The sequence below is a fragment of the Mauremys mutica genome, chromosome 4, assembly GCF_020497125.1.
Source record: "Mauremys mutica isolate MM-2020 ecotype Southern chromosome 4, ASM2049712v1, whole genome shotgun sequence".
Taxonomy (NCBI): domain Eukaryota; kingdom Metazoa; phylum Chordata; order Testudines; family Geoemydidae; genus Mauremys; species Mauremys mutica.
The window spans coordinates 148,632,395-148,868,112 of record NC_059075.1 but is presented as its reverse complement, the minus strand read 5'-3'; the positions used below and the strand labels follow the sequence as shown (position 1 = coordinate 148,868,112).

Here is a 235,718-nt window from a genome sequence, read left to right as displayed (position 1 = left end):
TAACATATTGTAACATGGTTATTTAACCAATTATATTCCACTACCTTCATTGGTTTACACCCAACAAGATTAATTATACAGCAGACAGAAACAATTACAGAACCAGACAGAGACCATGCAAATAAACATACAAAACAATACAGAAGTGAGGATTTCACAGCTACATCTATACAGACATAAGGGTTTTCCAGCTGTATCTATTGATAAGTGAGTTCTTGCCAGACAGGATGCTATTAAACTAAGTTTCCTTTTATATCTGCTAGGCTCTTCCCTTTCTCTGGAGGTGATAGGAATATCAGGACAGGATTATATTCCTAACAGCCCAATAGCACCTTATTTCAATGTGACTAGTTTGGAATGTGAGAATGTGACCAGACACTTCCCAGCTTATGGCTGCCTCTGCTGCTTAGCCGAAGAACCAGGCCTCAGACTGTCATAGTAAAAGAAGGTCATTACACAGACAGACAGTGATTTTTTATTCTTTCTTTTATACCTCTATAACTAGCTAAGTTCTCCTACGCATTTTGCAGATGTGATGGCAACAAGGAGGACCACTTTCACTGACAGATGTAAGAGCAGACATGTAGCCAAGAGTTCAAACGGAGGTCCGGTAAGAGAACAAAGTACTTGGTTAAGATCCTGTGGCGGTGTTAGGACTCTGAGTTCAGGACAGAGATTCCAGACACCTTGTGAGAATCATTTTGTAATTGGAAGGGCAAAGAGATATTTTCCTATCTAACTAATGTATTTCCCAAACTACGCTGCTAATCTTATATCAAAAGGTAAGTCGTGCAGAGGCATTGCTAGAGCTCTGACTCAGACTAAGGGTGGTTGAGAGAGACTGAGGGGGGGTTGGTCGTACAGCGCTTGTTAATGGCCCCTGCTGGCGTGAGACAGGGAGAGCACTCATGCGACCCCACCAGGCACTGCTAGACTAGAGGTGCAGGGGCGCACAATCACCTGAAGTGGAGCCCCCACACGGACATCACTCGAAGAACCTTTAGTTATTAGATACTAGAGGATTGGCTACCAGCCTGATTTTTGGGTAAAATCTGAGTTACATATTGACCTGGTTAAGTGGCTGGTCCCTTCGGATTGGAAGGACTTTATGATGACTAAGGCCCTACCAAATTCACAGACATGAAACCTGGTCTCCTCCATTAAATCTGGCTATTGTAGGGGGTTTGTGGTATTGCCACCGCTACATCTGCACTGCCTTCAGCGCTGGGCAGCGGGAGAGCGGTAGCTGCTGGCTGAGAGCCCAACTTTGAAGGCAGTGCTGCTGCCATCAGCAGCGCAGATGTGAGGGTGGCACGGTATGGTATTGCTGCCCTTCTGCGCTGCCTCCAGCAGCACTGGAGAAGGGTGGCAATACTATACCATGCCACACTTACTTCTGCGCAGGGCCGGCTCCAGACCCCAGCGCGCCAAGCGCGCGCTTGGGGCGGCATTTTGCCAGCAGGGCGGCAGGTGGCTCCGGCGGACCTTCCGCAGTCATGCCTGCAGGAGGTCCACTGGTCCCGCGGCTCGGGTGGACCTCCCGCAGGGATGACTGCGGAGGGTTCGCTGGTCCCGCGGCTCGGGTGGACCTCCCGCAGGCATGCCTGTGGATGCTCCACCGAAGCCGCGGGACCAGTGGAACCTCCGCAGGCACGTCTGCAAGAAGTCCCCCGGAGCCGCGGGACCGGCGACCGCCAGAGCGTACCCTGCGGCGCACCGCCCTGCTTGGGGCGGCGGGATTCCTAGAGCCGCCCCTGCTTCTGCGCTGCTGCTGGTGGTGGCTCTGCCTTCAAGGTTGGGCTCCTGGCCAGCAGCCACCGCTCTCCCATCGCCTGGCTCTGAAGGCAGCGCAGAAGTAAGGGTGGTAATACCACGGCACCCCCACCTGCCCCACAATAGCCTTGCAACCCCCTTTTGGGTTGGGATCCCCTGTTTGAAAAATGCTGACTTGAAGGCTTTACATGTTTATATTTTTAAATACATATTCATGATTTGACACCACCATGACATTTAAGATTTAAAGATCTGTGACTGTGAAAATCAAGATTTTTAAAATGTGATGACTGTGAAATTTCCCAAAATGGACCGAGAACTTCATGATGAATCTGTCTTTCAGTGACCTCTCACTGGGTGGTGAACCAAGGGCTGGATTTCCTAAGGGGACTGTATTTTTTGGCTACTAGTGAACCAGTGTGGTGAGACAGAAGCTCATTTTGTTACTGGCTTGGTAAACTCTAATGATACACTGCAAACTGGTAGTTATTCTATCTGCCCTGTTTCATAGTTTATCCTGAATATGGTATTCTCAGTTGTGACCCACTTTAGGCGCCATGATGCTACATTCATAGATTTTAAGTCCAGAAGGGACCATTACATCATCTAGTTTGCCCTCCTGTGTAACACAGGCCAGAGAATCTCACCCAGTTACCCCTGTACTGAGACCAATAATGTATTTGTCTGAAGCATGGTCCAGAAAGGCGTCCAGTCTGGATCTGAAGACACCAGGAGATGGAGAACTCACTTTCCTTGGTGACACTGAGATCAGAACGAAATCTGAGAGCAGAAATTGACCAGAGCAGGAAATGCCCAAGGGGTGGGGCGAAGGGACCTCGGACAGGACAGGAGACAGATTCTGAACTCACTTCCACTTCTCTTCCGGCACAGACTGACTGCAGCGTCCTGACTCCCTTTGGGCAGGGCTGGCATAGAGAAGACATGGGAAAAGCTGCTGTAGCAGACCCTGGAAGAGCAGGGGGACCAAGAGCTGAGAAGATATGAGAGCAGGCTGCAAGTGGCCCTGCTGGACAGAGTGAGGCACATTCCCTGTGAGGAGCTGGACACAGGGTCTGCCACAGCTTTTAACAACGTGCTGATCAGGTTCTGTGCCGAGCGCTGCGGGGTGGAAGTGGCCGTGAAGGTGCTAACAGACATCGGCTGCAGAAATGGTACAGAATGAACTCAGGAGAGATCAGACCCCCTCATGGGGAACCCATATTACACACCCCGACCTGCCCTCTTATTTCTGTGCACAGCCCAGCCAGGGATAAATCCAGCTCTTGCCATCAGGAGTCAGCAGCTCAATTCCCCGAAGCTTGTCCCCTTCTGCCCCGTTCCCTCCAACCTCTCCCAGTCCTGCCTCTTCCCCACCCGTGGCTCCACAGTCCAGTCCAGTCCCACTCATCTTCCCCAGCAAGTCCCAGGTTCTCCTTGCCCAGCCAGTACCAGTTCCTCACAGCTCCTCGTCTGATCCGTATCTTCCCTCTCCCACCACTGGTTCCTAGCCCCCGTTTCCTTGTCCAGCCAGTCCCTCTCCAATCTCAGTGTGCCCTGTCCCCCTGGCCTTCCACCCAACGGGCTCCCAATCCCCTGTCCTTTCTGTCACTGGCCAAGTCATGGGTGCTCTGGCCGTTTCCTTTAACAAAGAAAAGCCACGGGGTGACTTGCTTACAGTCTGTAAGTATCACATAGGGAACAAATACTTCATAATGGGCTCATCAATCTTGCTGACAAAGGTATAACATGATCCAGTGACTGGAAGTTGAAGCAGGACACATTCAGACTGGAACTAGGGCACACATTTCTGGCAATGAACTTAATTAACCATTTTGGAACAATTTACAAAGGTCCTGGTGGATGCTCAAGATGGGATGTTTTGTTAAATGATCTGCTCTAGGAATCCCCCACCCCCTCAAATCTTTTCTATACTTCTACCACCCACACCCAAGAACTCTCCTGGTTCACTCCCAGGCTCCTCCCAGCAAGTATTTCCCTCTTCCTCACTCCTCCGTTACCCCTGACTCCCGCAAGCCTTTGCGCTGCTTCTGAGGGGTGTGGGAAATGCATCTCTATATTGTATTTTACATGAATTATTACTCAAAGTTTTGTATTAATATGCCTAGTAAGGAATCCATTTGTCAAAAACACCTCCTGAATCTTTTTTGCGGTCTGTATTGTTACAGACATACTTGCTGACAGGGATTTTGAAATAAATTAGCAAAATAATTGAAACTAGTGTGATTATATTGTGTTATTTTGACAAATAAATTATGCAGAATTTTAAAACATTGTTCACAGTATTTTTACGTGCAGAATTCCCCCAGGAGTAATGGGAAACTCTCTCTGTGCACCTGACAGTCACACCGTTCATCCGGCCTCATGGTCAGTTAGGCCTTAGAACACTTTAATTGGTTCACCTTAAAGATTTACACTTTACACTGGCTTCTCCACATGCCGCGTGACTGCACCAGCTTCTTTAATAGCAAAGAAACACCTGCTTAGACAGACCTTTGTTACACATTAGGTACGTAGTTCTTCTTCATCACATTTCTATTTAAAGTAGACGGTATGAGCAGTTCTTGAGTCTCCTTTCAATCACACACTGGGCTGTCCTGCCCCGCTCCCAATCCATGCTGAGACAGGACTGCAAATCCCACCTCTAGATGTTACCCAAGAGTCACCCGCTGGTTGGAACCGAGGAAGATGTGGTGGGGAAGTTCCCGACTGAGTCCCATCTAGATGGGAGGGGTCGTGTGTGTCCTGGCTGCATCCCAGCCAGATGCGTGAGTGAGTTTGGACGGAGAGAGAGAGAGCCCTAGCTGGATCCCACCTACATGGGGGGGGGGAGAAAGAGCGCTCCCTAATGGAGTAGGCTGTGACCATCTGCTCCAAATTCCCTCCACCTGTCTGCTCTTCCCCATACTGCTGAACCAAGTCTCCTTCCTTGCCCCACACAGTCTCTGCTGGGCACCATGGGGACAGGACCACTCCCTGACCTCCATCTGCTGGTGCTGTGCCAGGCCCACTGGCTGCCAGAAGCCCCTCAGGTCCTGGCATTGGCAGAAGGGCGTTGGTGTGAGTGACCTGGTGCCGGGTGAGGTTGGCCAATCTAGCAAAGTACTTGCTCCAGTCAGCACAGCTGCACTGCCACTCTCAGCTGTGGATGTGCCAACGTGATATCAAAGAGGCCCATGCAAAGCTCTTGCTGTCGGCAGGGCATCGGAATGGCCTCTCCCCAGTGTGCGTGCACCGCTGCTTGGTCAGTGCACTGGTTCTGCTGCAGTTCTTCCCAGAACTGTCACAGTGGTGCAGCCACTCCCTGGTGTGTGCACTGGTGTCTTCTCAGGTGTGAAATCTGTGCAAAGCCCTTGCCACAGTCAGCACAGTGATGGGGCCGCTCCCCAGTGTGCGTGAACTGATGTACTCTCAGGTGTGAAATCTGGACAAAGCCCTTGCCGCAGTCAGCACAACAGTGCGGCCGCTCCCCGGTGTGCGTGCGTTGATGTACTCTCAGGTGTGAAATCTGTACAAAGCCCTTTCCGCAGTTAGCACAGCGGTGCGGCCGCTCTCCAGTGTGTGTGCGCTGGTGTGCTCTCAGATGTGCAATCTGTGCAAAGCCCTTGCCGCAGTCAGCACATTGGTGCGGCCGCTCCCCAGTGTGCGTGCGCTGGTGCCTTCTCAGGTGTGAGCTCTCTGCAAAGCCCTTGCCACAGTCAGCGCAGTGGTACGGCCGCTCCCCAGTATGTGTGCGCTGTTGTCTTCTCACCTTTGAGCTCTCTGCAAACCCCTTGCTGCAGTCAGCACAGTGCTGCAGCCGCTCCCCGGTGTGCATGCGCTGGTGTGCTCTCAGGTGCGCAATCTGTGCAAAGCCCTTGCCGCAGTCAGCACAGAGATGCGGCCGCTCCCCAGTGTGTGTGCGCCGATGGACTCTCAGGTGTGCAATCTGTGCAAAGCCCTTGCCACAGTCAGCACAGCGATGCGGCCGCTCTCCTGTGTGTGTGCGCTGGTGTGTTCTCAGGTGTGAGCTCCGTGCAAAGCCCTTGCCGCAGTCAGCACAGCGATGCGGCCGCTCCCCAGCGTCCATGGGCTGGTGACGGGTCAGCGTCTTGCCACTGCTGAACACCTTACCACAGTCAGCACAGTGGTACGACCGCTCCCCAGTGTGTGTGCGCTGGTGTGTTCTCAGGCTTGAGTTCCGTGCAAAGCTCTTGCCACAGTCAGCACAGCAGTACGACTGCTCCCCGGTGTGCAGAAGCTGGTGTGTTCTCAGGCTTGAGTTCCGTGCAAAGCTCTTGCCGCAGTCAGCACAGCAGTACGGCCGCTCCCCACTGTGCATGCGCTGGTGTCTTCTCAAGGTTGAGCTTTCTGCAAAGCTCTTGCCGCAATCAGCACAGTGATGTGGCCGCTCCCCAGTGTGCGTGCGCTGGTGTATTCTTAGGTTTGAGCTCCGTGCAAAGCCCTTGCCACAGTCAGTGCAGCAGTACGGCCTCTCCCTGGTGTGTACACGCCGGTGTATTCTCAGGATTGAGGACTGTCTGAAGCTCCTGCCACAGTCAGCACAGCGATGCAGCATCTCCCCGGTATGCATGCGCTGGTGCTGGGTCAGTGCAGAGGGATTGCTGAATCTCTTGCCACAATTGATGCAGCGGTGGGGGTGCTGGCCCATGGGGAGTGTCTGGTGTGTAGATAGGTCCAGTTTCTGGTGGAGTCTACCCCGGGGATGGACTGTGTCCTGTGCATGGATCCTTCTGTGGGATGTGGGATTCTGCATTCCTGCTGCACTCTCCCCACATTCAGACCATGTCCTCGTTCCTCCCGGGATCTCATGCCCTGCTGGAGAGAGCAGAGGCAATCCCAGTGTTAGCTCATGGTTAAAGCTACAGGTTTGTCAAGGATGGAAAAATGTCACAGATGGAGCGATTTCCCCATTTGTCCGTGACTATTTTTTGGATTGGTGCCTCACCCTGCAATGGTGGCGCCTGTCCCTCAGGGCTGGACCCAACACCTCGCTCCGGGTATTGAGACCTGGCCTACGGGGTTCCAGTGCCACTCAGATTTGCCCCCACTCCCTGTCATGATGGTGAGGAAAGCAGGCCATTCACCCCTTCCAGCTTAGCAGGGTCACTGATTGGGTTGTAAAAAATTACAAACATGTTTTTCAGGTTACATCACACAAACCCTGAGTGACTTGTCATCCCCTCAACCCCCTTCCAACCCACCCCCCAAACCCTCATGCCTCACCTCCGTTGGGGGGAGCAATCCCCCCCCCCAAAACTGCACCCATGGTCATGTTCCCCACCCCCACACCGTGGCTTCCCTGGCGTTTTCTGCAGGGAGGCAGAGGAATTCTGCGGGGGAGCCGTTTTCTGCGGGCGTAAAGTCATGCAAAATCTCCCCAGGAGTAAAAGTAATAAGTAACAGTCAGCTTGGATTTGTCAGGAACAAATGATGTCAAACCAACCTAACATCCTTTTTTGACAGGGAACAAGCCTTGTAGATAGGACGGAAGCAGCAGATGTCACATCTTGACTTTAGTAAGGCTTTTGATACTGTCTTATATGACCTTGTCATAAACAAACTAGAGAAACATATCTTAGGCAAGCCTACTATAAGGTTGTGCACAACTGGTTGGAAAACCGCACTCAAGAGTACTTGTTATGGTTCACAAATGAGCTGCAAGGGTATATTGAGAGCGCGCCCACAGGGATCGGTCCTGGGTCCAGTTCTATTCAACAGCTTCATAAATGATTTGGTAATGGCATAGAGAATACATTCAAAGTTTACGAACAATTTAAAGCTGGGAGGGATTGCAAGCACATTAGAGCAGAGGATTAGAATTCAAAATGATCTTGACAAGCTGGGGGAATGGTTGGAATTAAATAGGATGAAATTCTATAAGCCCATATGCCAAGTACTACACTTAGGTAGGAATAATCAATTACACAAATACAGAATGGGAAATGACTGCCTAGGAAGGAATACTGCAGAGAACTATCTGGGGTTATAGTGGATCACAAACTAAATATGAGTCAACAGTGGAATAGTTTTTTTGAAGGAAAAAAGGCAAATATTATTCTGGGATGTATTAGCAGGAGTGTTGCAAGCAAGATGAGAGAAGTAATTCTTCCGCTCTAGTCAGCACTGGGAAAGCCGCAGCTGGATTACTGTGTCCAGTTCTGGACCCCACACTTCAGAAAGGATATGGACAAACTGGAGAGGATCAGAGGAGAGCAACAAGAATGGTTAAAGATCTAGAAAACATGACCCATGAGGAAAGATTGAAAAAATTGAGTTTGTTTCGTCTGGAGAAGAGAAGACTGGGGTGAGGGGTGACCTGATAACAGTTTTCAAGACCATAAAATGCTGTTACCAACAGGAAGGTGATAAATTGTTCTCCTTATCCACTGAGGCCAGGACAAGAAGTAATGGGATTAAATTGCAGCAAGCGAGATTTAGGTTAGATATTAGGAAAAACTTCCAAACTCTGAGGGTAGTTAAGAACTGAAAAAAATTACCTGGGGAGGTTGTGGAATCTCCATCATCGGGAGGTTTCTAAGAACAGTTTAGACAGACACCTGTCAGGGATGGACTAGATAATACTTAGCCCTGCCTCGGTGCAGGGGACTGGACTAGATGATCTACCAAGGTCCCTTCCAGTCCTACATGTCTATGATTTCTAGGATTCATAGATATCAAGGCCAGAAAGGTTCATTGTGCCCATCCAGCCTGGCTTCTTGCCTATCCCAGCCATAGAATCTCCCCCAGCCATTCCTGCCTCGGGCCCAGTAACTGCTGTCTGAGTTAGAGCAGCGCTTTTAGAAAGAGATGCCGCGTCTCCACTGACAGAGATGGAGAATCCAACCTGTCCCTAGGGGAGCTCTCCCAATGGTTCATTCCCCTCCCAGGTAAACCCTGGCCCCTAATTCCCAGCCTCCATTTGTCCCCTTCAGCTCCCAGCCAATGGATCTCACTCTGCCTTTGCCTTCTACAGTAAGGAGCCCTCCACTAGCAGGTGAGTAAATCAGAAGGGGCTAGATTATTATGACTCACCTGAGGAAGGGCTCTCAGGCCCAGAGCTCTGCCTGGATTTCTCGGCATCCCGGATCCAGAGCTCTGCCTCCCCTAATTCGATCCGGTAGATTAAGTCCGGTGTGGAACCTGAATAGCCTGTTCGGGGGGAAAGAATCAGTTTTATTACTAAAGTTTTGGGAGCAGGGAATCATTTATATGTTGGTGCAGCCCAGCACAACAGGGCCCTGATCTCATCCTTACCCAGGGAAACAAGGGCCTGGTAATTCCTCAGCATCTGGTCCCGGTACAGCTGCTTCTCTGGCTGGGATAGGAGCTCCCACTCCTCCCGGGTGAAATACAGAGCGACGTCCTCAAACGCCACCTGGAGCTGCTGGCACAAGCGTTCCACACTCAGCACCTTCCGCTCCAGCCCCCAGCCCCCAGTCTCAGCAGGGGACGCGGTTTCTAGGGGAGCGACTCCCAGGGACCCCCCCGCCCAGCACCTGTGACCCAGGGACACCCCCCCCCAGCTCCCCCAGGGACCCGGGGCCCTGCTGGCCGGGACAGGAGTCGCCGTCGGCTCCGGGCGGGGCGCTGGGAAGGGCCCGAACCCCAGGGCAGGGAACAGGCTCCGCCCCCGGCCGGAGTCCCCGCCCCCGCCCCAGGCCTGTGATCAGCCCCGCTCCCGCCCCGGCGCCAGCTCCTCTGCCCGGCCGGGGCCGCGCTCGGGGGAAGGGGCCGCGCCCGGCTCCGCGTGTCCGCCCGGCCAGGGCCCCCCAGCCCCGGGGGGGCCCCCGCGCCGCTCCCCGGCCCCCGCGCTCCGGCTGCTGCAGCCCCCGGCCCCGGGGTCACTAGCGCGGGAGGGACCCGGGTCCCGGCCCCCCTCGGCTCGGCCCCCAGCCGGGACCAGCCAGTGCCCGGCCGGGGAGTCCCCGCCCCGCGTCCTACCTGCGCCGGCCCCGCTGCAGCCATCGCCGGGCTCGGCTCCGGCCCCGGCCGCTTCCTCCGCCCGGGCAGCGACTTCCCGCCCCGCGGCTGCTGCTGCCTCCCCGGGGCCGCCTCTCGCCCGCTCCCCGCGCTGGGGCTGCAGCCGGGACCCGCCTGCGCACGGGCCGGGCTGGGACCCAGGGGGCCGGGCTGGCCCCGCTCCGCCCCTGCGCCGCCGGCTCCAGCAGCCGGGGGAGGCCTCAGCGCAGGGACCTTCCGGCCCGGCACCCCGGCTGGGAGCATCCGCCGCAGGGCGGGGGAACGGGGGGTGCAGGGACTGGCCGGAGGCTGCGCCAGACAATCCGCTGCCCTTGCCCAGCGCACGGGACAGGTTCCTAAGCGGGGGATTAGTTACAAAACTGGATACAAAGTAACGGGCAGGAATTTATCACTCGTGGCTCGAGCTGTGCGCTCCCGAGCGGTTTGCTCGGAGGAGGTGAGGGCTGCGGCAGGGGAGAAATCCCCGGTAGCAGCAGCTGCGGAAGCAGTTCACTGGTACCTCCCGGTGCGCCCCTTCCCAGGGTGCGGGGCCGGAGTAAAAGGGGATCCTCGGTTTGTTCCTGGGAAAAAGGAGGGGGCGGAGGGGACTGGGCCCAGGGAAGTGTTACTTATGTGACAAAGTGATGCCCGTTGTCTGGGGGGAATAAATACCCTCCCTGAGCTGTCCAGGTTAAATCAGCTCCCTTCCAGTCAGAGACTTCAGTGGGGGCAGCCAGAGTTCTAGTTAATTTTGGCAGGTCTGACCTGGACCTAGACCAAGAGTTTATTAAAAAGGCCAAGGTAAATGGTAGCGTGTGCCAGGACTGGGGAGACACTGGAGCAGAGATGTCTCTAGTCAGGAAAGATGGGATTAAAGAGGGTGATATTCTAGGGGAGGATGTAGAACTCCTGGTCTTGGAGAAGTTGAAAACCGAGCCTTTAGCTGACACTGAATGAGAGTGGGAAAGTTTAATGGGTACTTTCAATGTGAGATTTCTTAAGAATTTCTCGGCTCATGTGTTGGTGGGAAATAAGATATCATCATCACCCAACCCTATTAATATTGTGACCTGTATCAAAGGAGAATATATATCTGAATTCCCAGAGGCAAACTCTGAGAAGAGGGGCAGCTATTTTGTGAGAGTCCAGCAGAGGGCAACAAAAATTATTAGGGGTCTGGGGCACATGATTTACGAGGAGAAGCTGAGGGTACTGGGCAGAAGAGAGGAGTGAGGTGGGATTTAATAACAGCCTTCAACTACCTGAAAGGGAGTTCCAAAGATGGAGCTCGGCTGTTCTGGGTGGTGGCAGACGACAGAACAAGGAGCAATGGTTTCAGGTTGCAGTGGGGGAAATCTAGGTTGGATATTAGGAAGCACTATTTCACTAGGAGGGTGGTGAAGCACTCAAATGGGTTACCTAGAGTTGGACTAGATCAGTGGTCTCCAAACTTTTTTGATCGCACACCCCATCAGTAAGAAATTTTTGAGCATGCAGCCCCAGCCGTGCAGAAGCAAACAAAAAACACGCTCGGACTCCTGCCCAAACTGCCAAACCAAAAAAAAAAAAAAAATGCTCCTCCTGCCGCGCACCCCATGTTGGAGACCACTGGACTAGATGACCTCCTGAGGTCTCTTCCAACCCTAATCTTCTGATTCCATGTTCAGGGTAAAGCAATAGAAATTTGCCCCACACCATCCTGAGATCAGCAGTTTAGTTGAGAGGTTCATCAGGACTCTAAAATCTATGTTCAACAGGAACATATGCAGACAAGAGGGTGAGTAACTGGGATGTAATGTTCCCCTGTCTATTTGCTTACCCTGGAGTGCCCCATTTAATCTCCTGGGTGGGAGAAAAGTCAGAGGGCCCCTGGATCTCACTGGAGAGTCCCTGGAGGGTGGCTCTGAGGCAGAGGAGGAGCTTATGACTGAACTTGTGCAAAAGTTTGGGGCAGGGCCGGCTTTAGGCCAATTCTCCCAAATCAGGCCCCATGCCTAAGAGGGCCCCGCGCCCTAAAGAAGAGCACCTAACTTAGGCGCCTGTTTCATTTTTATTCACCCGGTGGTGAGTCCGGGGGGCCCCGTCTAAACTATTTGAATCCGGCTCTGCACTTCCTAAAGCCGGCCCTGGTTTGGGGAAGCTTTAAAGACTATGATGGGAATACTTCAGGAAATCCTCACAAAGAGCCACGCTGCTCAGATAGCCCAGTGTGATCGCAATGTGTGTGAACGATCACTTGATGCAGGGGGCTCCGAGCTGGTGTTACTCCCTGTCAGGGCCGGCTCCAGCGTTTTTGCTGCCCCAAGCGGTAGGGGGAAAAAAATAAAGAAGCCTGCAATCGCGGTCGGCAGCACTTTGGTGGCAGCTCCACGGTGCCGCTTCATTCTTCGGCAGCAGGTCCTTCCCTCCGAGAGGGACTGAGGGACTTGCCGAACCTGCTTGCTGCGCTGATGCCTGGAGCCGGCCCTGCTCCCTGTAGAAAGGTACAAAATGCAGAACCCAGGCAGGAAGGTTGTGGAAAGGGGTTACCGGTGTTAGAAGGCACAAAGGTCCCGCATCAAGGTTGCACCACAGACTGCTGCTAAGCAGGTTAAAAGCCGATGACAATGGAGAAGCCATTGTAAACGTGCCATGCTGTGCAGAGGAGGAGCCTCAGAATGCCGCTTTCACTGGTTTGCTGGCTGAATGCGGTAGCAACGCTTCTCTCGAGAGTGCGGAGGTTATGAGCATGCGGCAGCTGCCCCCACTGAAGTCTCTGACTGGAGGGGAGCTCCTTTAACCCGGACAGCTCGGGGAGGGTATTTGGATCCCCCGACAATGGGCATCACTTTGTCACATAAGTAACATTCCGTGGGCCCAGTCCCCTCCGCCCCCTCCTTCTTCCCAGGAACAAACCGAGGATCCCCTTTTACTCCGGGCCCCGCACTCTGGGAAGGGGCGCACCGGGAGGTACCAGTGAACTGCTTCCGCAGCTGCTGCTACCGGGGATTTCTCCCCTGCCGCAGCCCGCACCTCCTCCGAGCAGCCGTCAAAGAACCGCTCGGGAGCGAACAGCTCGATCCACGAGTGATAAATTCCTGCCCGTTACTTTGTATCCAGTTTTGTAACTAATCCCCCGCTTAGGAACCTGTCCCGTGCGCTGGGCAAGGGCAGCGGATTGTCTGGCGCAGCCTCCGGCCAGTCCCTCCCCCCGTTCCCCCGCCCTGCGGCAGATGCTCCCAGCCGGCAGCCGGGCTGCGTGGGGGCTGGGCCGGAAGGTCCCTGCGCTGGGGCCTCCCCCGGCTGCTGGAGCCGGCGGCGCAGGCGCGGGGCCCTTGGAGGGCGGGAAGGGGCTGGAGCCGGTTCCGCAGCGCCCAGCGAGCGGGGCGGGGCCTTCCCGGGCCAGTCCGGCGGGAAGCGACCCAGGGGAGGCAGCAGGAGCAGCAGCCGCGGGGCGGGAAGTCGCTGCCCGGGCGGAGGAAGCGGCCGGGGCCGGAGCCGGAGCCGAGCCCGGCGATGGCTGCAGCGGGGCCGGCGCAGGTAGGACGCGGGGCGGGGACTCCCCGGCCGGGCACTGGCTGGTCCCGGCTGGGGGCCGAGCCGAGGGGGGCCGGGACCCGGGTCCCTCCCGCGCTAGTGGGCCGGGGGCTGCAGCTGCCCCGGGGCAGGGAGCGGCTCCGCGCGGCCAGGCAGGGCCCGGGGTCCCGCTTTGCACCAGCGCAGCCCGGGGGGTCAGGGGCTGCAGCAGCCGGAGCGCTGGGTGAGATAATTCTTCTGCTGAGTCTTTCACTGTTGCACCACATGCTTCTAGAGTCAGCCGAGTTTTTTCAGAAAGCCAGTGAGCATTTGCCAGTCTTGTTCCAAACCAGTGTCCAACTTCGGGATTAACCAGTGACAATGCACTTAACATTGGCCTCCAGTTTGTAGCGTGTGGTGTCTCTTGTTTAAATGGAAAGTACGATGCAACAGCCCTGTTGGTTCACATGAACTGACGTGTGTCTCCAGCATTCTTAACAGCCTCATTCGGGTCTTCTAAAATTGGCTTTGAGGGTGAGGGGTTTATGAGGTGTTCTGCATGTTGATGCATGATGGTGTTTTGCAGCCTTTCATATAGGTTGTCAGTATTGGCTTAGCTGATCAGTCTGGCAAACCAAGTGTCACGGAGTGTGGGGGGACACAATGCCCCACACCCCCGGCTTTCTGTGATTCACCATGACTCTCAGCCAGCCAGTAAAGCAGAAGGTTTATTCAGACAACAGGAACACAGTCCAAGACAGGTCTTGCAGGCACGGACAACAGGATCTTCCCCAATTAGGTTCATCTTGGGGCCCTAGGGGCCACAGCCCCATTGGGGGGGTCAGAGCTCTGTCTGGGCTCCCCTCCATTCCCCAGCCAGCTCCTGAAACTCTCTCATTCCTCAGCGTCTCCTCCCCCCCAGCCTTTGTTCAGCTTCCCGGGCAAATGTGTCACCTGGCCTCTAACCCCTTCCTGGGTTCTCACCTTACATGCTCAGGTATCCTCCCTCAAGGCCAGTCTCCCATCCCCCAATGCAGACCGTCCTCCCAGGCCAACCCTCCCCACTCAGCATTCAAAGGCTGTGTTAAGAACAGTCCCAGTTCGTCACACCAAGCTCCTCCACTTTTACTATATAAATCTATGGTATGCCCACATCTTGAATATTGCGTGCTGTTCTGGTCATTCCCTCTGAAGCACCTGGAATAATTGCTGTCGGAAGACAGGATACTGGGATAGATGGACCATTGGTCTGACCCAATAATGTCCTTACATAAAAATAATTATAATAATAAAAAAGTTTAGTACAGAAATTCCCCAAGATAATGACTTCTTGAGATAGCGATGATGTGAGATAATGACCTTGGCAAATAATGCATTTGAAAAATATTGGCCTACTACGAAACATATATTGTGTAAGTTTCCCAGTCACAAATCTGGCATTCTGTAGCAAAGTCACTAAAACATAGTCCAGTGCTCTGGCTGCTGTTGTTTGTCGTGCCACCGTGCACTCTACTGTTCTGCCTCAACGGCCCTGCACTGTCACCTTCCGCTGCCACCTGCCCCTGTGACCTCTGCAAGTCCGTCTCTTGAGGTTCCACCCAGCTCTGTGATTTCAGCTCTCAGTGGGGGAACCTCGCTGCTATTGCAGGCTGGGCCGTCTCTTCCACCGAAACACTGTCCCATAAGCACTTAGACCTGATTATCAGTGATTTCAGCTCTAGTGGTCACTTATGAAGCCTAATCGTCTCTCTCTCTAAACAGGAGAGAGGGGCAGGTCAAATAGTGCCTGTGACTCTTAGGCAGAGCCCACACCACCAAGCAAAACGCCTGTGTCACGAAGTCCCCAGGCGATGCTCTGGAACTGCTCCCCACAAAGCCAGTCAGGACTTTGGGGAGCCTCCTCTCCCTCAGAGCAGACTGTCTCCAGGGCAAGAAGCTCACACGGCTTCACCTCCTGGGTCTCTCCTTGGAGCATTCAGCATCTGCCCCTCCGTGCGCTTCCCACAGCGAGTCCGCCCAGGCGGGGTCCTGGGGAAGCCACCGGGTCCTGCACCCCCACTTTGCAGTCAGACGTGACTCTTAGCCAGCCAGTAACACAGAGGTTTATTTAGATGACAGGAACACAGTCCAAACCAGGTCTTGCCGGTACAGACAACAGGACCCCCTTTAGTTAGGTCTATCTGGGGCCCCAGGGAGGCCACAGCCCCGTTGAGAGTCCCGAGCCCCATCAGGTGCCCCTTTCCATTTCCCAGCCAGCTTCCAAGCTGGAAAAACTCGCCCCAGCCTCTCACTCAGCCTTTGTTCAGGTTCCCGGGCAAAGGTGTCACCTGGCCTCTAACCCCTTCCTGAGTTCTCACGTTACATGCTCAGGTAGCCTCCCTCAGGCCAGTCTCCCATCTCCCAGTGCAGACCGTCCTCCCAGGCCAACCCTCCCCACTCAGCATTCACAGACCACATTAAGAACAGTCCCAGTTCGTCACAGCCTGTGCCCCACCCTGTCTCTCTCTCTCCACTAGGATCTGGCATCCAAACCTCCTGCTTAGGGAGTGTAGCTCAGTTGAAGATGACCAGTGCTTAATTTGTAATGAAAGAGGTGCTGGGGCTGAGCCCTGGCACAAAATAAACACTGAGGGAGACCCCCCTCATGCAGTCAGGCTAAGCACAGTTCTGCTGCCCTTTACTCATACAATAAGGAGAACAACATTTCATGACCCATACAGTTAATACTTAAGTGATTTGTAACCAACACCAGCCAAAATTGATCACTTGGGCAGCACAGCTCTGTCTGCCGCACACCTAGGCGGAGTAGGTGAGTTCATGTAAACACAGTCTGGTCCTGAAGCCTTTCCACCCACCCCTGGCTCATCACTAGCTGTCAGGGGAGAGCTCAGTCAGACCTTGCTTACAAATCATCATTTGAAATTATGAGGTAGGCCAATGTAGCCGAAACAAATGTGCCGACATTGTCCTAAATAACAACTGTATGAGGAAGCTAGTCTTGGTTCGTACTTTTCAAACCCATTATGCTTTCTCAGATACAAGTATTTTCTCATATACTGTATATGCTTTTTAAGTGTGTACACCTCTACCCCGATATAACGCTGTCCTTGGGAGCCAAAAAATCTTACCACATTATAGGTGAAACCGCGTTCTATAGAACTTGATTTGATCCACTGGAGTGCGCAGCCCCGCCCCCCGGAGCACTGCTTTACCGCGTTATATCCAAATTCATGTTATATCGGGTCGCGTTATATCGGGGTAGAGGTGTATTAATGTTTCAATTTCAATTCAAATTTCCAACCAACTACTAAACTGGCAACACTGCATGTAACTGGGGGGGTGTTGGGGAAATTCAGGGGGGGCCTAGGGCAATCCCTGCCCCGAGTCCCTGGGGGAGCTGGGGGGCGGGGAAGTCTCCCTGGGTCACAGGTGCTGGGCTGGGTGTTATCCCTGGGAGTCGCTCCCCTAGAAACTGCGTCCCCTGCTGAGACTCCGGGCTGGGGGCTGGAGCGGAAGGTGCTAAGTGTGTAATGCTTGTGCCAGCAGCTCCAGGTGGCGTTTGAGGACGTCGCTTTGTATTTCACCTGGGAGGAGTGGGAGCTCCTATCCCAGCCAGAGAAGCAGCTGTACCGGGACCAGATGCTGAGGAATTACCAGGCCTTTGTTTCCTTGGGTAAGGACCTATTTATCTTTACTCACAGCTGGGTTCCCTTGACGCACCCAGCAGCCAAGTGATGGCAAATGTCAGCAACTTTCAGAGCCTCAGGCTAATGTTAATGTAACCTGTTGACTTGTGTTAATACCTCAGTCCTGGCACAGAGGTGATTGGAAACAGCCCATGAGCAACAACCTCTTCCAGGAATCCCTGCCCAGACACCAATGGCAGCAACTCTGCCTCAAGAACTCACTCTAGTTAGACAAATAAGGCAGGGAGAAAATCCTCCTGCAGCAGCTCCCCTGTCTCCAAAAAAGAATGAACATCATAAGTTTAACAACCGCACAGCTGAACAAATCTTGCACCCTATGCAAAAGAACTGGTAGGTCTGTGTAACTGTGACACCTGCCATGACTTAGCCTCCACAGCAAATTGAGAAGGGTTGTTAGAGGGCTTATTCCTTCACCCGCTCACTTCCCTGTGTCAAAGTCAGACTCAGGACTTGCATTTTGTCAGGCCACTCTGTTTTATTAGCACTATGCTCTGCTAATAACACCCAGATAATGTGAGCACCATGCAAGACACAAACTATCTTATTTATACAGGTAAAAGGGCGTGAACTTAAGATAACAAAGGAAGCAGAATCTGATTAATTTACCTGGGCTAGACATGCATAGTTAATTTCCTTACTAACTTTTACCAATCTCCGGTTAATGTTTCACCATTAGCTTAAGTGGGCTCATTTTTTATGCCTTAATGTTTCTTTTCCTGACACCTGTATTTCAACATTTATTTCTGCTTAAAGATACATACAGCATTTCTTTAATCCATTCTTATTTTTACAATATAATTCATTCTACTTTCACACCTGGTCCTTCTCGCATGAACAGAGAGCAACAATCCCCGAAGCATGAAGGTGCAAACAATTTGATGCTTATTGGGGTGAACTTCCAGCAAGCATGATTCCACCGAGCCTTGCCTGTGTCCCTGTTCCCATTGCCCCACCCTTAGCAAAACATGATTCCAATTCCTCCACCCCCATTCCCTGTTCCCATCCCCCCCTTTACTTCCTGATTGACTGCAGACTATATAGTAAAACCTGAGTTCTGCTTAGCTGTACCTTAACCAATCATTTTACTGATATTTAACTAACCAGTCCTAAAATATTGTAACATGATTATTTAACCAATTATATCCCATCACCTTAATTGGTTTACACCCAAGAAAATGAATTACACAGCAGACAGAAACAATCACAGAACCAGGCAGAGATTATCCAGACAAACAATAGGGAAGTGGAGACTACAATGAGAGAACAACAAAGAAATGAGGATTTCACACCCCAGCTATTGATAAGTGAGTTCTTGCCAGACAGGATGCTATCAGATTAAGTTTTCTTTTACATCTTCTAGGCTCTTCCCTTTCTCTGGAGGTGATAGGCATTATCAGGACAGGATTGTATTCCTAACAGCCCAATAGCATTTTATTTCAGTATGACTAGTTTGGAATGTAAGGATGTGACCATGCATTTACTAGCTTATGGCTGCCTCTGCTGCTTAGCCAAAGGCTTACATTAAGAACAGGCCCTCAGACTGTCACAGTGAGAGAAGGCCCTTACACAGACAGACAATGATTTTGATTCTTTCTTTTATACCTCTATAACTAGCTAAGTAAGCATAGGCCTTTGCGGACAAGCCTAAATATCTATATCCTAAAAAGGGTCATAGACGTTGCTGCTTCAGAGTGTGAACTGAACTTGCCTGGTGGGAGATGGGAAGAAATCTTCTCTAAGGAAGGTTAATTTCATTATTCTCCTGCTTGGGATCTCTTGCATCTGAGATTGGGGCATTGTCATTCCAGGTGCTGTGCAAACACTGACCAAGGCCGGGTCCTGTTGTGCTGGGCTGCACAAACATATAATTTAGTCCCTGCCCCCAGAACTGATTCTTTCTACCCAAACAGGCTATTCAGGTTCCACACCGGATTTAATCCACCGGATCGAGCTAGGGGAGGCAGAGCTCTGGATCTGGGATGCTGAGGCCTCCAGGGTAAACTCTGGGCCTGAGAGCCCCCCCTCAGGTGAGTCATAATAATCCAGTCCCTTCTGATTTACCCACCTGCTAATGGAGGGCTCCTTAATGTAAAAGGCAAAGGCAGAAAGAGATCCACTGTCTGGGAGCAGAAGCAGGACAAATTGACGCTGGGAATTAGGGGCCAGTGTTTATCTGGGAGAGGAATGATCCATTGGGAGAACTCCCCTCAGAGAAGGTGGATTCTCCACTACTGTGAGTCTGTCAGTGGAGATGGGGGGCGTCTCTTTCTCCAAGCCCTGCTCTAACTCAGCCAGGAGTTCCTGGGATGGAGTCAGGAGTGACTTGGGGAGATTCTCTGGCAGGAAGCCAGGCTGGATGTGCTCAGTGAGCCTGTCTGGCCTTGATATCAATGAATCATAGATATCATAGTAATGTAGGACTAGACGGGACCTTGGTAGGTCATCTAGTCCAGTCCCCTGCACTGAGGCAGGACTAAGTATTATCTAGAACTTCCTGACAGGTGTTTGTCCAACCTGTTCTTAGAAATCTCCCATGATGGAGATTCCACAACCTTCCCAGGTAATTTTTTTCCAGTGCTTAACTTCCCTTACAGTTTGGAAGTTTTTCCTAATCTCTAACCTAAATCTCCCTCGCTGCAATTTAATCCCATTACGTCTTGTCCTGGCCTCAGTGGATAAGGAGAACAATTTATCACCCGCCTCAGACAGGGGCAAAAACCTGCTCGCAGCCTGGGAGAGCATCCCTGAGCCACTGGCCCCTGGTGCTGTCCTCTCAAGGTTCCCACCCCACCCCCTCTCTGCCACTTCACTTTGCACGTGACCTCTCAGACTGAAGAAACCTGTCCCCGGCGAACAAGGAGAAAGCTGGGAATGACTCAGGGTAGGACAGGATCAGTCACGTATGACGAGTGCGAGGTCGCGCCTAGGCGGAGGCGGCCATTTTGTAGAGCAGGTCTCAGGCACTTGCAGTGTTTCACTGTAATGCTCTAAAACTACCCCGCGTACCAGGCAGTTGTGGCTGGGGGAGAGGACCTTTTGGGGCCAGAGGAAATCGTCCTGCAGGGCACGACTTGGAGTATCCTGGTGTATGAGCTTGGGGGGGGGGGGGGGGACTGGCCTTTGTCACATCCCCTCTCCCCCTGCTCTCTCAGTGGCACAGAATCGTTGTCACTGACATTGCTTCAGTGTCAATGCTTAGCACAGCCCTCAGCCTTAACACAGTCTGTGACTATCTGTAGATCAAAGGCCTGACGGGTATCAGCCATTCACCCCTTCCAGCTCAGCAGTGTCACTGATTGGGTTGTAAAACAAAACAAACATGTTTTTCAGGTTACATCACACAAACCCTGAGTGACGTGTCATCCCCTCAACCCCCTTCCCACCCACCCCTCAAACCCCCACCCTCTTCAGGACTTTAATTTAGTTTTAGCTTTGCACAAAGAGTGAAACATCAGGCTGAGGGTAAATGACGTCTTTGGATGGAATTCCTGGAAAAGGACTCACTCCCCTGCAGGAATGAGCTACGTTGTTCTAAGCAGCTTTATACCAATCTCACTGGGTCCACATGAGGGGATTATAGCCTCTCGGCTGGTTTCAAACCAATGTAGTTTAAACAGCGCAAATACCGGGGAACGGGCCTTGTGCTATAAAACAGGAGACAGTGCAGAACCCCAACATGTAAATAAAAACCTCTGATTGAAATAAAACCAAAATCAGTGTGAAAACAAAACCCGGACCGTGTTTGTTAGGACTTTGAGACCCTGGTTCTGGATGAGGGCCCTGTTGTGCCAGGCGCTGGGTGTATCCTGGGCAAGGTACAATTTAAGCATAACACGAGACCCAAGGTGCATGGCGCACATGGGAGCAGGTGCTAGGTGCTGCACAAACACCATAGGTTATAACCACCCTGAGTCAGGCTGCAGATTTGTCATGGCATTTCGTATCAGAAATTACAGAGCAGTTACAGTAAATTTATTAAAGTCACAGGTCACTGAACTTCCTGTGACGGCTCCCATGATTTTTAACAAAACCTGCCCTGCTCCTCGCCCTGCCCAGAGGACACGACCTGCCCAAAGAAGCACCTTCCCCCTAGCACTGCAGCCCTAACCCCAGCCTGGTGCAGAGGGGTTGGGGCAGTGTAGAGAAGATCTGGGGGGCAAGGCCATTCACTGAAGTTTGGCCTGCTTTCCCTACCATTATGGCTGTGTGTGGGGGCAAATCTGAGTGGTGCTGGAACCCGGCAGCCCAGGTCTCAGAGCTCAGAGCAAGGCGTTGGGTCCAGCCCTGTGGGACAGGAGCCACCATTGCAGGGTGAAGCACCCATCCAAAAAACAGTCACTGAGAAATGGGGAAATGGCTCCATCCGTGACATTTTCCCGTCCTTGACAAACCGGTAGCTTTTACTGTGCGCTAACACCAGGATTCTCTCCAGCAGGGCACGGGAACCCAGGAGGAATAAGGGCATGGGCTGAATGTGGGGAGAGTGTGGCAGGAAAGATGTTTCCCACATCCCACAGAGGGATCCATGCACAGGACTCAGTCCATCCCCGGGGTAAACTCAGCCAGAGACCGGATCTGGCTACACACCAGAGACTCCCCATGGGCCGGCGTCCCCACCGCTGCATCGACTGCGGCAAGGGGTTCAGCAACCCCTCCGCGCTGACCCAGCACCAACACATGCATATTGGGGAGAGGCCGTACCGCTGTGCTGCCTGTGGCAGGAGCTTCAGACAGTCCTCAGTCCTGAGAATACACCAGCTTACGCACACCAGGGAGCGGCCACACCACTGCTCTGATTGTGGCAAAAGCTTTGCACAGAGCTCAAGCCTCAGTAGACACCAGCTCTCACACACCGGGGAGCAGCCGCATCGCTGTGCTGACTGTGGCAAGGGCTTTGCACAGCTCGCACAACTGAGAGTCCATCAGCGCACGCACACCGGGGAGAGGCCACACTGCTGTGCTGACTGTGGCAAGGGTTTTGCACAGCTCGCACACCTGAAAAGACACCAGCGCACACACACCGGGGAGCAGCCGCATCGCTGTGCTGACTGTGGCAAGGGCTTTGCACAGCTCGCACACCTGAGAGTCCATCAGCGCACACACACCGGGGAGAGGCCACACTGCTGTGCTGACTGTGGCAAGGGTTTTGCACAGCTCACACACCTGAAAAGACACCAGCGCGCACACACCGGGGAGCAGCCACATCGCTGTGCTGACTGTGGCAAGGGCTTTGCACAGCTCGCACAACTGAGAGTCCATCAGCGCACGCACACCGGGGAGAGGCCACACCGCTGTGCTGACTGTGGCAAGGGTTTTGCACAGCTCGCACACCTGAAAAGACACCAGCGCACACACACCGGGGAGCAGCCGCATCGCTGTGCTGACTGTGGCAAGGGCTTTGCACAGCTCGCACACCTGAGAGTCCATCAGCGCACACACACCGGGGAGAGGCCACACCGCTGTGCTGACTGTGGCAAGAGCTTTGGACAGAGCTCAGTCCTGAAAACACACCAGCGCACGCACACCGGGGAGCGGCCACACCGCTGTGCTGACTGTGGCAAGGGCTTTGCACAGCTCGCACACCTGAGAGTCCATCAGCGCACGCACACCGGGGAGCGGCCGCATCACTGTGCTGACTGTGGGAAGAGCTTTGCACGCAGCTCAATCCTGAGAAGACACCAGCTCACACACACTGGGGAGCGGCCGTACAGCTGTGCTGACTGCGGCAAGTGCTTTATACAGAGCTCGATCCTGAGAGTCCATCAGCGCACGCACACCGGGGAGCGGCCGCACCGCTGTGCTGACTGCGGCAAGTGCTTTATACAACTCTCACACCTGAGAGTCCATCAGCGTACGCACACCGTGGAGGGGCCGCACCGCTGTGCTGACTGTGGCAAGCGCTTTACTAGGTTGGCCAACCTCATCCAGCACCAAATCACGCACACCAGTGCCCCTCTGCCAACGCCAGGGCCTAAGGGGCTTCTGGCAGCCAGTGGGCCTGACACAGCACCAGCACATGTGGACCAGGGAGTGGTCCTGTTTCCATGATGCCTGACAGAGAGACTGTGTGGGGCAGGGAAGGGGAGTTGGCTGAGTAATGTGGGGAAGAGCAAACAGCTGTGGGAATTTAGAGCAGATGGTCACAGCCTACTCCATTTGGGAGCACCCCCACCCCTTGTAGGTGGGATCCAGCCAGGCCTTTCTGTCCCACACTCACGCCTCTGGCTGGGATGCAGCCAGGACACCCCCATCCCCCTCTAGGTGGGACCCAACCGGGAACTTCCCCACACACCTACCTCAGTTCCAGCCAGCGGGTGACTCCTTGGTAACATCTAGAGGTGGGATTTGCAGTCCTGTCTCAGCATGGATTGGGCTGAGGGCAGGACAGCCTGGTGCATGTGATTGAAAGACGATGCAGGAACCGCTCATTCCATATTTTTAAATACAAATGTGATGAAGAACTATGTACTTAATGTGTTATAAAGGTCTGTCTAACCAGGGTGGATTTGATTTAAATCAATTTGATTTAAATCATGATTAAATCACTAGTCGGGAAGAAGTGATTTATGTAGAAATCCATGATTAAAAGTGCATTCTTGTTGGTTGTTATAACCTTAATACATAGTCTTCACAACTAAGAGATAGATGTAGGTTTCATTTTTAGAAGGTTACACCCTACACATTTTTAAGTAATTTATTTTGAAAACTTTTCAGATTAGTTTTACAGCTATATCAGAAAATGAATGATTGGTTATTTCATTTACCAAAGGTAATTGAAGCAGATATTTATGAAGTCATTGGGAGGTGAACTATCTCCAATTCAACAGGTTAATCATTAATATTTGGAGGATTTTCTTGCCATGCTGTATTAGGAGGAGAACATCACCGGACAGACACTTAAATTGTTTTATTTATTCTGGATTTTTTTCTTCAACAGCAAACATAATATTTGTACAAAAGAAGCATATGAATTTTTTAATTTAAACATTCAAGTTTTTTAAAATCAGGTTTGTTTTTGTTAAAATTGTTAACTAAAATAGTTAAATGAAACATATATATATATATTTTAATTAAATCGACTATCAGCCAGGTCAACATGAGAAACTTAAAATATTGGCTTCTGCAGCTAACTCAGTCATCTTCACCTTTTGTTTTCCTGTTTGTTCATAATCTGGAAAAGAAAAACAAGCTTTCCTGCCTTTTCAGGTCCCAAATGATTTCTCAATTTGGAATGAATTATTCCAAAAGAAGAAAATATTCTTTCTACTCTGGCAGAAGAAGCTACTCCTCTTAAGTGAGATTATCACTTCAACAGTCTCTGAATTCAAGTGCTTAAGTGACTTCCACCAGTTCCACCAATGTGACTTTCTTTAAAACATCATTAGCAAACATATATTTCTTGTATGGTTCTTATTCTACCTCTGAGCCTGTTTTCCCTGATGGCTTGGGACTCCAGAACCCTGCCTTGTTGAGCCAGACGTACAACCTTGCTGCAACACAGACCCAGGGTCTGAACCACAGACCCAGAGCTGCAGGCTTTAACTGAAAACCACTCAGCAGGTAACCAATTTCCAGCATCCAGACACCCAGCTCCCAGTGGGATCCAAACCCCAAATAAATCTGTTTTACTGTGTATAAAGCTTATACAGGGTAAACTCATAAATTGCCCACCCTCTATAACACTGATAGAGAGATATGCACAGCTGTTTGCTCCCCCAGGTATTAATCACTTACTCTGGGTTAATAAATAAGTGATTTTTATTAAGTATAAAAAGTAGGATTTAAGTGATTCCAAGTAATAACAGAACAAAGTAAGTTACCAAGCAAAATAAAACAAAACACGCAAGTCTAAGCCTAATACATTAAGAAACTGAATACAGGTAATATCTCACCCTCAGAGATGTTCCAATAAGCTTCTTTCACAGACTAGACTCCTTCCTGGTCTGGGCCCAATCCTTTCCCTTGGTACAGACTTTGTTAGTTCCAGCAGGCATCTTAGGTGGAAAGCAGGGATTCCACGAGTGGGACCCCCTTTGTTCTGTTCCACGTCCTTTTATATCTTTGGCACAAGATGGGAATCCTTTTCTCTCTCTGGGTTCCCACCCCTCCTTCTAAATGGAAAAGCACCAGGTTTAAGATGGATTCCAGTATTGTGACCAGGTCACATGTCCTGTGACACCACCTTCTTCATTACCCATGTCATGTAATGGAAGGCTTGCAGGTAAACAGAGCCACTTACAGCCAATTGTCTTAGTCAATGGGAGCCATCTAAACCATCATTACTAGCCCACACTTTGCATAATTACAATAGGACCTCAGTGTTAACTTTATATTTCTAATTTTAGATACAAGAATGATGCATACATATAAATAGTATGAACACACTCAGTAGATTATAAGATTTGTAATGATACCTTACAAGAGACTGTTTGCATAAAACATATTCCAGTTACATCATATTCACATTCATAAACATATGGAGTGCAATATCACACCTCCCTTCTCACATTTATCTCTCGACGACTTCTCCTTGTCCAGATCTATTCCATCTCCAACAATCTTCTATTCGTTGAACTTTTTGAAACTTTGTACTTTTAGAGAGAGGTACAGGATTGACTCTACGTTCACAAATTTGCAGAGGGACAGTAGGGTTGAGGTCTGTTATTTCTCACATCTATATATTTATTTAAAAACATTTTTGCCATTAACAAGCATGTTATCTCTGGAGACAAATCCACAGTTTGAGAACTGCACAACTAAACATCTCTGATGGTATCTTCTAGACTGAGCACTGAGTCCCATTGTTTAGATACAAAGATTAACCTAAATAATCTATACAGAAGCCCCTGGAACCAGTGATGAGCTGCGAAAATCCTAAGAACCAGCTCCCTACCAGGTCCTCGGTGGCACTTCGGTGGCGGGCCGGGGGGACCTTCACTCGCTCTGGGTTTTCGGTGGCACTTCGGCGGTGGGTCCTTTAGTGCCGCCGAAGACCCGGAGTCAGTGAAGGACCCACCGCCGAAGACCCAGTAGGGAACTGCCTGGTGAGTACAAGCCCCATGTGCCTCCCAAAACAACTTGTCCTTGACCCCCACCCACGTACGGCCCCCCCCTCAGAACACACAATCCATCAACCCTCCCTTCTCCTTGGCCCCTGACCACCCCCTCCTGAGACCCCCCCACCCCTAACTGCCCCCCAGGACCCCACCCCCTACCCAATTCACCCTGCTCCATGTCCCCTGACTACTCCGACCCCATCCACCACCATCCCGACAGACCCCCCCATTCCACATCCCCTGACCGCTCTCCCAGAACCTCTGCCCCCTCCCACCACTCCCTGCCCCTTATCCAGCCCCAGCCCAGCCCCCTTACCATGCTGCTCGGGGCAGCGTGTATGGAGGCCCACTGGAGCTTGCAGCCCCACCCCCTTACCATGGCACTGGGCTCTGCGAGGGGGGACCTCCCCAGCCGAGAGCTCAGGTGGGTCAGACAGGATGATTCCATGGGCCAGAGTTTGCCCAACCCTTTAACAACCGGTTCTCAACTCAAAATTTAACCACCAGTTTGCGGGAACCGGTATGAACCAGCTCCAGCTCACCACTGCCTGGAACTCCATACGCTTGGGTCCCTAATCCATGAACTACTGGAACTCATTTACAAAACTTTTCTTAAACATTAAATGAATATCTTGTCTCATACTATAGAATTAGAAACGCCTAGCGAAGAACCAGCCGCAGTGCAGCCACTGGTCCCCCAAGTGTGCCAAAGCGTTCCAGACGCTAAAGGACCATCTCTGCCATGAACCAATGCTTTGTAGCCCCGCTTCCCTCATAGGTTCATAGTCCAGACAGATGCCGTGGCAGCGGGACTCGGGGCCATCCTCTCTCAGACCCTCGACGGAGAAGACCATCCCGTCCTTTACATTGGCTGAAAGCTCTTTCCCCAGGAATGCAACAATTGGACCATTGAGGCGGCGGCCCTGGCACTTAAATGGGCTGTGAAGGCCCTTTCATATTACCTCCTGGGGGACTCCTTCATTGTTGTCATGGATCATACCCCCCCCTCAAGTGGCTCCAGACCACGATAATGTGAGGCTAATAAGATGGTACCTCACCCTTCAACAGTTGGCATAGGGCAGGTAAGGAGAATGCAAATGCTGATAGTCTCTCCTGGTTGGGGAAGGGGGACCATACCAACCCTGGAGAGTGGGGGGAGCTGGGCTTGAGGGAGGGTTGTAGTGAGAGGGTGTGGTCGCCAACCCGGGCGGACAGGGAGAGACCATGACCGCCCCCTGATGGGCAGAGCTGGGACATGCGCGGCGCCCCGTTGGAAGCAGGGGGAGAGCTGCCAGAGGAGCAGGACATCTCCCCAACACTGCTGGAGCCTGGACCCGACGGAGGCTGCTACAGGGCCAGAGCCCGGAGGGACTCCCGGAGCTGCCAGACGCTGGGGCTACCGAGGAGCTGCCACTTGCCGTTTACCCCAGCGAGATGAATGACAACCCCAGAACCCCACTGCCCCCTGACTGGGAGAGTAGGAAGGAGCCCCGGAAAGCTGAATAGGACCACTCCGCCACTGTTAGGGCCCTGGGCTGGGACACAGTGGAGTGGGTGGGCCTGCATCCACCTGCCACTCCATCCCTGCAGCTGACAGCCTCCCCACCTTCAGGCCAAGAAGCCTGAATTGGTCTATCGCCCGCTCAAACTAGGACACCAGATGGTTTTGCTGACTGTTCCGCCAGGGAGCTGATCCCCCTACACTGCTGTGTTGCTCTGCCTGACTGCAGACTCTATGATAATCAGTACGATGCAACAGGGTGGTGATGCATGCAATGTTGCAAAAGGTGTATTTAACTGAAATGTTTCAATGAGGTGTGTGAATTTAACAATCCCGCTTCTGTGCCTTGTCCCCTGTGCTTCACCAGATGTGGCCTTCAGGGACACCCCACGCATGCTGGCCGAGCGTCTCTTCCAGATAAGAAAGCGCCCAAGACGCAGCAAAAAAGACATGTTTCGGGAGGTCTGGCAGTGCTCCAGTGCAGAAAAAAGGGAACACAAGGAGTGCTGGGAAGCCGAATGGCAGGACAGAAAAGAGAATCGCACCTTTATTAAGGACGCAATTGAGCGACTGATTAAAAGTAATGGAGGAGCAAATACAGATGCTGAAGTCCTTAATAATGCTGCAGACTGAGGCCTTGCCTACACTACAGGGGAAATTCGATCTAAGCTACGCAATTTGAGTTATGTGAATAGTGTAACTCAAATCGACATAGCTTAGATCTACTTACCGAGGGATCTACACTACGTGATGTTGAGAGGAGACATTCTCCTGTCGACTCCCCCTATTCCTCTCGATCCGGTGGAGTACAGGAGTCGATGGGAGAGCGATCTGCGGTCAATTTAGCAGGTCTTTACTGGAACCGAGGTAAGTGTGGGGAGAAGTTCCTGGCTGGGTCCCATCTAAATGGGGGGAGGGGGTTGTTCTGGCTGCATCCCAGCTAGATGCATGAGTGTGTGTGGGACAGACATAGTTGGATGGTGTGGTGGGCAAGTGGGGAGCTCCCTAATGGAGTAGGCTGTGACAATCTCTAAATTACTACCCGGACCGGTCTGCTCGTCCCCACACTGCTCAACCAAGTTCCCTTCCACCCCCCACACAGTCTCTGCTGGTCATCAGGGGGACAGGACCACTCGCTGGTCTACATCTGCTGGTGCTACGTCAGGCCCACTGGCTGCCAGAAGCCCCCCAGGCCCTGGCGATGGCAGAGGGGCGTTGGTGTGAGTGACCTGGTGCCGGGTGAGGTTGGCCAATCTACTAAACCGCTTGCCACACTCAGCACAGCTGTATGGCCGCTCCCCGGTGTGTGCGCGCTGGTGTCGTCTCAGGCTTGAGCTCTCTGCAAAGCTCTTGCCGCAGTCAGTGCACTGGAAAGGCCTCTCCCCGGTGTGCGTGCGCTGGTGTTTGGCTAGTGCATTGGTGTTGCTGAAGTTCTTGCTGCAAACATCACAGCGGTGCGGCAGCTCCCCGCTGTGTGTGTGTTGGTGTGTTCTCAAGTTTGAGCTCTCTGCAAAACTCTTGCCGCAGTCAGCACAGCTGTATGGCCGCTCCCCTGTGTGTGTGCGCTGGTGTCTTCTCAGGCTTGAACTCTGTGCAAAGCCCTTGCCACAGTCAGCACAGTGGTATGGCCGCTCCCCGGTGTGTGTGCGCCGGTGTCTTCTCAGAATTGAGCTCTGTGCAAAGCACTTTCCGCAGTCAGCACATTGGTACGGCCGCTCGCCGGTGTGCGTGCGCTGGTGTCTTTTCAGGCTTGAGCTCTCTGCAAAGCCCTTGTCGCAGTCAGCACAGTGGTATGGCCGCTCTCCCGTATGTGTGCGTTGGTGTATTCTCAGGTGTGACCTCTCTGCAAAGCCCTTGGTGCAGTCAGCACAGCGGTGCGGACGCTCCCCAGTGTGTGCGCGCTGGTGTGTTCTCACATTTGAGCTCCATGCAAAGCCCTTCCCGTAGTCAGCACAGCAGTACAGCCGCTCTCCGGTGTGTGTACGTGGGTGTATTTTCAGGACTGATGACTGGCTGAAGCTCCTGCCACAGCCAGACCATGTGCTTGTTCCTCCCAGGATCCCAAGCCCTGCTGGAAAGAGCAGAGGCAATGCTGGTGTTAGCTCATGGTTAAGGATACAGGTTTGTCAAGGATGGGAAAATGTCACACATGGGGCGATTTCCCAATTTCTCTGTGTCTGTTTTTTGGATGTGTGCCTCACCCTGCAATGGCAGCTCCTATCTGACAGGGCTGGACCGAACACCTCGCTCTGGGCATTAAGACCTGGCCTGCAGGGTTACAGCACCCCTCAGATTTGCCCCCACCCAGTCATGATGGTGGGGGAGGTGGGCCAAACTTCAGTGAATGGCATTGCCACCCATATCATCTCTAGCCCGCACCAACCCCTCTACATCAGGCTGGGGTTAGGGTTGCAGTGCTGGGGGGGGAAGTGGTTCTTTGGGCAGTTGGTGCCCCCTTTGTGAAACATCATGGAGCCATCACAGTAAGTTTAGTGACCCGTGACTTTTAGTAAATATACTAAAAGCAGCAAAGAGTCCTGTGGCACCTTATAGACTAACAGACATATTGGAGCATGAGCTTTCATGGGTGAATACCCACTTCGTCGGATGCATAAATTTACTGTAACTGCTCTGTAATTTTTTATATGAAATACCGTGAGAAATCTGCAGTCTGACTCAGGGTGGTTCTATCCTATGTTGTTTATGCAGCACCTAGCGCCTGCTTCCACGTGCGCCATGTGTCTCTTGGGTCTTGTTTGGTGCTTAAATGGTAGCTTGCCCAGGATACACCCAGTGCCTGGCACAACGAGGCCCTGATCCACTGATGTTGGTTTTATTTCAATCAGAGGTTATTTACTTACATGTTTCTGGTTCTGCACTGTCTCCTGATTTATAACACAAGGCCTGTTCCCCAGTGTTTGTGCTGTTTAAACAATATTGGTTTGAAACTAGTTGAGGTGCTACAATCCCCTCATGTGCTAAACAGCTTTATACCGGTCTAACTGCATACACAACGTAGCTCATTCCTAAGGGGGAGTCAGTCCCTTTCAACAAATTCCTTCGAAATATGTCATTGACCCTCGGCCTCATGTTTCATTCTTTGTGCAAAACTAAAACTAAACTAAAATCCTCAAGACGCGGCAGGTAAACAAACCGGCCCGGCCTGCCAGGGGCTTTCCCTGAACAAGTGGTGGACCGGCTTTGAGAAGCACTAGTCTAGATAATACTTAGCCCTGTCTTAGTGCAGGAGACCGGACGAGATGACCTACGGAGGTCCTGTCTAGTCCCACATTTTTATGATTTCTAGGATTCATAGATATCAAGGCCAGACAGACTCACTGTGCCCATCCAGCCTGGCTTCCTGCCTATCCCAGCCAGAGAATCTCCCCCAGCAATTCCTGCCTCCAGCCCAGTAACTCCTGGCTGAGTTAGAATCATAGAATCATAGAATCTCAGGGTTGGAAGGGACCTCAGGAGGTCATCTAGTCCAACCCCCTGCTCAAAGCAGGACCAAACCCAACTAAATCATCCCAGCCAGGGCTTTGTCAAGCCTGACCTTAAAAACCTCTAAGGAAGGAGATTCCACTACCTCCCTAGGTAACCCATTCCAGTTCTTCACCACCCTACTAGTGAAAAAGTTTTTCACTTGGCTTTGAGGAAGAGTCGCTCTATCTCCACCGACAGACTCCCACTAAGGGAGAATCCACTGCATCCTGAAGGGAGCTCTCCAGTAGTTCATTCCCCAGATAAACACTGGCCCCAAATTTGTCTCTCTTCAGCTCCCAGCCAATGGATCTTGCTCTGCCTTTGCCTTCTACATTAAGGAGCCCTTCACTAGCAGGTGTGTAAATCAGAAGGGATCGGATTATTATGACTTACCTGAGGAGCAGTTTTCCCTGGAGGCCTCAGCATCCCGGATCCAGAGCTCTGCCTCCCCTAACTCGATCCGTTGGATTAAGTCCGGTGTGGAACCTGAATAGCCTGTTTGGGGAGAAAGAATCAGTTCTGGGGGCAGGGACTCATTTATATGTTTGTGCAGCCCAGTACAACAGGACCCTGATCTCCGTCAGTGTTTGTCTGTGCAGTAACTGGCACAACGAGGCCCCAATCTCGGACACTGCTTGAGAGGAAAGCGCAAGAGATCCCAAGCAGGAGAATAATTAAATAAACTGTCCTTAGAGAAGATTTCTTCCCATCTCCCACCAAGCAAGTTCAGTTCATACTCTGAAGCAGCAACGTCTATGACCACTCTCAGGGTATGGCTACACTTACGGTTTGCAGCGCTGGTAGTTTGCAGCGCTGGTCATCCAGCTGTGCAGGGCCAGCGCTGGTGTGTGGCCACATTTGCAGTATTTGCAGCGCTGTTGGGAGTGATGCATTATGGGCAGCTATCCCAGCGTTCAAGTGGCCACAACGTGCTTTTCAAAAGAGGGGGGTGGAGTGGGGTCTAGTGTGACAGGGAGCGGGGGGGAAAGAGAGAGGGGATTTTTGGAGCCAACACTGTGTGTTTAGCTTCCTGCATTGAAAAATCAGAACATGTTTCTGACCCCTTAGTCTTAACTCTTAATTGCAAACAGCCTGCCTCCAACACGGACTCCCCGCTGTTTCACTCACTCCCTGTGGTGTACTGTGACAGGGAGCGGGGAAGAGAGAGATTGGAAAAATCACAAAATGTTTGCGAACCCTGCATCCAACGCTGTTTCCCCTGCCTCTCATTTGATCGTTCACAGCCAGGTACAGATAGCTCCTGTTTGCTGTGATCAGTGTTTGTTTTTTTAGATAAGCAGTTCAACGGAGCTCCTCCGTTCTGTTTCATTCACTCTCCCTGCCTGCCTCTCATTTGATTGTTTACAGCCAGGTACAGATGATCACAGCAAACAGGAGCTCTGTTTGTTCGGAGCTCCGATCGGAGCTCGTTCACAACAAAACAAAGAGAGGCTGCATAACAAAACAAAGAGAGTAATTTATAAAAGCATTCTGGGATACACCTTATACCCTGGAGGCCAATCACAGCGCTGGTGTGTGGCCACACTTGATGACCAGCGCTGCAGCACCAGCGCTGGAATCCTTATTCCCCATGCCGAGTGAGGTGTACGGCCAGCGCTGCAGCCAGGGAGTTGCAGGGCTGGAAGTGCCCTGCAGGTGTGGCCACTTACTAATTGCAGCGCTGGTGGAGGCTTTCCAGCGCTGCAAATCGCCAGTGTAGCCATACCCTCAATTTGCTTTGGGGGCAGGTGGCACCAGGTGGCACCGTTACACACACCTACCAGTTCTTTTGCTTAGGATGCAGCATTGTTCAACTATGCGGTTGTTAAATTTATGATGTATGATTCTTTCTGGGGAGGTGGGGAACTAGTGGGTCTGCACAGGGGCACAGCCACGGGGTCTGGACTGGGGAGGCGCCGCTGCTGGGGAAAGACGCTTCTCCACCTGACCCAGCCCCGGAGCTGCTGCAGCCGGGGAGAGGCACCTCTTCCCCAGCCCACTGCAGCAAGAGAGGGCTGGGGGAGTCCTCTCTCTCCGCCGAAGCCCTGGGGCAGCCTGCACCCCCAACCCTCATCCCCGGCCCCACCCCAGAGCCCTCACCCCCAGCCAGAGCCCTAATTCCCCTGACCCCAGCCTTTGGCCCCAGCCCTGAGCCACCTCCCACACTCCAAACCTCTCAGCCCCACCACTGGCACACATCACCTCCATATTGGTGCACAGAACAAAATTTATTCTGCACATGCACGTAAAAACTTAGAGAGAACATGGGCAGGGAACTGTTCCAAGCAGCAGGAGACTTTTCTCTCTGCCTTATTTGTCTAACTGGAGTCAGTTCTTGAGGTAGGGTTCTTGCCCTCGGTGTCTGAGCTGGGATTCCTGGAAGAGCTGGTTATAACCAAATCTGTGCCAGGACTGAGGTATAATGCAAGTAAATTGGTTACATTAATGTTACCCTAAGGCGCTGTAGCCCTGATTTCTCCTTTAACAGGAAGCAGAACTGACATTTGCCATCACTTGCCCACTCGGTGGCACATGGCAGCAGAGGCATCGAGAGAGCCCACTGCAGTGAATAAATGAAGGGAAATCAGTCCTTACCCAGGGAAACAAGGGCCCAGTAATTCTTCAGCATCTGGTCCCGGTACAGCTGCTTCTCTGGCTGGGATAGGAGCTCCCACTCCTCCCGGGTGAAATACAGAGCGACGTCCTCAAACGCCACCTGGAGCTGCTGGCACAAGCGTTCCACACTCAGCACCTTCCGCTCCAGCCCCCAGCCCGGAGTCTCAGCAGGGGACGCGGTTTCTAGGGGAGCGACTCCCAGGGACCCCCCCGCCCAGCACCTGTGACCCAGGGACACTCCCCCCCCCCAGCTCCCCCAGGGACCCGGGGCCCTGCTGGCCGGGACAGGAGTCGCCCTCGGCTCCCCGCGAGGCTCTGGGCGGGGCGCTGGAAGGGCCCGAACCCCAGGGCAGGGAACAGGCTCCGCCCCCGGCCGGAGTCCCCGCCTCCGCCCCAGGCCTGTGCTCAGCCCCGCTCCCGCCCCGGCTCCGGCTCCTCTGCCCGGCCGGGGCCGCGCTCGGGGGAAGGGGCCGCGCCCGGCTCCGCGTGTCCGCCCGGCCAGGGCCCCCCAGCCCCGGGGGGGCCCCAGCGCCGCTCCCCGGCCCCCGCGCTCCGGCTGCTGCAGCCCCCGGCCCCGGGGTCACTAGCGCGGGAGGGACCCGGGTCCCGGCCCCCCTCGGCTCGGCCCCCAGCCGGGACCAGCCAGTGCCCGGCCGGGGAGTCCCCGCCCCGCGTCCTACCTGCGCCGGCCCCGCTGCAGCCATCGCCGGGCTCGGCTCCGGCCCCGGCCGCTTCCTCCACCCGGGCAGCGACTTCCCGCCCCGCGGCTGCTGCCTCCCCGGGGCCGCCTCTCGCCCGCTCCCCGCGCTGGGGCTGCAGCCGGGACCCGCCTGCGCACGGGCCGGGCTGGGACCCGGGGGGCCGGGCTGGCCCCGCTCCGCCCCGCGCCTGAGCCTGCGCCGCCGGCTCCAGCAGCCGGGGGAGGCCCCAGCGCAGGGACCTTCCGGCCCAGCCCCCCGGACGCCTGGGTCCCGAGTCCGGCAGTGGGGCGCTCGTGGCACCTGGAGCCCGGGCGGCAGGAGCCCGTAAGGGGGCAGCCCGGTCCCCACCCCTGTGCTTTGAGTGGGGCCCCGCTGTGCCGTGGGGGGTTGCGAGCCCGGACTCCTGGGTTGTGATGTGTTTTACAGATCCCAGCCTGGCTGTGTAGTGTGCGTGTGTTAACCCCTGGCTGGAATGTGCATGTGTTTCAGGAGCGGGGTGTGTGTGTGTGTTACAGGAGCTCAGTCACACCTGGCTGTAGTGTGTGCTACATGTGTGTTTCAGAAGGGCTGTGCAGTGTGTGTGTCACGTGTATGTTACAGGATCTCTCACTCATCTGTGTAACTTGTGTGTGTGTGTTTCTGAAGCTCACACCCATGTCCCTGCCCAGCACCTTGGGGAAAGCAGCTGCCCCATAGATGCCATGTTCTGGTCTCAGTGCTGGCACTGAAGGAGCTGGTTGCCCCTGCCCTGCACACCACACGTGCTGCCACCACCGGCCACAATAAATAGTCCAAAGTCAGACTCAAGGGCCCATGGGACGTCGACCACAGTTGGCTCTTCCAGGAGCTCACCATGCCCTGCGCTTGCTATGAAAGGCATGTGGGAGCGGGGAGGAAGGGACGGATCCTGTGTGTGACCCAGCTCCAGCCAAGCTTGTGGCTGCAGAGCCCTGCCAGCCCAGCATAGACCAGTAGCACTGACTCCGGTGTCCCTAAGCCCAGCACCCCCTAACCTCTGTTAGCCCAAGGCCAGCATCCCCTCTGGCTGCTGGAGCAGAGGATGCTGGTCTGTGGGGCAATGTCTCCCCTCCTCATCCTTTCTCCACTGGACCTTTCTTCTGTCCCACAGAACCTCCCCTAAGGTGCCTGGGTCTCTGCCCCCCTCTAGCAGCTGCTTTGCATAAGAGGGGGGAAGCCCAGTTCCTGTGGTTCAGGCGGATAAGAGCTAACGCTTGCTGAAAAGGGGAAGGGTGTTGGGACAGGTGGTGCGGGGCAGGGAGGGATAGTCAGAGTCAGGACACCTGGGTTCTATCCCTGGCTCCTGGAGAGGAGTGGAGGCAGGTGGGTTAAAGGAGTGGAGGCTGGGAGGCATGGGATCCCAGCCATGTCTTCCTTGTAACTCTTCCTGCAGAGCCAACCCTGATCCTGAACACCAACCTGGCCAACATCATCCGGAGCAGGAGCATGCCCAAAGCATCCATTGAGGCGGCCATCGAGGGAGGGGTACCGAGCCGGGTCCCAGCAGCCCCAGCTCACGGGGCAGAGGTGTAGAGAAATCTCTGCATTAACTATCTCTATAAATCTTTATGACGTTGCATTGTGTTATTTTGTATTAAGTATCTTTCTGTATTAACAGGTTTCAGAGTAGCAGCCGTGTTAGTCTGTATCCGCAAAAAGAACAGGAGTACTTGTGGCACCTTAAAGACTAAAAAATTATTTTAGCATGAGCTTTCGTGAGCTGCAGCTCATCCGAAGAAGTGTTAGTCTTTAAGGTGCCACAAGTACTCCTGTTCTGAAACCTAAAATAATTTGTTAGTCTTTAAGGTGCCACAAGTACTCCTGTTCTTTTTTCTGTATTAAGTATCTTTATGACATTGCATCTTGCATGATGTTATTTTGTATTTCATATGACTTTGCATTGTGCCTCTCTATTTTCATACAACTTTGTATTATATCCCTATATAGAAAATTGGTAGGAAACTTTGTATCAAATGTTATAGCCCCTAAGAATAGTATAGTTAAAGTAAAAGAAACATGTGCCTTTTTGCTAGAAGTAGAATAAGATCTTCCCCCCACTCTGTAATCAATTGCCCTATTGACTGAATGAGGTGTGAATGAGTGAGGCTTGGAAGACACCCACCTCCAGACAGCGACAACGGTTGCAGAGGGAATGGGAGCCAGAGCAAAGGACAATACAACTTGTCAAGTGGGCCCAACAAAGAAGAGCAGACATATTGACGGCCTCAGGGATTAGAAGCAAGCACCTTTTTTAGAAAACACCCTTTTTTGAGCAGCATTGGGACAACACCCAGAGAAAAGCAGCACAAAGACAACGGACACAGACCCAGATTTTGAAGCTGGTACAGATTTGCATAAGAGGGAAGCTGCTATAAATGTGAGGTGTCTTGCAGGAGGACCCCGGGTCTCGTCTTGTCACCATCGGAGCATCGATCCGGATCGGCAGAAGCCCGGCTCCACCCCTCCCCCATCTAACTCACCTGGCCAGTGCAGTTAAGGGGAGCAACTAGTTGGTAACAGCAGCAAGACGGAGTGTGTTTGTGTGTGTGTGTGTGTGTGTGAATGCATGACTGTGAGATATATCTCATATGCATATCATAGAGTATTAATTGATACCTGTATTACTAATAAATGTGGCGTTTTGCCTTAATCCCCCTGAAAAGATCCTGTATAGTACTTTGAGTACAACAGAGGGGCTCATGAGCTGCAGCTTTGCTGCATTCTCTGGGCCATGGCAAGGGGCACTGGGAGCCTTGAATGAGGGAGCGAGGCTGGGCTGGTGGCTACAGGGCTGGGCTACAGGATTCCTGGTGTCTATTCTTAGCTCTGGCACTTGCTGCCTCTGTGACCTTGGGCAAATCACTTAGGTCATAGAGAATTGCCAGACTGGATCAGAGCAGAGGTGTGTCCACTCCAGTGTCCTGTTTCCAGCACCAGAGGCTGCAGAGGCAGGTGTAAGAATCCCACAATAGTGGATGTGGGGCTAATCACCCTGCGCTAGTGTCACTGTGCTTCAGAGGGTCACACCGAAAATACCAGATTCAGGACAAACTGCTGAGAAATAGGTGCAGACACGCCAAACCTGGTGGTTATTCCTCCACAAGATATACCAAACCAGGAAACATTTGTCTCACCACAGTGGCTAACTTAGGTATCCCAGTCCTTGTTTCACCACCCAGACGCTAGACTTAATGATGAATGGTTATTTACAACCAATTTCATCAAACAAAGAGTTCTTCTGATCCCAAAGGACCCGCCCCATACCCAGGTTAATATATAGCTCAGATCTTGCCCAATAATCGCCGTTGCCAATCCTTTGGTATTGTCACAAAGTTAGACTCAGGACTCACAGTTTGTCAGACCACTCTGTTTTATTAGCACAGCGCTCTGCTAATGACACCCAGATAATGTGAGCACCATGCAAGACTCAAACTATCTTATTTATATAGATAAAAGGGTGAGAACTTAACAAGATAACAAAGGAAGCAGAATCAGATAAGTTTACCTGGGCTAGGCATGCATATCTTATTTCCTTACTATTACCCATCTTCTGTTAATGTTTTGCCATTAGCACCATTGCTTATGCCTAATGTTTCTTTTCCTGGCACCTGTATTTCAACATTTCTTATTTCTGCTTAAAGGTACATACCACATTTCTTTAATCCATTCTTATTTTTACAATATAATTCATTCTACTTTCACAGTATCTAATATCTAAAGGTTTAGGTATAAGCGAAAAGAAAGAGGTGAGGGTTAAAACAGTTAACGGAATCAAACACATACACACATTGCAAAGTTCTTGTGGCCGGTTTGAAGCAGTGATGGAATAAACTGCTGGCTTGTTAAGTCTCTGATGGCATCCAAAAGAAAGGAAGGTCCCAAGTCCATTGGTTAGAAAGCTCCTTTTATTATAAGTTTGTAGTCCAGATATCGATGCAGGAAAGAGGCAAAATGCAGATGCTTCTAGGGCTTTTTATAGCTTCTGCCAGGCCTAAGTGTTTCATGATTTTCTTATTTCTTTTTTAGTATTTTGCTAAATGTGCCAAATAAGTCAATATCCAGGTCTGCATTTTGTCTCGTACATGGGTGTATTGTTAGATTTACCTGACATTAGGTTGTGTGTGTGTGTTTTGTATAAAATACTGCCGAAAACAAGTACGATGTTCTGTGAGACTTAACTGTCAATAAAACTAACTTGAATGTATGCTTAAAGTAGTTTATCTATACAATAATATGCAGTTTGGCTTGAGTGAATGCTTAATTGTTTTGAGGAGGAGGGAAGGGTGGATGTTAAAGTGTTGTGTCTATGTGTGTAGAGAGGTCAGAAAACAACATTTATAGCTCTGGTAAAAAGTGCAATCAACTCTAGCATAAAATAGTTTAAACTAGCCCTACATTTTATCTACATGGGGTGTACTGAACAATTGAACACCGTTAGATTTCTTTTAAGCTAAGCTGTGTGCGTATTCTGCATGAAATGCTGAAAAACAAGTATGAATGTGTATGTGAGTGGGTGACATCTATAAAGCTAGTTTGAACGTTTGCTTATGGTGGTTTATAAGTTGGCTCGAATGAATGCTTATTCGTTTTGGGAAGTAGGGCTGGGAGGGGTTTGGGACTGGGGCTGTGTGTACATGCTTTGGGGTTGGTTTGTTTTTAATCTATTTTTAATTTCTCTAACCCTTCACCCACTTCCACAATATACATAGGAAAGAACAGTTCTACCTCATATAACTGAGCAGCAGGAACTCCAATATGAACATTTACTATGGTTCTCCTCTCCCATGTCATGTGGGTCACAGACTGCTGAGCCCGGCTAGACCCCTCCGGAGAGGAGAACGCCTGACTCGCCGTGCCACCGGACTCCACAACGTTCTCCAACTTCACCTCTTTGTCCACGACTTGGTTCGGGCTTGAGGCCCCTGCCCGCTGCCTGCAGCCCCACCGAAGTATCCTCAGGGCTCTTGGCAGTGGAGGTGGGGTCACCACCAAGGGTGGCTTCCAGCTCCTTATAGAAGTGGTAGGTCCTCACTGCAGGACCAGAGTGAGGGTTTGCCTCCCTTGCCTTCTGGTACGCCTGCCTCAGCTCCTTCATCTTTGCTCAGCGCTGCTGCCTCCTCCCACCCTGTAACCGGACTTTTGATTCAGGCACCATTTAGAGTTGCCAGATCCCAAAAACCAGACACCCAGAAACCCTAAATGGCACCTGGACACCAAAGCCAAAACCTGGACAGGTGGCAACCCTACCAGTCATACAATAGTACGTCCTGCGGAACAGGCCCCTCCTTTCATCTCATTAAAAGCTGGTGGGTTCCTGGGTGGTCAGATCTCCCCTTGCCCAGTTTGGCAGTGACATCTGGAGGGTTGTGGGGGCTGTTACTCTTTCATGCTGTATGAAGGGGTGTGTGAAGCCCAGTGTTTTTATTTAAAGGCACAGCAAGACATTACACACTGAAGAGCTGTTTTTAAAGGCAGTGTGGTTCAGTGGGCTGAGCTATGGGCTGGGATCTAGGAGACCAGAGTTCCATTCCCAGCTCTGCCACTGGCCTGTTGACTGACCTTGGGTGAGGCTCTCTGTGCCTTGGTTTTCCCATCTGTAAAATGGGGATTGAGGCACTAAGTGGCTTTGTAAAGCACTTTGAGATGTACAGATGGCCCCTATCTAAGTATTTCAATAGAATAATACATTTCAGGTACAACCAAATCAAACAACCCGCCTACCCCAAGTGTTGAGGCCTTTTTTCCTTCTCCAGCCCCAAAACACAGGTCAGCGTGGGCTGTGTCAGTCCAATCAAGGAGCTATTGTGTAAGGGGTGGAGCCATCAAAGCATCAGCCAGACTTTCATGGAAGGAGAAAAAGCAGCCACTGCCCTAGGGGGATGAAGCCCACGCTGCACAGCCGGCTACTGCTGCCTTCAGCCCACCTTTGCACAGAAAACATCTGGTGCAATGGCTGTTCCCCTGCAAGAGGCATTGTGCTGTTTGACTCTCCCCTGAGAACGTTCACAACCATTTCCCCGTGTTCAGAAGCTGTCTTTGCAACAGAGAATTCATCTCTTCATTGCAGTGTGAGCTGTCGGGGGGGCGGGGAGATGGCAACTTAAAGCTCTTCTTCACAGGCACACGGTAAAATAAAAACAATTTTCCTTCCCTACTTTTAACCCTGCATGTACAATGTATAGCTTCCAAAGCATCCTGGTGGATTCTTCATCTCTGGCCATTTTAAAATCAAGATTGCATTAAAAAAACAAACAAAAGCTCTGCTCTAGTTCAAACAAACAGGCATTAACTCAGGGAAGTTCTTTGGCCTGTGTTGTACAGGAGCTCAGGCTGAATGTGGTCTCCTGCACAGGCCTGGGGAAACTGTGCACCACTGCACAGGCGCAGAATTCATGTCCCCCGCAGATTTATTTTTCCCTTGGCAGAAAATACGTTGTGCCAGCGAGGTGCTGCCGTTACACCAGGAGCTGTTGTGGCACCAGAACAGAGGGCAGCCAGCTCAGAGCCATAGCAGAAGTGGCATTCCTCACAGCAACCTGCCCACGGGCCCAGGTGAGGAAGCACGCAATATGTGGGGGGGGAGGTAGGCAGAGCAGGGCACATAGGGCTGCTGAATGGATCACATAGGCTGGGGTTCAGAAGAGCTGGTGGGGAGAAAGACTGGGATGGGGTCTAAGTGGGAGTGGGGGTGCAGGACCACACAGGGATGGGGGGAGGAGAGTGCAGGGAGACACAGAGACGGGGCAGATGTACCTAACTGAATGGGAGAGGCTAGCAGCTCAGTCAAGGAAGCATGAGGGAGGCTCCCCAACTCTCTAATAATTCCCCCCCACCCCCACAAAAAAAATCTGTTACATACTTTTCCCACCCACACCCAACAACCCTCCTGCTTCACTCCCAGGCTACTTCCAGCAATTACTTCCCTCTCCCTCAGCTTCTCTGTTACTCCTGACTCCCCCAAGCCTTTGCACTGCTTCTGGAGGGGTGCAGGAAATCCATTTCTGTATGGCAGTTGACATGAATTCTTACTCAAAGTTCTGTATTAATAGCCTAGTAAAGAATCTATTTGTCAAAAAGCATTTTCTGAATCTTTTTTGTGGTCTGCATTGTTACAGACATACTTGCCGACCAGTATTTTGAAAAATTACCAAAATGACAAACTAATGTGATTATATTGTGTTATTTTGACAAATAAAAATGTGCAGAATTTTAAAATATTGTTCACAGAATTTTTAGGCGCAGAATTTCCCCTAAGAGTAATGGGAAACTCTCCCTATGCGCCTGCCTGTCATACAGTTCATCAGACCTCATGGTCAGCTAGCACACTTTCATTGGTTGCACTTCACATTGGCTTCTCCACCTGCCATGTGACTGCATCAGCTTTTTTAATAGCAAAGAAACACCTGGTTAGACAGACCTTTGTTACACATTAGGTACTTAGTTCTTCTTCATCACATTTCTATATAAAGTAGACGGCATGAGCAGTTCCTGAGTCGTCTTTCAATCACACACACTGGGCTGTCCTGCCCCGCCCCTCAACCCAATCCATGCTGAGAGGACTGCAAATCCCACCTATAGATGTCACCCAACAGTCACCAGCTGGCTGGAACAGAGCTAGGTTTTTTTGACAGTCTTACCAGAATCATCATAGTGGTGTGACAGCTCCCCGGTGTGTGCGCTGGTGTGTTCTCAGGGTTGATCTGTCTGCAAAGCCCTTCCCACAGTCAGCACAGCGATGCAGCCGCTCCTTAGCGTGTGTGAGCTGGTGTGTTCTCAGGGTTGAACACTGTGCAAAGTCCTTGCCGCAGTCAGTACAATGGTACGGCCGCTCCCTGGTGTGCGTGCGCTGGTGTGATCTCAGGGTTGACCTCTCTGCAAAGCCCTTCCCGCAGTCAGCACAGCAATGCGGCCGCTCCCCAGTGTGTGTGCGCTGGTGTCTTCTCAGCTGTGAGCGCCCTGCAAAACCTTTCCCGCAGTCAGCACAGCAGTATGGCCGCTCCCCAGTGTGTATGCGCTGGTGCAGTGTCAGTGTGGAGGCACAATGGAATCCCTTACCACAGTGGGCACAACGGTGTGGCCACTCCCCAGTGTGTGCGCGCTGGTGTGTTCTCAGGTGTGAGTTCCGTAAAAAGGTCTTGCCGCACTCAGCACAGCAGTGTGGCCGCTCCCCAGTGTGCATGAGCTGGTGTCTTCTCAGCTCTGAGCGCCAAGCAAAGCCCTTGCCGCAGTCAGCACAGATATGCGGCCACTCCCCGGTGTGCGTGCACTGGTGCTGGGTCAGTGTGGACGCACTGCAGAATCCCTTACCACAGTGGGCACAGTGATACGGCCTCTCCCCAGAGTGCATGCGCTGGTGTATTCTCAGGCTTGAGCTCTCTGCAAAGCCCGTGCCACAGTCAGCACAGTGATGTGGCCGCTCCCCAGTGTGTGTGCGCTGGTGTATTCTGAGCTTTGAGCTCTCTGCAAAGCCCTTGCCACAGTCGGCACAGCAAAGCGGCCACTCTCCAGTATGTGTGCGCTGGTGTCTTCTCAGGTGTGACCTCCGTACAAAGGCCTTCCCACAGTCAGAGCAGTGGTGCAGCCACGCCCCGGTGTGCTTGCACTGGTGCTGGGTCAGTGCGGAGGGGTTGCTCAACCTCTTGCCGCAGTCAATGCAGTGGTGGGGGCGCCGGCCCATGGGGAGTCTCTGGTGTGTAGCAAGTTCTAGTCTCTGGCTGAGTTTACCGCGGTGATGGACTGTGTCCGGTGCACGGATCCCTCTATGGGATGTGGAATCTTGCCTCCCTGCTGCATTTTCCCCGCATTCAGACTGTGTCCGTGTTCCCCCCAGGATCCCGAGCCCTGCTGGAGACAGCAGAGGCAATCCCGGTGTTAGCTCTCTCAGGTTAGTCAAGGATGGAGAAGTCACAGATGGAGAAGTCACAGGTTAGTCAAGGATGGAGAAGTCACAGATGGAGCGATTTCCCCATTTGTCCATGACTGGTTTTTGGATGGGTGCCTCACTCTGCAATGGCGGGTCCTGTCGCACAAGGTTGGACCCAACAACTCACTCTGGGTACTGAGACCTGGCCTGTGGGGTTACAGCGCCACTCAGATTTGCCCCCACCCCCAGTGATAATGGTGGGGGAAGGAGGCCAAACTTCAGTGAATGGCCTTGCCCCCCAGATCCTCTCTAGCTCGCACCAACCCCTCTGCACCAGGCTGTGGTCAGGATTGCAGCACTGGGGGAAGTGCTGGTGGTTGGTGCCCCATGGGCATGGCGAGGAGGAGGGCAGGTTTTGTTAAAAATCAGGGAGCAGTCAGAGGAAGTTTAGTGATCTGTGACTTTTACTACATTTTCTGTAATTTATGATACAAAAATTCCATAACAAATCTGCAGCCTGACTCGGTGGTTCCACCCTATGTTGTTTGTGCAGCGCCTAGGGCCTGCTCCCACCTGCACCACACACCTCTTGGGTTTTCTTTGATGATTAAACTGTAGCTTGCCCAGGACACAGGCAGCGCCTGGCACAACAGGGCCCTCATCCAGAACTAGAGCCTCAAAGTGCTAACAAATAGAGACCGGGGTTTGTTTCAAATTGATTTTGGTTTTATTTCAATCAGAGGTTTTTATTTACATGTGGCTGGTTCTTCACATTCTCCTGTTTTATACCATGAGGCCTGTTCCACAGTGTTTGCGCTGTTTTAACCATATTGGTTCAAAACTAGCTCATGTAGATGCAGTGAGACCGGTATCAAGCTGCTTAGAACCACGCAGTTTATTCCTGCAGGGGACTGAGTCCTTTTCAAGGAATTCCTTCTAAAGAAGTCATTTACCCTTGACCTGATGTTACACTCTTTATGCAAAACTAAAACTAAACTAAAATCCTCAAGTGGGTAGGGTTTTTTGGGGGGTGGGAAGGGGATAGACGGGATGACAAGTCACTCAGGGTTTGTGTGATGTAATCTGAAAACCATGTCTTTTGTTTTACAACCCAATCAGTGTCCTGCTGAGCTGGAAGGGGTGAATGGCTGCTACCCGGCAGGCCTTTGATCTACAGACAGTCACAGACTGTGTTAAGGCTGAGGGCTGTGCAAAGCATTGACACTGAAGCAATGTCAGTGACAATGATTTTGTGTCACAGAGCAGGAGGAGAGGGGATGTGACAAAGGCCATTCCACCCCCTCTCCTTCACACCCAGCCCATACACCAGGGTACTCCACATTGTGGCCCGAAGGATGATTTTGTCTGGCTCCCAAACATGGCCGCTCCCAAAGCAGCAGCTGCCTGGAACACGGGGCAGTTTTAGAGCATTACAGTGAAGCGCTGGAAGTGCCAGAGACCTGCTCTGTAAAATGGCGTCCTCCACGTGATATAACCTTGCACTCATCACTTATCATACGTGACTGACCCTGCCCTGAGTCATTCCCAGCTTTCTCCTTGCTTGCTAGGGACAGGTTTCTTCAGTCTGAGAGGTCATGTGCAAAGTGAAGTGGCAGAGAGGGGGTGGGGTGGGAACCTGGAGAGGACAGCGCTTTCTTTGCCAAGGCCAGAGACTCGGGGATACTCTCCCAGGCTGCACACAGGTTTTTGTCCCTATCTGAACTATTTCTGGATCCAGGTGCCAAGGGCCACAGGGCACCAGCACACACAGCTTGAGTCAGGAGGGTCAGCGGCACGAAGCCCATTTGAAAAATCTCTAGGGCACCCCTGCCTTGGTATGATTTTCTGAGATGTGGGAAGCCTAGAAGATGGTATTGTGGTCTATGGACCCGCAGGCGTGTCTTTCTAGCCAGGTGCTTGTCTGACACCAGTGCCAGACCCACTGACACACACACACACAGATTTGATCCTCACAGCCCCAGTGCCCTCTCCATTACACAGCTGGAGTAACTGAGGCATGGTGGAGCTGTAGTGACTCACTTCCAGAACTGAACCAAGATCTTTTGAATCCTACTGCAATGTCCCACCCACTAGGTAAATGCAGCCTCCATATGCTCCTCCACCACAGAGACCTCTCTCTTTCCCTCAGCATCCCTCAAATCTTCCCCCTCCCCCCATCCCACCCCTTCCCCCCATCCCCCCCTCTCCAATTTCATCACCTCCCCACCTCCAATCCATTTCTCTTTCACAGCTTTGAGGTCCCATCATTTTTAGGTCCCATCCTAGGTGACAGATATCCAATGAGTAGGAAAGATAGGAAGTATGATAATAAGACTCCCTGGCTTAACCAGGACATCTTCAATGACCTAAAACTCAAAAAAAGAGTCATACAAGAACCACCCCTGCAGCTTCCCATTGGCTGCAGGGGCGCTCAGGGCGGGCGTGCCCCATCCCGCTGCAGGGAGTGGGCTAGCAGACACCACTCAACTCTGCTGTGCCGCCAGAGACCCAGGCCATTGTAAGTTGCCTGGGGGGGGTGAGGGGTGCCCGGGGGTGGCAGGTGGGGCCAAAGGAGAGACCCGGCCTCAAAACTGCTGGAGCCCCGTGGGCCACACTGGGAGGTTCGCGGGCCACAGAGTTTGAGACCCCTGACCTAGAAGGATATAAAGTAATAGGTACCAGTCAGCATGGATTTGTCAAGAACAAATTATGTCAAACCAACCTAATATCCTTATGGACAATTCAAAGTTGGGTGGGGTTGCAAGCGCGTTAGAGGACAGGATTAGAATGTAAAGTGACTGAAACTGGAGAAATGGTCAGAACTGAAATGACTGCTTAGGAAGGAGTATTGCAGAAAACCATCTGGGGTTATAGTGGATCACAAATTAAATACGAGTCCGTGTAATACTGCTGAAAAGAAAAAAAGCAAATATTCTGGGATGTATTAGCAGCAGTGTTGCAAGCAAGATGTGAGAAGTAATTCTTCAACTCTTCTCAGCACAGGTACAGTCTCAACTGGACTACTGTGTCCAGTTCTGGGCCCCGCACTCCAGAAAGGATGTAGACAAACTGGACAGGGTCAGAGGGGAGCAATGAGAATGATTAAAGATCTAGAAAACAGGACCTACGAGGAATGATTGGATTTGTTTAGTCTGGCGAAGGAAAGGCTAAGGTGGGCTTGATAACAGTCTTCAAGTACGTAAAAGGTTGTTACAAAGTAGAGGGTGATAAATTGTTCTCCTTATCCACTGAGGCCAGGACAAGAAGTAATGGGCTTAAATTGCTGCAAGGGGGATTTAGGTTAGACATTAGGAAAAACTCTAAGTGAAGTTAAGCCCTGGAACAAATTACCTGTGATGGTTGTGGAATCTCCATCATTGGAGGTTTCTAAGAACAGGTTAGACAAACACCTGTCAGGGATGGACTAGGAAATACTTAGTCCTGTCTCAGTGCAGGGGACTGGACTAGAGGACCTACTGAGGTCCCTTCCAGTCCTACATGTCTATAATTTCTAGGATTCATAGATATCAAGGCCAGACAGGCTCATTGTGCCCATCCAGCCTGGCTTCCTGCCTATCCCAGCCAGAGAAGCTCCCCAGTGATTCCTGCCTCCACTCCACTAACTCCTTCCCCTCCAAAATAAATACTGGCCCCTAATTCCCAGCCTCCATTTGTCCCCTTCAGTTCCCAGCCAGTAGATCTCGCTCTGCCTTTGCCTTCTACATTAAGGAGCCCTCCACTAGCAGGTGCGTAAATCACAAGAGATCGGATTATTATGACTCACCTCGGGATGGGCTCTCAGGCCCGGAGCTTTCCCTGGAGTCCTCAGCATCCTGGATCCAGAGCTCTGCCTCCCCTACCTCGATCCGGTGGATTAAGTCCGGTGTGGAACCTGAATAGCCTGTTTAGGGGGAATGAATCAGTTTTATTACTCAAGTTTTGGGGGTAGGGACTCATTTATATATTGGTGCAACCCAGCACAATAGGCCCTGATCTCGGTCAGTGTTTGTCTGCACAGCACTGGGTGCAAGGAGGCCCCAATCTCGGACACTACTTGAGAGGAAAGAGCAGGAGATCCCAAGCAGGAGAATAATGAAATAAACCTTCCTTAGAGGAGATTTCATCCTGTCTCCTGCCAGGCAAGTTCAGTTCATACTCTGAAGTAGCAGCATCTATGACCCGTCTCAATTTACGTTGGGGCTGAGTCATGGCAGGTGTCACTGTTATACAGACCTATCAATTTTTTGCTTAGGGTGCAAGAATTGTTCAAATGTACAGTTAAGATTATGATGTTCACTCTTTTTGGAGCAGTGGGGAGCTGTTTTCTTCCTGCATTTGTGCATGTGCTGTTTGCAACCAGCCCTGTGCCAGGACTGAGGTAGGTAAACAAGTTATACTAAGATTAGCCCCAGGCTCTGTAGCCCTGATTTCATCTTTAACAAGAAGCCGAACTGAAAGAGGCTGACATTTGCAACTACTTGGGCACGTGGTGGCACATGGCAAGTGAGGCAACAAGGGAACCCAGACATTTCACAGCTGTGAGTAAAGATAAATTGGTTCTTACCCAAGGAAACAAGGGCCTGGTAATTCCTCAGCATCTGGTCCCGGTACAGCTGCTTCTGTGGCTGGGATAGGAGCTCCCACTCCTCCCGGGTGAAATACAGAGCGACGTCCTCAAACGCCACCTGGAGCTGCTGGCACAAGCGTTCCACACTCAGCACCTTCCGCTCCAGCCCCCAGCCCGGAGTCTCAGCAGGGGACGCGGTTTCTAGGGGAGCGACTCCCAGGGACCCCCCCGCCCAGCACCTGTGACCCAGGGACACTCCCCCCCCCCGGGACCCGGGGCCCTGCTGGCCGGGACAGGAGTCGCCCTCGGCTCCCCACGGGGCTCTGGGCGGGGCGCTGGGAAGGGCCCGAACCCCAGGGCAGGGAACAGGCCCCGCCCCCGGCCCCGCCCCCGGCCGGAGTCCCCGCCCCAGGCCTGTGCTCAGCCCCGCTCCCGCCCCGGCTCCGGCTCCCGCCCCGGCCGGGGCCGCGCTCGGGGGAAGGGGCCGCGCCCGGCTCCGCGTGTCCGCCCGGCCAGGGCCCCCCAGCCCCGGGGGGGCCCCAGCGCCGCTCCCCGGCCCCCGCGCTCCGGCTGCTGCAGCCCCCGGCCCCGGGGTCACTAGCGCGGGAGGGACCCGGGTCCCGGCCCCCCTCGGCTCGGCCCCCAGCCGGGACCAGCCAGTGCCCGGCCGGGGAGTCCCCGCCCCGCGTCCTACCTGCGCCGGCCCCGCTGCAGCCATCGCCGGGCTCGGCCCCGGCCCCGGCCGCTTCCTGCGCCCGGGCAGCGACTTCCCGCCCCGCGGCTGCTGCCTCCCCGGGGCCGCCTCTCGCCCGCTCCCCGCGCTGGGGCTGCAGCCGGGACCCGCCTGCGCACGGGCCGGGCTGGGACCCAGGGGGCCGGGCTGGCCCCGCTCCGCCCCGCGCCTGCGCCTGCGCCGCCGGCTCCAGTAGCCGGGGGAGGCCCCAGCGCAGGGCCCAGCCCCCCGGACGCCTGGGTCCAGAGTCCGGCAGCCGGGGGGCGCTCGCGGCACGTCGTGTCCTGGGCTGGGAGTGGGACACCGCTGCGCCTCGGGGAGCTGGCTGGGGCTGAGGGTTGGGAGCCCGGACTCCTGGGTTCTCTCCCGGCTGTGGGAGGGGAGCGGGGACTAGTGGGTATAAGGGTCCCCGGGCCAGGCTGTGCAGTGTGTGTGTCACAGTAAGGGCTGGGTCGGGCTGTGTTTGTTGCTCGCTGTGTGGTGTTGGTGCGTGTGTTACAGGAGATCACACCCCAGGCTGGGTATGGTGTAGTGTGCATGTGTTACAGGACCCTGTTACCCCTAACCTCTGTTACCCAAGGCCAGCACCCCCTCTGGCTGATGAGGAGGATGCTGGTCTATGGGGTAGTGCAGGGTGGGCAAACATTTTGGCCCAAGGGCCCCATGGGGTTGTAAAACGGTACAGAGGGCCAGGCAGAGACTATGCCTCCCCAAATAGCATGGACCCCGCCCCATCCACCTCATCCCACTGCCCGCCCCCTGACTGCCCCCCTCAGAATCCCAGACACATCCAATTCCCCCTGCTCCTTATCCCCTAACCGCCCCCTCCAGAGACCTCCCACCTGTAATCACCCCCTGGGACCCCACCCCCCCATCTAAGCCCCCCTGCTCCTTGTCCCTTGACTGCCCCCTCTAGTGAGCTCCCCACCCTAACTGCCTCCGGGACCTCACCCCCTATCCAACCCCCCAGACCAGAATCCACACTCCCACCTCAACACCCCCCAGAACCCCACCCCCTCGCTCCCCCTCCACTGACCACCCTCCCCCAAGTCTCCGCCCCATCCAATGCCCCCTGCGCCCTGACTGCCCCCATGACCCCCTACCCCTTATCCAATCCCGCCCCCGCCGCAGCCAGTCACACTGCTGTAACGCTGGAGCGCTAGCAGCGTGGCTGCAGGGGAGGGGAGGAAACAGGGAGGGGGCAGGGGATTGGACAGGATGGTCAAACAGGCTGGATGTGGCCTGCGGGCTGTAGTTTGCCCATGTCCTGTCCGGCTTGCCTGAGCTCCCGGCCAGGGAGGCGAGCCCTGGCCCCTCCCCTGCCGTCTCCCCTTCCCCGCAGCCATGCTGCTAGCACTCCAGCCCGCTGCTCCTGCCGGGGAGCGTTACAGCACCGTGACTGGCTCCGGCGAGCAGCAGGGGTGGGATTGGATAAGGGGCAGGGGTCGTGGGGGGCAGTCAGGAAGCAGGGGGCGTCGGAGGGGTGGAGACTCGGGGGGAGGGTGGTCAGGGGAGAGGGAGCAGGGGAGGGGCCCGGGCTCACCTCCCTAGCTGGGAGCTCAGAAAGGACGGTCCCATGAGCCAGATGTGGCCCACGGGCCATAGGTTGCCGGCCCCTGGGGTAGTGTCTCCCATTCTCATCCTTCGTCCACTGGACCTTTCCTCTGTCCCACAGCACCCCCCCTCCCCAACAGCTGCTTCGCATTGTGACAGATTTCTGTTACCAATCTCCCTAGGATCTCAGGTGATCAGTCTGAGACCACAGGACCGTTTGGATGCGAGATACAGGAACATACCATGTGATGGACTTTTAAAGCTTTATTAATAAAATAATTAAAAAAATCAGCAGTGAGTGCAGGAACTGCTTCCACGTCACTCAAAGGAAGGAAGAAGCGTTAGTGCTCAAACCCTGACCCACTTTCATACAGCCAAGCCGTCCCAGGCTGGCCAGGCCTGGGGGTACCATCAGAATTGGCCGGGGGGGATGGACGGGAGGTTATCCTGTGCAAAGGTTGTCCAGAGCTCTGCTGCCAAATCTCCAACTTGCTTCTGCTCTTGGGAGGGTTTTTATGCCCGGGGGTCTCTTGGGGGCATCCCTTGCAGAGACCTTTGCTCGGTGTTCCAGTCCAGGACGGCCTTCTGCGGCTTCTTCAGCTTCCCCAAAATACACCGGGTTCACAGACTGTTGTGGCTGTTGTGTCTCGCTGGGCGGCCAACCTTCCCAAATGCGTAATCTCAGTCCTGCAACTTGTTCTCATTTTGTTTTGCCTCTGTCTTCATTTTTTTTACAGCCAGTGGGGGCTGAAAGCAGTGTGTTAGTGCTGGGCATGCAGAGCGTGTCTGTGTCGATTCTTGACCTTGAACGCAGAGCAGCTTTCTCTTTATCTCTAGGCCAAGTTGAATTTTCAAATTAATCCGTTCCTTCCCCCCCTCCCCCGACCCCCAGCCTCCTGAAATCTGCAAAGGAACCTTTCATTCCACTCGTCTACCTTTAACCCTTCCCAGAACACTTTGCAATGCCTGCAACAGCTTCAGCAACATACAATACTGATCTGCCTCCCCAGGGGACTTGAGGGAGGGGGCCATTGGTGTGTGACGGCATAAGAGAGGGGGAGTCCAGTCCCTGTGGTTCAGGTAACAGCTAACGGTGGCTGAAGAGGGGAAGGGCCTTGGGACAGGTGGTTTGGGGCAGGGAGGGTCACCAGGGCCTCAGAAGACCTGGGTCCCATCCCCAGCTGTGCAAGGGGGATAGTGGGTTAGGGCAGGGGGGTCAGAGTCAGGAAACCTGGGTTCTTTCCCTGGCTCTGGAAGAGGAGTGGAGGCTGGTGGGTTCAAATAGTGGGGGCTGGGAGCCAGGACTACCCTGAAATGGGATCTCAGCCGTGTCTTCCTTGTGATGCCTCCTGCAGAGATGGGACCCACCCAGTCCTGATCTCAACACCAGCCTGTCCAACATAATTGAGCAGCGCTGAAGTAAGAGCAAGCCCAGAGCAGCCATTGAGGCAGCCATCCAGGGAGGGGTATGTAGCCAGATTCTGGCAGCCCAGCTCACAGGGCAGAGGGGCTCATGAGCTGCAGCCTTGCTGCATTGTCTGGGCCGTGCCGAGGGGCAGGGCCGTCCTTACCTGTACGCAAAGTACACAGCTGCATAGGGCAAATTTCCTGGTGTCCTGCACAGCTGCATGTTGCTCCAGCCCCTGCTCTTCCCCACCCCACACCTGCCTCTTCCTGCCTCTGCTCCACCCCAGCCCCGCCCCCACTCCACCCCTTCCCCAAAGCCTCTGCCTGCTCCACCCCAGCCCTGCCTTGTCCCACCCCTGCTTCACCCCCACTCCCCTCGGGCCTGCAGCAGGGTAGGGCCTGCACTCACTGGCAGCAGGAAGTACAGCAGCCCGGCCCCAGCCACACCACTGGTGAGTGATGGGGGGTGGGTCCTCCCTGCCCCCTTCGTGGAGGCTTGCAGGGCCGCCCAGAGACGGGAGGAAAGAGGGGCAATTTTCCCCGGGCCGCCCAGGGGCCCCCACGAGAGTTTTTCGGGGCCCCTGGAGCAGCGTCCTTCACTCACTCTGGGGGCCCTGGAAAACTCTCGCGGGGCCCGGGCCCCAGAGCTGCTTCTGCTCCGGGTCATCGTTGGCAATTCGGCGGCGGGGGGGTCCTTCCGCTCCGGGACCTGCCGCCAAAGTGCCGGGTCTTCGGTGCTAATTCAGCGGCGGGTTTCCTTCTGCCCCGAGACCCGCCGCCGAAGTGCCGGGTCTTCGGTGGCAATTCGGCAGCGGGGGCCCCTGTAGCCCTGAGGATTAATCTGTTGGTCTGTATAAAATGTCTTTTTGATAAAAGTGTGTAGGCTGCATAGATTAATAGAATTATTTACAATAAGCTGTAATGCAAGATACCTAGAAACTTCTAGGCCAGACATCCTGGCCAATTTCCTCCGTGACGCTGAAAGCAACCTTTAAGACCCTTACTCAGAAAAGTAATAATAGGATACAAACCTACGCAAAATGTCTAGGGACCTTTTGAATGTCTGCTAACCTTTCACCTAGATAGGGTGAAAAGGGGGGAATTTCTGCCCACAAATCTAACACGTACACCACAGATACGTACATATCTGTCATTAATACGCACACAAAAGGTCAGCCTATGGGAACAGGTACCCTAACATTTCTATGGGGGAAAGACAAATTTGGGCATAGGAGGAAGGATTTCTCCCTATAAAAAGGGTGACAATCCACCATTAGGCAGGCGATACACCTATCTATTTCCTTATCATCTCAACCTACATTGATGCCTCTCTCTCTCCTACGAAAGCTGTCAATACTAAGTCGTAGTATTAATTCTTTTCACAGCTGTAAGTATGAACAAATTCTTATTTCTGCTTCACCTCTAAGCATTTAGTTTACAGAGGGCTAAAACTCATAACTATTTTCATTACTTCCTCTATCAAAGGTGTGAACAACACCCTACTGCTGCAGAGTGCATTTAGAACTGTGATATTTGTAACTTTGTAATCTCAAACTGCTTTTAACATTTTACATTTACTTCTTGTTTTATTGATTTTAAATAAAAGGTCTTGATTGACTAATTTTGTCTCAGTGTAATTTCCTGTCATATACCCCCAATCTCCTTGTATAAATTCCATGAAGCCTGATTCAAGACGAACTTTATCTTCTGATCACACATATTGGCGAGCCATACCCACATTAATATATATTAATTATTATTAATATTATTTATTAATTAGAAAATTAATTATTAACTAAAACTAAATTAAGTGGATAAATTCCACTGTCCCTATTAACCCTCCCCAAATCAGGCTACAGGCTGGCGAGCCAGGCAGGAGACTGAAGAATTGATTCCCATCCCTATTGGTATGGTGGAACCGACAGAGGTAGAAAATCCTATTGGACCAGTGACTAGAAGTAAAACAAGAGAATTAGCTCAAGCAGACACAGTACCTTCAGAAGTGGAGTTGCAGATTGAATCTGTGGAGTCAGAGGAGGAAATTGGCAGTGCAGAGAAAACTGAGAGTCTGCTAATAGAAGACGGAAGTTCTGAAGTGACAGTTCAGGAGGTGGAGACAAGTGTCACAGAAAAAGCAATCTGTGACGCAGATGGGGAAGAAACTGTAGTTTCTTTGTAGTTTCTGTGGCTTCACCCCCCACCGCCAAAGACCCCAGGCCCCCTGAATCCTCTGGGTGGCCCTGGAGGCTTGGGGCCAGGCCCCCACCCATGGAGACTTCACTGTCAATAAAACTAACTTGAATGTATGCTTGAAGTAGTTTATCTATACAATAATATGCAGTTTGGTTTGAGTGTATGCTTAATTGTTTTGAGAAAGAGGAGGGGTGGGTGGATGTTAGTGTTATGTGTTTGTATGTGTGTCAAGAGGTTAAAAAAAACATTTATAGCTCTGGTAAAAAGTGCAATCAACTCTAACACAAAATAGTTTAAACTAGCCCTATATTTTATCTACATGTGGTGTATTGAACAATTGAACACCGATAGATTTCTTTTAAGCTAGGCTGTGTGTGTATTCTGTATGAAATAATGCTGAAAAACAAGTATGAACGTGTATGTGAATGGGTGACATCTATAAAGCTAGTTTGAATGTTTGCTTATGGTGGTTTATAAGTTGGCTCAAATGAATGCTTATTCGTTTTGGGAAGTAGGGCTGGGAGGGGTTTGGGACTGGGGCTGTGTGTACATGCTTTGGGGTTTTCTTTTTTTCTTTTTCTTTTTTAATTTCTCTGTCCCTTCACCCACTTTGACAATATACATAGGAAAGAACAGTTATAACCGAGCAGCATGAACGCCAAAATGAACATTTGCTATGGTTCTCCTCTCCTGTGGCATGTGGGCCACAAACAGACTGCTGAGCCCGGCTAGACCCCTCCGGAGAGGAGAACCCCTGACTCGCTGTGCCACCGGATGACCCTACCGCGGACTCCACAATGTTCTCCAACTTGACCTCTTTGCCCACGACTTCACTCTTGGGCTTGAGCCCCCTGTCCACCGCCTGCAGCCCAACCAAAGTATCCACAGGGCTCTTGGCAGTGGAGGTGAGGTCGCCACCAAGGGTGGCGTCCAGCTCCTTATAGAAGTGGTAGGTCCTCAGCGCAGGACCAGAGTGAGGGTTTGCCTCCCTTGCCTTCTGGTACGCCTGCCTCAGCCCCTTCATCTTTGCTCAGCTCTGCTGCCTCCTCCTGCCTTGTAAACAGACCTTTGATTCTGGCACCATTTAGAGTTGCCAGATCCCAAAAACCAGACACCCAGAAACCCTAAATGGCACCTGGACACAAAAGCCAAAACCTGGACAGGTGGCAACCCTACCAGTCATACAATAGTACGTCCTGGGGAACAGGCCCCTCCTTTCATCTCATTAAAAGGTGGTGGGTTCCTGGGTGGTCAGATCTCCCCTTGCCCAGTTTGGCGGTGACATGTGGGAAGTTGGGGGGTGGGCTGTTACTCTTTCATGCTGTACGAAGGGGTGGGTGAAGCCCAGTGTTTTTATCTTCCCCATCAAAATAAATTATTCTGCAATAGAAAACGAAAACAAAAACATGGGGCACATTGTAGCCCTGAGGATTAATCTGTTGGTCTGTATAAAATGTCTTTTTGATAAAGTGTGTAGGCTGCATAGATTAATAGAAATTTATAATAAGCTGTAATGCAAGATACCTAGAAGCTTCTAGGCCAGACATCCTGGCCTATTTCCTCTGTGACGCTGACAGCAAACTTTAAGACCCTTACTCAGAAAAGTAATAATAGGAGACAAACCTACGCAAATGTCTAGGGACTTTTTGAATGTTTACTAACCTTTCACCTAGATAGGGTGAAAAGTGGGTTTTTTTTGCCCACAAATGTAACACGTACACCCGCAAGCTACTACATAGCTGTCATTAGTACGCACACAAAAGGTCAGCCTATGAAAACAGGTACCCTCACCTTTCCATGGGGGAAAGACAAATTTGGGCATAGGAGGAAGGATTTCTCCCTATAAAAAGGGTGACAATCCACCATTAGACAGGCGATACATCTCTCTGTTTCCTTGTCGTCTCAACCTGCTTCGAAGCCTCTCTCTCCTATGAAAGCTGTCAATACTAAGTCGTAGTATTAATTCTTTTCAAAGTTGTGAGTATGAACAAATTCTTATTTCTGCTAGAGCATCTAGTTTAAAAAGAGGGTTTAACTCATAACCAGTTTCTTTATAACTTCCTCTATCAATAGGTGTGAACAACACCCTATTTGCTGCAGAGTGCATTTAGAACTGTGTAATATCATATTATATCTCTTAAAGAACTGTGATATTTTGTAACTTTGTAATCTCATACTGCTTTTAACATTTTACATTTACTTCTTGTTTTATTGATTTTAAATAAAAGGTCTTTATTGACTAAATTTTGTCTCGGTGTAATTTCCTGTCATATACCCCAATCTCCTTGTATTAATTTCTGTGAAGCCTGATTCAAGACGAACTTTATCTTCTGATCACACATATTGGCGAGCCATACCCATATTATTAATATCTATCAATTATTATTAATATTACTAATTAATTAGAAAATTAATTATTAAATAAAACTAAATTAAGTGGATAAATTCCACTGTCCCTACTAACCCTCCCCAAATCAGGCTACAACATGAATTCTGCGCGTCCGCAATAGCACAGAATTCCTCCTTGTGCCCCATGAGCTGGGCTGGCACGACCCAGCTACGTACCCCTCCCTTGATGGCCATCACAGTGGATGCTTTGGACATGCTCTTGCTTTGGCACTGCTCAATGATGCTGGCCTGGTTGGTGTTCAGATTAGGGTTGGGTCCCTCCTTTGAAATAGCACAGAGGGGGGAGACACAGCTGGGCTCCTATTCCAGGGCAGTCCCAGTTCCCAGCCCCCACTACTATAACCCACCAGCTGCCCCTCCCCTCCCCGGGACAGGGATAGAACCCAGGCATCCTGAGGCCCCTGGCGACTCTCCCTGCCCTAAACCACCTGCCCCTCTTCAGCCATCCTTAGCTGTTACCTCTGACCGCATGAACCACAGGGACTGCACTTCCCCCCTCTTAAGTGAAGCAGTTCCTAGAGGGGGACAGAGACCCAGCCACCTTAGGGGAGGTGCTGTGGGACAGAGGAAAGGTCCAGTGGAGGACGGATAAGAGTAGGAGAGACACTACCCCACAGACTAGCATCCTCTGCTCCAGCAGCCAGGGAGGGTGCTGGCCTTGGGCTAACAGAGGTTAGGGGGTACTGGGTTTAGCGGCAACAGAGTCAGTGGTATTGGTCAAGGCTGGGCTCTTTAGCGCCCCCTCTGGCTGGGACTGTGTCACACCCAGTGTCCATCCCTTTCTCCACCGTAGCTTTCACGGCAAAGCACAGCAGGGCGAACTTCTGGAAGGGCCGGCTGCGGTGGGCATCCCGCAGGCCCTTGATGTCTTTAACCTTGGACCATTTGTCGCGGCTGGTGTAGGTGGCATCTGTGGTGTGCAGGGCCTGGCCCAATGGGCTGGGGCCAGGGGTAGCCGGCAGGGGTGTGAGCATCTGTATGGGGCAGCGGCTCTCCCCCTGGCGATGGGGAAGGACATGGGCGTGAGCTCCTGAAACACACGTTACACAGCTGGGTGAGCGCTCCTGTAAAAACAAAACAAAAAAATACAACAGCCCCCCCCCCCATGTGAGAGCTCCTGGAACCACAGGGGCTAGAATTAGGGGTGCTATGACACCCCCTGGTTTGAAGTGGTTTCCAATATATACAGGGGTTACGGTTTGGTTCACTGGTTTTCAGCACCCCCACTATACAAAGGGCTCCAGACCTACACCTTGCTTGTAATGCACATAGACACAGAGCGAGCGCTGCTCTGACACACACACACCACACACAGCCTGGGTTTGGGGGTGATCTCCTGTAACACACACACCAACATCACACAGCCTAACAACAAACACACCCAAGACAGCCCGACCCGTGTCTTACCGTGACCCTCACAGGTAGCACAGCCTGGCTGGGACCCTCTTGTACCCACGAGTCCCCGCTCCCCTCCCAGAGCTGGGAGAGAACCCAGGAGTCCAGGCTGTGCCAGGACCAGATTGTCATAGGTTTATTCCCCACTTTGAACTTTTGGGTTCCAAGATGGGGACCTGCATGGACTCCTCTAAACTAAAATCCTAGTTTAGATCTGGTTCTCGCTGCCACCAGTTAAGTTTAAAGTGGGTAACACACTGCCTGTTCCCCCAAAAATTTCCCCTGGGGAACACAGATCCAAACACCTTGAATCTCAACACAAAGGGAAATAATCCATTTTCCCCATCTTCTTCCCCCTCCCCTTGTCCTTGGGAGAGATACCTTGATTCAAACTCCTTGAATCAAACAAAGAGGGATTCACTTTTCCCCCTCCCCTTCCACTGAAAATCCAAACAAGGGAAGAAATCAATCAAGTTCTAAAAAAGAAAAGAGTTTATTAAAGAACAAAAGAAAGTAACACTCTCTCTGTAATACCAGGATGGAAAAATATCACAGGGTCTGACTTATACCCCCCCTTCCTCCTCCTCAGAATAATCAAAGTAACAGCAAAACAGGAATAAAGAATTTATCCAGCAAACACACAATTGCAAATACAGAAAGTAACTCAAAAGATTAATCCGCCTTTTTAACTAATACTCACTATATTGAATAGAAGAAAATACTCCAGGAGAACTTGGAGACATGTCTGTCCTCTCTTAGATCCAAAGAGAGCACGAACACTCAAACAAAGAACACAGACAAAGCCTTCCCTCCACAGAGATTTGAAATTATCCTGTCCCTTGATTGGTCCTCTGGTCAGGTGTTCATCAGGTTACTGAGCTTGTTAACCCTTTACAGGTAAAAGAGACCTTAACCCTGATCTGTTTATTTATGACACAGATGCTGAGGAACTACCAGGTCCTTGTTTCCCTGGGTAAGGACTGATTTCCCTTCATTTATTCACAGCTGTGAAACAGCTGGGTTCCCCATGTGCCACTCTATCACTGAGTGGTGGCAAATGCCAGCCCCTTTCAGGTCAGCTCCTTGTTGGAGCTGAACTCAGGGCTACATAGTCTGGGGCTAATCTTAGTGTAACTTTATTTGCATGACCTACCTCAGTCCTGGCACATTAGTGGCGTTTACAAACAGCCCGTGAGCAACAACCTCTTCCAGGAATCCCAGCCAGATGTTGAGGGCACACGGCTCAACTTCTCAGAGCCCTCTGCTCCATCCCCACCCAGGGAGGGGGCTCTAGCAGGGGGGCAGGAGGGAGGCTGCCAGCAGTGAAGTGGGGTGGGGGGAGGTTGAGACTGTTCCCCAAGTCACCCCAGGGACTAATGCTGAAGCCACAGGATGGCAGCCCTGGTGAATGGGGCAGGTCGGCAGTCCCTGCTGACTGAATCCTCCTGTTCTCTCTAGATGGCCAAGTCCTACCAGCAGCAGGACAAGCTTCGTGGAATCACAGAATATCAGGGTTGGAAGGGACCTCAGGAGGTATCTAGTCCAACCCCCTGCTCAAAGCAGGACCAATTCCCAACTAAATCATCCCAGCCAGGGCTTTGCCAAGCCTGACCTTAAAAACCTCTAAGGAAGGAAACAAGTATCAGAGGGGGAGCCGTGTTAGTCTGGATCTGTAAAAGCAGCAGAGTGTCCTGTGGCACCTTATAGCCTAACAGACGTATTGGAGCATGAACTTTCGTGGTAGTTTCCCTAGGTAACTCATTCCAGTGCTTCACCACCTTCCTAGTGAAAGTTTTTCCTAATAGCCAACCTAAACCTCCCACACTGCAACTTGAGACCATTCTTCCCTGTTCTGTCATCTGTCACCACTGAGAACAGTCCAGATCCACCCTCTTTGGAACCCCCTTTCAGGTAGTTGAAAGCAGCTATTAAATCCCCCCATATTCTTCTCTTCTGCAGACTAAATAATCCCAGTCCCCTCAGCCTCCTCTCGTAAGTCTTGTGCTCCAGCCCCCTAATCATTTTTGTTGTCCTCCGCTGGACTCCCTCCAATTTTTCCACATCCTTCTTGTAGTGTGGGACCCAAAACTGGACACAGTGCTCCAGATGAGGCCTCACCTATGCCGAATAGAGGGGAATGATCATATCCCTCAATCTGCTGGCAATGCCCCTACTTATACAGCCCAAAATGCCATTAGCCTTCTTGGCAACAAGGGCACACTGCTGACTCATATCCACTGTAAGCAGAGGGGCATTGCTGCTATGTACATCGGCCAAACTGGACAGTCCCTACGGAAAAGGATAAATGGACACAAGTCAGATATTAGGAATGGCAATATACAAAAACCTGTAGGAGAACACTTCAACCTCCCTGGACACACAACAGCAGATCTAAAGGTGGCCATCCTGCAGCAAAAAAACTTCAGCACCAGACTTCAAAGAGAAACTGCTGAGCTCCAGTTCATCTGGGGGGGGGGGGGGGGGGGGCATTGGATCACTTTGGGAACTGGGTGTCTAGGTGCTAGAGCAGGGGTTGGCAACCTTTCAGAAGTGCTGGGCCGAGTCTTCATTTATTCACTCCAATTTAAGGTTTTGCGTGCCAGTGATACATTTTAACGTTTTTAGATCTCTTTCTATAAGTCTATAATATATAACTAAACTATTGTTGTATGTAAAGTAAATAAGGTTTTTAAACATTTTAAAAACCTTCATTTAAAATTAAATTAAAATACAGAGCCCCCGGACCGGTGGCCAGGACCCAGGCAGTGAGAGTCCCACTGAAAATCAGCTCACGTGCCGCCTTTGGCACGCGTGACATAGGTTGCCTACCCGTGCTAGAGACAGGTAACTTGCTTAGCTGTTTTCAGTTAAGTCTGCAGCTTTGGGGGCATGGCCCAGACCCTGGATCTGTTACAGCAGGCTAGCATGTCTGGCTCAACAAGACAGGGTTCTGGAAATCCCAAACTGGCAGGGAAAACTGGCTCTGAGGTAATTTCAGCACATCAGGTGATAGTCCCAAGGGGATCTCTGTGACTGAACCCATCACACCTCCCTTCCCCCATCCCACACAGTGCAGATATGTTTTACCATTTGTCTCTCTCCTCTGCTTGTTGTTAATAAATGAATTTGTTTAGTTTGAAACCAATCTTTGTTGCATTAAATGAAAGCAAACATAGCCACGCAAAGCAACAGGCATTTTTCTAAAGTTATTTCAGTGTATAGTATGGAAGAATTGCAGTCACGTACTAGCATTTCAAGCACTGCACTCCTGAGCATAGTAACAAATATTACTGGCTTTCAGCAGCTCCTTATGGCCCAGTGCTGCACCCCTCTAATAGCCCTGGTCTCTGGCTGTTCAAATTCAGCTTCCAGGCGCTGAGCCTCAATGGTCCATCCCTGAGTGAACCTTTCACCCTTCCCGTCACAAATATTATGGAGGTTACAACAAGCGGCTACAAGCATAGGAATGTTGTCATCGGCCAGGTCCAGCTTCCCATACAGACAGCGCCAGCGGGTCTTTAAATGACCAAAATCACACTCAACCGTCATTCTCCCAGGATCCCAATGGGCATTTCAACTTCCCCTACAGTGATCTTCTGGTCCAGGAAGAAAGTCCTAGCTTGCAGCTTCCTGAACAGTCCAGTGTTTTGAAAGATGCATGCATCATGCACCTTTCTGGATCAGCCTGGGTTAATGTCTGTGAAATGCCCACAGTGATCCACAAGCGTCTGGAGAATCATCAAGAAATACCCCTTGCGATTAACATACTTGGAGGCTAGTTGGTCTCATGCCAGAAGTGGAATATGCGTCCCATCTATCACCCCTCCACAGTTAGGGAAACCCATTTGCGCAAAGCCATCTACAATGTCATACACGTTGCCCAGAGCCATGGTTCTTCTGAGCAGGATGCGATTAATGGCCCTGCACACTTCCATCAACACAAGTCTAACGGTCGACTTTCCCACTCCGAACTGGTTAGCGACTGATTGGTAGCAGTCTGGAGCAGCCAGCTTCCACAGTGCACTTGCCACGTGCTTCTCCATGGGCAGGGCAGCTCTCATTCTCATGTCCTTGCACTGCAGGGCTGGGGCGAGCTCATCACACAGACCCACGGAAATGGCTTTCCTCATCTGAAAGTTCTGCAGCCGCTGCTTATCCCATACATGCATGACGATGTGATCCCACCATTCAGTGCTTGTTTCCCAAGTCCAAAAAGCGATGTTCCACTGTGGTCAGCACCTCTGTGAATGCCACAAGCAACCTTGTGTCGTAGCTACTATGGGTGGTGAGTTCAATGTCGAGCTCCTCTTCACTTCCCAAAACACTTAGCGGCAGAAGAGGAAGAGATGCTCCGTGGGATAGCTACCCACCTGTCTGCTCTTCCCCACACTGCTCGGCAAAGTCCTCTTCCCTGCTCCACACAGTCTCTCTGCTGGGCATCATGGGGAGAGGACCACTCCCTGGTCTGCATCTGCTGGCACTGTGCCAGGCCCATCGGCTGCCACAAGCCCCTCAGGCCCTGGCACTGACACAAGGGTGTTGGTGTGAGTGACCTGGTGCCGGGTGAGGTTGCCCAACTGAGAAAAGCATTTGCCACAATCAGCACAGCTGTACGGCTGCTCCCCGGTGTGCGCGCGCTGGTGTTTTCTCAGCACTGAGATCTGTGCAAAGCTCTTGCCGCAGTCAGAACAGCAGTGCGGCAGCTCCCCTGTGTGCGTGCGCTGGTGCATTTTCAGCACTGAGATCTGTGCAAAGCCCTTGCCACAATCTTCACTGTGGTATGGCCGCTCCCCAGTGTGTGTGCGCTGGTGTCTTGTCAGGTGTCCGATCTGTGTAAAGCCCTTCCCGCACTCAGCACAGCGGTGCGGCCGCTCCCCGGTGTGCGTGCGTTGATGTACTCTCAGGCTTGAGCTGTGTGCAAAGCTCTTGCCGCAGTCGGTGCAGCGGTCTGGCCGCTCCCCGGTGTGCGTGCGTTGATGTACTCTCAGGCTTGAGCTGTTTGCAAAGCCTTTGCCACAGTCAGCACAGCAGTAAGGCCACTCCTTAGTGTGTGCGCGCTGGTGTGTTGTCAGGTGTCCGATCTGTGAAAAGCCCTTGCCGCACTCAGCACAGTGGTGCGGCCGCTCCCCGGTGTGCATGCGTTGATGTACTCTCAGGCTTGAGTTGTGTGCAAAGCCTTTGCCACAGTCAGCACAGCAGTATGGCCACTCGTTAGTGTGCGTGCGCTGGTGCATTCTCAGCTGTGAGATCTGTGCAAAGCCCTTGCCGCAGTCAGCACAGCAGTGCGGCCGCTCCCCTGTGTGCGTGCGCTGGTGCATTTTCAGCACTGAGATCTGTGCAAAGCTCTTGCCGCAGTCAGCACAGCAGTGCGGCCGCTCCCCTGTGTGCGTGCGCTGGTGCATTCTCAGCACTGAGATCTGTGCAAAGCCCTTGCCACAATCTTCACAGCGGTATGGCCGCTCCCCAGTGTGTGCGCGCTGGTGTCTTATCAGGTGGGTAAACTGTGCAAAGCTCTTGCCGCAGTCAGCACAGCAGTGTGGCCGCTCCCCTGTGTGAGTGCGCTGGTGCATTCTCAGATGTGGTATCTGTGCAAAGCCCTTGCCACAATCTTCACAGCGGTATGGCCGCTCCCCAGTGTGTGTGCGCTGGTGTCTTGTCAGGTGCGTAAACTGTACAAAGCTCTTGCCGCAGTCGGTGCAGCGGTGCGGCCGCTCCCCGGTGTGCGTGCGCTGGTGCATTCTCAGCTGTGAGATCTGTGCAAAGCCTTTGCCACACTTATCACAGCGGTATGGCCGCTCCTTAGTGTGTGTGCGCTGGTGTGTTGTCAGGTGTCCGATCCGTGAAAAGTCCTTGCCGCACTCAGCACAGTGGTGCGGCCACTCCCCGGTGTGCGTGCGCTGATGTATTCTCAGGCTTGAGTTGTGTGCAAAGCTCTTGCCACAGTCAGCACAGCGATACCGTTGCTCCCTGGGGTGCATGCGCCGATGCTGGTTCAGCACGGAGGGGTTGCTGAACCTCTTGCTGCCGTCAATGCGGTGGTGGGGGCGCCAGCCCCTGGGGAGTCTCTGTTGTGTAGCCACATCTGGTCTCTGGCTGAGTTTATCCGGGGGATGGACTGCGTCCTGTGCATGGATCCCCCTGTGGGCCGTGGGATCCTGCTTTCCTGCTGCACTCTCCCCACACTCAGACTGTGTCCTCGTTCCTCCCAGGATCCCGAGCCCTGCTGGAGAGAGCAGAGGCAATCCCGGTGTTAGCCACTTCCTGGCGCAGCGCCGGGCTGGGGACAGGGCAAGCGGGAGCCCGCTCTGGCCCCGGTGTGCGCTGCTGCCACCCCGGAACCACTTCAGGTAAGCAGTGCTGAGCCGGAACCCGCAGCCCAAACCTCTCCTGCACCCCACCCCCCAACCCCTTGGCCTGAGCCCCCCGCTGCACCCCATACCCCAACGCCCTGCCGAGTCCCCTGCCGCACCCCAACCCCCTGCCCTTAGCCCCCTCCCACACTCTGCACCCCTCCCTGCACCACTGCCCTGAGCCCCCTCCCACACTATGCACCCCCTCCTGCACCTCAACCCCCTTCCCTTAGCCCCCTCATACACCCCGCACTCCCTCCCACATCCCAACTCCCTGCCCCAGATCTACATTCATGGCCCTGCATGCCATTTCCCCACCCAGATGCGGCCCTCGGGCTAAAAAGTTTGCCCATCCCTGGGTTAGACGGACACCTGTTAAGGATGATCTAGAAAGATAATACTTAGCCTTTCCTCACTTCAGGGGACTGGACTAGATGATCTACCAAGGTCCTTTCTAGGCCTACAATTTTATGATTCATAGATATCAAGGCCAGACACACTCCCTGTGACTCCAAACTCCATCTTGCTGCTGTGATTTTCCACAGTAAGGACAAAGGGGCCCTTCCACATGGCAGAGGGTATAAAAAATGCCCTGGAAACCCCTCCATTTTGTCTTCATTCCTGCTTCCAATCCGTATCTCTGGAGTAACCTCTCTACAAGTGAAGTTTTGAACAAAGGACTGAATGACCCAGCCATGTATTGGATGTAATTCCATCTAGCCTGAAACAAGCCTGAACCAAGAACTTTGCAACTGTTGTATGTATTTGATTCCATTTAACCAGTTTTAACTCTCATTTATATTTCTTTCTTTTTATGAATAAGCCTTTAGATTTCAAAGGATTGGAAACAGTGTGATTTGTGGGTGAAATCTGAATTGGATGTTGCTCTGGGGCTTGGTCCTTTGGGATCAGGAGAACCTTTTTCTTTAACTGGGGACACTGGTTTTAATAATCATTTGTTCCTATAAGGAGTGCTACTGGTGGTGATACAAGGGAACTGGGGTATCTGAGGGAACTGCTTGTATGACTTCTGGTTAGCCAGGGGCGTGAAACCGAAATCCTCTCTGTTTGGCTGGTTTGATGTGCCTTAGTAGTGAAGGACCCCCAGCCTTGGGCTGTGACTGCCCTGCTCTAACCAGGTCGTCCTGAATTGATACTCTCAGTTGTGTCACCCAAGAGCACCCCTTGTTACACTTCTAGGTTAAGGAGCCCTCTGCTAGCAGCTGTGTAAATCAGCAGGGATTGGATTGTTATGATTTACCTGAGGAGGGGCTCTCAGGCCCTGAGCTTTCCCCGGAGTCCTCAGCATCCCAGATCCAGAGCTCTGCCTCCCCTAGCTCGATCCGGTGGATTAAGTCTGGTGTGGAATCTGAATAGCCTGTTTGGGGGAAAGAATCAGTTTTTCACTAAAGTTTTGGGGGCAGGGAATCATTTATATGTTGGTGCAGCCCAGCACAACAGGGCCCAGATCTCAGTCAAGGTGTGTCTGCGCAGCACTGGGTGCGACGAGGCCCTGACCTCGGCCAGGTGTGTTCACACAGTACCTGGCACAGCGGGACACTGCTCTCAGTCGCTGCTTCAGAGGAAAGCCCAAGAGATCCCAAGCAGAAGAATAATGATATAAACCTTCCTTAGAGGAGATTTCTTCCCATCTCCCACCAGGCAAGTTTGGTTCATACTCTGAAGCTATGGAACCTTCTCAATTTGCTTTGGGGGCTGAGTCATGTGGCACAAGGTGGCTCCATTACACAGACCTATCAGTTCTTTTGCTTAGGATGCAACATTGTTCAACTGTACAGTTGTTAAATTTATGACGTTCATTCTTTTGGGGGAGGTGTGGAGCTGTTACAAGCAGCAGGAGTTTTCTTCCTGCCTTATTTGTCTAGAGTCAGTTCCTGAGGCAGAGTTGCTGCCCTCCATGTCTGGGCTAGGATTCCTGGAAGTGGTTGTTGCTTATGTGCTGTTTGCCACCACCTCTGTTGCAGGACTTAGGTACGTAATACGTTAGACTAAGATTAGATCCAGGCTCTGTAGCCCTGATTTCTCCTTTAACAGGAAACCAGCCCGAAAGGGGCTGACATTTGCCACCACATGGCAACTGAGGCATCAAGGAAACTGGTCAGAACTCATAGCTGTGAGTAAAAGAAGGGAAATTGGTCCCTACCCAAGGAAACAAGGGCCTGGTAATTCCTCAGCATCTGGTCCCGGTACAGCTGCTTCTGTGGCTGGGATAGGAGCTCCCACTCCTCCCGGGTGAAATACAGAGCAACGTCCTCAAACACCACCTGGAGCTGCTGGCACAAGCGTTCCACACTCAGCACCTTCCGCTCCAGCCCCCCAGCCCGGAGTCTCAGCAGGGGACGCGGTTTCTAGGGGAGCGACTCCCAGGGAGCCCCCCCGCCCAGCACCTGTGACCCAGGGACACTCCCGCGCCCCCTCAGCTCCCCCAGGGACCCGGGGCCCTGCTGGCCGGGATAGGAGTCGCCCTCGGCTCCCCGCGGGGCTCTGGGCGGGGCGCTGGAAGGGCCCGAACCCCCGGGCAGGGAACAGGCTCCTCCCCCCGCCCCGCCCCCGGCCGGAGTCCCCGCCCCCGCCCCCGCCCTGTGCTCAGCCCCGCTCCCGCCCCGGCTCCGGCTCCTCTGCCCGGCCGGGGCCGCGCTCGGGGGAAGGGGCCGCGCCCGGCTCCGCGTGTCCGCCCGGCCAGGGCCCCCCAGCCCCGGGGGGGGCCCCGCGCCGCTCCCCGGCCCCCGCGCTCCGGCTGCTGCAGCCCCCGGCCCCGGGGTCACTAGCGCGGGAGGGACCCGGGTCCCGGCCCCCCTCGGCTCGGCCCCCAGCCGGGACCAGCCAGTGCCCGGCCGGGGAGTCCCCGCCCCGCGTCCTACCTGCGCCGGCCCCGCTGCAGCCATCGCCGGGCTCGGCTCCGGCCCCGGCCGCTTCCTCCGCCCGGGCAGCGACTTCCCGCCCCGCGGCTGCTGCCTCCCCGGGGCCGCCTCTCGCCCGCTCCCCGCGCTGGGGCTGCAGCCGGGACCCGCCTGCGCACGGGCCGGGCTGGGACCCAGGGGGCCGGGCTGGCCCCGCTCCGCCCCGCGCCTGCGCCGCCGGCTCCAGCAGCCGGGCGAGGCCCCATCGCAGGGACCTTCCCGACGAGCCCCCCGGACGCCTGGGTCCCGAGTCCGGCCGCCGGGGGGCGCTCGCTGCACGTCGTGTCCTGGTCTGGGAATGGGGCACCGCTGCGCCTCGGGGAGCTGGCTGGGGCTGAGGGTTGGGAGCCCGGACTCCTGGGTTCTCTCCCGGCTGTGGGAGGGGAGCGGGAACTAGTGGGTATAAGGAGACCCGGGCCAGGTAGTGCAGCGTGTGTGTCACAGTAAGGGCTGGGTCGGGCTGTGTTTGTTGCTCGCTGTGTGGTGTTGGTGCGTGTGTTACAGGAGATCACACCCCAGGCTGGGTATGGTGTAGTGTGCATGTTACAGGACCCTGTGTGACGGAGCTATTCTGGCGGGACCCAACTGAGAGTGCCAAATCAGGACCAATTGCTTAAACTGGGCAGTCACAGCCCTAGGCTGGGGTTTTTCCACCTCTAAGGCAAACCAAACCAGCCAGACAAAAAGGACTTTGGTCTCACCCCACTGGCTAACCACAAGTCACACAAGCAATTTCCTTAGACACTCCAGTCTCCCAGCATCACCACCAGTGCACTCGTCCTGGGGATGAATGGTTATGAAAACCAACACCCCAATAAAAGAAAAAGGTTCCCTCGATCCCAAAGGACCAAGCCCCAGACCCAGGTCAATATACACATCAGATCTTACCCACAAATCACGCTGTTGCCAATCCTTTAGAATCTAAAATCTAAAGGTTTATTTACAAAGGGAAAAAGGTAGAGATGAGAGGTAGAATTGGTTAAATGGAATCAATTACATACAGTAATGGCAAAGTTCTTAGTTCAGGCTTGCAGCAGTGCTGGAGTAAACTGCAGGTTCAAATTGAGTCTCTGGAATACATCCCCCACTGGGATGGGTCGTTCAGTCCCTTGTGTAAAGCTTCAGCTTGTAGCAAAGTCCCTCCAGAGGTCAGAAGCAGGATTGAAGACAAGATGGAGATGATGCATCAGCCTTATATAGACTTTTCCAGGTGTAAGAATCCCTTTGTCCTCACGGTGGAAACTTACAGCAAAAATATGGAGTCTGGAGTCACATGGGCCAGTCCCTGCATACTTTGCTGAGTCACAAGGCGTGTCTGCCTTCTCTCCATGGGTCAATTGTGTAGCTGATGGCCCTTTAATGGGCCATCAAGCCAGCTATGCCGGGCTAACATCAGCTTTGTCTGGGACACTTCCCAGAGGCAGAGCATAATACAAAATATAGACAGTATAGAGCCAATACTTATACTTAAACTACAAAATGATACACAGACATACAGACAGCATAATCATAACCAGCAACCCAGAACCTGGTCTTAGACACCTTATATGACCCCCTTTACTTAGGATTTGGTGCCACCATAGGACCTTGGTTGCAACCCATGTTCCATATGGTTCCCATTTATATCAATAACGTCACACCCTGTTACCCCTAACCTCTGTTACCCAAGGCCAGGACCCCCTCTGGCTGATGAGGAGGATGCTGGTCTATGGGGTAGTGCAGGGTGGGCAAACATTTTGGCCCAAGGGCCCCATGGGGTTGTAAAATGGTACAAAGGGCCAGGTAGAGACTATGCCTCCCCAAATAGCATGGACCCCGCCCCATCCACCTCATCCCACTTCCCGCCCCCTGACTGCCCCCCTCAGAATCCCAGACACATCCAACTCCCCCTGCTCCTTATCCCCTAACCGCCCCCTCCAGAGACCTCCCACCTGTAATCACCCCCTGGGATCCCACCCCCCATCTAAGCCCCCCTGCTCCTTGTCCCTTGACTGCCCCCTCTAGTGAGACCCCCACCCTAATTGCCTCCGGGACCTCACCCCCTATCCAACCCCCCAGACCAGAATCCACACTCCCACCTCAACACCCCCCAGAACCCCACCCCCTCGCTCCCCCTCCACTGACCACCCTCCCCCAAGTCTCCACCCCATCCAATGCCCCCTGCGCCCTGACTGCCCCCGCGACCCCCTACCCCATATCCAATCCCACCCCCGCCGCAGCCAGTCACACTGCTGTAACGCTGGAGCGCTAGCAGCATGGCTGCAGGGGAGGGGAGGAAACGGGGAGGGGGCAGGGGATTGGACAGGACGATCCCGCAGGCTGGACGTGGCCTGCGGGCTGTAGTTTGCCCATGTCCTGTCCAGCTTGCCTGAGCTCCCGGCCAGGGAGGCGAGCCCTGGCCCCTCCCCTGCCGTCTCCTCTTCCCCGCAGCCATGCTGCTAGCGCTCCAGCCCGCTGCTCCTGCCGGGGAGCGTTACAGCGCCGTGACTGGCTCCGGCGAGCAGCAGGGGTGGGATTGGATAAGGGGCAGGGGTCGTGGAGGGCAGTCAGGGAGCAGGGGGCATTCGAGGGGCGGGTGGTCAGGGGACAGGGAGCAGGGGAAGGGCCTGGGCTTGGCTCCCTAGCTGGGAGCTCAGAAAGGACGGTCCCATGAGCCAGATGTGGCCCACGGGCCATAGGTTGCCGGCCCCTGGGGTAGTGTCTCCCAGTCTCATCCTTCCTCCACTGGATCTTTCCTCTGTCCCACAGCACCTCCCCTAAGGTGGCTGGGTATCTGGCCCCCCCCCCCAGCTGCTTCGCATTGTGACAGATTTCTGTTACCAATCTCCCTAGGATCTCAGGTGATCAGTCTCAGACCACAGGACCGTTTGGATGTGAGATACAGGAACATACCATGTGATGGATTTTTAAAGCTTTATTAATAAAATAATAAAAACATCAGCGGTGAGTGCAGGAACTGCTTCCACATCACTCGAAGGAAGGAAGACGCGTTAGTGCTCAAACCCTGACCCACTTTCATACAGCCAAGCCGTCCCAGGCTGGCCAGGCCTGGGGGTACCATCAGAATTGGCCGGGGGGGATGGATGGGAGGTTATCCTGTGCAAAGGTTGTCCAGAGCTCTGCTGCCAAATCTCCAACTTGCTTCTGCTCTTGGGAGGGTTTTTATGCCCTGGGGTCTCTTGGGGGCATCCCTTGCAGAGACTTTTGCTCGGTGTTCCAGTCCAGGACGGCCTTCTGCGGCTTCTTCGGCTTCCCCAAAATACACCGGGTTCACAGACTGTTGTGGCTGTTGTGTCTCGCTGGGCGGCCAACCTTCCCAAACACGTAATCTCAGTCCTGCAACTTGTTCTGATTTTGTTTTGCCTCTGTCTTCATTTTTTTTACAGCCAGCGGGGGCTGAAAGCAGTGTGTTAGTGCTGGGCATGCAGAGTGTGTCTGTGTCGATTCTTGACCTTGAACGCAGAGCAGCTTTCTCTTTATCTCTAGGCCAAGTTGAATTTTCAAATTAATCCGTTCCTTCCCCCCCTCCCCCGACCCCCAGCCTCCTGAAATCTGCAAAGGAACCTTTCATTCCACTCTTCTACCTTTAACCCTTCCCAGAACACTTTGCAATGCCTGCAACAGCTTCAGCAACATACAATACTGATCTGCCTCCCCAGGGGACTTGAGGGAGGGGGCCATTGGTGGGTGACGGCATAAGAGAGGGGGAGTCCAGTCCCTGTGGTTCAGGTGGCCTAAGGTAACAGCTAACGGTGGCTGAAGAGGGGAAGGGCCTTGGGACAGGTGGTTTGGGGCAGGGAGGGTCACCAGGGCCCTCAGAAGACCTGGGTCCCATCCCCAGCTGTGCAAGGGGATAGTGGGTTAGGGCAGGGGGGTCAGAGTCAGGAAACCTGGGTTCTTTCCCTGGCTCTGGAAGAGGAGTGGAGGCTGGTGGGTTCAAATAGTGGGGGCTGGGAGCCAGGACTACCCTGAAATGGGATCTCAGCCGTGTCTTCCTTGTGATGCCTCCTGCAGAGATGGGACCCACCCAGTCCTGATCTCAACACCAGCCTGTCCAACATCATTGAGCAGCGCCGAAGTAAGAGTATGCCCAGAGCAGCCATTGAGGCAGCCATCCAGGGAGGGGTATGTAGCCAGATTCTGGCAGCCCAGCTCACAGGGCAGAGGGCTCATGAGCTGCAGCCTTGCTGCATTGTCTGGGCCGTGCCGAGGGGCAGGGCCGTCCTTACCCGTACGCAAAGTACACAGCTGCATAGGGCAAATTTCCTGGTGTCCTGCACAGCTGCATGTTGCTCCAGCCCCTGCTCTTCCCCACCCCACACCTGCCTCTGCTCCACCCCAGCCCCGCCCCCACTCCACCCCTTCCCCAAAGCCTCTGCCTGCTCCACCCCAGCCCTGCCTTGTCCCACCCCTGCTTCACCCCCACTCCCCTGAGGCCTGCAGCAGGGTAGGGCCTGCACTCACTGGCAGCAGGAAGTACAGCAGCCCGGCCCCAGCCACACCACTGGTGAGTGATGGGGGGTGGGTCCTCCCTGCCCCCTTCGTGGAGGCTTGCAGGGCCGCCCAGAGACGGGAGGAAAGAGGGGCAATTTTCCCCGGGCCGCCCAGGGGCCCCCACGAGAGTTTTTCGGGGCCCCTGGAGCAGGGTCCTTCACTCACTCTGGGGGCCCTGGAAAACTCTCGCGGGGCCCGGGCCCCAGAGCTGCTTCTGCTCCGGGTCATCGTTGGCAATTCGGCGGCGGGGGGGTCCTTCCGCTCCGGGACCTGCCGCCAAAGTGCCGGGTCTTCGGTGCTAATTCAGCGGCGGGTTTCCTTCTGCCCCGAGACCCGCCGCCGAAGTGCCGGGTCTTCGGTGGCAATTCGGCAGCGGGGGCCCCTGTAGCCCTGAGGATTAATCTGTTGGTCTGTATAAAATGTCTTTTTGATAAAAGTGTGTAGGCTGCATAGATTAATAGAATTATTTACAATAAGCTGTAATGCAAGATACCTAGAAACTTCTAGGCCAGATATCCTGGCCAATTTCCTCCGTGACGCTGAAAGCAACCTTTAAGACCCTTACTCAGAAAAGTAGTAATAGGATACAAACCTACGCAAAATGTCTAGGGACCTTTTGAATGTCTGCTAACCTTTCACCTAGATAGGGTGAAAAGGGGGGAATTTCTGCCCACAAATCTAACACGTACACCACAGATACATACATATCTGTCATTAATACGCACACAAAAGGTCAGCCTATGGGAACAGGTACCCTAACATTTCTATGGGGGAAAGACAAATTTGGGCATAGGAGGAAGGATTTCTCCCTATAAAAAGGGTGACAATCCACCATTAGGCAGGCGATACACCTATCTATTTCCTTATCGTCTCAACCTACATTGATGCCTCTCTCTCTCCTACGAAAGCTGTCAATACTAAGTCGTAGTATTAATTCTTTTCACAGCTGTAAGTATGAACAAATTCTTATTTCTGCTTCACCTCTAAGCATTTAGTTTACAGAGGGCTAAAACTCATAACTATTTTCATTACTTCCTCTATCAAAGGTGTGAACAACACCCTACTGCTGCAGAGTGCATTTAGAACTGTGATATTTGTAACTTTGTAATCTCAAACTGCTTTTAACATTTTACATTTACTTCTTGTTTTATTGATTTTAAATAAAAGGTCTTGATTGACTAATTTTGTCTCAGTGTAATTTCCTGTCATATACCCCCAATCTCCTTGTATAAATTCTGTGAAGCCTGATTCAAGACGAACTTTATCTTCTGATCACACATATTGGCGAGCCATACCCACATTAATATCTATTAATTATTATTAATATTATTTATTAATTAGAAAATTAATTATTAACTAAAACTAAATTAAGTGGATAAATTCCACTGTCCCTATTAACCCTCCCCAAAACAGGCTACAGGCTGGCGAGCCAGGCAGGAGACTGAAGAATTGATTCCCATCCCTATTGGTATGGTGGAACCGACAGAGGTAGAAAATCCTATTGGACCAGTGACTAGAAGTAAAACAAGAGAATTAGCTCAAGCAGACACAGTACCTTCAGAAGTGGAGTTGCAGATTGAATCTGTGGAGTCAGAGGAGGAAATTGGCAGTGCAGAGAAAACTGAGAGTCTGCTAATAGAAGACGGAAGTTCTGAAGTGACAGTTCAGGAGGTGGAGACAAGTGTCACAGAAAAAGCAATCTGTGACGCAGATGGGGAAGAAACTGTAGTTTCTTTGTACTTTCTGTGGCTTCACCCTCCACCGCCAAAGACCCCAGGGACCCTGAATCCTCTGGGTGGCCCTGGAGGCTTGGGGCCAGGCCCCCACCCATGGAGACTTCACTGTCAATAAAACTAACTTGAATGTATGCTTGAGTAGTTTATCTATACAATAATATGCAGTTTGGTTTGAGTGTATGCTTAATTGTTTTGAGAAAGAGGAGGGATGGGTGGATGTTAGTGTTATGTGTTTGTATGTGTGTCAAGAGGTTAAAAAAAACATTTATAGCTCTGGTAAAAAGTGCAATCAACTCAAACACAAAATAGTTTAAACTAGCCCTACATTTTGTTTACATGGGATGTATTGAACAATTGAACACAGTTAGATTTCTTTTAAGCTAGGCTGTGTGCGTATTCTGTATGAAATAATGCTGAAAAACAAGTATGAACGTGTATGTGAATGGGTGACATCTATAAAGCTAGTTTGAATGTTTGCTTATGGTGGTTTATAAGTTGGCTCAAATGAATGCTTATTCGTTTTGGGAAGTAGGGCTGGGAGGGGTTTGGGACTGGGGCTGTGTGTGCATGCTTTGGGGTTTTCTTTTTTTCTTTTTCTTTTTTAATTTCTCTGTCCCTTCACCCACTTTGACAATATACATAGGAAAGAACAGTTATAACTGAGCAGCATGAACGCCAAAATGAACATTTGCTATGATTCTCCTCTCCTGTGGCATGTGGGCCACAAACAGACTGCTGAGCCCGGCTAGACCCCTCCGGAGAGGAGAACCCCTGACTCCCCGTGCCACCGGATGACGCTAACGCGGACTCCACAATGTTCTCCAACTTGACCTCTTTGCCCACGACTTCACTCTTGGGCTTGAGCCCCCTGTCCACTGCCTGCAGCCCAACCAAAGTATCCACAGGGCTCTTGGCAGTGGAGGTGAGGTCGCCACCAAGGGTGGCGTCCAGCTCCTTATAGAAGTGGTAGGTCCTCAGTGCAGGACCAGAGTGAGGGTTTGCCTCCCTTGCCTTCTGGTACGCCTGCCTCAGCCCCTTCATCTTTGCTCAGCGCTGCTGCCTCCTCCTGCCTTGTAAACAGACTTTTGATTCTGGCACCATTTAGAGTTGCCAGATCCCAAAAACCAGACACCCAGAAACCCTAAATGGCACCCGGACACAAAAGCCAAAACCTGGACAGGAGGCAACCCTACCAGTCATACAATAGTACGTCCTGCGGAACAGGCCCCTCCTTTCATCTCATTAAAAGCTGGTGGGTTCCTGGGTGGTCAGATCTCCCCTTGCCCAGTTTGGCGGTGACATGTGGGAAGTTGGGGGGTGGGCTGTTACTCTTTCATGCTGTACGAAGGGGTGGGTGAAGCCCAGTGTTTTTATCTTCCCCATCAAAATAAATTATTCTGCAATAGAAAACGAAAACAAAAACATGGGGCACATTGTAGCCCTGAGGATTAATCTGTTGGTCTGTATAAAATGTCTTTTTGATAAAGTGTGTAGGCTGCATAGATTAATAGAAATTTATAATAAGCTGTAATGCAAGATACCTAGAAGCTTCTAGGCCAGACATCCTGGCCTATTTCCTCTGTGACGCTGACAGCAACCTTTAAGACCCTTACTCAGAAAAGTAATAATAGGAGACAAACCTACGCAAATGTCTAGGGACCTTTTGAATGTTTACTAACCTTTCACCTAGATAGGGTGAAAAGTGGGGTTTTTTTGCCCACAAATGTAACACGTACACCCGCAAGCTACTACATAGCTGTCATTAGTACGCACACAAAAGGTCAGCCTATGAAAACAGGTACCCTCACCTTTCCATGGGGGAAAGACAAATTTGGGCATAGGAGGAAGGATTTCTCCCTATAAAAAGGGTGACAATCCACCATTAGACAGGCGATACATCTCTGTTTTCTTGTCGTCTCAACCTGCTTCAAAGCCTCTCTCTCCTACGAAAGCTGTCAATACTAAGTCGTAGTATTAATTCTTTTCAAAGTTGTGAGTATGAACAAATTCTTATTTCTGCTAGAGCATCTAGTTTAAAAAGAGGGTTTCACTCATAACCAGTTCCTTTATAACTTCCTCTATCAATAGGTGTGAACAACACCCTATTTGCTGCAGAGTGCATTTAGAACTGTGTAATGTCATATTATATCTCTTAAAGAACTGTGATATTTTGTAACTTTGTAATCTCATACTGCTTTTAACATTTTACATTTACTTCTTGTTTTATTGATTTTAAATAAAAGGTCTTTATTGACTAAATTTTGTCTCGGTGTAATTTCCTGTCATATACCCCAATCTCCTTGTATTAATTTCTGTGAAGCCTGATTCAAGACAAACTTTATCTTCTGATCACACATATTGGCGAGCCATACCCATATTATTAATATCTATCAATTATTATTATTACTAATTAATTAGAAAATTAATTATTAAATAAAACTAAATTAAGTGGATAAATTCCACTGTCCCTACTAACCCTCCCCAAATCAGGCTACAACATGAATTCTGCGCATGCGCAATAGCACAGAATTCCTCCTTGTGCCCCATGAGCTGGGCTGGCACGACCCAGCTACGTACCCCTCCCTTGATGGCCATCACAGTGGATGCTTTGGACATGCTCTTGCTTTGGCACTGCTCAATGATGCTGGCCTGGTTGGTGTTCAGATTAGGGTTGGGTCCCTCCTTTGAAATAGCACAGAGGGGGGAGACACAGCTGGGCTCCTATTCCAGGGCAGTCCCAGTTCCCAGCCCCCACTACTATAACCCACCAGCTGCCCCTCCCCTCCCAGGGACAGGGATAGAACCCAGGCATCCTGAGGCCCCTGGCGACTCTCCCTGCCCTAAACCACCTGCCTCTCTTCAGCCATCCTTAGCTGTTACCTCTGACCGCATGAACCACAGCGACTGCACTTCCCCCCTCTTAAGTGAAGCAGTTCCTAGAGGGGGACAGAGACCCAGCCACCTTAGGGGAGGTGCTGTGGGACAGAGGAAAGGTCCAGTGGAGGACGGATAAGAGTAGGAGAGACACTACCCCACAGACTAGCATCCTCTGCTCCAGCAGCCAGGGAGGGTGCTGGCCTTGGGCTGACAGAGGTTAGGGGGTGCTGGGTTTAGCGGCAACAGAGTCAGTGGTATTGGTCAAGGCTGGGCTCTTTAGCACCGCCTCTGGGTGGGGCTGTGTCACACCCAGCGTCCATCCCTTTCTCCACCGTAGCTTTCACGGCAAAGCACAGCAGGGCGAACTTCTGGAAGGGCCGGCTGCGGTGGGCGTCCCGCAGGCCCTTGATGTGTTTAACCTTGGACCATTTGTCGCGGCTGGTGTAGGTGGCATCTGTGGTGTGCAGGGCCTGGCCCAATGGGCTGGGGCCAGGGGTAGCCGGCAGGGGTGTGAGCATCTGTATGGGGCAGCGGCCCTCCCCCTGGCGATGGGCAAGGACATGGGTGTGAGCTCCTGAAACACACGTTACACAGCTGGGTGAGCGCTCCTGTAAAAACAAAACAAAAAAATACAACAGCCCTCCCCCCATGTGAGAGCTCCTGGAACCACAGGGGCTAGAATTAGGGGTGCTATGACACCCCCTGGTTTGAAGTGGTTTCCAATATATACAGGGGTTACGGTTTGGTTCACTGGTTTTCAGCACCCCCACTATACAAAGGGCTCCAGACCTACACCTTGCTTGTAATGCACATAGACACAGAGCGAGCGCTGCTCTGACACACACACACCACACATAGCCTGGGTTTGGGGGTGATCTCCTGTAACACACACACCAACATCACAGCCTAATAACAAACACACCCTAGACAGCCCGACCCGTGTCTTACCGTGACCCTCACAGGTAGCACAGCCTGGCTGGGACCCTCTTGTACCCACGAGTCCCCGCTCCCCTCCCAGAGCTGGGAGAGAACCCAGGAGTCCAGGCTGTGCCAGGACCAGATTGTCATAGGTTTATTCCCCACTTTGAACTTTTGGGTTCCAAGATGGGGACCTGCATGGACTCCTCTAAACTAAAATCCTAGTTTAGATCTGGTTCTCGCTGCCACCAGTTAAGTTTAAAGTGGGTAACACACTGCCTGTTCCCCCAAAAATTTCCCCTGAGGAACACAGATCCAAACACCTTGAATCTCAACACAAAGGGAAATAATCCATTTCCCCACCTTCTTCCCCCTCCCCTTGTCCTTGGGAGAGATACCTGGATTCAAACTCCTTGAATCAAACAAAGAGGGATTCACTTTTCCCCCTTCCCTTCCCCTGAAAATCCAAACAAGGGAAGAAATCAATCAAGTTCTAAAAAAGAAAAGAGTTTATGAAAGAACAAAAGAAAGTACACTCTCTCTGTAATACCAGGATGGAAAAATATCACAGGGTCTGACTTATACCCCCCCTTCCTCCTCCTCAGAATAATCAAAGTAACAGCAAAACAGGAATAAAGAATTTATCCAGCAAACACACAATTGCAAATACAGAAAGTAACTCAAAAGACTAATCCGCCTTTTTAACTAATACTCACTATATTGAATAGAAGAAAATACTCCAGGAGAACTTGGAGACATGTCTGTCCTCTCTTAGATCCAAAGAGAACACGAACACTCAAACAAAGAACACAGACAAAGCCTTCCCTCCACAGAGATTTGAAATTATCCTGTCCCTTGATTGGTCCTCTGGTCAGGTGTTCATCAGGTTACTGAGCTTGTTAACCCTTTACAGGTAAAAGAGACCTTAACCCTGGTCTGTTTATTTATGACACAGATGCTGAGGAATTACCAGGTCCTTGTTTCCCTGGGTAAGGACTGATTTCCCTTCATTTATTCACAGCTGTGAAACAGCTGGGTTCCCCATGTGCCACTCTATCACTGAGTGGTGGCAAATGCCAGCCCCTTTCAGGTCAGCTCCTTGTTGGAGCTGAACTCAGGGCTACAGAGTCTGGGGCTAATCTTAGTGTAACTTGTTTATTTGCATGACCTACCTCAGTCCTGGCACATTAGTGGCGTTTGCAAACAGCCCGTGAGCAACAACCTCTTCCAGGAATCCCAGCCAGATGTTGAGGGCACACGGCTCAACTTCTCAGAGCCCTCTGCTCCATCCCCACCCAGGGAGGGGGCTCTAGCAGGGGGGCAGGAGGGAGGCTGCCAGCAGTGAAGTGGGGTGGGGGGAGGTTGAGACTGTTCCCCAAGTCACCCCAGGGACTAATGCTGAAGCCACAGGATGGCAGCCCTGGTGAATGGGGCAGGTCGGCAGTCCCTGCTGACTGAATCCTCCTGTTCTCTCTAATGGCCAAGTCCTACCAGCAGCAGGACAAGCTTCGTGGAATCACAGAATATCAGGGTTGGAAGGGACCTCAGGAGGTATCTAGTCCAACCCTCTGTCAAAGCAGGACCAATTCCCAACTAAATCATCCCAGCCAGGGCTTTGCCAAGCCTGACCTTAAAAACCTCTAAGGAAGGAAACAAGTATCAGAGGGGGAGCCGTGTTAGTCTGGATCTGTAAAAGCAGCAGAGTGTCCTGTGGCACCTTATAGCCTAACAGACGTATTGGAGCATGAACTTTCGTGGTAGTTTCCCTAGGTAACTCATTCCAGTGCTTCACCACCCTCCTAGTGAAAGTTTTTCCTAATATCCAACCTAAACCTCCCACACTGCAACTTGAGACCATTCTTCCCTGTTCTGTCATCTGCCACCACTGAGAACAGTCCAGATCCACCCTCTTTGGAACCCCCTTTCAGGTAGTTGAAAGCAGCTATTAAATCCCCCCATATTCTTCTCTTCTGCAGACTAAATAATCCCAGTCCCCTCAGCCTCCTCTCGTAAGTCTTGTGCTCCAGCCCCCTGATCATTTTTGTTCCCCTCCGCTGGACTCCCTCCAATTTTTCCACATCCTTCTTGTAGTGTGGGACCCAAAACTGGACACAGTGCTCCAGATGAGGCCTCACCTATGCCGAATAGAAGGGAATGATCATATCCCTCAATCTGCTGGCAATGCCCTTACTTATACAGCCCAAAATGCCATTAGCCTTCTTGGCAACAAGGGCACACTGGTGACTCATATCCACTGTAAGCAGAGGGGCATTGCTGCTATGTACATCGGCCAAACTGGACAGTCCCTACGGAAAAGGATAAATGGACACAAGTCAGATATTAGGAATGGCAATATACAAAAACCTGTAGGAGAACACTTCAACCTCCCTGGACACACAATAGCAGATTTAAAGTTAGCCATCCTGCAGCAAAAAAACTTCAGCACCAGACTTCAAAGAGAAACTGCTGAGCTCCAGTTCATCTGCAAATTTGACACCATCAGCTCAGGATTAAACAAAGACTGTGAATGTTGGCTAGCCAACTACAGAACCAGTTTCTCCTTCCTTGGTTTTCACACCTCAACTGCTAGAACAGGGCCTCATCCTCCCTGATTGAACTAACCTCGTTATCTCTAGCCTGCTTCTTGCTTGCATATATATATACACCTGCCCCTGGAAATTTCCACTACGAGCATCTGACGAAGTGGGTATTCACCCATGAAAGCTCATGCTGCAAAACGTCTGTTAGTCTATAAGGTGCCACAGGACTCTTTGCTACTTTTACAGATCCAAACTAACACGGCTACCCCTCTGATACTTGATACCTGTAATCAGTTTCTTAATGTATTAGGCTTAGATTTGCGAGTTTGTTTTATTTTGCTTTGTGTCTTACTTTGTTCTGTTATTAATTGAAACCACTTAAATCCTACTTTTTATACTTAATAAAATCATGTTTATTAATAAACCCAGAGTAAGTGATTAATACCTGGGGGATCAAACAGCTGTGCATATCTATCACTGTTACAGAGGGCAGACAATTTACAAATTTACCCTGTATAAGCTTTATACAGAGTAAAACAGATGTATGGGGGGGAGGGGGGGAATTGGATCACTTTGGGAACTGGGTGTCTAGGTGCTAGAGCAGGGGTTGGCAACCTTTCAGAAGTGCTGTGCCGAGTCTTCATTTATTCACTCTAATTTAAGGTTTTGCGTGCCAGTGATACATTTTAACGTTTTTAGATCTCTTCTATAAGTCTATAATATATAACTAAACTATTGTTGTATGTAAAGTAAATAAGGTTTTTAAACATTTTAAAAACCTTCATTTAAAATTAAATTAAAATACAGAGCCCCCGGACCGGTGGCCAGGACCCAGGCAGTGAGAGTCCCACTGAAAATCAGCTCACGTGCCGCCTTTGGCACGCGTGACATAGGTTGCCTACCCGTGCTAGAGACAGGTAACTTGCTTAGCTGTTTTCAGTTAAGTCTGCAGCTTTGGGGGCATGGCCCAGACCCTGGATCTGTTACAGCAGGCTAGCATGTCTGGCTCAACAAGACAGGGTTCTGGAAATCCCAAACTGGCAGGGAAAACTGGCTCTGAGGTAATTTCAGCACATGAGGTGACAGTCCCAAGGGGATCTCTGTGACTGAACCCATCACACCTCCCTTCCCCCATCCCACACAGTGCAGATATGTTTTACCATTTGTCTCTCTCCTCTGCTTGTTGTTAATAAATGAATTTGTTTAGTTTGAAACCAATCTTTGTTGCATTAAATGAAAGCAAACATAGCCACGCAAAGCAACAGGCATTTTTCTAAAGTTATTTCAGTGTATAGTATGGAAGAATTGCAGTCACGTACTAGCATTTCAAGCACTGCACTCCTGAGCATAGTAACAAATATTACTGGCTTTCAGCAGCTCCTTATGGCCCAGTGCTGCACCCCTCTAATAGCCCTGGTCTCTGGCTGTTCAAATTCAGCTTCCAGGCGCTGAGCCTCAATGGTCCATCCCTGAGTGAACCTTTCACCCTTCCCGTCACAAATATTATGGAGGTTACAACAAGCGGCTACAAGCATAGGAATGTTGTCATCGGCCAGGTCCAGCTTCCCATACAGACAGCGCCAGCGGGTCTTTAAATGACCAAAATCACACTCAACCGTCATTCTCCCAGGATCCCAATGGGCATTTCAACTTCCCCTACAGTGATCTTCTGGTCCAGGAAGAAAGTCCTAGCTTGCAGCTTCCTGAACAGTCCAGTGTTTTGAAAGATGCATGCATCAGGCACCTTTCTGGATCAGCCTGGGTTAATGTCTGTGAAATGCCCACAGTGATCCACAAGCGTCTGGAGAATCATCAAGAAATACCCCTTGCGATTAACATACTTGGAGGCTAGTTGGTCTCATGCCAGAAGTGGAATATGCGTCCCATCTATCACCCCGCCACAGTTAGGGAAACCCATTTGCGCAAAGCCATCCACAATGTCATACACGTTGCCCAGAGCCATGGTTCTTCTGAGCAGGATGCGATTAATGGCCCTGCACACTTCCATCAACACAAGTCTAACGGTCGACTTTCCCACTCCGAACTGGTTAGCGACTGATTGGTAGCAGTCTGGAGCAGCCAGCTTCCACAGTGCACTTGCCACGTGCTTCTCCATGGGCAGGGCAGCTCTCATTCTCATGTCCTTGCACTGCAGGGCTGGGGCGAGCTCATCACACAGACCCACGGAAGTGGCTTTCCTCATCTGAAAGTTCTGCAGCCGCTGCTTACCCCAGACATGCATGACGATGTGATCCCACCATTCAGTGCTTGTTTCCCAAGTCCAAAAAGCGATGTTCCACTGTGGTCAGCACCTCTGTGAATGCCACAAGCAACCTTGTGTCGTAGCTACTATGGGTGGTGAGTTCAATGTCGAGCTCCTCTTCACTTCCCAAAACACTTAGCGGCAGAAGAGGAAGAGATGCTCCGTGGGATAGCTACCCACCTGTCTGCTCTTCCCCACACTGCTCAGCAAAGTCCTCTTCCCTGCTCCACACAGTCTCTCTGCTGGGCATCATGGGGAGAGGACCACTCCCTGGTCTGCATCTGCTGGCACTGTGCCAGGCCCATCGGCTGCCACAAGCCCCTCAGGCCCTGGCAGTGACACAAGGGTGTTGGTGTGAGTGACCTGGTGCCGGGTGAGGTTGCCCAACTCAGAAAAGCATTTGCCACAATCAGCACAGCTGTACGGCTGCTCCCCGGTGTGCGCGCGTTGGTGTTTTCTCAGCACTGAGATCTGTGCAAAGCCCTTGCCACAATCTTCACAGCGGTATGGCCGCTCCCCAGTGTGTGCGCGCTGGTGTCTTGTCAGGTGTGTAAACTGTACAAAGCTCTTGCCGCAGTCGGTGCAGCGGTGTGGCCGCTCTCCAGTGTGCGTGCGTTGATGTACTCTCAGGCTTGAGCTGTGTGCAAAGCCTTTGCCACAGTCAGCACAGCAGTATGGCCGCTCCTTAGTGTGTGCGCGCTGGTGTGTTGTCAGGTGTCCGATCTGTGCAAAGCTCTTGCCGCAGTCAGCACAGCAGTGTGGCCGCTCCCCTGTGTGCGTGCGCTGGTGCATTCTCAGCTCTGATATCTGCACAAAGCCCTTGCCACAATCTTCACAGCGGTATGGCCGCTCCCCAGTGTGTGTGCGCTGGTGTCTTGTCAGGTGTGTAAACTGTACAAAGCTCTTGCCGCAGTCGGTGCAGCGGTGTGGCCGCTCTCCAGTGTGCGTGCGTTGATGTACACTCAGGCTTGAGCTGTGTGCAAAGCCTTTGCCACAGTCAGCACAGCAGTATGGCCGCTCCTTAGTGTGTGCGCGCTGGTGTTTTGTCAGGTGTCCGATCCGTGCAAAGCCCTTGCCGCACTCAGCACAGTGGTGCGGCCGCTCCCCGGTGTGCGTGCGCTGGTGCATTCTCAGGCCTGAGTTGTGTGCGAAGCTCTTGCCACAGATGGTGCAGCGATACGGCCGCTCCCCGGTGTGCGTGCGTTGATGTACACTCAGGCTTGAGCTGTGTGCAAAGCCTTTGCCACAGTCAGCACAGCAGTATGGCCGCTCCTTAGTGTGTGTGCGCTGGTGTATTCTCAGGTGTCCGATCTGTGTAAAGCCCTTGCCGCAGTCGGTGCAGCGGTGTGGCCGCTCTCCAGTGTGCGTGCGTTGATGTACTCTCAGGCTTGAGTTGTTTGCAAAGCTCTTGCCACAATCAGCACAGCGATACCGTTGCTCCCTGGGGTGCATGCGCCGATGCTGGTTCAGCACGGAGGGGTTGCTGAACCTCTTGCTGCCGTCAATGCGGAGGTGGGGGCGCCAGCCCCTGGGGAGTCTCTGTTGTGTAGCCACATCTGGTCTCTGGCTGAGTTTATCCGGGGGATGGACTGTGTCCTGTGCATGGATCCCCCTGTGGGCCGTGGGATCCTGCTTTCCTGCTGCACTCTCCCCACACTCAGACTGTGTCCTCGTTCCTCCCAGGATCCTGAGCCCTGCTGGAGAGAGCAGAGGCAATCCCGGTGTTAGCCACTTCCTGGCGCAGCGCCGGGCTGGGGACAGGGCAAGCGGGAGCCCGCTTTGGCCCCGGTGTGCGCAGCTGCCACCCCGGAACCACTTCAGGTAAGCAGTGCTGAGCCGGAACCCGCACCCCAAACCTCTCCTGCACCCCACCCCCCAACCCCTTGCCCTGAGCCCCCCGCTGCACCCTGCACCCCTCCCATACCCCAACCCCCTGCCGAGTCCCCTGCCGCACCCCACCCCCCTGCCCTTAGCCCTCTCCCACACACTGCACCCCTCCCTGCACCACTGCCCTGAGCCCCCTCCCACACTATGCACCCCCTCCTGCACCTCAACCCCCTTCCCTTAGCCCCCTCATACACCCCGCACTCCCTCCCACATCCCAACTCCCTGCCCCAGATCTACATTCATGGCCCTGCATGCCATTTCCCCACCCAGATGCGGCCCTCGGGCTAAAAAGTTTGCCCATCCCTGGGTTAGACGGACACCTGTTAAGGATGATCTAGAAAGATAATACTTAGCCTTTCCTCACTTCAGGGGACTGGACTAGATGATCTACCAAGGTCCTTTCTAGGCCTACAATTTTATGATTCATAGATATCAAGGCCAGACACACTCCCTGTGACTCCAAACTCCATCTTGCTGCTGTGATTTTCCACAGTAAGGACAAAGGGGCTCTTCCACATGGCAGAGGGTATAAAAAATGCCCTGGAAACCCCTCCATTTTGTCTTCATTCCTGCTTCCAATCCGTATCTCTGGAGTATAACTCTCTACAAGTGAAGTTTTGAACAAAGGACTGAATGACCCAGCCATGCATTGGATGTAATTCCATCAAGCCTGAAACAAGCCTGAACCAAGAACTTTGCAACTGTTGTATGTATTTGATTCCATTTAACCAGTTTTAACTCTCATTTATATTTCTTTCTTTTTATGAATAAGCCTTTAGATTTCAAAGGATTGGAAACAGTGTGATTTGTGGGTGAAATCTGAATTGGATGTTGCTCTGGGGCTTGGTCCTTTGGGATCAGGAGAACTTTTTTCTTTAACTGAGGACACTGGTTTTAATAATCATTTGTTCCTATAAGGAGTGCTACTGGTGGTGATACAAGGGAACTGGGGTATCTGAGGGAACTGCTTGTATGACTTCTGGTTAGCCAAGGGGGTGAAACCGAAAGCCTCTCTGTTTGGCTGGTTTGATGTGCCTTGGTAGTGAAGGACCCCCAGCCTTGGGCTGTGACTGCCCTGCTCTAACCAGGTCGTCCTGAATTGATACTCTCAGTTGTGTCACCCAAGAGCACCCCTTGTTACACTTCTACGTTAAGGAGCCCTCTGCTAGCAGCTGTGTAAATCAGCAGGGATTGGATTGTTATGATTTACCTGAGGAGGGGCTCTCAGGCCCTGAGCTTTCCCCGGAGTCCTCAGCATCCCAGATCCAGAGCTCTGCCTCCCCTAGCTCGATCCGGTGGATTAAGTCTGGTGTGGAATCTGAATAGCCTGTTTGGGGGAAAGAATCAGTTTGTCACTAAAGTTTTGGGGGCAGGGAATCATTTATATGTTGGTGCAGCCCAGCACCACAGGGCCCAGATCTCAAAGTGTGGCTGCGCAGCACTGGGTGCGACAAGGCCCTGACCTCGGCCAGGTGTGTTCACACAGTACCTGGCACAGCGGGACACTGCTCTCAGTCGCTGCTTCAGAGGAAAGCCCAAGAGATCCCAAGCAGAAGAATAATGATATAAACCTTCCTGAGAGGAGATTTCTTCCCATCTCCCACCAGGCAAGTTTGGTTCATACTCTGAAGCTATGGAACCTTCTCAATTTGCTTTGGGGGCTGAGTCATGTGGCACAAGGTGGCTCCATTACACAGACCTATCAGTTCTTTTGCTTAGGATGCAGCATTGTTCAACTGTACGGTTGTTAAATTTATGACATTCATTCTTTTGGGGGAGGTGTGGAGCTGTTACAAGCAGCAGGAGTTTTCTTCCTGCATTATTTGTCTAGAGTCAGTTCCTGAGGCAGAGTTGCTGCCCTCCATGTCTGGGCTAGGATTCCTGGAAGCGGTTGTTGCTTATGTGCTGTTTGCAACCACCTCTGTTGCAGGACTTAGGTACGTAATATGTTAGACTAAGATTAGATCCAGGCTCTGTAGCCCTGATTTCTCCTTTAACAGGAAACCAGCCCGAAAGGGGCTGACATTTGCCACCACATGGCAACTGAGGCATCAAGGAAACTCGTCAGAACTCATAGCTGTGAGTAAAAGAAGGGAAATTGGTCCTTACCCAAGGAAACAAGGGCCTGGTAATTCCTCAGCATCTGGTCCCGGTACAGCTGCTTCTGTGGCTGGGATAGGAGCTCCCACTCCTCCCGGGTGAAATACAGAGCGACGTCCTCAAACGCCACCTGGAGCTGCTGGCACAAGCGTTCCACACTCAGCACCTTCCGCTCCAGCCCCCAGCCCGGAGTCTCGGCAGGGGACGCGGTTTCTAGGGGAGCGACTCCCGGGGACCCCCCCGCCCAGCACCTGTGACCCAGGGACACTCCCCCCCCCCAGCTCCCCCAGGGACCCGGGGCCCTGCTGGCCGGGACAGGAGTCGCCCTCGGCTCCCCACGGGGCTCTGGGCGGGGCGCTGGGAAGGGCCCGAACCCCAGGGCAGGGAACAGGCTCCGCCCCCCGCCCCGCCCCCGGCCGGAGTCCCCGCCCCCGCCCCAGGCCTGTGCTCAGCCCCGCTCCCGCCCCGGCTCCGGCTCCTCTGCCCGGCCGGGGCCGCGCTCGGGGGAAGGGGCCGCGCCCGGCTCCGCGTGTCCGCCCGGCCAGGGCCCCCCAGCCCCGGGGGGGACCCAGCGCCGCTCCCCGGCCCCCGCGCTCCGGCTGCTGCAGCCCCCGGCCCCGGGGTCACTAGCGCGGGAGGGACCCGGGTCCCGGCCCCCCTCGGCTCGGCCCCCAGCCGGGACCAGCCAGTGCCCGGCCGGGGAGTCCCCGCCCCGCGTCCTACCTGCGCCGGCCCCGCTGCAGCCATCGCCGGGCTCGGCTCCGGCTCCGGCCCCGGCCGCTTCCTCCGCCCGGCAGCGACTTCCCGCCCCGCGGCTACTGCCTCCCCGGGGCCGCCTCTCGCCCGCTCCCCGCGCTGGGGCTGCAGCCGGAACCCGCCTGCGCACGAGCCGGGCTGGCCCCGCTCCGCCCCGCGCCTGCGCCGCCGGCTCCAGCAGCCGGGGGAGGCCCCAGCGCAGGGACCTTCCGGCCCAGCCCCCACTCGCGGCACCTGGGTCCCGAGTTCGGCCGCCGGGGGCGCTCGCGGCGGTAGGAGCCCATAAGGGGGCAGCCCGGTCCTCGCTGTGCTGGGGCGGGGCTGGGAGCCCGGACTCCTGGGTTCTCTCCCGGCTCTGGGAGGGGAGCGGGGACACGTGGGTACAAGAGGGCTCAGGCCAGGCTGTGCAGCGTGTGTCAGTGTCACAGTAAGACTGTGTGGTGTGTTTGTTGCTAGGCTGTGTGATGTTGGGGTGTGTGTGTTACAAGGGATCACACCCCAGGCTGTGTATGGTGTGCAGGTAAGAGTGTTGCAGGAAGGCTGTGATATGTGAGTGTTTTACAGATCCCAGCCTGGCTGTGTAGTGTGTGTGTGTTACAGGAATTAACCCCTGGCTGTAGTGTGCATGTGTTTCAGGTGCGGGGTGTGTGTGTGTTACAGGAGCTCAGTCACACCTGGCTGTAGTGTGTGCTACATGTGTGTTTCAGGAAGGCTGCGCAGTGTGTGTTACGTGTATGTTACAAGATCTGTCACCCATCTGTGTAACACGTGTGTGTGTGTGTTTCAGGAGCTCACACCCATGTCCCTCCCCAGCACCATGGGGAGAGCACCTGCCCCATACAGATGCCGTGTTCTGGCCTCAGTGCTGGCGCCCAGGGTGGCTGCCCCCACCCACTGCCCTGCACACCACACGTACGGACACAACACATGGTCAAAGTCAAACTCATCAAGGGCCCATGGGACGTCGACCACAGCTGGCTCTTCCAGGATCTCACCATGCACTGCGCTTGCTATGAAAGGCATGTGGGAGGGGGGAGGAAGGGACGGATCCTGTGTGTGACCCAGCTCCAGCCAAGCTTGTGGCTGCAGAGCCCTGCCAGCCCAGCATTGACCAGTAGCACTGACTCTGGTGTCCCTAAGCCCAGCACCCCCTAACCTCTGTTAGCTCAAGGCCAGCATCCCCTCTGGCTGCTGGAGGAGAGGATGCTGGTCTGTGGGGTAATGTCTCCCCTCCTCATCCTTTCTCCACTGGAACTCTCTTCCGTCCCACAGAACCTCCTCTAAGGTGCCTGGGTCTCTGCCCCCCTCTAGCAGCTGCTTTGCATAAGAGGGGGGGAAGCCCAGTTCCTGTGGTTCAGGCACCCTAAGAGAAGAGCTAACGCTGGCTGAAAAGGGGAAGGGTGTTGGGACAGGTGGTGCGGGGCAGGGAGCGATAGTCAGTCAGGACACCTGGGTTCTATCCCTGGCTCCTGGAGAGGAGTGGAGGCAGGTGGGGTAAAGGAGTGGGGGCTGGGAGCCTGGACTGCCCTGGAATGGGATCCCAGCCACGTCTCCCTTGTGACTCTTCCTGCAGACCCAACCCTGATCCTGAACACCAACCTGGCAAGGGAGCAAGAGCATGCCCAAAGCATCCATTGAGGCAGCCATCAAGGGAGGGGTATGGAGCCAGGTCCCAGCAGCCCCAGCTCACGGGGCAGAGGGGCTCATGAGCTGCAGCTTTGCTGCATTCTCTGGGCCATGGCAAGGGGCATTGGGAGCCTTGAATGAGGGAGCGAGGCTGGGCTGGTGGCTACAGGATTCCTGGTGTCTATTCTTAGCTCTGCCACTTGTGCCCTCTGTGACCTTGGGCAAATCACTTAGGTCATAGAGAATTGCCAGACTGGATCAGAGCAGAGGTGTGTCCACTCCAGTGTCCTGTTTCCAGCACCAGAGGCTGCAGAGGCAGGTGTAAGAATCCCACAGTCATGGATGTGGGGATAATCACCCTGCGCTAGTGTCACTGTGCTTCAGAGGGTCACACCAAGAATACCAGATTCAGGACAAACTGCTGAGAAATAGGTGCAGACACGCCAAACCCGGTGGTTATTCCTCCACAAGATAGACCAGACCAGGAAACATTTGTCTCACCACAGTGGCTAACTTAGGTATCCCAGTCCTTGTTTCACCACCCAGACACTAGACTTAATGATGAATGGTTATTTACAACCAATTTCATCAAACAAAGACTTCTTCTGATCCCAAAGGACCCGCCCCATACCCAGGTTAATATATAGCTCAGATCTTGCCCAATAATCGCCGTTGCCAATCCTTTGGTATCTAATATCTAAAGGTTTAGGTATAAGCGAAAAGAAAGAGGTTAATGGAACAGTTAACAGAATCAAACATATACACACATTGCAAAGTTCTTGTATCTGGTTTGAAGCAGTGATGGAATAAACTGCTGGCTTGTTAAGTCTCTGATGGCATCCAAAAGAATGGAAGGTCCCGAGTCCATTAGTTAGAAAGCTCCTTTTATTATAAGTCTGTAGTCCAGATATCGGTGCAGGAAAGAGGCAAAATGCAGATGCTTCTAGGGCTTTTTATAGCTTCTGCCAGGCCTAAGTGTTTCATGATTTTCTTATTTCTTTTTTAGTATTTTGCTAAATGTGCCAAATAAGTCAATATCCAGGTCTGCATTTTGTCTCCTACATGGGTGTATTGTTAGATTTAACTGACATTAGGCTGTGTGTGTGTGTTTTGTATAAAATACTGCCGAAAACAAGTATGATGTTCCGTGAGACTTAACTGTCAATAAAACTAACTTGAATGTATGCTTAAAGTAGTTTATCTATACAATAATATGCAGTTTGGTTTGAGTGAATGCTTAATTGTTTTGAGAAAGAGGAGGGAAGGGTGGATGTTAGTGTTATGTGTCTGTATGTGTGTAGAGAGGTCAGAAAACAACATTTATAGCTCTGGTAAAAAGTGCAATCAACCCTAACACAAAATAGTTTAAACTAGCCCTACATTTTATCTACATGGGGTGTACTGAACAATTGAACACCATTAGATTTCTTTTAAGCTAGGCTGTGTGCATACTCTGTATGAAATAATGCTGAAAAACAAGTATGAATGTGTATGTGAGTGGGTGACATCTATAAAGCTAGTTTGAACGTTTGCTTATGGTGGTTTATAAGTTGGCTCGAATGAATGCTTATTCGTTTTGGGAAGTAGGGCTGGGAGGGGTTTGGGACTGGGGCTGTGTGTGCATGCTTTGGGGTTTGTTTGTTTTTAATCTATTTTTAATTTCTCTAACCCTTCACCCACTTCCACAGTATACATAGGAAAGAACAGTTCTAGCTCATATAACTGAGCAGCAGGAACTCCAATATAAACATTTACTATGGTTCTCCTCTCCCATGTCATGTGGGCCACAAACTGCTGAGCACGGCTAGACCCCTCCGGAGAGGAGAACGCCTGACTCGCCGTGCCACCGGACTCCACAACGTTCTCCAACTTCACCTCTTTGTCCACGACTTGGTTCGGGCTTGAGGCCCCTATCCACCGCCTGCAGCCCCACCGAAGTATCCACAGGGCTCTTGGCAGTGGAGGTGGGGTCACCACCAAGGGTGGCGTCCAGCTCCTTATAGAAGTGGTAGGTCCTCAGCGCAGGACCAGAGTGAGGGTTTCCCTCCCTTGCCTTCTGGTACGCCTGCCTCAGCCCCTTCATCTTTGCTCAGCGCTGCTGCCTCCTCCCACCCTGGAACCGGACTTTTGGTTCGGGCACCATTTAGAGTTGCCAGATCCCAAAAACTAGACACCCAGAAACCCTAAATGGCACCTGGACACCAAAGCCAAAACCTGGACAGGTGGCAACCCTACCAGTCATACAATAGTACGCCCTGCGGAACAGGCCCCTCCTTTCATCTCATTAAAAGCTGGTGGGTTCCTGGCTGGTCAGATCTCCCCTTGCCCAGTTTGGCAGTGACATCTGGAGGGCTGTGGGGGACGTTACTCTTTCATGCTGTACAAAGGGGTGTGTGAAGCCCAGTGTTTTCATTTAAAGGCACGGCAAGACATTACACACTGAAGAGCTGTTTTTAAAGGCAGTGTGGTTCAGTGGGCTGAGCTATGGGCTGGGATCTAGGAGACCAGAGTTCCATTCCCAGCTCTGCCACTGGCCTGTTGACTGACCTTGGGTGAGGCTCTCTGTGCCTTGGTTTCCCCATCTGTAAAATGGGGATTGAGGCACTAAGTGGCTTTGTAAAGCACTTTGAGGTGTACAGCTGGCCCCCATCTTTAAGTATTTCAATAGAATAATACATTTCAAGTACAACCAAATCAAACCACCCGCCTACCCCAAGTGTTGAGGCACTAATGCAGTAGGCTGTGACCATCTGCTCTAAATTCCCTCCACCTGTCTGCTCTTTCCCACACTTGGTCAGCCAAGTCCCCTTCCATGTCCCCCAGTGTCTCTCTGTTGGGCATCACTGGGACAGGACCACTCCCTGGTCTGCACTAGCTGCCAGAAGCCTCTCGGGCCCTGGCGGTGGCAGAGCAGCATTCGTATGCGTAACCGGGTGCTGGATGAGGTTGGCCCATCTAGCAAAGTGCTTGCCCCAGTTAGCACAGCTGTACTGCTGCTCTCAGTTGTGAATGAACCAATGTGGTAGCAAGGAGGAGGCCTGTGCAAAGCTCTTGCTGCAGCCAGCGCATCAGAATGTCCTCCCCCCAGTGTGCGTGCACTGGTGCTTGGTGGGTGGACTGGTTTTTTTTGACCTTCTTACCAGAATCATCACAGTGGTGCAGCTGCTCCCTGGTGCCTGCGCTGGTGTTTTCTCAGGGTTGAGCTCTGTGCAAAGTCCTTGCCGCAGTCAGTACAGTGATACGGTCGCTCCCCAGTGTGCGTGCGTTGGTGTGATCTCAGGGTTGACTTCTCTGCAAAGCCCTTGCCGCAGTCAGCACAGCGATATGGCCGCTCTCCAGTGTGTGCTCGCTGGTGTATTCTCAGCTGTGAGCGCCCTGCAAAGCCTTTCCCGCAGTCAGCACAGCAGTACGGCCGCTCCCCGGTGTGTGAGCGCTGGTGCAGTGTCAGTGTGGAGGCACAGCGGAATCCCTTACCACAGTGGGCACAATGGTGTGGCCGCTCCTCAGTATGTGTGCGTTGGTGTGATCTCAGGTTTGACCCCTCCGCAAAGCCCTTGCCGCAGTCAGCACAGCGATATGGCCGCTCCCCAGTGTGCGTGCGCTCGTGTATTCTCAGCTGTGAGCGCCCTGCAAAGCCTTTCCCGCAGTCAGCACAGCAGTACGGCCGCTCCCCAGTGTGTATGCGCTGGTGCAGTGTCAGTGTGGAGGCACAGCGGAATCCCTTACCACAGTGGGCACAATGGTGTGGCCGCTCCCCAGTGTGTGTGCGCTGGTGCAGTGTCAGTGTAGTGGTACAGGGGAATCCCTTACCACAGTGGGCACAACGGTGTGGCCACTCCCCAGTGTGCGTGCGCTGGTGTTTCCTCAGGCTTGAGCTCACTGCAAAGCCCTTATTGCAGTCGGCACAGTGGTACGGCCGCTCCCCAGTGTGTGTGCGCTGATGTATTCTCAGCGTTGAGCTATCTGCAAAGCCCTTGCCGCAGTCAGCACAGTGATGCGGCCGCTCCCCAGTGTGCATGAGCTGGTGTCTTTTCAGGTGTGAGCGCCATGCAAAGCTCTTGTCACAGTCAGCACAGGAATGTGGCCGCTCCCCGGTGTGCATGCGCTGGTGCTGGGTCAGTGTGGACGAACTGCAGAATCCCTTACCACAGTGGGCACAGTGGTACGGCCGCTCCCCAGAGTGCATGCGCTGGTGTATTCTCAGACCTGAGCTCTCTGCAAAGCCCTTGCCGCAGTCAGCACAGCGATGTGGCCGCTCCCCGGTGTGCATGCGCTGGTGTCTTCTCAGGTGTGACCTCCGTGCAAAGGCCTTGCCACAGTCAGAGCAGCGGTGCAGCCACGCCCCAGTGTGCTTGCACTGGTGCTGGGTCAGCACGGACGGGCTGCTGAAGCTCTTGCCGCAGTCGATGCAGCGGTGGGGACGCTGGCCCATGGGGAGTCTCTGGTGTGTAGCAAGGTCTAGTCTCTGGCTGAATTTACCCTGGGGATGGATTGCGTCCGGTGCATGGATCCCTATGTGGGATGTGGAATCTTGACTCCCTGCCACACTTTCCCCACATTGAGTCTGTGTCCACGTTCCCCCCAGGATCCCGAGCCCTGCTGGAAAGAGGTCATGGTTAAGGCTACAGGTTTGTCAAGGATGGAAAATGTCACAGATGGAGCGATTTCCCCATTTGTCCATGATTGGTTTTTGGATGGGTGCCTCAGTCTGCAATGGCAGGTCCTGTCTCACAGAGTTGGACCCAACAACTCACTCTGGGTACTGAGACCTGGCCTGTGGGGTTACAGCGCCACTCAGATTTGCCCCCACCCCCAGTGATAATGGTGGGGGAAGGAGGCCAAACTTCAGTGAATGGCCTTGCCCCCCAGATCCTCTCTAGCTCGCACCAACCCCTCTGCACCAGGCTGCGGTCAGGATTGCAGCACTGGGGGAAGTGCTGGGCAGGTGCCCCATGGGCATGGCGAGGAGGAGGGCAGGTTTTGTTAAAAATCAGGGAGCAGTCAGAGGAAGTTTAGTGACCTGTGACTTTTACTACATTTTCTGTAATTTATGATACAAAAATGCCATAACAGATCTGCAGCCTGACTCGGTGGTTCCACCCTATGTTGTTTGTGCAGCGCCTAGGGCCTGCTCCCACGTGCACCACACACCTCTTGGGTTTTCTTTGATGATTAAACTGTAGCTTGCCCAGGACACAGGCATCGTCTGGCACAACAGGGCCCTCATCCAGAGCTAGGGCCTCAAAGTGCTAACAAATAGAGACCGGGGTTTGTTTCAAATTGATTTTGGTTTTATTTCAATCAGAGGTTTTTATTTACATGTGGCTGGTTCTTCACATTCTCCTGTTTTATGAGGCCTGTTCCACAGTGTTTGCGCTGTTTTAACCATATTGGTTCGAAACTAGCTCACGTAGATGCAGTGAGACCGGTATCAAGCTGCTTAGAACTACGTGTTTTATTCCTGCAGGGGTGTGAGTCCTTTTCAAAAAAACTAAACTAAAATCCCCAAAAGGGTAGGGTTTTTTTGGGGGCGGTGGGGGGTGGGAAGGGGATAGAGGGGATGACAAGCCACTCAGGGTTTGTGTGATGTAATCTGAAAACCATGTCTTTTGTTTTACAACCCAATCAGTGACACTGCTGAGCTGGAAGGGGTGAATGGCTGCTACCCGGCAGGCTTTTGATCTACAGACAGTCACAGACTGTGTTAGGGCTGAGGGCTGTGCAAAGCATTGACACAGAAGCAATGTAAGTGACAACAATTTTGTGCCACTGAGAGAGGAGGAGAGGGGGATGTGACAAAGGCCATTCCACCCCCTCTCCTTCACACCCAGCCCATACACCAGGGTACTCCAAGATGTGGCCCGAAGGATGATTTTCTCTGGCTCCCAAACATGGCTGCTCCCAAAGCAGCAGCTGCCTGGAACACGGGGCAGTTTTAGAGCATTACAGTGAAACGCTGGAAGTGCCAGAGACCTGCTCTGTAAAATGGCGTCCTCCATGTGATATAACCTCGCACTCATCACTTATCATACGTGACTGACCCTGCCCTGAGTCATTCCCAGCTTTCCCCTTGTTCGCTGGGGCAGGTTTCTCCAGTCTGAGAGGTCACGTGCAAAGTGAAGTGGCAGAGAGTGGGCTGGGTGGGAACCTGGAGAGGACAGCGCTTTCTCTGCCAAGGGCCAGTGACTCGGGGATACTCTCCCAGGCTGCACACAGGTTTTTGTCCCTATCTGAACTATTTCTGGATCCGGGTGCTAAGGGCCGCAGGGCACCAGCACACACAGCTTGGGTCAGGAGGGTCAGCGGCATGAAGCCCATTTGAAAAATCTCTAGGGCACCCCTGCCTTGGTATGATTTTCTGAGATGTGGGAAGCCTAGGTGGTGTTGTGGTCTATGACCGGCAGGTGTGTCTTTCTAGCCAGGTGCTTGTCACTCCCCAGTGCCAGATCCACTGACACACACAGATTTGATCCTCACAGCGTCAGTGCCCTCTCCATTACACGGGTGGGGTAACTGAGGCATGGTGGAGCTGTAGTGACTCGCTTCTAGAACTGAACCAAGATCTTTTGAATCCTACTGCAATGTCCCACCCCCTAGGTAAATGCAGCCCGCATATGCTCCTCCACCACAGAGACCTCTCTCTTTCCCTCAGCATCCCTCAAATCTTCCCCCTCCCCACATTGTCCCATATCACTATCCCACCCTTCTTCCAATTTCATCACCTCCCCACCTCCAATCCATTTCTCTTTCACAGCTTTGAGGTCCCACCCGCACTCCAGAAAGGATGTAGACAAACTGGACAGGGTCAGAGGGGAGCAACGAGAATGATTAAAGATCGAGGAAAACAGGACCTACGAGGAACAATTGGAATTGTTTAGTCTGGCGAAGGAAAGGCTAAGGTGGGCTTGATAACAGTCTTCAAGTATGTAAAAGGTTGTTACAAAGTAGAGGGTGATAAATTGTTCTCCTTATCCACTGAGGCCAGGACAAGAAGTAATGGGCTTAAATTGCAGCAAGGGAGATTTAGGTTAGACATTAGGAAAAACTCTGAAGTGTAGTTAAGCCCTGGAACAAATTACCTGTGATGGCTGTGGAATCTCCATCATGGGAGGTTTCTAAGAACAGGTTAGACAAACACCTGTCAGGAATGGACTAGGTAATACTTAGTCCTGTCTCAGTGCAGGGGACTGGACTAGATGACCTACTGAGGTTCCTTCCAATCCTACATGTCTATGATTTCTAGGATTCATAGACATCAAGGCCAGACAGGCTCATTGTGCCCATCCAGCCTGGCTTCCTGCCTATCCCAGCCAGAGAAGCTCCCCAGTGATTCCTGCCTCCAGCCCACTAACTCCTTCCCCTCCAAAATAAATACTGGCCCCGAATTCCCAGCCTCCATTTGTCCCCTTCAGTTCCCAGCCAATGGATCTCGCTCTGCCTTTGCCTTCTACATTAAGGAGCCCTTCACTAGCAAGTGCAGGTAATCAGAAGGGATCGGATTATTATGACTCACCTGAGGAGGGGCTCGCAGGTCCTGAGGTTTCTCTGGAGTCCTTGACATCCTGGATCCAGAGCTCTGCCTCCCCTACCTCAATCCGGTGGATTAAGTCCGGTGTGGAACCTGAATAGCCTGTTTGGGGGGAATGAATCAGTTTTATTACTAAAGTTTTGGAGGTTGGGACTCATTTATATATTGGTGCAACCCAGCACAATAGGCCCTGATCTCGGTCAGTGTTTGTCTGCGCAGCACTGGGTGCAATGAGGCCCCAATCTCGGACACTATTTGAGAGGAAAGCGCAGGAGATCCCAAGCAGGAGAATAATGAAATAAACCTTCCTTAGAGGAGATTTCGTCCCATCTCCTGCCAGGCAGGCTCAGTTCATACTCTGAAGTAGCAGCGTCTATGACCCGTCTCAATTTACTTTGGGGCTGAGTCATGGCAGGTATCACTGTTATACAGACCTATCATTTTTTTGCTTAGGGTGCAAGAATTGTTCAAATGTACAGTTAAGATTATGATGTTCATTTTTTGGGGGGCAGTGGGGAGCTGTTTTCTTCCTGCATTATTAGTCTTATTTGCTTATGTGCTGTTTGCAACCAGCCCTGTGCCAGGACTGAAGTAGGTAAACAAGTTACACTAAGATTAGCCCCAGGCTCTGTAGCCCTGATTTCATCTTTAACAGGAAGCAGAACTGAAAGAGGCTGACATTTGCAACTACTTGGGCAGGTGGTGGCACATGGCAGGTTAGGCAATGAGGGAACCCAGATATTTCACAGCTCTGTGAGTAAAGATAAATAGGTCGTTACCCAAGGAAACAAGGGCCCGGTAATTCCTCAGCATCTGGTCCCGGTACAGCTGCTTCTGTGGCTGGGATAGGAGCTCCCACTCCTCCCGGGTGAAATACAGAGCGACGTCCTCAAACGCCACCTGGAGCTGCTGGCACAAGCGTTCCACACTCAGCACCTTCCGCCCCAGCCCCCAGCCCGGAGTCTCGGCAGGGGACGCGGTTTCTAGGGGAGCGACTCCCGGGGATCCCCCCGCCCAGCACCTGTGACCCAGGGGCCCAGCACCTGTGACCCAGGGGCCCAGCTCCCCCAGGGACCCGGGGAAAGGGGTCGCGCCCATCTCCGCAGCTCCGCCCGGCCAACGCCCTCCCCTCCCCGGCCCCAGCGCCGCTCCCCGGCCCCCGCGCTCCGGCTGCTGCAGCCCCCGGCCCCGGGGTCACTAGCGCGGGAGGGACCCGGGTCCCGGCCCCCCTCGGCTCGGCCCCCAGCCGGGACCAGCCAGTGCCCGGCCGGGGAGTCCCCGCCCCGCGTCCTACCTGCGCCGGCCCCGCTGCAGCCATCGCCGGGCTCGGCTCCGGCCCCGGCCGCTTCCTCCGCCCGGGCAGCGACTTCCCGCCCCGCGGCTGCTGCTCCTGCTGCCTCCCCTGGGTCGCTTCCAGCCGGACTGACCCGGAAAGGCCCCGCCCCGCTCGCTGGGCGCTGCGGAACCAGAACCGGCTCCAGCCCCTCCCCGCCCTCCAAGGGCCCCGCGCCTGCGCCGCCGGCTCCAGCAGCCGGGGGAGGCCCCAGCTCAGGGACCTTCCGGCCCAGCCCCCCGGACGCCTGGGTCCCGAGTCTAGTTGAGGCAGGGAGTTGGGGTGCAGGAGGGGGTAAGGGCTGTGGCTGGGGGTGTGGGCTTTGGGGTGGGGATGAGGGGTTTGGGGTGCAGTAAGTGGGTCCAGGCTGGGGGTGAGGCCAAGGGATTTGGAGTGTGGGAGGGGGCTGTGGGTTGAGGCAGGGAGTTGGGGTGCAGGAGGGGGGTGAGGATTCTGGGGTGGGACCAAGTCTGAGGGGTTCACAGAGTGGGAGGGGGGTCTAGGTTGGGGTGCAGGAGTGTAGGTGGGGGCTCCGAGTATGGGGAGGGAACTCAGTGCTGGGGCAGGCAGATGGGGTTGGAGCACGTGCTTACCTCCAGCACCTCCGAGTCAGTGGCACAGCAGGGCTAAGGCATCATAGAATATCAGGGACCTCCGTTGGTATCTAGTCCAACCTCCTGCTCAAAGCAGGACCAACCCCAACTAAATCAGCATGGTGTGTACGAATGTGATGTGAGTGTTTTACAGATCCCAGCCTGGCTGTGTAGTGTGCGTGTGTTACAGGAGTTAACCCCTGGCTGTAGTGTGCATGTGTTTCAGGAGCTGTGTGTATGTGTGTGTTACAGGAGCTCAGTCACACCTGGCTGTAGTGTGTGCTACATGTGTGTTTCAGGAGGGCTGCACAGTGTGTGTGTGTGTGTGTAATCTGTATGTTACAGGATCTCTCACCCATCTGTGTAACTTGTATGTGTATGTCTGTTTCAGAAGCTTACACCCATGTCCCTGCCCAGCGCCATGGGGACAGTAGCTGCCCCATACAGATGCCGTGTTCTGGCCTCAGTGCTAGCGCTGAAGGAGCTGGCGCCCAGCCTGGCTGCTCCAGCCCACTGCCCTGCACACCACACGTACTGCCCCCGCCGGCCACAATAAATGGTCCAAAATCAAACTCATCAAGGGCCTGCAGGATGCCAACTGCAACTGGCTTCCAGAAGCTCGCCATGCCCTGCACTTGCTGTGAAAGGTATGAGGGGGTGAAGGAAGGATGGATCCTATGTGTGATCCAGCTCCAGCTAGAGCGAGTGCTTCAGAGCCCTGCCAGAGTCCCACGGGCCCTGAGGGGACACGACAGAGCCCTGCTAGCCCAGCCTTGACCAGCAGCACCAGGGTGGATTTGATTTAAATCATGATTTAAATGTAGCATCGTCTGTGACCAAGCTGGGTACTAGACATTTGAATTTTTTTTCCACAGTTTTTATAGCTTTTACTGCTACTTGTAAGTATTCTGCTGTGTGTGCATTTCCTGTTGTATCAATTGTTTCTGTAAGGAAGACATTCCCTTTTTCTGTTGTCACACAAGCACATACAACAGGATCATTGTGGACATTGCTCCACCCATCAAGACTCAGGTTAACAATTTTACCCTCTAGATTTTTTGGCACACTGCTCAATTTGTCTTTCATACACTTTATCCAGCAATTTACCTGCGACATCTGCTCTGTTGTGTGGACTGTATCCCGGTCTTAATGAATGAACCATGTTAATGGAGTGTGGGTTCTCAGTGATATGGAAAGGAGAGTTTGTTGCATAAACAAACGGGGCAATTTTTTCATCAATTACCTCTTTTTGTAATCTGCTGGTTCTTATCACAAACTCATCTATAGTGGTTTCTGGGTGATGGAGATTTTTTTGTCTCTTTTTGCTACAGGTGAGACAGCCACATATTGTGGCTATGTGACATACATGATGTGACTGAAACACTATAATTGCCAGATAATTCTGAAACTATAGAAAATGATGTTGATCTTGAAGGTGGATAGTCCTCAGAATCCTGTATGTTGAGGATGGATTCTCCTAAACAAAGCAAGGCAATGCAGTAATTTAATTATTATTACCATGCTGATCATTTAGTATTACTCATTGCATTCACTGATACTCAGTAAAACTTTAAAGGTGAACTTGTAAAAGGAAGATCTGCCTATTTCAACTATTTATTTTTTATCACAACTGCATCTAAAATGGTAGTACCATAGAGTAACAACTATATTTTTTGCTCAAACATGAGAATTCAAGAATAGTCCAGAAAGAAGACAGGCAGTCCTTAAAAAAGAAGTATGAAATAAAAAAGTTTACCAACCTGAAGATCTTGCATGTTCAGACATGTTCCTTTCATCATCTTAAATACAGCTTCCTCCTGAGAAGGAACACTTGCATCCGAAGAAGGTCTGCTTGCATCCGAAGAAGTGGGTATTCACCCACGAAAGCTCATGCTGCAAAACGTCTGTTAGTCTATAAGGTGCCACAGGATTCTTTGCTGCTTCTACAGAACCAGACTAACACGGCTACCCCTCTGATACTTCTCATGATGTTTCATTCGGGAAACCAGGCCTTGCATTTCTTTGTTGCACTATTTGCATTTTGCAACCATGCCTGTCCTACCCAGAGGTAGAGGAACGTCATTAAAATATTCCCCAACTGGGTCTCTTTTACAGCCTGTTGCCGTTATAGGTTTTCCCTTCTAGTGAGAGAAAGGTATGGTAGATCTCAAATCGGTGAAGGCTTCACTCAGAAAGACCTCAAGACTTCTGGAATATGCTGCTCAAACAATTTCACTTTTGTTTCTACTGCCTGTCCCTCCCTTCTCACATTTATCTCTGGACTTCTCCTTGTCCAGATCTATTCCGCCCCCAACAATCTTCTATTCATTGAACTTTTTGAAACTTTTCACTTTTAGAGAGAGGTGCGGGATTGACTCTGTGTACACAAATTTGCAGAGGGACAATAGGGTTGAGGTCTGTTATTTCTCACCTGTATATATCATTTATTTATTTAAAAACGTTTTTGCTGTTAACAAGCATGTTCTCTCTGGAGACACAAATCCACAGTTTGAGAACTGCAAAACTAAGCATCTCTGATGGTATCTTCAGATGGTAGACTGAGCACTGAGTCCCATTGGGTAGATAGATTAACCTAAATCTATACAGAAGCCTTTGGAACCCAATAATATTGAGTCCCTAATCCATGAACTGTTGGAACTCGTTTACAAAACTTTTCTTAAACATTACATGAATATATTGTCTCATACTATAGAATTAGAATTTATAATCCCTATTCCATGATGAGATCTCTTTGAGCTATAATGTATCTTAACTAAAACTTTAAATAGGGTTTTTTCCTCAAAAAGCATTTTATCAAAAAAATCCGATTTAAATTAAAAAATCCAAAAATTTGTATTTTTAAAAAAAAATTGATTTTTATCCACTCTGAGTAGCACTGAGCCTGTTGCCCCTAACCCCAGCACACCCTAAGCTGTGTTAGCCCAAGGCCGGTATCCTCTGGCTGCTGGAGCAGAGGATGCTGGTGTGTGTGGCAGTGTCTCCCATTCTCATCCATCCTCCACTGGACCTTTCTTCTGTCCCACAGCACCTCCCCTAAGGTGGCTGGGTCTCTCCCCCCTCTTGCAGCTACTTTGCATTAGTGGGGGGAAGCCCAGTCCCTGTGGTTCAGGCAGCCTAAGATAACAGCTAATGGTGGCTGAAGAGGGGAAGGCTTTGGGACAGGTGGTTTAGGGCAGGGAGGGTCACCAGGGGACTCAGGACTCTTGGGATCTATTCCTGGCTCTTGGAGAGGAGTGGAGGCTGGTGGGTTAAAGTAGTGGGGGCTGGGAGCTAGGACTGCCCTGGAATGGGATCCCAGCCACGTCTCCCTTGTGACACTTCCTGCAGACCCAACCCTGATCTGAACACCAACCTGGCCAACACCATTGAGCAGTACCGGAGCAAGAGCATCCCAAAGCATCCATTGAAGTGGCCATCAAGGGAGGGGTATGGAGCCGGGTCCCGCCAGCTCAGCTCAGGGGGCAGAGGGGCCCTTGCTGCATTCTATGGGCCATGCCGAGAGGCATTGGGAGCCTTGAATGAGGGAGCAAGGCTGGGCTTGTGGCTACAGTGCTGGGCTACAGCACTCCCGGTGTTTATTCCTAGCTCTGCCGCTTGGGCAAATCACTTAGGTCATAGGGAATTGCCAGACTGGATCAGAGCAGAGGTGTGTCCACTCCAGTGTCCTGTTTCCAGCACCAGAGGCTGCAGAGGCTGGTGCAAGAATCCTGCAGTAGTGGATGTGGGGATAATCATCCTGCTAGTGTCACTGTGCTTCAGTGGGTCATAACGGAGCATACCAGATTTAGGACAAACTGCTGAGAAATAGGTGCAGACACACCAGAACTGGTGGTTATTCCTCCATAAGTTATACCACACCAGCAACAAAAGTAAACTTCTGTCTCACCACAGTGGCTAACAAGAAGTCAGAAATGCAGCCTCGCTAGGTATCCCAGTCCTTGTTTCACTACCCAGACACTAGACTTAGTGTTGAATGATTATTTAAAAACAATTTCATCAACCAAAGGATTCTTCTGATCCCAAAGGACCAGCCACGTATAGCTCAGATTGTGCCCAATGGTCACGGTTGCCAATCCTTTAGTATCTAAAGGTTTATTCATAAGAAAAAAGAAAGAGGTGAGAGTTTAAATGGTGAAAGGAATCAAATACACACATTGCAAAGTGTCCGGTTTGAAGACATGATGGAATAAACTGCTGGCTTGTTAAGTCTCTGATAACATCCAAAAGAAAGGAAGGTCCCCAGTCAATTGGTTAGAAAGCTCCTTTTATTATAAGTCCATAGTCCAGAGATCAGAGCAGGAAAGAGGCAAAATACAGATGTTTCTAGGGCTTTTTATAACTTCTGCCAGGCCTAAGTGTTTCATGATTTTCTTATTTCTTTTTTAGTATTTTGCTAAATGTGCCAAATAAGTCAATAACCAAGTCTGTGTTTTGTCTCATACATGGGTGTTCTGACCAAATTTTACATTGTTAGCTTTACCTGACATTAGGCTGTGTGTGTGTTTTGTATAAAATACTGCTGAAAACAAGTATGATGTTCTGAGAGACTTAACTGTCAAATAAAACTAATTTTACATTATGTAGAAAAAGGAAATTTGATTTCTGGTCCAGAATTAAAAACAAATCAGTATAATTGCCAATATATATAGTTTTTTGTAAAAAGATTAATAAAAGAAATCTATGTGCATGCTCCTTTTTCTAGATATTTTAGCTATAATATTAATATTTTACAACGTGTGGTTTTGCAAAAGGTCCTGTGGTTAAAGCATACCTACAGGGTCCAGATCTCTCTCTCTCACACACACACTGACACTGCACCCCATATTCTTCACTGTGATATTCTGATATAATTATGGCATAATGTGTTTTATGCAAGATAAGTCATGTGAGGTGTAATTGGAAAGGTTCTGATTTACTGGATGATTATCCTATTTGTAGGATGTATCATTTTTGTATCTGAAGTTAAGAATATTGACTATATATCTGTATTACAAATGCCTGGGTAACGCCCACTAAGCAAAAGCCTGTCAGTCTAAATCAGGGGTCTCAAACTCAAATGACCCCGAGGGCCGCATGAGGACTAGTGCATTGGCCCGAGGGCCGCATCACTGACATGCCCCCTTGCTGCCCCTGGCCCCACCCCCAATCCACCCCTTCCATGAGGCCCCGCCCCTGCCCTGTCTCTTCTCCACCTCCTCCCCTAAGCGCGCGGCTCCCCGCTCCTCCCCCCTCCCTCCTGGAAAGTGCTAAGCGCCACCAACAGCTGTTTGGTGGCTTGGCGGTGGGGCACTTAGGCGGCGGGTCCCGGAACAGAAGGGGCCCCCCACCGCCGAAGACCGGGCTGCGCTTCGGCGGCGGCGGGTCCCTCTTTTCCCCACCCCGGCCAGTCCGCTTCCCACCCCGGCCCCGGCCGGTCCCGCTTCCCTCCCCCACCCCCCGGCCCGGCCCCGGCCGGTCCCGCTTCCCTCCCCCACACCCCGGCCCGGCCCGGCCCTGGCGGGTCTCGCTTCCCTTCCCCACCCCCGGCCCGGCCCGGCGGGTCTCGCTTCCCTTCCCCCCCCCGGCCCGGCCCGGCCCCGGCGGGTCTCGCTTCCCTCCCCCACCCCCGGCCCGGCCCCGGCCGGTCCCGCTTCCCCCCCCCCCCCCCCGGCCCGGCCCGGCCCGTCTCGCTTCCCCTCCCCCCCCCCCCGTCCCGTCCCGTCCCGGCGGGTCTCGCTTCCCACCCAGGCCCCGGCCCGGCCCCGGTGGCTCCCGCTTCCCCCCCCCCTTACCCGAGCGCGTCTCCGGCGAGGCCTGAGCTTCGTCCCGCTCAGAGCCGCGTGGGGAGGGGGCGGGGCTGGGAGCTCCACGCCGAGCGCAGCACTCAGCCCAGAGCTCCCAGCCCCGCCTCCTCCCCACGCGGCTCGGATCGGGGCGGGGCTCAGGCGCTCGGACGGAGACTCAGCGCTCTATGCGCCGAGGCTCCAGGAGAGGGGCGGAGGCGGGAGCCTCCGCTTTTCTCTTGGGGGCCCCTGCGGAGCCCGGGGCCCGGGGCAAATTGCCCCCCCTCTGGGCGGCCCTGGGGAGCTCCGCGGGCCGCAGGGAAGAGCTCCGCGGGCCGCATGTTTGAGACCCCTGGTCTAAATGGCTGGCTGGGAATCGCCCATTCAGGTGAATGAGGAGAAAACAATAGGTCTTAGAAGAAGCTTATCTCTCAGTGGGGAGCCTTCCTGAGGACACTACACACAGTCTCCCAGTTATGGTTGCTGTAACACTACAGGGACACATGACAAAGTCACCTGGTGCTGGTCTCTATCTTGGGATACCAGTGTTTTTCCACTGACTGCTGTGGGAACCAAGCATTGAAACAAAGGGTTTCTGCCATATTCAAAAGCCATTTAAGGCAGGGGAGTGGCATCATTGTGGTTCTTCACTGACTCCCTAGCCAAAGAGACTCTTGGAAACGCCTAAGAAACAGAGAATGAACTGCGGGAAGTGCTGGACCCAGGCTAAAGGGATTTTTAGTCTGTGTGTGAAAGACCTGGGGATTTAAGCTCTAAGCAGGTGCAGCTGGCCCCTTAAGAATTTGCAGCCTGCTTGTATCATCTCTCCAGGGTGAGAATCTTCTATTCATAGCCATTCTCAGGAATCAGAGTTGCCTGACCTGCTGTGTGCAATGGAAAGAACAATACCAGATTACTTTTGGCATTCATGGAGCAGCTGCACACAGTGGACTGTCACATTTAGGCTCGGGAAACAAGCATTGAGTGGTGGGATCACATTGTTATGTAGGTCTGGGATAACAAGCTGTGTCTGCAGAACTTTTGTATGCGGAAAACCACCTTCATGGAACCATGTGTGGTGCTCGCCCCAGCCCTGCGGCACAAGGACACCAAAATGAGAGCTGCCCTCGGTAGAGAAGTGTGTGGTGATCACAGTGTGGAAGCTGGTGACTGCAGATTGCTACCACTCAGTTGCAAATCAGTTTGTAGTGGGAAAGTCCACCATTGGGGTTGCGTTAATGCATGTGTGCAGAACTATTAATTGCATCCTGCTAGGCAGGGCTGTGACTCTGCAATGTGTGTGAAATATTGGATGATTTTGCAGCAATGGGATTCCCTAACTGCGGTGGAGTGATACATGGAACACACATTCCAATTTTGGGCTCGGACCATCTTGCGATGGAGAATATCAGCAGAAAGGGGTACTTCTCTATGGTATTATGGATGCTTGTAAATTACCACCTGTGCTTTCCTTACATGAACGCGGGGTGGTCCAGGAAGGTGCATGACCCATGTATCTTCAGGGACTTTCTTTCCAGACCAGAAGAGTCCAGTGGGAGACGTTGAAATGACCATAGTGATCCTGGGAAACCCAGCCTACCCCTTACCTGCATGGCTTATGAAGGATACCTGGATAGCAGTATGGAATGGTTCAACAATAGACTGAGTAGGTGCCAAATAACGATGGAATGTGCATTGGGGAAATGAAAGGCACGCTGGCAATGCCTTTATGGCAGGTTAGATCCATATGAGGAAAACATTCCTGTAGTCATAGCAGCCTGCTGCACGCTCCATAATCTTTGTGAGGCTAAGGGTGAAAAGTTTCCCCAGGGGTTGAGTGCTGACGCAGAGTGCTTGGCTGCTGATTTTGAGCAGCCTGCTGCCAGGGCTCTAGGAGGGGCACAACGGGGAGTAATGCATGAGGGAGGCTTTGATGGAACATTCCATAATGATCTCCAGTGATCTGTAGTTCTATACAGCCATGTGCTGTGCTCTGTTACTGTCTGGTATCTTTTTTTACCTAAAACTTTTGATGGTTCTTCAATGGGGTTTGCAGTAAGCAAGTGATTACATAAGAACAGCCAGACTGAGTCAGACCAAAGGTCCATCTAGCCCAGTATCCTGTCTGCCGCCAGTAGCCAATGCCAGGTGCCCCAAAGGGGATGAACAGAACAGGTAGTCATCATCTGTCGCTCATTCCCAGCTTCTGGCAAGCAGAGGCCAGGTACACCATCCTTGCCTGGCCTGGCTAATAGCCAGTGATGGACCTGTCCTCCATGAATTTATCTAGTTCTTTTTTGAATCCTGTTATATGAACCTGTCAAGGTTCCTCCCCCACTCTGAACTTTAGGGTACAGATGTGGGGACCTGCATGGACACTTCTAAGCTTAATTACTAGCTTAGATCTGGTATCACTGCCACCATCCAGAAATTTTCAGTGTCTGGGTCACTCCCTGTCCCCCCAAAACTTTCCCCTCCCTGGGTAGCCTTGAGGGACTTCACCAATTCCCTGGTGAACACAGATCCAAACCCCTTGGATCTTAAAACAAGGAGAGATTAACCATCCCCACTCCTTCCCCCCCCACCAATCCCTGGTGAGTCCAGATCCAATCCCCCTGGATCTAAAAACAAGGACAAATCAATCGAGTATTAAGAAAAAAGGCTTTTAATTAAAGAAAAGAAAGATAAAAATCATCTCTGTAAAATCAGGATGGAAAATACTTTACAGGGTAATCAGATTCATATAGCCCAGAGGAACCCCCTCAAGCCTTAGGTTCAAAGTTACAGCAAACAGAGGTAAAATCCTCTCAGCAAAAAGGAACATTTACAAGTTGAGAAAACAAAAATAAGACTAACACGCCTTGCGTGGTTGTTACTTACAAGTTTGAAACATGAGAGACTGGTTCAGAAAGATTTGGAGAGCCTGGATTGATGTCTGGTCCCTCTTAGTCCCAAGAGCGAACAACCCCCAAAACAAAGAGCACAAACAAAAGACTTCCCCCCACCAAGATCTGAAAGTATCTTGTCCCCTTATTGGTCCTCTGGTCAGGTGTCAGCCAGGTTTACTGAGCTTCTTAACCCTTTACAGGTAAAAGAGACATTAACCCTTAACTTATCTGTTTATGACACCCACGAAAGTGGCTTTCCTCATTGAAAGTTCTGCAGCCGCTGCTTACCCCAGACATGCATGACGATGTGATCCCACCATTCAGTGCTTGTTTCCCAAGCCCAAAAGCAATGTTGCACTGTGGTCAGCACCTCTGTGAATGCCACAAGCAACTTTGTGTCGTAGCTACTATGGGTGGTGAGTTCAAGGTCAAGCTCCTCTTCACTTCCCAAAACACTTAGCGGCAGAAGAGGAAGAGATGCTCCGTGGGATAGCTACCCACCTGTCTGCTCTTCCCCACACTGCTCGGCAAAGTCCTCTTCCCTGCCCCACACAGTCTCTCTGCTGGGCATCATGGGGAGAGGACCACTCCCTGGTCTGCATCTGCTGGCACTGTGCCAGGCCCATTGGCTGCCACAAACCCCTCAGGCCCTGGCAGTGACACAAGAGTGTTGGTGTGAGTGACCTGGTGCCGGGTGAGGTTGCCCAACTGAGAAAAGCATTTGCCACAATCAGCACAGCTGTACGGCTGCTCCCTGGTATGAATGTGTTGGTGTATTTTTAGGTGCGAGCGCTGTGCAAAGCTTTTGCCGCAGACAGTGCATTGGAATGGCCGCTCCCCGGTGTGCACGGTCTGATGTTTGGTCACTGTATGGGCGCTGCTGAAGCTCTTGCCACAATTGGGACAGCTGTATGGCCGCTCCCTGGTATGCTCTCAGGTTTGAGATATACTCAAAGCCCCTTCCGCAGTCAGCACAGCTGTATGGCAAGTCCCCGGTATGTGTGCGCGCTGGTGTCTTCTCAGGTGTGTAATCTGTGCAAAGCCCTTCCCGCACTCAGCACAGTGGTGCGGCCGCTCCCCGGTGTGCGTGCGCTGATGTATTCTCAGTTTTGAGCTCTCTGCAAAGCTCTTGCCACAGTCAGCACAGTGATACCGTTGCTCCCTGGGGTGCATGCACCGATGCTGGGTCAGCTTGTTGGTACTGCTGAACTTCTTACCACAGCTGCCACAGCGGTGTGGCTGCTCCATGGTGTGTGCACGCTGGTGTTTTCTCAGCACTGACATCTGTGCAAAGCTCTTGCCGCAGTCAGCAAAGCGGTGCGGCCACAACCCTGTGTGTGCGCGCGTTGGTGTGTTGTCAGGTGTGTGAACTGTACAAAGCTCTTGCCACAGATGGTGCAGTGATACGGCCGCTCCATGGTGTGTGCGCGCTAGTGTTTTCTCAGGCTTGAGCTGTGTGCAAAGCCTTTGCCACAGTCAGCACAGCAGTATGGCCGCTCCTTAGTGTGTGTGCACGCGCTGGTGTTTTCTCAGGTGTGAAATCTGTGCAAAGTCTTTGCCACAGTCAGCACAACGATATGGCCGCTCCCCAGTGTGCGCTCGCTGGTGTATTCTCAGTTTTGAGCTCTCTGCAAAGCTCTTGCCGCAGTCAGCACAGCAGTGCGGCCGCTCCCCGGTGTGCGTGCGCTGGTGCACTTTCAGCGCTGAGAACTGTGCAAAGCCCTTGCCGCAGTCAGCACAGCAGTGTGGCCGCTCCCCTGTGTGCGTGCGCTCGTGCATTCTCAGATGTGGTATCTGTGCAAAGCCCTTGCCACAATCTTCACAGTGGTATGGCCGCTCCCCAGTGTGTGTGCGCTGGTGTGCTGTCAGGTGTCCGATCTGTGAAAAGCCCTTGCCGCACTCAGCACAGTGGTGCGGCCGCTCCCCAGTGTGCATGCGCTGATGTATTCTCAGGCTTGAGTTGTGTGCAAAGCCTTTGCCACAGTCAGCACAGCAGTATGGCTGCTCCTTAGTGTGCGCGCGCTGGTGTGTTGTCAGGTGTCCGATCTGTGAAAAGCCCTTGCCGCACTCAGCACAGTGGTGCGGCCGCTCCCCGGTGTGCGTGCGCTGATGTATTCTCAGGCTTGAGTTGTGCGCAAAGTCCTTGCCACAGTCAGCACAGCGATATGGCCGCTCCCCAGTGTGCGCTCGCTGGTGTATTCTCAGTTTTGAGCTCTCTGCAAAGCTCTTGCCACAGATGGTGCAGTGATATGGCCGCTCCCCGGTGTGCGTGCGCTGGTGCATTCTCAGCTGTGAGATCCGTGCAAAGCCCTTGCCGCAGTCAGCACAGTGGTGCGGCCGCTCCCCGGTGTGCGTGCGCTGATGTATTCTCAGGCTTGAGTTGTGTGCAAAGCCCTTGCCACAATCTTCACAGCAGTATGGCCGCTCCCCAGTGTGTGTGCGCTGGTGTGTTGTCAGCTGTCCGATCTGTGAAAAGCCCTTGCCGCACTCAGCACAGTGGTGCGGCCGCTCCCCGGTGTGCGTGCGCTGATGTATTCTCAGTTTTGAGCTCTCTGCAAAGCTCTTGCCACAGTCAGCACAGCGATATGGCCGCTCCCCAGTGTGCGCTCGCTGGTGTATTCTCAGTTTTGAGCTCTCCGCAAAGCTCTTGCCACAGATGGTGCAGTGATACGGCCGCTCCCCGGTGTGCGTGCGCTGGTGCATTCTCAGCTGTGAGATCTGTGCAAAGGCCTTGCCGCAGTCAGCACAGCAGTGCGGCCGCTCCCCGGTGTGCGTGCGCTGGTGCATTTTCAGCTGTGATAACTGTGCAAAGCTCTTGCCACAGTCAGCACAGCAGTGTGGCCGCTCCCTTGTGTGCGTGCGCTCGTGCATTCTCAGCTGTGATATCTGTGCAAAGCCCTTGCCACAATCTTCACAGTGGTATGGCCGCTCCCCAGTGTGTGCGCGCTGGTGTGTTGTCAGGTGTCCAATCTGTGAAAAGCCCTTGCCGCACTCAGCACAGTGGTGCGGCCGCTCCCTGGTGTGCGTGCGCTGGTGTGTTGTCAAGTGTCCGATCTGTGAAAAGCCCTTCCCGCACTCAGCACAGTGGTGCGGCCGCTCCCCGGTGTGCGTGCGCTGATGTATTCTCAGGCTTGAGTTGTGTGCAAAGCTCTTGCCACAGTCAGCACAGCAATACCGTTGCTCCCTGGGGTGCATGCGCCGATGCTGGTTCAGCACGGAGGGGTTGCTGAACCTCTTGCTGCCGTCAATGCGGTGGTGGGGGCGCCAGCCCCTGGGAAGTCTCTGTTGTGTAGCCACATCTGGTCTCTGGCTGAGTTTATCCGGGGGATGGACTGTGTCCTGTGCATGGATCCCCCTGTGGGCCGTGGGATCCTGCTTTCCTGCTGCACTCTCCCCACACTCAGACTGTGTCCTCGTTCCTCCCAGGATCCTGAGCCCTGCTGGAGAGAGCAGAGGCAATCCCGGTGTTAGCCACATCCTGGCGCAGCGCCGGGCTGGGGACAGGGCAAGCGGGAGCCCACTCTGGCCCCAGTGTGAGCTGCTGCCACTCCGGAACCACTTCAGGTAAGCAGTGCTGAGCCGGAACCCGCAGCCCAAACCTCTCCTGCACCCCACCCCCCAACCCCTTGCCCTGAGCCCCCCGCTGAACTCCGCACCCCTCCCATACCCCAACCCCCTGCCGAGTCCCCTGCCGCACCCCACCCCTCCTGCACCCCAACCCCCTGCCCATAGCCCCCTCCCACACTCTGCACCCCTCCCTGCACCACTGCCCTGAGCCCCCTCCCACACTATGCACCCCCTCCTGCACCTCAACCCCCTTCCCTTAGCCCCCTCATACACCCCGCACTCCCTCCCACATCCCAACTCCCTGCCCCAGACCTACATTCATGGCCCTGCATGCCATTTCCCCACCCAGATGCGGCCCTCGGGCTAAAAAGTTTGCCCATCCCTGGGTTAGACGGACACCTGTTAAGGATGATCTAGAAAGATAATACTTAGCCCTGCCTCACTTCAGGGGACTGGACTAGATGATCTACCAAGGTCCTTTCTAGGCCTACAATTTTATGATTCATAGATATCAAGGCCAGACACACTCCCTGTGACTCCGAACTTCATCTTGTCCTTACTGTGGAAAATCACAGCAGCAAAGGGGCCCTTCCACATGGCAGAGGGTATAAAAAATGCCCTGGAAACCCCTCCATTTTGTCTTCATTCCTGCTTCCAATCCGTATCTCTGGAGTAACCTCTCTACAAGTGGAGTTTTGAACAAAGGACCGAATGACCCAGCCATGCATTGGATGTAATTCCATCAAGCCTGAAACAAGCCTGAACCAAGAACTTTGCAACTGTTGTATGTATTTGATTCCATTTAACCAGTTTTAACTCTCATTTATATTTCTTTCTTTTTATGAATAAGCCTTTAGATTTCAAAGGATTGGAAACAGTGTGATTTGTGGGTGAAATCTGAATTGGATGTTGGTCTGGGGCTTGGTCCTTTGGGATCGGGAGAACCTTTTTCTTTAACTGGGGACACTGGTTTTAATAATCATTTGTTCCTATAAGGAGTGCTACTGGTGGTGATACAAAGGAACTGGGGTATCTGAGGAAACTGCTTGTATGACTTCTGGTTAACCAGGGGTGTGAAACTGAAATCCTTTCTGTTTCGCTGGTTTGATGTGCCTTAGTAGTGAAGGACCCCCAGCCTTGGGCTGTGACTGCCCTGCTCTAACCAGGTCGTCCTGAATTGATACTCTCAGTTGTGTCACCCAAGAGCACCCCTTGTTACACTTCTACGTTAAGGAGCCCTCTGCTAGCAGCTGTGTAAATCAGAAGGGACTGGATTGTTATGATTTACCTGAGGAGGGGCTCTCAGGCCCTGAGCTTTCCCCGGAGTCCTCAGCATCCCAGATCCAGAGCTCTGCCTCCCCTAGCTCGATCCGGTGGATTAAGTCTGGTGTGGAATCTGAATAGCCTGTTTTGGGGGAAATAATTCGTTTTTCACTAAAGTTTTGGGGGCAGGGAATCATTTATATGTTGGTGCAGCCCAGCACAACAGGGCCCGGATCTCAATCAAGGTGTGGCTGCGCAGCACTGGGTGCGACAAGGCCCTGACCTCGGCCAGGTGTGTTCACACAGTACCTGGCACAGCGGGACACTGCTCTCAGTCGCTGCTTCAGAGGAAAGCCCAAGAGATCCCAAGTAGAAGAATAATGATATAAACCTTCCTTAGAGGAGATTTCTTCCCATCTCCCACCAGGCAAGTTTGGTTCATACTCTGAAGCTATGGAACCTTCTCAATTTGCTTTGGGGGCTGAGTCATGTGGCACAAGGTGGCTCCATTACACAGACCTATCAGTTCTTTTGCTTAGGATGCAGCATTGTTCAACTGTACGGTTGTTAAATTTATGATGCTCATTCTTTTGGGGGAGGTATGGAGCTGTTACAAGCAGCAGGAGAGTTTTCTTCCTGCCTTATTTGTCTAGAGTTAGTTCTTGAGGCAGAGTCTGGGCTTGGATTCCTGGAAGCGGTTGTTGCTCATGTGCTGTTTGCAACCACCTCTGTTGCAGGACTGAGGTACATAATATGTTAGACTAAGATTAGATCCAGGCTCTGTAGCCCTGATTTCTCCTTTAACAGGAAACCAGCCTGAAAGGGGCTGATATTTGCCACCACATGCAGCTGAGGTATCAAGGAAACTTGTCAGAATTCATAGCTGTGAGTAAAAAGAAGGGAAATTGGTCCTTACCCAGGGAAACGAGGGCCTGGTAATTCCTCAGCATCTGGTCCCGGTACAGCTGCTTCTGTGGCTGGGATAGGAGCTCCCACTCCTCCCGGGTGAAATACAGAGCGACGTCCTCAAACGCCACCTGGAGCTGCTGGCACAAGCGTTCCACACTCAGCACCTTCCGCTCCAGCCCCCAGCCCGGAGTCTCGGCAGGGGACGCGGTTTCTAGGGGAGCCACTCCCAGGGATCCCCCTGCCCAGCACCTGTGACCCAGGGACACTCCCCCCCCCCAGCTCCCCCAGGGACCCGGGGCCCTGCTGGCCGGGGCAGGAGTCGCCCTCGGCTCCCCGCGGGGCTCTGGGCGGGGCGCTGGGAAGGGCCCGAACCCCAGGGTAGGGAACAGGCTCCGCCCCCCGCCCCGCCCCCGGCCGGAGTCCCCGCCCCCGCCCCAGGCCTGTGCTCAGCCCCGCTCCCGCCCCGGCTCCGGCTCCTCTGCCCGGCCGGGGCCGCGCTCGGGGGAAGGGGCCGCGCCCGGCTCCGCGTGTCCGCCCGGCCAGGGCCCCCCAGCCCCGGGGGGGCCCCAGCGCCGCTCCCCGGCCCCCGCGCTCCGGCTGCTGCAGCCCCCGGCCCCGGGGTCACTAGCGCGGGAGGGACCCGGGTCCCGGCCCCCCTCGGCTCGGCCCCCAGCCGGGACCAGCCAGTGCCCGGCCGGGGAGTCCCCGCCCCGCGTCCTACCTGCGCCGGCCCCGCTGCAGCCATCGCCGGGCTCGGCTCCGGCCCCGGCCGCTTCCTCCGCCCGGGCAGCGACTTCCCGCCCCGCGGCTGCTGCCTCCCCGGGGCCGCCTCTCGCCCGCTCCCCGCGCTGGGGCTGCAGCCGGGACCCGCCTGCGCACGGGCCGGGCTGGGACCCAGGGGCCGGGCTGGCCCCGCTCCGCCCCGCGCCTGCGCCTGCGCCGCCGGGGGAGGCCCCAGCGCAGGGACCTTCCGGCCCAGCCCCCCGGACGCCTGAGTCCCGAGTCCGGCCGCCGGGGGCGCTCGCGGCACCTGGAGCCCGGGCGGCCGGAGCCCGTCAGGGGGCAGCCCGGTCTCCGCTGTGCCGTGGGGGGCTGGGAGCCCGGACTCCTGGGTTCTCTCCCGGCTGTGGGAGGGGAGCGGGGACTCGTGGGTACAAGAGGGCCCCGGCCAGGCTGTGCAGCGTGTGTGTCACAGTAAGAGACGGGTCGGGCTGTGTGATGGTGCGTTGGTTACAAGGGATCACAGCGTGGGGTGTTACAGGAGACCTGTCTGTGTGTTAGAGGAGGGCTCTGGGTGTGTGTGTTTCAGGAGCTCACCCCCATGTCCCTGCCCAGCGCCATGGGGAGGGCAGGCGCCCCATACAGGTGCCGTGTTCTGGCCTCGGTGCTGGCGCTGAAGCAGCTGCCCCTGCCCCCCACTCAGCATGCCGGGCCCTGCACACCTCAGGTCCCACCCCCGCCGGGCACAGCAAATGGTGCAAGGTCAAGCACATCAGGAGCCCGCGGGATGCCGAGCGCAGCCGGCTCCTCCAGAAGCTCACCATGCTGCTGCGCTTCGCGGGGAAAGGTATGGGGGGCAGGGGAGGAAGGGGTGGATCCTGTGTGTGACACAGCCCCAGCCAGAGGGAGCACTACAGAGCCCTGCCAGCTTCCCGGTGCCCCACAAGCTCTGCCACAGCGAGGGGGCACTACAGAGTTTTCCCAGCCCCCCAGTACCTGATGGGGCCCAGGCAGAGGTTGCGGCTATGCCCTGCCATGACCACTAGCACTGCCCCTGCTGCCCCTACCCCCAGCACCCCCTAGCCTCTGTTAACCCAGGGCCAGAATCCTCCCTAGTTGCTGGAGCAGAGGATGCTGGTCTGTGGGGTAGCGTTTCTCCTTCTCATCTTTCCTCCACTGGACCTTTCCTCTGCCTCACAGCTCCCCAAAGTCTCTGCCCAGCTCTCACAGCTGTTTCGCATAAGAGGGGGGCAGCCCAGTCTCTGTGGTTCAAGCAGCCTAAGGTAACAGCTAATGGTGGCTGAAGAGGGGAAGGGCCCTGGAACAGGTAGTTTGGGGCAGGGAGTGGGTCACCAGGGCCTCAGGACTCCTGGGTCCCATCCAGGGGCAGCTCTAAGAATTTGGCCGCCCCAAGCAGGGCGGCACGCCGCAGGGGGCGCGCTGCCGGGCGCCGGTCCTGCGGCTCAGGTGGACCTCCCGCAGGCATGACTGCGGAAGGTCCGCCGGAGCCGCCTGCCGGCAAAATGCCGCCCCACGCACGCGCTTGGCGCACTGGGGTCTAGAGCCGGCCCTGGTCCCATCGCCAGCTGTGCAAGGGGGATAGTGGGTTATAGCAGGGGGGCTCAAAGTGAGGACACTTTGATTCTGTCCCTGGCTCTGGGAGGGGAGTGGATCGTGGTGGGTTAAAACAGGGGGGACTGGGAGTCAGCGCAGTTGAATGAGGGAGTGAGGCTGGGCTTGAAGTTATGGTGCTGGGCTGGACTACAGGACTCGTGGTTTCTATTCCTAGTTCTGCCACTTGGTCCCTCTCTGACCTTGGGCAAAAGCAGGTCAGTGGTTGTCAACCAGGGGTACACATACCCTGGGGGTATGCCGAGGTCTTCCAGGGAGTGCACCGTCTCGTCTAGAGACTGGCCTCGTCTTACAACAGGCTATATAAAAAGCACTCGCAAAGTCAGTACAAACTAAACTTTCATACTGACAATGACTTGTTTATACCACTCTGTATACGATGCACTGAAATAGAAGTACAATATTTTTATTGCAATTTATTTATTTTATAATTATAATGTAAAAATGAGGAAGTCAGCATTTTTTCACTACTAGTGGGCTGCGGCACTTTTGTATTTTTATGTCTGATTTTGTAAGCAAGTGGTTTTTAAGTGAGGTGAAACTTGGGCATACGCAAGAGAAAGCAGACTGCTGAAAGGGGTACAGTAGTCTGGGAAGGTTGAGAACCACTGACTTAAGTCATAGGGAATAGCCAGACTGGATCAGAGTGGAGGCTTAATTTGTTTGGTCAGTGATCTAATCTAATATAGTTCAACTAGGCACTAGACAAGCGTTTTATTTTCATTATTCTTGTAATCATTTCTGACTGTTATGCCTCATTGCTTGTACTCACTTAAAATCTCTTTGCAATTAATAAACTTAATTCATGGTTTCATCTAACCCAGTGTGTTTAAGTAAAGTGTCGGAGTAACTTTGTTTATGGAAAGGAATTGGTGTATATTATTCCCTTTAAAGGAATAACAAATTTAGCGTTTCTCAACTGCCTGGGAGAGGGTTGGACATGACAGAACATACATATCTGAGGGAAAATCTGAGTGTGCTGGAGTGACCCAGTGGGGTCAGGTGTGGAGGTAAGGACTATGGGGGAGATGGACAGAATGGGGCACCCACGGATCCTAGGAGCTAATGAGGTAACAATGATCCGAGGCAGAATGCAAGTGAGGATGCAGGAACACATAGGGGTGGAAGGCGGGAGGCAGGGACACACGGGGCTGGGAGGATGCAGGGACACATGGGGACAGAGGGCAGATGTGCCTGACTCAATTGGAGAGGCCAAGGGTGAGCCAGGGTTCAATAGGGGAGGCTCCCCAAATCGCTAACTATCCCTCTTCCCCTCTCCCTCGAAAACCACCTGTTCCATACTTCTCCCACCCACACCCAACAACTCTCAAAGTTCACTCCAGGCTCCTCCCCAGCAATCACTTCCCTCTCCCTCAGCTCCTCCATTGCCCCCTGGCTCCCCCAAGCCTTTGCACTGCTTCTGAGGGGTGCGGGAAATACATTTTGATATGGTAGTTTAAATGAATTATTACTCAAAGTTCTGTGTTAAAATGGCTAGTAAGGAATCTATTTGTGAAAAATCATTTCCTGAATTTTGTTTTGTTTGTATTGTAACAAACATAGTTGCTGATCGGTAGTTTGAAATAAATTATCAAAATAATTGAAACTAGTGTGATTACATTGTGTTATTTTGACAAATAAAATATGCAGAATTTTAAAATATGGTGTGCAGAATTTTTAATTTTTTGGGGGCATAGTATTCCCCAAAGAATAATGCAAAACTCTCTGTGAGCACCTGCCAGTCACACAGTTCATCAGGCCTCATGGTCAGTTAGGCCTTAATACATTTGGGCTGATTTATTTTAAAGATTGACACTTCACATTGGCTTATCCACACACCATCCAAATGCATCAGCTTCTTTAATAGCAAAGAAACACCTGGTTAGACAGACCTTTGTTACAGCTTAGGTACGTAGTTCTTCTTCATCACATTTCTGTTTAAAACAGACGGTATGAGCAGTTCCTGAGTCGTCTTTCAATCACACGCACTGGGCTGTCCTGCCCCACTCCCAATCCATGCTGAGACAGGACTGCAAATCCCATCTCCAATGTCACCTAAGAGTCACCCCCTGGCTAAAACCGAGGTAGGTGTGGGGGGAAGTTCCCGCCTCAGTCCCATCTGGATGGGGGGGGGGTGGAGAGGGATTGTCCCGGCTGCCTCACAGCTATATGTGTTGGGGAGAGTTTGACAGAGAGACCTGGCTGGATCCTGGCTTGATGCAGGGGGACCCTAATGGAGTAGGCTGTGACCATCTACTCTAAAATCCCCCCACCTGTCTGCTCTTCCCCACACTCAGCCAAGTCCCATTCCTTGCCCCACACAGTCTCTGCTGGGCATCATGGGGACAGGACCACTCCCTCATCTGCATCTGCTGGCACTGTGCCAGGCCCACCCGCTGCCAGAAGCCCCTCAGGCCCTGGCACTGGCAGAGGGGTGTTAGTGAGTCAACTGGTGCCAGGTGAGGTTGCCCAAGTGAGCACACCATTTGCCACAGTCAGCACACCTGTACAGCCGCTCCCCGCTGTGAATGCGCTGGTGTTCTCAGGTATTAGCTCTGTGCAAAGCTTTTTCTGCAGACAGTGCATTGGAATGGCCGTTCCCTGGTGTGTGCGCTGATGTATTCAGAGGTTTGAGCTGTGTGCAAAGCCCTTGCCGCAGTCAGCGAGCGGTCTAGCTGCTCCCCGGTGTGCATGCGCTGGAGCTGGGTCAGCTTGTTGGCATTGCTGAACCTGTTACCACAGTTGGCACAGCAGTACAGCGGCTCCCCGGTGTGTGTGCGCGCTGATGTCTGGTCAGCGTACTGGCACTGCTGAAGCTTTTCTTGCAATCGTCACAGTGGTACGGCCGCTCCCCTGTGTGCGTGCGCTGGTGTATCCTCAGGGTTGAGCTCTGGGCAAAGCCCTTGCCACAGTCGGTGCAGCAGTGCGGGCGCTCCCCGGTGTGCGTGCGCTGGTGTAGTTTCAGGGTTGAGCTCTGGGCAAAGCCCTTGCCACAGTCAGCACAGCGATATGGCCGCTCCCCAGTGTGCGTGCGCTGGTGTATTCTCAGCTTTGATCTCTCTGCAAAGCTCTTGCCACAGTCGGTGCAGCGGTGCGGCCGCTCCCTGGTGTGCGTACGCTGATGTGCTCTCAGGCTTGAGCTCACTGCAAAGCTCTTGCCACAGTCGGTGCAGTGGTGTGGCCGCTCCCCGGTGTGCGTGCGCTGGTGTATTCTCAACTTTGATCTCTCTGCAAAGCTCTTGCCACAGTCGGTGCAGCGGTATGGCCGCTCCCCAGTGTGCGTGCGCTGATGTTTTCTCAGCTTTGAACTCCCCGCAAAGCTCTTGCCACATTCAGTGCAGCGGTACGGCTGCTCCTCACTGTGTGCGCGCTGGTGTTTTCTCAGGGATGAGCTCTGTGCAAAACACTCATCGCAATCAGTACAACGGTGCAGCCGCTTCCCGGTGTGTGTGTGCTGGTGCATTCTCAGGTATGTGCTCCGTGCAAAGCCCTTGCCACAGTGAGCACAGAGGTACGGCCGCTCCCCAGTGTGTGTGCGCTGGTGTATTCTCAGTATTGAGCTCTGTGCAAAGCTCTTGCCACAGTAATTGCAGCGGTACGGCAGCTCCCCGGTGTGTGTGCGCCGGTGTCGTCTCAGTATTGAGCTCGTTGAAAAGCTCTTGCCACAGTCGGTGCAGAGATACGGCCGCTCCCCGGTGTGTGTGCGCTGGTGTATTCTAAGCGTTGAGCTCTCTGCAAAGCTCTTGCCGCAGTCGGTGCAGCAATGCGGCCGCTCCCCGGTGTGCGTGCGCTGATGTATTCTCAGGCTTGAGCTCTGCGCAAAGCCCTTGCCACAGTCGGTACAGTTGTATGGCAGTTCCCCAGTGTGCGTGCGCTGGTGTCTTTTCAGGTGTGCAAACTGTGCAAAGCCCTTGCCACAGTAAGCACAGCGGTGCGGCCGCTCCCCGGTGTGCGCGTGCTGGTGTGTTCTCAGGGTTGACCTCTCTGCAAAGCCCTTTCCGCAATCAGTGCAGCAATACGGCCGCTCCCCGGTGTGCGTGCGCTGATGTGTTCTCAGGGCTGAGCTCTTTGCAAAGCTCTTGCCACAGTCAGTGCAGCAGTACGGCCGCTCCCTGGTGTGCACGCACTGGTGCTGGGTCAGTGCGGAGGGGTTGCTGAACCTCTTGCTGCAGTCGATGCAGCGATGGGGACACAGGCCCATGGGGAGTGTCTGGTGTGTAGCCACATCTGGTCTCTGGCTGAGTTTACCCCAGGGATGGACTGCGTCCTGTGCATGGATCCCTCTGTTGGCCATGGGATCCTGCTTTCCTGCCGTGCTCTCCCCACACTCAGACTGTGTCCTCATTCCCCCCAGGATCCCGAGCCCTGCTGGAGAGAGCAGAGGCAATCCTGGTGTTAGCTCACGGTTAGGGCTACAGATTTGTCATGGATGACTGTTTTTCGGATGGATGCCTACCCTGCAATGGCGGCTCCTGTCCCACAGGTCAGGACCCAACGCCTCACTCCGGGCACTGAGACCTGGCCTGCGGGGTTACAGTGCCACTTAGATTTGCCCCCGTCCCAAGTCATGACGGTGAGGGAGGCGGGTCAAATTTCCATGAATGGCCTTGCCCCCCAGATCCCCTCTACCCCAACCTCTCTGCACCAGGCCGGGGTTAGGGTTGCAGTGCTGGCAGAAGGGTGCTTCTTTCGGTAGCAAGTTCCCCCTGGGCAGGGCGAGGAGGGGGACAGGTGCTGGAAGTACACTCAGCCAGTCAGCTAGCTGTAAAAACCCTTAGTAGCTGTTCTCTTTGCTTTATCTGGTTTTGTTTTCAAACTGATTTTGTGTTTATTTCAGTCAGAGGGGTTTATTTCCATGGTGCTGGTTCTTCACTTTCTCCTGTTTTATAGCATGAGGCCTGTTCCCCCTTTTTTTTTTTTTTTGGCTGTTATAATTATAATGGTTTGAAACTAGTTCAGTTAAGGGGCTACAATCCCTTCATGTGGATGCAGCGAGACCGGTTTAAAGCTGCTTAGAACACTGTAGCTTATTCCTGTGGGGGAGTGAGTCCTTTTCTAGGAATTCCTTTTGAAGAAATCATTTACTCTCGGCCTGAGGTTTCAGTCTTTGTGCAAAACTAAAACTAAACTAAAATCCTCAAGAAGGTGAGGGTTTTGGGGGTGCGTGTGAAGGATTTGAGGGGATGAGCAGTCACTCAGGGTTTGCGCGATGTAACCTGGAAAACACGTCTGTATTGAGTCACAACCCGATCCCTGGCACTGCTGAGCTGGAAGGGGTGAATGGTGCCACCCAGCCTTTGGTCTGTGGACAGTCACAGGCACGTTAGGGCTGAGGGCTGTGCTAAGCACTGACACTGAAGCAATGTAAGTGACAAAGGTTTCATGCTACAAAGAGGAGGAGGAGGAGAGGGGCTATGACAAAGGCCATCCCACCACCCTCTCTCTCACACCCAGCCCCTACACCAGGGTACTCGAAGACACGGCCCGCAGGACGATTTAATCTGGTCCCCAAATGTGTCCACTCCCCCCACAGCAGCTGCCTGGCATGCTGGGCAATTTTAGATTACAGCGAAACGCTGCAAGTGCTAGAGATCTGCTCTACACAATGGCATCCTCTGCATGGCATCACCTTACATTAGTCATATGTGACTGATCCTACCCTGTGTTATTCCCAGCTTTTTCCTGGCTTGCTGGGGACAGGTTTCTCCAGTCTGAGAGGTCATGTGTGAAGTGAAGTGGCAGAGAGGGGGTGGGGTGGGAACCTGGAGAGGACAGCGCCTTCTCTGCCAAGGGCCAGTGACTCGGGGATGCTCTTGCAGGGGGCAGAGGCATGAAAAGCCATCTGAAAAGTCTCTAGGGTGCCTCCAACCTTGGTATGATTTTCTGAGGTGTGGGAAGCCTAGCAGGTGTTGTGGTCTATGGCCGGACAGGCTTGTCTTTCTACCCAGGTACTTGTTTGTCTCCTCAGAGTGAGGTATGGGGATACGGGGCTCAGGAGAGCTCTGAGTGAATGTCTCTGAAACTTCCCCAGCAGCTAACACACAGACTGACTCTGTGTATCATATCACTCACACACACACACACAGTCTCTGGCTCTTTCACACTCACCTCCGAACACACACTTGTTGTATTATTGTTACTTCTTGGTACTTCCTATAATGCACACATATTCTCCGCAATTTTACTCTTCTGAAGTGCGTTACTTTAGAGATTTGACTGGTCTATGCATTTCATGATTTTTATTTCTCTTGCACTTAAATTTAATTAAAATTTAATTAGTGAGTTCTAAAATACCTAACCTCTCCTGGCTGGAGTAATTATCCCTATGGTAACTTTTAATATCTAGGCACATACCTCGCACATAACAAAATTTATTCTGCAGATGGATGGAAAAAATGAGAGGGAACATTGCTCACAGCCCCAGTGCCCTTTCCATTAAACAGCTGGGGAAACTGAGGCATGTAGTGATTCGCTTCTAGAACTGAAGTGAGATCTTCCGCATCCTACTGCACTGTCCTACCCACTAGATAAATGAGGCCCCCAAAAACTTCCCCCACCATGGAGATCTCTCTTGTTCCCTCAGCACCCCTCAAATCTCCCACCCCACCACTGTCCCATATCACAATTCCACCCCCCTTCCCATTTCATCACAGCCCCATCTCCGATCCATTTCTTCGTCGTGGTTTGGAGGCCCCATCATATGTAGGTCTCATCCTAGGTCAGGGGTTACCAATGCATAGAAAAAATAGGAAGTATTATAAGAGCCCCTCTGGTTTACCTAGAAGATTTTCAATGACCTGAAATTCAAAAAAGAGTCGTACAAGAAATAGAAAGGCCAAGGCAAAAAACAAAACTGAACTAGCGAAGTAAAGGGAAAAAACAAAGCATTTTACAAATACATGGGAAAACAGAGGAAAACAAGGACAGGGTAGGTCCATTACTAAATGAGGAGAAAAAGACAAGAAGGGGAAATGCATCAATGGCTGAACTGGTAAATGCCTCTTTTGTTTCAGTTTCTGCCAAAAAGTTAGCAGTGATCGGTCAACTAACAAAGTGAACATCGGTGTCAATGGGGTAGGATCTGAGGCTGAAATAGGAAAAGAAAGAGTTATGAATTACCTAGACAAAATAGATGTTTTCAAGTCGGCAGGGCCTGATGAAATACATCCTAGAATACTTAAGTAACTGGATGAAGAGCTCTCTGAGCCATTAGCGATTATCTCAGAACTCGTGGAGGATAGTAGAGGGACCCAAGGACGGGAAAAGGGCAGCTATAGACAGGGGGAAAAGGAGGACCAAGGGAATTACAGCCCAGCCCGCTTAACTTCAGTGCCTGGAAAGATAATAGAGGAAGTAATTTAACGTTCTATTTGTAAGCACCTAGAAGGAAATAAAGTAATAAGTAAGAGTCAATATGGATTTGTCAAGAGCAAATTTTGTGAAACCAGCCTAATATCCTTCTTTGACAGGTAACAAGCCTTGTGGATAGGGGAGAAGCAGTAGATGTCACATATCTTGACTTTATTAAAGCTTTTGATACTGTCTTACATGACCATCTCACAAACAAAGTAGAGCAATATAGGCTAGGCAAGGCTACTAAAGGTGGTTGCACAACTCAGAGTATTATGGTTCACAAACAAGATGAAAGGGCACATTGAGTGGGATCGTGCAGGGATCTGTCCTGGGTCTGGTTCTATTCAGTATCTTCATAAATGATTTGGACAGTGGCACAGAGAATACACTCATAGTGTTTACAAATGATTCCAAGAGAGGCGTGGTTGCAAGTGCTTTAAAAACAGGATTAAAATTCAAAAGGATCTTGACAAACTGGAGAAATAGCGTGAATAGAAAAGGAAAAAATTCTAAAAGATCGTATTCAAAGTACTACATTTAGGTAGGAATAATCAATCACACAAATACAGAATGAGAAGTGACTGCCTAGGAAGGAGTACTGCAGAAAAGGAACAAGCAGTTATAGTGGATCACAAATTAACTATGAGTTGAACAGTGGAATATAGTTGGGGGAAAAAGCAAATATCGTTCTGGGATGTATTAGCAGGAATGTTTTAAGCAAGATGCGAGAAGTACCGTATATACTTGTTCATTAGCCCGTTCGTTTATAAGCCGACCCCCCCAAGATGGTTAGGTAAAAATAGCAAAAACTGTATGACCCTTTCATAAGCCGACCCTATATTTCAGGGATTGGCAAACTTTGGCTCCCAGCCCGTCAGGGTAAGCCGCTAGCGGGTTGGGACGTTTTCTTTACTTGGAGCGTCTGCAGACACAGAGCCCCTCAGCTCCCAATGTCCGCGGTTTGCCGTTCCCAGCCAATGGGAGCTGTGGGAAGTGGTGCCTTGACCGGTTGGGAGCCAAAGTTTGCTGACCCCTGCTATATTTTAAAAGCTGTCATCACAAGAAACAAAAGTTTTGCTAGAATTATTTTAATGTAATCTAATGAAAAACCTGTTGTTGTTATAATAACTGAACAAATACGTATTCACCTTCAAAATTACAGTCACTATTTAAAATCAGTAAATGGATATTTAAAACAAGTAACTTAGACCAATATGAGACTTTAAAAGTCTTAAAATCCTTCGAAGTCTGAATTAGTCTCTGATTCACCAAGCAGTTCATTTAACTCGGCTTCAGTCACAGCTGCACCTGCATTGTCATCGTAGATGTTGGCAGTGTCGTCTTCAGACTCAGATTCCTTCTCATCATCAGCCTCTGTTGTGTCATCATCAAATATGGCATCATCTTCTGACCCGTTGAGTGCATTGCTGATACAGCATTTCCGAAATGATTTTTCTACCATCTCCGAGGGAATGGACACCCACGCGTCCTTGATCCACTGGGCGACCAGATTGATTTCGGGCTTCATAAGATTCCCGCCTTTTGTCAACTTCGCCATGCCTGAGCACATCCATTCAGACCACATTTTGCGTAGCCTGTTTTTAAAGGGTTTGTTCAGGCAGACATCAAGCGGTTGTAGAACTGAAGTTAAGCCTCCAGGTATTACAGCCAAAGTCGTTTGCATATTTTTGGCCACATTTTTCACCTCATCCATCTTGTGTGCCCTGAACGTGTCCCAAACGAGCATAGCAGGTTTCTTGCAAAGTGCTCCTGGTCTCTTATTCCACACTTTTTCCAGCCATTCAATAGTCCCACTTTCATCCATCCATCCCTTTTCGTGTGCACGTACGATGACACCAGCAGGAAATTTCATGTTTTTAGGCAAGGTTTTTCTTTTAAAAATAACAACAGGAGGCAGCTTTGATCCATTTGCCAAACATGATAAAACCACCGTAAAATAGATTTTTTCATGGCCAGTGGTTTTAATTAAAACTGTTTTTTCACCAACACCGGTTACCGTTCTGTTGCTCAGGAGATCGAATGTCATTGGTGTTTCGTCCATATTTCCTATTTGTGACAGTTCAAATGCATATTCCTTTCGATATTTTATAATAAACCTTTGGAAAGATTCGATTTTATCTTCCAGATCTCTCGGCAGCTTTTGCGCTATCTTAGTTCGCTGACAAAGACAGAGACCATGACGGTTCATGAAGCGAGTACACCAACCCGCTGATGCGACAAACATTGACGGCTTTACTGACTTGTATTTGTCGTCTTTCGACATTTGCAGAGCACGCAGACGAATTCCAGTTCTAGTGACAATGTACCCATTTTGCTGACATTCAACAATCCAATTATTGAGATCTTTCTCTAGCTCAGGAAATGAAGCGCACCTCGTTGGACATTTTTTCTTGCTTCTTGGCATGTCTTTTAGTGTTGTTTTATTTTTTCGCCATTCTCTTACTTGCTTCTCATTGATACAGAATTCACGAGCAGCGGCGCAATTATTGTTTGCTTCTGCATATTCAACAACTTTAAGTTTGAACGCTGCGTGATAAGCAGACCTTTTTCTTTTGATTTCACCGTTGTTCATTTTAAATACTAGTATGAAAATAGATTATTATTATTATTATAGTTATAGATTTTGTAGGACTTTATATAGGAATGTCACCTGCTTTATCAAATTATTATTGTTCTTTGTCTATTTCAAAGGAGCCCTGTAGATTGCCATGTCTGTGGCGATAACAGGCTATTTCAATTTTATTAGAGATTCCATCGATTCTGCACGTTATATTTTCATACTGGCTCGAGAATTATGAGGTCCATTGGTAGAAATGCATGAAGAGATCAAATTACACAGTAGCGGACTGACGCCAGTGCTATAGTACTATTATTCATTGTATTTCTCTGATTGGCTTGTAAGGCGTAGCATTTTGTGAAATGCGTGGGTCAAATGTCATGCAGATCTGCAGCACTGCTCTTTTAGTATTCCTTTCAAGCCAATCTAGTCCACTAAACAAAGCCTTTGCAACTTTAAAAGGCTGCAGTATTGACATCAATAAATGGGTCGGCAAACTTTGGCTCCCGGCCTGTCAGGGTAAGCCACTGGCGGGTCGTTTTGTTTACTTGGGAGCGTCTGCAGGCATGGAGCCCCTCAGCTTCCTGTGGCCGTGGTTCCCCGTTCCCAACCAATGGGAGCTACGGGAAGTGGCACAACTCCCATTGGCTAGGAACGGTGAACCGTGGTCACAGGGAGCTGAGGGGCTCCATGCCTGCAGATGCTCCAGGTAAACAAAACGCAATGTATTATATATTCAATTCAATGATTCCGTAGAGTTTAAAATCATCAAATTTTGGTGTAGACCCATTTATAAGCCGACCTCCGCTCTTTGATGCGTCACTTTTTTACCAAAAATATTCAGCTTATGAACAAGTATATACGGTAATTCTTCCACACTATTCAGGGCTCATAAGGCCTCAACTGGAGTAACTGTGTCCAGTTCTGGGCCCGACACTTCAGGAAGGATGTAGACCAATTGGGGAGACTCAGAGGAGAGCAGCAATACTGATTAAATGTCTAGAAAACAAGACCTATGAAGAAAGTGAAAACATTGGGTTTGTTTAGTCTGGAGAAGGAGGGGAGGGAAGAACCCTTGACAACAGTCCTCCCAAAGTGGAGGGTGATAAATTGTTCTCCTTATCCACTGAGAACAGGAGAAAATTTAATAGGATTCAATTGCAGCAAGGGAGATTTAGGTTACAGATTAGGAAAAACTTCCAAACTCTGAGGGTAGTTAAGCACTGGAACAAAATTACCTGGGAGGTTGTGGAATCTCCATCATGGGAGGTTTCTAAGAACAGGTTAAACAGACACCTGTCAAGGATGGACTAGGTAATACTTAGTCCTGTCTCAGTGCAGGGGACTAGACTAGATGACCTACCTTGGTCTCTTCTAGTCCCACATGTCTATGATTTCCACGATTCAAAGATGTCAAGGCCAGACAGGCTCATTGTGCCCATTCAGTCTGGCTTCCTGCCTATCCCAGCCAGAGAATCTCCCCAGCGATTCCTGCCTCTGGCCCAGGAACTCCTGGCTCGGTTAGAGCGGGGCTTTGAGAGAGAGTCGCCCCATCTCCACCGACAGACTCCCGGTGAGGGAGAATCCATTGCATCCTGAGGGGAGCTCTCCTAGTGGTTCATTCCCCTCCCAGATAAACACTGGCCCCTAATTCCCAGCTTCAATTTGTCTCTCTTCAGCTCCTAGCCAATGGAACTCACTCTGCCTTTGCCTTCCACATCAAGGAGCGCTCCGCTAGCAAGTGTGTAAATCAGAAGGGATCAGATTATGACGACTCACCTGAGGGGGGGCTCTCAGACCCAGAGTTTACCCTGGAGCCCTCGGCATCCCGGATCCAGAGCTCTGCCTCCCCTATCTCGATCCGATGGATTAAGTCCGGTTTGGAACCTGAAGAGCCTGTTTGGAGGGGAATGTTTTATTACTAAAGTTTGGGGGGCAGGGACTCATTTATATGTTGGTGCAGCCCAGCACAACAGGGCCCTGACCTCGGTCATGTTTTTGCATGCACCTAGCATGACGGGACACTGCTGTCAGTTGCTGCTTCAGAGGAAAGCGCAAGAGATCTCAAGCAGGAGAATAAAGAAATAAACCATCCTTAGATGAGATTTCTTCCCATCTCTCATCAGGCAAGTTCAGTTTGTACTCCGAATCGGCAACATCTACACCCCTTCTCACTTTGCAGTGGGGGCAGAGTTTAAAGCCTTGCTGGGGTAACTCTAGATGTTCCATAGAAATATCCCATTCTGCTAACACCTTGGCCTCTATGCTAACTTGTGGCACCACATTCCATAGGAGAAGTGTGACACATGAATTTCCTTTAACCCACAGAAAAACCAGTGAACACCCATTAGTCTCAGATTAAGAGAGAAGGTGAATAGAAAATCCACAATCACCATCTTTCTGGTCATTATTTCACTTACTCAACTATCTCCTGAAACATTTATCACAGGGAAGACTTTGGAAGAAGGGAACATTGGTCCTTTGCCATCTTATAGCTGTTGAAACGTTTCGGGCATGTCATTAAGGCTCATTGGCCACAACGTGTCATGGCAGGTGTCACCAGGTGGCGCCGGTACACAGACATTCCAGTTCATTTGCATTGTTCAACTGTACAGTTGTTAAATTTACTATGTTCATTCTTTGCGGGGAGGTGGGGAGCTGTTGCAGCAGCATTTTTTCCCTGCCTTATTTGTCTAACTAGAGTCATTTCCTGAGGCAGAGTTGCTGCCCTCAACGTCTGGCTGGGATTCCTGGAAAAGATTGTTGCTCCCGGACTGTTTGCTAACATCACTAATGTGCCATGACTGAGGTAGGAAACGCAAATAAACAAATTACACTAAGGCCTGGTCTACACTGGCAATTTAAAGAACTGCATCTTTCTCGCTCAAGGTGTGAAAAAACACCCCACTGAGCACAGCAAGTTTCAGCGCTGTAAACCACCAGTGTAAACAGTGCACCAGCGCTGGTAGCTATGCCTTATGGAGAGAGATTTTTCAGAGCGTTTTTTTAGAGCGGCCGTGCTTTAGCGTTGCCAGTGTAGACTAGCCCAAAGATTAGCCCCAGGCTCTGTAGCCCTGAGTTCACCTCCAACAGGGAGCTGACCTGAAAGCAGCTGGCATTTGCCACCACTCAGTGATTGGCTGCCATGTGCCACCCTAAGCCTCGAGGGAACCCAAATATTTTATACATGTGAATAAATGAAGGGAAATCAGTCCTTACCCAGGGAAATGACGGTCCAGTAATTCCTCAGCATCTGGTCCCGGTACAGCTGCTTCTCTGGCTGGGATAGGAGCTCCCACTCCTCCCGGGTGAAATACAGAGCGACGTCCTCAAACGCCACCTGGAGCTGCTGGCACAAGCGTTCCACACTCAGCACCTTCCGCTCCAGCCCCCAGCCCGGAGTCTCGGCAGGGGACGCGGTTTCTAGGGGTGCGACTCCCAGGGACCCCCCCGCCCAGCACCTGTGACCCAGGGACACTCCCCCCCCCAGCTCCCCCAGGGACCCGGGGCCCTGCTGGCCGGGGCAGGAGTCGCCCTCGGCTCCCCACGGGGCTCTGGGCGGGGCGCTGGGAAGGGCCCGAACCCCAGGGCAGGGAACAGGCTCCGCCCCCCGCTCCGCCCCCGGCCGGAGTCCCCGCCCCCGCCCCAGGCCTGTGCTCAGCCCCGCTCCCGCCCCGGCTCCTCTGCCCGGCCGGGGCCGCGCTCGGGGGAAGGGGCCGCGCCCGGCTCCGCGTGTCCGCCCGGCCAGGGCCCCCCAGCCCCGGGGTCACTAGCGCGGGAGGGACCCGGGTCCCGGCCCCCCTCGGCTCGGCCCCCAGCCGGGACCAGCCAGTGCCCGGCCGGGGAGTCCCCGCCCCGCGTCCTACCTGCGCCGGCCCCGCTGCAGCCATCGCCGGGCTCGGCTCCGGCCCCGGCCGCTTCCTCCGCCCGGGCAGCGACTTCCCGCCCCGCGGCTGCTGCCTCCCCGGGGCCGCCTCTCGCCCGCTCCCCGCGCTGGGGCTGCAGCCGGGACCCGCCTGCGCACGGGCCGGGCTGGGACCCAGGGGGCCGGGCAGGCCCCGCCCCGCGCCGCCCCGCGCCGCCCCGCCCCGCGCCTGCGCCTGCGCCGCCGGCTCCAGCAGCCGGGGGAGGCCCCAGCGAAGGGACCTTCCGGCCCAGCCCCCGCTCGCGTCACCTCGCGCCCGGGCGGGAGGAGCCCGTAAGGGGGCAGCCTGGTCCCCGCTGTGCCGGGCGGGGGGAGCCGGAAGCCCGGACTCCTGGGTTCTCTCCCGGCTCTGGGAGGGGAGCGGGGACACGTGGGTACAAGAGGGCTCAGGCCAGGCTGTGCAGCGTGTGTCAGTGTCACAGTAACACTGTGTGGTGTGTTTGTTGCTAGGCTGTGTGATGTTGGGGTGTGTGTGTTACTAGGGATCACACCCCAGGCTGTGTACGGTGTGCAGGTAAGCGTGTTGTAGGAAGGCTGTGTGATGTGAGTGTTTTACAGATCCCAGCCTGGCTGTGTAGTGTGCGTGTGTTACAGGAGTTAACCCCTGGCTGGAATGTGCATGTGTTTCAGGAGCTGTGTGTATGTGTGTGTTACAGGAGCTCAGTCACACCTGGCTGTAGTGTGTGCTACATGTGTGTTTCAGGAGGGCTGCACAGTGTGTGCATGAGATTGTGTTATGTGTATGTTACAGGCTTTCTCACCCATCTGTATAACGTAGTGTATGTCTGTTTCAGAAGCTTACACCCATGTCCCTGCCCAGCGCCATGGAGACAGTAGCTGCCCCATACAGATGCCGTGTTCTGGCCTCAGTGCTGGCGCTGAAGGAGCTGGGGCCCAGCCTGTCTGCTCCCGCCCGCTGCCCTGCACACCGCACGTACTGCCCCCACCGGCCACAATAAATGGTCCAAAATCAAACTTATCAAGGGCCCGCAGGATGCCAACCGCAACTGGCTTTTCCAGAAGCTCGCCATGCCCTGCACTTGCTGTGAAAGGTATGAGGACACCATCCCTGCCCATTCTGGCTAATAGCCACTGATGGACCTATCCTCCATGAATTTATCTAGCTCTTTTTTGAACCCTGTTATATGAACCCTTGGCCTTCACAACATCCTCAGGCAAGGAGTTCCACAGGTTGACTGTGCATTGCGTGAAGAAATACTGCCTTTTATTTGTTTTAAACCTGCTGTCTATTAATTTGATTTCATGACCTCTAGTTTTTGTGTTATGAGAAGTAGCAAACAACACTTCCTTATCTACTTTCGCTATATCAGTCATGGTTTTATAGACATCAGTCATATCCCCCCTTAGTCATCTGTTTTCCAAGGTGAAAAGTCCGTCTTACTAATCTCTCCTCATACAGAAGCTGTTCCATATCCCTAATCATTTGTGCTTTTCTGAACCTTTTTCAATTCCAATACATCTTTTTTTTTTTTAAATGGGGCAATGACATCTGCACGCAGGATTCAATGACATCTGCACGCCTGCCTCAGCCCCTTCATCTTTGCTCAGCTCTGCTGCCTCCTCCCACCCTGTAACCAGACTTTTGATTTGGGCACCATTTAGAGTTGCCAGATCCCAAAAACCAGACACCCAGAAACCCTAAATGGCACCCGGACACAAAAGCCAAAACCTGGACAGGTGGCAACCCTACCAGTCATACAATAGTACATACCACGGAACTGCCCCCTCCTTTCATCTCATTAAAAGCTGGTGGGTTCCTGAGTGGTCAGATCTCTCCTTGCCCAGTTTGGCAGTGACATTTGGAGGGCTGTAGGGGACGTTACTCTTTCATGCTGTATGAAGGGGTGTGTGAAGCCCAGTGTTTTCATTTAAAGGCACGGCAAGACATTACACACTGAAGAGCTGTTTTTAAAGGCAGTGTGGTTCAGTGGGCTGAGCTATGGGCTGGGATCTAGGAGACCAGAGTTCCATTCCCAGCTCTGCCACTGGCCTGTTGACTGACCTTGGGTGAGGCTCTCTGTGCCTTAGTTTCCCCATCTGTAAAATGGGGACCATGGTACTAAGCTGCTTTGTAAAGCACTTTGAGATGTACAGATGGCCCCTCATCTTTAATTATCTCAATAGAATATATATTTCAACTAAAACCAAAGTAAACAACCCGCCTTCTCCAAACTCCATGTGTTGTGAGGTATTTTTTCCTTCTCCAGCCCTAAAACACAGATCAGGGTGGGCTGGGTCAATCCAATCAAGTAGCTATTGTGTAAGGGGTGGAACCATCAAAGCATCAGATAGATTTTCATGGAAGAAAAAAAAGCAGCCGCTGTCCTAGGGGGATGAAGCCTGTGCTGTGCAGCCGGCTACTGCTGCCTTCAGCCCACCTTTGCACAGAAAACATCTGGTGCAATGGCTGCTCCTCTGCAAGAGGCATTGTGCTGTTTGACTCACATCTGAGAACATCTACAACCATTTCCCTCCCCTGTGTGCATAAGTTGTTTTTACAGAAGAGCATTAATTTGCAGTGTGAGCTGTCGGAGCGGGAAATGGCAACTTCAGGCTCTTCTAAAACAAACCTCTTTTTCTAGTTTTAACCATGCATGTACAATTTATAATTTCCAAAGCATCCTGGTGGATTCTCCATCTCTGGCAATTTTTAAGTCAAGATTAGATTTTAAAAAAATGAAAGCTCTGGTCTAGTTCAAACAGGCATTAACTCAGTGAAGTTCTTTGGTCTGTTATACAGGAGCTCAGGCTGAATGATCACCGTGGTCTCCTGCATAGGCCTGGGGAAATTGTGCACCATATCGCAGGCACAGAATTCATGTCCCCCACAGATTTTTTTTTCCCTCTGCAGAAAATACATTTTGCCAGAGAGGCGCTGCAGTTACCCCTTTTTCCCACCAGGAGCTATTGTGGTGCCAGAATAGAGGGCAGCCAGCTCACAGCCATAGCGGAAGTGGCATTCCTCACAGCAACCTGTGAGGAAACATGCAATATTGCGGGGGCGGAGACAGAGCAGGGCACACAGGGCTTCTGTGTGGGTCACATAGACCAGGTTCAGAAGGGCTGGGGAGGGGGGAAAGACTGGGGTGGGGGCTAACTGGGAGTGGGGGTGAAGGACCACATGGGGTAGGGGGATGCAGCGATATGTGGGGACAGGGGGTGCATGGGGGCTGGGGTGGGCGAGGGGAGGTGCAGGGACAGATGGGGATGGGGGAGGAAGGTGCAGGGACACATGGGTATGTGGGAGGAGGGATGCAGGGACACATGGGGACAGGGCAGATGTGCCTAACTGAGTAGGAGAGGCTGGGGTGTCTGCCACGGTCCGCATGGAAGAGACTCCCCACCTTTCTAACAATCCCTCCCCCTCAAACTGTTGCATACTTTTCCCACCCACACCCAATAACCCTCCTGCTTCACACCCAGGCTCCTTCCCAGCAATTACTTCCCTTTCCCTGAGCTCCTCCATTACACCCTGACTCCCCCAAGCCTTTGCACTGCTTCTGAGGGGTGCGGGAAATAAGGTTCTGTATGGCAGTTTACATGAATTCTTACTCAAAGTTCTGTGTTAATATGCCTAGTAAAGAATCTATTTGTCAAAAAACACAACCTGAATCTTTTTTTGTTGTCTGTATTGTTACAGACATACTTGCTGACAGGTATTTTGAAATAAATTACCAAAATAATTGAAACTAGTATGATTATAGTGTTATTTTGACAAATGAAATATGCAGCATTTTAAAATATTGTTTGCAGAATTTTTTGGCCCAGAATTTCCCCAAGACTAATGGGAAACTCTCTTTGTGCACCTGCCAGGCCTCACGGTCAGTTCAGCCCTAGAACATTTTGATTGGTTACACTTTACACTGGCTTCTCCACAAGCCATGTGAATGCATCAGCTTCTTTAATAGAAAAGAAACACCGGGGTTAGACAGAGCTTTGTTACACATTAGGTACATAGTTGTTCTTTGTTACATTTCTATGGCATGAGCAGTTCCCGAGTCTTCTTTCAATCACACACACTGGGCTGTCCTGCCCCGCCCCTTGGACCAATCCATGCTGAGACAGGACTGCAAATCCCACCTCTAGATGTCACCCCAGAGACATCCTCTGGCTGGAACCAAAGTGGGTGTGGGGGTGAAGTTCCAAGCTGGGGCCCATCGAGATGGTGGAGGGGGAGAGGGGGAGTGAGTGTGTGTGGGATGGAAAGAGAGAGACCTGGTTGGGTCCCACCTAATGCAGTAGGCTGTGACCATCTACTCTAAATTCCCTCCACCTGTCTGCTCTTCCCCACACTGCTGAGCCAAGTCCCCTTCCCTGCCCACCCCCCCAGTCTCTGCTGGGCATCACGGGGACAGGACCATGTCCTGATCTGCATCTGCTGGAGCTGTGTCAGGCCCGCTGGCTGCCAGAAGCCCCTCAGGCCCTGCAGGTGGCAGCGGGGCATTGGGGTACATGACCGGGTGCTGGGTGAGGTTGGCCAATCTAGCAAACAGCTTGCCCCAGGCAGCACAGCTGTATGGTCGCTCTCGGCCGTGAATAAACCAATGTGGTAGCAAGGAGGCGGCCCGTGCAAAGCTCCTGCTGCAGCCAGTGCATCACGACGTCCTCTCCCTAGTGTGCGTGCGCTGGTGCTTGGTCAGTGCACTGGTTTTGCTGAAATTCTTCCTAGAATTGTTACAGCGGTGTGGCTGCTCCCTGATGTGTGCGCTGGTGTATTCTCAGGCTTGAGCTCTGTGAAAAGCCCTTCCCGCAGTCAGCACAGCTGTACGGCCGCTCCCCGGTGTGTGTGCGCTGGTGTCTTCTCAGGTTTGAGCTCCGTGCAAAGCTCTTCCCGCAGTCAGCACAGTGGTGTGTCTGTGCCCCGGTGTGCGTGCGCTGGTGTGTTCTCAGGTTTGAGCTGTGTGCAAAGCCTTTGCCACAGTCAGCACAGCGATGCGGCCGCTCTCCCGTGTGTGTGCGCTGGTGTAGTCTCAGCTTTGAGCTCTCTGCAAAGCCCTTTCCGCAGTCAGCGCAGTGGTGCGGCCGCTCCCCGGTGTGTGTGCGCTGGTGTAGTCTCAGCTTTGAACTCTCTGCAAAGCTTTTCCCGCAGTCAGCGCAGTGGTGCGGCCGCTCCCCAGTGTGCGTGCGCTGGTGCAGTGTCAGTGTGTTGGCACTACTGAACTTTTTACTACAGTTGGCACAGCAGTACTGCCGCTCCCCGGTGTGCGTCCGCTGGTGTGTTCTCAGGTTTGAGCTCCGTGAAAAGCTCTTCCCACAGTCAACACAGCGGTGTGGTCGCTCCCCGGTGTGTGTGCGCTGGTGCGTTCTCAGGTTTGAGCTCTGTGCAAAGCTCTTCCCACAGTCAGCACAGTGGTGCGGTCGCTCCCCGGTGTGCGTGCGTTGGTGCAGTGTCAGTGTGTTGGCACTACTGAACCCCTTACCACAATTGGCACAGCGGTGTGGCCACTCCCCAGTGTGCGTGCACTGATGTAGTCTCAGGTGTGAGCTCTGTGCAAAGCCCTTCCCGCAGTCAGCACAGCGGTGTGGTCGCTCCCCAGTGTGTGTGCGCTGGTGTGCTCTCAGGTTTGAGCTCTGTGCAAAGCCCTTCCCGCAGTCAGAGCAGTGGTGTGGCCGCTCCCCAGTGTGCGTAAACCAGTGTATTCTCAGGATTGAGGCCTGCCTAAAGCTCTTGCCACAGTCAGCGCAGGGATGGGGACACCGGCTCGTGGAGAGTCTCTGGGGTGTAGCCAGGCCTAGTCTCTGGCTGTGTTTACCGCGGGGACAGACTGCGTCCTGTGCATGGACCCCTCTGTTGGCCGTGGGATCCTGCGCTCCTGCCGTGCTCTCCCCACACTCAGAAGGTGTCCTCAGTACCCCCAGGATCCCGAGCCCTGCTGGAGAGAGCAGAAGCAATTTCAATATTAGCTCACGGTAAGGCTACAGGTTTGTCAAGGAAGGAAAAATGTCACGGATGGAGCGATCTTCCCATTTGTCCATGACTGTTTTTTCGGATGAGCACCTCACTCAGCAATGCTGGCTCCTGTCCCACAGGGCTGCACCCAGCAACTCACTCTGGGTACTGAGACCTGGCCTGCGGGCTTACAGTGCCACTCAGTGAATGGACTTGCCCCTCACATCTTCTCTAGCCCGCACCAACCCCTCTGCATCAGCCTGTGGTTAGGGCTGCAGCATTGGGGGGTTGCTGCGTGGTTGGTGCTCCCTGGGCAGGGCGAGGAGCAGGGCAGGTTTTGTTAAAAATCACAGAGCCGTCTCAGTAAACGTACTGACCTGTGACTTTTACTAAATTTACTAGAACTGCTCTGTAGTTTCTGATGTGAAATGCTGGCACAAAGCTGCAGCCTGACTCAGGGTGGTTCTACCCTATGTTGTTTGTGCAGCACCTAGCACCTGCTCCCACGTGCGCCACGCACCTCTTGGGTCTTGTTTGATGCTTAAATGGTAGATTGCCCAGGATACACCCAGCGCCTGGCACAACAGGGCCCTCATCCAGAACTAGGGCCTCAAAGTCCTAACAAACAGGGTCTGGGTTTTGTTTTCACATGGATTTTGGTTTTAGTTCAATCAGAGGGTTTATTTACACGTTGCTGGTTCTGTACTGTCTCCTGTTTCACAGCAGTCTCCTGTTCCCCGTATTTGCTCTGTTTAAACTATATTGATCTGAAACTAGTTTAGGATCTACCATCCCCTCGTGGACGCATTGAGACTGGTATAAAGCTGCTTACGTCAGCATAGCTTATTCCTGTGCAGGAGTGAGTCTGAGGAGGTTGAGGGGATGACATGTCACTCAGGGTTTGTGTGATGTAACCTGAAAAACATGTCTGTATTGTGTCACAAGCCAATCAATGACACTGCTGAGCTGGAAGGGGTGAATGGCTGCTACCCGGCAGGCCTTTGATCGACAGTCACAGACCGTGTTAAAGCTGAGGGCTGTGCTAAGCATTGACAGTGAAGCAATGTCAGTGACAATGATTTCGTGTCACTGAGAGCAGGAGGAGAGGGGATGTGACAAAGGCCATTCCCCCCCCCTCACACCCAGCCCATGCACCAGGATACTCTAAGTCGTGCCACACAGGAGGATTTCTTCTGGCCCCCACAGCAGCTACCTGGAACGCGGGGCAGTTTTAGAGCATTACAGTGAAACGGTGCAAATACTGAAAACCTTCTCCACAAAATGGCCTCCTCTGCATGGTGCGACCTCGCACGCATCATACATGACTGAGCCTGCCCTGAGTCATTCCCAGCTTTCTCTTTGCTCACCAGGGACAGGTTTCTCCCGTCTGAGAGGTCAGGAGCAAGGTGAAGTGGCAGAGAGGGGGGGTGGGAACCTTGAGAGGACAGCACCAAGCGCCAGTGACTCTCCCAGGCTGCGAGCAGGTTTTTGCCCCATGTCTGAGCTATGTCTGGATCCAGGTGCCCCCCGGGCCACAGGACACCAGCACAACAGCTTGAGTCAGGAGGGGCAGAGGCATGAAACCCATCTGAAAAATCTCTAGGCCACCCCTGCCTTGGTATGATTTTCTGAGATGTGGGAAGCCTAGAAAGTGGTGTTGTGGTCTATGGACCAGCAGGCGTGTCTTTCCAGCCAGGTGTTTGTCAGATCCACTGACACACACAGATTTTATCCTCACAGCCCCGGTGCCCTCTCCATTACATGGGTGGAGTAACTGAGGCATGGTGGAGCTGTAGTGACTCGCTTCTAGAACTGAACCGAGACATTTTGAATCCTGCTGCAAAGTCCTACCCACTAGGGAAATGCGGCCTCCCCTATGCTCCCCCCACCACGGAGACCTCTCTCTTTCCCTCAGCATCCCTCAAATCCACCATCCCACATCTCTTCCAAGTTCATCACCTCCCCATCTCTGTTCCATTTCTCTGTCGCAGCTTTGAGGCCCCATCATTTTTAGGTCCCATCCTAGGTCACAGATATCCAATGAGTAGGAAAGATAGGGAGTATGATGATGACAAGACTCTCTGGCTTAACCAGGAGATCTTCAATGACTGGAAACTCAAAAAAGAATCATACAAGAAGTGGAAACTAGGTCAAATGACAAAGGATGAATATTAAAACAACAAAAAACAAACCCAGAAGCAGGTAGGAACAAAATTAGAAAGGCCAAGGGAAAAAAACAAATTAAACTAGCCAGTAATATAGAAAAAACAAAGCATTTTACAATGGAGGAGAGGGATAGCTCAGTGGTTTGAGCATTGGCCTGCTAAACCCAGGGTTGTAAATTCAATCCTTGAGGGGGCCACTTAGGGATCTGGGGCCAAATTCAGAACTTGGTCCTGCTAGTGAAGGCAGGGGGCTGGACTCAATGTCCTTTCAAGGTCCCTTCCAGTTCTAGGAGATTGGTATATCTCCAATTATTATAGGCAGGCAGAGGAAAACAAGGACAGGCTGGGTCCATTACTAAATGGAGGGAAAGACAATAAGAGAAAACGCAGCAAGAGCCAAACAGTTAAATGCCTCTTTCATTTCAGTTTTCACCAAAAAAGTTAGCAGCGATTGGCTGACTAACATACTGAACATCAGTGTCAATGGGGTAGGATCTGAGCCTAAAATAGGAAAGGAAATAGGTATGAATTACTTAGACAAGTTACATGTCTTCAAGTTGGCAGGGCCTGATGAAATACATCGTCGAATACTTAAGGATCTGGACGAAGAGATCTCAGAGCCATTAGTGATTATCTCTGAGAATTTGTGGAGGGTGGTAGAGACACCTGAGGATGGGAAATGGGCAAATACAATACCTAGGTAGAGAAAGGGGATACGGACAACTCAGGGAGTTATAGACCAGTCATAACTTCAGTACCTGGAAAGATACGGGAGCAAGTAATCAAACATTCTATTTGTGAGCACCTAGATGGACATAAAGTAATAAGTAACAGCCAGCATGGATTTGTCAAGAACAAACTATGTCAAACCAACCTAACATCCTTCTTTGACAAGTAACAAGCTTTGTGGACTGGGTGGACACAGGAGATGTCACATCTCAAATGTAGTAAGGCTTTTGATACTTGTGACGGTGCACTCCATATGATGTTATGCAAATATGCAAATGAGTGTGAATATAATCTAACTAGAATACGCTTCATGCAAAAGGTCTCTTGTAAGATATCTTTACAAAGCTTATAATCTACTGAGTGTGGTCATCCTATTTGTATAAATGTATCATTCTTGTATCTGAAACTAGAAATATAAAATATAACTCTGAGGGCCTATTGAAATTGTTCAAAGTGTGGGCCATTAATGGTGGTGTGGAATCTTGATGGCGCCCATCAACCAGGACAATTGGTTGTAAATGGCAGTTTACTTGCAAGTCTTCCTCTATACCTGTGTGCTGGCAAGTGGATAATGAAGTCTTACAGTGACATGTGATTGTATCACCTGAACTGGAATCCATCTTTAACCTGGTGCTGTTCCATTTAGAAGAAGAGGTGGGAACCCAGAGAGGGATAAAGAATTCCCACCTTGTGCAAAAGATTCATAAGGGGGTGGAATAGAACAAAGGGGGCTGCAGTCATGAGAAATCCTCTAGCTACCACCTGAGCTGGAACAAGGGCTATACCGGGGAAAGGATTGGGCCCAGAGTAGGAAGGTGTCCAGTCTGTGAAAGAAGCTTATTGAAACATCTCTGAGGGTGAGATTTTATCTGTATTCAGTTTTCTACTGTATTAGGCTTAGACTTGCGTGTTTTATTTTATTTTGTTTGGTAATTTACTTTGTTTTGTCTGTTATTACTTGGAACCACTTAAATCCTACTTTCTATATTTAATAAAATCACTTTTTACTTATTAATTAACCCCGAGTATTAACACCTGGGGGGGCAAACAGCTGTGCATCTCTCTCTATCAGGGTTATAAAGGGCGAACAATTTATGAGTTTACCCTGTATAAGCTTTATAACGGATTTAATTGGGGTTTGGATCCCATTGGGAGCTGGGTATCTGAGTGCCGGAGACAGGAACACTTCTTAAGCTGTTTTCAGTTAAGCCTGCAGCTTGTGGGGGACGTGGTTCAGACTTGGATCTGTGTCTGCAGCAGGCCAGCGTGTCTGGCTCAAGCAGGCAGGGTACTGAAGTCCCAAGCTGGCAGGGAAAACAGGCTCAGAGGTAGTCCTGGCACATCAGGTGGCAGTCCCAAGGGAGTTTCTGTGATCCAGCCCATCACAATACTGTCTTACATGATCTTCCCACAAACAAACTAGAGAAATATAGCCTAGGCAAAGCTACCAGAAGGTGGGTTCACAACTGGTTGGAAAACTGCACTGAGAGAGTGGTTCTTCTCATTCTCTAATGAGCTGAAAGGGCATATCGAGTGGGATCCCAAAAGGATCTGTCCTGGGTCTGGTTCTATTCTGTATCTTCATAAATGATTGGGACAATGGCATGGAGAGTGCACTCATAAAGCTTATGGACTATTCAAAGCTGGGGATGGTTTTCAAGCCCTTTAGAGGACAGGATTAGAATTTAAAATGATCTTGACAAAACGGAGAAACGGTCGGAATTGACATGATTGCCTAGGAAGGAGTACTGCAGAAAACCATCGGGGGTTATAGTGGATCACAAACTAAATGAGTCAATAATTTAATACTGTTGGCGGGGGCGGGGGGCGCAAATATCTGGGCTGTATTAGCAGGAGCATTGCAAACAATACACACAAAGTAATTCTTCCACTCTACTCAGCACCGATAAGGCCTCAACTGGATTACTGTGTCCAGTTCTGGGCCCCACACTTCAGAAACGATGTAGACAAACTGGACAGGATCAGAGGAGAGCAACCAGAATTATTAAAGGTTTAGAAAACATGACCTATGAGGTAAGATTGAAAAAAACTGGGTTTGTTTAGTCTGGAAAAGGGACAACGAGCGGGGGTGGGGGGGTGTTGATAACAGTCTTCAAGAACGTAAATGGTTGTTACAAAGAGGAGGGTGATAAATTGTTCTCCTTATCCACTGAGGCCAGGACAAGAAGTAATGGGCTTAAATTGCAGCAAGGGAGATTTAGGTTAGACATTAGGAAAAACTTCCAAACTGTAAGGGTAGTTAAGCACCGAAACAAATTCCTTGGAGAGATTGTGGAATTTCCATCATGGGAAGTTTTTAAGAGCATGTCAGGCATGGACTCGATAATACTTAGCCCTGCGTCAGTGCAGGGGCCTGGACTAGATGACCTACCAAGGTCCCTTCTAGTCCTACATTTCTAGGATTCATAGATATCAAGGCCAGACAGGCTCATTGTGCCCATCCAGCCTGGCTTCCTGCCAATCCCAGCCAGAGAATCTCCCCCAGTGATTCCTGCCTCCTGGCTGAACAAGAAGAATCATAGAATCATAGAACTTAAGATCAGAAGGGACCATTATGATCATCTAGTCTGACCTCCCGCAAGATGCAGGCCACAAAAGCTGACCCACCCACTCCTGAAATAATTCTCTCCCTTGACTCAGATGCTGAAGTCCCCAAATCCTGATTTAAAGACTTCAAGTAGCAGATAATCCTCCAGCAAGCGACCCCTGCCCCATGCTGCGGAGGAAGGCGAAAAACCTCCAGGGCCACTGCCAATCTACCCTGGAGGAAAATTCCTTCCCGACCCCAAATATGGCGATCATAAAGAAAGCTTTGAGAAAGTCACACCCCATTTCCACTGACAGACTCCCAATGAGGGAAAATCTATCGTGTCCATATCGTGTCCATAGGGGAGCTCTCCCAGTGGTTCATTCCCCTCTCAGATAAACACTGGCCCCTAATTCCCAGCCTCCATTCATCCCCTTCGGCTCCCAGCCAGTAGATCTCGCTGTGCCTTTGCCTTCTACATTAAGGAGCCCTCTGCTAGCAGGTGTGTAAGTCAGAATGGACTGAGTTATGACGACTCACCTTGGGAGGGGCTCTCAGGCCCTGAGCTTTCTCTGGAGTTCTCGGCATCCCGGATCCAGAGCTCTGCCTCCCCTACCTCAATCCGGTGGATTAAGTGTGGTGTGGAACCTGAATAGCCTGTTGGGGGGGGGGGGAAAGAATCAGCTTTATTACTAAAGTTTTGGGGACAGGGACTCATTTATATATTGGTAGACTAGCACATAAGAACATAAGAATGGCTCTACTGGGTCAGACCAAAGGTCCATCTAGCCCAGTGTCCTGTCTTCCAACAGTGGCCAATGCCAGGTGCCCCAGAGGGAATGAACAGAACAGGGAATCATCAAGTGATCCATCCCCTGTCGCTCATTCCCAGCTTCTGGCAAACAGAGGCTAGGGACACCATCCCTGCCCATCCTGGCTAATAGCCATTGATGGACCTATCCTCCATGAACTTATCTAGTTCTTTTTTGAACCAAGTTATAGTCTTGGCCTTCACAACATCCTCTGGCAAGGAGTTCCACAGGTTGACTGTGTGTTGGGTGAAGAAATACTTCCTTTCATTTGTTTTAAACCTGCTGCCTATTAATTTCATTTTGTGACCCCTTGTTTGTGTGCCATGAGTAGTAGTAAACAACACTTCCTTACCTACTTTCTCTACACCAATCATGATTTTATAGACCTCAATCATATCTCCCCTTAGCCGTCTCTTTTCCAAGCTGAAAAGTCCCAGTTTTATTAATCTCTCATATCTGTTCCATACCTCTAATCATTTTTGTTGCCCTTTTCTGGAACCTTTTCCAATTCTACTATATACCTTTTTTTGAGCTGGGGCAAGCACATCTGCATATGGTATTCAAGATGTGAGCGCAGCATGGATTTATATAGAAGCAATATGATATTTTCTGTCCTAGTATCAATCCCTTTCTTAATTATTCTCAACATTCTGTTCGCTTTTTTGACTGCCGCTGCACATTGAGTGGATGTTTTCAGAAAACTATCCACAATGACTCCAAAATCTCTTTCTTGAGTGCTAACAGCTAAACAGCACAACGGGGCCACGATCTCAGTTAGGGTGTCTCTGCGCAGCACCTGGAATGATGAGGCCCCAATCTCGGATGCTGCTTGAGAGGAAAGTGCAAGAGATCCCAAGTAGGTGAATAATGAAATAAACCTTCCTTAGAGGAAATTTCTTCCCATTTCCTGCTAGGCAAGTTCAGTTCGTACAGTAACTCCTCACTTAATGTTGTAGTTATGTTCCTGAAAAATGCGACTAAGCAAAACGATGTTAAGCAAATCCAGTTCCCCATAAGAATTAATGTAAATAGGTGGGGTTAGGTTCCAGGGAATTTTTTTTTCCCTCCAGACAAAAAACTATATATTATACACACACACACACACACACACACACACACACACACACACACACTATAAGTTTTAAACAAACAGTTTAATACTGCACACAGCAATGGTGATTGTGAAGCTTGGTTGAGGTGGTGAAGTTAGAGGGTGGAAGAGGGTGGCATATTTCCCAGGGAATGCCTTACTGCTAAATGATGAACTAGCATTCGGCTGATCCCTCAAGGGTTAACCCATTGCTGTTAATGTAGCCTCACACTCTACAAGGCAGCATGAATGAAGGAAGGGGAGACAGCATGGCAGACAGAGACACACACCCTGTGTGAGAGAGATTTGCACTGCCCTTTTAAATATGCTGACACCTCTAAGTACATTGCCCTTTTAAGTAGATCAGAAAGTTGAGACAGCAGCTATGGCCAGCAAGCTCCCTCTGTCCTGATCCCTGTCATGTCCCCACCCTGCTCTATGGAGAAGGTGTAAGCGGGGTGCAGGAGCAAGGAGGAGGGGGACACCCTCACATTAGTCCCTTCCCCCCCCCCCCACCGTGCACAGCAAGTAGGAGACTCTGGGAGCAGCTCCAAGGCAGAGGGCAGGAGCAGCACATGGCAGTGGGGGAGGGACAGCTGAACTGCCAGCAATTGATAGCCTGCTGGGCAGCTGCTGCACAGAGAACTTAGGGGAGCGGGGAGCTAATGGGGGGCTGCCGGTCCACCCTGGTTCCAAGCCCCCACCAGCTAGCTGCAATGGGCTGCTCTTCCTGCAAGAACTGGACAAAGCAGGCGGCTGCAAAACATTTTAAGGGAGCATTGCACAACTTTAAACGAGCATGTTCCCTAATTGATCAGCAACAAAACCACATTAACCGGAATGACTTTAAGGGAGGAGTTCCTGTACTGGGAAACAGCAATGTCTATGAGCCTTCTCACTTTGCTTTGGGGCTGAGTCATGGCAGGTGTCACCGTTACACAGACTTATCAGTTCTTTTGCTTATGGTGCAAGTACTGTTCAACTGTGCGGTTGTTAAGTTTATGATGTTCATTCTTTTGGGGGGAGGTAGGGAGCTGCTCCAAGCAGTAGAAGAGTTTTCTCCCTGCCTTTTTTGCTCATGTGCTGCTGTTGTAACCAGCCCTGTACCACGACTGAGGTGAGGTGGGTAATGCAAGTAAACAAGTTACACTGAGGCTACGTCTACACTACCCGCCGTATCGGCGGGTAGCGATCGATTTTTCAGGGATTGATATATCGCGTCTCATCTAGACGCGATATATCGATCCCCGAACGCGCTTATATCGATTCCGGAACTCCACCACCGCGAACGGCGGTGGCGGCGTCGATATGGAGAGCCCCGGAGATCGATCCCGCGCCGTGAGGACGGGTAAGTTATCGATATAAGATACTTCGACTTCAGCTACGTTATTCACGTAGCTGAAGTTGCGTATCTTATATCGATTTTTCCCCTTAGTGTAGACCAGCCCTAAGATTAGACCCAGGCGCTGTAGCCCTGATTTGTTCAACAGGAAGCCAAACAGAAAGAGGCTGGCATTTGCCACTACTCAGCCATGGGGTGGCACACAGCAGGGGTGGCATCAAGGGAACCCAGACATTTCACGGCTGTGAGTAAAGATAAATAGGTCGTTACCCAAGGAAACGAGGACCCGGTAATTCCTCAGCATCTGGTCCCGGTACAGCTGCTTCTGTGGCTGGGATAGGAGCTCCCACTCCTCCCGGGTGAAATACAGAGCGACGTCCTCAAACGCCACCTGGAGCTGCTGGCACAAGCGTTCCACACTCAGCACCTTCCGCTCCAGCCCCCAGCCCGGAGTCTCAGCAGGGGACGCGGTTTCTAGGGGAGCGACTCCCAGGGACCCCCCCGCCCAGCACCTGTGACCCAGGGACACTCCCCCCCCCAGCTCCCCCAGGGACCCGGGGCCCTGCTGGCCGGGACAGGAGTCGCCCTCGGCTCCCCGCGGGGCTCTGGGCGGGGCGCTGGAAGGGCCCGAACCCCAGGGCAGGGAACAGGCCCCGCCCCCGCCCCGCCCCCGGCCGGAGTCCCCGCCTCCGCCCCAGGCCTGTGCTCAGCCCCGCTCCCGCCCCGGCTCCAGCTCCTCTGCCCGGCCGGGGCCGCGCCCGGCTCCGCGTGTCCGCCCGGCCAGGGCCCCCCAGCCCCGGGGGGGGCCAGCGCCGCTCCCCGGCCGGGCCCCAGCGCCGCTCCCCGGCCCCCGCGCTCCGGCTGCTGCAGCCCCCGGCCCCGGGGTCACTAGCGCGGGAGGGACCCGGGTCCCGGCCCCCCTCGGCTCGGCCCCCAGCCGGGACCAGCCAGTGCCCGGCCGGGGAGTCCCCGCCCCGCGTCCTACCTGCGCCGGCCCCGCTGCAGCCATCGCCGGGCTCGGCTCCGGCCCCGGCCGCTTCCTGCGCCCGGGCAGCGACTTCCCGCCCCGCGGCTGCTGCTTCCCCGGGGCCGCCTCTCGCCCGCTCCCCGCGCTGGGGCTGCAGCCGGGACCCGCCTGCGCACGGGCCGGGCTGGGACCCAGGGGGCCGGGCTGGCCCCGCTCCGCCCCGCGCCGCGCCTGCGCCGCCGGCTCCAGCAGCTGGGCCCGGGGCATTTCCCATTTCGCCCCGAGGAGGCGCTGACCGCCCCGCGGTGGGGATCAGGGTCGTTGTGTTAACGTGCGTAGGCCGGGCGGACCCTGCAGCTGCACATAAACCGTTTATAAACGCGCCTTAGTCTAGTTCCATTTCAAAGGGAACACGATCAACGTGCCTTTATGAACAGTGAATGTGCATCGGGTTGCGGCTCGACAGCCTGCGCCCAGCAAGCTAGTTGAGGGTGGATCACATCGCAGTGTCACGAATCTACCGCCCTAGGCAGCTGCTTAGCTTGCCCAGGTTTGGAGCAGCTGGTGGGTATTGCACACGAATAAAGCTGGGGCAAGAAATGGCATGGCCAGGTGGTAGGGGACAGGCAAACAGCCTGTGGTGACCCAAGACATGCTTGGTCAGTCACTGTGGCAGCCACAGACAGCCCGCGTCCTCACTCCAGAGCCATCTGTAAAGTGGAAGGCGGGGGAGGTGGCATGAGTCTTGTGATATTTGGGTGATATTCCTGAAATCCCCAGTTCCTGGAATTGTGTTTATGCCAAAATCTTCACTGTCTTTTTAAAAAAGGATAAGCTCTGAGGCTTGAGAGAAAATCTTGGAAATGCAGCAACTCCTAATGGCTATGAAACAAGGCAAATAAACAAACCCTATTTTGTAAGGGCTCATGGTTTTTAAACTGACTTGATTTTTTGAGGCTTGGCTCACTATTTTTGGATATGTGCGGTGCTAGTTACTGTTTATGGAAGGACTCATTTACTTTGCTTTTGTTTTAGTTTACAGGTTGATTTTTAAAGGCAAATACAATATTTTCAAAGATTTTGAGGCTGGAAGAGGCTATTTTGCCCATCCCATCTGGCTTCCTTTGTAACCCAGGTCAGATAATGCCCCCAGCAATTCCTGCCTAGGGCCCAGTATCTTGTGGTTGTTCTACAGCTGAGCTCATTGTCAGATAACAGAAACTGCCAGAGCAGTGGTGAACTTTTCAAAAACTACATAGGGTCCTAAATCCCATGGGCTTTCAAGGAGACTTAGGTGCCTCAGGAATTTGTCACTTTTGAAAATGGAAATTAGTGTTAAGGGCTTTCCCTTCACCTGGTTCTTGTCACACAGACAGAAAGCAGAAGACCCGAAGTCCAAAGTGCATGCAATGCAATGTTTATTGGGGTTAATTAGGCAAGCATATCCATAGCTCTGACAACGCAGGGCCTTTTCCCCAGCGTTCCTGTTCCCACCTCCTCTTCCTCAGCAGGCCCAAATATACCTGCAGTGCACACCTCTGGTGCCACCCCTTACAATTTATGGTCATGTTCCATTTTGGAGGGTCTTGGGCCTGGGGGCTTTGGTACCAACTCTTTTATACCCTGTGGGAAGGGTAGGCAATGAGGTTAGGCAATGAGGTTTGGTCAGGGACAGACATTTCTTTGACTTTTTAGTATTTCTTATACCTTCCCCTCAACCCTCCTCACTAGTTGCTTGACCTTGGCTTCAGAGAGGAGCCAGCCAGCCAGCCTTCCAGTCTATGCTCATATATACAATACTGGCAGCGGACAGCATCCATCAGAGTCCTCTCCAGCATGGTTCTGGCAGTTGGAGTAATGAGCGTGTGCTCCATGTTCTTCACCCAGGGCATCAGGGCTCCCAGCTCCTAGCTACCACTAGTTGTTCAGGGGCAAGTTTTCCAAAGTGCCCAGTGTTACTCTACAGGCTTGTTTGTTAGCCTGAGAGAGAAGTTTCAGTTTGATTTTTGATACTCATGTATCCTTACTAATATGAAAGAATGAAGACACTGTGTGTTGTATGTCCCACAACCAGATGAGGCTTTTAGAACAATAAGAAAAGATAAGAGATGGAGCCAATGTGTCGCTGGGTAGAGATGGTTGGCACAAGCCATACAATGCAAGAGTGCTTTCACTTAAAGCTTCTACTTTATTTAGTTTCAAGCACATAGAAACACAACAGATTATAGCGCACCCGAAATCAATAGTTACCCCAAAGATCTGGAGTGGTTAACAACAGCCTTCCGGTGGCCTGCCTACCATCTGCCACTGCTGACTGTAGCAAGTCAAAACTCACTGGTGGGGCACCTCCTGCTAGTTGCTCCTGGGAATTAGCCCAACTGCAGCCCTGGAGCACCCTTTGTGGGTGGTGACTTGCCTGCTATTGCCTTCTCCAACATCTGGGACCTGCATTGCTCCCCAGCTTGCAGCACCCTCTTCAGAGCACAGCCCTCCGGCCATGTCCCAGTTTAGTTCTCCCCCCTTCTGGGGGAAAAATCAGCCATCCTCAGTTCCGCCCCATGCCACCATGGTGAACTGTGGCCACTTAGGCTAGCCTATCTCACAGGGGCAAGCTGCCATCCTTCTAGTTGGCCACTCCCTCTAGCAACCAGTGGGGCAAGGAGTGGGGGAGGACCAGGCCCACCCACTACTCTGGGCCCTGGCCTAGGGACCCTTGAGCAGCAGCCACTCCCTGCCTTCCTCCACTCCCCTTTACTGCCTTCATTCCCTGGGCCACTTCCCCAGAGCCCTTACACCCACTCAGCCCTTGTATCTAGGCCTGCAGTCTGGCAGGGGTCAGCCAGAGCTGCTACCACTACTCTGGTCTGTCCAGCATACTGCACCTTCTACCAGGAGCCAGTCCTCCTCCCTTGCTGGTCAAGAGGAGACTGATCTCTTGTCTGATCATCGGCCCTTTTATAGGGCCCAGCCTGGCCCTGATTGGCGGTCCACAGGCCCTTTCTGATTGGCTGCCCATCTGCACAGCCTCTCTGGCTTGCTTTAACCCTTCTCTCCCCCGAGTGGGGCAGCTGCCCCACTATACTGACTTTAAGATGGGTTCACCGCAGAGTCCACCCAACTGAGACCTTTTAACCTTTTTATGCTTGTAAGTATCACGTAGCTTGTCAATCACCAATAACCACCAAGCAAGCAGTTTGTTAAACAAGTTTCAAGCTGTTATCTATACAAATATGTTGTTGCAAAGGCTGCAGTACTGTAGATCCAGACAAACACCGGAAGTCAGATATAGACAGACACCCTGTCTTTCAAAACCCTATACTTCAGCAGTTTGTAAGAAGACAGGATGGTGCTGGCTCATGCTCAAGTCTCATGGTCACTCCCCCTCCCCTCCTGTCTAGTTATGCTAAGGCTCCTACAAAGGCCTTTGCAGCTGCTTTTGGCAATAAGCATAATAATCAATATTCCAGTTACTGGCAGTGGCCTAAGCACTTTGCTGGGCTGTTAAAATCTTCCCTTACACCAACCACTTGTTTACAGCCCCTTGCTGGCTTTCCCCAGCCTTGTTTACAAACACTGAGATGCCCCCAACACCCTCCTAGTCCTGAATTTTCCCCATACCCTGCACTCTGTAATGTCCAGCTCTCCCCTGGACAGTTCAGAGATCTAATAATGTTTGCTTGTTCCTCTAAAGCCTCAAAAGCACATCATAACTTACCTGGGGAAAATGCACCCCTCCCTTTAAAACACAGCACTGACTTCATTTATAGTGAACTTTAAACAAATTTATTAACAAAATATACAAGGTTAAGTGAGCTCAAGGATAAGGAATGAAGATAGAAAGAGTTACAAGTAAAACCAAACAAAACATGCTTCGAACAGTCTAAAACTTGATCTAGCAGGCTTTGTTCAAGATGGTTTCTCTCACCAGTCATCCTTCTTCCCAGCCATGGCTGATTTTCCTTTAGTCAGGTGTGACGGTGCCCCCATAAGGCTTTATGGAAATATGCTTATGAATGTATATATGACATAACTAGAATATGTTTTATGCTACATATGCCATGTAACTGATCTCTGTAAAGGTTATGATCTACTGAATCTATTAATCCTATTTGTATGCATGGATCATTTTTATATTTGAAGTTATGAATATTGGCTGTGAACTGGCTTGATTTTTAAGTAGCCTTTGTAAAGCATTTGGTCATCTTCTTGAGAAAAGAATGTGCAAATTAAGTGCCCAATCAAGACGCACTTAAAGGACAACGGATCTTGGAAGGCTCCAATCCACATAAGTCTACATGAGGACATTCAAGGTAGCAGGTAAGTAATGGATGCTGCCTGTAAAAACTGAGTCATGCATGGACATGTGACTTGCCCATGTGACTCCAAAACTCCATCTTAGAGCTGGACTTTGCATAGGAGAGAGGAGGGGGTCTCCACCCACAAGAGAAAGCCATTGGGAGACCCCTCTATTTTGTCTTCAGCTGGCTCAAGAGAGAGCATCTCCACCCCCAAGGATACCGGAAAGAAACTGGAACAAAGGACAGTAACTACAGGGGGTGTGAGTGATTGCTGGACCCAGACTAGAAGGAGACTAGTCTGTAAAAGGAAGCTTACTGGAATTCCTCTAAGGGTGAGGTTTTCATCTGTATTCAGTTTTCTTACTCTATTAGACATAGATTTGTGTGTTCTATTTTATTTTGCTTGGTAATTCACTTTGTTCTGTCTGTTACTACTTGGAACCACTTAAATCCTACTTTCTGTTTTTAATAAAATCACTTTTTACTTATTAATTAACCCAGGGTATGTATTAATATGCGGGGGGGGGGGGAACAGCTGTGCATCTCTCTCTATCCGTGTTATAGAGGACAAACAATGTATGAGTTTACCCTGTATAAACTTTATACAGGGTAAAACAGATTTATTTGGGGTTTGGATCCCATTGGGAGTTGGGCATCTGAGTGTTAAAATACAGGAACACTTCTTAAACTGCTTTCAGTTAAGTCTGCCACTTTGGGGCATGTGGTTCAGACCCTGGGTCTGTGCTGGAACAGACTGGCAGGTCTGGCTCAACAAGACAGGGTGCTGGGGCCCCAAGCTGGCAGGGAAAGCAGGGGCAGAAGTAGTCTTGGCACATCAGCTGGCAGCCCCAAGCGGGTTTCTGTGACCCAGCCCGTCACATTAGGAGCTTCCACAAAAGTGAAAGTTCTTTGCTTAAGCAGGCTTCTCACCTATGTTCAGTTCCAGAGACTTCAACCCACCCTTTGTTGAAGGACCCATCCTTCTCAGCTTGGACGAGCTCTGCCCTCTTGAGTTTGTCTAGTAACGAATGCCAAAAGGTAGCTTCTGTCCTTGCTTATATCTTTCAAAGCTCAATGAACTTGTTTCAAGAAGCAGGATGACCTCATGCTGTTCTTCTGTTCCTGTGAGCATCCCATCCCTCTGTATGCAAATGGAGCGTCCATTGTTTTCTTTCCACCATGTTTAATTTACATAGGAGACACCTATCTGGGAAGGAACCGGTTTCTCCCTGTTTGGCCACAGATTTGAGAACACAGTATTGTTATGTACCCATATTTCCTCATACAGTGTTAATACAGACATTTCACAATGATGTTAATCACCAGGCTGTCATTAGCTTTCAAAAAAGACCTCACTCTGTACACTTTTATAACACAGTAGGATTTCAGTTGATTCAATTACTCATCACTTGAAGTTGAGCCCACGTCTTTAGATTCCTGTAAATCTTTTAAATGGGTTTCTGCTGAGGGTCACCCCTCAGAGTAAAGTTTATTCAAGCTACGAGGAAAGCAACGTGGAGTCTGGTGGGGAAGGAAGCTCCATGTTCTTTCTTCCCTCACTTGTACTTACTGAAATGCAAATTGTTATGTTTCCTGCCCTCTCTTCCCGCTGCTGCCTTGATGGCCCCGTTTACGGCTTAGATGTAAACTGAGGTAAACACGCATTCCTTGCTTTAGGACAGACCTGGGAAACAACTCCCCTGGCTTACTCACACTTCAGTCATAATTCCAAAACTCTGAATACCCACTGCGTCCATACCTCACGCGAGAACATGAATGATCAGGTAGTTATTCATTATCAAATGATACCTCACAAGGCCTATTTTGTGCAAAGACTATTACACTGGCGTGTAGGGTGTGAACAGAGGGATGCTTATGCTTAGTGTCACAGTGTCCTCGTACAAAATAGGAGCAGCCAGACTCTCTTATCTGGGACACTGGGCAGGAGGAGGCCACATCTATCCACATCCCTTGAAGGTGGAATCCATTGTGAACTGGCCTATATTCCAACCTAAAAAGCAAGTCTGGTTTTTTATAAGCTTGGCTAATTGCTACTGCAGATGTGTAAGTGGTTTCAGTGAGATTGTGGCTGCTATTGCAGGCTAGCGCAAAACACCAAAACCGAGGGAAGTAGCGTGAAAAGAAAGGCCCTGACAAGGTAAAAATGATCCTGCCAGGAAAGCCCATTGTGGCCAGTCCAAAGATTATGGGCTAATGCAGGAGTGAGTGGGTGAGGTTCAGTGCCTGCAACGTGCCATTCCATTGTGCAAGGTTTTTTTATCACACTCTTCTTACAAAGACAAACTTTAGTCCTATCCTAGTCTGGGGGGGTGATTTTGCTACTAGAAAGGGACTATGGATCCTTCAATAGAGATTCTTCCACTCAAGCTTATCTGCTAATGGAGCCACAGGACTGCTTGTTTAGTTGAACTGACACCAATTCTCAGTAGAATTTAGAAATTTAGTCAAATTACTTCATTATCAAGAAATGTCAATTCATTTCAGGAGGACAATGCCCGGGGATACTCAGAGCTCAGCTTGTACAGGCACAAGACTACTCCACGTTAAAACCAAAACCTAACATCCAGGGAATGATTTTGAAGCTATTCTACTTTCTCTAGAATTTAACCAGTTCTTATGCCACTATAACCATACATTTAAATAGTGGTAAAAATCTTCACCTCACAAGTTAATTCAAAGCTCCTTCCCCTCTGTCTACGAAGCTGTCAATTTTCTTGACCACAAAAATCTGTAGGATTTCTAAGATGAACTCTTTGAAACATTCGGGCATGGTCAACACCTAAAACTTAAGACATAAAAATGTCACACCCTGCGCAACTTAGTTAGGTCAATCTTACTCCTACTGTAAATGCAGCTAAGGCAATGGAAAAATTCTTCCATCTACCCTGCTACCGCCTCTCAAGGGGCTGGAGTTACTACAGAGACGGGAAAACCACTTCCCTCACTGCGGTGAGTACAATGCTACACTTATGCTACAAGTGCTACTGTAGCACGACATGCCCTCAGGGTTTCTTGCAGTAACTTTTGCTACAGGAAAGCTGTTTCCTGTTCTAAATAGAACATAGCCTCTGTCAGCATAGCAGACAAAGACAGAAGGAAAGCTACCTCCCTCAATGACATTAGCTGCATTGACAGAAGCACTCTAGTTAGTGTAATGAGTTTCTCCAGCCTCAGTGATCTCAACTGAGGCTTGGTTACCATTTGAAAGTTACATTGGCATAGCTACATCGGTCAGGGGTATGGAAAAAAACCAAAAACACGTCCCTGACCAACACAGCTATTCCGACAAAATCCCAGTATAGACACAGCTACCTCCGTGGAAGAGTACTTTTGTCAGCATAGCTAACATCAGAGAAGTCTACACTTAAAAATTAGGGCTGTTGATTAATCACAGTTAACTCACACGATTAACTCAAAAAAATTAATCGTGATTAAAAAGAATCGCAATTAATCACACTGTTAAACAATAGAATCCCAACTGAAATTTATTAAATATTTTTGGATGTTTTTCTACATTTTAAAATACATTGACTTCAGTTACAACACAGAATACAAAGTGTACTGTGCTCACTTTATATTATTTTTATTACAAATATTTGCACTGTAAAAATGATAAACAAAAGAAATAGTATTTTTCCATTCACCTCATACAAATACTGTAGTACAATCTTTATTGTGAAAGTGCAACTTACAAATGTAGATTTTTTTTTTCGTACATAACTGCACTCAAAAAAAAAATGTTAGAGCGTAAAAGTCCAATCAGTCCTACTTCTTGTTCAACCAACCGCTAAGACAAGCAAGTTTGTTTACATTTATGGGAGATAATGCTTCCCGCTTCTTATTTACAATGTCATCTGAAAGTGAGAACAGATGTTCACATGGCACTTTTGTAGCTGGCATTGCAAGGTATTTACATGCCAGATATGCTAAACATTCGTATGCCCCTTCATGCTTCGGCCACCATTCCAGAGGATATGCTTCCATGCTGATGAAGCTCGTTAAAAAAAATAATGCATTAATTTAATGTGTGACTGAACTCCTTGGGAGGAGAATTGTATGCTTCCTGCTCTGTTTTACCCACATTCTGCCATATATTTCATGTTATAGCAGTCTCAGATGATGACCTAGGATGTTGTTCGTTTTAAGAACACTTTCACTGCAGATTTGTTAAAACACAAAAAAGGTACCAATCTGAGATTTCTAAAGATAGCTACAGCACTTAACCCAAGGTTTAAGATTCTGAAATGCCTTCCAAAATCTCAGAGGGATGGGGTGTGGAGCATGCTTTCAGAAGTCTTAGAAGAGCAACACTCCAATGCGGAAACTACAGACCCTGAACCACTAAAAAAGAAAATCAACCTTCTCCTGCGACATTTGACTCAAATGATGAAAATGAAAATGTGTCGGTCTGCACTTCTTTGGATCATTATCGAGCAGAACCCATCATCAGCATGGACGCATGTCCTCTGGAATGGTGATTGAAGAATAAAGGGACATATGAATCTTTAGCGCATCTGGCATGTAAATATCTTGCGATGCCAGCTACAACAGTGCCATGCGAATGAATGCCTGTTCTCACATTGAGGTGATATTGTACACAAGGAGCGAGCAGCATTATCTTCTGCAAATGTAAACAAACTTGTTTCTTTGAGCAATTGGCTGAACAAGAAGTAGGACTGAGTGGACTTGCAGGATCTACAATTTTACATTGTTTTATTTTTGAATGCAGGTTTTTTGTACATAATTCTACATTTGTAAGTTCAACTTTCATGATAGAGATTGCATTACAGTACTTGTAATGGGAGAATTTAAAAATACTATTTCTTTTGGTTTTTTTACAATGAAAATATTTGTAATAAAAAATAAATCTGAAGTACATTTTGTATTCTGGGTTGTAACGAAAATCAATATATTTGAAAATGTAGAAAACATCCAAAAATATTTAAAGAAATGGTGTTAAATTATTGTTTAACAACATGATTAACCGCACGATTAATCATGATTAATTTTTTTATCCACATGATTAATTGCGATTAATTTTTTTAATCAGTTGACAGCCCTATTAAAGGTCAAACTGATCGAATAAGCTCTTTCATCTATTTAGCAAAAATCTACACTATGGTGCTATGACTGCATAGCCATAGATGTGCTGCTGTAGCCTGCATATGCTCAAAATTCAGGGAGTTGGTGTTCCTACCCCGGCAGAAAAGCATCTTCTGTCAGCATACGCTCCATCTATACTAGGTAACTATGCTGTTATAGCCCCATCAACATAGGATCCATAGTGTAAACCTAGCCTGTTAGTGATTCAGTGTAACTTCTAGACAACTCATAACTAGTGAAATACAAATACACATCACAGATTTTAGTCGGCCAGAGGGTTTTAACCCTGGTATGAAGCATTTAGTTTAAACACAACCACGCCATCAATTGGGTAAACAATACATAGATATTTCACTAGGAGGGTGGTGAAGCACTGGAATGGGCTACCTAGGGAGGTGGTGGAATCTCCTTCCTTAGAGGTTTTTAAGGTCAGGCTTGACAAAGCCCTGGCTGGGATGATTTAGTTGGAGACTGGTCCTGCTTTGAGCAGGGGATTGGACTAGATGACCTCCTGAGGTCCCTTCCAACCCTGATAGTCTATGATTCTATGATAAATGTCATTTTGCTATATATATCAGTTGAAGTTGGCATGGAGGTGACTTCTCCAGCTCAGCTTCACCACTGCGATGGCTGGCTCTAGAGACAGTGAGGGAGTTCATTCAGGTGATTCATTCAAGGTGCTGTGACGGCCGTATTCCTGTCCTCTGTGAGAATTTCTCAGTGGTGCTTGTCGGCAACCAGATTTCAGTTGTTACCCAGTACGAGGTGCTCAACCTGGCCAGGCAAGTATGCTCCCACTCACCAGCACTGTCATGCAGATGTTTCTATTTCAGGAAGCGGGACATTTTATACCTTTTCTGATGGGCAAAGCTAATGTGGCCCAATCAGGAAGTGATCCAGACTCATAGAAAAAATTTGGAAAGTCCAGCCAGGTTATGAGTTATGTCCCTTCTCATCATCATCCAATGAGAAAACAAGGCCTCTTGCAACTTCAGAAAACTCCAGTGTCTTTGTGTAAAACACTTTGTGCCATCGCCACTTAGGTCAGACACGCTGGGCCATGCACTGAACGTCTGCTGGCTCAGCTCCAGTCAGTAACCTATTTCTGCAAGTTACTTTCCGTGGGCCCCCTGCGGTATGCTTCTTTGGCCCACTGTGTCTGACTCCATGCTCTTTCCATCTTAGCTGTCTGCAGCAATGTCCAGCAATGTTCTGGAAGTTAGAATAAAGTCTCTATGGAAAAAGTCTCTTCCTCCTCCTGGGTGGCTCTGTCCTTGGGTAGTAGTTCATAACGCAGCCATATACAGTCATTTGATTCACTTGCTTGGTCCACCAGCAACAGCAGAGAACAGTTAGTGAAATAACACAAGGCAGCTCCATGCACCTCCATACCAGGACTTGTTTCCTACACCTCAGTGACACGGTCAGTAGGATCACTTCACATGTGACCCTCTCTCTGGGCACCTGCAAGTCACAAAGTTCATCAGGCCTCATAATCAATTAACCCTTAGAGAACATTTTGGCTGGTTCACTTTAAAGATTTACATTTCACATTGGCTTCTCCCCATGCCAACAGAATGGATCAGCTTCTTTAATATCAAATATAGTTAGACCTTTGTTAAAGATTCATTATATATTTTTTATTGATCACGTTTCTATTTAAAATAGACAGCATGAGCAGTTCGTGAGTCTTCTTTCAATCACAGAGACAGGCTGCCCATCCCGTCCCTCAGACCAATTCATGCTGAGATGGGACGGCAAATCCCACCTCTGGAGTGTCCTGTCTGGAAACGATGGTTGTGGGGGGACGTTCCTGGCTGGGTCCCAGCTAGAGGTAGAGGGAGGGTGTGTGTGTGTGTGTGTGTGTGTGTGTGTGTGTGTGTGTGTGTGTGTGTGTGTGTGTGTGTGTGTGTGTGTGTGTGTGTGTGTGTGTGTGTGTGTGTGTGTGTGTGTGAGAGAGAGAGAGAGAGAGAGAGAGAGAGAGAGAGAGAGGTGGATCCTGGCTAGATGGCAGGGCAGGGAGTGTCCTGGCTGGATCCCAGCTAGACGGGATGGGAGGGTCACACTAATGGAGTAGGCTGTGACCAATTGCTCTGAAGGCACAATAAGCTTATGGGCATCTCCACAATCCATCTGCCCGCCCTTTCCTCACAGTGTTCAGCCAAATTCCCTTCCTTGCCCCCATATGGACTCTCCACTGGGCATCAAGGAGATAGGACCACAGCCTGGTCTCCATCTACTGGAGCTGTGCCAAGCCCACCGGCCCCCAGAAGCCCCTCAGGTCCTGGTGGTGGTAGAGAGGCATTAGCATGTGTGGCTAGGTGCCTGGTAAGGTTTGCCTGTTGGCTGAAGTCCTTGCCGCAGGTGGTGCAGCGGTACGGCTGTGCCCCGGTGTGCGTGCGCTGGTGCTTGGTCAGCGTGCTGGCGTTGCTGAAGCCCTTGCCGCAGTCGACGCAGCGGTACGGCCGCTCCCCGGTGTGCGTGCGCCAATGCTGGGTCAGGGTGCTGGCGTTGCCGAAGCGCTTGCCGCAGTCAGTGCATCGGAAGGGCCGCTCCCCGGTGTGCATGCGCCGGTGCTGGGTCAGTGTGCTGGCGTTGCTGAAGCCCTTGCCGCAGTCGGCGCAGCGGTGCGGCCGCTCCCCGGTGTGCGTGCGCCGGTGCTGAGTCAGCATCCAGGCGTTGCCGAAGCTCTTGCCGCAGTCGGCACAGAGGTAGGGCCGCTCCCCGGTGTGCGTGCGCCGGTGCCGGCTCAGCGAGGCGGCATCACAGAAGTCCTTGCGGCAGTCGGCGCAGTGGTACGGCCAGGCCTGGGTGTGTGTGCGCCGATGCCGATGCAGTGATTTGGCCCAGCAGAAGCTCTGGCCGCAATCAGCGCAGCGGTACAGCTGCTCCCCGGTGTGTGTGTGCTGATGGGCTGACAGGTGTGAGAGCTGAGCAAAGTCCTTGCCGCAGTCGGCGCAGCGGTAGGGCCGCTCCCCGGTGTGTGTGCGCCAGTGCTGGTTCAGTGCGGAGGCTCTGATGAAGCCCTTGCCGCAGTCGGCGCAGCGGTACGGCCGCTCCCCGCTGTGCGTTCGCCGGTGCTGGGTCAGTGCGGAGGCGCTGCTGAACCTCTTACCGCAGTCGACGCAGCCGTGGTATTGCTGCCCCACAGCAAGGCTCTGGTGTGTAGCCAGGTCCGGTCTCTGGCTGAGTCCATCCCCACACTCGGCATGGGGATTGATTCCATCCTGTCCATGGTTCTCCCCGGGGGCCGTGGGATCCTGCTTTCCTCCCACACTCTCCCCACATTCAGACCGTCTCCTCGTTCCTCCCCGGATCCTGTGCCCTGCTGGAGAGAGCAGAGGGAATCCTGGTGTTGGCTCATAGTTAGGTTTGTCAAAGTGAGAAAAATCTCATCGATAGCTCGACTGTCCCATTTGTCCGTGACTTGTCCGTGACTCACCCCGCAATAGTGACTCCACGGGGCTGGGCCCGAAGCCCTGCACCAGGCAGTGTAACCTGGCATCCAGGGCCAAAGTGCCACTCACGTTTGCCCCTCTGTCCCACCCATGACAGGTCAAACCTGAGCCCCACAGGACAGGAGCTGTTGCTGAGGGGTGAGGGCAGTGAACCAGGACAAGCCCTATGGGACTCCAGGGACTAACACTGTGGGGTGAGCATGGGGCAGGCTTACTCTTGAGTCTCCCCCCACCCCCCAGCCTCTCCACACCAGGCCAGGATTGGGGTCACGGTGCTGGGTGGAGGGTGCTGCTGTGAATGCTCGGTGCCCATTGGATACAAAATGCTGTGATAAATCTGCAGCCTGACTTATGGTGGTTCTACCCCATCTTGTTTGTGCAGCACCTAGCGCCTGCTTACACATGAGCATGCACCTTGTGTCTCATTTTATTCTTAAATTGTAGCGTGCCCAGGAAATGGGCAGCAACTGGTACAATGCAGCCCTGATCCAGGACCAGGCCCCCTCCATGCGAATGCAATACAAACAGGGTCCGTTTTTTCTTTTTAAAACTGATTTAGTTTTTATTTCAATCAGAGGATTTTATGTTGTTGGTTCTTCACTTTCTCCCCATTTTGTCGCATGAGGCCTGCTCCCCCTTTTGGTACTGTTTTAACTATGCCACTTTGAAACCAGTTTAGTTAAAGGGCTACAGCCCTCTAACGTGGACACAGTTAGACCAGTATAAAGTTGCTTAGAACAACACGGCTTATTCCTGTGGGGGAGTGAGTCCTTTTCGAGACGTCATTCCCCCTGGGCCTGAGGTTTCATTCCTTGTGCAAAACTTAAACTGGAAGTTTGTTTTTTTCTTGCAGGTGTGGGGGAAGGGACAAATTACTCAGGGTTTAGGTGATGTAACCTGAAACCACTTTTGTGTTGTTTTACAAGCCAATCAATGGATATTGTTAAGCGGGAAGGTGTTCATGGCTCCTACACAGCAGGCCTGTGATCTACAGACAAGCACGGACCTCATTTAGGCTGAAGGGCGAGCTAAGCAATAGCACTGAAGCAATGTTAGTTTGAAGTGACAACGGGTTTGTGCCACTGAGGGAGGGGGATGAGAGGGGGATGAGAGAGAGGCTGTCCCACTGCGCTCCCTCATGTAGATCCTAGACCTGGGTTCAATGCCTCAGTGCCCTTCCCATATTGCCGGGAGTCCTGGAGAAATGGCTCAGACTCATTCTAAGGCAAGAATCCTACCTGCAAGGCAGCCTAGAAGAGAGCTTTGTGGACTGTGGACCAGCAGGCCTGTCTCACCCCCCAGCTCTGCAGAGTCTGATCCCTTACACACAGATGGAGGTTATCCTCACGGCCTCACAGCCCTCCCCGTTACACAGAGGGTGAAACTGATGCACAGGCAGTGCTGTAGTGATGTGCTTTAGGAACTGAATCCAGAACTTATGAATCCACTCCAATGTGCCACTCCAATGCGCCACCTCTGTGTAAACATAACCCCCCATGTCCTTCCGTCATGAGCGCTCTCTTTCCCTCAGCACCCCTCAAATCCCCCACCGCACTGTCACATACCGCTGCCCCACCCTCATACCATCTCATCACCTCCCCATCTCCCATTCATGTCTCTTTCACTGCTTTGAGGCCCCATCTCTCTTAGGTCCCATCCCGGGTCATAGATATCAAGCCCAGAGAAGCCCACTGAGCCCGTCCCGCCCGGCCTCCTGCCTAACCCAGCCAGAGAATCTCCCCAGTGATTCCTGTCTCTGGCCCAATAACTCCTGGCTGAGCTAGAGCAGGGCTTTGAGAGAGAGACGCCCCCATCTCCACAGACAGACTCCCAGTGATGGAGAATCCATCCCGTCCCTAGGGGAGCTGTTCCAGTGGTGAATTTTCTCTCCCCCCCACCTTCCCCCGGTAAGGGGTTGGGTTATGATGACTCACCTCGGGAGGGGCTCTCAGGCCCAGAGCTTTCCCTGGAGTCCTCAGCATCCCTGATCCAGAGCTCTGCCTCCCCTACCTCAATCCGGTGGATTAAGTCCGGTGTGGAACCTGAATAGCCTGTTTGGGGGGGAAAGAATCAGTTTTATTACTAACGTCTTGTCTACACTACATAGTTTTGTTGACAAAACAGTGGAGGTGTACACACTACAATGCAACTTTTGGTGACAAATAAAACCACCTCGATGAGAGGCGTAGAGCTTTCTGAGGCAAAGTTTTAGCGACACAGTGTCAGTGTAGACACTGCGCTTGATTATGTCACTGTAAGTGTCCTCCAGGAGGTGCCCCACAATGCCCGTCCTGACCGCTCTGGTCAACAGTTTGAACTCCGCTGCCCTGCAGCCAGGTACACAGGCATCCACCCCGCCCCATTAAAGCCCCGCAATTTTTTGAAATTCCACTTCCTGTTTGGTCGGCCTGGAGAGCTCACATCGCATCTTCCCAGCTGATCATGGCGGCTCCTCATTGCAAACACGCTCCTGCTTGGACCACTGCGGAGCTGTTGGATCTGCTCGGTATATGGGGAGAGGAGGCTGTGCAGTCCTAGCTGTGCTCCAGCTGTAGGAAGTTCAATACCTACAGGCACATTTCTCACGGCTTCTGTGAACAGGGCTACGATAGAGACATGCTGCAGTGTGGAGCGAAGATAAAGGAGCTGAGGCAGGCGTACCAGAAGGCGAGGGATGCAAACCGTCGCTCTGGTGCTGTACCAAAAACTCGCCGCTTCTATAAGGAGCTGGATGCCATCCTTGGTGGTGACCCCACTTCCACTGCCCCATGGATACTTCAGCAGGGCTGGAGGCAATTGAAAGTGATCCTAACCCAGAGGATGAGATAATGGACGAGGAGGTGGAGATTGCGGTCTCCAGGTGGGGTGGTGAGTCAGGACCTCTTCTCCAATCTGGAGGAGTCTACCCAGTCCCTGCAGTCCCTCTCTGCCGAGCAGGAGAGGAGACCCCGGTAAGTGACTTTCTTGAGTTGATGCTGTTTGTTTATATGATGTCCAGCTTCCCTTCGCTTTGTGAAGTGCGGAAGTGGGTGAAGGGTTAGAAATCTACCAGCTGTGTTTCTGTGCACTGCACATTCCCCTGTGCAGCTAAGCAGTGCAGCAGAACCGTGTGTTGATGCACACCGAGATTTCACGGGGATCTTCCAGAGAGATCTCTAGGAGACTTTGTAGGAAACTTTCCCGTGCTACTCGACCATCCCTTGTTCAGGGACCAAAGTGGCAGAGACGTGAGCAGCATAGGGACCAGATCTAAACCCACAAGCATGCAGCAGATGCACCCTTGCATCCTTTCTTACACTCAGGAGTCAGATATCAGCTTTAATGACCCCCCCGCTGGTGGAAAAGGATGGAGAATTTACAATATTGTCCCTAGTCACCTGCATCGCAACCCTTGAATCACCACCACTGCTCTTTTTCCAAGCTGGAACGCCCCCGCCCCCAACACACACATATATATTGGGCTGAACTCATCATGCTCAGGGTGTTTGCAAAGATGTCTGCCTGCCGAGGGTCTGTGAGAAACTGCTTGGGATGTTACAAGCGGTGCATTTTACTTTAATGATTCAATGCTGTGCATGAACTAACACTCATGATTCTGTGTATCGTTTCTTGTGCTTCTGCAGATGTGGCCTTCAGGGGAACCCTTGCCCACCAGCAGAGCGCCTCTCCCACATAAGAAGGCTGTGACGGGTTTGGGCCCTTTGGGGTGTCACCCGATGTGCTGGGATGCCACTGAGTCAGCCTGGGTCCCCTTTACCTGGCCTGGCTGGGTTAGGCTCACAAGCCTCGTCCAGCCAAGCACACAGGCAGGGCCACACCCAGCTGCACAGAGAGACACAGATCTGCTCTGGGAAGATTCAGCCTCAGGGGCTCGCCCCAGCGCCCTGGTGCCCACGCCCTTTAAGGGGAGCAGACTCAAAGGTTTTATAAAATTTGCCCCCTCCCTCAATGCGGAGGGAGATATGCACAACCTCTTGCACCCTCCCCCTCCCGTTAGAAATTACATAAACGGGCTTATATTATAAACAAGAAATAAGTTTAACAGCTACAAAAGGTGACTTTCAAGTAAATATAAGAGATGACAGACAGCACAAAGCAGCTTACTGACCAAATAAAGCAAAATACGCAAGCTAAGCTCAATATCCTTAAGAAACAGGTTACAAGATGTCAATTCTCACCCTAAATATTATCGTAGGCAGGTTGCAAAGTTTCTGTGGTTCAGAGTTCCAGTTCTGTTCCTTTTCAGACTGGACTCCCCCTTTGCCTTCCCTTCAGGTGGCTCTAGCAGTCTCTCTTCTTGGGCAGACAGGCCATGGAGAGGAGTCCTCCCATTTGCCTTCCTCCCCACCCTTAAATAGGATTTACATAAAGCAGGAATCCTTTGTTTCCCAAACTTGGCACCCACCCCCCACCCCCCTTCCCTTCCAGTGGAAAGTTACAAGAAGTTCCAGGCAACATTTAGTATCCGGTGACAAGACCACCTGACTCTGTAGTATCACAGCGTCCGTGAGTCAGTGGCAGTATGGAGCATCTGCGGGAAGGCCAAGCCTTTTCACAGTCCATTGCCTTCGCTGAGGGGTCAGCAGCCTTGCCTGGGTTTTCCATTGTTGTACCTGAAGCGTTAGCAGTGGGCGTCACCCAAAGTAGCACAGTTGAAATACAGATACATAGTCAATCTTCCTAACTTCAGATACAGAAATGATAGAGGCATGCAAATTGGATAATCACATTCAGTAAATTATAGCCTTTCCAATCATCTCTTACAAGACCCATCTTGCATAAAGTACATCTCAGTTCTGTCATATTCATATCAGAAGCATATTTTCATAAAGACTATGGAGTGCAACGTCACAAAAGCGACCAAGGCGGAGCACAGAGGACATGTTCCAGGAGATGCTACAGTTCTCTGACACAGAAAAAAGGGAGTGCAGGGAGCAGATAGAAATGGAAAGGCGGGTCAGAAAAGAAAATCAGGAGATTGTTCAAAAGGCCACTGAGTGGATGATAAAAGTAATGGAGGAGCAAACAGAGATGCCGAAGTCCCTAAACATGCTCCATTCTGAACAGATGCACGCTCGCCTCCCCCTGCCGCCGCTTCAGAACGGTGTTCCATACCCTCCCCAAACTCCTCCCACACATTCCTTTCAACTTTCCGGGACTTCTTGGTTCACTCCACCTCCCTTTGGACAGCTTCCAAAATGACGCTGGATTTATGCACAGCTATGACAGTCTACCCCTCACCGTACCTCCCTTCCCACCAAGCCTTTGTGTGTGGGGGTGTTAATTGGTGTTTAATAAAAACAAAATATCTGGAAGATCACTAATCTTTATTTGTGTACTACAAATTGTGATAGCAGCTAGCAGTAAAACGTATACAGGCAGTTTAGTCATTTTCTTACTGAAAACCGAGTCTACGAACCATTGCATATGTTTCGTAACTAAACTTGACTTAATGAAGCACAGCAGATTGCTACATAGAAATATACACCACTGGTTCTCATTCTCAAAACGTTGCCTCAGAGCCTCCCTGATTCAGATTTTGTTCTCTCAAATTGTCTCTCTCTAATAGCCCTGGCATCAGGCTGCCCAAAAATCAGCAGCCAGGCGATCTGCCTCTGTGCTCTACCCCTGAGCAAACCTTTCACTCTTAGCTTCACAACTATTATGTGATGTGCAGCAGGCGGCTATGACCACGGGAATATTTTCCTGAGTGAGGTCTAACCTCCCATAAAGGCATCACCAATGCACCTTTAATCTGCCAAACACACACACCATGATCAGTCTGCACCCACTCAGCCTATTGTTGAAGCACTTCTTGCTGCTGTCCGGGTTTCCTGTATAAGGCTTTATGAGCCATGGGAGTAACGGGTACGCTGGGTCTTCCAGGATCACTATGGGCATTTCAACGTCCCACACTGGACTCTTCTGGTCTGGAAAGAAAGTCCCTGCTTGCAGCTTTCTGTATAGGCCAGTGCTCCTGAAGGTGCATGCTTCATGCACTTTCCTGGACCACCCTGCGCTAATGTCAGTGAGACGCCTGCAAAACCATGAAGAATTAGCCCTTTCTATTGACATAGTCCGTGGCAATGTGGTCCAGTGCCAAAATTGGGATATGTGTGCCATCTATCATCCCTCCGCAGTTAGGGAAACCCATTTCCGCAAAGCCATCCACAGTGCCAAGAGTCATGGTCCTTCGTAGCAGGATGCGATTAATGGCCCTGCACACTTGTGCTAACACAGCTCCAGTGGTCAACTGCCCGACTCCAAACTGATTCATGGTAGCAGTCGGGAGTCACCAGCTTCCTAAATGCAATCGCCACATGCTTCTCCACCAAAAGGGAAGCTCTCATTTTGATGTCCTTGCGTTGCAGTGCTGGGGCGAGCACCGCACAAAGTTCCAGGAAGGTGGCTTTCTGCACCCAAAAGTTCTGCAGCCGCTGCTCTTCATCCCAGACCTGCAGAACGATGCAATTGCATCACTCGGGGCTTGTTTCCCTAGCCCAAAAGTGATGGTCCACCATGTGCAACTGCACCATGAATACCAAAAGTATCTGGCGTTGTTTCTATCCATGGCCTGCAGCAGGTCAGGCAGCTCTGACTCATGTTCAGATAGGAACCTCATGATTAAGTACACTACAATCTGCGATGTGCTAATGATAGTTAACAGAGTAGTGTGGGATCCACCCTTTCACACAGAGTAGTGTGGGATCCACCCTTTCACACAGAGATGGTGGGTGCACAGTAAACAGGGACCACTGTAAAATACCGCAAAACACACTCAGAAGAGCACAGAATGCTGGGACGGAAAACAATGCATCATGGGACATTGAGTCCACACCCATGATGCGCTGCAATCCACTTTGCCAACCCACAAGTCGTAACAGCATAAGGTGGTGAGTAGCACTGTGGGATAGCTACCCACAGTGCACTGCACTTACTGTGAATGCTAGAGCACCAAGTGTGGATGCATTCTGCCGACAGAGGGAGCGCAATAGTGATGTTATTATAGCGCTTTTTGGTCGTCGACATAACTTTTGTCGTCATAATACTGTAGTGTAGACAAGGCCTGAGCTTTTGGGGGCAGAGAGCTACATTTATAATATGTCTGTGCAGCACCTGGCACAACAGGGACCTGATCTCTGGCACTGTGTGCACAGCGAGTGGCACGATGGGGCCCTAATCTCGGTCACTGCTTTAGAGGAAAGTGAGAAAGATCCCAAGCAGGACAATAATGGAATAAACCTTCCTTAGGAGAGATTTCATCCCATAGCCCTCCAGCTGAGTTTAGTTCATACTCTGAAACAGCAAGGTCTATAATCCTTCTCAACTTGCAAGAGATGCTTATTTTTAAGATCTTTATTAGGGTAACTCTAAATGTTCCAAAGAAATATTCCGTCTTTGTCTCAGTGCTATCTAGCACCAGTGTGTTCCACAGGACACCTGCGTGACAAGATTTCCTTTTACCCATTGAACATCCCTTTGTCCTCAGATTAGGAGACAGGGTGAACAGAATGTCCCCCACTACCGTCTCGCTTCTGGCCATTATTTCACGTACCCAATTGTCTCCTGAAAAATTTTTCAGGAAAAAAGTATTTGGAAGCGTTTGCTTCTTTGCCGTCTTATTACTGTTTTTTATTACATGCTGCAAATCAGCTCTTTGCAGCATGCCATAGTGTGTTATGCAGGTATTATTAGGTGACACTACTACGTAGACCTGCACGTTTTTTTTTGCTTAAGGTGAAAACACTGTTCAACTGCATGGTTGTTAAATTTATGATGTACCTTCTTTTTCAGAAGAGTGGGCTGAGGGGGAAATGAGGGAGGGAGAGGCCGTGCAAGCAGCAGGAGAGTTTGTGTAAGGTCTGAGGTCTTTTTCTGCAGCCATATTAGGAGAGCAGCAGCCATGAGCCAAGAAACAGGAAGTCACATCTGCACATTCCATCTAAATTATTACATTGTTTTAATGTAATATCAGGCTGTTAAGAAGACTCCTGTCCTAATAGCACCCACCATCACCAGCTAAAGAAACAGCTCTTACGACGGTTAAAGAAAACTTGGTTTGATAGCATTCTGTCTGGTAAGGAATCACTTATCAACAGTTGTGGGTGTGAAATCTCTACTTCGTTTTACCTTTACGGTCCCTACTTCGCTATTGTTTATCTGTATGGTTTCTGTCTGTTCTTTGATCATTTCTGTCTGTTGCATAATTAATTTTATATTTATACCAACTAAGGTATGATTGGGTAAAGAATTGTTTCCCCAATATGTTAAGACTGGCCAAAGACTTATTTTGTAGTACTTTACTTTAAAATGATTGGTAAAGGTACAGCTAAGCAGGACTCAAGTTTCACTATATAAACTGGGTTCCAAAAGGAAGTTCTTTGGAACCAGATCCAGAACACAGTCCCAAGATCAGAGCTGCCAGAGCTCAACACCCCCAGAAGCTGGAGTCCCCAGACAACCTGATCCTGAGTGGCCAGCAGGAAAAGTTCATCTGTCTTATTGGGAGTGGTGAGCACTGTATGCTTAGTGTGAGCATTCCAATTTGGTGATTGTTAATAAATAGAGATTAAGGATATTACTGTGTAAGGTTCTTTCAATAGTTTAAAAACAAAACAAAACAAAAAAAAACCAACCACAAACATGCAGAGTGTAAAGTTACACCCTGAGCCCTAGGAACTGGGTAAGGGTGGGTGCCCTAGAGCATGTGGGTAACATTTTCTCCATGCCTTGAGGCAGAGTTGCTGCCATCGGTGTTTGCTACCACTGCTGTGCCAGGACTGAGGTACATAATGAAAGTAAACAAGTTAAACTAAAATTAGCCACAGGCTCCATAGACCTGAGTTCTCCAACAGGAAGCCAACCTGCAAGGCGCCGACGAGGGTTGTCCATTAATCTCTGTTAACTTATACGATTAACTCCAAAAAATTAATTTAAATTAAAAAATTGCAATTAAATGTGCTGTTAAACAATAGAATCCCAATTGAAATTTATAAAATATTTTAAAATATATTGACTTCAATTACAACACAGAATACAAATTGTTATTTTTATTACAAATATTTGCAGTGTAAAAATGATAAACAAAATAAATAGTATTTTTCAATTCACCTCGTACAAGTACTGTAGTGCAATCTTTATTGTGAAAGTACAATTTACAAATGTAGCATATCTGGCACATAAATACCTTGCAATGCCAGCTACAAACGTGCCATGTGAACGTCTGTTCTCACTTTCAAGTGACATTGTAAATAAGAAGCGGGCAGCATTATCTCCTGTAAATGTAAACAAACTTGCTTGTCTTAGCGGTTGGCTGAGCAAGAAGTAGGACTGAGTGGATTTTACGCTCTAACATTATTTTGTTTTTGAGTGCAGTCATGTAACAACAACAATCTACATTTGTAAGTTGCACTTTCACAATAAAGATTGCACTATAGGACTTGTATGAGGTGAACTGAAAAATACTATTTCTTTTGTTTTTTTACACTGCAAATATTTGTAATAAAAAATAAATATAAAGTGAGCACTGTCCATTTTGTATTCTGTGTTGTAATTGAAATCAATATATTTGAAAATGTAGAAAAAATCAAAAAATATTTAAATGGTATTCTATTATTAAAAGTGCGATTAATTTTTTTTTAATCGCTTGACAGCCCTAGTACTGACATTTGCCACCACTTGGCCACTCGGTGGCACATGGCAGCCAAGGCTTCAAAGGAACCCAGACATTCACAGCTGTGAATAAAAGAGGGAAAATTGGTCCTTACCCAGGGAAACGAGGACCCGGTAATTCCTCAGCATCTGGTCCCGGTACAGCTGCTTCTCTGGCTGGGATAGGAGCTCCCACTCCTCCCGGGTGAAATACAGAGCGACGTCCTCAAACGCCACCTGGAGCTGCTGGCACAAGCGTTCCACACTCAGCACCTTCCGCTCCAGCCCCCAGCCCGGAGTCTCAGCAGGGGACGCGGTTTCTAGGGGAGCGACTCCCAGGGACCCCCCCGCCCAGCACCTGTGACCCAGGGAGACTCCCCCAAGCTCCCCCGGGGCCCTGCTGAGGGGACAGGAATCAGACTTGGCTCCGCACGGGGCTCTGGGCGGGGCGCTGGGAAGGGCCCAAATCCCAGGGCAGGGAACAGGCTCCTCCCCCCCCCCACCAGAGTCCCCACCTCCGCCCCAGGCCTGTGCTCAGCCCCGCTCCCGCCCCGGCTCAGGCGCCTCATGGCTCCTTTGTCAGGCCAGGGCCCCCAGGATCGGGGGCGGCTCTAGGAATTTGGCCGCCCCAAGCAGGGTGGCATGCCACAGAGGGCGCTCTGGCGGTCGCCGGTCCCACGGCTCCGGGGGATGCTCCTGGCTTTCCCTGGCTGCACTGGTGCAAAATGGGACCCCGGGCCCTGCCAGGCCGCGCCGCTCCCTGTCTAAGGGCAGCGCTTGGCCTGGGGCAGCGCCACCCCCCAGGAGCTGCTGCAGCCCCCAGACCCGGGGTCACTAGCGCAGGAAGGATTCGGGTCCCTGCCCCCCTCGGCCCCAGCCAGTGCCCGGGGGAGTCACTGCCCCCAGCCAGCATCCTACCTGCGCCGGCCCGGCTGCAGCCATCACCATGCTCCGGGGCTATTGGGGTCTGGGGCAAGGCGGGGTCCCGGGGAGCAGGGACCGGGCGTGTCCCTTCGGACGGACGATCTGGAGGGAGGAGAGAAGGGGCCGAGTCAGTGCCCAGGGAATCCCCCGAGGCGAGCGGGGCCCCGTTATTCTGGGCCGGGGCAGGTGTGACAGTCCCAGTAACATCCCAGGGAGGGGGCGGGATTACACCCCCCGCCGTGTCACTGCCCTACTACGGGGATGGAAATAAAGCCCCGGGTTAGCTCAGCCGCAGAGCCCCCGCTGCATTGGCGCTGGCTGGGGGGGGAGGTGTCTCTCCAGACCCCCCCCCGACTCCGACCCCCCCAGCGGCCGCTTTCTCCGGGCAGCGATTTCCTGCCTCCGCGGCTGTTTCCCTCCCCCGCTCACCGACCGATCCCCGGGCTGCAGCGGGGACCCGCCCTGTGCACGGGCCGGGCTGGGGACCCAGGTGTCCGGCCTGACACGGGAAGACTCCTCGGCCCCGCCTGCGCCGGGGCGGATTTAGCGCCCCAGCCTTTAACCCTTCCCGCGCCGCGCCGCGCCGACCTGTGCGGGCCGCAGAGTCCCGGCTGGGCTGGAGGCGGGAGCCGCCCCGCCCCCTTCTCCAAGAGGCAGGGGCCGGGCGGGGGCTCCCTGGGGCTGGAAGCGGGGCCAGGCGGGGCAACAGTGGGCCTGGGAACCCAGGCGTCCGGGCGCTGGGACACGTGGGGCAGGCACAATCCCCGCCCCGAGCCAGCCCGGAAGCGAGCGGAGGCTGGAGGGGAGCCGGGTAGCCACCCGCTCCCACTTGTGCATGGCCAGGGCCTCGGCAGAAACAAGTCTAAGCAGAGTTACAGTGATACACATTGCTGCATTGTGCAAGAGTCAGTAACGACGTTCCGAATGTCCTGGCCTGGAGCCAGAGCAAAGCTTGTGTGTACACACCCACCCACACACCCACACGACTATGCCACATTAAACCCGAAATATAATATTCAGAAAGCTCTTCTAATTTCTCTGGAATTTAACCAGTATTATGTAGGGTGACCGTATTTCCCTAAACTGAAAATGGGACTCTGCACCCGGGTAAGCGGCGACGCCAGTAGGGTGACCAGATGTCCTGATTTTATAGGGTCAGTCCTGATATTTGGGTCTTTTTCTTATATAGGCTCCTGTTACCCCCCACCCCCATCCTGATTTTTCACATTTGCTGTCTGGTCACCCTAGACGCCAGGCAGCCTGGTGGCAGTGCTATCTGATAAGAAGCTCACCAACGCAGAGCTGTTAGACAGGGGTGAGAAAGGTCCATGAGAAATCGGGCTTTTCCCATCAGAAAAAGCTCATGCTCAGTGATGTGGGGTGCAGGGGTCACCGTTAGCGTGGTGATGTACGAGAAGGGGGGTTGGGGCAGTTTAAAATCCAGGGTCCAGTATACCCTAAAACAGCATTTATCCTCTTGTGTGATGATCATTACTTTGGGGTCTTGGATGTGAAGAATATGTAAGGGGTAAGATATTTCTGTGACCTTTGCTACATGACCTGTAACCCTAATAGCCAGGTTTGCCACCAGAGCTGCAGGCTCTGCCTGAGCACACAGTGTGTGACCCACCCCCCCAGGTGCAGTCAGAGCTGGGAGCAGCCCAGCCAGAGCATCCCCCCAGCTGATGGCGGGAAGCAGCCATTAACCCCCTCCTAGCCTTTAGCAAGCAACAGCCAGCACAACAACCCGGCCACAGCTCCCCTTCACCCAGCCCAAGACAATGAGCACAGAGGCAGAGCCCCAAGAACCCACGAAACATCCCCAGACACCAGCCTCAGGGGAGCTCAGAGCCAGCTGGGAGCAGCGCCAAGATCCAGAGCTGTCTAAGGCCAGAAGGGACCGTTATGATCATCTAGGCAGTTCTCCTGGCTCCCCCAGCGTTTGTTCCATGCTGCATCCTCGTAGGCTTAAGCTCTGGTGACCTCTCCTCCATGCAAATAAAGCTGTGCATATTCAAAATATGCAAAATGAAGCATTAAGTCACTTGTGCACAGTCTCCCGCTTTCTGAGCATTCAGCTGGTTAGATTGGCAGTGTCACAGACTCTCATGATTTGTTTGTGAGTTTCATGAAGTTTGGTGTTTTTTTTCTTAAAGCCCCAGCTCCCAGAGTCAGGGGATTATGTGAGAATTTCAGCTGTCATTTAAAAAAGAAGTCCATCCCTAGCCCTCATGGTTGAGAAGAAGAGTCAGAAAATGTAATCCTCCACAAAGGCTCAAACCGTGGACGGGAAGTAAAGAGATTGCCAAATTTATTATATTTTTTAAATCTCATGGTTTTTTTAAAGCTAATCTCATGATCTCTTGGCGGCCTGACACATGATTTTTGTTTGTTGAATTTGGGGCTGGCAATACAAGAATTTGGTGGCAGCGTGAATTTGGAGCTATTGAATCTGGGAGTGGTGACACTTTGCAGCATTTGGTGGCTGTGAATTTGGATTTGGTGGCACCATGAATTTGGCAATACAGTACATTTGACACTGTGACTCTGGGGTTTCTACAGTGTTTAATTTGTGATGAAAGAGGTGCCGGGGCTTGAGCAATTTTTTTTTACTTTCATAACTGACGAGGAGAGGCTGGAGGTGCCGTGGCTATGAACTGCCAAGCCTGGATGTGCCAGACCTCAGCCCTGGCAAGCCCTAGCACAAATTAAGCACTGGGTTTCTACTTTCATAGATTTTAAGTCCAGAAGGGGCCATTAGGTCATGGTCTAACCTGCATAATACAAGTCAGACAATCTCATCTAGTTATAGGCTGGTGTTATGGGGTGGGAGGACCTCATCCTTCAAGCTCCCTTCTGTCTCTAGGCTGTGAGACCTAAGGGATGAAGTCCATTGAGTTGCCATGATCCACGGGGTTCTAAGGCCCAATGGGTGGAGTCTATGTAATCGCCCTGATCCACAAGGCAGTAGGGTCACATGACTTATGTCAGGGAGGGGGGGGAGTGAGGCCTAGCAGCTAGAGTCCATAGAGATACCCTGGGTTTGCAAGACAGGAAGGTCTAGCAGCTGGAGTCAATAGTGTTGCCCTCCAGGGTGGGGCTGTATTATGGCCTAGTCAGGGCCGGCTCCAGGCACCCGCGCAGCAAGCAGGTGCCTGGGGCGGCCAAGGAGAAGGGGCGGCACGTCGAGTTCTTCAGTGGCAATTCGGCGGCGGGTCCCTCAGTCCCTCTCGGAGGGAATGACCTGCCGCCGAATTGCCGCCTAAGAATGAAGCGGCGGTGGTAAAGCTGCCACCGAAGTGCCGCCGATTGCGACTTTTTTTCCCCGCTTGGGCGGCAAAAACACTGGGGCTGGCCCTGTGCCTAGTGTCCAGTTGGGGTGTCTGGGCCGCCACCTAGGGCAATGGCTAGTCCCCCACACCCTGGGCTACTTCCTGCCGTGTTACTCCTGGTGACGGTCTGCATGTCTTCGGGGTCTCCAGGTTCCTCAGCTGGTACAACTCCCTGTAGCTCAGACCTCCCTGGGGCATCCACAGGTAGCTGGGCATCTGCTAGGGTCTCAGCGCCTCTGACTTCCGCAGTCCAGGGTTCCCGTGGTTCCTGGGCTGGAGCTGGCAAGGAACATCCTTCCTCTCCGGTGGTGAGCTGCTCCCTCTTAAGCTGGTGCTCATAGGCTCCGGCTCCATGGGTGCTGCGGGGCTGGAGCACCCACGGGGAAAAATTAGTGGGTGCTCTGCACCCACCGGCAGCCAAGCTCCCCGCACCCCTGCCTCCTCCTCCCCCGAGCACGCCACATCCCTGCTCCTCCCCCTCACAGCGATTCCCGCCCGCCGCCTAACAGCAGTTTGGCGGCACTTAGGACTTTCCGGGAGGGAAGGGGAGGAGTGGGGACGCAGTGCGCTCCAGGGAGGAGGCGGTAAAGAGGCGGGGCAGGGGCGGGGACTTGGGTGGAAATGGGTTGGGGCAGGGGTGGGACTGGGGGAGTTAGCGCCCACGGGGCAGAGGGGAAGTTGGCACCTATGCTGGGGCTACACCCGAAGCATGCCCAGTAGGAATGGGGGGGCGTGGGTTCCTCTGCCCACATTTAAGAGTTAACCCTTCCCTGTCCAGTGCCGGGTGAGTTCACCCCGTCACAGGTGGCCACACGTCCTGTTTTGGCCGGGACAGTCCCTTTTTTAAGCCCTTTCCTGGCCGACCCCACTTTTTTGGCAAAAGTTGATCAGCTGGCAAGAGCAAATGGGACAAATGCCCACTTTTGTCAAAAAAGTGGGGTGCAGAGGAATGAGTGTGGGAGGGAGTGGTCATACCAGCCCCACACGGGGGAGGGTAGGTGGACATGGAGGGGGGGCAGGCGGGGCTCAGGCAAGCAGCAAGGCCCCATGTGGGGCATGGGGTGGGCTCAGGAGAGCGGGGGGGGGGGTCTCGAGTCAGCCCCATGTGGGAGTGGGGGCTAGAGTGACTAGATGTCCCGATTTTATAGGGACAGTCCTTTTGGGGGGGGCTTTTTCTTATACAGGTTCCTATTACTCCCCACCCACTGTCCCAATTTTTCACATTTGCTGTCTGGTCACCCTAGGGGGGGCTCGGGCGAGCGCCTCCAGCCACTCAAGTATGGGGCAGAGGGGGGGGGGCCTCGGGCTAGTCCCCCCCCAGCGTGTCCCATTTTCCCTTTGAGAAATATCGTCACCCTATCTAGCCCCCCCACCCCGTGCTGAGCCTGGATTTGAAGCCCTGCGCCCCCCAGCCCAGCCCAGCCCAGCCCCGGCGCACAGACCCGCCCCCGGTCTCTGTCCGCGAGTGACGAGCGCGGGAAATGCCCACGGGGGTGGGGCGAAGGGATCCCGGGAGGCCGGTGGGGAAATCGCTTCCCAGCAGGGGCGGGCAGCAGCGCCGAGCTCGCGTCGGGCCGGGCCGCCATGGAGCAGCTGCTGAAGCAGGTGCTGGGCCCCCTGGAGAAGAAGGGCGAGCGGGAGCTGCAGCGCGTCAGCAAGAGGCTGGAGAAGTGTCTGCGGAGGGAGGGGGAGAAGCTCCTCGCCGCGGACACGCCGGAGGGAGGGGCGGAGCCGGCCGCGGATCTTCACGGCCGCGGGGACAGCGCCGAGCACTACGGGCTGACACACCCGGACCGCATCAGAGACCTGGCAGAGGCGCTCGGCACAGACGGTACAGAGCGATGGGGGATCCCCCACTGCCCCTCCCCACCCCCAGCCGGCCCCCTTGTTTCTGGGCACGACTAAACCCCACCCCACCCCGCGGGCGTCTCTGGGAACTGGAAACAACCCCCAGTCTGACGTTCTTTCCCCTCTTTTCCAGGCTGGGATTCCTCTCCCCCTGCCGTGCCCCGCTTTCACTTTCATTCTCCTCTCCTACCAGCCCCCTCCCAGCTCTGTCCTGCAGCTCCCCTGCTCCTTTCCGGCCACATCCTGAGCTGCTGTGGCATTAGGGACCATTTACACCAGGGGAGAATCTGCTCCCCACCCCAACCTCATGTGTAAAAAGTAAGAGAGGGTTGTTGATCCATTAGCAAAAACCCCTGCCGCCCCCCCACAATACCCCCCCTCTAACTCAGGCCCTTGGACCAGCACCCTCCACCCCCAAACCAGCTGAACGCTCACCAGCTCACGTGGATTGTTCTCTCACTGGAGGCAGGGACGCTCGTTTTGTTCTGGGTTTTGTACAGTGCCTAGCACAATGGAGACCCAGTCCCTGGCTGGGCCTCCCCGGTGCAGACATGCCAACGCTCACGAATGCATCGCGAGAGATGTGATTTCTAGGTAAAATTGAGCCTCGCTCATGATCTCGCAATAGAATTCTGTTTTCGGCCCGAGTGGCAGGGCTCCTGCTCTCAGCCCTGCAAGGAGGGACTCCTGGAGAGTCCCTCTTCATGGGGCCGAGAGTGCTCTGGGGGGTGTTTTAGGTAAAGTAAGTGAGAGAATCTCTCCATCCAAACTGCAGGTTAACAAAGTTGTTTGTTTTTAAATGGAGAATTTCCTTATTTTTTTTTATTTATTAATTATGAATCGCTCCATGCTATTCATGGCAGGTGTCCAACGCAGGCCTTGCAGACTGCACCAGAATGAACCCTTTTCCTTCCCAGTGGACTCCTTTCCACTGCCGTATCTGTCCTCCTTCCATCCCATTCCCTGGGCCAGCCCCCCTCCCCGGCCCCATTTGTAGTAGGTCTGTGCAACATTCACTTGAAAGAAAATGTGATAGTTAGAACAGGGTCAATGAACAAATCTAGCTGAGGGGCAGAAACATCTGCTTGAGCCCTCTGAACTCCTGTTTCTCTGCAATTATGGATCCTTCTCCCTTTGCCCCTGACTCTCCCCGACTCTGCTATCTCACTCGCACTCCTGTTCTGGCCTCTGAGAACTAAGTTTGTCCTCTGTGTGTATGTGTGGGGAGGAGGGAGTGTGGGGGGAGAGGGTGGGCTGTGCTGTGAACTGACCACGGGTCCTAGACTGATTTTCCCCCCTTTTTTCTCCAGTGCCCCCTGAGTCTGCAGCCACTGCTGTGCAGAGCGAGCCCCTTCCTGCCGCTGCCACAGCCGGAGCAGCAGGTGAGTGGGGTGCAGCTCGAGAGGTGCGTGAAAGGCTCTGAAAGGAGGATTCTTTCCCCCCAGCCCGGGACAGATCATTCCCTTTCCAAAGCCCAGGCTTGGAGACACCTGGGGCCATAGGCGCCAACTTTCCCCGGCGCTGGTGGGTGCTTGCGCCCCCCCCTTGGCCTCACCCCGACTCCACCCTTTCCCTGCCCCCATTCCAACCCCTTCCCCAAAGTCTCTGACCCAACTCCGCCCCCTCCCTGGCCTTATTGGACCCCTTCCCCAAATCCCCGCCTGGCCCCGCCTCTTCCCTCCGAGCACGCTGTGTTCACCCTCCCTCCCGCCCAGCACTTGCTGCGTGAATCAGCTGTTTCGCGGTGCAAGCCCTGGGGGGGGTGGGGGGTGGAGAAGCAGGAGGCAGCGGTGCACCCAGGGGAGGAGGTAGAGGTGAGCTGGGGCGGGGGGGCAGGGAGCTGCCGGTGGGGGCAGCTGAGTCGGCACCTATGCCTGGGGCAGCTTTGGCTCACGGCTCTTCCCCAGTCCTCTAGATTTCGGGGGGGATCATCACCCCCATTTCCTGCTGTCATGGACTAGTGGCAAATAGCAAGTGTTGGGGGGATAAGGCTCCCTGTGAGTGGTCTCCGCCCCTTCCAGCTCTGAGCTGCGACTCGCTCTATAGCACTGACGCGTCCTCTCTGTCTCATTTGCTCCAGAGTCCCCCCCCACAGTGATTCCTGACGCTGAGCAGCTGGAAATTCTCCCTTTGGACAATGCAGAGGGACACACAGGTCAGTAGTTCAGGAGAATGTAAGCACTACAACAAGGGGAGTCCTCCAGGCCCATCCCGCCCTCCCATTCGGGGCTCAGGGCTTCAGCTGCGGGGCACCATGGATCCCCTGAAACCATCTCGTGGCCCCCCGGAGGGCTGGGATCCCAGGTTGAGAGCCAACAGCATCAGGCTGGAGTCAAGGGGAAATATTTACTGGAGCTCTGCTCTGGATAGCTGAATTTAAGCCCTGCCTTTGTGGATTCAGCAGATACCATGTGGGGCTGAGCAAAGAGGGCTGGGTCCCCTTCTCCGCCCCAACAGAGATCCATGTTGGAGTCCAGAGACATCAAGCCCTCCTGGAATGTAATGATGGGACATAGGAACTGCCCCGATGGGCCCATCTAGCCCGGTATCCTGCCCCCTCCATGCCACTCTGGATCAAATCATTGGGCCAGTCTAGACTGTATCCTACCCCCTCCCTACAACCCCAAATCAGATTAATGGGCCCATCTAGTCCAATAGTCCAACTCCAATAGTGGCCATTAGCAGACGCTACAGATGGAAGCCTCACTCCGAGGCAAGATTTCTCCTTCCCTCTCTCTCTATCCATTTGACGTCTCAGTTGTCCTGCGGAGCCCGGAGGTATCAGAAATATTCCAGTCTCAGCCACTGGTGGAGGGCAGCCACGTGGCCTTCAGCTGCTTCGTCGCAGGGTACTTCCCCCAGGAGCTAACTGTGACATGGCTCAGGAGGGAGAGTGGAGCCAGTGTGACCACGCCCATTGAGGACTCTGCTGATTACGCCATCATCCACAAGGAGACCCGCACCAAAGACAAGGAGACCTACCAGCAGATGGTGACGCTGTCCTTCACCCCGTCGGCACAGAGAGAACACGGGGCAGAGTTCATCTGCCAGGTGGGACATGTGGCCCTGCAGACCCCCATTGAGAGGAGCACCGGGACGCTGGAGGTCAAAGGTCAGTCTGAGTTTAAAGATGGAGAGCTATTGCCCATGGCTTGTTTGGGGCTTCCCTTCTCCTAGTGTGTGTATCTGTCTCCAGCCCTAGATCCTAATACTCTGGTTTGTTGCCCCAGGCCCCAGCCAGCCAGTCCATCTCCTAGACCCCAGTTTGCTGGTCTGGATTATATTTCAGGTGTCAGTCACTGCAGCACTTGGTAGCTTTAGTACCTGACCCTGGAAATAAGTAAGTCACTCACCGCTGAGCTTCTATTGCTGGCATCTGTGAGCAATCAGAGTCCCTTTACTGAGGCTTCTCCCAACAGCAAGTGCTGCGCCGGGTGATATCCCAGTGAGGTTTCGCAGGATGAGGCCCCATATCTGTGGTTTCCTCCCACTCTAGCTTGAACTGGGATTCATCCATAATGGGGTCTAGAGAGCCCTCAAGCTCTCCTGGAACAAAATGATGGGACAGAGGAACTGCTGCTCCAGATCCAACCAATGGGCCCATCTAGCCTGGTATCTCGCCTTCCCCATGCTGCCCTGATTCAGACCCATGGGTCCATCTAGCCCAGTATCCTACCTCTCCCTGCTGTCCTGGATCAGACCCATGGGTCCATGCTCTTTGGGGCAGGGATCATCTTCTTGTTCCGTGAGTGTACAATGCCTAGGGGAAGGAGTCTTGGTCCAGGAGTGGTGTTCCTGAGAAAAGTAATTAACAATAATCTCAGGTCCTGACTTCCTGGGACCTTCTAAAGTGCTGCTTAGCTGGGGTGAGTACAAAAGTCCAGACCCGAAAAGTCCTTCCAGAAAAAAATATTGGGAAACAAGGACCTGACATTTTGAATGTTAAGAATACGGGAAGGATTATGTTTTTCCCAAAGAAATGTGCTGGGCAGTTTAGCCTGGGTGTCAGGTCAAGAAACAGCACAAACATATGTTTTTGCTGAGCCTTTCACCTCTATACCTGATGAGGAATCCAATACAGAAAGGACTGTTACTCTAACTTCCCTGGTGAAATAGCTTGTGTAATGTCTTCTCCTGGTCTCTAACTCTGTTTCCTGGGGTCTCTGAATAGGTGTAGCTACTCCCGACGCCAAGGAAGTTGCCCCCGATGACAGGGAAGTTACTTCTGTTTCCAAGGAAGTTGCCCCCGACACGAGGGAAGTTACTCCTGTTTTCAAAGAAGTTGCCCCCAACTCCAGGAAAGTTACTCCTGTTGTCAAAGAAGTTGCCCCCAATTCCAGGGAAGTTACTCCTGTTTTCAAAGAAGTTTCCCGTGACTCCAGGGAATTTAAGCCCATTTCCAGGGAAGACAGAGGAAGCGGAGCTGGTAGAAAAGGTGAGAGGCAAGCTTTGATGGGCAAGGTTTTTATATGACATTGAAGAGAGCTGAATGGAGGGTGGGGCGAGAGGTAGATGGGCCCAGAAGTGCGAGTCCAGCTCTGGGTTAGGCTGCAGCTCAGGGTCAAAGGCCAAATCAGGGTGAAGTCAGGTTCCACAGTGCCGGAGTTCTGCCAGTGGCTCTCCCTCGATTTCCTACCTGCATCTTGGGCCAGATCTAAACCCAGTGATGAAAACAGGCCCCTCTCAGTTTTGGATCTGACTCAAATCTTGGCTGTGGATTTGAACCCAAAGGGGCTGAGGGTTTAAGGTTCCTTTTGGACCCAACTTTTAGAAACACCATTGTTGTTGTGAGCCAAAACTGAACCCTTGGGCACCAAGATAGTGGCCTCTCAAATCCCATATCACCTTGGTTTGGAATGGAGTGGAGAGGGGTTGATGTGGATGTGAAGGAGGCCGAAGGGGATAAAGACCTGGAGAAAGAGGAAAGGACAGATCTCAGAGACACTGAGGAGGAAGACGTGGCAAGATATGAGGGTGTCAAGAGAGAAGGACTGAGTCAAAGATGCAGCCAGGTCATGGGCTGGAGTGGCAAGGAGGATGGTGGTGCTGTCAAGAGGCAGAGAACGTAGGGCCTCGCAGGGGAGATCTGGTTGGCCAATGTGAGCTGACAGCGAGGTATCCAGGAGGAGGCTTCAGAGAGACAGGACTGAGAGGAGCGATTGGGTTGGAGTGGTAACAAGAGCAGAGATTTGAGAGTCACAGGCGTGAAGATAGCAGCGAAAGCCATGGGAACAGTTCAGAACAGGGAGAAAAGGAGGGATCCTCTCAGCGAGAAGTGGGAGCAGCAGGGAGGAGATCCGCTGGATGAGTCACCGGAGCAACCAGAGAGGTTGGAGGACAGTCAGCAGAGGAGGGAGTCTTGGAGCCTAAGGTAGGACGAAGTACCAAGCAGGAGGGGTATGATGGATGGTGTCTGAAGCAGTGGAGAAATCAAGGATGAGGACGGGGTTAAAATGCTGAGACTGGGCCCAGAAGAGGGATTTGGTGATGATGGAAGCCGGATTAGAGGAAGGGAACCGAGGTGGAGCTGGACAGGTGGTTGTTGGTGGCGGATTGAATGGAGTTGGAGGTGAAGGGGAGACAGGGCTTAGCAGGAGGGGTTGGGGATTGGTTTTGGATGACAGGGCAAACCAGATGAATTATGCATGGGAGGGAGGTTACAGAGCGGAGAAAATCTGCCTGAGTACAGAGGGCCCCATGGGGGTTAATAGCTAGGGACTGAGCCAGTAAAAGGAGCAATAGCAATACAGGCATTTGAGCAGTTAATCAAGATGTCAAGATGGGCAGGTGATTGTGTGGATAACTAAATAGATCGTGTGGATAACAGACTAGTGAGCAGACTGTGTGGAAAATGAAGTAGCTAATAGACTATGTGGATTCTTATATCTGGAGTAGCTGATAGACCATGCACATAATCAAATAGAATGCATCGATAAGAGAGTCGCTAATAGACAGTGTTGCTAATCAAAGTGCAGCAGAGAGCATGATGCAGACCATTTCTTTACTCTCTTGTGTTCCTCTTTTTCCCCCTCAGAGACACACTTTGTGGACCGGCACCGAGAACAGCTCATCCAGCGAGTGACTCTGGTCGAGGGCGTCCTGGATAAGCTGCTGGGTGATGACGTGCTGGACAATGAGCAATACATGACCATTACAGCCGAGAGAACCAACCCAATGAAAATGCGGAAGCTGTACGAGTTCATGGTGAGCTGGAACAAGTATTGCAAGGACCAGCTCTACGAGGCGCTGAAGGACAAGTGCAAGTTCCTTGTTGCGGATCTGGAAGAGGAATGAAGACAATGAACCCCCCACCCCCCGCCACACACACACACAGCCTTTCCCTTTGCTTCCAGTGTCTGTTCCAGGGAGGAAAACCCATTTCTGGCTCTTCCCCATGTTTCCAAAGGTGTCACAACTGGTTAAGACGAGGGCTGCGTGAAAACTTCCCCTTGAAATTATTTTCCAATGGAAAAATCAGGTTTTTAACAAGATAAAATATCTACTTTCTGAGAAAAAAAATTATTGTTGAAAAACCAAACACCCAAACCAAAAAATATTTCAGCCAAAACCTGAAAATATTTCAATTTGGGTATAACTTATGGGAGTTGTAGTTCACTTGCCTCATCCCCATTCTCATCTATGGACCAGGGCCCTTAGCTGGACAACATTTCCCATGATACACCATGGCCAGGGATTCCCATGATGCAACTGCCTCCTCACCAAAAGGAGAGACCCTGGTGCATACTGGAGGCCAGACTGCAGTGGAGAATGGGGTCATGGGGCACCCAGATTTCAACGCCCATTTGGAACTGCGACAGCAGTTCCAAATCAAAATATTTTGGTTTTAGTTTGTGTTTTTTTGTTTTGTTTTTGCTGAAAAGTTGAACTTTTCAGTGAAAAATCTGGAGAAGAATGAAATCTGTTTATCTGTTTTTGTTTTGTTTTAAAACATCAGTGGAAAAATCCTTCGTTTGCCAACATCAGAGCCCCAAACCAAACTGCAGCTCCCTCTCCTCGCCTGGCTCTTCCAGCCACCTCAGCCCCTGGCTGCTGCGTTCTGTTGGCAACTGAGCGTGAAGGGCTGGAGGCTGAACTGAACAGCTGCTGGGCTGCGCTGGTGAGGACCGCCAATCTGGGGGGCTCCTCTCCATCTTATCCTAGTCTCTGGGAAGATAAAGGACGTCAGCCCTGAATCCCCACAGCTACATTCCGTCCCTTGCAGAGCCGACACTTGGCCACCGCATCCCTCTCTTTGGATATAAGAAGTCCAGAGATGCCGTCCTAGAGTTTAAAGCCAGAAGGGACCATTAGATCCTTCAGTCTGACCTTCTGTGTAGCCCAGGCCCTTACATTTCACCCAGTTATCCCTGCACTGAGCCCAGTGACCTGCGTTTGACTAAAGACTCTTCCACAATGGCAGCTGGTCAGGTTTTGAAGACACCAAGAAATGGAGGATTCACCACTTCCTTTGGGCATTTGTTCCACCCTGAGTGAGAAAAATCGGGGCCTGATTTCTAATGTGAACTTGTCTGGCTTCAGCTCTCCAGCCTCGGGTTCTTGTTCTGTTTTTCTCCAGTATATTGCAGAGCCTCAGACGCTGCAGTATGCTGTGCCCTTCCCCCACGCTCTCACTTCCATTACAGACCCATTCGTCCTTTGTATCAGGGCTTCGGGCACCACGATTCAACCACTGCCAGGACGAGGCTCTGCTCTGCTTCTCCCTAGACGTTCCCCAAGCCAGAACTGGGCAGCTGCCCTGGGCCGTTGCTGTCCATCTAAGTCCGCCAGCACCAACCTCTCGGGGCCCTGTCGGGAGAGGGGGCTGCCTGTCACCCAGCCTGCTGAAAGGGGAAATCACTGTAATTCTCTCGTTAACTAATAGGGGCTGGTTCTTGTGATTAGTTTAACATAGAGCAACTTTTGTACCTTTGTATTTAAATTAAAAAGCAGGTGGTACCGGGCTGAGAGTGGGGCAGTCGCTCGGTGGTGGCAAGGAGGATTTTGTGGTTGGGGGGTGGAGGCGGGTGCAAGGGAGGAAGCAGCAGCTGCTGGGAGGGAGGGAGAGGACACTTGGACTGTGAGAAGTAGGGGCGGATCCCTGAGCCAGACTTTCCCAGCCCCAGCTGAGTGGGAAGGGGACATGGGTGGGGCAGAGTCAGGACTGGGTATTCCCTGTGTAAACAAAGAAACCCCAAATAGGGCAAAGGCTGATGCCCTTAGGGGTGTGATCAGTGCAGCTGGGAATGTGCCTGGGTCCGTGGCTTCATGCTAGCAGGTAGGAGCAGCAGAAACGCTCTTAAACTGGGGGGACCACGGGCACCTGAACCCCCTGTAGCACCCCTACTCCCAGAGGCTCTGTCCCGCCCCTTCCCCTGAAGCCCAGCCCCTGCTCCGCCCCTCCCCCCAAGACCCCACCCCCACTTGCTCCTCTCCATCCACTCCCCCCAGTCACTTGGCCAGTAAAAGTGGGTGGGCCATGATCTCCTGGCCCCCCCCCTTTCCAGCAGCCCTGTTAGGAGGGCTCATGGTAGCCTGCTAAAACTGGCTGTGTCACCACTGCAGCTTGCGCTGGCATTCAGGCTGGTGTGGGGGGAGGCGGGGTGTCAGCTTGAGAGCCTGAGCTCCAGCCTGTAGCAGGATACAAGCACTCTAGCACAAGTCTGTGGAGCTGGGTGGGGAATCTCGCTCCCAGATGCATGGCACGCGAAACCTTACATCAGAATGAATAAATGAAGACTTGGCACACCACTTCCGAAAGGTTGCCGACCCCTGATCTAGAGGTTACAGCGGATCACGAGTTGACTACAGGTCAACAGTGTGATGCTGTGGCAGAAAAGATGTCATGCTGGGGCGTATTAACAGCAGTGTCGTATGTAAGACGGGGAGGTGATTGTTCTGCTCTTCTCAGCACTGGTGAGGCCTCAGCTGGAGCACTGTGTCCGGTTCTTGGTGCCACAATTTAGGACATATGTGGACCAAATTTAGGAAATATGTGGAAATATGTTGAGAGTCCAGAGGAGAGCAACAAAAATGATCAGAGGTGGAGAAAACCTGGCCTGTGAGGGAAGGTTGAAAGAACTGGACTTGTTTAGTGTAGAGCAGGCCTGCACAACTCGTAAAGCGGCGAGGGCCATATTACTCCAAAGAAAACAGCTGAGGGCCGAACCCCCCTGGCCCTGCCAAAACCTCCCCCCAGCGCTGCCAAGCCCCCCCGAAACAAAACACCCCCCCCAGCGCCATCCAGCCCCCCAAAATACTCCCCCCCGAGCAGCCCCCACCACTGCCCACCCGCCTCTTCAGCCCCCCTCCCTCACCCACTGCTTGCCTACTCACCCCCCACAGGCCACAGCGTGAGCCCACACGTGGGCCGCATGGTGTGCAGGCCTGGTCTAGCGTATAGAAAGCTGAGGGTGGATAACAGCCTTCAAGTATATCAAAGGTTATGATAATGAGAACAGTGGTCAACCGTGCTCCATGCCCACCCAGGGGAGGACAGGAAGGAATCGGCTTAGTTTGCAGCAAGGGAGATTTAGGAAAATCTTTCTAATTCTATGGATAATTAGGCACTGGAACAGGTTCCCTGGGGAGGTTGTGGAAGCCCTGTAAATGGAGGTTTTTAAGGACATATTAGACAGGGATGGTCTAGGTCTTAGCCCTGCCTGAGTGCAGGGGATGATCTATCAAGGTCCCTTCCAGCCCTACATTTCTGTGATTCTGTGCTCCAGGCTAGGGCTGCAGGGGCTGAGCCAGACTTTCTCTGCAATTACTGCTCTGGGCTGCTGCCTCCTTGGGCCCCAGAACTGAGAGCAGGGTGACTGTCTCTCCAGTGTTCCCAGTACCCCTGCTGCTGGTGCCCCACCACAGGGGCTTGGGCACTGGCTTAGGCCATAGGAGACCCAGGTTCGTGTGCCTGCTCAGCAATGCACTTCCTATATGACCTTGGCCAAATCACTTAACCTATCTCTGCCTCAGTTCCCACAGGCACAATGGGGATAAGGGCACTGGGCTGTGAGGATAAATACTGGGTGGGAAGTGCTTTGAGATCTCCTGATGAAAAGTGCTATATAAGACAGGCATGAGTATCGTGAAGCAACCTGACTTGGGATGCAGAGGCTGGAGGAATGGGGGGAACACCTGGGAGAGAGTTGCAGGAGCCAGAGGGTGGGGGGGATGATAGTGGGGGGGGGACACAGGAACTGCGGGGGGTCAGCAGAGGGGGGGAAGGGAAGATGAGCTGGGAGAGGGTTAGGTTCTGGGAAGGTGTATGGGCACCGATGTGGGGGAGGATAGTAGCACAGTGGGAAGGGGGCAAGGATTATAGGTGTAAGGATAGGGGTAGGGTGAGGGGCCTGTAACCACCTCACAAACCTTTGCCCTTTCTCAAAGCTCTGACATACCCCTAAAAGGTGATTGCATGTTTCTTCTGCCTTACAGGGCACACAGAGTCTGTCTTTGTGTCTCTTCATCTGAAAAGGATTTTAGTTTGAGCCAGAATGTGAATACTCTAAACAAAAGCATTTCCTGCGTATGTCCTGTCCAGTCCCGAAGTATGTCATAATCCTCAGTGCTAGAGCACAGTTCAGCTAATCAGCTTCCTCTTTTTCCATTAGTGCAATTTTTTTTGCCATTTCCCTTTACATTTTTCTGTACTAGGCTTTGGAATTCCTACTTCCTCAAGGGCATTTCCGTGTTAATCCTTCCATTTCTCACAGCGTTTTTAGCTGCTTTGTTAGCCATTTTGTTCCCTGTTATCCCAATAAGCACTGGAATCCAAGCTAATGCTGCTTGTATCCCCATCTATAGTTACTCTGTTGTCGGAAATCTAATTTTGTTGCTTAAATCACTTCTACATATTGAGACACCCTTTTTTTATTCCCATAACGCCTGAGATTGAATCCAAAAATATGACTGCTGCTGCTGCTGGGCGTACATCCCAGATCCAGTTGAATGCTAGCATTATTGCTACTAGTTCAGCTGTCACTACATAATCAGATGTTCTTTTGGATGCACTAATTCCCAGTGTTGATATACAATACGTCATCCCTACTCTTCCTGTTTTTTTCTTTTTCGGACCCACCTGTATATGTGTAAGCAGGGTCTGCTGAATTCTTCCCTGACAGCTTACCTGGGAGAGGGAGAGACTTCAAGAGCAAACTGTATTTACATGAGCACACCTACTCTGCTTAGATAGCCAGCAGATAGAGCAGTGTGTTGCTCAAAATGATAAACTTTGGCTGGTGTTGGGTTACAAATCATCTTAGTAGTGAATGCAGGAGTAGTGAAATGCTGTTACCAATGTGGGCATTATTGTGAATAAAGGGGAGCAGAACTGTACTTAACATGTCCCAAATGAGGGGGATCACCCTCAGCTGAAAGGACCTCGTCAAGCCAGGGGCTCAAATGCCAGCGCCCCATCAAAGTAAGAGGGGTGGGGATAGATGTCCCAGCCAGGAGATGTGGAACTTCCCCCAAAGGTCCTTCCTGGACTGGTTTTACTTGTTTCCCTCCGCTCTTCAAAGAAAGAGCTAAATAGGGTTTATTAGGAGCCTCTCTAGATCTGCACTGACCAAGGACAGCAACTGTGAGTGGGGTGCAGAGAAGGGACAGGCACATTAAAGGGACTTTTTGGTTGCTGGACTTAAGAACCTGAGGGGGAAAGGGCGCTGCCCAACTTATTTGAGGATGGGTCTTTTACTCATGGTTTATGAACCCTGTTTGCAGTGTCTTCCCAAATTAATGCCAAGTCACTCCCCTCCTTTTATTAAAAGTTTCTTTTCTACACTCAGACTCTGTGCTTGCGAGAGTGGAAGTATTGCCTCTCAGAGGCACCCGGGGGTGGTGTATAATTTTCCTAGGTTACTGGGTGGGAGCTCAATCTGATTCTAAGTTGTAGCAATGGAAAAGAACCCCTAGATGTTGAACCTGGCCCTGGCTGTTGCTGGCTCCACCTGGCAGAATGGTTACAATACATTTGACAAAACTGACTCCACTCCTCATCTATAGACTGGTACACTTCATTTTCAATACCTACTCTCTCTTTTTTTTACCCTCAACTTTATAAAATAAGTCTAAATCCACATTTGGGCATGCGACTTTCCATCCCTAACTAATTTTCCCATGACTAAAAGTTTTGACTTCATTCAGGTTTTCCTTGTCTTTCAACTCCTGCATGGGGAGTTCTAACATCCTGTGTTTGTAACAGGGCACGATTTGCCACCATGGTGCCTCCTACTGGCCATCCTAGGAATTAGCTCTCAGTCCCTCCAGTCCACCTTCAGCTAGTGGTGTCATGCCTGCTATTACTGCTGTCTCCACTCTTTGGACCCACGTTGCTCCCCGAACTGCAGCATCCTCTTCTAGGTATGGTCCTCCAGCTGTGCCCCCACCCCAGTATCTCCCTTCTTCTGTGGGACCAGCAGTCCTTAGTCCCACCACTTGCCTCAATGGCCAGCTGCCGTCCAAGGTTCAGCCCCTCGCCTCAGGTGCAAACTGCAGTCTGGATACAGGCAATTCTCCTCATTGGCAAGTGGGGTGCAAAGGGGGGGGAACCCAGGCCTGCCCGCTACTCTGGGTCCTGACCCTGGGACCCTATAGCCAGCAGCCACCTACTGCCCTCTCCAATCTACTGCCTGTTTTCCCTGGGCCTCTTCCCCCGCAGCCCTAGCATCCTCTCAGCCCTGGTAGCAAGACCCCAGTCTGGCAGTGGTCAGTCAGCAGCTCACCCTCATGCTCTGCTGCTCCTGCCCAGCACTGCTCTGCTCTGCTCTGCTCTATCCATAGCACTTCTTCAGGCACCCAGTGCTCCACCCTTGCCTTCCAGAGAGAGACTGCCCCCTGGTCTGCTGAACAGTCCTTTATATATGGCCCTCACCAGCCCTGATTGGCTGCTCCGGCAAGCCTTCCCCCTATTGGTGGGCTCAATAAGCCTTTTCCTGATTAGTGGGTTCTGCACAGCCTCCCTGGTGCTGCTTTTAACCCCTTCTTCTCCCGTGTGGGGCAACCATCCCGTCACAGTGCTATATAGTTCACCTATCAGATTCCCAACAAGCCTCGTATTTTGCTTGGCACTTTCATCATTGCAGTTCCCATTAACTTTGGCCCAGAAAGTTAGGACCAGTCGTTTCATTTGTAGCGTAGCTGGCATTTCACTAGAAGCGATCTGTAGTGCGCACAGGTGTTGTAATAAATGCACTGCTCGCAATTCATAGTGCCTGGGCTTGTATTAAATCTAATTTTTTAAGTTCTGATTTTGACGCTGACCCAAACGTTTGGCAGCCAAGTCAGTAACTGGTCTGATTAAAGCCCTGTAGGCCACAAGCAGTGTTTTCTTATCTCCTCTCCCTCAAGAGAGAGATTAATCCGTCCTGCCCACTGATCTTTAACATAGGTTTTATGACCTTTCTAAAGTAATTTAGTATCAAATATTAACACTAAGAATTTGAACCTTGTAACTATATCTGTTTGTTGTACATACAGATACAGTTTACATTCCTTTGCAACTTTTCTTTCTGTAAAGACCAGTTCTTTGGTTTTAGCAACAGAGAATGCAAAGCCCCACCTTATTTCCCCAGTCAGAGGGCTCTCCTAACACATTGATTCTCTCTTCTGCCACCTCAGTATTCCTGCTCCTAATGCACAGAGCACAATCATCTGTGAATAGCATGACACCTGCCCCAGCACTTATTTGTTCTGGGAGATCGTTTGCAGTATCATAGTATTAAATAAGGTTGGGCTGATAACACGTCCCTTTGGTGTTCCATTTTGAATATTGTACATCAGGGGAGGGCAAACTTTTTGGCCTGAGGGCCACATTGGGGGTGAGGAAATTGCATGCAGGGGCAAGAATGTAGGGCTCAGGGCAGGGGGTTGGGGTGCAGGAGGGTTTCAGGGTGCAGCAGGAGGGCTCAGGGCAGGGGTTGGGGTGCAGGAGGGAGTGTGGGGTGCAGCAGGAGGTTGGGGTGCAGCATAGAGCTCAGGGCAGGGGGTTGGGGTGCAGGAGGGGTTCAGGGTGCAGCAGGGGGGCTCAGGGCAGGGGTTGGGGTGCAGGAGGGAGTGTGGGGTGCAGCAGGTGGTTGGGGTGCAGCATGGCGCTCAGGGCAGGGGGTTGGGGTGCAGGAGGGTTTCAGAGTGCGGGCTCTGGCCCGGCGCTGCTTACCTGGAGTGGCTCCGGGGAGGCAGCAGCATGCAGCGGGGCCAGGGCAGGCTCCCTGCCTGCCTGCCCTGGCCCCAGCCCCGCGCCGCTCCAGGAAGTGGCTGGCACCATGTCCCTGTGGCCCCTGAGGGATGGGGGGGCAGAGGGCTCCGTGCATTGCCCTTCCCTGTGGATACCTCCCCTGAAGCTCCCATTGGCTGCATTTCCCCATTCCCGGTGGTGGGAGCAAAGCGTGAATCTCCCCCAGCTGCCCCTCTCCCTAGGAGTTGAAGGGACATGGAGCCAGGTAGGAAGCCTTCGATCCCCCCCGCCCCCCAGCACCAACGGGGGTCTCGGGCCACCCCCCAAGCACCCACAGCAGCCCTGGACTGTTCCCCCCATCGGAGCACCTGTGGCTCCATGGCCCAAGTTTTAGTTAGGGATATATAGTAAAAGTCATGGACAGGTCTCGGGCAGTGAATTTTTGTTTACTGCCTGTGACCTGTCCATGACTAAAACGTAGCCTTACTTATAACACATTGAGGGAGGGAGAGATCTATATGGCTTGGTTCGCAATCTCTGAAACCCTAGTGTTACTCTCTCAGGTAGAGTTCCTCCCTTCAGTGTGACCAGTACAATTGCTGGGGGCTTCCGTCTTCTCATTTGCTAATTAGTCACTTACTAGCTAACACTTTATCTTCTCCTTTAGCATGAACTCTTGGGGGCAGTGCCCATTGTTCACTGTTAGTACGGTACCCAGCCCAGTGGGGCCTTGCTGTGCCCAACCAACAGTACAGAGCCTGGTTGCGCCCTCAGGACGGCCTAAGGGCAATGTGATGTTCTGCTCTCAAGTCCACTAACTAGGAAGGAAGCTGCGGTTCAGCAAGAAAAAGTGGAACCGAAACCAGCCACCAAAGTTAACCTTCCGTGAAATAGACATGATGACACTGGAATTGTAACTGAGTGACATTGTGCTGCTCACATGTTGTTAACTAAGGGCTTGTCTATGCTGGACTAAGGGGAGTGAATTGCAGAGTGCACCAAAGATTTGTGCTCCAATTGCCTCCCCGCCCCATGTGGACGCTGCTGGTGCAAACTAAATGTAACTAGTCCTGTTTGAATGTAGTTCTAGTTTGCTCCAGCAGTGGCCACACAGGGCAGTTACAGCACAACACTTAGGTGCACTCTGCAATTCGCACCATAGGCCACCCTGCCCCACAGTGTCGCTACCGATGCAATCAGGGTCCCGTTCCATAAAGGCTGGTTGTGCTTTTAGAATTTGTTCGGTGCCTTAATGTCACATTCATCCTCACTGAGCAGGGAAGCAAGCTCACACTTAGGGTGATACTTCGCACACTCACTCGCAAACATTAGTCTGAAGTGGCCTCTTGCAAGCGGTTTTGTTTTTCCCCTCACACCCACACAGACTGACTTGGTATATGTGTGTAAGCGGGGGGATGGTCCTGCTATTGTGGGGAACTTTCCTGGCTTCTGCGCTACCCCGGTGAAGTGGGGTAGTGGAAGGATCTGAGTCCTCGCTAGTATTTGCGGTAGAAGGCCCCCTTCTTTGATCCAGCAGCTCAGCTTCCTTTAATGAGGAAACTCAGGCCCTAGCTGTTAGGGTTCTGAACGAAACACTGGAATATAAACTGTGGCGTAGCCACGGCAGTGACAGCTGCCTGCGTCTGCAGAGAGTCTGAGCCCATCGCTCCGCGAGGGCTGAAAAGTGTCCGTTCATCTCAGAGGGGGGGGGGGGCAGGGGTCTGTCGATTGTGAAATCTAACGGTGCCAATTTAAACACTGAGTAAAATTTTGCTGCTAATCTTCTTAGCCCCAAAGTCCAGGGCCTGCGCTGATCCCGATATCCCAGAGCAGCACCCAGCTCTCTGACTGTCTCCATCTTATTCAGCCCTGTGTCTGTCCGGGGATGCGGTTCTGGGGCCGGAGCCACTAGATGGCTCTGGCTCTGGGAGGCAAAGCTCATGTTTCTCTCTCTCTCAATCTCTTCAGCACTTCCTGGTTGTGCAGCTCCTGTCCTCGTCCCAGTCCCCATTGTGCCTCCCCTTCTCCCTCCACACGGCACTGCGCCCTGGGGCTATGGGGGCCCGGGAGCCGGGTCTGAGCATCCCCTGGTGCCAGGCAGAGCGCATCAGCCAGCAGGTGCGGGGAAGCAGGACTCCTGGGTTCTGTCCCTGGCTCTGGCAGGGGAGGGGGCGCTGGTAGGTTAGAGTTGGGGGTAGCAGCTGGGGGTCAGTGCTTGCCTTGGGCAGCACCTCATAGTGGTTGTGCCTCTCTCCCCTCTAGGGAGGTTTATCTAGGGGTGCTCAGTGACTGGGAGAAACATGCCCAGCTGGTGTGTGGACTCGTTCCCAGGAGCCTGTGCAGACCCCACTCCTTGCTGTACGTGAGCCCTAAACAACAGGTCATCCCTGAAGCTGGGAGGAGCTTTTCCTGTTTGCTGCCTAGTCACTAGAGCTGGCTGCAATTTAGGGGGCTGTTTTTCATGGAAATTTTGGAAAGAAAAGAAATAGTTTTTGTGTGGTCCCCCACACACAAAATAATTCAAGAGGAGATTTTTTCCTCAGAACTTTAAGTAGTTGACCAATTTCAGCTCCTGGAGAAAATCTCCCGCTTGCCCTGCTCTTCCTCACAGGGGCAGGATTCCTGATTCCCATGGAAGCACCCTGCGTCCTGGATCGCCAGGGCTCTGAGGACACGGATGGGCCACAAGGCGTCCATAGAGGTGAGAGAGCTCAGAGAGCATCTCTGAGCCATGTAAATATCCCAGTGGGGCTGGAGTGAGCTCCCCCCACCACAGCCCCCCTTCTGTCCCATCCTGGTTAATTCAATAATGTGCCATAGATCTTGGTTTCCAAATGACAGGTTTTCTCCTAGCTTCTTAATGGTTTTTGTGTGTGTGTGTGGGGCGGGGGGGAATCAGCAAGGCTCTTGAAATGCATTGGTTTTTGCGAAGTATCAGGCAATGTCCTCTTTCAAAAAGTCCACTGCCCACAGCCAAAATTGTCTGGGAAGCGGGTTGTGAGGCCCCAGAGAATTTTATGTGTTTGAAGCACCCAGGTTTTCAGTGGATGAAAGAAGTAGCTAGTGATCGTGATGGTCCAAGAATTTTGAAGTGACGAAAACTTCTTCAGGCTGGAAGCCGCGAAAGGAACATTTTTGTAGTGGAACTAGTTTTTCATTGTAATAGCCGCATTACGCCCACCTGGCCGTGGCCTGCATGGATTGCACTGACCTTGACTCATTTCTGACAGCAGCTCTGGCCCTTTGCCTCCCATCCTTCTGCAAAGAGCAGAGAGCAAAGATTACACAGGAGGAGAGATTTCGCTCCTGCTCTGTTTAATCTCACTTGCAGCTCTAGTGGCAGGAAGTTGGTAATGAGGACAGAATCTGGCCCTTTCTATGTCATAATGTCTTAAAATTTCATAGATGTCCGAGACAGCAGAGCCCATCGTGCCCATCCACCTGCCTAACCCAGGCCAGGAATCGCTGTGCCTCCAGCCCAGTAACTCCTGGCTGAGCTAGAGCGGAGCTTTGAGAGATGCCCCATCTCCACGGACAGACTCCCAGTGATGGACAACCCACCTCCTCCCTAGGGGAGCTCTCCCAAAGGTTCATTCCCCTCCCAGATAAACACTGGCCCCTAATTCCCAGTCTCCATTTGTCTCCCTTCTGCTCCCAGCCAGTGGATCGTGCTCTGCCTTTGTATTTTAAAGATCCCAACCTATTACAGTTGTGCAGCGCCTGGCGCGACAAGTCCCTCATCTCAGTCTTTGTGTGTCTGTGCAGTGCCCTGCGCGACGGGGCCCCTGATCTCAGTCGCTGTGTGTCTGTGCAGCACCCGGAGTGACGGGGTCCTGACCTCAGTCATTGATCTCTCTCTCCCTCCCAGCATTTCCCTCTCCCAGCTGTTCATTGTCTCCCGTTTCCTTCCCATAGGTGCTGAGATGCTGCACAGGGACGAGGAGGGGAGTCCGTGGCAGGATGAAGCATTGTCAGGCGAGGCGTCTGAGGGCCAGCCCGGGGCCGAGGTTCAGCTGGATGGAGCACAGGATGCAGGGACCGCGGAGCGGAAGACATGCCCTGAGTGCGGGAAGAGGTTTGTCTGGAGCTCGCACCTTGTGCAGCACCGGCGCATGCACACCGGGGAGCGGCCGTTCCAGTGTGGTGAGTGCGGCAAGAGCTTCAGCCGCAGCTCCAACCTAGTGAAGCACCAGGGCACCCACACCGGCGAACGCCCCTACCGCTGCCCAGACTGCGGCCGCGGTTTCACCGACTCCTCCAACCTGGCCGCTCACCTACGTGGCCATGCCGGCCACAAGCCCCACCGCTGCCCCCAGTGCGGGAAAGGCTTTGCCCGGCGCTCCCACATTGCCACGCACAGGCGCACCCACACCGGCGAGCGCCCCTTCCCCTGCCCCGACTGTGGCAAGGCCTTCGCCCAGCGCTCCGACCTGGTGGCCCACCGCCGCACCCACACCGGGGAGCGCCCCTACCAGTGCACTGTGTGCGGCAAGCGCTTTGGTATGAGCTCCACCCTGACGGTGCACTGGCGCACCCACACTGGTGAGAAACCCTACCGCTGCCACCAATGCGGCAAAGGCTTCACCCAGAACTCGGGCTTCCTCATCCACCAGCGGCTGCATGCCGGAGACAAGCCCTACAAGTGCGGACAGTGCGGCAAGGCCTTCAGCGTCAGCTCCGATCTCCTCGCCCACCGGAGGGGCCATGACGCTGGGGTTGCAGCCCACAAGTGCCCTGACTGCGGAGCTGGCTTCGGTGCCAGCGCCGAACTCCTGAACCACCAGAGCAGCGCCCACGGGGAGACGATGCCACACCGGTGCGCAGCTTGCGGGAAAGCCTTCCGGTGCCGCGCTGCCCTCGGCAGGCACCAGAGGACTCACAGCCAGCAGAGATCGCACAGCTGCTGCCAGTGTGGGAAAAGCTTCCTGCACAGTTCGTCCCTCAGCGCCCACCTGAGGACCCACACCGAGGAGAAGCCTTTCAAATGCACCCAGTGCGGGAAGGACTTCCGCCAGAGTTCGGCTCTGATCAGACACCAGAGGACTCACACGGAATAGGGCCGGCCACGGCTAACCCTTGGGGGGCCGGGGCCGGCTTGGAGATCCAGAGGAGCAGAGGACAGGGGTCAGATTGGGGTGGCCGCTGGGAAGCTGGGGATGGGCTCTGGGGGAGGGACCTAGCACCTAGATGGAGAGTTTGGGGGTGGCGACTGGGACGGGAAGGAGCTGGGTGCGGGGGCAGGAGGGTCAAGTGAAGTAAAGTGTGGAGTCTGCTTGGCATCCTCGGAGAGTATCACACACGTCAGGGCAAAGCTTGCTAGTGGCACAAAAGTGGGTGGGGAATAACAGTGGGGGCAGAGCTGGCTCATGGATCTCGCCCCTATGCTCTGGGTCTACCTTTTCGCCATATTTGGGGTCAGGAGGGAATTTCCCTCCCGGGTCAGATTGGCAGAGATCCTGGGTGTTTTTCTCCTTCCTCTACAGCATGGGGCACGGGTCACTTGCAGGTTTGATCTAGAGTAAATGGTGGATTCTCTGGCTCGTGAAGTCTTTAAATCATAATTTGAGAACGTCAGTAACTCAGCCAGCGGTTGCGGGCCTGTTACGGGCGTGGATGGGGGACGTTCTGTGGCCTGCAACGTGGAGGAGGTCAGACTAGATGATCGTGATGGTCCCTTGTGGCCTTAAAGTCTATGAGGAATCGGGGTCAGTTGAGATAATTCAAACAAGGTGCTTTTTAATACAGCCAAATGCAAGGTCGTCTCTCTAGGACCCAGGAATGCAGGCCAGACCGGCAGAATGCGGCCTGTACCCTGGACGGCAGAGGCCCTGAGAAGGATGTAGGCATTCCACTCTGCAGTGCTGTGGTTACGAGGGTAACTTGTTCCTGGGCGGTGTGAGCAGGGAAATGCCGAGGCAGAGTGGAGAAGGCGTGTCACCGCTGTATGCCGCACTGGGGAGACGATTCCTGGATCCTGTGTCCAATCCTGGGGTCCGCACTTCCAAAGACAACCCATTTCCAGTGAAAGGAAATGCCCTTTGCCATGCCCTGTGGAACTCATGGCCACATGATCTTTCCGAGTCCAAGAACCGAACATGTCTCAGTGAAGGGACTGGGGGCAGATGGAAAGAGGGCGCTTCACACCTGCAGAGGAACCGCGCTTCAGCATCCAGGTGGGAAGCGAGAACATTCACAGTCACTAATCGCTCCTGGCCCCGCCTCGCTCAGACTGAGAGCAAACCAGCACCTCCTATAACTGCCCCCTGCAGGCCTCACGCCCCTCCCTCTGAACGGGCTGCTTCTGGGCACTGTCAGAGCTGGAACACCGGCTAGAGGGGCCCCTGGGCTGAGCCAGGGTTCATGTTGCCCCCACAGATTGTGAGCTCTTGGAAGCAGGCGCTTTCTCTTTGGTCTGTGTTCGTCTGGCACCCAGCACAATGGGCACCTGGCCTGGAGGCCCCATCATAACTCAAATAAACAATAACAACCCAGCCTGGCAGTGGTGGGGGCACTGAATGAAGCGCTGCAGCTATTGGGGATGGTAGAGTTTTGGAGGAGCTGTCTGTCTGTCTTGGGGGCAGGGAATGCGATATGGGGGCCTTTCCCCTGGTGCTTCCTCCACTCACTGGACTGAGACCAGCTTTTGTGGCTGCAGAATCCAGTTTATTCAGACACAATGGCTGCCCCAAACATACAGCCCTCACACCGTCTGTTTGCGCAGTCAGATTGGCGCTTCTGTCTTGCCTAGAACCCTATGGCCAATGGAGTGCGCGCGTGCGCATACACAGGTGCACACACACCCAGTGCTGCTAGGAACAAGGGCCCAACTGGGGGTGCTGCAAACCCACCTGCACACAAAACCCCTACGCCAGTGGTCCCCAGATGAAGGACCGTGGCGGCGGTGGAGCACCCGCCGAAATGCTGCTGAATTTCTGCGGCATTTCGGCAGCGATGCCTCTCGATGATGTCACTTGACAGCAGCAAGCGGCGTCATCAAGAGGTGTCGCTGCCGAAATGCCGCAGAAATTTGGCAGCATTTCGGCAGGTGCTCCACCACCAGCCAGGAGGCGGGTGCATTTACATGCCCCCGCAGGTGCCATGGCTCCCGCAGGCACCGTGTTGGGGGCCCCTGCTGTAAGCCATACTCATGGCAGGAGTGAATTGTGGGAGTTCAGCCCTTGCCGCCCATCATGCCCCAGGAGGATGTGGCATGTTTTCCCACAGTGCCTAATGCACCCAGGAGCAACTCTGTTCTGGGAATCCTGCCAGGAGGTGGGGGGCTTGTTCCCCAGTAATTGCTGTGTGGGGATGGGCAGAGGGTACAGGTAGAAAGGGGCTATCACCGCAGTCATGATCACTGTCTTTTCACTTAGAGTGACCTCTTCACACACCTCAGTGCTCTCGAGTGGGATATCCCTATGGCATTCAAGCATCAGGAACAGGGGCTGTCTTACAATCCTCTGCACAGAATAGCATCTTGACAACGGCTTCACTGCTGTGATGCACTTTTAAGCTGTTTATATGCACAGTCCGAGGTGCGTCCCTGCTGCGGGGCCTGTGTACATTGCAGGTAACAGCGTGACCCCTCCCTACCACCTCAGAAGGCCCCTCCCATCAGTTTTGCAATTTGTACTTTTCCACAAAGAATAACACCAGCAGCAGATCCCCTGCATCAAAAGATCGCTCACAAGGAGAGCAGAACCCCCTTTATCCCATCGAGTTGGGACCAGGGCCAGATTGGTTAACCAAAACATCGGATAATCGGATGAATGGGAAAGTGCCAGGCTGCAGCGCCATCTAGGGACCATAGGAGAGATTGCCCACTTCTGGACCTGTGTGCGCTGGTTGTTGGGTTAATACGGAGAACCGGATACTGGAGGGTCAGATAAACAGGGTTCTACTGTATTGTGATCATCCCATTCTTTCCGAGCTGCCTGGCTTCTAGTGAGGCTGCGTCGCTATTCCAATCATGGATTTAGGGAAACCTAATTTAGGCTCCTCCCTGTGAAAGGGGAATGAAAAGTGAAGCGCTTCAGTAAGATCAACCTGACCAGAATGAAATGGTTCCATTTTTTGTTTCAAAAGGACATTTGGCTTCATAAGTGTATTTTGTTTTGGATGAGATTGTGCCTTTCCTGGTTTGTGGCCCACAAGCAGACAAGTTAGAGAAAATATAAAATACTCTTGCTGGACGTTCGCAAAGTCTCGCTAACTTGTTTCTTAGGAGCCAGAACAACAACACGTAAGAACCCAAAAATCAGAGGGAGAGAACGCAGGCTACTGCCTATAACAGAGAGGCACAACTCACTGGGGACCTGCTGACTGGCTGCTGCTACGCCCCGATTGTGTGGTGCCCTACTGAGCTCCCCAGCATGCAAGCACGCCCAGGAACCCTGCCCAACATTTAAAGTCACAGTATTCAATTTTAACACAACCACAAATGCACCAGAGCATCAACATTTTCTGTTTAACCAAGTCTCTCCATTTTTGGAACCCTTGTTTCTAAACATGCCATGCGGGATTTGAATCAAATTTCAGCGACTACTCATCATGTGGGTGGAATCACCATTACTGTGTATTCTGGGTAGTTATGTTGTTGGCTTCTTTAGGAAATTTGGGGAAACAGGAACACTGGGAAAGCCTCCCCCCCCCAAAATCACACACACACATCACACATTTGCTGCCCGAGCAGTAGCCTTGTGACATCAGAGATAACCCACCACTCAGCACTTCCTCCCTCCGCTTCATTTTCATACTTGGGGAGAATGACTAGCACCCTGGCTGCCATGGCAACAGCTACCTTTGACAGCTGATTGCCCCCTTGTTACCAGAACATCATCACAGACAGGAAGTTTGTAATGAAACAGGGCCAGAGCTGGATAACTGGGACAGCCCCTGCTGTGCTCAGTGGGGTTTGTGCTGCGGTACGGCGCTGTGTTCCTTCGCAAAGGGCAGGTGTTTGCTACTGTCCTCAGTAAGGCCTAGGTGAAAACAAGATGAAAAATTCCAGCTCTTTTTCTTGGATATTGTTTCTCTGCTTCTTGCACATTCAGGGTTACAGCTGAGAACTTTCACTGACCCTGAAGTTGCATAAAATGAGTTTTGTTTTAATGCAGTTTAATTTAATGACTTTCAATACTCTGATCAGCAGAGCACTGATTGGTGAAACGGGGATTTTCTCCAAGATAACAATGGCAATAAAATATAGACTGAACCAACGCATGAGTAAGAACTTCGTTGTTTAAACAGCTTGTAGAGATGCGGACTCACCTCCACGGCACCTCCTGCTGGTGACTTCTGGGAATTAGCTCATTCCAGCTCCGGAGCGCCCTCTGCAGGCCGGTGATCCGCCTGTTCCCTGGCCCCCATGCCCCTCCCTGGACCCGGTGCCCCTTTAGCTGGGGTGCTGCCCCCTGGCAGTAACCCCTCAGTCTCAGGATCTCCCCTCCTTGGGGAACCTCCAACCTACTAGTCCCACCTCGCATCAGTATATGGCTACTGCCAGTCATCATCTAGCCCTGGGGCAGGCTGCAGGATCAGCCACTCATCACTGGCAAGAAGGGTCTGGACCTGCTGCCTTGGCCTACCCCTGGGCTGCCCTCTGCAACCCCCAGGACCTGTTGGCCTTGTGCTAGGCCGCAGCCTGGGGCTTTCCAGGCGGGAGCTCCCCAGCGTGTCTCCAGCCCTGCTCCACTCAGGTACCCTATCTCTAGCTCCCTGCAGCCAGGCCCTTCTCCCTCTACAAACAGAGACTGATCCTTCCAGCTTCCCTGGCCTTCTTATAAGGCCCTGTCGCTCAGTTTGGGGGCGTGGCCCCAGCTGCAGCCACTTCCCCCAATCAGCCAGGATTTTACCTTGCCCAGCCCCAGCCCTCTGCAGGGCTTTTCCAACCCCTTCCAGGCTGGAGCGGGGGGTCACCCCCTTACACAGCGCAGAGATAAAAGATTTTCGTTCTATTAAAAAAAAACAAAGGAAATTAACAAACAAAACCTCTTCATTTAACGTTACTCATGTTTGCTTTCATCAATAAAAATTTTAGGAAATACAAAGTCAAGGTTTTTAAACAGGATGGAAAGGTTACAAAGTGAAGCATTCTCAGGTTAGCAAATGTCCAAAGAAGTGTTGCCCTGGCACCCTCAATTCAGTCCTCTTGCGCATTTGCAGGATGATGCAGACGTTAATGACATGATCCCCCAGTATTTTTTTCCCACAGGACCCCTTCCTCATTCAGCACACAGGGTTTTCTTCTCTGGGGCTGTGTACTGAAGGAGTCTGTGGCCTGTAGGATCCCTGCCTCATTTCTTGCAGAGTTAACGTTGCACAGGCAATGCTCATTCTGGTATTTCCTAACTAGAGAGTGCTTCACTTTGCAGCCTTTTAGTCCTCTGTGCATTTCCTAATGTTTATAGCTTGCTTTACTGAGGAGAACAGCCTTTATGACAAAGGGTTGGGGTTTCTTTTTGGTAATGTCTCCATTATTTATCTGGTCAGTGTCACTAGTGTGCGCTTTACGAGACAGAGAAAGTAAGGACACGCCCTGATACAAAGCCCCTATGATCTAAGGAAGACTGACACATACAAAGAAAGCAAAAGATGTAAGAACTAGGATGTTCTTTCTTTCTTTTGATGAATAGTCATTTATTTATTATGAATTATTATTATGATTAAAGAAAGGGTGGTGGGTTGGGGAACTTGTGTAGTGAGGATGTTCTATGCAGAAGTTTCCATTGTTTGGCACATGCAGCTGATCTGAAGTGCCGCACAGTGCTAGGTTTGGGGTAACAAGCCCTCTCACAATGGCAATGAGCCTTTTCAGAACTGTGATGCAATCTTCTCTTCATGCTGATCATCTATGGTGGCCTTTAACCTTAGGCTCATCTCAAGCTCTTTCCACCTATGGAATGCTCTCTGGCGATTTGCTGCCTTCCCGTGGCATGCCACATTTCTAGCCAGATTTTTCCAGTCCTTTGTTCCTGTAGAACGCAATGTAGCTGGAACATTAGACTGGAGGAGTTTGCAACAAAACCAGTATGCAGCATTCTGGGTCCTAGTGGTGCCCTCCCACAGTCTGGCACCTGAGGCAGCCGCCTCAGTTCGCCTCATGGTAAGGCCAGCCCTGTCCTGTGGGCACGGAGAACCTAACTCCCATTGAGGTCAGCCGGGGAGGCTGGATGTGCACATTGCAGGAAATAGATGGTCAGGGCAGCATAATCCACTGAAAAAACCGTGTCTTGCTAATTGCAACCCAGGCTCTCACTGTGGGGCTCTTGTCCTGCCTCTGTTGGCTGGAGCATGAGCAGAGCTTTCTGAGACAGCTGCTGCGGCTATGGCCAGCCAGCGAAGCGCGTTTCCCATTGTCTCTCTTCTGGCTGTGGATGTTTGACTGCAGCAGCCCTGGTAGCTGGGGGAGGGGAGCTGGCTGGCATACCTCATCTCCCTGCCCTCCGCCATTGCTGCTGCTAGGGAGCCCCCCAGCTCCAACAGCCCTCAGCGGTTCCCAGCTACTGGACGATTGGGCGGGGTGTTGGTGTGATGGGGCAGGAGCCACTGTCCCACCCAGAGGCCCTGTCAGGGACACTGCCCACTCTCGTGCCATTCCCCAGCCCATCAGGCCTGCTTCCCCCCCCCCTCACACCATGGGGCGAACCCTGAGGCTGGTGCCGGGGCACATGAGCCAGAAGAAGGGGTAAAGCGGCTCGGGGAAGGGGGCGCCGGTGGCAAAGGAGAAGATGGGCTCCATGCCCTCGGCCTCATAGAAGGTGATGCTCCCGCCGTCACAGTCCAGGAAGATGCCCAGGAGCTGGGGGCTGCGGCTCGGGGACAGTCTGGTCTCGGGGCAGGTGTGGGCATGGTATTGGCCCCTGATGAGGCGCACAGCCCAGATGCCTTCTTCCTGCTCCATGCTGAACCAGCCCTTCCTGCGCAGCGAGCCCCGTGCTACGCCCAGCGTCCAGTAGGCCTTGTCGCCCGCCTCCACCTCCACCTCCCAGTAGTGCCGTCCCGTACGCAGCCCCTCCGCGCCCAGCACACAGCGGTATGTGTTGAAACGCTTGGCGTGGGACGAGATGGCCCGCTGCGGCTCCCCCAGCCGCACGCCACGACGGTCCTTGGACAGCTCCAGGCACACGTGGGCTGTCTCGGGGTCCAGCGTCACGTCCGCTGTATGGAGAGATGAGAGAGTCAGACCAACACTCCATGGTCTAGGGACCACATGGCCCCACCCATGGGCCCTGGCTGCACCTCTGCCCTATGGCCACGCCCCCAGAATATAGCCCCACATCACACCATGGTCTCACCCCCAAAACAGAGCTCCATTCTCTGTATCAAGGCCACATCCCTGCATAACCCACACACCTAACCCACACGCCTCCTGGGTGTGGTGCTCTGTCCCAGCTAGTGGCACCGAGACCACTTGGAGATTAATGAGTCTGCTGCAGCCTTAGCTAAGTGGCCGGTGGCTTTTAGCTCGGCAGTAGAGGCTCATGCATTTAGCTCCCGAGGTCGTAGGTTCGATCCTGCCGACAAATGGGGTCTGTCAGTTTTACCCCTGCAACATGGCTCCCAGAATGTAGCCTCATCCCGTGCTGTGGTTTCTACTCCGCACTATGGCCCCATGCCCATGCATCCTGGCTCCCCACTTCAGCACTGTGGGCCTACCTCCCCTCATGTACAAACCACACCCTCCCTACCTGCACAGAGATTCACAGGCCAGAAGGGATAACTGTGAGACTCTAGCCTGACCTCCTGTGTAACACAGCTGCACAAGATAGCTCTGAATTAATTTCCGTTTGAACTAGAGCAGATCTTTTAGGCAGGGGTGGCTCTAGCGATTTCGCCGCCCCAAGCACGGCGGCACGCCGTGGGGGGCGCTCTGCCGGTCGCCGGTCCCGCGGCTCCGGTGGACCTCCCGCAGACGTGCCTGCAGAGGATCCACTGGTCCCGCGGCTCTGATGGACCTCCCGCAGGTGAGCCTGCGGATGCTCCACCGAAGCCGCGGGACCAGCGGACCCTCCGCAGGCACGTCTGCGGGAGGTCCACCGGAGCCACCTGCTGCCCTCCCGGGGACCGGCAGAGCGCCCTCCGTGGCATGCCGCCCCAAGCACGCGCTTGGCATGCTGGGGTCTGGAGCTGCCCCTGCTTTTATGGGGGGAAAAAAAACAACATCCAAACTTGAATTAAAAATGGCCAGTGATGGAGACTCCACCACAGTCGTTGGTAAGTTGTTCCAGTAGCTACTCCCCATTGCTGTTAAGAAGTCATGCTGTATTTACAGCCTGAGTTTGTCTAGCTTCGACTAGCAGCCACTGGATCTTGTTAGACCTTCATCTGCTAGCTTGAAGATGCCTCTATTATTAAATATTTGTTCCCTATGGAAGTGCTTATAGACTGTGATCAAGGCACCCCTGAACTTTCTCTTTGTTAAGCTAAATAGACTGAGCTCCTTGAGTCTCTCACTAGAAGGCAGGTTTTCTAATCCTTCAACCATTCTCATGGCTCTTCCCTGAACCCGCTACAATTTATCAACATCCTTCTGGAATTGTGGACACAGGATTCCAGCAGCAGTCGCACCAGTGATAAACAGAGAGGTCAAATAACCTCTCTACTCCTACTCGAGATTCCCCTGTGTATGCATCCAAGTATCACATTACTCCCCGCTCCCCCTGCCCAAACACACACGGGGCATATATTCTTCTGTTATCCCTGGGATCCCCAGCAAATTCCATCCCGTGCGGGGTCACTCACTCTTGAATCTCTGTAGCATTTTCTTCATATCCAGGCAACGCTCAGGGAATTTGTATCTATTCTTCACTTCAGTGGGGGTGGCTTCTGGCTCCTGCAGTTTGATAGTTTCAGCACTGCGGGGAGAAATGCCTCGTTATCTCAGCTCCCAGCGCACCCATCCAGAGCAGAAATGGAACGGAGATGGACCATGGTCACCTACCTGCTCAGTGAACACCTCACACCCTGCAGAGGAGAAACGGAGGAGAATCAGTGTCTGCTGTGAAAAAGTCTTGTTTGGTGAATCCTAACATTTTCCATTTGGGTTTTTTTCCAACCTCCCTCCCCCCGAGCCTAAATTTTTTAAGAAAACAAATTATTTTTCAGCAGAGGGAAAAATCCCAAGTCATTTCCCAACCAAATCTACCAGCTAGCCCCATTTAACAGATGGGGAAACTGATGTCCACAGAAGGAAAAGTCACACAGAGACAGGCTGGGATTAAAACCCAGGCTTCCCACATCACTGCCCTGTACCTTACCCCCTTAGCCACTCAGTCACCTGCTGACACACCCCACACACTCTCACCTCCAGCAGCTCCACAGACGATTTCCGGCACTTCTCCTCCAGCTCTGCAATGAGTTTGCCCAGGGCAGAGCTCTGCTCCGAGAGGTCATCTAGGTTGGCCTGTACTCTCTGCACGAAGTCCTTCTCTTCCGTCGCCAGCTTCTCTAGCAGCAGCTTCTCCTCCTCAGTCAGGAACTGGCGGATCTTCTCAAACTCTGACATGATGATCTCACGCTGAACCTGCACTTTTTCCTGCCGGGAGAAGTAAAAAACACCAACAGGACTGAGGAAAAACTATGTGCTACTTACACACCAGCCAGCCAGCCAACCTTCCCCTACACTTTTCTCATCGAACATGTTTTAATAACAAAGAAAGTGAGGAGAAGGGGGTAGCTTCCCCCGCATTTCCTCCAAATTGTTTGATGTCCCCCCACTATCCAGGTTTCGAAAAGTGAAACAAAACCAACATTTTTTATTTAATAAATGTACAGATTCCAAGGCCATAATGGACCGTGAGATTCTAGTCTCACCTCCTGCATAGCCCAGCCATTGAATTCCACCCAGTCACCCCTGTTCTGAGCCCAATAACTTGTGATTGACAAAAGCGTTTTCCAGAAAGACGGCCCATCTAGATTCAAAGCCACCAAGAGATGGAGCATCCACCACTTCCCTTAGGAGTTTGTTCCAGTGGTTAATGACCCTTCGTGTTAATAATCTGTGCCTTATATCTACTTTGAATTTGTCTGGCTGCCGCTCCTAGCCATTGGCTCTTTTTCTGCCATTCTCTGCTAGATCAAAGAGTCCTTTAGTAGCCAGTATTTTCTCCTGTGGAGGTACTTCTCATGGCGTCACTGGGTCATTGCTCTGGAACTACTCCATAGGAAGCCAGTCAGGACTCTGGGGGAGCCTCCTCTCTCCGAGCACACTGTCTCCAGGGCCAGAAGCCCTGGACTTCCTCTCTTCTAGTCCCCGCAAGCAGACTGCCAGCTTCCAGCAACCCAACCTCAGACACCCTTGTTGCTCCTCCTCTCTCTCTTTGTCTCGCTTATCCGGGCCAAAGGTGTCACCTGGCCGCACCCTGCCCTCCTGGGTCTCAGGTTGCATAGGTGAAGACAGCTGGGCAGCCTGACCTGCCCCGAGGTCCTCAGCAAAAATCACCCACCCAATTCCCACCATCGAAATATTAGTGAAGTACACTGGGAAACCGAGGTACCCACTGCATTAGTATGGGACAGTCAGACTCACATGCAGCATAACAAGATGAATAAAACCCCACTTTGTCACAACTTCTACACTGCCATCGAGTCACATCTCACTCTTCTTCTTGAGAAGCTAAAGAGATTGAGCTCTCTGAGTCTCCCATTGAATAATTTGAACCACAGGGGAAATTTCACATTGGCTCAGAATGTAGAGAAAATCTTCATTTCATTCTGAATTTTCCCATAAAAAATCAGGAATGAAGATCTGTCATGGTGAAAATTATATATATACAGGCCTAACTTACAGTCCGGAGTAGAGGATGTTAAAATTGCTAGAGTGGATGTGACAGATTTGGCACGGTCCATAATGGTCTAGACAGACTATATTTTGACCGGGTTACTGGGAAGTTCACTGTCTTAATAGATCTATCTAGTTTGATAGCAGGGGTGGCTGGAGTGGCACCCAAGAAGGGCCAGATGGATCCAGGTGTAAGCGTCTCAGAAACACTTACCGTACAATGAAAGATGCATTTGCTTCGATGCCCTGGCTCGGCCCCTGCCAGACAAATTTGCCCGGGGAGGCTGGGTCCCTTTGGGGTGAGGGGCCCAAAGAGGCTCACACCTTCAAGGCAGAGGGAAAGGTTTTTGAGAGCTAAGGAGAACTAGACTGAGGAAAGTTAGACCCCCCTGGGAGTTGGCAGGATTCCAGGTAAGGCGGATGTGCGTGGAGACCTTTTGATGAGTCAGGGTCCTTCTCTCTGAAGTACTTTGTTACAGACACACCGCTATTGCTATAAGAAGTCTGGCTACCGAATGGACCCTGGGTTGGGGCTCCCCGAGGGACAGCCCACAGGTGCATGATACAGAGGGGACTGCAGGGCAGGACCCGGTCTGAGAGTGGCAGAATCTCAGGATTCCACCCCAGAGAGATGGACCCTCAAGCCAGAGCAGGGTGCCCTCAGAGAGCACAGGGCGACAGAGGAGCAGCGTCCCTGAGCCGTGCTCCCCTACCTCTGTGCTGACGTGCTCCCAGACCCCCACAGCCGCTACAGCACATGTATGGGTCTAGTAGTGTCTGCTCCATCCCTGAGAGTCTGTCTTGGCTTAGACATCTACAGTCATTGCGCTAATAAACTTCATCTTTTGGAGGCGGATGCTTTGGTGCCCTGGGTTCAGTCCCCACAGATCCCCGAGCCAGGCTCATCGCTAAATACAAAAGAAGTCACCAGTTAATCATTAATTTGTATCATGGTAGCAGCTAGGACCCCTTCCGACCGGGTGCTGCACTGACACAAGGCGACCAAGAGCGAGGCCTCAATAGGTTGTGGTTGAACTGGAGTGGATCTACCTTCCCACCAGGGAGAGACTCACCTGCCATTCCTTGACCTTTCTGTTCTCCTTGGCCTCCAGCCGCTTGGCAGCTTCCATCTCCTTCCGGAGCTGAGTCAGGGCTTGCTGGACTTTGGTCTGAGGGGGAAGAGCAGCACTGGTCAGGAGGGGATCCTGGAGGGCCGTGCACCTGCCACTGAGGTGCTGACCACTTCTGGCTTCCACCAGACCTGTGACCTGACCACGTAGAGGGTGTTGCAAGGCTGCTACTGCATCTCAGCTCATGCCCCCTGGCCTGTAAGCTCAAATGGGAGCGGTGTGTGGTTGAAGATCCAGAGGCCTGGGATCAGGGGCGCTGGAATGGGGTCGGGGGGGAGGGTCAGGGAGTCACGGCACCCCTAATTTTTACCGGCCATAAGAACAAGTGATGGGGAAGGGGCAGAGAGGAGTGTGCGGTGGGTGGGGGCTTGAGGGAAGAGGTGGTGCAGGAGCAGAGCCTCGGAGGAAGAGGTGGGGTGAGGACGGGGCCACAGGGGAATGGGCAGAGTAGGGGTGGAGCCTTGGGGAATGGGTGGCATGGGGTGGGGCACAGTTCGGGAGCCTGTGGGCCCACTCACTTTTAGGGCACTTCCACCGCTCCTGCCTGGGATCAGTTGCCAGGGGTGTCCTTGTGAGCCAGGGGTGTCAGTAAAAGTGAGCCATTAGCTACACACAGGCTCCCCTGTAAATAAAGCCTGTCCAAAGATTTGCTTAGAAGTTCCCCTCCCACCAAAGAAAAAATGTTGGTTTTTTTTTCAATATGGACAGTTTTGTGAAAAATATTCATGTTTCCCCCTGAAAAGTTCCCTTGGTTGCAATGAAGAAACCCTAAAGCCATTTGTGTCAGAGCTGGGAACTGAACCAGGTATCCTGAGGGCCTGCCCCGGGCATGGCCAAGCAGCCCAGCCTGCTGAGGGAAAAGCGTTTTCTCAAACACAAGAGAAGACTTGTAGCCCCTTTCAAACAAAGTTGCAGCAGTGGAGAGGAGACCCCAGCAGTGCTTGTGATTAGCACCCAGCTCCCCAGCAGAGTAGCACCCAGGGGCCCCTGCACCCAGCAGACTCTCACCCTGTATGTTTGGGCAGCCTCCTCCACGGGTGCCACCCTGTGTTCCCGGTGCTCTTGGGACTCCCGGCACACCACGCAGATGGCCTTCCCGTCCTCCTCGCAGAACAACTTGAGCTGCTCTTGGTGATGCTGGCAGAACGGCCCCGCTCGGTCCTCTCCCCTCACGGCCCTCAGCTGCGGGATGTTCTCTACCATGTTGGCCAGCGGCCAGTTGGGCCGGATGTTGTCCTTCTTGAATTTCATTTTGCAGACGGGGCACTGGACAGGGTGACCAGGGCTTTCCACCTCACACGTCTCACAGTGCCGGCTGAGGCACACATGGCAGAAGTTATGCCCACAGTCAATGCTCACTGGCTCAGTGAAGAACTCCAGGCAGATGGGGCACATGGCTTCCTCCTCCAGTCTCTCCACAGGGTTTGCTGAGGCCATGATGCCGCTATATGGCAATGCCCTGCAAAACAGAGTGCTACGTTCATGGCACATGCACAGAAATGAGATAAAAACATAAAACTCTCTTGCTGGAAGGTTGCAATTTGATGCTACTTTAATTCCTAGAATTCAGAATAACACTCCTCAAGAATCCCAAAACAGAGAGAGACAAAGCAGGCTGCTCCCTAAGGCAGTGAGGCCCAGTTCACCCATCTTGCTCTAGGCTGGCTGGCTGTAGACTGACTGATCACACACTCCCCTCTAGAGCCCCTTAGTCTGCAAATAGGATCAGGAAAAAAACATTCTTAAAGTGATAGTCCTCAATACACCACACAAACCCAAGAGCTTTTTTAGGGATCCAACCACCCTTGCTTTACAGAGACCCAAATTCTACCTAGGGAGAGGAAACTTCCTCTGAAGGTGAGTTATCCTGCACGTGCAACCCACCAGTCAGTGCAAGACATGAGTCTATTACAGCCCAGCCACTTGAGCTCTATGGACCCCATCACCACAGTGTCAGCTGCCTCACAATCTCTATGAGTCCCTGTACTAATCCCCTTCCTTCATGGGCCATGGGGAGAACAGGATTGCCTGCACTGCCCTCAACATGCTCACAACACATGCAGCTCTGAACTAAGACAATGGTTGTAATCAAATATCATGCTTCAGGGTTACGGCCTGTGAGGAGGTCAGGAAGGAATTATTTGTCTCCGTGCACAGTTTGGCCAGATGTATTCTTCATTTCCTCTATGTCCCCCTTTCTCTGAAGCATCAGGGATTGTTCACAGCTAGAGACAGGACAGATTAGAGCTCTGAGACTGTACAAAGAATCCTTTCTAGCTATGTGGCTGGTGGTCTTGCTTGCATGTGCAGGAAGGACTGTTCCCCAGCTCAGATTAGCAGGGACATTGGGGGTTTTCACCTTCCTCTGCAGCATGAATCATCTGCCAAGACCACTTGGGCATTTCTCACCTAATCAATTCCCTGCCATTGCAGGGCCCTCAGGGGCACCTTGGTCTTAACGGCTCTCTGCCTAGGACACACAGCAATTTAATCTCCTGGAGACTGAAATGCTTTAGTCTAATTGAAGTGATTGGTCTCAATACCAGGGTAACTGGGTGAGATTCCCTGGGCTGTGTTATGCAGGAGGTCAGACTAGATGATCTAATGGCTCTTTCTGGCCTCAAAATCTATAAAACAGCATTGTACTGATCTTCACAGCCCCCTGTAAGGCAAGGCACAGCTATTACCCTGAGAACAATTCACTGACTTGCTCGAGGGACCTGTAGCATAGCAGGAATTGAACCTATGTCAGCAGGGTCCCAAGCTAGCAGCACCCAAACCACTGAACCATCATTCCCCTCCCAACACGAGTGCCACAGACTCGCACTTTTAGCTCTGAAGGCTGCTGGGGTTGGGCCAGCTACAGCATTTGCCCTTTCCCAGTGCTGCCAGCGCTCACGAGGTTGAATGGTTTTTTTCAAACCCTGACTCCCGCACTCCCCGGATTATGGGGGAATCTCTGGTTGTGTTTTTAAGAATCAGTTCCAACTCTGGATTGGAGAGAACAGCTGACAGAAACAGGATGACCCTACCTGGCACTGACCCCAGAGGACAAATAAACAGACTAATTTTTTTTGAGGTCTCCTGATTTATGGGGGCCTTTCTGAAGTCAGCAGCACCATCTTCCTCTGACACAGCTCGTACAGCCATGGGGCTGGATGGGGCAGTGCCCACAGAGGATACAGGATCATTCCCCTACCTGCCAGGACAGCAAGCATGACCGCGGCCATCTTGTCCTGCACGGGAGGTGGGAGCAGGACTGTGCCGAACTGAAAACACCCACCTCCCCAGCTTGAGCAAAGGGGCCAGAGTTTGGAGCTGAGGTTGTAACAGGCTCACATCTGTTGTGCATTGGGCCCAGCAAAGGACCTCACCTGTCCCATACGTGACCAGCAAGTGGGTCCCAGCACAGAAGGGACAAGCCGGGGCGGGAGAAAGAAAGAATGTGGGGGAGACTGAGAGCGGCAGGGGGCAGGGTGGAAGACAGAAATAAGGCGGACAGAACGAGAAGGGCAAGGAGGAGAAATGGAATTATTTACCTCCCTGAAAGCCTGGGCCGCGCGCTCAGGTCAGTGCTCCAAGCTCACGGCAAAAGCTCCCAGCACAAGGTGACGCCAGCAAAGTGAACTTTGTCCTTCCTGCCGCTTTCTGTGCAGAGGGCGTTCCCAGTTAGGCATTATTAAAGATTATGTCGCGTGATGAAACCTCCAGGAATACGTCCAATCAAAACCGGCAACCAGGAGCGGGCAGATTGTGCAGGAGGAGGGGCCATGGGGCAGGAGCCTAATGGAGCTGGTTTTTAGACACAACCACTACCCTTGCTGGTGTGTATCAGCTTTTGTTTCACTGGAGCCAATAGGCCAAATCCTCACCAGGAGTCAATCAGCCATAGCACCATTGGTGTCAGTGGGTCAGATGCCGACAGGGTGTGAATTGACCATCACTCCTTTGGAATAAATGAGGCCCAATCCCCAGCTGGTGTCAGTCATCCATAGCTCCATTGGCATCAATGGGGCCAGATACCCCCAAACTGAAATTTAAAATAAAAAAATGCAATGAAAACTGATTTTAAACTCATTATTTAATTGCTATTTGAAATGGAAACACTCTTCAGTTTTCAGTATTTTTTTTTCTAATTTTTTTTGTAAAGGTAGAAAATTTCAGTGCCCAGCAATAAGTCGGGCTGTTGGGTAACATTTTTTGATACTGAATTTCAAGTAAAAAAATGACACAAAGTGGTTTCCAAAAATGAAAAGGTTTGGGGTTTGCACTGAAAAACTGTGAGGGAATGGCTGGAAAATTCAATTTTTTTTTAAATTTCTTGTGAAAAAAAATTGGTATTTTCCAATCAGTCCTTGTCTTATTATTAATATTTGTTTGTATTGCAGTAGGTTTAGCGGCCGCAGGCATGGTTCAGGGCTAAGCTCAGTACAAACACAAAGAGCAGGTGTCTGCCCCAGAGCGCTCACAGTCTCAGTATGCCGTGGAAAACCCCGTCCTCTGTAGGAAAGAAGATTCTGGATATTCTAGGAGAAAGGAATGAGATCAGTTTTCAAGGACCTTTTGGCAGCCTGGCCAATCCCGACACTGAGCAATCAGGAGTTCATGCAATTATCTCCAAAACAAGAACTGTGGGGTGTTTCTGTGGCCTATGGTTTCTGAGCGTTTAGGCTCACGTGCTCAGGTCGTGTTTCCAAGCTTTTCTCCCTAACCAGAGCTAGAAACAAGGGCTGCACAAAGGATTTTGGGGAGAAGGGGCACAACTCCGAAGGGGGGCCCTGGAGGAGGGGTGGCTTGGGAGCAAGCCTGTTCTGCACTCATCCTGCAGCGGTGGCTGGGGCTGTGTCGTGAACGAGGGGCAGCTGGGCAAAACCTGGGCGGGCAGCACTGTGACCTCCTGCGCCAGGACGCAATGCCACTCGGTTTGGATACCCTCTCAAATAGGGACTCTCCGGGGCAAACTAAACGGTCCCCTTCCCCTCCCTGCTGCCCCAAGGCAGCACTAATAGCAGCTGATTTTTCCAAACAGCAAGCGTCTCTTGTCATCACGGGACTCCGGGAGCTGGGACTTGGAGGAAAACATCCTATCGTGTTGAGAGAGTTGGCCATGCTGCTACTCCAAGCAACAACAGAGGCACTGGGGATAATGTCCCCCTCCCAGCCGTGTCTGCTGGTTTCAGAGTATTTACACAGGGTGACCATATGTCCCTTTTTGACCGGGACAGTCCCTTTTTTAAGCCCTGTCCTGGCCGTCCCAACTTCTCTGGCAAAGGTGGGTGTTTGTCCCATTTGCTCTTGCCAGCTTGATCACCAAGAGCAAACGGGAGAAATGCCCACTTTTGTCAAAAAAGTGACAAGAGCCCCCTTGGTGGGAGGCTAGCCCCTGGCTCGGACTCTTCCACTCGCCCCTGCCGCCAGAGCCCCGAGACCCCCTGCCCTACCCCCACGGCCAGGGCCATGAGTCCTCCCCGCCCCTGCCCAGAGGTACCCCGAGCCCCCCCGGCCTACCCAGAGCTGCCCCACGCCAGCCACACTGCCCTGCACCCCCCCTCCCTAGGTCCCCAGCCTCTGTGGGGAAAAGAAGCGTTATTATGCCCCATGCAGGTTCCCGGGAGGCTGAGGGGGCAGTATTTGCTACTCAGCTTCCTGCGTCCATCAGTAATCTCTCCGGATTCCAGATTACTGATGAACCCAGGAAGCTGAATAGCGCATACTGCCTCCTCAGCCGCCCCGGAACCTGCATGGGGCATAATAAATAAAAACATACCCCACCCCAAACCCCGCAACCTGCTGGATCTGGTGGAGTGTGGGTGTGGCTGAGGGCGGAAAAGGCCAGGGGACAGGGAGCTGCCTCCCCCAGGGGAAGCTTCACCCACCACCTATGCAAGTGGCCATGCCAGCCCCAGGCAGGGGGGAGGCAGGGTTCGGGGGCAGGCAGGCCCTGCGCTGGGGGAGGGGGCGGACTAGCCCCACACGGTGTCCTGTTTTCCTTTTGGAAAATCTGGTCACCTTATATTTGCAGGCAGCGGGGGCGAAATGTTCAAACTTTTATTCTGCAACCACCGGGGCTAGAAATCGCCCTTTCTCTTTGCTGGAGGTGGCAGGGAGAGTCCCCCATGATCCTGAGACTCCAGGAGCTGGGGATTCCAGCAAACCCCCCGAAATGGTGCAATGGAGCGCACTTCCCCCAAATCGGGAAGCTGAAGGGTTAAAAAGCATGGCGGAGACGCCTAAATCTTTCGGTGCCTGGGGGAAGCAGGCAGTGTTTACAGAGGGATGGAAAATGGAGGGACCTTCCTGTGCCAGCCCCTTCCCGGACACCTGGGTCCCTCCCGAGCTGGCTTGTGTGCACGGGGGCGAGTCCCCCCTGCAACCCTCTGAGCGCAGGAGGAGAAACAGCCGCAGAAGCAGGAAATCGGGGGCTGCAGGACCGGGGGTGGGGATCGGAGTGTGAAATCCCCCCCCCCCACCAGCTGAGCCAGGTGCGGGTCGCAGGAGCGCACTGGAGCGGTGGTTTCAGTCTGTCAGGGGGGGAAAGCAGCGGCGCAGGCTGATCGCTGGCTGGAGACGGGAAAACCGTGAATGATGGTGGTGCCGCGAAGGCAGAAGGGCTCAATGGGCATTTCTGCCCTGCCTTTGGAAAGACGCTCCGTGGAGTATTGCATTTGTATGGGATGTAGGGCCGCCAGCGGGCCCGTCTTGTCCGGTCGAAAAAGGAACCGGACACTCAACAATCCGGTTACCGGTGTAACCGCAATCAGCCTCTCCGGGCAGCGGGCGGAGGCTGCTGCCTCCAGGGGGCGCTGCTCATGGGAAGAAGCGGTCCCAGCCTCCAGCAGAATGAGGTCGGTTGGGTACTAGGCTGCCCTGAAGGGGATCCTGCCTCTTCCTCCCTCCACCCTCCCTAAGCCATTGTCCCTGCCTCAGCCCCTTGCTCTGGGGACTTCTCCCCCGCCCCAATTTCCCCGGCTCCTTGCTCTGGGGACAGACTTCTCTGAGCCAGAGCCTGACCGCTGGGCCCTGATTGGGCAGCCAGGCTTCCTATCAACTCCTCCCGGACCGGCTCTGCAGGTGGCAGGTGAGTGGGGGGAGGAGCTAGCAATAGAGATGGGGGGAGAGAAATGAGTAGGTGGGGGCTTGGGGAAGAAGTGGGGGCTCAGGGAAAAGGCAGAATGGGGCCGGGGCAGGGCAGGGGAGGGGCGGGGCTGTCCACTTTTCAGCAATTAGAAAGTTGGCAACCCTAGCCCCAGACCCTCACTCCGAGGACTGACCTGCACACCCTGCTGTGCCCTGACTGTCCCCACCCCAGTCCCTCGCTCTGGGGACTGACCCCATCCTCCACCCCACTGTGCCACGATTGTTCCACGGCCCCATTTCTCTGACACAATGCTCAGCAAAGGTTTGAACAGCAGATGCCATGTGTTAAGAGTCAGTGTAGTCCAGAAAAATGAATTGAAACAAAATACTTTTTTAATTTTGTAGTTCACAGGCTCAACCGAAAAATCCCCCCCAACAAAAAATGTGTTTAGTTTTGAACCAAAACTTTTTTTTTTTCCAAATTTTTTGGTCAAACGGGAGAACTTGAAAAAGTTTGGTTTCAGATCTACTGAAACCTTTTGGTTGGCTAAAATTGATTTTTTTTAAAAAGTATTTTGTTTCAATCAAAATTCACTCAGCTCTAATTATAATGTAATAACTTTGGCTCCATGGTTGGGAATGGCTCAACATTTGCAGGCAAATTTTTCTACACAGTTTGGAGAGTGTCGGGGACTGTCTGAGTGCAAAGCCAGGAAGCAGCTACTCGATGGAGATTCCTGAGCTGTGCTAATAACAGTTCGTTCTCTATCCACCACGAGAATGGTGTGCCACGTCCCCTTCAAATTATTATACTATGGTTAACTGAGATCAGGGCCCCGTTGTGCCTGGCTGCTGCACAGACATACAGTGCCTGAGATCAGGGACCCAGTGCACTGGGCACTGCCCAGTCAGAAAGTGAGAGACAGACCCTGCCACAGAGAGTTTACCCTCTAAATAGACAATACAGAAGGAAGGATTATTTTCGTTGTTTTCTAGGTGGGGAACTGAGCCTCAGAGAGAGAGTCACTGCCCTGGCTCACTCGGTGCATTAAAAGAAAGTAACTTGTGCTGGAGCTAATTTGCTTATTATTGTTATATTTTGCATGCGGTGTCATTGCAGGGCCCTGTCACTCCAGACATTGCACAGATACTGGACCAGAAGACAAAGCTCTGCCCTAAGAACTGCAGTCTACAAATACCACTACAGGAATGGGGAGGGGTTGGAATGGCATCAAATATATTGGTCTAGCAGCTGTAATTCCCAATTGCCCCATTCCGTGTTTTTTTCCATTGGTTTAGGGCAATCCAGGCTGTTTGGCTGAGTCCAGAGGGCTCAGGGGTTTATGTGTGATTGACCCAAGTAGAATGGAAGGTCAAATAAGGAACAGGAGCAGGTTTCTCTGGCCCACTGAGAAGGTCCAAGTTGTGCTTCCCTTCTCTGCTGAGTCCTGCCCCTGCTCCGACAGCCGGGTATAAAATGGCTGTCATGCCAAAAACTATGACTTCCACCCTGGGCACTTCAGTTCCATCTTTTTCGTAGGCAGCCGAAAGGGGATTGCTTTTTATACTATATTCCCCCAGCCCTCTCTCCCGGCATGCTTTGCCGCAGACAAGGCTGTTTAGATGGCCGTCATGGTGGATTGTATTTCCCAGCATGCCTTGTCACAGGTAGGGCTGGTAAAATGGCTGCCATGGTGGATGAAGCTTCCCAGAATGCCTTGCCACAGGCAAGGCTACAAAGATGGCCAATATAATGGTGGAAGGTTCTCAGGACGGGTCCGAGATAGACAACCCCTCACGACTGGCTTTCCTGTGTTCCAGCCAGCGTCAGGGCCACGAAAGGTGGCAAGGAGCTGAGGTGGCGGCAGTAGAAAGCTCCCAAGAAGGTGGCGCTGCCCCATGTCTCCTCCCCACAGCCGCTGAGCACGTGGGAGCAGTGCCACCCCTGTCCCAAATGCGGTAAAAGCTTCCTCACCACCTCGGCCCTGCAGATGCATCGGAGGAACCATTCTGGGGAGAAGCCATTCCAGCGCAGGGCCTGTGCGCTGCAGTTCAGCTGGGTTACAATCTGATCAAGCACCAGGCCCTGCACATGGGGGAGCGGCCCTACCAGTGCCCTGACACAGTCTGTTTCTCTTCCAGAGTAACTCCATCATGCACCACTGCATGGCCCACGCCTACATCGAAACCGCCAAGAGCGTCTCCGGAGGCTCCAGTGTTCTCGAGCGTGGGGCCCACGCAGTCAACCGGCTGCATCTTTGCCACCAATGTGGGAAGAGCTTCATCTCCAGGTCCAACCGGCTGGTGCACTGCCTCAGCCACGGAGGGGTGAGGCCCAACAAGTGCCCCCAGTGTGGGAAAAGCTTCATCCGTCTCTCCAAGCTCATCAGGCATCAGTGCATGAACATGGGCGAGGGCCCCTTCACATACCACGAGTGCTTCATGTACCATGAGAACTCTCGCTTTGCCCAGCACAGGAAAGTCCACGTGCCCTGATGGCCCAGGCGGTGCTGGGTGGCCGGCGTGGGACGGCACTCGCTGCTCACAGACATCAGACACTGAGTGGCTCAGGGAGTAGGTGCAGTTCCGGGAGGGAGGAAGGGCTAAGGTGCAGCAGCGTGGGGCGGTTCTGCTCTGTTGCTGGGAAGAGACACCACCAAGACCTGATCCCGAGTGATATTCCATGGTGAGATTCTCCAGCCTACATTATGCAGGTCAGATTGGACAGCCCTAATGGGCCCTTCTGGCCTTAACATCTATTAATCTGTAACTCAGGGCAGAGAACGTCCCGCTGTGATTCCTGCATCCAGCCCTTATCTCGTGGGTGAGCTAGTGCAGACCTGTTAGATTTCTTTTGTACTCGCTTTCTGAGTTTTGAGATGTTAGGAGTCACAGATTCCAACCCTTCTTTCCAACCATGAGGGCTAGAAAACTCCCTTTTTAAAAATAAATAAATTGAAATTTGCTTGTACTGAGCACAGCTACCAGATGAGGCCTCTCAGGTAAGATAGGGGAGGCAACACCTGGTTGGAGGGTCCCAGGGAGCTTAGGTATGAGATAGGCATGTACTCAGTGGCAGAAATGTAGGTGCCTCAGGGACTTTAACAGTGAGACTTCAGGTGCCTACAGGCGGCTACTGCACCGGGAGGGGGTGGAGGATCTCATTGGCGCCTACGTGTTGGCTTTGGGCCCCTAAAGTGGCAGTTAGGGGTCTTCTAAGTCCTTTTGTGGATCTATCTTTAGCCCCTAAAGCCTTGTCAACATGCATAACTTGTACCATGTATCAGAGGGGGAGTCGTGTTAGTCTGGATCTGTAAAAGCAGCAAAGAGTCCTGTGGCACCTTATAGACTAACAGACGTATTGGAGCATGAGCTTTTGTGGGTGAATACCATGCATCCGACGAAGTGGGTATTCACCCACGAAAACTCATGCTCCAATACGTCTGTTAGTCTATAAAATGCCACAAGACTCTGCAACTTGTACCATGTTAACTAGAGGGGTTGGTTAGTGTGGTACAGCTGTTAGTTCAGTTACGTGATAAATTCATTCAGTGTTGAGAAATTGACTGGGAGTTGAAAAAGCAGGAAAACTTGTTTTCCTCTTCCAATCTATGAATAAAAATGAGGTGTGAGATGGTGAGATCTATTAGTTCTAACATTTTGAAGCACATGGTTACCAGAAACAAACCATTCAATTCACTAACTACAGACAATACTGCACTTGTTAAATAATTCACTTAATTTTCAGTGCAAAGCAGGTTAAAATAACCTCCCTTTATTTTATGTATCCAGCACATTTAAGATTTTATTTAACTAATGAAAAACAATTTTAAAATGCTATTTTTGTCCATTTTATTTGAATTCCAATTGCCATCCAAATGCAGTTTGACACAAATCATATGTGAATAACTAACCATCTAGTAAATAAGAAAAGTATCATTCAAAATTTTCATGTAACAAAATCTAAAAATTAAAAGTTTGAATTGTTAAGCTATATAACTGTTTAAATAAATGTGCATAGATATAGTGTATCCTCCTGATTAGCAAAAAAATGACTGTCAAGGCTATATTTAATTGCAAATGAACATGTTATAACGGTTACCAAGCAAGGAGAATCAACCCTTTTTTGGAGGGAAATAAATAAAGAGTTCAAAAGATTAAAACTGATTATTTAAATTAAGGTTTCCTGCTTGTTGATTTAAATCGGTCTACCTGAGATGCAGAGAACAGGTCTGACTGACCCACGTACTTAGAGACAAGTGGGTGAGGTAATATCTTTTATTGAACCAACCTCTGTTGGTGAGAGAGACACGTTTTTGAGCCACACAAACCACTCCTTCAGGTCTGGGAAAGGTACGCCGAGCATCACAGTTAAATGCAAGGTAGACCAGATTGTTCAGCATCACTAGTTAGCACATATTCCAAGGGACAATTCAAGCTAGGGTCGCCTATTAACACATCTGCACTGCAGCATCTGCAGTCATAGGACAAAGAGGGACCTAGTGGGTTACCGATTGTTGTAATAAGCCATAAATCCAGGGTCTCTGTTCAGTTAGAATAATAGAATCATAGAATATTAGGGTTGGAAGAGACCTCAGGAGATCATCTAGTCCAATCCCCTGCTCAAAATAGGACCAACACCAACTAAATCATCACAGCCAGGCAGGATGGGTGCAAGGATGTTTCGTGCCCCAGGTGAAACTTCCACCTTGTGCCCCATCCCGAGCCCTGTGGCAGCTCTCCGCCCCCCTCCCCCCTGTCCTGAGCCTCCCCCCCCCCCGCGGCAGCTCCCCCTGGCCCGGGGAGCCGTGCGGCAGCTCCCCGCCCCCGCTCACCTCTGTTCTGCCTCCTCCCCGAGTACGCTGTCGCCGCTCCACTTCTCCCGCCTCCCAGGCTTGCGGCACCAATCAGCTGTTTGGTGCCGCAAGCCTGGGAGGGAGAGAAGCAGAGCGGGGTGGCGTGCTCAGGGGAGGAGGTGGAGCAGAGGTGAGCTGGGGAGGGAGTGGTTCCCCTGGTGCTGCGCCCCCCCCTTACTTGCTGCAGGCGCCCCTCCCCACACCTCCCTGCCCCAGGTCCCTCCGCCTAAATGCCGCCGCCGACCGGGGCGGCCAAAGATCCGGCCGCCGTGGTCGCCGCCGAAGGACCTGAATGCCGCCCCCCAAATGCTAGCCCCCTAGGCGACTGCCTAGGTCACCTAATGGGTTGCACTGGCCCTGCAGCCCAGGGCTTTGTCAAGCCAGGCCTTAAAAACTTCTAAGAATGGAGATTCCACCACCTCCCTAGGTAACCCATTCCAGTGCTTCACCACCCGCCTAGTGAAATAGTGGTTCCTAATATCCAACCTAAACCTCCCCCACTGCAACTTGAGACCATTACTCCTTGTTCTGTCATCTGCCACCACTGAGAACAGCCGAGCTCCATCCTCTTTGGAACCCCCCTTCAGGTAGTTGAAGGCTGCTATCAAATCCCCCCTCACTCTTCTCTTCTGCAGACTAAATAACCCCAGTTCCCGCAGCCTCTGCTCATAAGTCATGTGCCCCAGCCCCCTGATCATTTGCATTGCCCTCTGCTGGACTCTCTCCAATTTGTCCACATCCTTTTTGCAGTGGGGGGCCCAAAACTGGACACAGTACTCCAGATGTGGCCTCACCAGTGCTGAATAGAGGGGAATAATCACTTCCCTCGATCTGCTGGCAATGCTCCTACTTATACAGCCCAATATGCCGTTGGCCTTCTTGGCAACAAGGGCACTCTGCTGACTCATATCCAGCTTCTCATCCACTGTAACCCCTAGGTCCTTTTCTGCAGAACTGCTGCCTAGCCAGTCAGTCTGAAGTCTGTAGCAGTGCATGGGATTCTTCCTTCCTCAGTGCAGGACTCTGCGCTTGTCCTTGTTGAACCTCATCAGATTTCTTTTGGCCCAATCCTCCAGTTTGTCTAGATCACTCTGGACCCTATCCAGATTTAGTGATTTTAAGACTATATCTACACTAGCATTTTTGTCAGTAAAACTTTTGTTGGTCAGGGGTGTGAAAAAACACACCCCTGACTGACATAAGTTTCACCGACAGGAGCACAAGTGTGGACAGAAGTGGGGAGGTACCGTGGGAGACAGGGAGGAGTGGGTGGGGAGGGGGCACTGCAGGGGGGATATAGTGGGAGTAGCAGGCAGCAGGGGATAAGGGGGAGCGGGGCACCATGTGGGGTAGGGTTGGAGGAGTGGGTGGGGGCCAGGGGCACTGTGGAAGCAGTGGGGGCATTGTGCAGGGTAGGAGGGTCACCACTGGGGACACTGTGGGGCGAGGAGGGGGCTCCATGTGGGGTAGGGAGCACAAAGCAGAGTGGGGGGAAGGGGGTGACAGGGACACTATGCTGGGCAGTGGGGCAGGGGCACATTGTGCAGAGCAGGAAGATGGGGGATTTGAAGTGGAGGGGCACCATGGGGGGGGCAGGAGGAGAATGGGGGAGGCAGGGAGGAGTGGAGTGGCACTGTGTGGGGGAGAATAGGGGATAGGATAAAGTGGGGGACACTAGGGGGTTGGGTGGCACCAGAGGAGCAGGGTTGTGGGGCACTGGGGGGGGGGGCAGAGGGCAGCAAGGTGGCGTGGAGGGGCAGGAGCACCGTGGAAGCAGCAGGGGGCACTGCAGCACTGTGTGGGGTTGGGGAGACACCATGGGGGAGGGGGCATTGTGCCGGTTGAGGAGACATGGGGGGATGTGGGGGAGCAGGGGTTTGGTGAGCAAAGGGGCAGTGTGCAGAGAGGGGGAGCAGGTGACACCGTATGGAGCTGGGGAGACACCATGGGGCATTGTGAGGGGCAGGGGAGTTAGAGATGGCACAGGGAGTCACCATGCAGCGTGGGGTTACGGGCACTATGGGAGCACTGGGAGCAGAAGAGGATGGAGGCTGTGGGAGATATGGGGAGCAGGGTGGGTGGAGGGATAAATGGAGGCACTATGGGGGTCCCCCTCCCATTCATCCCAAGTGCCCCATCCCCATGTGGCGCAGCCTGGGGCAAGGAGTGGAGCACCGGGCTCTGGGGATCGGAAATGGACCCAACATGTTCCCAGTCTCCAAACCCTGCAAGTCCTGTAGGGCTGGGCTAAGGGAGGGGCCTTCCAGTTCCAGCCCAGGACATCTGGGTCCTGAGCCTGGCTCTGGCCCGTGTGTGAGCAGGGTGAGTTCCCGTCTGCAGCCCCGGGGGATCTCCCCGGCTGGGCAGTGAATGGGGACACGAGGCACAGGGGAGACACAGACTGTTGCAGCCAGAGGTGGCCCCGGGGAGGGAGAGAAACAGTAGTATAGTAGACCTGGTGAGCTTTGGAGTTGCAAGGAGTTCTTAGCAATAGTCCATCATTTTAGTCCAATGTTCCATACCAGGGTATGCTAGCTGGGACTGGGGATCTCAATCTTGCAGCTCAATGCTTCCCCAGATAAAGCAGAAGCAAATTTGAGATGAAAGAATCAGGTCCCAAGAATTCTTTATACAGTTCCTGGACAGCACAGAGTTCTTGAATGAACAATAAGCCTTTGATGTAACTTTCGGTTTCCCGATACCGGTAATTAACTACATGGATTAACATAAGGTAATTTATCCATTAAGCAGTTCATCACAAACTTTAAAGAGACATATAGATAATAACATTATCACACTCACAGTTCATCTAACTGTTAACAGTCCCTTTTGATCTCTGAATCAATAGCTATAGTAATAGACAGGAATTGTCTGTTTACCTGGCTAACATCTAACAATATAGATGTAAACACGTACAATTAGTATTACCTCTAATTCTCTAACAGTACAGGTTTGCATTTCAACATTCTAGCCTATCTAACATGGAATGGCCCTAATTACCATTTACATACTTTTCTAACATGTCGCTAAAAGTTGAATCTGGGTCACTTAGCCTGTGAGCTGCTTAACCCTTTCTGGTCACGTGTCACACCAGGGAATCCACATGGGGGAGAGACCTCACAAATGCAATGAGTGAGAGAGATGCTTCAGTCTCAGCTCAGACTTCAGAGGATTCACATGGGAGGGAACCCCTACAAATGCAGGGAGTGCAGGGAAAGCTACGATCACCACGCACACCGTACTGAGCGCCAGGGAATCCACATGGAAGAGAGACCCCACAAGTGCCCCGAATGTGAGGCAAGCAGCAGCAGCTCCTACATTCTCAGATATGAGAGAATCTACACGAGAAAGAGACCCTATAATGGTCCAGATCTTGGGGAAAGCGTCCACAAGAAGTCGCACCTTACTGAACACCAGAGAATCCACACAGGGGAGCGAGAGACCCTACGAATCTCCTGGAGTATGGCAAACGCCTCAGTCCCTTCTCAGTTTGTATTAGGCATCAGAAAATCCACCCAGTGCAGAGACCCCATAAGTGACCAGACTAGCAATGGGCCAAGTGAACAGCACCATGGGTGAGTTGCACCAAGCTCGCAGGCAGAGCCGTCCCTTGGGTATGGCAAATCGGGGTGAGTGCCTTGGGCCCTGTGCTTTGCGGGGCCCCCGTGGGCGGGGAGATGAGGCAGGAGGCGGGCGGATGAGCGAGGTGAGGAGGTGAATGGGAGGCAAGGGGCAGGTGGGTAGGGAGGCCGAGGAGGAGCCCCCCATACCAGAACCTCCCCCCACCGGCAGGCCCCACTGATCAGCACTTCCCCCACAGATGTTTTGCAGCATCAGGAGGCGCTGGGAAGGAGGGGGAAGGAGCAAAGGTGCAGCACACTTGGGGAAGGGGACGTAACTTGGCAGGGAAGAGGAAGGGAAGGGAAGGGGCAGGGTAGAAAGAAGCAGGGCAGGGGTGGGGCTTTGAGGGAAGGGGTGGAGTGGGGGCAGGGCCTGGACGGAGCCAGAGGGGGCACCCACTGGCAGACAGGCGCTGAGTTTCTAATGCCCCGGGCCCCGCACTCCCCTAGGGATGGCCCTGCTCACAGGGTTGGGCAAGGCTGGAGTAGCCACGTAACAGGGCATGCAGTAGTTATGCAAGCAGAGAATGAAATCACCGTCCTGGACCGTGTAAAGCCGTGTGAGCCATGGCAAACTGGCAGCCATGCAAGGTTCCTGGGGGAGCCAGCCACACCTGTTGGGAAAATTGTTTAATAGCTATGCCCCTGATTTTAACCTCATAAAAGGCTATCAAACTAGGCTTAAAAATAATCTGGGTCTTATCTACGGGTCGGTGTCTTACATGGCTGCTGCTGAAAGCCTCTCCACTCCACTCCTGCAGGGGCCTTCAGCAGAGAGATTCCTTGCTGGGGGAAACATTCAGTAGCCTTGCTCCAGATGAGTGCATCATGGGATATTATACCACTTGTAGCACAGTCCCTGTAGGGTGGGGGCGAAGAAGGAGCCTCTCTGGTTGGGCTACTCAGCTGCTGGGACTGGAAGGAGTAATAACACTGTACTTAATGCACATGATCCACACTTGTTTCCTTGCTGCCCAGGCAGGCTTCCTGATTTCCAAACCTGACGTACTCTCCAGGGCTACAAGGAAAGGGAGATCCCAAAAGACACCCCCACAGGTGAGGTGTTGGCTGAATTGACTCAGAAACCAATTTTTGTAGCTTCACGGTGAACATCACTCATGGGTTTTCACCCGTCCTTTCTGACCCTATAGTCCAGGGCATGGGTGGCGCATTGCATAGGGTGGGGAAGGCTGTGCCTCCCCAAACAGCCCAGCATGGCCCCGCCCATGCTCCGCCCCAAAGCCCTGCTTGCCTTTCCCCTTGGCCCCAGCCCAGGCAGGCTGCTCCTCTTCACAGAAGCGGTGGGCTGGGGCTTGGGCTAGGGTGGCCAGGACATGGGGTGGCTTGGGAGCCCTGGGTGCTGGGACCGAGCCGCCCGGTACTCGGGGTGGGGGAAGGGGAAGGCTGGAGGCGCTGGGGCGGTCCGCCCTGTGTTTGGGGATGCCGGGGGGGGGCATGCACTGCCCGCCCAGGGCTGGGGGGGCATGGTGAGGAGAGGTTTCAGCAGGGAAAGGTTCACCCACCGCCAGTGGTCCAGGGGTGGCCAGACCGTGGCTTGCAAGCCGCATCTAGTTCTTTTACAGGTAAAGTACAGCTTGCGGAGCCCCCATGCCAGCTTCCATTCTCCACCTACCAGTCTGGGGGGGAGAATCTCAGGACCTCTGCCTTGTAGCGGGGTGGCAGGGCTAGGGGCTTCTGCCCAGTAAGGAAGGGGGTCTCAGGGCTCCATCCCCACAGGACACACCTGCTAGAGCTTGGGGCTTCAGCAGGAGCGGGGCTGAACCCTAGCAGCTGTGCCCCGGCTCTCGAACTTCTGACGATTGTTGTATGTGGCTCGAAGGGTCAGTAAGCTTGGCCACCCCTGCTATAGCCCCTCCCCTCTTATTCAGGTGGGACATGGCAGCAGAATTGATCGCTGGCTCCATCTCCCGTTGGAAAGGGACTGTGGGGTTCAGTGCCTGACAGCTCAATTTCCACAGCAGCCATTTGGCTTTGATGCTTTGACACTTCCTGGGGGCACCCTGGGTTGTGAGGCAGCTCGCTACCACCTCCCCTTAGTGTGAGGAAGCTTTGTCTGTGCCTGCCAGGGGCGAGCTCTGCCACGCTATCAGCCACCGGTAACACAAGCACTCCCCTCTTGGCTTCACAGGCCCCCGTCACTCTGCAGGTTAGCAACAGGCAGACAGCACCCCCTCACCGATGTCCTCTGAGAGTCCCCAGAGTCCACTGGACACATACAGTAGTCACTGATCTGCTGCTTCCAAAGGAGCAGTATACTCCAGCTTACCAGTTTCACCTCAAGTCACTGCTCTGTTTAAATCACAGCACTTAGATTTGTTTATAGTGAAATCAAGCATACGTTTATTTAACAAAGCACAGAGATCCAACTAGTAGCAAGTAGAAGTGTTGGGAACAAATGGGTACGTATAAAATAAAATTGTAACTCACAATCTAGAGCCTAGATCTAATTAACAAGATATTCTCATGTCTAATAAAGTTACTGTTCACCCAAAATCCCTGCAGTGCTTTCATTGAGTTGCAGAATGTCAGGGTTGGAAGGGACCTCAGGAGGTCATCTAGTCCAACCTGTGGCTCTCCTTTCGTGAGACAATCTTACTGTTGGTTTGCCCCCTAGGTGAGGGTTTCAATGTGTCTTTTTGGAACTGCAGGGTATACCAGACCAACCCTTTTTCTTTACTCAAGAACAGGACACTTCACCTGCAGTTGTTTCTTCCTGTAGATTTCTTCCCGTGTAGATTTCACAGTCACTCAGTTCACATCTGGCTCTTAGAAGGGGGTTGGAAGAGACCCCAGGAGGTCATCTAGTCCAATCCCCTGCTCAAAGCAGGACCAACACCAACTAAATCCTCTAAGGATGGAGATTCCAACACCTCCCTAGGTAACCGATTCCAGTGCTTCACCACCCTCCTAGTGAAATAGTGTTTCCTAATATCCAACCTAGACCTCCCCCACTGCAATTTGAGACCATTGCTCCTTGTTCTGTCATCTGCCACCACTGAGAACAGCCGAGCTCCATCTTCTTTGGAAGCCCCCTTCAGACAGTTGAAAGCTGCTATCAAATCCCCCCTCATTCTTCTCTTCTGCAAACTAAATAATCCCAGTTCCCTCAGCCTCTCCTCGTAAGTCATGCTCAGTATGCAATATACAATATACAATACACAAATGGCCAGACAGGGAGATAAGTGTCAGTTCACCTCCTGCCTGAAAGGAACATCTCTGAAGTATGTCATCTCCTGGCGACCTATCTGAACTCGAAGACCTTAAGACCATAATTCTCAGTATAGATACATAATTCCTTAAATATTAACCGTATATACATTTTGCAATGATTATGAAAACCAATGGGCTACTGGCCCTTGGTAGAGACCTCAACATGCCACCTTTTGGTGAACTATTATGCATATATCCAACCAAGAAGATCCCTGATAAAACCCTCTTTTTTTTTTTTGCCATCTGGCACCAGTGCGTCCCTGTGTCACTGATCCTGTCTTTCCCATTCCCTTCTCTGAGGTTCCCTTTCCCCCGGCACAGGGAAAGAATGACTCCTGTCTGGAGTCTCTCTCTCTGTCCCAGCACCAGGTTGGACAGTGAGTGAGAACAAGGAGAAGACTCCTCAGTAGGAAGGCACTGAGCAAGTGGAACTGCATGGGATGATCTCAGGAAGAGCCAAGGGAAACATTTCCCACAGTCCTAAGCAGAGAGAAGCCCAGGAGAGTCAGCACAGGGTAGAGAGGCACACAGGGAAACCAGCCAGGAAAGAGAGGGAATAAATCCACTCACAGGAGCAGAGTGGCCAAGAAAATGAAAGGAACTACTCCTCAGAGACTCCCCACTGGAGGGAGACCCAACACATGCAGTGACTGTGGGAAAAGCTACACCATGCGCACCTTATTGAGCACTGGTGAATCCACATAAAAGAGAAAGACCCCACCAGTTCCCCCAGTGTGGGAAAAGCATCCGCGGCAGCTCATGCATTCTCAGACATGAGAGAATCTACACAGGAGAGAGACCCTATAACTGTCCAGAGTGTGGGTAAAGCTTCAGTACGAGCTGGAGCCTTACTTCTCATCAGAGAAGCCACATGAGAGAGAGAGACTCCACATGTACCTGGAATGTGGGAAGAGCGTCCACCAGCGGGCACCCCTAACTGAACACCAGAGAATCCACACAGGAGAGTGCTCCTGCCAATGTCCTGAGCGTGGGAGTATCTTTGGTTGGTACTCGCAGCTTGTTGCACACTGGAGAAAGACCCTACAAATGTCCTGAGTGTGGGAAAAACTTCAGTCAGTTCTGAGCCTGCATTAGCCATCAGAAAATCCACGCATGATGGAGACCCTGTAAGTGACATTGACTAGGGAAGAGGCAAGTGAATAACATTTTGGCCTATTATTCTCATCATGCTCAGGGGGTTGGGCATGCAACAAGGATGTGTAGTTGTTGTTATGTAAGCAGAGATTGAAATCACCATCCTTGAATGTGTCCCAAGCTGTGAGCCACGGGCTTCCTTGGGGAGCCAGTTCATGGCAGAGCCAGCCACAAATGTTTGGGGGAACATTTTTGATAGCCTTTTTATTATTATTATTATTAATAATTATTTATTATTATTTTATTATTATTATGACATTAGTAAACAAGGCTTAAAAATTACCTGCATCTTATCTTTGGGCAGTACTGGATTTACAATGGTGCCGGGCCCAAGCTCAGAAGGGGGCCCATAACACTTGCTTCCTCCCCTCTCGCAGCGCTGCACAAGCGGAGCCTCCCAGCAGCAGGATCCAGCATGGGAGCTCAGAACCCAAGGGGCCTTGGGAGCTGTAGTTCCTTGGCCAGCTCCCTGCCTAAAGAGCCTGCCCTGGAGCAGAGAAGGAACTACATTTCCCAGCATTCCCTTGGCCACTATCAACAGGAAAGGGAGGGGGGAAGCTGAGACCCCATGCACTGCAGCTTGCTGTGAATGGAGAGCTGGCTGCTAGAAGGGGGTGGCAGTGTGAATGGGGAACAAGTGTGCCCAAGGAGTAGAAGATATCACCCTCAGAAGGCTTCCCCAGACTGGATTAGGGATGCTGGTGTGACCTCGCCTGGCAGCCCCCAAAGAAGGAACTGGGCAAAATGAATGGACAGTGCCCCTCTATCTGAAGCCTAGCAAGGGAGGTACGTGGACCCCACTAGGAGAAGTTAAAATGAAAAGTAAGGGAGGGGAGGCTCTACTGGACCTGGGCAGCTTTAGGTACAGTACCAGGCACGCAGGAGGATTTCCGCTTCTGAGCCATGGAAGCAGAAATTGACTTTTCCTTTCCAGATTTAGCTAATATTCAGAAAGGGAATCTAGCACCTGCCTTCCAGATTTGAACACTCTCAAAATTCAGGAGGGCTCAAGCTCAGTTTGGGCAGCTGTTATTTCATTTCTCCCAAATCAAATATACTGATCTACTGTAATCTGCTGTAGAAGAAGTAGGATAAAATTGAGCAACAAATGCTGGGGTCTTCACAGTGCTAACTAGGACTGGAATTGCTATTTTCAACAGCCATTACCATTTTTTTTATTTTTGTTTGTTTAAAAGAAAGACAGTGATATTGCACTGGCAAATTTGCACCTCAACTTTTCTTCATTTATGGAGGACAGTCTTATAATGTGGATCCAGATATCCTCCAATCACACAAGCTGAAAATGGTTCTACTTTACTTCTGTAACCATATGGGAACCAGTCCTGTCTGTGTTCTGTGCACATCCAGAATTCTTACTGAATTCAGAAGTGCCTTGCTTTTGTAACCATGCCACCTGATATTTTCAGCCCTTGTAAGCGAAGCAGGTTTACATTAAGTAATTGGGTGGGAAGCCTCTCAGAAAAAGTTAGGTGCTGTAGGAGGTGTTGCTTATTCACTAGGTAATGTGAGACCTTCCTGTTACAATAGTAAACCAGTGCAGCATATAATGCACTTTGCTCCTAGAGTCTGGAATGGGGGCCTTTGCTTCTATACGCAGCATATTAAAGACAATGAAAAGACTCCCACTCACTTCAAGAGGCTTTGGATAGAACTGGTTATACACAGGGTAACTCCACTGTCTTCATGGGATCCTGGTTCCGCAGCGGAGGGGGGCGGGCATGTGAGCTTGTTGCAGAGCTGCTGCTCAGGGAATGGGAACCTCCTGGCACCCCAGCCTCCAAAATGATTCAGGCTGCACTTTCTGCACGACTAGGTGCTGGCTGAGGGGTGCGGGGAATTGGTGGCCTCTGCTGCAGGTGATGGGCATCTCAGGTACTTACAGCCATGGCCTAGAGGAGGGAAGTGCCTAACTGCAGAGTCTGCAGCTGCCTAGGGCCAGCGCTGAGGATTTAGAGTCCCTAGTGCCGCCGTTGCAAGGTTCAAGCATGTTAAGCCTTGGCATTGCCACCCCTCCTGCGGCTAGGAGCTGCAGCTGGCTAAGGCTGGCCTCTGGCAATTGGCCCCATGTATAGCCAGAGAAGCTGCAGGTGGCTCTGTGACTACCGGGGGCCATGAAGCTAGAGCAGATAAAGACACTGGAGTTAACCTCAAGGAACAGAGGTCACCAGTAGGAAAGGAATGTCAAGGAGAGCAGGGAAAGAGGGAGCAGGTCAGGCTTGCAGAGGGAGCTTCCAGCTGGGTGGGAGCATGTCCAAAGTAGAAAGGAAACAAGCGTGGGGAGAAGTGGTGGTGATCAGGTAGCAGACTAGCATGTAGATGGGAGCAGAGGGAGAGAGGCTGGTGTCTTCAGATTCCTAAGGGCTAAGTCCTCACTTTGGGGAAATGGTGTTTGCAGGTGGCTTGCTCACATGGCAGGATGGGGGCTGAGGGAGGGATTTGTCAGAACTGATCAGGTATCTGCTGGCTTTAGAACTTTGAGCTGAGACCAGAACCACATGCAGTGACTGGTGACATAGGGGGGTACTGGAGACATGGCTAGAGAAGGTCTGAATGAGGAAGGAGATAAATCTGTGGGGAGTTTCCCTGACCACTATGAAAGTTCTGCTCACTGCGGACACTGATAAACTCACATGGGTGTACAGCTCAATGAGAAAAACTGGGGGCTGAGGGAGCTGTGTATGGCAATGCATATAGTCATGTCGAGGTGTGTGATCAAAATGAAAACTATCTCTGAGATTCAGTACCAGGTATACTACGGCACCAATGGCACTGCCACACCAGGCCCACACTCGGAGCCCATAATGACTACGTGAGGGCCCACAAATATGTTTGGCACAAAAGATTAATCCGGCCCTGTCTTTGGGTCCGCGACTTATGCTGCTGCAAGGGCTGAGTGGGAACCTCTCTGTGGCCTCTGCGCCTGCAGGGGGCTTTCAGCGGCGAGATTCCATGTGGGTGGAAGCATTCAACAGGAAGTCCCTTGGCTGAAAGCCCCCTGTTGGAGCAGAGGGCAAAGAGAGGGTTCCAGTGCTGTCATCATTAGCAGAAGCAGAAGCAGATGGGGGAAAGGGGCTGAGGGAAAAGTATCATGCACCTGTGCAAGTGCTGATGGAATAGCGTGTCCAGTTCTGGTGTCCACGGTTCAAGAATTATGTGGATAATTGGAGAGGTTTCAGAGAAGAGCCACAAGAATGCTTAAGGGATCAGAAAACCTGCCTTAGGGGTTGTATACACTTGAAATGCAACAGCCGCACAACTGCAGTGCTGCAGCTGCGCCACTGTAGCACTTCAGTGTAGACACTATCTACGCCAACGGAAGGGGTTCTCCCATCGGTGTAGGTCATCCACTTCTCTGAAAGGCAGTAGTGAGGTTGATGGAAGAACTCTGCCATCAACCTAGCACTGTCTACATAGGGACTTAGGTAAGCTCAACTGTGCCCCTTGGAATGTGTGTGTTTCACACCCCTGAAAAACATAGTTATGTTGACCTAATTTTCTACTGTTCACTAGGCCTTAGAGTGATAAGATAAATAGATTGAGCTCCTGGAGTCTAACAAAGAGGAGGTAAAGGGGCAACTTGATTACAGTCTGTGGCGGTGTATGCACACCCTGTCCCCCTTTGGGGTGGACTGTGGATGTGGTGGCACCGTGTGATGGAATAGGGACTGTCTGTGTGCTTAGTAGGCAGAGACAGGTATGCAGCTGTAACATGAGCCTGGCCTGGGGGAGGGGAGGTCTCACCTCTGGCTGTAGCTAGACAAAAGGGAAGTGGGGAGTGGAGGCAGTTCGTTTTTGGAAGCTGGGTGATGGGTTTCAGGGGATCCTAGGCTGGGATCCAAGCACCCTGAACCCCCCAGAAAGGCCAGATTGAGGGGTCCTTGCTCTGAACACAAGCTGGGCTGTATCCTGTGTTCCTGTTGTTCAATAAACCTTCTGTTTTACTGGCTGGCTGAGAGTCACTGTGAGTTCAGGAAGAGGGGTGCAGGGCCGGACTCCCCCACACTCCGTGACACACCGTGGTTACAGTCTGCCAGACTAGGGCCCTGGGACTCAAGGCAGTGCGGCTCAATGGTCAGACTCAAAGTGGCTGCACTTGGGTTCAGGGCTACGCAGCCTAGTGACCGGAGTCAATATAGCAGCCCTCAAGTGCAGGGCTGTATGGCCTAGTGGCCAGATCCAGGGACCACCACCCAGTGGGGATGGTGGCTGGGGTAGAGAGTCCCAGGGTAGTTAGGGTAGTGGGCTCACCTGACTCCACTGGGGTCCCAGCCCAGGACTCTGTTAGCAGTGAGTGCATTCACCACCCATTCAGTGGGGATCCTACGGCAACATGCTGACCTTACATGGGTGGGAGATACCACTCACTCCACCTCCCTGGGCCACCTCCTACCATGTGACATCAGGGTGTCCAGGCTCCTTGGCGCAGGTAACTCCCTAGGACACTGACTCCAGATGGTCAGTTGTAGGCAACAGGTCTCCGTTCTGGATCTCGGGATCTCCAGCTCCCGCAGGCAAGGGCTGTAGCGGTTCTTGGGCTGGAGCCTCCACCAAGCATCCTTCCTCCTTGGTGGCCAGCCCAGAGTGAGCTGGGCTGCTCTCCTGTATACCAGCATAGCAGTTGAAGCATGCCCAGCATGGTCTGAGGGGTGGGACTTCCTCCGCCCATAGTGTGGGATTAACCCTTTCTTGCCTAGTGCGGGATATGCATACCCCGTCACACAGTCTATTAGTATCTACATGGAGAACAAATATTTAATAAAGAGCTCTTCAATCTAGCAGAAAAAGGTCTAACATGATCCAATGGCTAGGAAACAAGTATGGGGAGAGGTGGTGGTGATCAGGTAGCAGACTAGCATGTAGATGGTAGCAGACTAGCATGTAGATGGGAGCAGAGGGAGAGATTCAGTACCGGGTATACTACGGCACCAATGGCACTGCCATACTAGGCCCACGCTCGGATCCCATAATGACTACGTGAGGGCCCACAAATATGTTTGGCACCGGGGCCCACAAAAGATTAATCCGGCCCTGTCTTTGGGTCCGCGACTTATGCTGCTGCAAGGGCTGAGTGGGAACCTCTCTGTGGCCTCTGCGCCTGCAGGGGGCTTTCAGCGGCGAGATTCCATGCGGGTGGAAGCATTCAGCAGGAAGTCCCTTGGCTGAAAGCCCCCTGCTGGAGCAGAGGGCAAAGAGAGGGTTCCAGTGCTGTCATCATTAGCAGAAGCAGAAGCAGATGGGGGAAAGGGGCTGAGGGAAAAGAATCATGCACCTGTGTAAGTGCTGATGGAATAGCGTGTCCAGTTTCAGTGTCCACGGTTCAAGAATTATGTGGATAAATTGGAGAGGTTTCAGAGAAGAGCCACAAGAATACTTAAGAGATCAGAAAACCTGCCTTAGGGGTTGTATACACTTGAAATGCAACAGCCGCACAACTGCAGTGCTGCAGCTGCGCCACTGTAGCACTTCAGTGTAGACACTATCTACGCCAACGGAAGGGGTTCTCCCATCGGTGTAGGTCATCCACTTCTCTGAAAGGCAGTAGCGAGGTTGATGGAAGAACTCTGCCATCAATCTAGCACTGTCTACGTAGGGACTTAGGTAAGCTCAACTGTGCCACTTGGAATGTGTGTGTTTCACACCCCTGAAAAACATAGTTATGTTGACCTAATTTTCTACTGTTCACCAGGCCTTAGAGTGATAAGATAAATAGATTGAGCTCCTGGAGTCTAACAAAGAGGAGGTAAAGGGGCAACTTGATTACAGTCTGTGGCGGTGTATGCACACCCTGTCCCCCTTTGGGGTGGACTGTGGATGTGGACATGGTTACAGTCTGCCAGATTAGGGCCCCGGGACTCAAGGCAGTGCGGCTCAATGGTCAGACTCAAAGTGGCTGCACTTGGGTTCAGGGCTACGCAGCCTAGTGACCGGAGTCAATATAGCAGCCCTCAAGTGCAGGGCTGTGTGGCCTAGTGGCCAGATCCAGGGACCACCACCCAGTGGGGATGGTGGCTGGGGTAGAGAGTCCCAGGGTAGTTAGGGTAGTGGGCCCACCTGACTCCACTGGGGTCCCAGCCCAGGACCCTGTTAGCAGTGAGTGCATTCACCACCCATTCAGTAGGGATCCTACAGCAACATGCTGACCTTACATGGGTGGGAGATACCACTCACTCCACCTCCCTGGGCCACCTCCTACCATGTGACATCAGGGTGTCCAGGCTCCTTGGCGCAGGTAACTCCCTAGGACACTGACTCCAGATGGTCAGTTGTAGGCAACAGGTCTCCATTCTGGGTCTCGGGATCTCCAGCTCCTGCAGGCAAGGGCTGTAGCGGTTCTTGGGCTGGAGCCTCCACCAAGCATCCTTCCTCCTTGGTGGCCAGCCCAGAGTGAGCTGGGCTGCTCTCCTGTATACCAGCATAGCAGTTGAAGCATGCCCAGCATGGTCTGAGGGGTGGGACTTCCTCCGCCCATAGTGTGGGATTAACCCTTTCTTGCCTAGTGCGGGATATGCATACCCCGTCACACAGTCTATTAGTATCTACATGGAGAACAAATATTTAATAAAGAGCTCTTCAATCTAGCAGAGAAAGGTCTAACATGATCCAATGGCTAGAAGCTAAAGCTAGCCAAATTCAGACTGGAAATAAGGAGTCATTTTTTTTTAAGTGAGGACAATTAACCAATTTACCAAGGGTCGTGGTGGATTCCCCATCACTGACAATTTTTAAAATCAAGATTGGATGTTTTCTACAAGATATTCTCTAGAAAATATTTTGGGGAAGTTCCGTGGCCTGTGTTACACAGGAGGTCAGACTAGATTATCATAATGATCCCTTCTGGCCTTGGAATCTGTACCTCTTTATGAAGGAATGATTTTTACCAAGTGCTAAGCCTACACATAGCAAACATTTGACTGAAGATGATAATGAACAGACAAGGAAGGAAAGCAGACAATACGATAACAGTTACATTATGTTTGGATTTTTGTGTCTCCATATTACTGTGGAAAGGCCATACTATAATATGGCATTTGTTTTCAATTGTTAGTAAATGAAAGTATGAGGCCAGGTCAACTACAGAGACATTTAGAAACCAAACACCCAGAATCTGTAAACAAGAGTTGTGATTTATTTCCCCTTCAGAAATAAGAATTAAAGCGGGAGGAGGGTGTAGTGGTGGGGATGTGTAAAGAAGCAACTGCCTTTCAAAGAGCCGTAGAAGATTCTTATGTTGTGGGCATGCGAATTGCAGAATACAAACAAGCACGCACCATTGGCAAGACCCTTGTATCCCAGAAGCAATACTGTACTGTATTGTATCTGTACTGTGGATTTCTTGACTATGATCGTTTACCTGGTGGAAGTATTTGGCAAACTGAATGCACTGAACCTAACACTTCAGGGTAGGAATACAAATATATTCGATATGACAGAGCAAGTCAGGAGACTCAGGAAGAAGCGTTATCCATGGAGATGCCACATTGAAAAGGAAATTACCAAAATAGTTCCATTGTTTCCAGTCCAGCTTTTTAAAGAAACGGAGTGAAAGTGATCAAAATGCTATTAAAGACCAAATATTAACTCATTTCTGTGGATTGTATTTCCATTTTGATTAATATATTCCTGGAGTTGAACGTGAATCTCCAGATACCAAATGGATTCTACACTGGTTCTCGGGAACAGCTGACTCCATTCCAACTTTAAATATCTCAGCTCAAGAAAATCTCTTAAATCATCAAGTGATCACATGCTACCAAACCAGGATTTTAGTTAAAGGAGAGTATGAAGAACCCAATGATAAAGCTGTGAAAGTGTTGCATTCATTTGCTTTATTTCTGCGGGCCTGGGTTTTCAGCAATGGTTTCCGTGAACACTAAACATAGAAATCATTGAAACTTGGAAAATGACTTGGCCCTGGTGCGACTGCTGCTGAAATGCTGTGTCCGGTTCTGGTGCCCACAATTCAAGAAGGATGTGGATAAATTGGATAAATTGATAAATTAAGAAGCAGAGAATCCCCCAGGGAGGGAAAAAACCCATCAACATCCTGGCTGAGGGGTGAGCATTAGTTGGAGCTCAAGCTCCATCAGCCTTCAGAGCATCCCCACGGAGGGAAAGACTCTATCAATATCCTGGCTCTGAAATAAGTATCCGTGCAGGCTCTGATTTAGGATCCATCCTCTCTTGAAGTGGATTATCATAGAGGTTAATACCAGAAGAGACCATTAGATCATCCAGTCTGACCTCCTGTATGTCACAGGCCATAGAATTCCACTTAATTACCCCTATATTGAGCCCAGTTACCTGTGTTTGGCTAATGCCTCCAGAAAGGCACCCAGTCTGGATCTGAAAGCATGAAAAATCCATGCAGAATCCATCTTTTCCCTTGGGAGTTTATCCCAATGGCTAATCCTTCCCACTGTTAAAGTGGTGACTTATTTCAACTTCAAATGTATCTGGCTTCCAGTCATTGCTTCTTGTTCTGCCTTTCTCCACCAGATTAAACAGTCCTTTACTATCCAGTATGTTCTCCTGTGAAGGTATACTCCTGTGAAGGTATACCGCAATCAAGTTAACAAACTGAACTCTTTAATTCTCTCATTGTAAGGCAGTTTCTCCAACTCTCAAATAATTTTTCTGGTTCTTCTCTGCGCCATTTCGAAATTTTTTAATAGCTTCATAGATTCCAAGGCCAGAAGGGACCATTGTGATCATATAATCTGACCGCCTACATAACATGGGCCATAAAACGCCCCCAGAATAATTATTTTTGAACTAGAACATATCTTTAAAAAAATAAATCCAGTCCCCACAGCTCATGGACTGGCCTACATCTGGATTCTTTCCATGCCAGCAGGGGACCAGGGCCCTGTACAAGGGTGGATGGGGGGACTCTGGAGCAGGATGGGGAACCACATAGGAGGTTCTCAGGATAGTCCAAAGGGGAGACAGCAATTGAGACCACAGAGCAACAGGAGACCATGCCAGGGAAGCTTCCCACAGCATACTCCCCCGGTCATGTGGGGATTGATTCTACGGTGGTTCTGGGGGTGGGGAGGGCCCCAGCTGGGGGCACATCATGTGATCCACAGGGTGGGAGGAGTGGCCCAACCACCCTGAAGAGCACATAAGATGGCCTTTGGGGAATGGCCTTTGCACCACTTCAGAGGCTGTGCCTGAGGTGGGGATGGGAGCCCTGGGCAGCAAGTGTGTCCATTCCACTGAGGCCGTGGGGAAGATCCATTCCGGATGGTGCAGTGTGTGAATCCAGAAATGATTCTCAGCGGTGTGGTGCATGTCTCTGTGTCTGGGTGTGTCTGGTTTGGTGTGCGTCTCTCTGGGTGTGCTGTGGTGGTAGATGAATGGGCTGGGAGGAGGTTGTGATGGGCTCGGGAGTAGGGGGTCATTTTGAGTGTTGGTTGGGTTCAGTGAGGGCCTCAGGGGTAGATGAGAGAAATTATGTACACGTTGGAAAAGTAGCCACAACAGTAGCCATGGTCAGTGTAAATCAAACCCTTAGGTTTCCATTGTTGCTGGACATCTTGTAATTGGGATTGGTGTGACACTAGGCCCAATCTGGAATGGAGGGGAAGTTAACAAGGCCCTAGTCATGGCAACGGAGAGTCAAAGCTTAGTGCAGAGTCCTTCAACCCTTGGAAATGTGTCACTGGGCTAATTTTTAGCTGGTCTCGGAGGCCACCAACTTGCCAGGGCCTCAGCTCCGAACACATCTAAGACGCCACATCTCTCCGCATTGCTCCCCAAGTCCTTGAGGGAGGAGAGCTGATGACAGTTTTTCAAAAGAAAAGGTTTTTTTTCCATTGAAAAACTTTTTTTTATTTCTCAAAATTTTCATTTTTTTTAATCAAAACATTATTGAAAATGTCATAAAAAAGGTCATTTAAACTGTTTAAGGTAAATGGAAAAATTTTATTTAGCAAAAGTTGAGTGTTTTGTAAATGAAAAATCTCACTAACGTGTTTTATAATATTTCGTATAAAAATGTTCCACCAAGAATGTAGGGAAAACAATAAATGAGTCTGTTTGGAAACCTGTGAACTGAAAACAACTTCAGCATTTTTACCAAAACTAACTTGTCATTTTTTTGTTGGGCTCTGCCATATGGGTTTTAGCCAAAGGTGACCTTGCTACAGTGCATTCTGCACACATTTCCCTGGTCTTATTCAGTCTATTATTTATGTTATGGTGGTGCCTACAGGCCCTGTGGGCCAGACACTTCACAGACACACGGTGACCAAGATCGGGGCCCTGTTGTGTTGGGCACTGCATAGATATGCAGTGAGATACAGTATCTGCCCCAAAGAGCTCATGTCCCATAGATGTGAAGGCCACAAGGGCCCATTCTCACCATCCAGTCTGGCCTCAGGCGTAACCTGGTCGAAGAATCTCACCCAGCAATTCCTCCATCAGGCCCTATGACTGAGCTATAGTGGACCCTTTGAACAGCTCCCCTCTTTATTCCACCAAATATCGAGGTCTCCTGGATAAGAACAAGGAGGCAGCATCCATGGGCCTGCATTGGGTCATTCTCAAGGAATTGCAGAGAGGGCTACAGTACAGGGTTTAAAAGCAATAGTGTTTAATGTTTGATTTGCCCTGAAGACTTGGGATGCATTCGCGGCCAGTACAGCTACTGGAAAAGTCTGTTAACATGTCTTGGGATGGTGCGGGAATCCTCCAGGGTCCTCCAGGGAAGTTCTCCTGGAGGTACTCTGAAAGCCTTTGCAGAAGGTTTCTGGGGAGGGCTGCCTTATTTTGTCCTCCACAGTAGGACACTTTACCACGCCAAGCCAGTAGCAAGTGGTCTGGAATCATTGCAGCACAAAGCATGGCAGCGAATGGTCCTGGGTTTTGGTCACATTCAAGCAACATTCGGTCTATATCTTTCTGTGTTAGCCTTAGGAGAGTGATATCATTCATGGTCACCTGGTTGAAATAGGGGGATTTTTGTAAGGGAACAGTAAAAGGAGCCCGTTCATGCTGGGCTGTTTGCGCTTGGCTAAAAGGGATCATCCCTGAGAATAGTCACGCGGTGGGGGGAGGGGTGAAGGGGTCATCCCAAATAGCCACACGGAGGGGTGCGGGGAGGTGTGTGCTGCACATCCACCCGAAAACCGCAGCCCCTCCTTTTAAATGGCAAACCCAACCGGCATTCCTTGCTATGGGAAAGGAGGGTCCTGCAGTTTGAAAACATTCCCACATGTTGTGAAGGCGTTAGAAGCCAGACCCACGTACCCTTTGGCTTACCATGACTACCTGGAAACCGAATTCTGTTGCCCAGCCGTGTGTGATGTGTCACCATACCGGCAGGCGCTCAATATAAAAGGCAAAATCCGACCTTGTACCTAAAGCACATGTGCTGTCTGCTGTGAATTGCTTGATTCCCTGTGAAAAGAGTCTCCCTTTTGTTCTCAGAAATGTATCATCTTAAACTTTACGCTTCCTTTTTATCCCCCCTGCAGGTGCAAATGTTTCTATGCTCCCCCATCCTCTCTGTCCCAGAGATTATCGCAGATTAGAAGGTGAAAAAAAACCACACTCGCAATGACGTGTTTTCCGAACTCATGCACTCCTCCCGCACTGATAGGGCACAGCTGAATGCATGGAGAGTACAGGAAAGCATTAAGTGAGCGTGATGAGAAGAGGCAGGATGCAATGCTGAGGCTAATAAGGGAGCAAACGGAGAGGCTCAGGCATCTGGTGGAGCTGCAGAAAAGCCAACAAGAGCACAGACCCTCCCTGCATCCACTGTACAACCGCCTGCCCTCCTCCCCAAGTTCCATAGCCTCCTCACCCAGACGGCCAAGAACACGGTGGGGGGAGGCTCCGGGCACCCAGCCACTCCACTCCAGAGGATGGCCCAAGCTGCCATTCAAACCGTTTTGATTTGCAGTGTGGCTACAATAACCAATGTGGCCTTGTCCTTCCCTCCTCCCCTACCCCACCCGGGATACCTTGTCAGTTATCTCCCTTTTTTTTTTTAATTAATAAAGAAAGAATGCACGGTTCCAAAACAATAGTGACTTTATTTCCTTTGCCAGCTGTGATCGGCAGGGGGGAGGGTGGTTGGCTTACAGGGAATTAAAATCAACAAAGGGGGCAGGTTTGCATTGAAGAGAAACACACACAACTGTCACACCGTAGCCTGGCCAGTCATGAAACTGGTTTTCAAAGCCTCTCTGATGCACAGCGCGCCCAGCTGTGCTCTTCTAATCGCCCTGATATCTGGCTGTTCAAAACTGGCAGCCAGGTGATTTGCCTCAGTCTCCCACCTCACCATAAACATTTCTCCTTTACTCTCACAGATATTATGGAGCACACAGCAATCAGTAATAACAATGGGAATATTGGTTGCGCTGAGGTCTAACCTAGTCAGCAAACAGCGCCAGCGAGCTTTTAAACGTCCAAAGGCACATTCTACCACCATTCTGCACTTGCTCAGCCTATATTAGAACTGCTCCTT

At 51.9% G+C, this 235,718-nt stretch overlaps 12 protein-coding genes and 1 pseudogene across 17 annotated transcripts; 4 read left to right on the top strand and 9 right to left on the bottom strand.

The window, feature by feature from the left end:
- Positions 1 to 3,989: 3,989 nt before the first annotated feature.
- On the bottom strand, positions 3,990 to 6,909 carry LOC123368320 (zinc finger protein 658B-like). Its single transcript, XM_045013050.1, has one exon. The coding sequence runs from the start codon at positions 6,545 to 6,547 to the stop codon at positions 5,075 to 5,077; it is 1,473 nt and encodes a 490-aa protein (XP_044868985.1). The 5' UTR covers positions 6,548 to 6,909; the 3' UTR covers positions 3,990 to 5,074.
- A 1,653-nt stretch (positions 6,910 to 8,562) lies between these two features.
- LOC123369099 (zinc finger protein 667-like) lies at positions 8,563 to 10,017 on the bottom strand. Its single transcript, XM_045014460.1, has 3 exons — positions 9,736 to 10,017; positions 9,049 to 9,175; positions 8,563 to 8,943 (listed from the first exon to the last, which is right to left on the bottom strand). Exons 1-3 carry the CDS (start codon positions 10,015 to 10,017, stop codon positions 8,816 to 8,818), a joined length of 537 nt encoding a protein of 178 aa, XP_044870395.1. The 3' UTR covers positions 8,563 to 8,815.
- Positions 10,018 to 10,938: 921 nt separating this feature from the next.
- On the top strand, positions 10,939 to 23,746 carry LOC123369098 (zinc finger protein 436-like). The gene is made up of 6 exons (XM_045014458.1): positions 10,939 to 10,962; positions 12,641 to 12,702; positions 12,966 to 13,272; positions 16,792 to 16,921; positions 18,866 to 18,982; positions 21,391 to 23,746. Exons 1-6 carry the CDS (start codon positions 10,939 to 10,941, stop codon positions 23,001 to 23,003), a joined length of 2,253 nt encoding a protein of 750 aa, XP_044870393.1. The 3' UTR covers positions 23,004 to 23,746.
- A 4,285-nt stretch (positions 23,747 to 28,031) lies between these two features.
- LOC123369097 (zinc finger protein 585B-like) lies at positions 28,032 to 48,660 on the bottom strand. The gene is made up of 8 exons (XM_045014457.1): positions 48,458 to 48,660; positions 47,761 to 47,890; positions 46,981 to 47,097; positions 41,988 to 43,177; positions 34,295 to 34,615; positions 33,594 to 33,723; positions 31,392 to 31,493; positions 28,032 to 29,583 (listed from the first exon to the last, which is right to left on the bottom strand). Exons 1-8 carry the CDS (start codon positions 48,479 to 48,481, stop codon positions 28,628 to 28,630), a joined length of 2,970 nt encoding a protein of 989 aa, XP_044870392.1. The 5' UTR covers positions 48,482 to 48,660; the 3' UTR covers positions 28,032 to 28,627.
- An 11,506-nt stretch (positions 48,661 to 60,166) lies between these two features.
- On the bottom strand, positions 60,167 to 66,898 carry LOC123368303 (oocyte zinc finger protein XlCOF6-like). Of its 2 annotated transcripts, none has more exons than XM_045012989.1 (4): positions 66,687 to 66,898; positions 65,969 to 66,098; positions 65,066 to 65,182; positions 60,167 to 63,677 (listed from the first exon to the last, which is right to left on the bottom strand). In XM_045012989.1, exons 1-4 carry the CDS (start codon positions 66,708 to 66,710, stop codon positions 61,894 to 61,896), a joined length of 2,055 nt encoding a protein of 684 aa, XP_044868924.1. In that variant the 5' UTR covers positions 66,711 to 66,898; the 3' UTR covers positions 60,167 to 61,893. The 2 variants fall into 2 exon arrangements, with proteins under 2 accessions (XP_044868924.1, XP_044868925.1); XM_045012990.1 differs by having other exon boundaries at positions 65,969 to 66,095.
- Positions 66,899 to 80,075: 13,177 nt separating this feature from the next.
- On the bottom strand, positions 80,076 to 86,450 carry LOC123368314 (zinc finger protein OZF-like). Its single transcript, XM_045013037.1, has 4 exons — positions 86,264 to 86,450; positions 85,550 to 85,676; positions 84,651 to 84,767; positions 80,076 to 83,250 (listed from the first exon to the last, which is right to left on the bottom strand). The coding sequence occupies exons 1-4, from the start codon at positions 86,285 to 86,287 to the stop codon at positions 81,803 to 81,805; spliced, it is 1,716 nt and encodes a 571-aa protein (XP_044868972.1). The 5' UTR covers positions 86,288 to 86,450; the 3' UTR covers positions 80,076 to 81,802.
- A 2,339-nt stretch (positions 86,451 to 88,789) lies between these two features.
- Positions 88,790 to 96,878, bottom strand: LOC123368313 (zinc finger protein 436-like). Of its 3 annotated transcripts, none has more exons than XM_045013035.1 (4): positions 96,745 to 96,878; positions 96,230 to 96,356; positions 95,436 to 95,552; positions 88,790 to 92,521 (listed from the first exon to the last, which is right to left on the bottom strand). In XM_045013035.1, the coding sequence occupies exons 1-4, from the start codon at positions 96,766 to 96,768 to the stop codon at positions 91,071 to 91,073; spliced, it is 1,719 nt and encodes a 572-aa protein (XP_044868970.1). In that variant the 5' UTR covers positions 96,769 to 96,878; the 3' UTR covers positions 88,790 to 91,070. The 3 variants fall into 3 exon arrangements, with proteins under 3 accessions (XP_044868970.1, XP_044868968.1, XP_044868969.1); XM_045013033.1 differs by having other exon boundaries at positions 96,230 to 96,359; positions 96,745 to 96,853; XM_045013034.1 differs by having other exon boundaries at positions 88,790 to 92,518; positions 96,230 to 96,359; positions 96,745 to 96,853.
- A 9,444-nt stretch (positions 96,879 to 106,322) lies between these two features.
- On the bottom strand, positions 106,323 to 128,116 carry LOC123368300 (zinc finger protein 420-like). Its single transcript, XM_045012985.1, has 4 exons — positions 127,936 to 128,116; positions 127,289 to 127,418; positions 125,849 to 125,965; positions 106,323 to 109,487 (listed from the first exon to the last, which is right to left on the bottom strand). The coding sequence occupies exons 1-4, from the start codon at positions 127,957 to 127,959 to the stop codon at positions 107,548 to 107,550; spliced, it is 2,211 nt and encodes a 736-aa protein (XP_044868920.1). The 5' UTR covers positions 127,960 to 128,116; the 3' UTR covers positions 106,323 to 107,547.
- A 3,781-nt stretch (positions 128,117 to 131,897) lies between these two features.
- LOC123369096 lies at positions 131,898 to 167,186 on the bottom strand (annotated as a pseudogene).
- Positions 167,187 to 171,879: 4,693 nt separating this feature from the next.
- Positions 171,880 to 180,154, top strand: LOC123368332. Its single transcript, XM_045013075.1, has 6 exons — positions 171,880 to 172,176; positions 173,504 to 173,575; positions 174,274 to 174,348; positions 174,952 to 175,305; positions 176,365 to 176,628; positions 178,228 to 180,154. The coding sequence occupies exons 1-6, from the start codon at positions 171,930 to 171,932 to the stop codon at positions 178,485 to 178,487; spliced, it is 1,272 nt and encodes a 423-aa protein (XP_044869010.1). The 5' UTR covers positions 171,880 to 171,929; the 3' UTR covers positions 178,488 to 180,154.
- Positions 180,155 to 188,356: 8,202 nt separating this feature from the next.
- Positions 188,357 to 191,485, top strand: LOC123368338 (zinc finger and SCAN domain-containing protein 2-like). The gene is made up of 3 exons (XM_045013085.1): positions 188,357 to 188,484; positions 188,978 to 189,067; positions 190,282 to 191,485. The coding sequence occupies exons 2-3, from the start codon at positions 188,998 to 189,000 to the stop codon at positions 191,421 to 191,423; spliced, it is 1,212 nt and encodes a 403-aa protein (XP_044869020.1). The 5' UTR covers positions 188,357 to 188,484; positions 188,978 to 188,997; the 3' UTR covers positions 191,424 to 191,485.
- Positions 191,486 to 197,472: 5,987 nt separating this feature from the next.
- LOC123368323 (E3 ubiquitin-protein ligase TRIM58-like) lies at positions 197,473 to 223,576 on the bottom strand. Of its 2 annotated transcripts, none has more exons than XM_045013056.1 (7): positions 223,500 to 223,576; positions 204,286 to 204,736; positions 203,221 to 203,316; positions 200,672 to 200,902; positions 200,309 to 200,331; positions 200,110 to 200,222; positions 197,473 to 198,525 (listed from the first exon to the last, which is right to left on the bottom strand). In XM_045013056.1, exons 2-7 carry the CDS (start codon positions 204,712 to 204,714, stop codon positions 197,996 to 197,998), a joined length of 1,422 nt encoding a protein of 473 aa, XP_044868991.1. In that variant the 5' UTR covers positions 204,715 to 204,736; positions 223,500 to 223,576; the 3' UTR covers positions 197,473 to 197,995. The 2 variants fall into 2 exon arrangements, with proteins under 2 accessions (XP_044868991.1, XP_044868990.1); XM_045013055.1 differs by lacking the exon at positions 223,500 to 223,576 and adding an exon at positions 206,817 to 206,945.
- LOC123368368 (zinc finger protein 154-like) lies at positions 209,547 to 214,530 on the top strand. Of its 2 annotated transcripts, none has more exons than XM_045013134.1 (2): positions 209,547 to 210,122; positions 212,497 to 214,530. In XM_045013134.1, exons 1-2 carry the CDS (start codon positions 210,087 to 210,089, stop codon positions 212,848 to 212,850), a joined length of 390 nt encoding a protein of 129 aa, XP_044869069.1. In that variant the 5' UTR covers positions 209,547 to 210,086; the 3' UTR covers positions 212,851 to 214,530. The 2 variants fall into 2 exon arrangements, 1 of the variants encoding a protein (XP_044869069.1); XR_006578746.1 differs by having other exon boundaries at positions 209,547 to 210,355.
- Positions 223,577 to 235,718: the final 12,142 nt, after the last annotated feature.

Coding starts and splice junctions, on each gene's coding strand:
- LOC123368300 (XM_045012985.1), bottom strand. CDS start 127,959: ATGGCTGCAGCGGGGCCGGCGCAG. Junction 125,966..127,288: donor CTGGACCGTCATTTCCCTGG/GTAAGGACTGAT, acceptor CCCTCCAAACAG/GCTCTTCAGGTTCCAAACCG. Junction 109,488..125,848: donor GTCTGAGAGCCCCCCCTCAG/GTGAGTCGTCAT, acceptor TGCTCTCTCCAG/CAGGGCTCAGGATCCTGGGA.
- LOC123369099 (XM_045014460.1), bottom strand. CDS start 10,017: ATGCTCCCAGCCGGGGTGCCGGGCCGGAAGGTCCCTGCGCTGAGGCCT. Junction 9,176..9,735: donor CTGCAGCGGGGCCGGCGCAG/GTAGGACGCGGG, acceptor TTGTGCCAGCAG/CTCCAGGTGGCGTTTGAGGA. Junction 8,944..9,048: donor CCAGGCCCTTGTTTCCCTGG/GTAAGGATGAGA, acceptor CCCCCCGAACAG/GCTATTCAGGTTCCACACCG.
- LOC123368320 (XM_045013050.1), bottom strand. CDS start 6,547: ATGCAGAATCCCACATCCCACAGAAGGATCCATGCACAGGACACAGTC.
- LOC123368303 (XM_045012989.1), bottom strand. CDS start 66,710: ATGGCTGCAGCGGGGCCGGCGCAG. Junction 65,183..65,968: donor CCAGGCCCTTGTTTCCTTGG/GTAGGGACCAAT, acceptor TCCCCCAAACAG/GCTATTCAGATTCCACACCA. Junction 63,678..65,065: donor GCCTGAGAGCCCCTCCTCAG/GTAAATCATAAC, acceptor TGCTCTCTCCAG/CAGGGCTCGGGATCCTGGGA.
- LOC123368314 (XM_045013037.1), bottom strand. CDS start 86,287: ATGGCTGCAGCGGGGCCGGCGCAG. Junction 85,677..86,263: donor CTGCAGCGGGGCCGGCGCAG/GTAGGACGCGGG, acceptor TTGTGCCAGCAG/CTCCAGGTGGCGTTTGAGGA. Junction 84,768..85,549: donor CCAGGCCCTTGTTTCCTTGG/GTAAGGACCAAT, acceptor TCCCCCAAACAG/GCTATTCAGATTCCACACCA.
- LOC123369097 (XM_045014457.1), bottom strand. CDS start 48,481: ATGGCTGCAGCGGGGCCGGCGCAG. Junction 34,616..41,987: donor CACACCGGGGAGCTGTCACA/CCACTATGATGA, acceptor CCCGGGCTCCAG/GTGCCACGAGCGCCCCACTG. Junction 31,494..33,593: donor CTGGGCCCTTGTTTCCCTGG/GTAAGGACTGAT, acceptor CTCCCCAAACAG/GCTATTCAGGTTCCACACCG.
- LOC123368323 (XM_045013056.1), bottom strand. CDS start 204,714: ATGGCCTCAGCAAACCCTGTGGAGAGACTGGAGGAGGAAGCCATGTGC. Junction 200,903..203,220: donor GAAAGGTCAAGGAATGGCAG/GTGAGTCTCTCC, acceptor TTCTCCCGGCAG/GAAAAAGTGCAGGTTCAGCG. Junction 198,526..200,109: donor AATGCTACAGAGATTCAAGA/GTGAGTGACCCC, acceptor CTCTCCATACAG/CGGACGTGACGCTGGACCCC.
- LOC123368338 (XM_045013085.1), top strand. CDS start 188,998: ATGGAAGCACCCTGCGTCCTGGATCGCCAGGGCTCTGAGGACACGGAT. Junction 189,068..190,281: donor GCCACAAGGCGTCCATAGAG/GTGAGAGAGCTC, acceptor TCCTTCCCATAG/GTGCTGAGATGCTGCACAGG.
- LOC123368368 (XM_045013134.1), top strand. CDS start 210,087: ATGGGAAGAAGCGGTCCCAGCCTCCAGCAGAATGAG. Junction 210,123..212,496: donor CCAGCCTCCAGCAGAATGAG/GTCGGTTGGGTA, acceptor TTTCTCTTCCAG/AGTAACTCCATCATGCACCA.
- LOC123368313 (XM_045013033.1), bottom strand. CDS start 96,768: ATGGCTGCAGCGGGGCCGGCGCAG. Junction 95,553..96,229: donor CCGGGCCCTTGTTTCCTTGG/GTAACGACCTAT, acceptor CCCCCCAAACAG/GCTATTCAGGTTCCACACCG. Junction 92,522..95,435: donor ACCTGCGAGCCCCTCCTCAG/GTGAGTCATAAT, acceptor ACCTCTTTCCAG/CAGGGCTCGGGATCCTGGGG.
- LOC123369098 (XM_045014458.1), top strand. CDS start 10,939: ATGATTTACGAGGAGAAGCTGAGG. Junction 13,273..16,791: donor CTGCAGCGGGGCCGGCGCAG/GTAGGACGCGGG, acceptor TGCTTGTGCCAG/CAGCTCCAGGTGGCGTTTGA. Junction 18,983..21,390: donor GCCTGAGAGCCCCCCCTCAG/GTGAGTCATAAT, acceptor TCTCTCCAGCAG/GGCACGGGAACCCAGGAGGA.
- LOC123368332 (XM_045013075.1), top strand. CDS start 171,930: ATGGAGCAGCTGCTGAAGCAGGTGCTGGGCCCCCTGGAGAAGAAGGGC. Junction 173,576..174,273: donor TGCCACAGCCGGAGCAGCAG/GTGAGTGGGGTG, acceptor CATTTGCTCCAG/AGTCCCCCCCCACAGTGATT. Junction 176,629..178,227: donor AAGCGGAGCTGGTAGAAAAG/GTGAGAGGCAAG, acceptor TTTCCCCCTCAG/AGACACACTTTGTGGACCGG.